Source organism: Seriola aureovittata, chromosome 5 (genome assembly GCF_021018895.1).
Source record: "Seriola aureovittata isolate HTS-2021-v1 ecotype China chromosome 5, ASM2101889v1, whole genome shotgun sequence".
Taxonomy (NCBI): Eukaryota; Metazoa; Chordata; class Actinopteri; order Carangiformes; family Carangidae; genus Seriola; species Seriola aureovittata.
This window is the reverse complement of record NC_079368.1, coordinates 18,712,775-19,001,132: the sequence shown is the minus strand read 5'-3', so window position 1 is coordinate 19,001,132 and position 288,358 is coordinate 18,712,775. Positions and strand designations below refer to the sequence as shown.

The 288,358-nt window shown below is 39.2% G+C and overlaps 2 protein-coding genes and 1 long non-coding RNA gene across 3 annotated transcripts; 2 read left to right on the top strand and 1 right to left on the bottom strand.

The window, feature by feature from the left end:
- Positions 1 to 44,496: 44,496 nt before the first annotated feature.
- On the top strand, positions 44,497 to 92,377 carry smarca2 (SWI/SNF related, matrix associated, actin dependent regulator of chromatin, subfamily a, member 2). The gene is made up of 34 exons (XM_056375603.1): positions 44,497 to 44,619; positions 46,376 to 46,639; positions 47,242 to 47,371; positions 47,845 to 48,309; positions 48,969 to 49,070; positions 50,877 to 51,129; positions 52,610 to 52,736; positions 53,398 to 53,571; positions 53,862 to 54,035; positions 54,851 to 55,021; positions 56,146 to 56,196; positions 57,790 to 57,920; positions 58,818 to 58,875; positions 59,193 to 59,290; positions 59,773 to 59,920; positions 62,877 to 63,040; positions 65,081 to 65,147; positions 65,251 to 65,361; positions 66,255 to 66,497; positions 66,609 to 66,722; positions 67,273 to 67,377; positions 68,275 to 68,361; positions 68,886 to 68,932; positions 69,426 to 69,592; positions 70,852 to 71,015; positions 72,627 to 72,854; positions 73,258 to 73,335; positions 74,951 to 75,169; positions 75,700 to 75,923; positions 80,079 to 80,184; positions 80,488 to 80,589; positions 81,786 to 81,915; positions 82,838 to 82,971; positions 89,541 to 92,377. The coding sequence occupies exons 2-34, from the start codon at positions 46,406 to 46,408 to the stop codon at positions 89,574 to 89,576; spliced, it is 4,842 nt and encodes a 1,613-aa protein (XP_056231578.1). The 5' UTR covers positions 44,497 to 44,619; positions 46,376 to 46,405; the 3' UTR covers positions 89,577 to 92,377.
- A 4,114-nt stretch (positions 92,378 to 96,491) lies between these two features.
- Positions 96,492 to 98,118, bottom strand: LOC130169891 (uncharacterized). The gene is made up of 3 exons (XR_008827901.1): positions 97,855 to 98,118; positions 97,333 to 97,469; positions 96,492 to 96,598 (listed from the first exon to the last, which is right to left on the bottom strand). It is a non-coding gene; the product is annotated as an uncharacterized LOC130169891 (long non-coding RNA).
- Positions 98,119 to 139,678: 41,560 nt separating this feature from the next.
- adamts3 (ADAM metallopeptidase with thrombospondin type 1 motif, 3) lies at positions 139,679 to 278,962 on the top strand. The gene is made up of 22 exons (XM_056377414.1): positions 139,679 to 140,071; positions 140,473 to 140,494; positions 146,467 to 146,906; positions 170,607 to 170,763; positions 197,178 to 197,371; positions 208,140 to 208,223; positions 210,665 to 210,821; positions 220,564 to 220,669; positions 228,231 to 228,374; positions 230,631 to 230,763; positions 238,226 to 238,339; positions 239,564 to 239,709; positions 240,348 to 240,523; positions 241,441 to 241,574; positions 242,804 to 242,927; positions 248,171 to 248,251; positions 253,599 to 253,762; positions 258,248 to 258,404; positions 259,345 to 259,477; positions 266,609 to 266,816; positions 270,238 to 270,355; positions 273,266 to 278,962. The coding sequence occupies exons 1-22, from the start codon at positions 140,012 to 140,014 to the stop codon at positions 273,748 to 273,750; spliced, it is 3,537 nt and encodes a 1,178-aa protein (XP_056233389.1). The 5' UTR covers positions 139,679 to 140,011; the 3' UTR covers positions 273,751 to 278,962.
- Positions 278,963 to 288,358: the final 9,396 nt, after the last annotated feature.

Below are 288,358 nucleotides of genomic sequence, written 5' to 3'. Positions count from 1 at the left end.
TGGTTTTATTCACATTAGTAGCTTCCTTTTCTGTCATTTTGTTTGTTTTAATGTGACTTAAGCTGAATATAAACTTGTGTGTCCCACCAGAGATTCACCTGGCATAGGAACTGATTTACACTCCAGGTTTGGTTAGCACCATTGTTGTACAATTTCAAGCTGGTGTTATGCTTTAAGTACATAGCTAACGCACTCAGTGCTGTAGGAAGATGAGCTCAACTGAAAGAAGCAGGAGCACTTCCAGGTTGCTTCACTGCTGGTTTTAGTCTTTTCATTTTTTCAATATTAAGAGCAATATAAAATATCACAAGCCTTATCCTTTTACACCAATAGCCTTGCTGCATAGTTAAAGCATAGTTTTGTGGAAATGTACATCAAGGCTTGCGTAGCCTACAGTTGTAGCTACGGTGGCTACGTTTCTGCATGATAACCCCTGAAGCAAAAGTATAAATCCAGCTTTAGCCACAAAAACTTTGATTCTTTGGTTTCTCTTTAGCAGTTTAACTGGGTTTATGAATCAAAGCTGAGACTCAGGACAGCTGATTCAAATTCAGACATTACTAAGTAGCTCTACTTTGCTTGCAGTAAATGATTGGACACTTCAACACATGCTGAAATCATTGCTGTTGACTTCCACTGCGTCTGAGAGCTGAATCAAAGAGATGCTGACAGTCCTCATATAACTTAATCCTGAGCAGGAGGAGGAAATAAAACAGCTCTGTGGTTTGAGAGAGAGTGCTCGGTAGAGAGGAGTGACCCAACCTGGTCAAGTGTAACTGAGAAGGCCATGTCTGGTAACCCCAGGTGCAACAGAGGCGTTAAATGATGTGAGGAAATGAGCAGTAACTGGGGAGTGTGTGTGTGCTTACTCCTTCAAAAGTGGTGTCAGGGCCGATAAGTGTCCCGCGGCGGCAGCGACCAGCTGGAAGCACAGAGGAGATCTGACTCTGAGAGCAGCGCCACAAAATCTGCTTCACATGCCGCACGTTTAAAGGGATGACCTGCAAAGCCCTTAAAATATATATATTTTTAAATGTTTGTGTTTATCAGCCAGTTGCAGGTAATGATATAAAATGTTGTGATAAAGATTCAATACGTCATGAACATATAAAATGACAAGTTACATTCTATATGCTGTGATTTTAGAAATTCCTTTGTAGTAAACTGTCAAATAATTTTAAACGTCCCATATTTTACACTTTTACAATGTTTTATTTAGTGTTGATCCATGAGAAGATATAATTGTGGTTTTAAGAACCAAAAAACATCTCTGTAGTTTTACATCTCCTCTCTCAGGCTTCTCTCTGGAGCTCTAGTGACAACAGCTCGGTGAGCCAATCAGAAGAGAGGAGGCTCTGATCCTCTCTTCTGATTGGCTGACTGTGTTCTATGTGATCTAATAGAAATATAGCAGATTTCAGGTAAAACACTCAGAGAAACCAAATCCTGCAAGGTTGGATAGTGAGTCCAGGTGGGTGGGGCTTGGGGACATGGCTGAGAGTGGTGACAGCTTCGTTGTGACATCACAAAGTTACAGGAAGTCCTGATGGCTCGTTTTAAGGCTCAGTTTCTGAATACAGGCTGTGTGCATTTCTCAGCGGACTGAATGCTTTAATACTTTCACATTATTATATAGAACCTAGAGCTGCTTTATAATCAAACAACATATAAACATCTATTTTTATACAATATGGGACCTTTAAAGTGTTATCCAGTTCAAGCATTATTGATTGTTCCTTTCAAATCCTTCACATCCATCCATTGTCTCGTGACACGACTAATGCTGACATTATTAGACTGTCTCTGGATTACAAGATCTAATTTCCATGTGTTTTGCATATGCAGGCACAGACACAATAACAGGAATGCCTGACAAGATCAGCAATTAGTGGTGTCCCCAGGGGGAATTTGTCCTGCAGCCTGTTGAAACACTAAACACACTCAGAGTTGGAAATAAAACATAGTAAAATACATAAAAACATACCAGACATATGCTTAAACCCACCACGCAGATGACATCAAACCACATTGCCTTCATTGCCCACCAGTATGAGACTGATTAAATGCATCAGCTGATTCATACTCAGCATTTAACAGTTTTAACAATCTCTGAATCTCAGAAGAGCTGATCATAGATGGCGCCCAAGCTCACGGGGAGTTAGCAAATACTTGATATATAGCAGCCTGGTTGTGTAAAGCCTCAAAAGTCAACAATAAAATGTTAATATCTCTGCAAAAATTGATTTATTGAACCAGTGATGATCCTAGCAGCAGCTTTTTGGACCAGTTGAACCCCTCTCAGTATAATTTTCAGAAAACACAGTAGTAAAGATTGACAAAATATAAGGACAACCTCACACTAGTGCACAATGCAGTCCACATCAACAACACGGAAAAACTACAGGTTCTGATTTAGTGAGGCCATGAATAAATGCTGTAGGGCTGTTGCGTCAATGTTCTTACTATTGTGTCCATACTCTTGTGTTTGCATCTGTGACATCAAATGACTCTGTTTACTGAAACCTTCACTTTCTAACAAAACCCAGACATCTACAATCAGACATTAAGAATGACTCCAGTAATTATCTACAAGTATTTTATGTGAGAATGAATTGCAGTATAGTGAGGCACATCGGCTGGCACATCGGCTGACACATCAGGACACGCTGACACCGTTCATTTCATTTGAGACTTGCACTCATGAAACAGATTAAATCATAGTTGGAAAGGTGCCTCTTGAATCTTTATTTCGTGTTTTCACATGGTTTTCCCAGGCGGAGACGGACCTGAGAAAACACAGTTAATGGTGTTGTTGAAACAAGTGAACTGAATCTCTGAATAAAACACTCTCTTTGTTTGAACGGGGATCAACAAGATTCTCTTAATAATTGTTCAGTATGAAGTTACAGGACATCAGTCAGCCATGTCTGCAACTGACTAAAGAAATACATTTCCTCTTGTCACACCGGTGTGTGTGTGTGTGTGTGTGTGTGTGTGTGCGTGTGTGTGTGTGTGTGTGTGTGTGTGTGTGCGTGTGTGTGTGTGTGTGTGTGTGGTGTAACAGGAGGGAGTAAGCTAATGTGATGTTGCCTGCGAGTCCAAGGATAATGTAATTAGCTAACTACATTATTTGTTCATTATCAGTTCTAACCTGGATGGCACATTCATAATACAGTATATTAAGTCTCCACTGGATAGGAAACTATATTAGCGTTTAGGCTAACGTTAGCGACTGTGTCCTGCTCTAAACTGGTTTTGAGGAAGCTGCTTTTTAATTTCCATGAACAATTTGAGTCCAATCAGAGTCCAGAAGGCAATTTTCATAAAAGTAAGTAAAATTTAATTTAGCCCAGGATTTTATTGTCCATCATGTATAAAGAGAGTATATATTGAATTTGAACCTAAATATACATATAATTAATTTTTTTTTTTCTTTTATATACCGTTGCCATGAAGTCATTGATTTACGCTGTGAGCTACAAAGTGAGCTCTGCTTCTTTGGGCTATATTTGTTTACTTTTTGAAGAATAAGTACAAAAAACTTGCTACTAGCAGTTACTTTTTAGTTATGTACCATTGGATGTACCGACTAGTATCAGTAAAGGAGTTTGATAGTGAAGAAAACTTAAAACACGATAATTCTCAGGCAAGTTCTGAAGTTATAAGAAGGGTGTTTTTTCTATGACTTCTATGGGTTTATGGAAGTTTATTCTCAATAAACATTGACGACAATGAAATCCTCTGAAAGTGAAATTCACGCTGCATGATATCATTAAGTGTACACAATTTCCTCTCAGTACAATTACCATACATAACAAAACTCATTCATCAGAGTTAATTTAAAAGACCTACTTTTTACTTTAAGTATATCTAACATCAGTAATTTCACCTGGACACTGTCTCACTACTGGAACAGTGTTTTGTAATGCAGGCAGTGAATGGAGGTTTAACAATTGTACTGTTGTAAACCAGTGACTAAATGAGGCAAGACGTATTCATCCATGTCAGACATCTTTACAGTAAGTTGAGAAGACACATCATCCATTTCCTCAACAGGCAGTGAGCACATTTCCCATCATGATCTGGCACACAAGCCGTCACTTGGTAAAAACTATCCGCCTAACATTTGATTCCCTCCTTTACCGCCCAGGTTTTTAAACGATGTCTGATGCTGTCTTGGTTTTCACACTCTTGCACTTTCTGTTTTATTTAATTTTCACACTCCTGAACTCACACAGCGAATGTGTTCCTGCAGGCTGAGTAATGATTTTGGAGATGGAGTCGAGTCTCAGAAGGCAACCATGAAACTTTGCTCCTTGGATCGACTCTAAAAGATGAAATAATAAAAACCTCAAGTGCTCTTTGATCTTAAAAAAGCTTGCTCTCTGTGTTATTACCAAACCCCCAGTAAAACATTCAGATTGGTACAGATCGACAAAAAGCCTCAGAGACAGGATGTGAAATTGGAACACGAGCCTTTATTCTGCAAATATACAATATTACACTTTTACGAGCCAATAGCATTTAATGACTTCCTAAGTGGTGAAACCATAGTAACAGATTAACTCAATATGAAGACACCTTTTATGACCATTGATGTCATTTTGCAGAAAGTAGTCCCTTAAATTGGCAAAGGGTTTTTACATTGGCGATAAAACATGAGATTAGCACAGATCTTTGTATCCAAAGTCGTAGCATGTAAAGAATCCCTGTGTAGTTATTTTACATGGAGGTGGAGTCTATATCTGGAGTGGCAATGCTCCACATATAGACACATTCAACAGCCAACTGGATCAATTTTATTAGCATCACAAAGCTGTAAAATGTTACTAAGGAGGAGTTTTAGGGTTTCATATACCCATTAAAGGACTCCATGTACCTTAAACCTGTTGGGTTCATTAACTTCTAAAGTTGTTAAGGCTAAACAATTGTCTCCTTACACATCCAGCAAACACAGAGCGGCATTATCATCCCACTGGAGTTGTGTGTGCGTCCACCAGAGGATTGTTCAGTACAATATTCTCTCTCTGTAAGCTCTGTTTTTGTCTCCACCAGCTCCAGAGAAACAGATCTGTCTCTTTAGCTGCTAAATGCTCCACCAGCTTGGGTTTAGCAGAGCTAGTTTTGTTGAAAACAGGTGTCTGCTGCTGCTGGAAACTAAGCTGATGAAAGCACTAAAACTGAATATCCAGTAAATATGAAAAGAGGCTAAAAGGCAGATGTAGATTTGGTGGTTATTATTATATTATATAATATTATATTAAAAGAGTCCTCCAAGTGTTAATATCTCCGTAATGGAATAATGATTTTTTTAACTGGCATCAAAAACCCTGCATGAAAACACATGTACATCCACTATGTCTCAGAGCTGAATTATATGCTCCTATTAAAAAACATTTCAATGGAAACAGACGACAGTTTTGAAAGTCCCATACGCAAATGTAATATATGTACATATATTGAATTTCCATACATGAAATGTATGTAGGCAATATATGAATCCTATAAGAAAGTGGAACACTTTCATAAATTGACATTTATGTCTAGCCCATTCAAATATGTATGTTTATGTATGTATGATACCGTATGTTACATAAATATATATCCATACCAAAGCCTGTCAATATTTGCTGATAGACATGTTTACAATTAATGAGAAATGAATAAGAAAAGCATACATAAGCATATACATACACGTTATACCATGTAAAAATTCATCATATAGATATTTTTAACATGTATACACATTTGTGGGTATTTCATAAATGTTATAAACTTGTACCTTCATATATCCAGAGGATGTATATACTGTATGTGATAGTCATATATCCCCTTGTAGGTGACATATACGTCTTAATATAGGGACATTTCCATATGGGGAGATCTTGTCTTTCAAGAGAAAGACATAGAACCATAGTTTAATATTAAGATTAAGAAACCAAACGAGAGAGGAAGTGAAACTGAGAGAGCCAAACTTCTTGTGAAACTTTTTGTCTTTTTATTGTGAAGGAAAGTTGGAAGGAGCTTTAAGCTGATTTCACCATTAGAAAAACTACAGTTTACGACACAGTTTGTGGAACCCAAGAAGAAAAGAGCACCACCTGCAGAAATGGACAAAATACAGGGAAGAAGAAGAAGAAGAAGAGTGTGACAGACAGGTGATGTGATCTGAGGTGTAGTGCAAAGAAACGGCAATGAGCTCTGAGACAAAACAAACATGAGTAATAAAGTTTCAGAAGGAATCGATGTGTGTGTGTGTGTGTGTGTGTGCGTGTGTGTGTGTGTGTGTGTGAAGTGAACTGGTGGCATTTCTACACAGATAAACCTTTTGGGGAGAACCTGCAGATGGAAAACACACAGGAAGCAATTAAAAGCTTTGAGGTCGTCCGTCGCTGAGAGGCTTCTTGCCCCGACACTTCAGGAGCAGGAGGATGCCTGCTAAACAGATAAAGCTTCTTTTCTCCTCAGCTTCTGTTACACAGAGACCCCCTCCACCCTGCTCCACCCAGCGACCCTCCTTAACGGATGGCTATTTATTTGCTTACACAGCTTTCCAACGGCCCATTCAGCCTCTAAAGGTCAATAACCATGCAACACCTGTCTCAGTGAACACTAATTGGAACAAAGTCTGCTTCTTTGTTTTTTGAGACAATTATTTTTCCCGCTGCACTGACTTCTTCCTCTGCATTCACACACACACACACACACACACACACACACACACACACACATACACAACCTGTCTGCTTCTGTGCAGTATTTATGGTGAGATGAGGCGGGTAGACACATGGGAACCCGACACCACATTTACTGCCAATTGCTGTGGGATGATGAAGTGGCCCATTTGGTTCAGATACACTATTTGTCCACGGCGGGCTTTGTTCTGTCGGCCTGCAGATCCATCATGTGCAGCAGTCGGCTCGGCGTCCGGTGACACATGTGATAATATTTATCAGTGAAGACCACCTTTAATGATCCAAAAAGAAGATTTTATTCATATTTATTTATTGGTTAAATTTTCTGCTTGATCATAACTAGTTCACAGGATGTGTAAATGTTGGGAATCAAGTGTTTATTGTGTTGTTGACGTGGATGTGAATGTCGGATTGTCGGTTTTGGAAATTTAAAGAAATTATCTAACATCAGCAAAATAAAGAATCTTTTTACTGTCAAATTTTTCAACAGCTATGTTTATGCTTTCCTTTCATATTTTTTTGAAAAGCATCATAAAATCTAAATTTTCATATTAATTATTTTGAAAAAAATGTAAAAAATGCCATAACCTTACAGTTTCCCTCACTTTTTTCCTACTTCTGTCTCTTTTTACATAAACCTAAATAATTCATATGTATAAAAAAGAATAGTCAACAACACTGACATACAAATATCACCAAACAATGGAAATAAGCAAATAAATAACATAAAATATATCTACTTTTGGTATAGGGTGGATTGTATGTCAATGAGTGTATTGGAGTGTAAACACCACATTGCGAGACTATTGTAGAAAAACAAAAATCTTATTCAGCATCTATAATTTCATTTTAATCTCAAAATCTGGGGTGAGATATTTCCACATGTCCATCTGCTGATTTCTGTGTGTCCGTTTTATTTTTCCTTATTGTTCAAGAGGATCAGGAAACAACAGTCATGCTCATTTCAGATGGAAACTGGAAAGAGAAAAAGATTATAGGCGTCAAAAGCAGAATACATATGTTTCTTTTACACCTGTACAGGTTCATGTAAGTCTTCAGTGTTCAGGGGTTTTTCATAGAAGCGTTAATTGAATCATGTTTTAGCACTGAGATTCTACAGCTACAAATACGGATAAAAAACATCAGAAACACCTCTCACTATAATGTAGTCAAGTACAACACGGCCTCAGTTATAAACATATAGTTGAATTTACACATTTCTGACAATGTCAGAAAAAACTGGTGCTGTTGAACTGAGTTGTAATAGACTGCGCAGGTGTATCTAATAAAGTGGCCACTGAGTGTATTTTTCTGAGCATGAAAACATTTTGTTCTTTTGAGACGTATTAGTTGTTGCACTGAGAACAAATGTGAGTGTTTTTCCAGTCTTCTTCTTCTTCTTTATCTTTGTTTTTTTTTAAAGCAGCTTCCAGCAGCAAATCATGTTTTGCAGCGAGAGGCGTAATGACGTCTAAATCATCAGGACTCAGCGACTGCAGTTGTTTTAACTTCTGCCTGCTCCTGGTTTTACTGCCAGACAGATCCTGGCTCTCGTCTTGCCTCTACCGAGGCCTATACAATCCGCACCAAATGTTTCACATTACCCAGTGTGAAAACCCTCCTATTCCTCAGATTCTTTTTTACAAGTCCATGCATCCGTGGAAACTTGATATTTCATATTTCATTCTGGTTTGTGGATGTCATTGCAAGTGGACGCTGGTTCACATGCAACCGCCCGACCGCTGCCTTTGATCAGCCTGACCACAACTAATTGTGGACGGAGAACAAATGAAAGAAATATCGTGAGATTTCATGGGAATTGCCACTATGGCCTGAGCTGCCCGGCGCTGCTATTAGCAGTTAGAGTAGCCGGTGAAGCACTTTGGAGAATTATCCTGTTTCCTCTTAAGATAATGCTGAAAAACTGCCTCCAACACAAGCTCTTATTTCTTTTTATTTTCAAGTGTTTGCGGCTTAGAGGAGCGCTGGGACTGAAGGTTTTCACCGTCACACTGAAGCCATAACTCCTCGTTCACTTATAAACAGCACATGGAAACATAACATTTACACTGCGCTCCTTTAAAAAGCTTCAACAAGTCATCCCAATGCTGAAACAACCTATTTCATGCGTCCTCTTTGAGTCTGTAATAAATTGCATCTAGAAACATAATACTGCAACCACAAAATCCCCACTTGTATTCAAATGGTATTCACAACAGAGAGCAGAATTATTCTGGCAAACAAAATTCATTCCACGGACCAAATATCAGGGGAAAGATGTTTTTTTTTTTTGTTTTTTTTTTTTAAGAAAGGGAAATTTAAAGCAGCATAAATGTTCCAAATGTTAAAGAGTGGCCAGGGAATCCCGAGGGGCTCGTTCGGTTTCGCTCTTTGTTCCTTGTACAGGATGTAACTTTGCAAGCTGGTTTTCATTCAATCTGGAGCTCCAACACATCAACAGCTCTCTCTTTAACTATCGGGTTTTTGCGTGCAACAAAGTGTCTTTCTTTTCTTTTTGAACAGACAAAACAATTTCGCCCCCGCTGGTTTGGATGCACAAACATGTCAGAGAGGGTTTAAGGTATGTATCCGTCCAAGTAGCACGTTGACCTGTGCGCCTTCAGAGGGCGTTTGTAAAAAAGGGCGGCAGATTTTCTGGTTCGGAGGGCAGGTTAGCCACGGTCTCAGCAGCAGGTGACTGGAATGAGGTCATGATGTGGTCATGGGAGGGGGGACAGCAGCTCAGCAGCTCAGCAGCTCTGTGTGTGTGTGTTGAAACTTCTGAACAACTGCTGTGTGGGGAGGTGAAACACATCAGAGGCCGAGCTACAGTGTTTTTCTACATTTTTTTTTTTTTGTGCTCCCAGCTCAAGGTGTCGTTTCACACCGTCGATCCCTTCTGCTGTGGAATCCTCAAAATGACAGCAGCGGATTGATTTGCTTATCCATGAAAGAGATGGACGGCTGCTACGAGCCCCAGGAGATAACAGGGCCGAGGACCACAGCACACACCGTGGAGAAAGACTCTCAACCACCTGTGTTGCATTTACACCACTTTATCTTTTATCCTGACTAAATGGGTATTTGCAGAACTTCATGGCTCCTTTCTTCAGTCACATTTCCCTCAATTATTCTTAATCATAAAAACTTTGACTAAAGCTCACTTAAGCTGCATCCAAAATAACCAATGTAATCTTTTGAAATCCGACCAAATGCCACATCAGGGCTCATTAAAGCCTGTTGCACTGCACAACACAAAGCAGAGCAAAGTCTTTTAACACCCCCCAAGATTCATTTTTTAATAACATAAGAGTATGTTTCGATACTTTTCGAGACTGTCGTGAGTCCAGTTCTGATTTCTACTGGACACTGCAGGACGTCAACAAGGCCTCTCCTATTTTAAAGGATGGGAAATGCAATCTCCTCCTGCTCACATTTTGAGGAAGTGTTGCTGTTCTTTTCTTTTTATTCTTTCATAACGCATCGCATTTACACACAAAAAGAAATAAAGGTTGAGCCATTTTTCCCAAACTATTTGTCCTTTTCTTTCCCCACAGTCTTGTTTTCTTCCTCTGTACTTAAATTTAAGCACCAGTGGGAACCAGTAAGTGTTTTATTGGTGGATGATTCATACCATGGGCTGTATTATTAACTAAGTAAGTAAACCAGAGTCACAAGGTGCTGTACAGTGAATAAAAAAACTGCATAAGAATACCAATAAAGTAAAAACAATAAAGGCTGACGATCACACATTACAGGATGAAGTGCTTACAGAACAGAGTTTGAAACAGCTTCTTGGTATTAAGCCTAAATTTCGGGACAGCCAGAAAGCATTGGTTGTCATGGACACAGTAAGTCAGAAATATAAAGTGCGGCCAGCATTTGAAGTGGCTTCATAAAATTAATTCTGCGTTCTGTGGGTAAACTAGCCAACACTTGTGTGATGTGTGAACAGTGTGGCGACCAACTGGAGCTGAAACACAGAAGAGCGACTCAGGGTTATGAACAGTGAGTTACAGCAATCAAGACGAGAGGAGAGAAAGTCCTGAATGACTTTTTCCAGATCTTGAAAAGTGTAGTTTAAAAGTCCCATATTGTATAAAGGCAGATTTCCATGTGTAGTGTGATTATAGATCCAGTCTATTTTCGACATTAATACTGTGAAAGTATCAAAGCCTCAGTCCACAGAGAAATGCACACAGCCTGAATTCAGAAACTGAACCTTAAAACAAGCTGTCAGGACTTCCTGTAACTTTGTGATGTCACAACTCAGCCACGCCCCCAGCACGTCCAACCCACTATACCCACTGTCACTGAGCTACAAAGCTACAAGACAGAAATATGTTGAAGAAACTGCACAATCGTTGGCTGTCAGGAAGCCAATGTATCACCGCACAGCCTTCCCAAGGATACTAATATAAGAGTCCAGTGGCTAAAGTTTATTTTTCTGAGACACCAAAGCATTTCACCGTCTCCTCGGTTCATTTCAGCGCTCACTTATCATTGCCTATTGCATTCACCAGTGAGTTTTTACCAAACTACAGCAGTACGCTATAATCCATTACCTGTGGTTGGTCTGGCCATGCGTGTTCTTGCTAGAGCTCCAGAGAAAAGCATGATAGAGGAGATGTAGAATTATATTGAGATGGTTTTTGGTACTTAAACCCACAAATATATCTTCTTATGGAGTTATTAAATGTTAAACTGCACCATCTTCTCATTTCACCCTAAATGAACAAATCTGCTAACGTGTACATGATTACATCCCGGCCTCATCCATCTCCTGGCGGTTGTTTGATGCTCTCAGTGAACACACTTTTCTTTTGTGCGTTGCCTGGAGCCACACACTTGCACACAGGCAGCAGTTTGGGCAACTGGCCGACTTCACTGGGCATCCAGACAGCTTGGCATGTCGAGGCAAGTTTTCTGCAAGATATTGTCTTCAGTGAGGTATCGCCTTTCACTCTTTCCCCTTCTCATTCAGTTCGCTGAGCGGCGAGGGCGACAAAGAGACATAAATCTCCCATACTACCTGTTTGATAGTCGGCCAGAGGCATCCGCTCACCACTGCCAAGCCACAGAGGGGAGCTGGTTATTGGAGGGGGGGGTCTGAATTCAGTTTAAACCATAATGAGGCTTAAACACACCCGCAATGTCTTGACGGGTAAAAGGAAGGAGTGTAATTACTGAGAAGCCCCAAATCAGTTTAAAATCTCAGTGGCTTCACAACGCAACCTGTTATCTGATATGATTCATAGAGTACATTGAGAAAGATGAGCGAGTGTGAAATTCCCTCCGCTCGGCGTTCTCGGCCTTCACATCCGACAAGATGAATGAGCTTGATGAGTTCTTCAGTTTCCATCTCAGCCTCCTCGCATTTGGCCTTCACGGTTTCTTTCTTCTCCCTCGCCCCGGAGCCACTTTACGGGAGTCATGAGAAATGCCGCCATCAAAGAATGACTTTGTTAGGATATTATGAGCTGATGTGAAGTAAGAGAGGGGATGTGAAGAGAGAGGAAAGAAAGAAAACATTGGTAATGGATCATAAATTATACTTTTTTTACGGAGAGATGCGATTTGATCTGGGTGTCAGCCCCTCAGAACTGATCGGAGCGAGTGGAGCCAATAGGTTTCCTCAGGCTGTTTGTGTTAGAAGTGAGAAGAAGAAGGACAGTTAAGGCCGAAACAATTAGCCTCTACGGACCAACAGGTCTGCGTCGAGCCAGAGATCTGCAGGAATGAGAAACTCAGATGTTGTCTCAGACGGACTGTCAAATCAGATTGAATCATTTGTGGATCCGGTTCAAATGTGTACGCATCTCTCTCTGGGAAGAGCTCGGACTCTGTAAAAGAAGTCCCTCGTGCCCCCCCCCCCCACCCCCCACCCCCCACCCCACCCTACAGTATCTAATAGTGTCTAACAGGAAACTGATCAGGTGATTCAACACAAATTTAAAAAGGGGAGAGCGAGTCGATCCCACAGAGCCCCCCCCGCTGAGAAACCGTAAAACGAGCGCAGAGGTTTCCTACTTTAGTGATACTGTTTCTTTGCTAAAATTTTTTTTTTTTTTTATTTTAAATGCTCATGAAAACACTTGCTAAAAATACTAATTTTCAATATAGACTTAGTTCCACGTTGTTTTCACGCGTCTCAATAAAAACCACATGTATTATTTTCCTATAAAACAATATGAGAGTGAAATTTCCTTTATGAGCTTGGATAATAGTTTTTCCCAGAGCTTTCAACCACATGAGGTGGAAAGCCCCAGAAAAAGTAAATATCTGCTAAACTTAAAGCTGCACTAATCAATGTTTCTGTACGTACAATAGGTGAATTGACTAGTAATAACGTGAAAGGAGCCGGTGCAGTGATGAACCCACATAAGATTGTCACCTGACTCAGTGCCGCTCAGCTCTACGGAGCATTTTAGTGTCTTTTAGCTCTTTGTTTTGGTTTTGTCTCATTGATTTCAAAAACCCTGTTTCTTGCAACAGAAGGTCATGTTGTTCAGAACAAAAACAGCTGCCCAGCTGCCAACAGACAGACTGAGTTAGCAATTAGCTGGTGAATATAATTGAGCATTTAGCAGCTGATATTTTTCTCTGGAGTTTGAATATTGGATTTACATCACAAACATGATCCAAATAAATGCTAATGTTCCTTTATGTCTGCTGAATGTGTAAACAAGGAACATTTTACTTGCTAGATTAACTTTATAAAATATATTATGTCAATGTTGTGTTCACAGCTTGTTGTGCTGCCTCAAAGTGATCCCAGGTGACGGTAGCAACCTTGAAGATCTCTGTTTCGTTACCTTCTGCGACACCTATGGCCATACATTGTAACTGCAGGTTTGTTGTTGAACCACAGTTGTGTTTGTGACAGTGAATCATGCTCCTTGTTCATAAAACTGTGTAATACAAGGATTTCTATATAATTTCATCACAGACTCACTCACCATTGTGTGACCTCATTTGGCGACAGATTGTGACTTAAAAGACATTTATTTAAATAAAAAACCTTAATTTATATAAAAATAATTAATATAATTGCTCATTTAAAATAATAATGTAGTTATTTGGCAGAATAAAGACTGGACACAATTATCTCCATGCATATTATCAAAAATTAAATGCATGTTTTTCTTATAAAAGTTTATTTTTGTGCACGGAAGCTGCAGTTTCTAACAAAATGAAATATATACACGACTGTTTTTTTTTTTTACAACAACCATCACAGGTACAAAAGCTATAAGGCTAGTGAGATATTTTTATTCAATTGATCTTTTACACAATTCCAAACCTGTTAAAAATCATTGATAACAAGATCATTTCTCAACTTAAAATAAGGAAGAAAAAAAAAGCGGGTACTTGTAAATTTGTCAGATTTATTAACTGGGAGAAAAAAAAGTATTGAAGCCAATTTCTCACTTTCGAAACATCAAACTGGCTGACAGTCCTGTGTTATTTCTTGCCAGCACATTTTTATGATGTGAAGTTTTGATACACTGAAGAAAATTCATGTGTTTTTGTTGTGTTAAACACCTGACTTGGTTATTTTGGAGGTTACATTTATCTTCTTCACTCCAGGATCCATCTGCAGCCAAAAACCCAAAGCCAAAAAGTGAAATTTAAATTGTATTCAATTCTTAATTATATTTATTTGCTTCACCGTAACCCAGAAGTTTTTTCTTGCATCTTGTTGAACAACTTTTTAATGTGACAAATTCAGTGTCCTGTCCATTGTGTTGTAATGCATTTTAAGTTGACATGGAGGGATGTAGTTTGCACGTAATTTGCATCCATATTAAATAATAATTTTCTGATTTAATGTTGATTTTTCAAAAGTGTAGCAACCCCCCCCCCCCCCCCCCCCCCCCCCCATGAGGAGGCCATCGTATCCCCCTAAAGTGAAGAACAAAACATCAGACGACTCGAGAAGAGTCTTCTCAGCAAGTGCAGCCGCCACATACCACATTTTAACAAGTATCTTACCACACTCACGCTGTAACCAAGTCGAACCATATGGACTAAAGAGGAGGGGTGGGTGTGAAGTGGGGTGGGGGGGGGTTGGGGGGGGTTGTGGGGGTCCCATCTCAGGATCGAGCCATAAGTCATGTTGAAATACCTCAGAGAACAACAACATGTGGACAATTACCGTCCTGGACGTGGAAAACACAAACCATACAGGCAGCAAACAGAGAGATAACAGCATTTTACTTTATTGGAACAACTGGAAAAAGAAGCTGAGAATTATAATTAACACCTGAACATCCATTTTCACAGTTTTATTCAGTTATTTTAGTTTTTTTTCAGTAGCTTTAAAGTTGTTAAAATCATCTTATTTCTAATTGTTTTGACCTTTTCATCAAATGGAAATATTCTTGATGTTTTGTCCGTCATTTTATACACATCCTCAGAAGAGTTGAGAACACTTCTAGCATTTAAGATTTTATTCTGTCGATATGAGCTTCACAGTAGGAGTTTAAAATGGTTAACCCAGTGGGATTTAAGACGTTAACTAATCAATAGTTATTTGTTATTATTATTATTATTATTATTGTTGTTATCTTTCAAATACATTAGGTATATATTCCTAAAACTTAATTATTATACATTTAGCATCATTAGCGACAGCACAAGAGAGAAAGAGATTTATTTTGACAGTCAAAACAATTTGATTTTGTGTCCTGATGTTGCTGTGTAGCTGGCATTACTGTCAGGTCACTGTTTTGTACTCATGTTTCTTTTACATTGTATGTCACGGTCGCCACTTGTGTCCACAGTGGTGGCTGCTCAGCAATAAGCTCACTTCAAGCTAAGTCACGACTTAAGCCCATTCACTGTCAATTGGTTTTTAATCATATCATGTTTTTCTATGAAACAGTATCTGCTTCACAATGGTCAAATGCATGCCAACATTTCTGCTCTGATATGGGTTGACAGGTTGTAAAAAACTATAACTATTATTACTGGAAACTAAACTTTTCAGGTCCAGGTTTCCAAAACTTTCCCAGTTGCAACATGCACAAGCTTTATTACCTTTATTTATTACTGGAAGCAAATAAGGCTGATGCCAAAAGAGATTGTTTTCTGAAGTGGATATTGGATTGATTTATATAAGTTGAGCTCTGTGTGTTTGTGAAATATAAATTAAATGAGATCAAAAAGGCAGGTGATGTCAAGTACGGTACAATGTGAAATGAATCCGGGAGTTAATTCACAGCCTGAGGAATGAGAATCATGCAGGCATCAAATCTGAATTTTATTTAGATTTTATTTATATATTTTACATAATTGCACATTGGCTTTATTGTTCAATTTGTTTTAAATAGCGTTGTATTAGACTAAATAGATGGTAAATGCAACAATGCACCTGTTAAATCAACATTTGTTAACAACATCTGATAAGTGGTAAAAGTACTTAAATACTCGGCTGTTTCAAAATGTTATGGAGGGAAAAAAAAGGTTCTCATGTTGCTTATGAAGATAATAGTTGAGTCCTCCGGTGTGACAGCGAACGGGTCGGTGAAAAATTGCGCCTCTGCTGACAGCTCCAGTTAAAAAGTGTCCGAGCAATTTTAAAGCAAGGTCATTTTTTACTTACTGCCACAAACATTCCTCCTACAGAGACATGCAAAACGTTTTAGTTCTACACAGCATGAGCACATAATGGTCAGCCACCTGGCTCTGCTAGTTTTTTTTTTTTTTTATGTGGGAATTTCAGACTAATTCAGCCAGGAATGTCAGATGTGTTCTCAAGATGATGCACCTGATACTAAAAAGCACTTCACAAGAGCTCCAGTACAAGACAGATCACTCCCTGGAGAGACTTGCTCTTCTTTCCATCCTAGAAGCTACAATCCCCCACTTTTCTTTTCTTTTCTTTTTTTTTTTTCACCAACAGAGATGCCTGCTGGTGCGCACTTGACAGCCTCCCATCATGCCATTTAAGTTTTCTGGTAAGAGGAGAACTTGTCCGGAGGCATCTCACATTTAGCTGCAAACATGCACGAGCTGCAAAGTGGGCAGCACGTACAGCGTATGAAAACAATAAAAAAAAATGTCTCTTTTTCTTTTTCTTTTTTGGACAATAAAGACGATGGGCTGGGACATCAGCAGGCCTCAGCTCAGTGGGGGAGCGGGGTATATAGTGGGGTCTGGAGGGAAGGTGGAGTTTTTTGGCAGCAACTTCAGAGAAGAAAGGACACCTTGGGATCAGGTCGATTAGGGCTTGCGTGCCCGTGTCCAGGTTTATGGTGGCTCTTCACTGGAACATAACCTTTTAGTTGGGCAGAAGGATGAGGCAGGTGTGTGCCCCCCCCCCCCCCCCCCCCCCCTTCCCTTATCACCAGCTCGTGTAACTCAATGAAACCCTGTAATAGACACATACACACTGGAGGATGAGCCTTCACCTCTCTGTACTGTAAACCAGAGGAAACACTTGATATATTCAGGTGTGAGAGGCTCGCTGTCCTCCTCCTCGACCTTTCACACCAGTGAAACAGAACAGAGCTTCTCAACACCACCAGGTTCAATCAATGGAACAATCATAAGGTTCATTGGACCTCTGGAAGAAATAATCAATACTCCAGCCAATGTCGCTGTTCACATCCTTCTCAAAAAAAAAAAAAAAGGTCAGGTTGGTGTCATTGTCTGAAACGACCATAAATAGATGAAAATTATTGCATAAAATAATTCTCAGTATAACTTTTGGTGGTTTAAAAACATATATTGGACTCACATTATAGACACACACATTATTTATTTTTTTCAAATCTTCTTTTTTTTTTTTACAGCTATTTTCTAATGGAAATAAATCAACTCAGGTTCCAGCAACATCCAAGTCTTAATGACAACGGAGACTTCTGAGAAGCTCCAATATACTGTATGGTGTGCAAAATCTGTTGTTCAAGTTAATTAAACCCAATTTAATGAATATGATATGATGCTAACATCCATCCCATGTGCTGGTATTTTTATAATTTCTAAAATCAAAGACAAAAGCCAAAAGTTTAGTTCTAAAGCATTATTGACTGAAGCTGTGCTTTAACGTGAATGCTAATCTTAGCATGCTAATCTACAGTCCAAAAGTAAACAGTAGGCCTTCACTGGATGTTAAGCTAACATGTAGCATCTTAATTCATAAGTTTACGAAGGCACATAGTAAGATTCAAACTTAAACTCAAAAAAAGTACAGGAGTATAGTGCGATGTGTTTTAATTTTGATGATCATTTAGCATGTAACTATAATAAATTCCTAGTATTTACTAATTTAACATTTCACATGCTATCATGCTAATATTTGCATGGTATCCTCCTAGCATATAAAAATGCTATTTCTAGCATGTCATTAAGTCATTATGTGTAGGGCTAGCATGTTACTGAAAATGCTATGCATGTTAGCATGTTAATATGCTGTGTTAGCATTAGCCTACTGTAATATGAAGGCACACTAGAGGGCAGAGGGCAATTCAGTCATTAGTTTTGGAGATATTCTGAAATGTTTAGTGGTGTTGAGCTGAATAAAATGAAAACCAGGTCTGTACCAAATTTCATTTCAACTTATTAACAGTCAACTAGTTAGTTAAAGTTGGGATTTTTAGCTCAAAATGAAATAAGTGGATAAGAAGCACATACAGTATTTTAAGTTTTGTATCAAATCTTCCATTTATATTATGCATCCAAATAATTATTTTTTTTAGGATCTTAATGAAGCCTATACATCCTGGTCAGTGCAGTGTAAATAACAGTTAAACAGTATCTGGGAAATAATAAGTAAGTTCACATTTCGAGTTAACAGAGAAAAGTTTTGTCACAGATTGTTTCTGTTTTCATTGACAGAAGAGAAAACTAAAAACAATTATGCAAATCCTGTAGCTCAGAGTTAGGGAAAACAGCTGTACTTATCTGCTCCTGCAAGTGAGCCTTTATGCAAAAAGTAAACAGTAGAAAAGCCCCTCAGGCTTGTTCTAAGTGACCCTTTGCTTGACCTTTGCCCTTAGTCAGTTATCCTTTTAACAACCAGTAGTGCCGTAAGAATACACACACGCACACACACACACATCATACACACACACACACACACACACACACACACACATCATACACACACCTCTGCTTGTAGTCCCTGGATTCCACAAAAAAAAAAAAGAACAACAAAGTCTTTATGCAAAAAACAAAGAAAGCACTATTCACCTGAACAGCTACTGTTTGTTTAAGGAAAGTCTAAGCTAAGTGTCAGTTTTTGTTTCACCTTTCATTGATCTCCCTCGACTCCTCCCTGCAAAATGAGTTTGGCAGTTGAACATAAAAAAAAAGACACCTAAAAGCTTTTCTCTAACTCCATTTGGGTGGCCATATGGAGAGCGAGGCGTGAGCAAATCTACACATGGCACCGTCTCCCACCACCAGAGGAGAGCGAAACAGGCCCAGCACATCAATAAAGAGCACGTCTTTCACATGTAGAAATACCAAACTATCAGTCACACAGCAGGCAGCGGGGCCAAGTCCACGGACTCCCCTACACTTGATCTCACACCTTCACTGAACATGTGTGTTCAAAATGTGTGCCACCTTTCTACCATTCACACCCCTGACTGGAAGTGCTGTTTGTGCCGACTCTAAATCACATTTAACCAACTCCTTTGTTTTTTAACCTTCAACTCAGTATTTTTTTTTACTTTAACTTGCCTGAACTGGTGATTCAATTAAAAAATGTTTAAATGTCTAAGTAAAAACAGAGATAATGTATTTCTTGTGTGTGTGTGTGTGTGTGTGTGTGTCTTTTTTCTTTAGTTTTATTGAAAAAATCCGTCTAGTAGGCTGAAGTAAAGTATCCTCTATTACTGTGCTACCACCTTGCTTGTAAATCCGCGATAACATTGCTGTCTATAAAAAAGTTTGGACTTTTTAACCATTTTTGTACAGCTTTTAAAAAATGTCACGTGTTGAATTATAGTCATCAAAATTCTGTTTAACAAAATTAAATGTAATCAAATGTAATTTGCCCTGGATTATGTAAAAACTGCACTGTTAATATAGTCTTCATTTATTTTTTATTGTGCATATTCTATATAAATCACATTATTGTACAGTTTTTTCTTTCTCTCTGTTTACTTTTTTCTGCTTATTTTGTATACATATATACTGTAATTTTAATGTAACTTGATAGTGGTGCAGCTTTTTTTTTTTGATTGTTTTTAATCCCTTTTTTAATCTTTATTCTTTGTTGCTCTAACATCTATATTCCACCTGGGGATAAAGAAAGTGTTACCATATCTAAACGTGTAAAGAAAAAAAACAATCATTTTTGTTTTGTTTGTTTTAAGGTACCTTATTAAATAAAATAAACCTCAGTTTTTGAAAAAAACATTTAAAATTAAAAATGCATTTAAAAAATCTAAATTGATAGCTCCATGAATTCATTTTCATTTCAATTAATCTACATTAAATCCTGTTGATTTTCTATAACCAGACTCTTTAACATTTCATTTTAGATTTGTGCAAGTTTTTTGATTGATAACCATGGAAATATTAATGGAAGTCAATCCTGGCTGGTGCTTCGTAACTACCCAGCAATTCCACATCCCATTTGAACACGACAGACAAAATATATCAAAATATATCATTGATACTTCAACCAAATATTGTCTTGTGTAACTGAGATGTCTAGACATCTTTTGACCGGCAAATAATTGATGGATAAGGCTGCAGTTAAGCAATATTTCTGTTATGGACAGGCAATCCCATGAAATCTTATTCCATCTCTTCATGTAATACTTTCCTGCTTTCCGAGCCCAACTGTGGCTTCCACAGAAGATGTAAATCTTTTTTTAAAGCAGGTCACACATGTATTATTTCATAAACACTTTCCTTAAACATCTGTGTGGATCCCATTTAATCTGATATCTAAAAATTAATTGTATTTCACTTGAGTGATTTATGAGAAATGTTATTGAAAATAAAACTGACAAATGTCCGATACCATGACAAATGTATTGTCTTTAGTAACTCGCGTGGGAAACCTTTTAATTTCTCCGGGAGTTGTTTAAAGATGACATCTTTATTTTGGATTTCATGCCAGAAAAGTTGCATCCACAGATAATCTACTTCTTCGTGAACCTGCTGAACCAACTAAAGGAGTCAGAACTTAAGTCGTCTTTGTGCTACTGTTCTCTCCACTACGGGCATGCAGGTATTTGGATTATATATGATAAACGATCATCATAAACCACCACCAAGGCAGATATGATTGAGGTGACTAGAAGAATGGTTGACTGTGACCACGCTGATAACAGTCCCAGACAAAAGGCCCAGCTCTGATAGAGGAGATAGCAGCGATGGAACAGTTGTTGTTAGGAGATATGATGCTTTATCTTACACGCTTACGTGAGTAGAACTGTGTTAACATTTTGATGGACGAGCGTGATCTTTATCTAACTTGCAAACTATCCAAATGCCATCATCCTATCAATTTTAGCATGAACGATAAACTGGCTCGTTGATTTGCAGATGGGAAAATTCCCCCGGTCAGGGTCTTCGCTTTGATCACGACCTCAGCAAGATGGCTGCTCAGATCTCAGATATACAGCACCAACACCTGCGTCCATGTTGTTTGGCTATGCTCCATTGGCTGTCTATCAACGCTCATGCTGATAGACTGCCAAGGTCTGCCTTCAGAATAAATGACCAACAAACCTGTGGGAAAAAAAGACCAGAGTCCATGTTGATAAAATATAACTTGAGCTGGAGAGCAGGGAGGAATCTGTGAATGAGATGTGTTCGGCTGATAATATATCAAGGTCACCAAAACTGAAAAATGGAAAGTAACTCTAATAGGGATGAAAAGCATCTGCAACATCTTTATCCAAAACTTTTCAACTGTTGCATTAAAAAATGTTAAAACTCAAACTTTATGGAAGTGTTTCCCTCCTCTTCATCAGCTCCCAAATAATCAAATAAGCTGCACAATGTCAAGTTGTGTATCAAGTGAATGGAGTTCAATTCACATATCACGTATATTAAAATGCTGTTGTGTTCTCATTTGTCTGTGTGACTTTATATTTTTAAAAGCTGCATTTTCACCACAGTTTGGTTTTGTAATGCAATAATGGGCAAAAAGGCAAAAAGGCAAAGTCAGTTAAAGTGAGAAATTCAGACACAGGGTTCCACTTTTGTTTTGTATCAAAGCAAAATCATCAGAAATTGTGTAAAGTCAATTGAAATTAAGCTAAAATCAAATCAATCTCAAAAAATTAAATAAATAAATAAACAAATAAATAATGGTCACCCAAAAAACGTGCAGCAGGTTGTTGTGGCACATAGTTACGTTTGTTGCTAGGCGACACCTAGAGGCCGCAGTAATTCTAGCAGCAAAGGGAAAAGTGCGGTGAAAGTAACAGCATGTATATTTTATCCATGATCCTTCAAGAAAGTCAGTCACGTTGTTGTTATTGTAACCATGACAACAGAGATCGTTTAATGTTGAGGAAGTATAAATCCTGACCTTTTCCTCAACCTAACCAAGTACTTTTTGTGCCTAAACCTAACAAAGCCATAACCGTTTATTATCGTAACCGTGGCGACGAAGGTTCGGCACACCGCTGTTGGTACGGTCCTCATGTTTATTATCGTAACCATGACAACCAAGGTCCGTTGCGCTGTGGGGGGAAAAAGCAAGAGTTAAACCTACACCACCAAATGCAGACTATTGGCAGAAGCTACAGTTTACAGATGTCCCCTAAACGCCTCATATGCAGGCAATGGGTAGACACTAGCTACAGCAAACATCAGGGGCTACATTTAGGGGGGGTTTTGGGGGGAACAGCAGTGCACTGTGTAGTATATTTATCTATAGACATATGTAACATATGATTCAGCTAATTTATATCTGTTATAATTCTGCCTGTACAGCAGGATTACAACTTATTTGTGGAGGAAATTATCAATAATGATGAAAAGTAAAAAAATAAAATAGAATAAATATATTTTCACCATTTTCAGATTCTTACAAACATCTATACTTTGTCTAAGATTTAGGTCAAAATATTGCAAAAAAGAATTTTTTATGCTTGGCTGACGCTTGGAAAAGTTGGTGTGTGAGAAAAAAAGTAAATTATAACAAAGTACAATGGAAACAGCCGAATGAACACATGAATCAAACAAAAGCTATTTCTCTCAAGTTGTCATCTGAAGTTTGACGGGAATTTTTTTATTATGTCATCTCATCACATCCTCTTCTTCTGCAATGGTTTGATGGCTGCCGGCGGGAGAATTAGCACCACCAACTGTTTAACTTGATGAACTGACTATTCGTGTTAACATAACAGCAGCGACAGTGTGCATTAGTTAATACATATTTTCAGATGCGGTCAAAGTTTGAGCTACATTTGGGAGACCACCACAAAATCCGCATGTTCCAAAATGATGAATTGGCTTGTGATATAAGAAAACATCAAGGTTTGCTTTCTGCAAGTGCAACTTTTTCTACAAGATTTGTTAGTGATGAAGAGAAGCTGCTCAGAAAAGCATCAGACAAGCATTCATCAGGAGTGCGCTGCAGCTGCTGGAGCAGTTTATGATCTCCCCCATTCACCAAAGTGCTTCTTTCCCCAGGGGGTCATTACTGGGCTCCTGACTTCATATTGGTACTTAACATTACCAATAAAGGGGGATCCAGTGTCATTAAACAGCACTGCAGATCCTCGACTGTTTCTGAGCACAGGGAGCTGCTGACAGACCTGAATCAGATGGGGGGTTAATCCAGGATACACAACACACATTTTGGCAGATCTGCCTACTTCATGTGTAAATACTTTGGTAGGATTTGAAGGAACTAATTTAATAAAGAAGATTAACACTTCAAAACATGAAGATCTGCAGGAGAGGAGGTTGATATTTTCTGCTTGTGTCAATCAAAGCATCTGCTGCAAAGAGCTGCCTCCAAAGGCTCAACATGTGTCACTTTGGCTTGACTTTGCATCACTTTTGAAATAACACCTCATCGTATTTGTCTTCTGGGTTCATGAGTCTGACTTATTGGTGTTGTCTCTGGCTGTTGTTCAATGTCACGTCAGACAGTCAGTTGGATTTTGTAACTGCCAAGATGTAATCTCTCTCTTTCGCTCTCCTCTGTGTGATGGACATCAGCAAGACACAACACAAGAGGGAGAAAAGTCAAAATAAAAAGTCAAAATATTCAGTTTGGCTGGGCTGAATAAACTCATCATATCATCATTTATACTGATATTTCAACATATTAAATAAATCTGTCTGCGGTCAACTACTTCAAAAAGCTTTTTCTGGCTCATTGTTGCCGCAATATTTCCTGCACTTTTTTCTTCTTCTTTTTTTGTTTGAATAATATATACACTTGTTTACTCATAAAATAAAATCCCTGTATTTATACAACAGCTTTTTATAAAGGGTACCGTTTCTCTCATCAGAAATTTCTATTTGACATCAAACAAGTGGCAGCGGTGGCTGTTGTGGTCAAACGCTGCCTGTGTATTATGTAAATATGTATTCAAGCTTTTCAGGAATATGTGTGATGAGGTCTGCTGCTGCTCATTGAGTTACATTTACTGCAGGATCACAGATAAATCAATCCTATTCTGTGTCCCTCCACATACTGATTACTGTTGCTGTAAAACAACCTTTTCTCATCATGAAAAGTACATTTTTAAAAATATTTTATTATTATCTTCCTCAGCTTTTATGATGCAAACCTGCAAAACATCACTTTAATCCACTGACTAGAATTAGGTCTTTGAACTGAATATGGGTTTGAATGGATTAGGTATTGCATCACATCTGTTATTAACACAGGCGGAAAAGCACTGACATATTTGTAATAATACAGCAATGAGAAATAGGCCTGCATTTGAATTTGAAATAAAAGTTATCACATTAAAAATAAAGTATTGTGAAAGAGAGAGTGTTGTGGGAGTCCTAAACTCATGCATTCATTTTACAAATCTTTACAAACTAATTTTTTTTTTAAAGAATTCCTGACACACTTGGAGATGTAAAATATTAATATATAACACTGATTTTGAGCATGAAAGTTCATTGTTGACATCGGAACGAGTGTGGTAGTTCGACACTAAAAGATCTTGATTTTCTTCCCCCAGAGATGTTCACGTCTGAATCAAACTTCACCCTAGGATGAAGAGTAAGAATAAAATGTGGTTTAAACCAGAAAATATAAAGTGGCTGAAAAGTGGACTACGAATTAAGAGTTTATGAGTTTATCTAATATACTAGACATGAAATAATAGACATAAAAAAACATGAAAAAACCACCAGTTCAAGACAAACTGTACACATTGAAAAAAAAAACCCGACAATGACTAGTGCAAATAAATAACTGTATACATAAAAAAATAACTGTCTGCACACATTTTTATAAAAAATAAGCTGTATGAGAGGATAATCTTGCAATAAAAATAAGTGTTATATATATATATTTTAACATAGCTTTTTTTAAAATATATAAATAAATGATAGGTACTTGAGGAAATGTGCTAATTATTTCACACTTCTGATGAATCTTACATTTACTATCTGTGGCATGTTTTCCTGCTTGCAAATACTGAAAAGCAAATACTTCATGTGTCTGCACAAACTCCCTGCACCATAGATACACGTTAAATCGCATCATAGCTCTTTACAATGACTTTACACGTTTATCTTGCTTTTGTGGTTCAGTGAAATCTATAAAATCTAAAGGTATTTCATGAAGTTTCAAACTTAACTCTAAAGATTGTGTTACATGACATCGTTATTATCATTATTCACGTGTTTCACTCCACAGGTGCAACCGTGCAAATATTGACAAGGTCCCTTCAAAGTACTTCAAGTTTCCGTGAGTATGGAAGTCCAAGGAACAATCTGCACCAATTCATCAGTACTATATCTGTCACTGTCTAATAAAAGAGTTTCACATGTCCATAAGATTGTTGATGCTGCAGAGATCCACATTCAGAGCATGACTGATGCGTTGTTTGTGCAGTAAAGTACACTAAACCCTGCTCTTATGGCTTTATGCTCAATCCCCCTGTAGCAAAACGCCAGAGCAAGTTGGCACACACTCAAAAATAAGATACAATATTACATTTTATATGGAGATATATATATATAAAAAAAAGATATCTCTCAGGCACCTCGCCCTATAAAACAACAAGAAATCAAACAGCTCAAGTGTTCCCATTCAACATCATTGTTGACATGACAGCTTATTCTTTTGGCAAGCGAGTGAAAAGGGCCTGTTACATGCCTCTCTGACACTTTTCATTATCACCTGCACAAAAGCAACAGTGAAAGACGAGGAGGAGGAGGAGGAGGAGGAGGAGGGGGTGGGTTGGGGTGGGGGGTGGGGGGTGAACCTGCCAGTATCCCCACGCTCATTCATCATAGCCAAAGGTATCTGCATCATGCATTAGAGTCAATAAAACCTGGTGAAACTGGAGCTGATTTCTTGCTAAATTCCGCCATTAGTCACAGGTCCATATTTCAGGATTAGCCAATCCTAAAAGGGTAATTGTTGCACAAGCAAGGGGAACGAGGGAGCTGGGGGGTGGGGGGGGCTCTTAAGGCTGTCTGAAGCCCTGTGCACTCAAAATTTGTAAGAGTGTTTGTTTGGGTATACTTTTAAAAGAGTGGTGTCATTCTTTAGGATTGTCTGTGAGGTTCCTGAGTTTTTGTCCCTTTGAGGTTTTGAGTGATGTCGCTGCTGAGCACAGAAGAGGGATATCAGAGAATCACCGCATGGAAATGTTACTGTATGTTTTCAAAAGTCTAATGGTTACCTCCTAAAAGTATTCAATTGTCACATGTATGTTTGTGCTTTTTTTCTCTCTCTCTTTCTCTCCCCCAGCAGCTCTTAGCGTGGTGCGATCACATTTCTTCGTCGAGGTGAGGCGTGCAGAAGACAATATGACGCCGCGGAGCCACTTAAGATCCCTAGTGATATTTGATAGAAGCCTTAATCGTTATTTGGGGGCAAAGTGGGACAATGGCGCCTGCAGGAGAACCGTCAGATCCTTTTTTCGTTTCTTTTCTTTTTTTTTTTTTCTTGCATTAAAAGTGTCATGCATGTTAAATCGTTTTGCAATTAAGGGACATTTTCAGCACTGGGCTTTACCCAGAAAAGAAACCACTGAGAAATAAGCTATTATTTGCAACTCTATCCCGTTTGATTTCTCTCTGCAGTGAAAGGAAATAGTTCCCATTGAGCTCTGTGAAACAAGTAAACCATAACATTTGGTCAGTCTCTCTCGTGTGGTTTTAGGGAAAACCAAAATATCCCCGTTCAGTACAGGCTTCCACAGGCTCACGGTGCACGCTGAACTCCTGCTGAACTGGTTGTTAATGATTATAACCCTGATATATGCGGGTATATATGGTAAATGAGGGCACACTTAGGAAACCACAGGGGCCTTGTTATGCTTTTGCTATTTTCTTACAGCTTAAGGAGGTCCACCTGTTCCCCGTTAAGTCACACCGTGTTACTGTTAACTTGGAATATTTTAAAGCAACATGAAGAAACGCGAAATCAGTGCTGTCAGCGGGTCCGCTCTGGTCAAAGGTTTCATTAAAATGAGATGAAAACATTACGTTTCAACTCTTGTAGACATTATAAATACCATTTAGGACGACATTCAGAAACAGAATGGAGGAAATTCGTGTTTCATCACATTTGTAGCTTTTTAATTGATGCATGTGGAGATCTGACGATAACAGACAGCAGCTCCATACAAAGTCAATGGAGAGGTTGAAACATGAAAACATATACTGTGCTTTGATTGTGTTTCTGGGGTTCGGTACATGCCATGTTGTTGCAGTAAGTGAAAACCTTTCAACGGTTCTCAAAGGAGAAAATATGAAAACTAAAAACATCGTATTCACGCTCACTTAGAGCTGTGTTGAGCATCTGGTGAGCACTTCCCTGCAGTACAGCCTGTGTTTGTGCAGATTCACATGAAGCAGTTTTGTGCTAGAATTAAAGTTTTAATCCTTTAATCCTTAAACAAAGTAACAGCACAGACACATCCACAAATCTGCGTCCATTAGCACATTTTCGTTGGTTTAGAGTGACAACAGACTCTGAGTAAACTACAGTTGATGAAAAAGCAGCAGTTTAGGGGTAAGAAGAGATGGATGTTGACATGTAATGGCCAGCAGGACTCAAATAACGCTCAGTGTTCAGGTGTTTCCTTCTGTTTGTACCTTGTAAGAACATGATACAAAGCAAAATACAGCAATACGTCTGTCATGCGTAGCTGAAGTTACAGGAAGTTATATCATATTTGTGTCAGAAGGAACAAATTAAACTGAAATAACTCAACTTGACATCTGGACATAACAATCCAAAACCAGTCAGACACTATAACTGTAGTTAATCGGTGCAAATACAGGCTGTTGAGAATATAATATTAGCACTTCATGAGAAAGAACTTCTGTAAAGGTGAGTTAGATTAGTTTTCATATCAGTCAGCTTCCTTTTTCAAGTCGCTTCAAACTTAATATGTCTGTTGAGCTGACTGCGGTTCCTCTTTTACGATCACTTGTGGAAATAATTTAGCTGCTTGCTTTTTGAGCAGTGCAGCAGTTCGGAAACAGAACATTGGACCTGTGAAATGAAATTAAAATATCACCATACTCAGCTGAATCATTCAGCTTAGTTTCACCTTCCTTTGTAACTGTGATTAATGCAATTAAGAGTTAAAGGGTAAGCATTAGTTTGTACTCTACTTTTTGTTGCTGCTATAAACCAAACAAATTCATAGGCACCGCAGCAGTTATGGTTAGAGCTTGGGACAATAAGAAGTCATTCAGGCCGGCTTTGGGCCAGTGTTTGTGCCGATTCTGGTTCAGCGACCATGTGGCAATTCCAGATTTAGGCCATTTTTGGCTACTTAAAATCAAATCAAATCAAATTTAACTTAAAGGAGCTATTTGTAGGTTTTGCTTTTGCTACATAGCCAGTGTTAGCATTAACAGATGTTTATTTACCAGTGAGTTTAGCATCAAACCTTTTTCCTTTACTTGCCAAGGGCTGTTTACAGTGGTGGAAAGCAACCCTCTACTTTTTCTACCACTTCTTTTCCTCTACTGAAGTTAGCATGCTAACCAGCTAACCAGACCATCTAATCACTTTCCGATACTGAGTCACTGTAGCGTCCAGCCTGCCCTGAAGAAGTGCAGCTGCTCAGATGGTGAATTATAACCCCTGTCTTGTAAACACAACAACGATTGAAGGTCTTTGCAGTAAAAAGCTACTAATGCTAACGTTAGCTATGTAAGAATAGCAAAACTTATAAATAGGTCCTTTAAAGAAGAAATTCATTTGATCAGAGGTGCAGAGACAACACTCCATGAAGGGGAGGAAACCAAAGATGATAATTTTTGTCTTACTCGCATCTACTAAATATTCTCCTAAATATATAACTCAACATTGAGCATGAGAGCTGTGATGAGCTTGTGAGCTTGTGTTTGTAGGTTTCAGGGATTTCTGCCGGATGCGTCAGCACCCTGAGAGTGAAGAGCAATAAATACAAAAACCAGTTGAGCCGGTACATTTTTGATATTAATGACTAAAACTGCTTTTCAAGTGTTTCTCTGCGGTGTTAAAATGGCAGTGGGGCACTGGGGTTTACTGACAGTGTTCACACATTTCACTTTCTCTCATCAACAGGTTTCTACTGGTCACATCATTATTCCCTCCTCGCTGCTTTGACTGCAAAGCAAATTCCTCTTGATGACTGCAGTGGGCCTGCTATGCCCTGGCTCAGAGCCAGCCCTGTCTACATTTCACTGATGGACTCACACAGCAATTTGCCTGAACAAACTTATCCCAGCTGTACGGCTAAACCTCTGGAAAAGGCATCACTGTGACAATTTCAGGCATGTTTGGCTTTTCAAATGGATTTTCAGAGATGTTCCTTCCTGTAACTTGTGTTATTTGAGTCTGAATAAAAATAGAAGCGGTCTGATCAGCACACCTCTCAAAGATGGCATTTAAGCTCATGTGTGAGCCTTTTCTTTTCAGATGAGTAGCAGTGAGTTCAGCGGAAACCTGTCAGGAGATGAATAGCAGGGTAATACAGGCTTTGAATGTATTACAAATGACACCATCATAAATAACTTTTCCATAAGATGGAACAGACGGTTCTGCTTTTGAAGGTTTCTGGAGACGTCCACGTTATAGTTCTCTGGATATATAGTTAAAAAATTGCCAAAACTTTAGAAGAAAAAAAAACAAAACATGTCCACACATGGACAACCTTCTGGCATTGCAGGCTAGAAATAGAGAAAGATCTGAACAAATGACGGTTACATGATAAATACTACACCATTAATTGTCTTTATTGAGTAGCTGTATGTTTGTGGCTAAAAGCTGAACATGGAAATGTGAGCAAATGTAAAGAGGAAAGTTTGAATCTGTCTGCTGAAGTCCTGACCAGCTGGTGCCTGATCTGATTTACTTTGTGGTTAATTACTGCAGCATGGGTCAACATGGTACACTGGGAACAGAAAGAGCCAGAGGCAAATGGGATAACAAAAGAGACGCTGGATCCCAAGATGTTTTTCATTGCAAATAGACCCAGGCTGTTTTGTGGCTGAGCGCTCGGCTGCATTCTGACACATACGACCGAATGTGAGCTGATTCTCTCTTCGGCTCTGAGATCATATAGCTGTGATTTCTAGCTTGATTTTGGGGATGTGAAGTTTAACAGCTTTCACAACATTGTTCCTCTTTGGTTTTTTTTTTTTTTGGTCTTTACTTGATCTGATACAGTTGAGATCAAACAGGAAATCCGGGAAAAGACACAAGTCCAGGAAAGACAAAGGTCCTGACTCTGATTAGGGACATTGCAATTACACAGTCCCCAGGCTGCTCAGACGCCCCCGTTCTTACAGTGCGACATTCATCATGAATCTGTTTGATCCGGGGCCACCGACACGTTGGTTGCTAAGCGCTGGAGAAGTGAATGCAAGGACAGCTTAACATTTATCCTAAAGTTAGGAGAGTTTATTTAAGATTTTTTGGAAGTTATGAAGATTGTTTAAGTTAGGAAATGAACTAATGTTGCAAGGCTTTTAAATCCTACATCAGGTCCTAACTCTTATTACCATGGTTACCAAACAGTAAATAGGATCTGCAAGCTAGGAAGTTACTGTAACACTGCCCCTGGTGCACCATTAGCTTCGGTGGAGTCCTATATTCCTCTGTTTGAAAAGGGTTGCACAATGAATCTGATCCACCTGTTGGATACTTTGTTGCATGGGAAACAAAAGGACGCATTTCTCAGCCACGGCTGGAGGAGCCTTTGAAATGGGACAGTCTAGTCGCACGGCTGTGACGCAATCGGTCTTCGAATGCAGCTTTTAGAGGGATGTGGCCCCTGAATTGAAAACAACAGCGTTTCCACCGCAGGAACTTTCCCCAGGAACCTTTGGAAGCACTATGCACGTTTCCGCCACATGAACCAGGGTCCAAATTTAGTTATATTGATATTTAGTTATATATATTTATATAGTTATAGTTAGTTATATATATATTTATGTGAAGGCTTAAAGACCCTGCACATCCACACAGGTGTTTTCACTTATGCTGTTAATTAGTTGCCACTGGGATAGAGCCAAAGAGCCACACAACATACACCTGATGGAAGTCTAATCAGCCAGAGTCATTAAAAACACCTGTGTGGCTGTGCCAAGCCTTTCATTTGCAAAGTAACTGAATCTGTCAAATACATGTATTGGAGTATAAAATACAATATATTCCTCTGAAATTGTATGTAAAGTAGCTTAAATAGAAATACTTGTACTTACTTTCCACCACTTTCTATTGGAAACATTTCCTCATACGACCTTAAACAAAAACAAAGAGTCGACAAAAGCACAGATACTAACAGATACAGAGTCTTTCTACATTCAAATAACAATCCAAACGGTGTATCAGCTCACACTGGGAGAGGTGAACGTCTGCTTAATACCATAACAAAACATGAGCCTGACAAATATGACAGGCCGATCTGTTTGTGAGCGACAACAAGTCATCACAGGATTCCTGTCCAGGGTGAAAAAGTTACATACACATCTGCTGCAACAGAGAGAGAGAGAAAGAGAGGGAGAGCCTTTTTTTAAATGTGCGTCGGAGGCCTTTAACTGCAGCCCGGAGAATAGTGAAGGGATTTGTATTGTGAAAGGCCTGAGAGGGGAGAGGTGGGGCACTTTGACAAGCTCTTTGTGAGCAGAGGAATCCCATATTAATTGCAGCGCAGGGCGGCTGCCGTCGCTGTCAGTGGGCTTTCGTCTGCAGTGCCAGGTGAAATACCACGGGCTTGAATTCAAAAACTAAATACTTATCTCTGGTATTGTTCTCTCGAAGTGAGTGCTGAGTCCCCGGTGAAAAGATGAAGGCTGATGTATCTGAACGCGGCGCCTGATCCCGTTTGTCGAAAACACGTCTGTCGTTACCTCAGTAATGGCTTAAGCCTCGAAACCTGTCAAATGGCACAGGGCTGACAAAACATACATCATCCTCTACTTACACACTGTTAACTCGGATAAGAATGGTGTGCATTGCAGCAAGTGATAACCTGTGTGAATACCTAAAACTAACACAATGTAAATGTGTGGGTTTAAGAATCGTCAAAGGTGCCACAAACTCAAAGAAACAGCTGCTACAATTACAAATTATAAAGATAGATACAGTACAATAGCTTCAACCTGACGTCAAAGAAACGTATTAATGCCGAATACATAAAAATCAAAATGCAGCTTTTAGGAAAAATAAAGACACCAGACAGACAACAAACATACGACGCACTGCTCGGTAGACAGGTAGGTCAAAATCCGTGTGAAAATACACAACATAATGCCACAATATATCATTTCTGTCAAGGTAGTCAAACACAGGATGCCAGTTCTTTTCAGATTTCCAGACTGATGTACTGTGGTTTTGTATTACAGGGATCATTTCTCAAAGCTGTTCGTCCGCTTCCAAGCATTTCAGCTCTCTTAGAGTCATTTTGTCTTTAGGTCGCCATCATATTTAACATTTAAGTTTTCTCTCCGTAACAAGATCTGACCAAGAAATGCTCAATCTGATGAATAGTTGTCTATTCTACGGTTGCATCTCTTCGTCCTTCATGATTAACGTAGATGCCAGTAGATGCTTTACTGACTTAAAACATTTGTTCTGAAATTTTGGGAAATAATTTTTAGACAAGACGATTGATACAACTCCCAGCTAGTGGTTAGCTTAGCTTAGCACAAAGACTGGAAACGGGGGGAACCAGCTAGCCTGGCTCTGTCAGAAGATAACAAAATACATCTACTAGCACCTCTAAAACACGTTACATGTTTAATTAACACAAAAACCAAACTCTGTCTTTGCCCAGACCAGTGATTTCCTACTTCACTTAGGTTTTTGTTGTCTGTGACTGAAAGTCTGTTTCCATCTGCCTGTTTTTATGTGCCTTCACAATTTGCACATAAAAAAATATGTGAGTGAAAATGCTGGAAATTCAGAAATGTTGCAATGGAAACAGACTTAGCAAATAAATCATGCCGTACTGTACATGAATCATGTGACTTACACGCCCGTCGAAGCTTCTGCTCCACCGAACAGATGAAAACACCAGCGATGAGGAGGCCGCAACCTTCCTCAAACTAAAACAAACATGAGTGGGTTTCCTTCGGAGGTTTGGCTGGAGGTCCTTTAATTACATCATCAAAACAAAACACGATGATCAACAGAAGTGTAGATCTTTTCTTCAACCTTCAAGCCTTTTTTTTATAGACCTGTGGAGAAAGTCAACAAAATGTAGACCAGTTGGAGAAATTTCATGGGAGGCAGAAAAAGTAGCAATAAGTTCGAGTGCAAGGTGTTTCAGACAGAGCCAGACTGCTACAGACCCATCAGGCACATTGCTCTTTGGCTTGTCACATAGACTTCCAAACCACTCACAGGTCAAAGACCAGGAAAACATTTTGACCTCACTCTTATTTTATGATTCAATGAAGCAGACACAACTGCCTGTATGAACTGTAAAGGTATCCATTTGAACAGATCCTATTTTAATCATGAGTTATGTCAGTAATGACGATTATTCCATACACTAAAACTCTCCATTTGTTCGGACTCCACACTAAATTTTGAGAGTGGAAACAAGTAATTAGCCGCAGCATGCCACACATACCATAGTATATCATTCCTGAGCTTCTTGTGTCGACTTTCTGCACCAGTTCAAAGAGGAGCTACAAAACAAAACACATTTACACATTTTTCTTTCGGTCATACAGCAACAGACACACTTCTTTACAAATACAAACAGACATATCGTACCGTTCTTTACACTTTAACACCACTAACCTCACTCCTGTGGATTTGGTTAAGATGAAGTGGTCTTAACAGCTCACAGATGCTCACCATGCACTGATGGTGGGCAGGTATTCAGGGCTGACTTCATCCCATCCCACCCCACCAACCCCCCTGAGCTGCAGCGATTCACTGTGACAAGTTGAAAACACATGCAGGCTTCGCTCGTTCGGCTTCACCTTTGCTACAAGCTGAAAGAGCTGGAACACACATTTAGGTAAAAAGAGCCAAACTAACCATCCTGCCCTGTTTCATCTGTTTCATCCAGTTCCAACCTGCGGTGAAAGAGGACACAACTCAATTACAGATGTCATTAACAGACATGTTTCAAAGGCAGTGTGGAATTTTTTGTAGTTCAAGAAGCTACAGTAAAATGTTTAAATGCTTTGTATTTGCTGCTGCTAAAAATCGATCTTTCTTTTCAGGTTTTCTTTTGCAAAGTTTTGTGAACTTCACCTGCCAGAAATCACCCGTCAATCATAAACCTTTGGGAAGGAGTGTAATGTCTTTTTCTTTGTTTTACAGAGTTTGAAGTGTCACAGTTTTATTTCTTTGTTAAGTTGGTCTCTGTGCTTTTTGGGGTACAGGGACAACACTGGATGGTGGCCATCTCTCTTTAAACATTCACGTTACAGTCAAGGAGGCAAACTGTGCAATCCTTCTGTTTATCTGAAACACAAGACTATGCTGCACTACTCCAACTTCAGCAGAACATGTTACTTCCTCTGTGCAAGAGGATTTATGGTAATCAGGAGGATGCACCACCAAATGCAGGATCACTCTGTGCAGACTGTCCTCCCAAGAAAAATATTCAGTCTTATGAGACTCGTGCCGACTGGGAGCAAATTAGAAAGTAGTGAATTGTAGTTATATAGCCACAGAGGGATGACGTTAAGTTACTGCTTCCTACTGTCAGTCAGTTTCTTGTAACCATGACCATGATTGTTCCCTAACCTTCAACAAGTACATGTTGCTTTAACGATGATGGCAAAGGCCCTCTAACCTTCGAGTGGAAGTTATTTCCTGTCAAACTCTGACCATGTAATTTTTGTACCTCAACCTAATGAAACATCAACCAACTTGTTAATACTGTGATGGCATGAAGCAAAGTTCACATTTGTGTCCAAAAAAAAAAAAAAAAAAGGATGCACATTTTCTGACAGGATATTGAGCAGTTTGTACAAAATGCAGCACGACACCGTCTGCTGATAATCAACATCTGTGCTTATGTGTAATCTGTCAGAAGATATTATCAGGCAGGGTTATCGCTGATCATCATTATTTGGTCCGGCCCAGGCCACCAGATGTCAGGCAGGGTTGTAATATTAAGCAGCGTGCTTTAACAATGAATGGCAGAACACCTGCAACAAAGGCAACTACAAAGAGGCTTCCCCTGACAGCATTTCCTCTCTCTTCAGCCTCCTACATGACCCCGGCACCATCTTGGAAAAAGATCTCAGCACCGTTGCTCTGGACCAGACGCCAGTCCCATGAGAGTGCTCAAAAGCAGCTCTCGCAAAATTGAGCACTGGCAGGCAGAAATTGAGGGTGGAGTAATGGAGGAGGGCACGGTGCACCTGCCCGTAAATCTTGCCGAAGTTTTCCTTTCATGAGAAGCTTGAAGAGAGAAATAACAAACACTGGTCAGAGGGCCAGGGGATAAATTTGAGAGAGAAAGAGCAGCCAGCTGGCCAAGAACGATGTTTAGGAAATCATTTACTGAGACGACACAACAGCTGGGGCCAAACTGGACACCTCTGAGATCCAAAAGTCAATCATGCAGACACTAAACGCCTGTTTTTTTGCCAACAGCCTGTGTGAATGTGGATTGCTCTTGTAACGTTATACCCATAACTTTTGTGGATGACTAACAGATACACTTAAAACACCAATAACTTGAGAATGTGATAATGATCAATAGAAAGAACTACAGGCTACTATCTAATACTTAAACTACTACTGTTATTATCACTGCTACTAGTGATGAAACACCAATACTATAATTACTTTGGCGAATAACTGAAAGAGTGAAAAGCTGAAAAGGAAGGAAAAGAAGAAAAGATCACACAGCTGGTCACACCAGCATTTGAAAATGGCTAAATTAAGGCAGAATGTTGCAGCAGTTAGTGGATTTGTTTGTTTTGCAGAAGACATTTTGACATTTTGAAAAAGCACAAATGCAAATAATACTATAAATAATAATTACTAAAAATAATTATTATGAAAAACCAAAATGTCTGCTGTGAAAAAGGCCTATAGTAAGCCCTTTTAACAGTGAAGGGAGAGCTGCAGTCCAATATGGAGGAAGCTAGCTCATTAACTGCACCATTAACTTTTATCTCACCTCCTTTATTGGAGTAAACTGCTCCACAATAGAGGGATGCTTGCAGATAGTTATGAGACAAGAGTCAATGGTACAAATACACCTTTATGTACCTTTAAATGAACTGTAGCTAAGCTAAGTAGCTTGTTAAGTTGGAAACTAACCACTGCCACTAACTGATAATTGGTAAGCTGTAAGAGCCCCTTTCCCTCTTCTGTAACTCTAATTGATTAAAATAATGGACAGACTTTGAAATCCAACATCGGACAGATGCTTAATTTTAGTTGTAAATGAAAATCAAGTTGATAACTGACAATGTGACGTTTAGCAGATGCTAGGTTTTGGTCACCAGACCTCACGGTTGGTATATCAGCTGCGGTCAGTATTTTAGGTTAAACAGACATTAGCATTAGATGTTGTCTTTGACATTGGATTTTTGTCATCAATTAACAGCCAGCTGTGTGTCTGCTGGCATCCTGAGAACAAAATGCCACAGGGAATAAACAGTAAGGAGAAAACATAAAGAACCTTGGAGACATACTGTGACTGCCAGGCTAGCTCTGGCGTTAGCAGTTATCACAAAGATTTGTGGATACAATTTTGGTGTGCCTTTCTCTGGTCACAATTAAGCAATAAGCAAACCGAACACTGATGGGTTGAGGGTTAGAAAAATATATTATACAATAGGAGACAAATACTTTCAAAAAGTCAGAAGGATGTTTCTCAGGAAAAAAAACAAAATCTCATTTCACACGTTTTCCAGAGACAATAAACCACAACATATTTGCCATTTGCCCCAAAACAATGTAATATTAACCAACTGGAAATAAGCCATAAAACTCCTACAACAGGCACAGAGTTTGCTCTGAAACACACAGTTATAACAAAGTGAATAAATTATAAAACAAAGAATAAATGATAAACAATTTATTCATACTAAATGTACTTTCACACTTATTAGCAGGAGAAAATGAAGGACTGATAGAAGCTATAAAATGCAGAAGATGAAGAGAAAGAACAAGGTAAAGATAAAATATGTAGAAAAATGAAATGAAAGACAAGAAAAAAGAGGCAGAAAAAAAGAAAAAAGGTTCTTTCAGCTGCTAATATCAATAATTTGTATGCAATGTTTATAAAAAGAACCATTCTGTTGAATGTAAACTGTGCCACACCAAACATGGCCTCTCTATTGTTGCTGCCTCTCTTCACCCTGTTCAAACAGCCTCTCCATCATCTGACTCAGAAATAAGTGCACCACAAGCATTGGTTAGTCAAATGGGATTCTCAGATAACACAGAGAAAAAGCAAACAGCTCACTGCCAAATGTGGCTCATGTAAAACTAATTATAACACACCCTTTGTTTGCTCACACCTGTTGATAACAACACAGTGCGTGCTCAAGTGTGTTTGTGTGTATGTGTCTGTCAGTCTATGAATGTAAATGTAAATACCTCACTCATAAATATCAATCAATACAAACATAGGCTACTGTATAATACACAGAGATTAATGTGAGGTTTCAACTGTTGACAGACAAATATCTTTTAAAGATATCTGTAGACAGAAAGTTGGTCTATCTCATTTTTACTGAATGCGTTACTTGGTGTGTCTTTAACTTGTTATTTTATTCATAGAGCAATAAGAATATAATTCTAAAACTTTTTTTTTTTTTTAAATACAAATTTCAGTTACATGTTGCCACGTGCTGCCTGTCTTCTAAATCAGAGCTCTGCCATTCCTTTTTCTTATTGCATGTACCTTGCATTATTATGTGCCATTATTGATTATGCATATGTGTGCTGTACTATTTTGTAGATATTAATCATGCAGTGTATATGAATACAACATTTTATTGTGTTTATGGTGCCTTTTTAACAACAGATAAAGATCTTCCATTTAGGCCAACTGGGTCATTTACAGGTCTTTTTTCAGCACTGTTTTGTCAAATAAATAAAACGCAGGACAGAAATTAATCTATATGAATCTATAAATAAACTGTTTAATCAATCAGTCCATTGAGTGTCAAAAAGAATCTCAGTTGTCAATTAAACGCAGTCCAAAGATATATGTTCACAAAGCCAAAACAAAAAACCCCCACATATTGTATGCAATATATGATGATATGAAATTGCTCCATAGACCAATTAAATTATTTATGCATCAATTATTAATGTATTATGGAAAGCCTCGTTTAATTAGGAAATCTCAATGAGATCAAAATTGAACAAATTATGTACAATATACACAAGATAAGAACAAGAATAGCCAGTCACACACAAACACACTAATTAGACACAGGTATAATCTAAAATACAGCATGGAGATGTTTGTGTTGCAGTTTGTTCCAGTTGAAAGATTCATAGCACCAGAGACAAGTCGTCCTCAGTTCAGAGTTGGTAACTTTCAAAGCTATTACATTACTTTCTATTTCTAAAATAATCAATAAATTGACTAAGTATTTTAGCTCTACCGGAATGAAAGTAAAATAACAACAAAATGCAAAGTGTATTTTCTTCAGTGTTATTTCATACATATCATGATTACATCTTGATTCATATCCAGGTTAAAATGATTTCATCTTGAAAGGAAGAAAGTTGAATTCAATGGACCTTCTTTGCATCTGTAAATGAGCGTTCCATTGTTCAGCCCAGCTATTTAAAAACCTGTAGACTCTGAGTAAAATGTCATGCCATGATTCACCTCAGCCTTTTTACAGAGGGTTTCAAGGTGAATGGAAGCCACAACCACTAGTCCTTTCACTGCCAAATGACTGCGGCCGAGCCCTTTCCTGGCTCGGTGAATCTGAAGGGGGGCGGTTTTAACCACAATGTTAATTATATTTGTTTATTTGGGTAAAATTTACATTCAGGAACCCTGAGCACATCCTCTTCGAAGACATGTAAGAAAGAGCAGAATTGTTGAGGAGGGGAAGTTGAGATCAAAGTTTAAATTTGAGGCTTTGTTTATTGATCTGTGAGGTATTCAAATGACGGGCTGTCAGGATGGAGTGCTTTGAATGTCTTTGCAAGGTCATCAAAGTGCCATCGCTATTAGACAGATAGCATCACCAAGTGAAAGTAAGAGTGTTAAAATGCTATCCGTTAGATTTTGAATAATATTGATACTTGTAGCTTTTCAGAAATTCTCTGAGATAAATCTAAACATATGCTCGTATTTATTGCAAAATATTGTCTTAAAATAATTATTAACTTGATGCACACGTCATTTTATCTTCAAATTGTTTAAGATTATTTCAGTATATAACATTATTTTCTGCAGCATGTGCATATTTCATGCCTTCCCTAAAGTCTGCCAGTCCCGTACAGCATCCAGTGCAGTGTAGGTGTGAAGGATGCAGCCAGTAAGACATTTAAAGAATTTATTTCCATGATTTACTAGATAGCACAAAAGCTTGATCTAAGGAAGGTTGCAGAGAAATAAACAATGAATACTGACATGTTTCCTAGAACAGGTTCTACTTGTAATATTTATTTTAGTTTATTGAGATAAGATACACTTGATGCAAATGCAGACAAATTATGAACTGCACTATGTAGAAAGAAACAGGATAGAAAAAACAATATCTCTATTGAGTTTAAACAAACAAATGTCCAGTAAAAACAGCTTAATCTTTTCATACTGAAAACAAAACAAAGCTTCTGATATCAGAAGGATGCAAATGGAGCTTGACTGAACCTGTGTATTATTTGCATGGCTTGCCTTTGAAAGTCCACAATGCTATTATCAGACTTACTAAGTCAGTGGATGTAAATGTGGACTAGCACTCAGTCACTCTGGACTTGACATGTTTGTTTAGAGCTCAGATGGCTGTGCCAGTTCATTACCTGCCAAGGGGCTTCTGTGCCACAGTGCAGAGCGGCAGAGGTAAGTTTACTGAAGCAACTGCTGGTCACTACTGCCATCTTGTGTTCACTGGACAGATGAACACATATTTTACAACACTTTTTGCCTCTACATATTTGCAGCTTGCAATACAAATGTTAGTGTCTCTATTACATGTAATCCCTTGGCCTGCAAGTGTAGGTTGCTTCTATGATAAAGGTTCCCTGATCACAACTGGAAATATATAACCACTGTGTAAAACAATCATATTTGATTTGAGCATTTGATTTGGGGCCTTAAATTCAGTTTTTAATGTTTAACCAACATGGATGGAAAAGGTTATCAGACCCTTAAGTAAAAAATAGCAAGACAAGAAAGTCAAATTATTCCCTTATAAGTGAAAGTCATGCATCAATACTAAGTAACTAAGTAAAAGAGCACAACTATTATCAGCAACATGTACTGAATGTATCAGAAGCAAAAGTGTTTATTATGCAACTTTTGCATCATGCATATTTCTCTCTTAATTGTAGTAGAGTAGATGAATAAAGTAATATACTCAAGTACAAGTACGGCACTTTGCAAAGATTTTAGGCAGTTTAAGTGTTTAGATTCATCATGCAATAACATCAGGGAGGAATCTGGTTGGTCCCAAATTCATTCTGCAGCAGGACAACGAGCCCAAACACACAGACAGAGAACAAGGAGTCCTGCAACAGGCGGTCATGTATGTATGTGTGTGTGTGCGCTTGAGTATGTATGTATCCGGAAGGCACCACAGTTTAACCGAGAGTTACGAGCACTAGGTGGTACACCAACCACCAATAAACATAAAAGGAGTAAAGATACAGGTGGAGGCAAAATGCATCATGTCAGTCAACAATTTAGCTCAGGCTGAAGCTGTCTGGAAAAGGGTGCAATCGGCATTCACACCCGGGGTCAAATGACTGAAGAATACGCGGCTCCGGCTCCGATCGGCATTGACGTAAACACCCGCTAAAACACCGTGGCTACACTGCGCTCCCGGATGAAAGAGTAAATGCAGCTGCGAAATTAGTTTTTTAAAAAACACATATTTACCTATACACATATATACTTTTATAGGAGCACCAACCCGGAGATGAGATGTGACAGATCCGTTTTACCAGTTTGCATGGCGGTCAGGAGCTCACTCACTCTTCCCCCCCTGACAGCTGACATCAAAATCCTCTACACTCAAGTTTCAAAAACACCGAGCAAGATAGAGGGAGAGAGAGAGAGAAGCCATCACTAACTGCTGAGCTAAAGTATCTAGGAGATGAATAGCATGCCTACCTGTAACCAACCAGATGAGACATCCCACACTGTTTCCATTGATCAGGTGCTGCTGCGACGCACAGAAAGCTAGCCGGCTAGCCGATATTACACACAACCTTAAGACAGGAAATACAACTGCTCGCTTCTCGGATCCATCACCAACTGTTAACTAACATGTTGTTTACAGAGAGTTTTAACAGAAAGACTGGAAGTTGATTTAAATGAAGCTATTGTAAGGCGATGCAGGCTGCTGTTAACACTGCTTTCTTTGTACCGTGAGAGTTGAAAACATTAAACCAAGATGGCGTCCCGTACGAAACACACCTCAAAACTACGGTGTCCCACAGCGGTCAAATAACACACAAACCGGGATTCACCTGGGAATAAACATCGCAACTGCGACTTGGGCTACTGCCCTACACATGCATAACCGTATGTATACATGTACAGTGAATGCCTGACAGTGTGCATGTATGTGCAAGTGCTTAGTACCAGTATATTTGTATGCGCACGTGAAGTATTCAGTTTTGGCCTAGCAGCTTCACATAGAATTGACTAAAGTGAGTATCACACATTGATATTGTGGATAATAGCAAACTGAGAAATAGGTTTATTGAACACAGAATAGATTTTAGTTTGCGCAGGTTACGGTATTATTTGCTCAAAAAAAAATTTTCTTCAAAATGTAATTTGTGTGTTTGCAAAATGTATTTGTCTGTGCAAAAAAAGTTCCAATGCGTGCTTAGGAATGAGGCATAAAAACTCCATACATTCAGTTATTACTATAAATGCATACTTAGAATATAAACTACAATCATGGTTTCCCTTTTACTGATATTCAGTTTGTGATATGAAAACGTTTGTGTTTGCCTATTTTACAACTGCGACCTTCCTGCTTTTTTTCTTCCGTATTTAAAGCAAAGTTGGCGCCTTTCGGCTTAATGCCCGTATGTCCACAAGCAGCAGCAAAAATCAATAAACAACAATAAGTGAAGGTAAACTGCAGGTATAAGTCCAACCGCAGCTGTGCATGAAGTCAGGTTACTAATAAATAACAATCACAACGTTCATTAACATACAGTTCATTAATTTGAAAGCAATTTTGACTAAATGAAAAGCTTAAATGTCACATGTTACTGCTGGGTCCAAGGACAGTTTAGTCTGAATTATCTGTCCTAAAGGTAGAAATCAGAGAGAATCCATAGATTAACACAAGGGGCACTGACTTCGTGAAGAATCAACAGATGTGATTTCCAGTAAAATGAAAATGTGGAATGCAGGAATTGCAGTACTCTCTTTAAATGAGTCACCCTACTGATGTTATATAGCTGAAATTACTTTGAGCCACTAAGTTCCCTCTCTATCCCCATAATTTACAGTAGCTGTGTAGATTACCTCCTAACAGGTCTCATCCAGATTTTGAATTGGATATAAAGCTTTAGATTTGAAACAGTCATTTTAGTGTAAGAAATTACACAAACATTTTATGGCCTTGTAGCATCAGAGCCCCATTCATTGTTACAGAGCAAACCGGGAAGAAATTGCACATTTTAAGGTTCTCCCTTTGGTTTCTTACTTTAGAGGAGAGCGCTGCATGTTTACAAACATTCACCAATTTGTTCTGGGGCACAGCAATAACAAGTGTGAATTCTTAAAAAGGGTTGGATTCTCCTTTAAATGCACAATCCAGGATTATGATATAGTGTTTCATCCTCAAAGCATCTGGAAAAATAATAGGCTGAAATTATAAATATTAAAGTCATTATAGAAGCCTATTGGGGACTATTAAGAAAATCATATAAAGCTGAAAATGAAAACGTGATTCCATGGTAGCAATATAATTTTTCACGTGTTCTAGGATTATACTGGACTTTACTTGAGGAATATGAGCAAAGCGGCAGAAGCAGTTAGCAGGACATTTCCAGGGATGGATGAGTGGAGCTGAGAGAGTGAAAGAAGAAGAAAAGAAGAGGGAATGAAAACGGAGTGATCCGGAGTAGATCAAATAAAATACTGTATGATAATATTACAGTACATGTCCATGTTATTTATACTATGATGCTATTCTTTAAAGAAATGTAATATCATTAGAGTAAATGTTCTTCTGTTGGCCTCATATTCAGTTCAGAGTTGTGAAGACATTCACTTGGACTCGTTGTGAATCCATGACTGCTCAGTTAGAGCGGCATGTATTATTATGGTCTGGATTTAATGTAGATTTGTCATCTAAACATTAAATCTGTGAACTTTAATCCAACATAGTGTAACAAAAATAGGTGTCAAGATTAGTGATGCTGTTTATGCCAGATTCATTCCCCACCTATGTCATGTAAATTCAAAATAGTCACATCAGACAATTTTTGCATCTTATGTGACAGTAGGGAAACTTAATCATTGTCAAAATCTGTTGTGTTGTGGTTTCAGAATGATGGAGACAGAGAACAATTTGATTCAAAATGTGATGCAGGTTTAGATGATTTTTTTTTTTCTGGGCAACTGTTATGTTTTCCCCAAATGATGTACAAATGGCTTGTAAATAGTGCATTCAACTGATGTGAATGGGTAAAAAATTCCCCGGGGGAGCATGTCCCCTGAATATCGGCTTTTTATGTACAGTCTATAATATCGATTAAATTGGGGCTAATCCCTGAATGTTAAAAATGTCTGGCTCTGCCCCTGATATTAAACACAAGATAATACGAGACTGTTTTAAATTCATCATGGTTGTGACTCCAAATAAGATCTCATAGTTTGTAGTAAACTTTTATACAAGTGTGAGATTGTCTTGTTTGCAGCTACAGACACTACAGATACCAGAAAGTTGCAGCTACACGCCCAAGAAACACAATGATGAAAGTGAAAGTGAATGACGTGTGGTCCAACCAATCACTGTGGAGGTAGGCGGGATTTCCGGTGACGTTGACAAATCAATAATGGTGACAAAAAAAAACTTTAGCATGTCAGCAAAACAACACGGAGGGGGAGTGAACTTATGGACAGCAGTCATATTTTGAAGAAACATTATAATATATTCACCTTATTGTGAGCAGTTTCAGTTCAGCCGAAAGGTAATTTAACTAACGGCGCTACATATTTGATAAATACTGGCATGTAACAACTCAGGGTTCTGCTAACGGTCCGAACTTTCTGACAGGACACAGTTCGGTTGAGTCTCTAACCAGAGCTAGCAGACTAGTTGCTAAGCTAACTAGCTGCAGCTAGCGGTTAGCTAAGTTCCCCGAAGATCAAGCAAAACTAAACGCTCAAAAGCGTCCATGTTGTTTGTTCCGTGAAACTTTGGGCTTCTCTATTTTATATTAAAGTCAATCGCTGCCTCTACAGATGTCGCCAAAGTCATGTCAGGCGCGTGACTTTCAGCTAAAGTTTGATTTTTGATGGCATATCCGTGATGGCCACCAGTTTTGGGGAAGCCATGATTCAGTCAGAGTTGGTTGCACAGAACTGAACTGAACGGCACAGAGATTGACAGACAACAACGATACAGCGCTAACGCTAGCCTACTTATATCATTTAAATCGCGCTATTTATTATTTGTCAGTGGCAAGGAGACATTTATTTTATTGCTGTAAGTTCAATACTGTCTGTTTTTATCAAAAAATGGTAATTGGTTGAGCATTTACAGTAGTCATTAGTAATTACGATACCGACAGGCTTACTGTAGCATATCGGAGATGGGCCATTGTGTTATGCTCATAACGGAAAGAATCTATGTATTTTAAGTGTAACGTCAGGTGAGGCAAATAGGTCTGATATCTGCATTTGGGCAACAGTCCTGTGCAGGAGCAGTTATGGTTCTGAGGTTTGACAGCAGAAAGTAAAAGATTGACAATATCTAATTTGACAAAAGTGGTCAGTCAGGCTGATACAATAGTGGATGGTATTTTCTTGTTAGCATTAAGGTTGCAGCACCACGAATAGTTTTTAGTCATCAGTGAACTTCATGCAGAGTGCAGAAAAAAAGCCTTAATCTTAGTTTCTGTGACCACTCTTTGCATTTAAAACAGCCCCAGTTCCTCTCTGTACATCTGTTCACAGTTTTTCAGGTACTTGGTAGGTAGGTTGTTCCAGGTCTCAGTGTCTTCTGTCTCTTCATGTGATCCCTGACTCCATGATGTTGAGATCAGGGCTCTGTGGGGTTCAGACCACCGGTTGCAGGACTCCTTGTTCCTCTTGTCGCTGAAGATACTGCAGTTGTTTATGAGTCTGTCTGTGTGTCTGGGCTTGTCCTGCTGCAGAATGAATTAGGGACATAATCACGCCTCTCTGATTACACTCCATGATGGATAAGAATCTAAACATCTAAAGTGCCTGAAACAGTTTGCACAGTAATGTATATGTTATGGTTGATGTTGTTGTTGTTACTCAAGGCTTTTTCTGGTTCAAAATTAGACTTGAAAGTTAGTTTATGTATTTTTTTTGTTTTTGTTTTACTGGAAATTAAATTAAAGCATGTGTCAGGTCTTAAGCTGCACACTCTGCCTATATGAAGCACTGCCCATGATTCCGATATTATTGACAGTGGACAGTGGAGAGGGGTAATGGCATGCAACAAAAGTCAGTCACAGTACATGGCACACATCTTAACTACTAGGCCACAAGGACCTCCCCCTGATTTATGTGTTCATTGATTAAATGGATTTTTTGTTAAAATATGTCTATACAACATAATCCTGTTGAAGGAAACTGCTGTGTAATAAAGAGTGCAGACAATTCAAACAAAATTTTAAAATACAATAACAGTGTTAATAATATTCAATTTTATTGTGGCAGTAAAATCATGTTCTTCCTTTTTTCCCCTCTTAGCTGTCTGGTGTCCCACCAGCAGTTCAGTAGATGTCCACCCCCTCAGACACGTCAGGTGGTATGTCCCATCCTGGCCCTTCTCCGGGGGCAGGTCTATCCCCAGGGCCCATCTTGGGCCCCAGCCCTGGACCGGACCCCTCACCAGGCTCTGTTCACAGTATGATGGGACCCAGTCCTGGACCTGGAACACCCAATGCACCTCATGGCATGCAGGGCCAGGGGCAAAGTGATTACTCTCAGGACAGCATGTATCCTATGCACAAGGTATAGTATACCTGCAGCTGCTATCACTGCTGAATAAAAAGATAATGGATTAGAGAAGTACCAAACTATATAGCATATATATAGTTATATAGAAACATTGCAATTGTCTTTGTGGTTTTTTTTAAATGTTTTTTTTGTTATGTGTTTATGACAAAAATGGTAAAATGGAGGAATCTATAAGTGTCAGTATGTCTCTGCTGTTTTTTATCATCTTCTTACCCGTTCAGCTCTCTGATCCCCTTTTTGACATTGTAATGACCTAAGATGAATAAAAAAAATACATTTTGCTCAACGCAACGTTTGATTGACAGACAGTGTTCATTTTTGTGGGTATTGATTCCAGGGTTTGGTTAGAAACTACAGTTTGGCGAGAAAATGTGTTGTTCAGTGCATTCACAAAGTTTTCAGACACCTTCACTCTTCACATTTTTAAGATGCAACCTTATGTTAAAATAAAAACAAAGTATTTTTATGATTATTTTTTAGCATAAGTCAGCAACATAACAAAAACATTGTGTAAAAATTGAAGGGGTCTGAATACTTTCTGAACACATTGTATTAATGAATTCGTGTGAAACTTAAAGATTTTTTTTAATTTTTAGCCCATGGAGGGGATGAATGATAAGACAATGGCAGACGCGATGCACTTTGGTCACATGAAAGGTGTGGGGATGAGATCTCTGCACAGTGGGATGGGGCCTCCACAGAGTCCTATGGACCAACACAGCCAAGGTGTTGTTCTGCTTTGTTTTTAAAACTAAAAGTAGTGGGCTCATTGTTTTATTAGTTTGAGTTTGTAATACAGAAAACCTTTTTTTGCTCAGTAGGATCAGAAACTTCATCAATACTTGATGGCAGTCTTGTCAACCTTTTAGGCTTGTGACCCACTAAAGCAATTCCCCTTCACATGTCTACAGAATATTATCAGATCAACCAAATTGTAATTATTCCTTTTACTTAAATACCTTTTTAAAGTCATATTTTTCCAGGCAAGTTTTAGAGTAAACATTTCAACAAATGCCCAGTTTTGTCTCAGAAAACATGTATTTTCTGTTTTTCTGTCTTGCTAATAATCTTGTGACTCCTTTTTTATTATTTATTGTAAGATCCGTTACATGGGCTCTGACCTCCAGGTTAGAAACTTCTGCTTAAAAGGTACCAGTGGGATTTTTGGGTAAAATTAAACTCTTTCCTGTCTGCTTTAGGATACATGTCTCCCCATCCATCCCCTATGGGTGTCCATGAGCATGCTTCTAGCCCCATGTCAGGAGGAGGAGGTGGGGGACCCACGCCGCCCCACATGCCTCCCTCACAGTCAGGCCCTATGATGCCCATGGATCCACAGGGAGGCATGTCCAACATGTCCAACATGTCCAACATGGCCCAGCAGGGACGGGGACCTTCTGCTTTCAGCCCGGTCCAGCTGCAGCAGCTCAGAGCTCAGATCCTCGCCTACAAGATCCTGGGCCGTGGGCAACCCCTGCCTGAAAACCTCCAACTGGCTGTTCAGGGCAAGAGGAGCCTACCCACAATGCAGCAGCAACAGCAACAGCAGCAGCAGCAGCAGCAACAACAACAACAACAACAGCAGCAGCAGCAGCAGCAGCAACAACAGCAGCAGCAGCAGCAGCAGCCAGCACCTAGCGCCAGTCCTTACAACAGGCCTCCAGGTAGGCAGATCCAGTTTAACAGTGATACAAACTGCTTTATAATGAGCAAGTGAATCAGTGTTGACTTTGTCTGATGCAGCAGATCTGACACCCTTGCCACTTTAATGTGAACAAGGCCACCTCAAAGTACGGATATGGAGTTCATGTCTTAATGTGGCTTTGTTCTGACCTAAGAGTGTGAATACCTGTAATATGACCTGACAGCTGATGTACTCTGTCATGAACAATTTGTGCATTGAAAAAATGTGTTTTGCGTCTGTTGCATCCTAAAACCAGAAATTATTATAATCTCATATTTTATCAGATTTCTCTCAGGTGGTGCTTTTATCACTGTTATTATTTTACTATTTTCTGTGGCTCTTTTGTGGCAAATTACCTAAAATGTGACCAGGGTTTTCTACCCTGAAAAGAAAAAATGATCAATTAAACATAAACATAAACATTTGTTTCTCCATTTTACTGTCATATAAAACAAAGATCAAATTCTAACATTTTGAGAAGCAGGAATTCTTTCATTCCTTCAAAAAAAATGTATTTTCAGTTGATTGTTTACAAGAACAAATGAGTAAAATCACTCAACCCGTCACAGGCAGATTTTATCTGTTTATGTCACAAAACAGACAGAGGAATAATATAGAAAACTTCTATCCTGTTGAAAGGTATGGCAATGGCACCTATAGGTGGACCCCAGTCAAGTCCCTGCCCAACTCCAGCCATGCAAGGCCACAATCAGAGCACAGGACCCAAGCCTTGGTCTGATGGTAAGAACTGTGTACATGTTCATAATAGCTTTGGCTTTTTCATTCCACACATCATAATCCAGTGTAGGAGAGAGAGGTTTGAGACTGACCATGTTGCGTCCAGCTGTTTGATGTGTAGTCTTGTATGAGATTCTCAAGGCAGTTCAAGGGGCTGGTTCGTGACTGCCATTTTTTTTTTTTTTTTAATTTTGAAATATTCAAAATAAACATCAAAACGTTTGGATGCCAATGTAGGCGGACAAAGGCAGGAGCAACACCCGAAAACAGACTATGTAGTCTGCCATCTGTTGTTGCTGTGCTTGGCGCTAGCGTTGCTGGGAAAGCAGAGACATGTATGCATACAGTGACGTAATGACGTGGCTCTATGGCGGCAGTCCACCAGCCCAGAACAAGCACCTGGGTTCGAATTGGTGGAAAGGACAATAAAGGACAAGAAAGATGCTTCAATCCAAGACTTACTTCAAATACAGTGTAACAGCACCAGCTCTGAAGATGCCACATTATCTCCTGCTGTAAAGACAGAAATCTACCCTGATACATAATTTGCATATGTTGCCTGGTCAACAATAATTTTCTCTCAAAGTCAGAAACAAGTGAGAATGTCGATGAACAAGACACAAATCCTACCTGGGAGATGTACAATACAGCAACAACACCGCAGTAATTCGGGAGAAATGTTATGATTAATACATTTTATAGTGAAATAAATTCCCAGTAGGATGAAACATCAAAGTCTGCAAGTCTAATAAAATCTCCTTTTCTTTGCCAAAGAAGAAGCTCCCCAGTTTTATTATCCTATTGATGGCATTAAAAATGTAGTGTTTGATTTTCAAGGGTTTGAAGCAAGTTTTTGTTTTTTTAATATATATTTTTTTAACATTAAACCTCATGAGGTCCCTGGTGGAATGATCATAGCTTTCATTAATATTAAAGGAGTGATCTGCCTCTAGATAATTCATTGAGTTCACCACCCAGTTTTCTGCACCTCTCAAAGCTTCAAACTTCACCCACACACACAAGCAACAAACAGGCTTTTCCCATGTGTCTGCATCAGTCTAGTATAAATCTATAAGTGCTTTTATCCTGGTAGTTTTGGTAGATCTTGTACCTTGCACATCGATCAGCTTTATTTAATGATTCATAATAATAATATGGCTGTGGGAAAAAGTATACTATAATATTCTGTATGTCACAAATACATGGATTCTCTGTTTGGAGGCTTCATTCACAATCATAATTTATACTCACCACTCAAATTCCACAAGTATAAGCACAGGATATTGGTTCAATAAACAAGCATCTTACAACAAATGTTTGAAGAAAGTCAGAAATAAGTAAATAAATACAAAGCCCCGATTGATAAATAATAAATAAATACAAACCCCAAATTTACGAAAAGAAAAATATCTAGATTCCCAATGAGGTCAATTTAAAACTGAATAAATCGGAATAATAGGAAGTCAAAACAACAACAGTTCCTGGAGGGGTCTCTGGTCGCATATTACTCCCATGTGAGGAACCAGATTCACAGCGTTTCAGAGACATCAGGGTTTAGATTGAGGAGTGACCTTAGATTGTCAGGGAATTGAGGGAGTCTTCCCGGAGCTGGGTCTGGGAGGGAGAAAGGCCAGTGCTGTTATGTGCAAGTGTCTGGTGCTTTGCAAATCAGTATAATCTGGTTTGTATTTGATGGAACTGAGGAAAACCTGGTTTATATGAACTCGTCAATCATTTATTCTGATCATGTCGTTGTCAACCTGCCCTACCCTACTGAGAACTGCCCCAGTAACAGTCTTTGGTCTCCAGCTCAGGGTGGTGACAGTCAAGCCAACGCTCAGAAGCACCTCACCCCTGCGCCCAGTGGACGCCCATCCCCTGCACCACCCCAGGCCACTGCTGTGCCAGCTGGGCCCATGCCAGGCAGCTCGGTGACCCCTCAGCCTCCCGGGCAGCAGGTGTCCCCCATGCTACAGATGCAGCAGAAGCAGAACCGTGTCACGCCGATCCAGAAGCCCCAGGGCTTGGATCCAGTGGGGATCCTGCAGGAGAGAGAGTACAGGTATTTACAGATATCACACATGGATAATTTTCTTCATTCAATTCAAATGATTTCAGGTGAGCAAACTTACAAAATGTCAAGAGGTTCAAATGTCAGCCTTTAACTTTTTGAAACAAACATGAAATACTGCTTTTTAGACAGAGTTGCAATGTAAACTCCCCCTTTTCTGCAGCTCAGTAGCAAGAGATAGTATGTAAGTGATTTTCTATATTAAGGTTAGGCCTGGACGACATGACTTCAAATCAATATCCTGATTATTTCAAACTTTTACCTCAATTGCAAATAGGGTAGAAGTTGCTCGGGTTGAGGGTCGTTGTTTGTGCTCTGAGTGAACGTGGCCTAATGTTAGTTGAATGGGGTTGAGACACGTTACTGTATTTTTTAAGGGGACTGTTCATAAACACACACATTTGGGAAAGTATTAACTGAATTAATTGACATGAGCAAGATTGAGACAGTTATAGGTTGCAAATGTCGATTTTGATACTTTTATGGTTAATTGCCCAGCCCTAATTGAGATCCAGTAATCTCTGTGCATATCTCCCTACTTTGCACCTCTGAAGTATGTGAAGCTCATACGTTCTTGTACATGGTGGAGTCTGATATTTTCTCCTAACGTAGAAATTATTTTCATTATCTTTATGCCTCTTAGTAGGTATGTGAGTAAAGATCCTAGCAGGAGATGTTTTTCTTCATACAACTTCAGACGCTTGTTTTGATGATCCCCTCTTCGTGTTCTCATATCAGCCTTGACAAGCTGTTTGGTCAAGATATTCTCGGAGACGAGAGAGCGCTGAACTCTCCTCAGTTTGTCTGTCTTATTAGGCCATTTCAGCTTACAGCACCTCACAGTTTCCCATAAATTGCAACTCCTCTTGTCGAAAAACCGCTACAGCAGGTGACACTCGGCACAGTGGGTAACCAAAGTTAAAAGGAGTCCCTGTAAAGTGGCTGTTGTGTCTGTCTATCATGCACAACCAAGTGGAACAGAAAAGTACTTTTCAAAGTAAAGTTACTGAGCACAGCTGAGTGAAAGATTTAAAACAGATTGCATCACTATACAGCAGATTTATTTCTCTAATGTAGAATAAATTAACATGACCCTGTTAAGGATACCGGGAACTTCCACAATGCTACCGCTGCCACTGATCTGATATGTGTCATTTTAGCCAATAATTAACCAGTTAATCAATTCAGTCATTCAGCTGATCAACACAAGACTGGGTTTGTAAATGTTTACAGGCTATCAATTCTCTGTGTAAAATGATGCAGCTGTGAGTAGTTGTAATAATTCAACTGACAGCAGCCTGACTCTTCTATTTTATATCATGATAATTAAAATATATTCAGCAGCCATTTTAAGACAATAACTCTTAAGACATTTTATTTACCAACAAAAAAATAAATAAAATAATGAATATAATTATTAGTTGCAGACCGAATAATTTCACTGATTAAATGTCCTCTTGATGTTCTTCAGATTGCAGGCTCGGATTGCACATCGCATCCAGGAACTGGAGAGTCTGCCGGGCTCCCTGCCTCCTGACCTGAGGACTAAAGCCACAGTCGAGCTCAAGGCGCTGCGACTACTCAACTTCCAGCGGCAGGTACACAACGGCCGCCGTGTTTCATGTTTCATGTTTCATGTTCAGTGTGACTACATAAATGTAAAGCCACACCTAGAATAACTTCACTTCACCGTTTTTATTGTCAACAGCCCAGCAAGTGCTATAAGAGTGCAGTACTTTTAACATTGACTGATGCTCATTGAATCCACACCAGGTTTCCTGAGATTATTCTTTATGGACTAAATTGAGCCAGATTGGTTAAAAGAGTGACATGAAATTGGTTATTTTTTTCCTTCATGAAAATGATGTTTCTACAAATTAGACAGTTAAAATATTGAAACAGTAAAGTTTGTATTATAGATATTACAAAATAAACTCCTGCAGATAGAACGGAAGTCATTTAATTTCATATGGATTGTATTTTGTTTTTGCAGGACGTCTCCAGATTTAATAATATTTTTATATTGTAATATTTGCTTATGAAATTATCAGCAACCTGTCAGTGACATAACACCAAGTTTTAAAAAAAATAACCTCAAGTCATTCTTGAACGAAAAGTTTACGGCCATGTCAAAAGTTTCACGACGCCTCATTAGTTGCTGTGTTATTCTCCGCTCTATTTACTGTTAAGATGCAGTGTTTTGACGGTATCAGTCTACCTACAAACTGAATTTGATGTGCAACCTGTGCGTATCTCCAGCTGAGACAGGACGTGGTGGCGTGTATGAGGCGAGACACAACCCTGGAGACGGCCCTCAACTCAAAGGCTTACAGACGCAGCAAGCGGCAGACGCTGAGGGAGGCACGCATGACTGAGAAGCTGGAGAAGCAGCAGAAGCTCGAGCAGGAAAAGAAGCGCAGACAGAAACATCAGGTGAGCCCCTCGGTGTTTGTACTGAAATTGTTGAAATCGTTACTCTGAGCTGATGTTTAAAGAAAACTTCACAATTTGTTTTCTGTAGCTGCAACAGAAAATGTTAAGATGAAGAAGAGAAAACAGTTATAGAAAGCTGAGAACAAGGCGGCAGCATCAAACAGTCCCCGCATGTTGACATGAATCTGTCAAAAGTGATTGACAAACTGACAAAAAAAGTTGATTCTGGTAACATGGCGCCTAATGATTTTTCTTGTGTTGTCAAAGTAGTATTTATACTTGTTTTTCAGGAATATCTCAACAGCATTCTTCAGCATGCTAAGGACTTCAAAGAGTATCACCGCTCAGTTTCCGGGAAGATCCAGAAACTCACCAGAGCCATCGCCAACTGGCACACCAACACGGAGCGGGAGCAGAAGAAGGAGACCGAGAGAATCGAGAAGGAGAGGATGAGGAGACTCATGGTAAGAACCTGAAAGTCTAAATAAATGGTATCACCTCTTTTAGACATAAACGTGCAACAGTCCTAGAAGCTTCACACTTGAGCTTTTTCAGAGTTCAAAGTTGTGCAGTCAAATTTTTACTTGAGTTAAGGTACTAGAGAACTTGCTTTTGAAAGCACTTTTTATGTCTCTGAAACAATTTACTGACTGACTGTAGAATCTGTAGAATGAAAAGCCTGTTTATCTGGAATTAAACAAATGTTACATACCTCGACATGCTTTCCAAAGTTGGGGGGCGAATGGTAAACACAGCAAACACTTCAAATGAAAGGAACCTGTCTTTGTTTATAAAACTTCAAATGTGGACTGAAGATCAGGCCATTGCTCTCTGGTAAAGAATCTGCCTCATCTTTATCGAACATCGCCATCGTTAGGCCGCTGCCAAGTTCAAACGGAGCAAGCACAACATGACTGACTGTAGGAGTTGACTGTGAATGGTGTGTCATAGGTTTCAGAAAAGAGAGAGTATGAGTGACAGACAGTGTTGAACTTTTGTTTTTGGTTTCCTGGTCAGAGTTTATGATCTAAGTGACAATATATAATGTGGATAGGTATTGATAACCGATCCATTACATAAGGAAGATATTTGTACCAGCGCTGATCTGGTAATTGTAATGATGTGTCAGCACACTAGCGCTGCACTATTCAAATAAAGCGTAGACAGACTAGCTTTGAATGAATATTATCAAGCTGTATATAATATTTTGAAGATTATTTTCCTCATGGAGCTCCGGTCCTCTTCCACCATTAACCTCCTTTCACCATCCCCCTCTTAGGCAGAAGATGAGGAAGGCTACCGAAAACTGATCGATCAAAAGAAAGACAAGCGTCTGGCCTACTTGCTGCAGCAGACGGATGAATACGTGGCCAACCTCACCACCCTGGTGTATGAACACAAAGCCGCCCAAGCTGCCAAGGAGAAGAAGAAGAGAAAGAAGAAAAAGAAGGTGAGAAGAGAAATGTTCACATGGTGAATTTGTGTTTTTTTTCTGTTTAGATAAAAACAACCCATGAAACCCTCTTTCCTACAGAAGATGGAAAAATGGCAAAATGGTTTATTAGAACGTGGCTGAAGCACTAGATTATTTAAAAAAAATATTTGTCAAAATCCTGTCAAACACATAATAAGATGGTTGGTGTTCATGGTGTTTCAGTGTCAGTGGGTCCAGACGACAGAGGACAGTTCAATGTGACATGAATTATTCTGTATCACGGTTCCTGTCAAAATGACAGTGTGGTTATTACCAGGCGTGACTAGGTTGGCGGTTTTGGAGGGTGGAGCTGGAGAGCTGCTCTCACTGCCGTCAGCTGCTTTGATCTGCAACACTGATATTTCGCCCTGACTTTCAGACTTTTGGAATCACTGTCTGTCCATCTTTGGGTTTATAGGACTAGGTTTATAACACTTTTTGGAAAGCTGTTATTGCACTCGATGTAATGAGTTGTCAACCTGTCTCTCCTCTGCTCAGTGTTTGTGGGCAATGGTTAAGACACACACGGTGAAACAGAAAACAGAGGAGAGTACGTGACCGTAAATGACAGGAAAACGCTGTGAAGGGTCTCGAAATGGTCTCGGACTCAGCCACATGATGGGCTCAGAGTTCATGCTATCCCAGATGATTTCACACCTTGCTGTCAGAGAGGCAGAACTAATCAGGTGTTGTCATTGGCTGGAACAAACACCTGCAGACTCTCAGTCATTCACTACGCTGGGTCTGACATCCTTGACACTGATGTTAGCCATTTGAAAAAGGCTTTTTCTGTAACCACATACTGTGTGTAATACCTCACTTTGTGTAATGATGATTCTGGGAATAGCATCTAAGAAAATTATTTCAGTTTCAACTCAGAAGGTAAACAGAGTACCACAGATAACCTTTAATAATCCAGTTGGAGAGCTCCATGCCATTAAAATGCCATTAAAAGCAACCAAAACCACCCATTATAAAAGCACTATTACTGAGATATCACTTCATGCTTCATGCACACTTCTACTTAGAACATACCCTGTAGAAAATGAAAACGTTTACAATGTGCCAGCTGAATTGGTTTTTATGTGTTTGATGTGTAGAAGGTGGATGGAGATGGTGAAGGCACCAGCGCCATAGGCCCTGATGGAGAGGTAAGCTACACTGCTGTACTGTATGTTGTTATATTTTATATTTGTTGGTAGTGTGTTCCCCCCCCCCCCCCCCATTCTGGCTATGAACATTATTATGTAGCTGTCTTAGATGTCTGTTTAAAGGGTAGCTATCCTTGGCTTTACACAGTGGTATAACAAGTGAACAAGCTTAACAAGCTTAAGTGTAACAAGCTTATTGTCGCACAAGCTGTGGGAAAAAAACAAGACTTAAAAACGAGTAATGGAAACACATGAATTTTCGAAAAAAAACAAAAAAACTGTCAAATATCAAAAAGAAGAGATGGTTTTTCAGACTAATCACCAATATTTTGCAAAACTGAAAGGAAAAACACTTTTTTCGCATTCAAGTCGTGGCGCCTGCTGCTGTATCAGGCCCCAGGGAGCCGGTTCTAACCACGAGGCAGACTGCTGGAAATCCATTTTCATGTTTAATTGGAATGATATCGCAAGAGAGCAAATTGTGTTTTGTCAACTTTTCTTAAAAATTGCTTGTATGTTGCGCAAAACTGCAATGTAAACCTGGCTATTATATAAAGCTCAACAGAGCTAAAAGAGAGGGAACACTGGACTTAGTTTCACCAGATGACACAAACATGACTGTAACTGCTGGATGTGGTTTGCTAACAAGTCCACTAAATCAACTTCGGCAATGATATGTCATTGCTGTGTTTACAGCTTGTTTCCACTTCCCCCAAATCAGTTATTACAGGTTTAAAGGGTGTTTCAGGTTTCACTTTTCTACCTAAATTCACAGCTGGATCTCAGGCTGTAAATTTGCCCTCAGAGGATGTTTAACTTGTAATAACGATATTTATTGCTCTCCTGCTTTCACTGATACTTGCATTGCGGCTGCTGTGAAACCAAACTTTCACTCCACCTCTTCCTTCAAAATGTGCTCTGACAGAAATGAAAAAAAATAAAAATAATAATGTGAACAACAAATCAGACAAACATTATTTATCCTCTCAGAGATGAGCTGGACGCTGAGTGATCGTCAAACAGAAGCAAATCAAACATCTTGTAAATTATGTTGTAAAACCAAACAGAAATCTGCAGCATTTGTTCTCATTCAAAGCTGCCCACAGCTTTTAATTGCGTTCTCCTCCTTTGTCTGCTGTCAGAAAGAGATACGCCTTGAAGGCCAATTATGGAGGAAACAATATCCCAGTGGTTGTTAGACTTTAAAGGGGGCTTTCCAAGTCCCGAGTGTTGGATTGTAGTGAAGGTGGTGGTGATTGGTTTGGAACTGGGATTTATGATCCTTCCTTCATTTTCTGGTACCATTTAAATAGGTGAATCAGTGAAGCAAGGACAAAAACTTTAATTCAGGTCCATCAGAATTATGCAGACAATTAATTAATTTACTCTATCATAGTATTTGTTTCTATGTGTTATTATAGGGACACGCTCTCATGTGTTTTCACAGTTATTATCCAGCCTCCACCTGGTACTTAAATTTGTTCATATGCAGCCATGAAAACAGGAAAAAAATCTGTAATCTCCGATGAAATGAAGATATTGTGGTTCAGTTTTATCAATGCACATGTTTCAATGTGGTTTGTCTTCCTGCAGCCCATGGACGAGAGCAGCCAAATGAGCGAGCTGCCAGTCAAAGTGATTCAGACGGAGACTGGGAGGGTTTTGCAGGGAACGGATGCTCCCAAATCCAGCCAGCTGGAGGCTTGGCTTGAGATGAACCCTGGGTAAGGAGGCACATGATTGCACTGTTCGGTTGTCTACCTCTGATATCTCTTTTAAATGAAAGTGATGTTATGGTTTGTGTTTTTGGAAAGTGTTTATAAGAGAGTTTCTGCTGGTGACAGCTGCCTCTGCTACCTAGTTACTGTTACTAGTCCACTGTTACTAATGCTTGAAACAAAATGCTGAAATTGTTCACGTAAGCCCTTAACGGACGTGTCCATGAGCCAAAACTGATATACCTAAGATGAAATGGTCACAGTCATGAGACCAGGATCTCATCTGAAAGGTAACTCTTTATAGGCCTTTTCCTCTGGAACTTCCCAGAACCTGAGTCTGTAAGAACCTGTAAGGTCTTGGTTCTAGGTTCTGCTTTGATTCTCCAGAATGGTTCAGGTGTGCGTCACTGAGAAGGCAACGCTGTAAGGTGACCGACAGCAGTGGTTTTATGTGGTGTTTTGTAGGTGAGTGTGCAGAGTGGAGTGTACCTGTGGGAATAAAAGCAAGGAAAAAAGTGGAGCTACTTTACTCTTTTGAAAAAGAGAAAAAACACGACCTGAAGATTATTGGGAAATGTAATTTAATACTCACCACACTTTACAAACTATCTACGGATAGATGGAGAGATGCCCCACGTTGTACCTGAATTACCTCTAGCTTGGATTGAGTAGCACCTCCTGAGCAGTGACAAAATTTATGTTCAGGAATTTGCCCCCAAAGCAGAGTCTTAATAAAACCTCTTCCCTGCCTGTTTCGGGGACCGCTGCTCGTTACAGGATAAATTCGACGGAAGGTTGAACATTACGTTTCTGTGTGACGGATAGAAATGAACCAGCCTTTTGTAACTGTACTTTGTGTTGTCCTTGTTTCCTCTTCCTGCCGGTTCCACCTTTGAAAACCAGGTATGAAGTGGCCCCGCGGTCAGACAGCGAGGAGAGCGGCTCCGAGTTTGAGGAGGAGGTCAGTGACTTTCTCACTAATGAACTCCAACAGTGGAGGATTTGAGATCAGCCTGCAATTCTCCACATCATACAAACTGACAAAGTGGTTAAATGGGATTTAAAGTACATCTCGGCTTGACAGTCAGACTAACTCTATACGTACATACACATCAAAATCCACCAGGGGGCTGTAGCTGTATGTCAATAATGCTACATATGATGATTTAGTTTTATCGCCATCAGAGCTCCTTCTGGGATCTCTCTGTGCTGTTATTATTATTATTATTATTATTATTATTATTATTATATTAAGTATGCACAACTTTGCCTTAAAAGGAGGAAGAGGACGGGGCCAAGGCAGAAATGGAGGAGAAGAAGATCATCGATGCCAATGGACACGTAGTATCTGTGAAGGCCGCCAAGCACATCATCGAGTACTGTATTCCTTCTTTTTACTTGACGAGAACGGTTAGAGACAAAGATAAGAGAATGAATTTAATCTTAATTTCTAAAAAGTTTAGTGTTTTTTGATGGAGTAATTTTTGTTCGAAAAGATTCACCACATTTTTTCATTTTCGACTTGAAACAATTTCAAACAAACTCAGAGCCTCATCTGGGGTAAATGAGTCAAACTTCAAAATTAAAAGGAAAAAAAAAGTACAACATAATAGATGAATTAATAAAGCTCTGGTAGTCTTCATACTGAGTGTAGACTTTTCCAGGGGGACCCTTAGTGAGGAGCTCAGGCTTTTCCTCAGGCTGTGCTCCCGGCACCAGACCCAGCAAAAGGGTCGAAACCGATCATTAAAATCAATAAGCAGCACAGTGCAGTTTGGGTGAGAGAGGTTTCAAATGCTCTCTCTCTTATTTTTCATTATCATTCTTTTTTTTTTATTTGCACCAAACACACATTCAGTTCGGCCAAGCAGGATGTGGATGATGAGTACAGCGTTCCCGCTGGAGAAACCAGCTCCCAGTCGTACTACGGCGTGGCCCACGCTGTCATTGAGAGGGTGGAGAGGCAGTCGTCACTGCTGATCAACGGCATGCTCAAACAGTACCAGGTACACACACGCACACATACTGTACTCCACTTTGTTATAAATTGGTTTCAGATTAAATGTTCATCAGCTATCCGCTAAAAGGCAGGTTTAACACAAGAAGCAAACACTTTCACAATCTCATTTTCACTTATTTTTTCATCCTCTTCCTATTTTTTCATTGTTTCTTTTGCAGCTAAGATGTTTCCAAGAACTTTTTCTAAAATCTTGAATGATGAATTGTCCTTGAACTAATCAACAAATCTTTTGAAAAACAGCAGCTGCATTTTCACACATGACAGTGAATTGACAAACAGAGCAGAGGTGACTGTAATAGAAAAACTGAATGAATGAATGTAAACCAGTCCAATGTCTTGATAAACAGTGGAACCTGCTCATAGTGATCACGGTCACAGTGATCAGCAGCTTTTATGGATGAAAGAGCTTGGGACACAATCATTCTTATACAAGTGCTGTTTAAATAATTTGCTTATAATAGAGTCAAGTTGTCTGCTTACAGAGTTCATTTTGTTGTCGCCTTCTACGACAAGCTGTCACATGCTTGGATTAACTTGACTTATTTTTTGGAGGTTTTTGGAGCCACAGTGTGTGACGCGTGGTAACGACTGTCCCTGCCTGATCTATGTGTGCGTGATATCTTCACCGCCACGGCGACAGAGTTATTTTGCCTCCTGTTTCTGCTCTGGTCGTGTTCTGGGACCTGTACAGTGAGTCATTATCGTCCCCAGTAGGTGCGTTACGTGAGTGGAGTGTAAAGCTTCCACCCTGACCATCGAGACCAGGCTTGGCGCAGCAGCAAGTATCGGTCCTATAGATAACGTCTTCCAGTATTATGTCTCACAACACTGGTTTTTGGAAGCGTTTCCTTTACCAGTCTGATGAATCCAAGACGTCGCTCTTGTTGTTGAATTTGGTTTGATCTCAGTAATTGGAAATGTGTAGCACTACCAGGAACTTTGGCTGGAGCCAGCAGCAGCGCTTTCCAATCCCTCTTGAACAGCTTGTGTTGGTCCTGGCTGCTCAGTGTGGCCCGGCAGCCACCACTAAACAAGGCTGATTTATTTAGATTATTCCTGGCTTACTCTTAGCCCTGTTTTTATATGTGTTATGATTTATTTATTTTTTGTTTTTGTGTGTGTGTATGTGTTTAATGTTAAAGAGCCATTATACTTTACAATTAAATCAGGTTACTTAGTAATTAGATGACAACCTCTTATTAATTTAGCTACAAGAGACAAACACCAAGAGCTAAAACAAGTCGATTAATTGATTAGGCAACAATTTTCATAACCACATTAATATAAACAGTTTTTAAAGCAAAAAATTCACCGGTTTCAACTTCTTAAATGTGAGTATTTGCTGGATTCTTACAGGTGATTCAGACTGAAAAACAGCCCTGCATTAAAACTGTGAAGGGGGTTGTGTTGGTGGGGGCGTGTTGTTTGAGGTCCCACTGACACAATGAAAAAACAATCCAGGTAGAAGTTGAATTGAAGCAATGGATTAGTGTGTGTCTGTGTGTGTGTATGTATTTATGTGAACATTCAGACTCTTAATGAACTGTGGAAACAGTGGAGACAGGAACAGGAACCACTTCAGTCCCTGTTTCTTCTCATCATGCAGGGTTCCTGAATATTCCTGTGTAGTGGGAATTGGCCGTCGTGGGTTTGGAAGTGGATGTGGGGGGTGTGACTAAACATACTAGGCAACTAATTGCTCAATCATTTTAGTTGAGCTTAAAGATAGTCTGCTTGCTCATAACAACACAGCCACATTGTTTTCCAGTATGACACTACGATCTCATCTCTGTTGTAGTAAGTGGGGGTTGCGGTGAAAGATAGTGTATTACCAGAGAAAGGGAACTGGCAATTGGGTGCTGCTCACGTTTTCTTTCTTCCGATCAGTTTGCAGTCCTAGCACTCCTCTGATCTATGGTGTGCCAGACCTTTTTAAATGAGATATGGTGGCAGCTCCCAGGGGAAATTGGAGCGATTTCTGCTGTACCATAATTGGATCAACTGTCTGCAGTAACAACAGCAATCTGTGCATCAAACCTGAGTCATCAACATCAACTTACAGAAGCTTTGAAATACTTTTGTGGGACAATTTTGAGTTTATTATTTCTTATTCCTTTCCCCCCCGGCCAGTCTTTTCTTCTGGAATTAGCTCTGCTTTCAGGTGTTTTGTTAACTATGCAGTTAACTAATTGGTTGGTTGCCCCTTTTTCTGCTGCCACTGCCCCCCTGCCCTCCTCCTGTTTATACATTCTTTCTCTTGCTGGTTGTAGCTCGCCACAAGTGAGCTACTCAGTTGGTAGCACACTTGATTTTTCTACTGTCCTTGAATCATTTGGGATGTAAAATGCCGCAGTGGCAGGAAGATCAAAGTGCATGTGCAAAACTCGCTCTGAAAAACCTCAAATTAACTTCTTCAGACGTTTTAAACGTTTGTACTGTCACATGTAGAGAGGCAGGAGAAACACATTGAACACATTTGTCTGGCATTTTTTCTGTTAGACTGTTACAGCTGAAAGTGACAAGAGATTTAATAAGAGAAAGCAGAACATCACAAACATTATGCTTGTTTCGTTGATATATTATGCATTTTAGCTATCTGAGCTAATTAAAACCAGCCGTCAGGACTTCTGTAACTTTGTGATGTCACAACAAAACAGTCACCGCTCTCAGCCACGCCCCGAAGCCCCACCCACCTGCACCCACCATCCAAGCTCTGAGAATTTACCTGAAATTTGTTGCATCATTTTCGAAAACAGTCAGCCAATCAGGAGAGAGGCTCAGAGTCATTTTCCCTGATATGGCCCATCACTGTTCAAGGTGTTGTCTTTTATCTATGGTGGGAAAGGAGCAATACATCAAACAGTTGGAAAGAAATGGAGGGAGGAATGACAATTTCTTTGCAAGCATGTTTTCACACCACTTTATTTCTGTGTGTCGCCCAGATCCAGGGGCTGGAGTGGATGGTGTCCCTCTACAACAACAATCTAAACGGCATCCTGGCTGATGAGATGGGCCTCGGCAAAACCATCCAAACCATCGCCCTCATCACCTACCTGATGGAGCACAAGAGGCTCAACGGTCCCTATCTCATCATCGTCCCTCTCTCGTCAGTACTCTGCAGCTGGCATTTATCACAACTCTTATCACTCTGTGTCATGAAACCTTAAAAATGCTTTTAGCAAGGGACCAATCCGCACAGTGTTTAAAATTACTCCAGCAATTAGTTTTAGATTGATTTACACCAACCTTATCAGCCGCAATCACCAGATGGAGCTGTCAGGAGTCCCGTCTCTGATTGAGACACTGATGCACCTGTTTGCTCAAATGATATTCAGGCATCAGGTGTGCACACTAATGTTTCCACAGTGAACGATGAGTCAAAGTTAATAGCAAACACAAAGAGTCTCAGCAGTAGCGAGTTTCTAATCAGCTCAGACAAAGCTGCGTTCACCAAAGCTATGTTTTCATATCCAGTTTGTGGAGTAAAGATGACTTAGCTGTGTCCGTCATGGAGATTATGGGCGCTGAAGTTAAACTATCTGCGGTAGAGTAACGTATTGGTCTTAACACAAGATGACCCTGGTTATAAGATGACAACCCACAACACTTATCAACAAAACAGTCCTGTTAGGAAAGTTTCCCTAAGTTTCCCCTTTGGCATAAACATTCACTTTCACTCGAGGATGATCTGATTAGAATTTGGTGGTCAAAGTTCAAAGGTCACTGTGACCTTTTTTTTTTGGCCATAACTTGAGAATTCATGTACTAATTATGACAGAATTTCACACACATGTCTAATAGTATAAAATTATCAAGTGTTGACATTTTATATATCCAAAAGGTGAAAGGTCAAATAAACTTCACACCATTTATTATATTCCTTCAAAGTCTTCACTACATTTACAGTATTATGAGTCTAAATAGCAACTTGACAGGTCGGCTCAGCTGCTTGACAGATGATTTGGCCCCCGGTCTGTTTCTGTAGTACAGATGTCAAGAGAAGACATTTCCACCTCGCTGGCAGGAAAATAAGTTACACAAGCTGAGGATGAACCGAGCTTCCCAGACACTTTGGGCTGAGTAAAATCTAAAAGACACTGAAACTGGCTTAAAGAAAACTTGCAAGCCTAGAAACACTAATCCTACAAACTCTCTATTGTAGCCGGTATTACACCGATCCTCTCTTCATTCAATATCTAAAAGATATTATTCTGAATATTGTAATTGTTTAGTCCTTGAACATAATATGACCTACACTTGAACTGTAATTTTCAGAAGAAAATATTGTCCTGTATTTGAACCACTATGGAGTTTTCGCCATTTGTGCAAAACACTGAAAACCTTCCGAGCTGAAATGAGGAGAAGGATTTTAGTCATTAGATCATAAGTTATCACAGAAACAAGCTGAGGAAATGTTAGTGGCAGCCCTGTGTTTACCGAAGAGCATCAGGGAAACACTGATTTTTAAAGTGAAACTGCTTTATTTACTGTTTTTACCGGATTTAATCACCGGGTCTATTTGTTTTGGAGAGGAGGAGACCTGTGGATAATTCGGCTTTTGTAGGTCACTTTAGAGCGAATGAAAAACTCGGTTTTTATTCCCACTTTCACATTTCACCTAATTGGTGTTTTCTCTTTAGTGGTAATTTACCACTGCAGGTGTGAACAGATTAGAACGATGGGTCTCTTTCCTCCAACACCCAAAAGCAGTAAACCTGTAATTCCTGAGGCGTGCGCTGCTTTTGTAGTCAAACAGCAGAGCAGAGGCTTAGATTTGACTCTAGGGCCAATTTGTTGATGTGCTTTTTTAAATATGGAGCAAAGCCTTAAACTCTCCCTTTTTCATTTGCAGTTATGTGTTAAGAAATTAAAAGTTAATGGGCAGAGACATTAATCTGTCCAGAGGCCAGTTTTTCAACAAAGAAACACAGGAAAGTCTGTTGTGTGAACTTTTTCTTCTTCTGATGTTCATCCAGCAAATTTTGTGTCAACCTTGATGATGGGCATTTCAATGACCACTCAGCTTCTTGTTGATCTTGCTTAACTCAGCTAAGAGTGTCTCTTTTATTAATCTAAATTCAGACCACTTTCTTACATGTGACTTCCTGCACGTGTGATGATTGTCACTGTTTTTTTTTTTTTTCAGGACTTTGTCTAACTGGGTCTATGAACTTGACAAGTGGGCACCGTCTGTGGTCAAAATCGCTTACAAAGTAAGAGAAAGTCACTTTTCTCTTTTCTTTTTTTTTTCATTTAAGACATTCTGATTGCCTCACGACAGAGATTTGTCTTGTCTTTGTGTCTCCCCCATGGAAGGGCACCCCTGCTTTGCGCCGTGGACTCGTTCCTCAGCTCCGCAGCGGGAAATTCAATGTCTTGCTGACCACCTATGAATACATCATCAAGGACAAGCACATACTGGCCAAGGTGAAATAGATCAAATCTCTGTCCTCTCTGTATGATACACTTTCCCACTTGCACTCTGTTGCCATTTTGCACACTTCACATACACACAGGTGACATCCACACGACTAAAAAGGAGACTTTTTACACTGCCCTGTTTTAGTTTGAAAACTGTTGGAGACCTTTGCAAATAATGACACTCTCAGTCGCTCCCTGATTGGGTCTTATCAGTCATGACTACCAGTGGTGAAAGCAACAGGGATAACGAATAACAAGCGTTACTGCCCTTGTTGTCTTTGCTAGCAGCTAGCAGAAAGAGTTTGAAAGTCACTTTTTTTCTCTATCTTAGTTGCTTTGCACTTCCTGCAGAATTCAAGGAGGCTGACTTGTAGCAGCAGCTTTAACTCCTCAGATCCAGAAGGAGATTATTTATGTCAGTTTGTATCTAGAAAAAAAAGTTTCATCATTGGTGTTTGTCTTATGGTGCCTTCACACATTTGGATGCAAAATAGTTGGCCGCTTGTGAATCTGTGGTTGTGGGGATGTGTGTTGTGTGAACAACTCAATAACTCCTCTCCAAGCTGCACTAAATGTGATTAACATTTGGTGGAAATGAGCTGAAATTATTGAAGAAGAGGTTTGTGCTTATTTGTTACCTGTTAGCAAAATGTGTGCACAAACAATTATTGTAAGTGTAAGCAATAAGAGAGGGAATAAGAAACTTCTCATTTGTATGCAGTAATGTTGTTTACCCTGAGGGCAGTCAGAGTAGGAACTCAACATTTTCTTCTCTGCTGCCTCTCATTATCTCCTTTCACTCAAACCTATTTCAAATGCAGATTTGGTGTCAGCATCTCTGGGTTCTTCACTCTCAAAGTGTACAGGTAAGGCTATAATGATTCTTCTTCCACATACAGATTCGTTGGAAGTACATGATTGTGGACGAGGGTCACCGCATGAAGAACCACCACTGTAAGTTGACCCAGGTGTTGAACACACACTATGTGGCTCCCCGTCGCCTCCTCCTCACCGGTACCCCACTGCAGAACAAACTGCCTGAGCTGTGGGCTTTGCTCAACTTCCTCCTGCCCACCATCTTCAAGAGCTGCAGCACCTTCGAGCAGTGGTTCAACGCGCCATTCGCCATGACGGGAGAGAGGGTAAGGACCGGGGGAACCGGCCTGGAGTCTCGTCTCACTAACTCTGCTGCTCATTATGTAGAAGACAACAGTCTGTGATGTATCATCACATATTCTTTCTGACTTGTTCAGGTTGACCTCAATGAGGAGGAGACCATCCTCATTATTCGGCGTTTGCACAAGGTGCTCCGCCCCTTCCTGCTCCGCAGACTGAAGAAGGAGGTGGAGTCTCAGCTGCCAGAGAAGGTGAGAGCTAAACCGAGCTTTGTGTATTTTGATTTGTTGTCACATGATTATATTTGCTGCACAGGATTCACTGCAGAAAACTTGCACTGTTGTTTGATTAGATTACTATAAACCACGTCAGCACTGGCAACTATAAATCAATGATCATTAACAGCATGATTATTGGTTCTTTTGATATGTTAAAAAATGACAGAATGGGGGATTTTTGAAAAATGGCTGAAACAATGAATTGTTGCACTTCCACTTAAAAGAAATTTAAAGCTTATAGGAGTAATAACTCACACAGCCTGAAGTGCAACCTCAGATAGTTTGATTGAATGTGTTTCACTGCAATAATCAAAACTGCAGGTTTTCTGTACATGTGGCACCTGTGTATAATGTAACTTTCTTTCTCTCACCTTCACTTCTCTTGTTTTGTATTTTTTTAATTCTAACTGTCAGTATAAAGAATAAGACTGTGATCAAGACCTTGTTGTCAAATCAAAAAGGCTCGCCATTAAAAAGACATTGTCGTGTCACTGAGGTGTTGTTTTTATTGTCATTCACACAGGTGGAGTATGTCATAAAATGTGACATGTCTGCCATTCAGAAGGTTCTGTACCGCCACATGCAGAAAGGCATCCTCCTCACTGACGGCTCTGAGAAAGACAAGAAGGTAAATACACCAGGACCCCTGTGTCTTCACTGTATGTCTACACTTTGTTTTATCAGCACGTGTCACGCTGACAAGTGGAGCCGTTTGGCTCAGAGCTCAGTGGCAGCTTCCTGCTGTTTGACATCTGAAGGTCCCTGAATTCTGTCATGTAATTGGAGCCACAGTTGCCCTGTGCGTTTTCTTTTAACAAATATCATCGTGAAACAGATAAATAAGAACTATAACGTCATTTTTATTTAACCTCTGAATCTGTATCTTGGCTTCCAGCCTCAATTTTGGTTTCAGTGCAGCAGAATGGCTGTTGTACAACGCTCTCGGAAAAATACGCTGCACAGGGTTTAAAAAAAAAAATTGAATACACTTCTCAAAATCCATTACTTTCAAAGGGGTAATCAAATCTTCTTATAGTTATTAGTGCAGTTGATTTACTATGATGGATATTTTTATCAGGACAGTGTGAAAACAGTCTGACAGTGTGAAAGGTGACACTTGTGATGAACCTACTGAGAATTATCACTTGAATCTGCAGCTTCCTCTGGCTGAACAGAACTCCCACTGTGCACTACCAGCTCAGCACCACATTACAAACAGACATTTAGAGGGAGGTGGTAGAGCCCAAAAACAAAGCTATAACAGAGGGAATCATTGACCAGGTGGAATGATAATATTTCTCTGTAACCACTAAATGAATAAATGAGCAACTATTTGCCAAAAATGTTTTTCATATCAACTTAAAAGGTGATGAAATGTAATTATTACGTTCACAGCATGTTTCTGCAGCTCTCAACTTAGCCCCTAAAGAAACTTCTTATTGCAGGTTTAAACTCACATCATGACGAGAAGAATCGTTCTGATCTGGAATTAAATCTCTTCTATCTATACACTAATTTTCTCCAGGGCAAAGGAGGGGCGAAGACCCTGATGAACACCATCATGCAGCTGAAGAAGATCTGCAACCATCCATACATGTTCCAGCACATTGAGGTGAGCACTGCAGGGCCAAGACCACTGGTCCTGGCTCTGAGGAACCAGTTACTAGAACTTGTTAAAATTTATATATATATGTTTTTTGCAGTACTTGTGCATGTTTATCTGATTTACCTAATTATTTCACATTTATGACCTTCATTAAAACAGACCTCATTTAGACAGTTTTTCCTTAAAATGTATATCAAATTTTATGATATATTTGATATAATATTATAAATATTATATTATAAATTATTTATATATATATTATATATTATTATATATTATATATTAAATATTTTCTAAGACCCGGGACTTAGTTTCAGAGATTTGCTTGACATTAGTCTTTACTAGGGGAGAGGACGTTGTTTTGTGCAGGTTGTGCCGTCTTGTGTGTGAAAATGTACAGTAAACTTACACATATATATATATATTAAGAAAAAACTGATAGGCTATCTGCCACAAACTTTAAAATATAGTTTTTAAATATAGTTTGATAGCCCCTCCTTATTTAAACCAGTAAATACTCTCTGTTACAGGAATCTTTTGCTGAGCACTTGGGCTATCCAAACGGCATCATCAATGGGTAAGTCGGACAAAAGAAGTCTTGTGTGTGTAAAGAAGTCTTGCCTATAGACATTATGGAGTTTGTAATTTTTTTCTTTTTAATTAACAAATTACAATAAATCCTCCTTAGAAAATATAACTGTGAAACTTTCTGCAGGTTATAGTATTTCTGTGTCACAAAGGTATCAGGAGATGTGCAGGATTCCTTGTAAAGTGGGATTTTGCCCACTCTTAGTAACATGTTAAGTCTACATGTTTGCTGACTTTTCATGGTGTTGATCCCTCAGGATGTCATAAAGAGGTTTTTACAGAGACAATATAAAGAGGCTACAGCTGCCACCAACCACTGAAACAGTAAATGATCTTGTTAACTGGTGATTAAGGAGTTAAATGGCATTATTTAACTATTTACACTGCTAACCGCTGTCCGCCCAGAGGCCACAGACACTTTAACAATCATCCCTGTTAATGACGACTTATGATACTTTTCTGGTTTCATCGTCTCCGCTCAGGCCTGATCTGTACCGAGCTTCTGGAAAGTTTGAGCTACTGGATCGCATCCTACCGAAGCTCCACGCCACCAACCACAGAGTCCTGCTCTTCTGCCAGATGACCTCGCTCATGACAATCATGGAGGACTACTTCAGCTACCGAAACTTTCAATACCTCCGTCTTGATGGTGAGCTCACCTCTCTCATGATGTTTAAAAATTCTATGATCCTCAAATCTACAGATAATAAAATATAGAATATATATTTTATAATTAATAGAAATGTTCCAAGCTGAGGTCGCATTTAAATCTGGTTGTTGTCTGGTTAAACTGCTCTCTGCCAGCTGGTGTCTGTGCCCAGCCAAAGATCATTTGTGAGGAAAGAGTCTCCACTCTGTTACATCACTGTTCAGTGATACGATTTCTCTCGAGCCGATCACATGACATGTCTCCCAGTTAAACGTTAATTCATATCATAGTTATGAACCAGGATGTTAAGCATTTGAATGAAGCACCTCTTAAAAAAAGCAAGTGGGTCAGATGTAGAAGTCTGCAGCTGTTATTTAAATGCGTAAACGTTTCGGTAAATAAAAGAATCAGATCTTTTTTTAAAAGATTTGGATCTGAGCCAAAAAAACGTGATTGATATACCTTGTAGGATATTAATTCTCACATGTCAGAAGAAGTAGGAAGATATCTGAAGCTGCCTGATGCGTCGATGTGGTGTTTAAAACCCTGTGCAGGTCTGATGCCTTTGAAACGAAAAGGTTAATTTCTCATTTCTAATTTGAAGCTGACTCACACTTGTCTAGACTAAAGGAATAATAATCTTAAGGTGTCATAATTCCCATTACATACACTCAACATTATTCCCACGCTCAGCATCTCAAACAGAAGGCAGTCCTTCTAGCCACTGGGTCTGACGACAGAGACCCGAGCTCACTGAGGAGAGGTAAACCATTCGTTTTTATGCTCCTCTTGTTACAAAATTAGTCTTTCACTCCATTCTACCTTGACTGCTGTGTGAGTGACAGATCATGCAGCAGTGTAAACAGCTATCAGCACATAGAAAACATAAGACACAAAAACAGCTTCACAGTGTGGCCAATTAAAAAAGAAAGAAATGAATAATGAAAATTAAGAAACTAATCTCTGATATGCAGCTGTGGTTTTGTTATCATATTTTAATCAGACGTATAAACTGATTGTTGAATGGTGTTATCACATTGTGAACCCTGCATAATCAGAGCCACTGGATGCCCTTTTCAGAAACCTTTGAAACTGTTTCACTGGTCAGAGAAGCGGCGCTGTGCACATGTGACAGTTTTACTTTGCTTAAAACAACAGGCTTTTTTTATCAGAATAACAAGAAGAAGTAGATACTGGCTTTCCAAAGTTAACTTGACAGACTTTTCAGCATTTCAAAACGATCATGTTTGATGTTCCAGGAACCACCAAGTCTGAGGATCGAGCGATGCTGCTGAAGAAATTTAATGAGGAAGGATCTCAGTACTTCATCTTCCTGCTCAGCACAAGAGCCGGCGGCCTGGGCCTCAACCTGCAGGCCGCCGACACCGTCGTCATCTTCGACAGTGACTGGAACCCCCACCAGGTCTGTCTCGGTGTGAAGGCGTGATTATAGAAAGTGTTGACTGTGTGGTTTAGGTGTTGGCAGCTGTTGGGAGTCTGACACTGTTAAATACTCTACCGATCAAATTGAAAGGGGTGTACACTAAGGGTTTGTGCTGAACAGTCAAATAGAGTTAGCTGTTATTTTTAAGGACTGCACTGCTGTGCTGGTAGAAGATAGCACCCCTAAGAATCGTGTTTGGTCTCATGCAGTATAAGGCATTCCTGTTCAGAGGTGTAAAATATGTGAGGGAATGAATATTTTCTGCACCTGATTTATCTCTGCAGACTGATCACTGCCACAGATGACACTGTGAAAAAGCAGGTGTAAAATTGATCGAAATGCTTTAGCAGACTCACACGGGGGGTGGGAGAAATGGAGAGAGAGAGAGGGAGAAACCCTAATTGAAAGATGCATTATAAAGTTATTTTACTGGACTCCACTTAACACCAAAACACAAGACAAGCAGCGATGCAACAACCTTTAATTGTAATACTTCCACAATCTTGCATTTCTGTTTCCCACAGTGTTTCCCTGTGTGATATGATTGAAGCAGCCACTGATGCTTATTATATATTATATAGTTATAAAGTTTTTTTCCACACTTATTTCAATGCATTGTTCAATCAATGATCTTTCTGATGAGCTGACATCAAGCTATTTAAATTTTCTTTCTCTGGCTGTTCCAAAAAATACCTTCAGCTGATTTTTAGCTCCATTGCTTTTCCAGATATGCGAATCAGATGAAATGTGGCTGGGCTCAGTCATGTCTTAATACTCTGCTAGGCTGAAAAATTGCATTGCAACATTTTGGGCCCCTGACAGTAATTTGTGACGGGCTTAACGGATATCTGTTTTAGAGTTTGACTAAAATTCATTGCCTCAGTTTTACAATCAGTCCAGCTTGCATTAAAGTCATAAAGTCACTAGAAACTGGAATCCAGATGAAAGTAATGGTTTAAAGGCCCTGAAGCGGCCGGTGGTTGGTCATCAGATGGGACGCTGCTGGGTCATCGTCAGCCCATGTCTGATTGGCCGTTAACTGTAGTGAATCATTCTGTGTGGTTTTCTTTAGTTTTGGTTTTGTTTGAGTTATTTTTGTCCTTTCCTTTTCCCAAACAAAAGTCAAAAGTCTAAGCACACCTACGTAAAGCAAAGCAAAGTAAAACTTTCAGAGTTTTTAAAGTTTTAAAGTGCCCTTTGCAACTCTTTGTCAGAAATCTTCTCCATCTATATTCGAGATATATTGGACAGATTGACAGCAGTATAAAAGTGTTCAGTTTTTGTTCGTCTTCCTGTGATTATTTTTTTTTGGATTAGGAACACAGGTACTTGATGGAAGTAGATATTTCCTCTCATGCAGAACGATACGTGCACGTGTTCAAGTGCAACTTTTAGCAGCATGTTGTGATGATGAAACGTGTGTGATCAGACGTTCTTTGATTTTGCCTTGTGGGTTCGGACTCCAGCAGGTAAACAGGGGTGGGTATGATATCGAACTTTATGTTTGCTCTGATTTTATTTACTCCCAGAGAAGCACGGTGTTTTATTTTGAAATGGTCTCATATTTCTCTTTTCGTCTGTTAAATCCAGGACCTTCAGGCTCAGGACCGGGCTCACCGCATCGGTCAGCAGAACGAAGTGCGCGTGCTTCGTCTCTGCACCGTCAACAGCGTGGAGGAGAAAATCCTGGCGGCTGCCAAATACAAGTTGAACGTGGACCAGAAGGTCATCCAGGCCGGCATGTTCGACCAGAAGTCCTCGAGCCACGAGCGCCGCGCCTTCCTCCAGGCTATTTTAGAGCACGAGGAGCAGAACGAGGTAAAATCTCAGTTTGTATTTTTGGGCGTTTTATTATATTATAAGTTCAAGCATCTCATGACCAAGATGAGGTGCTCATGCCTGAGAAGGCATTTTATATAATGAATGTGGGAGGCCTTAAATAGAAAAATAAATCCCCACCTATAGTTAAATTATGCATGTTGGTTTTGATTGAATGACTCCAGGCCTAAAGACAGCTCTGTAGATATGATCAGCGTGTAATGCAATTTCAGCTATTTAATTGGTATTTGATCAAATCTGTACGCGATGCTTGACTGATTGTTTTGAACTGAGCTCGAGAAGCTTCTGTTTTGCTGCAACAGTTAAAACGGACACTGTAAAGATTGCATTATACGTTCAGAAGAAACAGTCTTTTCATGCTTTTCTCCTGTTGTAACTTTAGGAGGAAGATGAGGTTCCTGATGATGAAACTCTTAACCAGATGATCGCCCGCATTGAAGATGAATTTGAGCTCTTCATGGTAAGAAAAGTCCAGATTTTTGTGAGATGAAATTGAGATTTAACTTGCAGAACAGTGTTTTCTGTCTGTGTTGGTAGCAGACAAGCGATTAAAAATGAATTATTAAATAATGTTGTATATAAAAGATGTTTAAGAAAAAGAGAAAATAAAAGTTTAGTTCCACCAAGGAGATCAAGTTGCCCCCATTTATTTATTATTTATTCATAAGACAATCAATAAATAAAGATATACTTGAGAACAAAAGACAAGTGCAGGGTTGTTTGGCCTTGGCAGAGAGACGCGCTTGACTGGGTGTCATTGTACTTTCTGATTATTTATTGACGACAGCATAAATGATGCCGGTATTAAATTTACCATGCCGTGTGTGAGATAGCCAAGTCTTAAACAGAGGCAAACCCAGTGCGTCTGTGCTTACTGCTTGCTGATGTCCTGACACAGCATCATGTTGGCAGAGAGAGAGGGAGACAGGGCAAGGACTGGCGGAGCAAATCAATGGGCTGCAGACAGCTCTGCAGCGAAATAAGATTTGATCTGCAATAGTAACAAAAGAAAATAGAAAATAAATAGTGCTGATATTTGTGTCAAGCTGCCACACACAAATCACTGTATGGGAAACACTGAAGAGTAAAACCATGAAGTGACTGGTCTTAAAATATTAATTTGCCACAAGAGGAGTCGCTGCCGGCTGCTTTTCTTCTCCATCCACTCCAAAATGATTGTAGATTGTCCATCATGTCAAGACCATTATTCAGTCATCATTTGTTCAGGCACTTTCAGACTTGACAGTAACTGTCCCCTGCCAGACGCTTCTCCCTGCATAGAAATAGACTGAATTGCCATGGATACAGGACTCACATTCAACACATTAGGCAAACTCTTGTTTGAGACCATCTGTGTTTGACATGTTTAGTACAGTTGTTGTGTCCCTTGGCCCAACCACTAGTTTGCAGCAGGAGTTCAAAATCAGATGTGTGTTGTTTTTTTACATTAACATTACACAACCTGAAGCTTCACTGGTTCATGCCACATCTTTGGTGTTTCGTCCAGCTTTTAATGGCTGGTGCCATGACAGGTTGCAAGACGTCACCTGTATTTATAAACCTGAGTTTAACTGATTGGGCTTCATACGTATCTGGAAGAAAGCAATAGGATGTGGTTGGCAGCAAGGTTGTAACTTCTGAAAGAGCTTTAGTATTACTGAATCTAATGTTGAATTTGCAGTTGTATGTTATGAGGTTACACGCACATCCTCTATAACAACTAGACAAAACCTTCTCCACTGCAACCCTTGTGCTTACCACAATCCCAGTTTTCTATCACAGTGAATGAAAGGACATAAACATGGTGATTGCATGGCAGTCGTCACCTGTGTAGCCCACTGTCACTTTGTATCACCAAGTAAATGAAAGAATGTAAACACACTGTTTGTAGGGAATATAATTAAAGCACAGTATGGCCTGATAAAGTACGATACATCCAACTAGTGATGCACCTGAAATCGGATGCTGATATGTTAATAAAAACCTACAATATAGGTACCTAAGGTGGAATTGCCCTAAAGAGTTGTGTCGCCTGCCGCTTGACCTGATGTAATTTTCCCGCATTTCTCCTCTAGCGCATGGACATGGACAGGCGCCGGGAGGACGCCAGAAACCCAAAGCGCAAGCCGCGACTAATGGAGGAGGACGAGCTGCCTTCTTGGATCATCAAAGACGACGCTGAGGTGGAGCGGCTCACGTACGAAGAGGAGGAGGAGAAGATGTTCGGCCGAGGATCACGCTGCCGTCGGGATGTGGATTACAGCGACACTCTGACTGAGAAACAGTGGCTACGGGTAAAGTCTGAGCATAATGTTGTGAGCTGATCAATCATTGTTAGCAAACTATAATTGGATGCCAATTTTATTTTATTTTGTTTTATTTTAAAAATTTTTGGCGTGATGCTAATGGACCACAGTCCCTCCACACCAAATATCCTGTGACACATTTCCCTGGAGAGACAGCTCAGACCCGACATCCATTTTATCGACTGTGGCTCAGGTGTTTCAGGGAAAAGAATAGAAAAAAGAAAGAAGGAAAAGGCGGAGGAAACTCTGTGTCGGAAGAGTTGGTTTGGTTCAGAGAAGCTATAATTAAAGATAGAAGAAAAACTTTTCCTTTTTTACTTATTTATTTGATAGGGAAAGTGCAATTTAACACGGTCCCAATACAGAGCATGAAAGCGATGAGTTGCACAAAGAGTTTACTACTGCAAATTTTTTCAAAATTGATTGACAATGATCTCAAGATTACCCCTCACCTGTGGACAAGTCGAAGTGATTGTAGGATTAACCTTGTCTCCGCTCCGGCTCCTTTCACATTCCAGGCCATTGAGGATGGAAACCTGGAGGAGATGGAGGAGGAGATCCGGCTGAAAAAGCGAAAACGCAAGCGACGTCAGGACAAGGACTCGTCGAGCAGAGAGGACGGAAGCAGCAAGGCCAAGAAGCGACGTGGGCGTCCACCAGCTGAGAAACTCTCCCCCAACCCCCCTAGACTCACCAAGCAAATGAACACCATCATCGACACAGTGATCAACTACAGAGATGGGTAAGGAGAGTAACTTCCATGAGATAGATCAGACTATGCGTATGGTTATGTCAGTTTTCTGCAGAGTTAAGAAGTGTTGTTTGTGAAACGACCTGTGCAGCTGCATTGTTCTCATCCACACTCGATGCTGTTTTTGAAGGAATTTTTCTAATGTCTCTTTTCTACCATGAATGTACCTGCTATTCTGGTTAAGGTCTTCATTTTTAATCCATTTTACAGAGATTTGATTCACTTGGTTTTTTCACTTTTCAACCCGTCAGCTAGGCACGGGCGATATCCAAAATATAATGTGGTGATACAGTCCAGGCCAAATATCGCAATATATGATAATATCCCACACAGGGATCTTTTAATAATATAATATAGATATTTGATATTATCGAATATCAGCCCAAGCCTACGTGAACCACACCAGACCTACTGAAATGAATAAGAAACAAGAAAACAAGAAAAACAAAAAACATATGCTGCTCTTCAGAGGTCTGAAACCATTTGGTCCACTTCATGTATGTCAGTGACAGTAGTCTAAATCAGCAGAACCACAAAATGCAGCCTTCTCAAATGACCAAAGTTGAATCGCATCAAAAACTGAGCCCTATGACCTGAATGACAGTAGGTTTTACAGGTACCTGTTGCATTAGACAGAATCAGATTCAGACATGTGTACCTACTAAAACCGAGTTTATTTCTGGTCTCATCTCCCTCATGATAAATCAACAACCACCAACTGGTGTGGAAGGACAAATCTCCGGTTATGCTGAAATTTTCACACAGCATCACAGTATTTGACAGACCTTGACAAAAACTAATTTGTTTTTGAAAATATTCTGCTGGAAGCTTTCCTCTTTGCTCTTTCTGCTTTCCGCCCATCAGCTGTGCTCCTCAGTCGCCCATCTGACTCAACAGATGCATTTCAATATTAAGCAGTTTAGCTGTCTGTACCCACGGGATGACGGCTCACGCTTGACACATGTAACTGCAGCCTCACACGGCAGCACTGATCCTGTGCAGACGTTGATGGAGGACTATAGATATTACTGTTGTGCTGATGACAAGCTTCTCTCACTACATGGCCAGTTGATATGAGGCCTGCGGAAGTTGTTCTGTGGCACCTCAAACCTGCATATAACACTGTACATAAAAGGATTTTTAGTTTTTATGAAATCTGACCAGGACGCCCTGTAGAAGCAGTTCTATATTTTTTTTTATAAATACAGCCATCAAATGCCGTAAATATAAATACTTAAACTCATAAGTATACACATTCATTTTATTTTCTCACAAAGCCTGTTTCATAACAATTACAGATAAGAGCTTTTGAAAGTGAAAGTAGCTCTATAGCGACACCACTGGCTGTTTTACATGTTGTGCTAGAGTAGTTTGGTTTGATCGCAGTTAACTGGTGATGGTATTCTTTGAATGTGGAAGTTACTACTGTCTCAAAAACACTGGTGTGAAACTGGTTGTACTCCGCAAGAGATGGGCAGAGTGGCCCGCTGTGTAGGCAGGTTGTTTGGTCTTTAGCAGTCCCTGGTTGCTCTCTGTCGACATGCTGCTCAGAATGAGATTGAAAAATGATTTAATGGCGGTTTATTAAAGTAAAATTGATTTCATGCAGCAGAGGTTTACTGTTGCAGCAGCTGATAACAACAGAGCCCTGCAGCCAGAGAAGACGTGATGCTCTCTGTAAACTGGGAACTAATGCAGATTTTAAACTTCATTTTAATGGTATTTGATGCAGAGGGGCCTAAAAAGTAAAATCCTTTACATACATTACAGTGTTAATACACAAGTTTACAAGTGAGGTGCTCCCACAATGATATTTACATTTGTGAATTTGATTTTCACTGAAAAGAATAAGAATAAAAACAATGATGATTTGATTTTTTTGCTGGGATCTGTACCAAACCAGCGTATTGCCTCACGTCTGGAGAATATGATTTCTAGGCCGGGGCATCTCTGCAGCACCACAGTGCTTCATTTATAATGGTATGTTGTGACACATATTCACCTTTATCAAAAACTTGCAGCTCCTGCGATTTGGATATTGCACCTGGCCGTACTGTGATTCTGATAATATTTTTGATTGATTGCTGAGCCCCGCGTCTGAGTTCAGAACAGAACCTCCGTTTGTGAGACTGGTGCAAATAGGCCAGACTTGATTATCCAGTGGAAAGTGGAGATTTCTCCGTGGTCAGCAGAATAAATAAACCGACATGAAGTCATGTCTTAGGAACAGAACAGAGAGATAAACATCCCTGTATTCCTTCAGTCCAACACTTATGAGAGTTAGTATATGAGTGTATTTGTGTGTCTGTGTCTGTCTGTCAGTCAGTGTGTGTGTGTGTGTGTTTGTGGTCTATTTTGTTGTGTCTTCTGTCTTGTGTTGTCTATTATATACACCCGTGCATGAAGGAACATGTGCATTTATGTTCCCTCTATTCAAATATGTGCTGGCTGAGAACCATGCCAGGAAACTGCTACCTGCCTTTCCAGCAGTCAGATTCTTTCCTCTTCCAGCTGATGGCTTTTCTTCCCAGAGCATCTCAATCATCGCTCTGGCGTTCCTCTCACTGAGCTTGACTGGGGAGAGTTTGGAGTTTCCACCCAAAGACTTTGGATACATAGGTTGCACTGCTGTCTCTGCATAAAACAAACTATACCTCCAAACTGCATGACGCAAATGTGAGAGCAACTTAAATTTAATTTGGAGCTTCTTGGTTTTAATAAACTCTTATCTCTTCAGTGGAGTCAGGCAACAGTCGAGGCTCCATGTCATGTAACTGTGACGACGTCTCTATTAAACATGGCAACAGAGATCATTGAGATTTCAAACACAGGATGCCACACACTCACATTGGTTTGAAATGAGGCGTTGTTTTACCTTGTTACTATCACAAACCATTGGAATAAAAACCCTAGTTTAAAGCCTTCGGGATCACATTTCCCTTAATTCCAGTGTCTTTCACAGAAGTCAACAACTGGGTCTGTTCCCAGAGGTACCATTGTTGTGGTCTCATGTGGACGACCGTCGTTAGGGTCAGGTGACCCTGTTGTTATCCCGTGTGAACGACAGTCGTTAGGGTCAGGTGAGCCCCTGGTGGATGATGATCGTTGAGAGTCGTCTGAGGTTATGTTGTTGACTCTCCTGGGTACCGATGAAAGGGCGACATTGTAGATGGGGGATAGATGGTGTCGCACAACAATGGTCAGGTGAAACCAGTACTTTCACAGGTACCTTGGTGGACCCACCCACAAGAGGTTAAATACCTGGGTCCTACTCCACTTTCTTGGTCAGACTAGTGCGGACTAGAGAGACCAATACATAAGAACTGATGAAGCCGCTTGGATAAGAGGCGAAACGTCTTCCACAGACAAATACAAGTCCAGTTGCCTTCGATTTAATTTGAGAAAGAGATAACAATGACCTGGACGAATGAGAACTTTCACAGATATATGTGTGTTGATTCTAAATAATCTGTCAATCCTCAATATTTCTAAACTCAAAAAGCGAGTCATCTTTGCTGGACTGACAGCAGCCAAAAAAATGATTGCAACTTGCTGGAAGACACCTCATTCTCTGACTACTCAGTCTTGGATTCTCTCTCTTTTGGACGTCATATACATGGAGCTTTCAACAGTTCGGATTAATGGTGCTAATGATAGCACCCTTAACACCTGGCGTAGCACCGCTGACTCTTTAAAAAACATGCTGTAAGTTGATTTTCCCAATAGCTTTCTCACCTCTCATCTAGTGCTTCTAGATGTCAAGTCCCTTCTGTCTTGTCAATATATGTCTTTGTGTATGTATGTATTTTTGTAGGTTATGTATGTAATTTTATTTTTCCTCTTATATTTTATTATTATTTATTTTATTTATGTATTTATTAATTTTTATTTGTTTATTTATTTTCATTATTATTATTATTATTATTTTATATTATTTTATTATTATTATTATTATCGTCAATACTTTCACTGTGTTCTTTCCCATGACACGTTTTTATGTCTTGGGCCAACTGTCTTTCTTTGAGAATCCATTCTAACGATATTGTATCCCCTGAAATATTTCTGTTGGACTTAATGGAAATGAAAATAAAAATTTGATTGCAAAAAAAAAATTATAATGCTGAATTATTTTATGTTCATTTCCAGGTCAGGGAGACAACTGAGCGAGGTCTTTGTCCAACTACCGTCCAGGAAGGAGCTCCCAGAATATTATGAGCTGATCAGAAAACCTGTGGACTTCAAAAAGATCAAGGTATGAAGAATATGATAATCCAGAAATTAATAGAGATGGAGATTTGGAACAGAAATATGAATCTGAAAGTGTAATGGTATTATAATTGCAGCACAGTATATACTAATATATACTATACAGTAGTTACAATAAATTTAATTATTCATTTATTTGGTTTAGGATAAGCAAAGTGTTTAGAGCTGTACAGTCATTTGGCGACAACGTGGACGCCTTTAACCTCACTTTAGTTGAAGCCTTGCAGAGCCTGAGAGGGATGAGTGTGAATCAAGCTGTTGCTCCATGCTGCTTTCTTTCTGTCAACAGGAGCGTGTGAGAAATCATAAATACAGGAGCGTGGGAGACCTGGAGAAGGACGTGATGCTGCTCTGTCACAACGCCCAGACCTTCAACCTGGAGGGATCCCAGGTCAGAAACCCAGCTGTGGAATTTACTTTTTCTAATTTACTTTGTCTAATTAATTTTAAATTTTTCATCTGGTGTTGAACCATGTGTGATGGAGAACCAGAGGTCTGCAGGTTCCCAGTCTCAAATTGTGCTGCTGTGTCAATAATTTAGAAGAATCAAGGAAAAAGTTCTCTGAGTAGCATGAGGCTGATGTTCCCTTGGGAACCTTGAGGTCTAATCCTGCTTTGGTTCCAGCGGTGGTTAATCTATGCTCAGCGGCGGACCTCGCAGCATTTTCACCCTCCAGCATTCATGTTATGTGGAACAGCAAGGCTGCGTATGCTGTGCCCGGCCTAAAACGTTTGCACATCACTGTCTATATGAGGAGAAGTAGGACGCTCAGACAAAAGGACCAGTTATTTGTATCGTATGCTTAAACCATCTTCAAAGAGACTCTCACTGGATGATGGAAGCTGTGACATCAGCCTCCTTTGTTAATGCAACATTTTATAGGCTGGAAGTCTTCACGCCTGCCTCATGCTGTCCTGAAGGTGGACTCATCCTCATACTTAGATGTAAGTGGGCAGGCGGTTCGTCCTTGAGTTGAACTCAGGTCGCCATTTAGTGTCTTTGCCTAACCTTGGTTCTCTGAGTAGCATGAGTGTGATGCGTCAGCCATATATAAAGAGGCAGAATGCGATGACTGCCAACCACTCAGAGCTGGAGTAATGAAATATGTGATGCGGTGAATACACAGGGGGCTCGTCTCATCATCGAAACGGATGCTGTGAAAGAAACTCCAAACATTCTTCACTCCCACCTTCTCTAATGTGAAAATCTGCTGCTTTTGTAAGTTTCATATCACTGCAAATTTAATCTATTTAGGTTTCAGACTGTCAGTTAGACAAATCAATAAGGATCATCCTGGGATTCTGGGACTATGTTACAGGCATTTTTCACTATTGGCTGGTGTTTTATAGAATAAACAATCAATTGGTTAATTAAAAAAGAAATTTATTTGAACCCCGACTTGCTTGTTCTAAAATCCATTACACATGCCCTTTATCCACCATCTTTAATCCATTCTCTATCCATGAATGTTTAATGTTTTCTATTTAATGTCTTTACCCACACCCCCCCTTGTGTTCAGCAGGCTCTTCTGCCATTTCCTGTTGGAGGAGCTGTTTATATCTGGTCTTGTCGTTTTATCCCTGCAGATATACGAGGACTCCATTGTCCTCCAGTCTGTGTTCAAGAGTGCCAGGCAGAAGATTGCCAAGGACGAAGTGAGTGAAGATGACAGCGATGAGGATGATGACGATGACGACGATGAGTCAGAGGCAGAGGGTAAGATGTACTGTTTTTTAGGACATGCATGCAAAAACAACACACACACACACACACACACACACACACACACACACACACACACACACTGCTGCTGCTGCTAAACTGTAAAACAGTAAGTTAGGGCTGCAACTAATTATTTTCAGTATTGATTACCCTCCTGGTTGTTTTCACAAGTAACTGATTAATCATTGGTCTACAAAATAATGAAAAAGCACAATTTCCCAGAGCTAAAGGTCAAAAGACAAAGATTCATACAGTGGCTTCAGACGGTTTCCAGATCCCTTCAGTTTTTGAACATTTGATTGTGCTGTAGATTTAATTTGGATTTGGATACAACTGTCGTTTTTGCCCACCAATCATCTTCACTCAGTAACCCAAAATGACAATGTGAAAAGCAGCAGCAGGGACAGGGAGACTGGTCAGAATTGAGGCGAAGATGAAGGCTCCAAATACAATAAAACCTGCTCCAGAGAGCAGGCGACCTGAGAATTAGACGACAATTCACCTTTCACCTTTCCGAGTGGCTTTGGGACGAATCTCTAAGCTTGAATCCCCTAGAACATCTGTGGAGACTGTGAATGGCAGTTCACTAACGCTTCCCATCGAGTCTGATGGAGCTTGAGAGGAACTGCCAGGAGGAACGGGATTAACTGCCCAAATCCAGCTTTTGAAAGATGCCCAAGGAGCTTCTACAAAGTTCTGAATTAAGGGGTCTGACTACTTTCTGAAGCCACTGTGTTTTATTTCATGATTCCACATGTAATCAACATGTGGTCTGAGCCCAGACGTGGGTGGATACTTAATGATGAGTGTAATTTATGTTTTCTGACTCAGAAAACAATGATGAAAGCAGTTATGTAAGACTTTGTTTTAGTTGAACTTTACAGTTACGCCTGTTTTCCCCTTGTGCTTCACTCAGCCAAGTCGGTGCGGGTTAAGATCAAGCTGAATAAGGAGGCGCGAAGCCATGACAAAGGCAAGAAGAGGCAAAGCCGAGGGAAGGCCAAGCCGGTGGTCAGCGACGACGACAGCGAGGAGGACCAGGACGATAATGTAGGTCATTCCACTTCACGGCGTTTTACTGTGTCATTAGTGCATCTTTGAACAAAAATTACGCAGTGATCCTTTACTCAGAAAAAGGCTAATACCTGACTGTCAGGCAAACAAAGTGAACTTATATGGGCGTGGCTCTGACATAAATGCAACTATGAAATAATTGTAATAACATTAGCTGCCACAGCTTAGGAAAGCTCAGTCACAGTTTATCCCCTGTGGAACATGGTGCTGTTGGCAATCTCTCTCAAGCACGGTGGATTTAAATCCAGCTTGTCACGATTCAGTCCCCCTGGTTTCCTTCCTCACACCTGAGATACCTTGTGCTGTTAAATTGTCTGTGGAGGAAGAAAAAAAACAGAAAACATTACTATATTGGGTCATCTACTGTGAAACACGAAGACTGGGCTTGCTGAGTATTTTAGAGACGGATGGATATCGGTGTCAGGGGGAAGTGAAGGATCAAAGCACATTTCACATGGGTTCAAAATGTGGTCAAGTAAATGTCAGTGAGCCGCAGAGCAAAACCTGTAAAGGTAAAAACTGTAGCGAGCTCATCCAGGGGCTTAAGACATGAAAACCTCCAAGAGGAGGCTTCAGCAGGTGGAGCGTCGAGTGAATAAGACCCAAACTTTAAACACATTTCCCCTTGAACTAGGAATCAATGTAATGACTGGGGTGAATCCCAGTCAGATGTAAACAGGAGAATTATGGACTAAGCATCTACCCTAATTAATTAGTCTTTGTTTTCATGCCATTAAATATTCCATTATTCTTCTGCTCCTTCTGGCAGGATTTTATTTCTCTGTGTTACCCCGCCTCTATTATGTTTATCCTACTCAGTTTAATTGTACCAACAGTGACACATCATCTAATTTGCTGCCAGCATACAATGAAACCAGCAAAGAGGAATTAAATTGAAGCCATGACAACCACCAATAACGTACCCATCTTCACTATGACAAATACCTTCTCCTCCCCCCTCCCTCTGCTTCTCCTGTAGGTCATGTAAGTCACCTGACCACACTAATACTTTTCTCTCTGTTCCATCTTTACCTCAGTGGATGCTTTATTGATGTGACCTGCAGATTCAATGCCACAGAGCAGCAAGGCACAGAACGAATGATGTCGCTTGTCACTTACTGAAGCTGCTGATCTCCATCAAACAGATGACACTATCACATTTTGAGACTAAAACGACACAGTTCACACTTAATAAAGCAGGAAGATTCTTATAGCCAAGGTGACATTTTATTAATTCAGGTGTGACTGTGACAGCCTGTCTCCACATCCATATTAATGTGAACATAAAACTTTGAAATCAACTTCCGAAAATTCAGCAGTTGTACAAACAACAAAACCCATGACTCCTGATTGACAGTTCTTGGTGGTAACGCAGCAATAATCGCTAGAAGGCATCAACAAAGCCAGAGACGAGGAAAACAGGCAAACAAACAGCTGTTAACGATGCAGGACTTTAAATAAATAAATAGATTTTGCGAATGTTTTATGTGGAAGGAAATGCACAAAATGTTTATTTTAGACCTTAAGGATAAACACTGTCTTGGTGAGAGTCACTGAATGTAACTTCTGTTTGTTTACAAGCCGTTTCCGCAGAGCTTCTTTAATTTAACTTGACAACTGGAAAGCTCCTTTTCCACGGCTGCACATCCATCTTTATTAGCTGCTTTAAGAACAGAGACTGTAAATGTTCTCACAAAGTACGCAGCTGAACCAGTACAACCTTTATTTAATCAGGAAGTTTGACCGATATTAGAGCTGAAACTAATGTAGTGATAGTAAAAGGTTTCCACTAGAATTTCCCAAAACCCAAGACAATGCATTCAACCTTCTTGTTTTATATTAGCAACAAAATACTCCGTTTACAATCAGATATGAGGAAGAAAAGTGACAAACTGTCATGTTTAATGTTTGAATTTTTGCTTTGAAAATGACTATGATTAATTTTAATCAATTATCTAAATAGCTGCTGATTAATTTTCTCTTGAAAAACGACTAATTGTTGTAATCATTAAAAGTGATTAAGATCTCTTTTGAAATTAAATGGTAAAAAGTTCCTCAGTGCGATGAGAAGTTTTAAAGTTCTTTGTTGTTTATTCCATTTATATGATGCAAAGCGCTCGATTCAGTCCGTGCACGTTCAGTGTTTAGTCGTGATTTATCATGAGTTAGTTTTCAAACTGAGCTTGATTAAGAGTAGTTTAAAGTTTGAGAAGAAAAGTGACACACGGAGGCAGCTTCAGGAGAACTTTATAAATAAAATTGATAAGGTGTAGTTCTCTTCTTTTTGCCAATGAGGACCAGATAAGTTGATATTTATCTCCCACGATGAAACACAAAGCACATTGGTGAGTTGCGTCAAGCTGTTTTTAAAAGAGATGTGGATCTCAGTTATGGAATTAGTTACTTGATGTGGAAGAAAACAGGCTGACAAGAAAGATACTTATTTAACAAATTATTGGCTCTAGGCCCAAAGACGTGTGGCCACTGTTTGCATTTTTTAAAATAACAAACAGCTCAACGTGTTCAGAGGAGATGCGTTTGCTCAGTGGAGAGCAGTGGGCTGAAGACACACGGATTAAACCAAAATCAAAGATCTGTGTCCAGCTGAGATCTGAGGCTGGTTGCACAAAACACTTTAAGTGAAGGTTTTCTTTTAAGTCTGAGTTATCTGACATATCTGTTTCCTTAGAATTAAACGAGTTGCACAAAACACTTCCCTAAAATGTTCACTTAAGTATTTAAGTCAGTTAAATTGTTGTACAAAAGTCCTTAGAGACCAAAGCTCACTGTAGTGAAGTTCCCATCAAAACAACAGGAGGATGACCAGATTCCCAAAAGTGAGAACAGGTATCACAAGCTAATGCCAGCAAACAAACCGTCTCCATGGAAACAGTAGAAATATAGAGCTGTAAAATCTCTTTCACTGCTGTAAATTACCTTTAATATAGAGATTCTGTGTGACACCTTTAGTTAAACCCCCTCAGCTGAGGAGAAATGAAACCTTAAGTGTCGTACTTCAGTAGAAAACAACCTGCTGATTTCTGTGCGGTTTAGTAAGAAAAAAACTGGATACTGACATTGTAAATATAGATGTTGCACAAAGACTGAGTGAACTGATCACATATGACACATTTAAATTTACCAAGTACTTGGAGAGAAGCCTGGGAGAAGAGGAAAATACCCTTTTTTTGGGGGAGTATTTTGGACTTAAGGATTTTCTTTCGATGTAACCATGGTATTTCCAAGAATACATAAGTACTTATAATCTTTTTCTGCGCGTCTTTAGTGATAGTATATCACTAAAATGTGTGTTTGGTAAAGTAGCAGCGTCTTGTAATCCCATGTGGGATGGGACAGATTTGACATGACAGAAATAAGAATAACACTAAACTTGAAAGTGGATGAGCAGCACGAGAGTAGAGGATCGCTCCACATTACATAACATTTACTGTGCAGACCTTTATTTGCACACAGAGTTACGAGGCCCTGTAGCAAACACCATTTGTGTTGCAGTTTATGCTCACACTGTTTATGGTCATTCAGTATACAGAGTTCATCGCTGTAGGCGCCGTAGTCCCAGCGTCTCATCCTCGTCCCATCTGCCTTTTGATACTGTGAGTCACGCACTCCTGATGTAATGATATCCTTGACTTTTCTGTCATGAGATGGCATTTACTTTGAGTGTCTTCCCGTCCCAAAACAGAAAAGGTCATTGAAGCTTGTATAAAAACACGCAGACAGTGTGATGAATATAGTATTGTGTCCAATACAGGTGCCAGGGTTAAAGACAGATACAGGTGCTGTGAAAGCATCTCTCTTTAGACATATTTTCATAATTATAGGATGTTTGCAATACATTTATACATTTACTACTTGAATACTAATCTGTGTAGAAAAATAAGGGTGATAAAACCTGCAGTAACACAGTTCAGGGCTGTAAGTTATTATTGCTAATTATGTTATAAATTAAAGTTATAAATAGCAGCAGTCGAGCAGAATCTGACTTGTTGATGTTTTTGAGGCGCCTGTGTAGTGGTTAGAGCAGGAGTGTTGGGCGATAGCTGCGAGCTTTGTCCTTCCTGCCAGTTGAAGTTGTCCTGATCGACTCTCTCAGCCCGACTCGACAAGGTCAGGAGTTTTTTTTTTCCTCCTTCTTCTGAATTATTTATTTGGGCTCCAATGTGACAGTTTGGGGAAAGTGCGGCCATCTTGTCTGACAAATCAGGTTAGTCAGTAGCTGCTTTACACACTTTTCACACCCATCTAAATTCTTAATCATTACTTTATTATAACCTGAATTAATGACTATTTGTATCTGATTTCACCCGTTGGTATCTCCACTGCAACACCAAGCAGGTCTGCATCATACATGATGGGTGTACTCTGCTTCATTTTATCTTCCCCACAGTGTTGACAGGCTTTTAATCACTTCGTAATACAAGCTTGAGTAGGAAGCTTCACCTTGTTTAAGTAGTGAACATGAGACTCCTCTGTGCTGTGATTGTGTTAGCCTTGTGCCACTCTCTGAGAGAGATGGTGGGGGTCGTGGTGAGCAGGAGATGTGTTACTGAAAAGGAGGTGATAACTGATCAATCACAGTTCTGGGCCCCAACGAGGGATGTTTCACAGTTTTTATCCAGAACTTTTATCCACAGCTCAGGACAAACACATTGAATTTTCTAGTTAATGACGATGATTTTTATTCAATTGAGATGGATCTTTGCATTTGCATCTGGTTCATTTAGGGCTGCAGGAGATATAAACTGTCTACTTTTCAGAAATTGAGTTATTACGGTGCATAAAAAGGTTATTTTAAGTTAAGAAGTAACATAGAAAATAGCTGCTGAGTGAGACAGTCTCAGTCTTATCATTCTTGATGTCATGTTAGGCCTTAAAAAATATAGATAAACAAATAAAGGCCGATGTTTTAAAACCAGGAAATGTGTTTACAGTTAGCCTGTAACACCATTTTATTTTGAAGGAAACCACAGTGTTGCTCACCTGTTGAATGAAGAAGAGACACACTGTATGCAGTATTGGTGCATATCTGATGCAACCATGAATGATGAATGGATGATGAATCATCAAAGCAGATCAAATTGATTCTGGATTTTGTGAATCAAAATGAAGTCGTGTTGAGGGATCAGTGTTGATACCCAGCCCTGGTCACTGTGGCAGCTCCGTCATCCCAATGTGTAGTTACATTTAAGAAATAGTTTCCATTCCTTTCAGTGGAGACAGTCTGACGCAGCGGGGCCAGTCTCGAGCTTTAGCTGCCACACATTGTGATGTCATCCAGCAAGACCAAGACCATATTTCTGTTATTTAGCTTGATTTCCTCATGACGACAGACAAAATAGTTGCTGCCATGGTAACTTGTAAAGTCCCGTCTGAGTGTTACGACCTGCTGTGCTGTGTTGTGGAGTTTAGTAAGCTTTAAAACACTGTATTACTTGGTGGATCATGGTATTTTAAACAGCACGCTCCCACCAACACAGCCCCCAATATCCAAATCGCAGGAGCTGCAAATTTTTTTTTGATGAAGGGAAAATGTGTCGCAGCATTGTTGTGCATTGTTAGCACCATAAGCGTTGTGGTGCTACAGAGACGCTCTGACCTACAAATCATATTCTCCAGACGTACCAACACATGTGAATATGTTTGTTTGGTAAAAGACCCAAGAACAATCACATCGTCATTTAAAAAAAAAAAATGTTTTCTATGAAATTGAAAAGTAGAAACAGCCATTCCAACTGAAATCGCATATTGCACTCAAAATATCTGCAAAAATAGTTGCATTATGATTTTTCTTTTTGCATATCGTGCAGCCCTACAGGGGTATAAATCATAAAGCAAGGAAAATACGTTGTCATTAAAAGGGCAGCACTGAGCTCTACCTTCATATTACAGGGATCACAAACAGTTTCCCCTTCATTAGATCTAGTGATTTATTCTCAGTTGTGTGGTGCACGAGTGTTTTTATTCATGCCTAGAGTGATACTGAACTGCCGGGTGTTTGGGGTTAATGTAAACAGCTCAGCCAAAATAAGACCTTCACCAAAGCCTGGCCCATAGCCACTTTACTCTGTGAATATAAATGCAGTGAGTGATTTCTTCAGCCGTCCATCAGTCCTGGTGGTAACATAATCTGCCTCTGTGCAGCGTTTTTAAAGGAAACTCTTGTCTCTTTCTGTTTATCTCTTTCTCCTCACTGTCGATTTCGAACTGAACTTTCCCTCCTGAATTTCTCAGAGGTCATTTTAAAGTCCTCGTCCGTCTTCTCTGCTCTGCTCTGCTCATCTGCTTCTGCCCAGAAACAAAATCTCAACAGGAGGATGTAAGGAGTCGGGCACCAGCTTCACCTTCAAACCCTCTTTCCTCCAGAGAGCTTATATATCCGTGATATATTCACATCGAGATGACCTACGCTGCCTCTTGTTGACGCTCTCTACAGACAATAAACCTTCATCACACGGCGTTATCCTTCTCCCCTCCCCTTTAAATCTCCCTCACTGTTAATGCTCTTAATCTCTCTCTTTCTGCAGGATCAGTCAGACAAGAGCAAGAGCGATGATGAGTGAGAAGTGGATGCCAGGACGTGAGGATATAGTTTATAGCACTTATAAACAAAAGGACAATATCTTCCATTACTGTCGTTCATGTGCAAATTCAGTTTTTTTTTAAATTTTGCATCATTTGTCCTCTTTGTCTGTCTGTAGTGTTTGTACTGTCGTCCCTTCTCCCCCGGCTTGGAAATGTATTACTAATAATCAATAAGCTACAGCAATACCAATCTGCTTATATTCCTGTTTTTAAAACAATTTTTTAGTATATATTTTTTAACTCTGTGCTTTAACTAAGATTTAAATTCTGTATGAAAAAAGGAAAACAAAACAAACAAAAAAAAGATTTGGTCATGCCACAAGCGCTTTTGCTTTATTTGTACTTGCTTGCTTGCACTTTTAGAAAATGAAATCTTAATATCCAAATTTTAAAGATGTGTAATAAAAACAAATATATATATACAGTATATTTAGCCAAGGACATCCAAGTGAATTTTGGGAGCCACTGGTGATTAAAAAGAAAATGGCAATCAAGTTTTTAACTTTTTGATTTATTGTTTATTGCAGTGCCAAATATTGAAGCGTAGAGAAACTGATTGTTCGCCAAACCCCGCCCCCGATAAAAGATCGTCTAATCATAGCTCAGCAACGGTAGTTAGGTATGGCAAGCCTGTCAAACTTTAGATAAACAGCATTTAAGACAATGTGGAGGGTGATATATATATATATATATATATATATATATTTGCCTTTCCAAAACCAAAAACCATAGAGCAAAAGGTATAAGGAATAGATTACACCGTGTTTATCTGCTGTTACATACAGTAAGCTGCAAAGGTTAGCAGGTCCGGTTCTTTAGCTCACTTCCACAGTGGTAACTAGAGCTGAGACGATTATTCGATTGACAGAAAAATAGTCGGCAACTGTTATTATTAATATTCAAATATTCGAGACGATTCTAGGAACTAGATGATTTCACTATTTCTGGGTGTTTGGACTTTAAGACATCGTGTTTAGTTCTGTGAAGTATTGATGGGCATTTTTGACATTACATTACATTTACTCACTTGACAGACGCTTTTATCAAAAGTGACTTAAAAGTGAACAAGCACTTAAGCTTCAGTGTAGTAGGACTAAACGATTAATTCAAAAATAACCGGCAGATTAATCGTTAAGAAAATCAACATTAGTGTGTTAGTGTTCCTTCCAGTCATTGAGTTCATCGTTGACCACGTACATTAGTTTGAGGGGTGATTGGTTATCTTTAAAAAGCTCCAATCACGACGAGAACATCTACTGTGAATCTACTGTGAAGCTAATGGTGTCTTCTCTGGCTACTGTTAGCAGCTCTGTCCTGCTCTTCAGTGGATTTGGGGAAGCTTACTCACCAGCCAGTGTTACTCAGGAGTTATGTTTGCCAAACACACCGGTTAGTGCTTTTACTGTAGTAATTTTAGAGGTGAAAACATACTGTAAAATACATGTAAGAGTGTAAGCTAAAAACCAAACGGGTTACGTTACAACACATAAACAGTCCGGATGCTGACTTTTGTCTTTTAGAGCGATATCATGATGCAGCGATTTCTTGCCTAGTTTCAGTAGAACACTTAGAGGCAGTTACTTTCATTACCAATTAATCTGCAGTTTATTTCTTGGATTAATCAATGAATCGTCAATTAAAGTAAAAAAAAATGACAATCGCTGTCCAAGGTGACGTCTTCAAATGTCTCTTCAAATGTCACGTCAAGTGTTTCGTCCGTCAGTCGAAAACCCAACGATTGGTTCAGTTTGTCATTGCAGAATTTTTTCACTACATTTGTTTGATAAACAAGTGAAACGATTAATCGGTTTTTCTGTTGATCAACTAATTGTTTCAGCTCTACACCTGTTTCAATTGCTCTGAAATTCAAAAGCTTGTCAGACATAGCATCAACTAACTACGGGCTCAGCAAACGGTCCATAACAAAGACAACAGGATTGTGAGAGTTGAGACAATTATATCGAACATTTATGCGTCTTAGAGCCTTTATTATGACAAGATGTCAGTTGTTGCCCGATGGTTTTTAGATTAATTTGAGGTGGCCATGAATGCTTAATGCTTTTTGAATTGCTTTTATTAAGAAAACTGTAACCTTATATTATGTAAGTGGCGCATCATGTAGATAGTTCCACGTGTTTCATGTATCTGCTTCTAATTCTTCCAAGTTGTTGTGACTCAGCAGAAGCTTTGAACTCAATAATTTTCTCGCGCAGAAAGGTGCGTTCAGGTATTGGGGTTTTTTTTGAGAAAGAGGCCTTAAGAGCAACATCTCATGGTGGGCAGCAGATTCACAGGGAAACACCTTGTTTTGTTGAATAAAACCAGCATCTTATTGTAGCAGTAACTGTAGCTCTTTAAAGCGTCTGAAAACGTTACACAATGCGGTCCGTTGCAGCAAACAGATTGTAAAGAACCAAGTCTCAGCTGGATTTTTTGCAGTTTATAAAAATGGTTGACAAATATTTCAAAGAAAACAGTATTATGGGTTTAAAACTCTTGTTTGAATGACATTGAATATAACAGTATATTTTAAACGATGTCTTGATTTATACATTTGGATTGACGTGTTTGTGTTGCTTGTCATTTTATTGGTTTATATGTTGTTTGTAGCATGAACTCTTTTGGCAATATACTGTGTACATGCAGATACATCATTTTATGTGCTTGCCAACTCTCCATAAGTGTGACTTACTCTTTGCTTTCTTTGCACAGTGTCTTTGTGGTTGTATCTCATAGCCCAGGGCAAATAAAATCTCACAGATTTTCAGCACAAAAAAAATGTCTTATTTATTCATTGATCTATTTTTGCTGGAAACCATTTTTACAATATTGAAGTTTGTGAATATGTAAGAGGATTTGTGATGCACACTTACTGTACATTTAAAATGGAAAGTCCTCAGAGTCCTGAATTTAATTTAGCGTTTCAGTTAGAAAACTGCAGTGGTGGAATGTAACACATAAGAACATTTACATAAAATCAGTACTTATGTAAGAATTTGAACCACTTGTGCTTTACTTTAGGTTTTTTTTAATTCCACTTCACAACATTTCAGAGGAAAATATTGAACTTTTTGCCCCACTACAGTAATTTTGGACAAATTTAGTTAATATATTTTTTTTCCTACATATAAACAGTTAAGATATGATGATTTGTTATTGATTGAACTACACCTGGCATCAACATGCGTCTCAGGTGATCCAAGTGGACAGCTCTATGTATGATTAGATATATATACTTTAATATTAATATTTATTATCAGTTTACTAAGATGCATCTCGAGATATTGTGATTGGATCCCACATCCTTGCTCTATACATACGTATTCCCAAATTTCTGTTTGCAAATACCCAATACATTGTTTTCACAACATTGTCTTCACGTCCACACTGCTAAAAGAATGTGGCCACATGTGGTCCAGTGGTCAGAGTGACTCGTTTTCAAACGCTTCCTCAATGCGTTCACACCTGTACTTGTGATCTTGTGAAGCTGTCCACTTGTGATCAGCCAAGATGACGCTGGGTAATTATGAGGAAACTTTTTGAGAATTTTTCAAACCAAACAATCATGTAGTTGAGAAAGTTATCAGCAGACTGCGTCTCCTGTGCATAGTTTAAAAAACAGTTAAACCTCAACTACAGAAATAAAATACTGCTTAGAAATGATTGCAATAAGTAACGTGAGTAATAATCCAATGATGTATTATTGTTTAACAGTCACTTAACAATTTCTGCATAATGAGTAATTTCACTTTTTATACTTTTGATACATTCGAGATTATAATAAAACTTGCTATTTTTAATGCAGAACTTTTCCTTATTGTGGAGTGTTTTTACATCATTAGTAAAGGATCTGAACACTGTGCTACTGCTGCTGCCTTTTAATAGAGTTAGAAACAGGACATCAAAAAATATATAAATTAAATTCATTAATGGTCTTGAATACACTTAAATATAACCTGTAACGTTTCAGGTTGCTGGACTTGATGCAACAATGGTTGCTCTCGTTTTCTGTAACTGTTCTCCAGGGATGCTCTTTGTGTTATTGTACCTGCTAACTGCCATTTAAAAGTCTTAAAAGTCTCACATCTAAACTGATAAAACTTACAGACTTCCTCTCTCAGGTCACTCTACTCCAGGGTTTCTGCAGCGTTCACCAATTAAATTTAATACTGCACAGAATACAATTTAACACCTGTTACCAACCATGCTGTTCAAACTATGTTAGTATGATGGACAGTCAGTCACAATTAAATATGTATTTATTCATTTATCCCCATCTACATTATGAGCCTCCAACCTACTGTCGCAGCAGTAACTGTGTAATTGTGTTTGCTGCAGGTCTGATGGTGCGAAGTGAAATTACACAAGAAAAGATTGACCAGCCTCCAGCAGAACAATCCAGTGTCACCGCAATCTGTCTTTTAGTTTACAGGTGTATAATGTCTCCTGACAGAGAAGCAGCGAAGAGAGAATTGAAGACTTTTGTACCAGACACCCACATTTTCGTAAACAAGCAACGACGTGGCGTCGCAGTGAGGTCAAATCTGACATTTTTTGGTAAATCTCTTGAGGATGAAAGAACAGCAAACATGTCTCCTCTTTATTCATTTGCCCAGTTTTACAGTCTGGTGTGTAATGAGCACAGATATATTTTAATTTGTTTTGACTCATTTCTTTTTTCTCCTGACCTGAGGAGAGTGTTTTTGAACATTTCTGTAGACACAGTGTTGAGGAGTTGAAAGCTGGTGTTGCCTTGAGACCCACTCTGAACTTCTATTGAGGACTCAAAATGCATCCTATTAAATCTACTAAATTACTTACAGCCATCACTTATTTCACTGACTATATTTAACATGAATCAGGTTCGACAGGATCAAATTTCTTGGCAAAGCGAGACCCTGTTTTGAAGATGAAAATATTTTACTCCTGTAGTTTAGATCCAAAAACACAAGTGGTTTTGTCTGCAGCATTTCATGTCAAGTCTGTAACTGCCACAGCCTCTTGGAGGGTTTAAGACTCTCCATCGCCAACACATCATCACAAATCACACGCATGGATCCCAGCCACCCAAGGTCTGAAGCCATGCTCCAGGTACTTCTCATCATATTTCCTGCCTTTGGCTTTTTAAGTGTCAGCATCTTGGGATTTCATGCTCCTACCGATTAAAAAATCGCTCCCTATCTCTGCAGACCAACTCCACTGGTGAAGTAACCTGTGTCATCAGGGGTTAGTCTCAGGAGTCAATGTATTTTCATCAAGCGGCCTATAGGTGGTGCCAGTATGCCGGTGTTTCATAAACTCATTCAAAGAACATAAGGGTGGGAAACAAGTAATTAAAATTTTAATTTCTCCTTTACGGTAATTACAATTTTAACCAGAAGTCATTTACCAAAGTCGAAGCAAACACCGCGGAGATTGATTTCTCAGAAATGAATTTGAAATTTCATTTCAATCTCATTTATTCTTACTTACTTTTCAGGAGTTTGAGGCGTCTACACACCTGTCTAAACCACTGCTGTGGTGTGTCTGCTCTGCTGACGGGTTCATACTGTCTGTTAATGGCATCATGGCTGCATTGTGCAACTCAGTCACACAAGGACAGAGGAAGGACCGTCATACTGTACAGCTGTCTGGACCCTCACACTCCGCAGCACATCAAAACAGCTTTCCTTTTTGTATTCCTGCCATTTTAAACAGAGCTTCACTAAGCCAATTCCCCCTGAAGAATGACCATACATCGCCCCCTTTTTATCTGCCTCTTTGAAGTGCCGAGCTGTTGGGATAGATTTGAGCCCAGGAAGAGAGGGGCAAATTGGATGTTAATCCTTGTCTGAGTGCCAGAGATGTCAGCTGGAAAAAGTCAGGTGCCAGTGTGATTTCTGCTATTCCTCTGTAGCTTTTGTCCGGGGCTCACACCATCATCACATTCTCCAAGCAGCAGATGCAGGTCCTTCCAACCCCAAACTGATTCAGGGAATTTTCCTTCCTAATGACTCATGAATGGTGATCTGAAAGGGCCAGGTGCTCTCTATTATTAGAGAGCCCAGTTTGTCTGGTGTTGTAACCCGACCGCATTCAAAAGGCGGGAAATGGGCCCTATCGATGCTAACTCTTGCACAACTTAAAAGGAAGAGCGGGAAAATGCTTTGTCTCCCTTTGGATTCCGGGGTTCACTATCAGTTTAACGCATGAAAAGGCTCATTTTTCTTTGCAGCCCGGTAAGGTTTTGAGTCCGTGTAAGCTCACCGACATGAAGACAATGAGGGTTTCAGGTGCAAACAGTACATACAGGCCAATGTCATGTGTACCTGGTTTATCAAAGATTACATAAGGGCTGCAAAAACAATTACACTCATCATTGGTTGAGCTGTTGATTATTTCTTGTCATTAAAATGTCACAAAATGATAAAAAACTCTCCGTCACAAGTTTCCAAAGCCCTAGGTGACATCTTCAAATTGCTTGTTATGTCAACACAACAGTCCAAATGTCAAATTATTAAATCTCCCATTTTACAAGCTGGAAACACCAAATGTTTCCTCGATGAATAACATAATCGATCTAAATTATATATGAATAATGATATCAAGATCAAATTTTCTTTCTACTGAAGGCAGATCAACAGGGTTTAATACACAAATATCTTTCATATCATTAGGATGCAAACTAACAATTATTTTCATTATCAATTAAACTGTTTGTTGTTCCTAATAAATTGCTTAAAAGAGAGACAGTTTACAACACAATACAAACAAAGAGCAGAAAACACACATTTTAGAAGCTGGAAAATATTTGGCATTTTTGTTTGATAAATGACGATTAATTGATTATCAAAATAAATGGCTATTCATTTTCAAATGATTAACTAATTAATTAATTGACTAAACATTTCAGCTCTTGACAGATCAGTTTTTTATTTTTTAACAGTTTCTCTTACAGGTTTCGGTGCAAAATGGAGAGACATGCGTCCTCTGTTGCTCTACCCTTAAGTAGAGTCCCCTGCTGTATGACAAAAATACAAATCACAGCCCCATGGTTAATGGCTTACATGGAAGACGAAGAGACCATCAACATGTTCATGTATTAAAGTTTCAGGACTGTATCTGTTGTGATGCTATTGTGGTGATATCTGTCCAGACATATTTCACACCTTTTCATGATGACTCACGCTCTCATACAGACTCACAAGGTGAAAATAATACCTGTAACCTGTCACACTGATGCAGCTGGTAAATGTAACAACCACTGAAAGTAATTATCTGTCTGATGTTTAACAAACAAATTATTTTGACCTTAATCCAGGTCCTTTGAAAATCCAGTATTGCTAGATATCGAATATCACACACCTTCTTTTCAATAGCTAATTTATCCAAATTATTGGACGATGCCAACCCCTGACAGTGACTTGAAATGATAAGCTAGAAAGGAGATGTCTCACTTTGTTGGATTTGCTGTAACAAAAGAAACATTCAGTTTGGCCATGATACAGATCTTTAGGATTGGCTCAGGACATCTCTACTATGTTCTTCTTAGTTTAGCATGTTACCATGCTATCATTTGTATAAGTATTTGACAAATTGAAATTTTAACCTGATAATGCCACTGTTTCACTTAAGTGAAAATATATCAATATGCATCAAAACCTGAACTTGAACATGAATTTATATTGTAAGCAAGAAAAGAAAATTGCTTTTTCCCTTTATCAACACACTTGCCATGACTTTACAATGAGTTACCTCAGTGGCCTTCAATGGCTGAAATCCAGTCCTCCAGTATGATTCACTCCCCCTGTTTTACATGAGTGGTCAGCAGTTACAGGTAGAGGAAAAGCTGTAAAGATTCAGGTTGCTCTGAACTGGAAGAATCATCTTTCCTGAAATAAGGTAAAAAACAGAAAACAGATAATAAGAAAATAGTGATTTTCACGCTGCTCTGAAAATTACATATTAAAAAATGATATATATGTTTGGCTTAATATCATGTATTCAAGTTGTCATGTATTTATTTGTAAAATAGTTTGTAAATTTGTTCAAATGATTTAGTATGTGTTTCGTTGTGAACTAAATAATGCATTTATGAAAACAAGATAAATTGCCCACATTCACGTTTGTCAATGTTTTTTTTTTTTTTTTGGGATGAAGTTTACAACACATATAACAGCTTAAACATCGGTACCCAAGCCAACAGTTTGTATTTCCTTGCAAAATATAATACAAAAAAGGTTGTATGAGTAAAAATGTATTTAGAAACATACTTACCTAATAAGGATGGGTCATTGCTCTTTATGAATGGAGTAATTTAGTGGCCTCTCCCTCCAATAAAAAAATCCTCCAAAACATTTTAGAAGATGGTTCTTTTGTTTGAGTTGTTTTCGATTAAATAAAAGCCGTGAAATGATTTCAAATGAACTCATAATCGCTTTAAACCGTCACCATCACGATGAATAAACTCGTCTACGTAAGCAACGTTGATAAGCGAAGCATCATTAAATACGCACCTCAACGAATCAGCATAATGGTCGTCCAATCAGATTTGTCATTGATATTCTTAAGACCTGCCCCTTCACCAGTCAGCCCCTGGTCTCAGCTAAGACTTATTCTATTGGTTGAAAATATTGTCAGTCATGCGCCAACGGCTGTTTGTGCGTTCTGATTGGCCACTTTAATTTGAAAATTAAACGGTCAAAAAGACAGGAACGGAATTTTGCATGACAGACGTTACAAACGAAGGTATGATTGTAAATTTATTCCATATTTAATGGGTTTAACCGTGATATTGTTACATTTTCTGAGACATTTTAAAAGTCTTTGACAACATTGAGTATGTCAGACTTAGTGGCCATTGGCAGTGGCATATTTTATTTTATTACAAATCCCCAAAAATACTTTGTGTACCTGTAGCTAGCTAGCTTATGACGTGGTGGCAATTTTGAGACTTTGGATGATGGTTTTCTTTAATGTTATCCTTGTTTCATATATTTACACAAACTAGAGCTAGCATAGTTGGTTTTTAAGCTGGTATACAGTATGGTACAGCTGTTTCTGATTGTAGGAAATAATAACAGACAACGAGTTTCCCTTTGGCTATAATATACACTACTGTTCTGAAATGAGTTAGAACCATTGTATTATAATTAATTATTTTCTTCTTCGTGCTCCTATCCTTGCATAACAGCAGGTCGGATGAACGGTGATGCAGTGGTTACTACTGTTGCTCAACAGCAAGAGGGTTGGTCCTGAACCTGCCGGCTGGCTGGGGCCTTTCTGTGTGGAGTTTGCATATGCTCCTTGTCCCTGCATGGGTTTTCTCCAGGTACCCTGGCTTCCTCCCAAAGACATGCAAGTAAGGTTAAACAGCATCTCTAAATTGCTAATTGCTCTAAAGTGAATGTGAACAATATCAATTCAGTTATTTTTCTCCAAGATATTCCAGTGATTTTCCAGTTAGGCTATACTCTCTGAACAATGCCAAAAATGTTTGCATCAGCTGGGCCAAGCATTACCTGTTATTATAGATTGTATATTATATAGTTAATGTTAATATATCTTGGAACAATAGCAACTTGTATCCTTTAAAAGAAGCTTTTTATTTTCAGTACAAACTCCTCCACACTTGTCTACACCACCATTATTTAATACTTGACAGCCTCCAGAACAAGTACCCTATTTTTCACTTTCCTTTCATTAGGTGGAAAGTTTAAACCAACTCCATCTGATTTTTTGACCCCGACTGCAAATCCTTTTCTATGTTTTGAACTTAGATAACCTTCTAATAAAATGGACTGTGTGTGGGTAGTGATAAATTCATCTGACAGCGCTTGTGTGTCTCAGAATCGATGAACACCAAAGGTGAAGACGGCAGGTGCTCTGCTGGTTCACTAAGGTCTGCGGAACAAAATCTGTCGACTCACAGCTGTGAGATATTTGCCAAATAGAAACTTTTCAGTGGAATGATTTACATAGCTCTGAAAGTTAAGTGTTATTAACTTGTTAAATTTGTTTGTTTAGAAAAAAATGTAAAGCATTAAATTAAAATGTAAGCATTCTAGTTAAACATGCAGTCTGAGGAATCAGCCGAGGAAGTAGACAGAGATAAGTAGCCTATTTTGGTTCTCCCCAGCTGGTACAACTTACAATTGCACTGGCTCACATTCCTATTGTGTCAAAAGCAGATAAGCTGCTTGCTGCAGTGTTGAATTAGTTTCCTATTATCATAATTATTGTTAATGAATTGATCTGTCATGTTGTCTGAACTTGTGCATTAGTCACAGATGTGAGTTATTCTGTTTTTCCATAATTAAATCAGTCAGTCAGTCCAAGTTTATTTTTATTGGCCATTTGATTGAGGCATTTAATGATACTAAAGACACACACACACACACACACCTGTGATGAAGAGCAGATGTACCAAAGTTGAGCCAAACTATCCAGTTGTCCATCAAACCTGCAGAAACACTCCTGTGGGCTCTGGATCCCCATCAGTGTCAGAGTTTTATTTTCACAAATATTTTTTAGAGGCAGAGCTGCCCTTCTGACATATCTAATTTCATGGTTTGATGTAAACAGCAATGGACAGGCCGAGTTGTTTTTTCACTCTTAAGTGCATAGCACTGAGGTTCAGAAAAAAGGTAGCAGGTAAAGAGAACAGGAAGCTACTGTTGTAAACCCCTTAACATCCAGGTCACTCCTTTTGGGTCCCCTTAAGTAGATTTATGTTTGGAAAAAATAATCTTATGCCACACTGTCTATGTGAGTTTCAACCATTTGTTTTGATTTTTAATGCCATATTTCAAGTAGACTGTCAGTTTCTCTGCAGACCACGACTTCCCAGCTACCTTGATTTGTCCTGTTTGTTATGATGGATGATGTTACTGTGTGTAGACTAAATACTTTGTTCAACTTCTACTGAATGGATTCCTTGGCTTTTGTGTGGAGTCACACTAATAATCAAACCCTTTTATAGTTTTTACAGCTTTTCCTTAAGGCATTTTGACAGACAGTTATATTTGGTGTATCTGGGAACTTAAGGAAACTTTTGGGCAATAAGGTTAAAAACGTTGAATTTGGTGGTCTTGCTCTTAACTAAACAAAACTTGGAACAGCAAACATGATGCCTAAATTGAACGCATTATACTTTAATTGAATTATCAGTACTTTTAATCACACTGTGATAAGTTTGGTGTCTGATCTTTCACAAATATGACATTCTTCTGCTCTAGATATGCACATTAGCATGTTTCAGTACACCTGTCTGTCCTGTATTGCGGCTTCTGTCTCGGGTTTGGAATTATCGTTACAGAAATAAAAACACAGTGAATGTTTGCCAAAATGCACCTTGGGAGCTGTAGTTAATTTCCCCCCCAGAAGTTGTACACAGTACCTGTTTGGCGAATTTTAAATTTTTTATCAAAGAACAAGATATTTTCTAACGCAGTTGTTAATCCAAGTGTAGATGTGCTACAACTGTGTAGCACTGTTTATGAGAAAAATGAATTGGACCAGAGGTGTCCAAATTAGCTCTCTGTGCAACTCTGTACCTTTTGCATTTCACAAAATTACCTGAAATCTCTGGGAAAACAAGTTGGATCCGGAAAACATTGCTACTCAGTCTCATAGTGAAAATGCCCTCAGCTGTAACATGTGAAAAAGTCAGTTTCTCTGGCACAGTTTTGTATGAACTCTCCTCAACACTTTCAGGGCATCCCTTGTGGAGTATGTGTTTCCAAAATAAAAGAGAAACTCACTTAGGGTCAGATGTTGTGTTGAGTGGGACTGACAGAAAAAGGACAAGGGAGGATGAAAGACTTTTAGAGAATCGTGTCATTATATTTCTTTGTAAGGTGAAGTGGATGAGAGACTTGTTGGTACCCGACTGCTGGGAAAAGCTACAGACTCTGTGGTCAAGTGAAGTTTAATGACACCCAAACTAAAACGTGAGAGGTCTCGGCTGCAGGAGTGATACAGAGAAGCAGTCCTCTGCTGGCCTGTGTGTCTCTCTGGTGCCGCAATTGACAGGGAGAGAAATCTGATATTTAACATGACCACCAGAAAGGACTCCTATGCCTCCCCCTTTCTTCTTTTTGACAAGCCACTGGAGCAGTAATGTACATGAGGCTTCACATAGGGACATGTGTCAACGTTCAGCAGGGGTCTGAGAGTGTGAAAGCTGCCCACATCCATTCCATCAACATGATGGCATGAGGCCATCATGTGTGGGAGTTGGTTAGATAATTATGTTTGAAGGATATGACATTTGGCCATGGAAAAAGAGCAACGTAATAAGCCTGCAGCAAGGGAAATCAGTGCCGTTGTTTTGGAGTGTGTTTGTGTGAATTCCAAAGTCTTTAATATCAGTATATGAAATATGAAATTACTGGGAAGGTCTCTGTTGTGGTTCCACACCAATATTTGAATTCTTTTTACAGCCATTTGTCTCTGTGATTGACATCGGTGACATTCAAGCTGAAATTTACAAGTCTGCGTCCCAACTCTAACGATGACGGCAGAAGATCTAGAGTCCTACATCCAGATGAGAGACCTTTTCCTCAATCAAGCAGGTAGGCCGCATGCAAAACGTACCTGACAACACAAGGAAGATGACACCAGATATGAAAACCACAAAGGATTTATTCATAATTATATGAATATTGCATATTATATGAATTGAACTATGACCTCAAATATGCTGATCTTGCATCCACTGGGAGTCTGCCATTGACAGCTGTCAGACCTTGTAGTGGTGACAGTTCAGTAATAGTTGTTTAACTACTCTCTACTGGGACTTGAATAAAAAATCTATATCATGGCAGGAATAAAACTCAGAGGATGGAGATATCAGGTTAGAAAATTAATATTGTGATGATTTCCATTCAGTTGTAGTTTCTTCCCCAGAGCCCTACGTGTTGGGAGCCCTGCTGTGTCCAGGCAGTGGTCTTATTGAAATGATTGAGGGGTCTGTGTCTTTTGACGTGGTGCTAATGTCAGTCAAATATGGGCTCAGTTTGACTTTTTTAGTCACTTGTGGCTGTAATCAGCCTCAGCTAAATTGAATTAAACCTAATGTTAACAGGGTAAGGTCATGTTAACAGACTAGCATTAAGCTGAAAGCTAAAATGGAGATAAACATTTTTAACACGGATCACCAGAGGCATTGGGATTTTTTTCTCTTGAGATCACAAATGTCTGCACCAAATATCATGGCTGCACAAACACTATGTTTACATCCTCCCGATGGCTCTAATTCCAACATTCTCTCAACTCCTGAAGGAAATATCTGGCTCTTTAGCAGCTAAATGTTTCACTATGTTCACCAGCTGGTCTCTAACCGTCTGTCTGCTGTTTGCTGCTGAACAGGAAGTGTACAGTGGATTTTTACAGCTTTTTCTCTGAAAACAGCTGCTGTGGGCAAAAATGATGCTATGAGAGCGGTTAGAGTGAACCAGAAAAAAAAAGAGAAAAAATAAAAAAGGTTTTTAAAAATGAGCTGAAACTCAGAGTAGAGCTCTTTCAAGCCGAGGGGAGCTGCAGATTCACGTGATGATTTTTCTGTAGGTTCATCACAGTGACTGACCTTTTCCAAAATGTCTCTGCTTTAAGGACCTCTTGTCAATGATGAAACTTCACCTAACCGATGGGCAAACTCTAGCTGCTGATTTTGAAATGATCTAAAGCTCAAGAACAGGCAGCTCCTGAGTGGACCTTGTGTTTTGTACTCTCAATCTGAGATTTCTGAAAATAAAATGTGGCATTCAAAGGTTTCACAAATGTATCCACATCTCACTGAGTTTATCTACCTAACATTTCCGAGTAAAGGTGACTGTCTCAAAGAAACTTTTTTCTGGTTTCAGACAGTAAGAAAAGCCTTTGATCTGAAGCATTTCTACCCTTTTGTGATGAATAACTTTTTAGGAGCTGGAATATCATTCCTCCTCTTCATTGAAAAGAATAGTTTACAATGCAGGCCATGCTCTACTTTATTTATCGATATCTTTGTGATAGCTGTAACACTGGTGAGAATCACTCTGGATGCGGTGTGTTTGGTTGCTGAGGACTTTCTGGACCTTCCAGAGAGCAGTGGGTTCAAAGAGAGAACTGGTAGGAAAGTTTGCAGGAGACAAGATGAGGAGAAAGTGTGGCGTGTGGACAGTGTTCAAGTCATCTCTTCATTCCATCATTTGACCCTGATGTGCTCAGGAGGAATTCAACGTCTGAAAGAAAAGCGGGATTAGAAAAGGCCGCCAAAGCAGGTGGCTGGATTGTAAGTATAGACGATCGCAGCCTGTTGGCTCAGCGGTTCAACCTTCTGATAACATTTTCTCTGCAGCTGCACCATCTGGGCTTTGATGTAATGAAGGTGTTTTCTTTTATTTCAGTTCATTAACAGAGCTGCCACAAATATTCCAATAGTATGTGCAAGTTCAAACAAATTTCAGACAGCAAAGACAAAATGACTGCATCTTATATAAGTAATACTTACACTCTATAAGTTTGTCAAACTCACAACGGACAAAATCGATGTAGCAGAACCAGGGATATCTTCTTTTTTATTTTATTTACTTCTACCTTGTAAAAATCTGGCACCTACATCTTCCAAAATGGAATATGTCAGCAGACGGTTTGATCGAAGATGTGGGTGTGCTAGTACTGCCAAATGTAGCCTCTAGCCACTAGCCTCAAGCAGAGACTTCTTTCTAACTGCACACCACCAGATTTTTTGAATTTCCAAACTTGTAGTTTTCACCCCCATCTGATGCTGGCTCAAATGACTTTCCTCAGACTGTGTTCAGTTCTGTCTGGAGCTACAAAAACAACAGATGCTGGCTCTGTTATATTCTTTTTCTGTTGATTAATAAGCAGTGTCCCTTTCAAATAAAATAAAAATGAAATGAAATGGATCATTCATAGAAGAGCATATCACCAAATTCTGCAGTTCCCCTGTGCTCAATGGAGCATTCAGCATCTTTCAGCTCATTGTTTTGGCACCATGGCCTGCAACTGTACTGCTCTGGTTCACACTCACTGCTCTCATCAACTTGTTTCCAGCAGAAGCAGGAAGTAAAAAACAATTCTTTGATAAATCCACTGTACGGGAGGCAGACAGGAGCTAAAAAGACAGATTTTCAGATTTTTTCCCAGGAGTTGGTGGAGACCAAAAGGTAGCCACAAATATGACTCCAAATAATGTTGCTCCATGTTTATTGGATGCCATGCACTGTACATTGGCAACTGTTTGTTTCGTTCACCGCAACAACTTCTTAAGTTCAATTAACACTGCTTCATTCGAAATTAGTTTATATTAATGAATATTAGTGCTGTTTGATATTGTTCAAATGATTCACCTTTAGTATGGGTGCAAAATTACTTTAAAAAAGTCGACAGCCATCTTCTATTTTCTATGAGGAGTGTGTGTGTGTTTGAGCGCCAGTGGTAGGAGAACAGAATAAAATATGATTAAGCTCACTCAATTCATGCATAAACCTGAGGAGATTGATTTTCTTAAGAGACCTGGTCAGGCATCACGTCTTGCAGATTAGTGACTCAACTATGAAGTGAAATACCCACCGCCTCACTAAAATTCTCACATGGGAAAAGAAAGGCCCCTCTTTATATAGGAATTGAGCAATTTAGGACTCTTATTGACCTCTATCAGTCGCCACTGACGTGCAGCGGCGTTTGCAGGTCTAAGGCACAGCACATGGTAGATCTTAATGGGCAGAAGTAGAACGATTTTATTCACAAAAAAAGAACTAAGGAGGTATAATTAATTAGAGGATCGATCCAACAGAGAAAGTGAAGAGGAGGTGCTTCCCAATTTGTGATATAGTGCTGTGTGATATGTTTTGTTTTTTTTTAGCATTCTTTTCTTCTCCGAGTGAAATGTGTTAAAAGTGCGAGGGTTCGGTATGAGTCAGAAAGTTAGTGTTGAGAAAGAAAACCCTTTCCAAGTATTTACTAAAATTATGACAGAATCAATCAGACAGAAATCGTAAAATTACAAAAAAGCAAATGACCAAGCAGTATTTTTTTCCAGCATTTCTTTGTTAAAGGTCTTCATCTCATTATAGTTTTACATCTCCTCTCTCAGGCTTCTTTCTGGAGCTCTAGTAACAACAGGTCAGTGAGCCAATCAGAAGAGAGGAGGCTCTGAGCCTCTACAGTATGGGATCTTTAAATCCAGTTCATTAAATGGAGGCAAAATCTTTTAGGGCTTAAGTTCACTTACAGCCAATTCAATGGGAAGTCAGAGTAAAAGAAAGTTGGCAGAATATGAATGAATCATAAATACCTCTCTGTGTTAATCCACAAAGCGCTGTGGAATTGATCTTGGAAAAGACACCCGTCTTAAAGTGGACAGACACAACTGCTTTGAACTCAGGTAGTCATGTAGGTTGCCTTGCTAACTAAAATAACCAGTGTTATTTCAGTTATTCCTTGTTTTTCAAGGCTGTGAAGCGCAATGTTATTAACTTTATTCTGTCCATTTTATTTTGCTGAATAAAGCCACTGAGGTGCACCAGCAAACAATAAAACAAATTTAAGATACAGGTTGTTACGAACACATGACATTTGTTTAAATTCCCTACATGCCGACACAAGTGTTTTCAGTTTTTCTGGTTAATTAGGCCTCTGCTCGGGTTGAAGTTGTGCAGGTATGATGGATTTTTCATAGCAGACATTTTGAAATGTCACAATAGGAATATAACTGGTTTAAAGAGATATAATGATAGCAAAATTAAATTTAGCTGCTTCAGTGTCAGGGTCTTGATATTGTGCACACTGCCTCACTGTCACACTGTCATGGCTTACGGGGATACTTGAATAGAACAGAGCTATTGTTGATTTTAATGTTAACAGTAACACCTGTGCTTTTCTCTCTATGCCAGTCAAAATGTCTGCTGTGAAAAAAGCAAATTGTTTTTATGATTAGGTGATTAACTAATACCAACAATAGAAAATATACTGGAACCACAGGGAGCCAAGGACCTTAGCAGAGATGGCTCACCTACTACATATACACTGCTTAAGTATGGAGAGTGTGTTCCTCTAATCTTCTGGACACAATCATGAATTGCAATCGAGAACACATGTATAATTGGACACTGCTACAAGCAATGTACTTGGTGCCCTGCTCCTTTAGATTTTCTCTTTAACATTTTTAACAAGCCCAATGAAACTGGTTCATTATTTTTTAAAAGAATAAGTGTAGTTGATACCTCCCTTGACACCAGAAGAGTTCTTCATCAAGTCTGACCATTCCTTATCAGTAAATGTGGCGGATGTTTCTTTTTTTCCCTCATATCAGCTTTAAAGCATTGGATTTGTTCATTAAAAAGGATAATATCTAAATACTTTATGACCCTGTCAGAATATGCCCAGTGACTGATTAATAATTTTTATTCATGGAGGGCTTTGTTTGTACTAAAAGACTGCAGGTTTGAATGTATCTCCATTGTCAATTATGTTATAATGTAAATAGCGTAAAAGAATATCAAAGGGCTTCAGAGTATTTTCATAATTTAAATCTCCTACGGACTGAAAACCTCAATGCAACCAGACTTGGAGATTTGTTGATGCAGATTTTCTGGATTTAACTATAAAGTTGATGATGTATTTAAATATGTACTAAAATCAAACAGCAGAGATATTTACACTGACTGCAAATGAGAAAGAACTGCATGCATTTTATATGCACAAGTTAGAATAGTGGAGAGGTAACTGATTGGAGGAGGAGGGTTACATAACTTGCCCACTGGGCCAAATGTGTCAGACAAAAGGAGCAATGATAAAGAAAGCTTATTATATAAGGTTACCTAAGTTCATGATAGGAACGATAAAGGTCCCAATGTAACAGGTGTTAAAAAGTAACAGGACAGAGAGAGAACTTTCAACCATTCACAGCCAGTACAGTCTAGAGAGGAAGTCTAACAAATGAAACCACCTGTGTGTGGAAAGTATCAGCAGAAACAGAATCATCAGTGGCTTTCTCAAAATTATTTAATGTAATCCAATTTGCACCCTTAATCTAGTCAGTGTTCAGACATAGGTAAACACTACATGAAAAAATGCAACCTGCCCATTAATTTCAGAATGGCCTCCGGATGCAGAGGGAATAAACGCCACACCATAATACAACATCATGCAGCAGCTTTCTTCAAATACAAGCAAGAATACAATCATGATGGATTACTCTGAAATGGAAAAGAGGGTAATAAACTACTGTGCAGTGATTTGGCATCTATGAGACTTCAAACTTATTCATAACTCAAACCAGCCTTTCATCATCTCACTGCTACCACGGTAACACACCCAAACAGCATACATATAAAAAAGATCTCATGAGCTTATTTCATCTTTATTGTAACATCTTAAGTAAATATAGTAACGTGCAAAAAAAAAAAAAAAAAAGATCTACAAAAATGATGATGATGTGATTTTTGCTGGGGTCTGTACCAAACAAACATGTTCCTTTATGTCTGGAGAATATGATTTGTAGGCCGGGGGGGGGGGGGGTCTCTGTAGCACAGCCATGCTTCATTTAAGGCATGTTGTGACACATTTTACCTTTTATCAAAAAATTGGCAGCTCCTGTTATTTGGACATTACACGTAGCCATATTGCGGTTTTGATAATAGTTCGATTTATTTGTTCAGCCCTAATTACATAGATGATTAAAGGTAAGAAGCACAGCATCACTTATAGTACTGATTCCTCTTCTCTTGGCTGTTTTTTAGCAACAACATCACAAGTTAAGAATAAATCAACCTCCTTATTTCCAGAGGAGGAAAGTGATGAGAATTTTGTGTCATGCCCGACTGAATCATCTCACTATGCATTTTGGTCAGGGGGCACATTCGTTCAGGATGTTCAGAGTTTTAGGAAGCGGTCGGTAAAATAAATCATCTTCACCAACAATTCCCCCTGTAATAAGTAACAAGAAGGCGACGTTAGTCCTAACTACAAGAGTGAACCAGCTTACATTATTTTTACCACAACAAATGATAATGATGTCGGATAATGTAAGTGTGGAAAAGTGGAGTCTGTCATCAAGTGTGGCATCCAAGGCTGAAGGGCACGCTTTAATCAATTTTGATTCTAATCACAGAAAGGGATAAATGGCAGTTTCATGCTTGATAACTGAAGGTGTTTCTTTAAGGAAAAGTGGCAGAAAAACAAACATTAGTCTATTTCTGAGTGAAAATTGTAAGAGGCAATGATGTGCAGTGTGCAGGCATGTGATGAGGTTTGTGCCGTGGTTGTGATTTTTTATTTTACAAAACACAAACCTATGCAGGGAGTCACCAAACACGTACAACTCTAAAGGTAGAACGAAGAGTTATTGAAACTGGTCACGTTTTAAAAGTATTTTCCCTCATATTTCACCCCAATTATTTATTTGTGCTTAAACAGACACATACTTTATTACAGTGACACAGAAGGACAGTCTAGAAAAAAAGGTTACCGTAATCAGAGAAGATGCTAAATAGACTTTCTGAATGACTCACAGGAAATGAACTGCCTCTGAACAGCAGACAGAAGTTCATTTTGCTGCCTACCCACACATACCCTCCTGACCAAATATTCACCAGGCATGTAGGCGAACCATCTATCTGCATTCCTGCAATCCTCTGGGGTCTGTAGAAACAAGAGTTTCATGGAGATCACATGAGGACTGTGAAAGAAGACTTTCTCAAAGCAAATGCAGTTTCATTAGAAGGAAAAAAAAAAAAAAAATCACAACTAACCATCGTATGCGTTTATTTGGAAAGACACACTGGCTATAAATAAATACATTAAGCTCATTGTCCAGAACAGCTTGGCATGGCATGGTTGTTTTTAGCAGAGGGCTTAACTTGAGGATGACAGCTAGGTTCAAGGATATGCAGGGTAAAAGTATACAACTGCATAAAATAGCTTTTCAGTCCCTTTAAATGTCGCTCAGTAGTTTCACTTTCAGCTGTCTAAAAACAAAAATGTTTATGCCCAGCGGCATTGTGTCGGTTCAAAACACTCCAGGGAAATACCAGCTAGATTGCTGCTGGTATAAAGTGTAGTGTACCATATTTTAAATTGCCACGGTTGTTATTAGACCATATGTAGCAATTTAATGTTGTTTGTTGTAACTTGTTTTACTTTTATTTCCTCCTTCATGATTTATTTCCTGACATAACCCTTTGTTACAATGGCCTTGTTAAGTATTTTTAGCTTGACTTGAAGTTTCTGCGTGTCAGCTGTATCTTCACCAAGAGAAAACAAAAAACAATTGTCCATTATGCAGATTCTTCCTCTGCACATTAAAATCTGTCTAAAAATTGTCCAGTGGTTTTCCCAGGACAGTAGGGTAAGTGTACTCTGGCTGGCAGGTCACTGTCAACCGATATTTGGCTTGTTTGCTCTTATTTTAGGAACATTGTCCATTCTCTTTTTTTTTTGGTTTTGGATGAGTTGATGACCTAATGTGGTTTTGTTAGCACAATGATTCTCCTTTTATGGAAGGGGACTTAACTGCCTGCATTTGTCTTCAGCTTTCCTCTTATTTTTGAGGTTCATGGGTGCTACTGTGTGGGGAAATTGTCTTGAAAATTTAAAGTTTGTAATGATAACAAGCTTCTAATTAGGGTATAAGTGTAATAAATAGTTTTGTAAGTTAGTTTAATAATTTTGAATTCTATAATTAAACAATTATGTTAAACGATGAGAGTCTACAACCATGCTAGAAACTCTGTGTGGCAGTGCTTTGAGCTAAATGCTAAAATTAGCATGCCATTTCTAAAGTAATTAGGATTCATTGTCCGGAAACCACGCATATCCGTGCCACATATGGTGCCAGTACAACTACCAGATGTTGACATACTTCAGAGGATACGTCAAAGCACTGACCAGTGGAGGTGCTACTGGAAAAGTCAGCTGGCTTCTTTGTGGTCTATGAGCATCTGCACAGAAATGTATGGCAATCCATCTAATAGCTGAGATATTTCAGACAGTCTATTTCGTGTTCATTGCTAGTGTGGTTAAAAAGTGTAATTATCACTATTATAATAATAATAATAATAATATTAATATAATAATAATAATATTATTACTATTCCATTAGTTGAATTAATGAGTGAATAAGTCAATTAATTTGATCGTTTAAAGAATACATGCATTATTTCTTATTCGCATGATTAAAAAATCCTAAAGGTTTATACAGCGTAACTCATCTTGAATAAGATTATGTGAAATTATGTACCTATAAATTTACTAACCCTTTCAATAACTTTAATTAAGACACAAAGACAGATCCACCTTTTATTTGGCCTGATTCAACTTGTTAATTTTGGAAAGAGGAATAACATTTGCCACCTTCATGTTTTGTTAGTGTCATATAAATGTCATATGCACTGTTTTGATAATCATAGTAATACATTTTATTTATAGGCTCCTTCATGGCATTTGAAGACACCTTACAGCGCATAGTAAAAGAAATAAAATGGCAGACAGTAATCCAACAAGGCATAAAATACAAAAGACATTAGAATCAATATAATTAATTAAAATTAAACATTTGCCAAAACAATGTGCAAATTATGTTTTAGATACCAAATATTTAGTCAAGGCAAATTTATTTGTTTAGAACATTACATGCACAGAAGTAATTCAATGTGCTTAACAGAAATAAAAGATACATTAAAAAAAAGCATAATAAGAGACTATAAAAACAGTGTAAACAGGTTATAAAACAGGTAATATCTATTTGAATATAGATTAAGATTTTTTAAGTTAAATCCTATAATAAATCCATCACTAATTCTTTTTCTGTGTATTTATCTATTTCACATGATGGGACAAAAGGTGCAAGAGAAATCACCAGATACATCACATTGAATACAGGAGCAGACTCAGCCAGATACACAGAAACTCTTCTAATTTAAATGCATTGATTCTACTGTTCATTTTATTATTCATATTACATCCTTAGGTAATGTATCTGGGGTGTGCACAGAGAGTAAACACTGTTGCACTTTTCTGTTCAGTGCTGCTCCTATAGATTTAGAAAGTATTTTCAAAGACATGTCCAACAGTGAAGCAGGGTGAATTGAATTCTCTAGGCTCATAAATGTTCAGATGGAACAATGAACAGGACCGGTCATTATTTTATTTACCTTTGGCCAAGAGGAATTTGATTGTGAAATTGCTATTGCATTAGTAGAAAAGAAATTTAGGGGAACAGGTTTCTTCAGGTCTTCAGGTCCCTTGTTGCTCTCATATGAATTTTTTCCCTAGAAATTAACTCTTTTGTCTCAATGAAACTGATGTAAATGCAAATTAAACAGAGGAAACAAAATGGAGTATATATATATATATATATATATATATATATATATATAAAAAAAAAAAAAACCATCTAAAGGCGAATTAAAGCCAAGAGATAGGTATGTTTTCTTGTCCTTGTCATTTAGCATCACTTTCAAAAACGGAGAGAAAAATAACTCACTTGCGTCACTCTCCATCTTTCATAACAGACACTACAGTTCAGATTTCTGATAAGTATTATCATCTCCACAGTCAGTTATTGTATACCGCTGCTCTCTTCTTGCACACAGAAATCTCTTTTATAACTGCATTAAGATCATCTCTTATTCTGTTTCCTAGCAGCTCTCATAACAAGCGTTTGATGCACAACTTTGCAGGAGGAGGCAAAAGTTCAACGTCAATCTTAACAAACAGGAAATCTCCTCAATATCATATTGTAGCACAGGGAAGATTCATAGAAATGACAGTAGCAGCAGCTGTTTCGAAAACGAGCATGATACTACTTTTATTTAGTGTGAACATGATTCTGCACCAATTACAACAAAACAAAAACACCTAATCCTGGTATTTGCATTTTTGCATTAGAACCTCTTTAGTTTTCATGCAGTGATCATTTAACCTGCATTAAATATTTTTCCGGACAGTTGTGGAAGCAGGTTGTGGACACAACATTAACATATCACCTTTTAAGTTGATATTATGAACTTACGCATCCAGAAGTTATTGTGTGTCTGTCCACCTAACCAATGTCCGTCCATCCATCCATCAGCTGCACCGCTCATCTTTGGAGTTTGCGGGGAGGCTGGAGCCAATCCCAGTGGACATTGGTAGAGAGGCGGGGAAACCCACACAGAGAGGCTCCGGCCAGCCAGCAGGTTCAAACCCAGAAATATTCTTGGTGTGAGGCGACAATGCTAACCACTGCCCCACTATGCCACCACCATGATGAATGTAAGTCCTATATTCACTTTCTTTAAGCTCTGGCTTTGGTCTCTACCATTTCCTGTCAGCTTAGCTTCTAAATGCTTCACTATGTTCACCAGCAGGTAGTTTCAGTGTGGTAGCTGACTGTTACAGCTGAAAACAATGCTACGAGAGTGAACCACAACTAAGACATGCGTTGACACTTGCTGACGTGACGCTATTTTTGAGAGCATTGCATAAAAAGTATCATTATTATTAGGGTTACAACTAACATGGTGTTACAACACTCCCCAGTCTCCTCTATCAGTTTGACCAGTCGGAAAAGAGCTGCGGTGATGTCATCAATTTTGTACGCTTCCATTTCCTTTTTGAGCTCAACGGAGAAGTGACGTGTCTCTGTGACTTCATTGTGCATTTTATGACCAAAAAGGATTTTCAGGTAAGGAAGTAAAATTATTTTTTTATCAATATTATGTTTTGCCTAGTGTTTATTGTATTTTAGATGCAGATGTTTTGACTAAATAAATAAAATAGCAGTTACTCTGGTTTAATTTTATGCTTTTCATTCATGCTAACTTGAAAACCACATGCTAAACAGTTAGCTAGGCATCTTGGGGTAGAGATAGTTGAGAGTAGTATTATTACATGTTCAAGGTACTATGGCTTTCATTATTAGTTATTTTTAATTTGCGAAATCAATGAATTGTTCTCCAGCTACAGTCTTTAGCCTCTGAAAACAAGTATTAATCAAACACTTGAAAATGAAATTCGTAACGGGATGTAACAAGGATCACTGAATGGCTCTCCTCACACTTTATTATGCAAAATGAATAATAATTGTCCTGAGGTTCTTACAAACAATATAGGATCCTTTGGTGATACTTATACAGTAAAATGTATTCATGAGTTTTATTCAATTGTATTCATGCTATAGGGTTCGCAGGAGTGAAGGGAGGTGAAGTATCAGTGCTGTTCTCTCCTGGGTGTACTGCAGATGAAATTTCAATCATGGTCACATCCAGTCTTCCATTAAAATGTGATCTAAAGCAGTGACTTGTTTTGATGAGACAATAAAATGATCTGAATAATGAACGTCTCCACAGCATCTGCAGTGACTGCCAACAGAAAAACAAGAGAGAAAGGTTTGATAAGACTTACTTCATAAAGCAATGGTAAGATTTGAAAGGCCTAGGTGTGTTATTTGCATAAGACTGAGGGAAAACTGGGAAGATGCAAGAAAAGAAAAAGATGTTTTGTGCCATTTGGAAGCAGAAATGAGGATTGTGAATGTATACAAGATTTTGAAAGGAAAACATGTAACACAGATAAATGATGTAACAGTGTTGAATGACAGCCCAATATCCCTATGAATTACATCAATGTAGCGATGCATTAAGTGTGGGTATGAGTGGGATTGTAGCATGTCTGACTTGCATATACAAGTGGCTAGAATTTGTCTCTTGTGACAGACATGCAGTTAATACATGCCTTTTTTTTTTTTTTCTAACCACAATCTTTCCCTGACCTCACACAAATGTTGTGGAAAGCAGTAATTTTAAAGGTGTTGGTGTTATGCAAATCAAGGCTATGTGGAATCGCCCTAGTATTGTGTATTCCCAGAGTTCTTGTGAGTGGGCGCAGGACAAGAAGAGACAGATTAAGTGAAATTTAACCAGTAGCTAGTGTTGAACAAGTGTCCTTACAATACCTGGATTTAAGGAATTGTTTTGATCTGTAATTTCAAAATTTGACATTATCAGGACAATAAGTGAACTATTACTGTTGGCCAAATAGTTTGACTGACTATTTCTTGTATCTAAAACATGATCAGAGCTTCTGAAAATTGCTAATGGTTACAGCCAGGCAGACAGAAGTGGCTTGTATATGTGCTGATAATGATGAAGAGGACTTCATGTGAACTTTTAATCAAAGTCTTTGAAAAAGTAAAAGTAGACTACACAGAAGAAAGAAAACTATCATGCAGCTTGAGACATAGTTTGTGAGCACAGCTTGGTAGCAGTGACTCAGAATTGTTTTATAGCTAGTTAGCCAATATTATAATAGTCAGCTTGCTGATAAATGAAGCAGTGCTGGCACCAGCTTGGGTCTGTCATCAACATCTTCTCATGGTACTGAGGACACACTGAGCTAATGAATGGACTCTAATTTCAAACAGTCATTTCCAGCAGTTTACACTAAGAGGAGATTTGCAACTGTATCCTAAAGTAAACAGTACTATCTGTTTCATTAGTGCCACGGGTGCTCAGCTCCGAGGCAATCCTCTACAGCTAGAATAGCTGAGAGGAGGATCTATTAATATTCTCTTTCGGGTTTATTATTCTTCCGCCAAATTTCGGCGCGTAACTCGTCCCTCAGCTTTGAGAAAACCCCGGTAATATATACATCAAAACGTGCGTCTTGATCCCGAAAGGGGTGCTATGACTTTTGGTGTTAAAATTCCAATTTTTCCCAAAGTTATTCCCAAAAAACTGGGAATAAATAATGCATTAGAGATGCATTGGAATTTTCATTAGAAACCCACCTTTTTTTACAAAATTGCACCTTTTTGCTGAGTCACCCAGCTCTCTCATACCTGCACGTAGAAATGTGATTCAAACTATAAAACGGAGGAAAACTTATGCTCTCTCAAAAAGACAGGAACTGTTTTTACATAACATGTAAACTTTTCAAACTGTGAGCACTCAAAGGAGGAGTGCAAATCACTTTTTCTTCAAAGTTAGAGTGAAAGCGTCAGTTGGCTAGAGTGCGTGAAGCAGTAAAAAATAACCTTTATTTTTATTTTTAACTCGAGCTCGCGGCCAAACCGTAAAAAGGAGACAAATAATTCTTTCTGAAAATGTAGACATAGTTGTTGGGATTCATAAAATGTAACTTTGACAGGCAGGGTCTGCACAAAATTTAAACGGGGGTGCCGAGTCCGGCAGCAATACCTGTCTCACTCTCATTGACACCTAATGTAATCGTCTTTTTTTTTTCTCACTCTGTCTTCGCACTGAGCTTACTCACTCATTTTAAGGAATATCTGAATAAAATAGAGATTGTAGAAACTTCTGGCTTCAGTGTCTGGCACGGTCTTTTCGGTTTATGAAAAGAAGTAATGGTTTTCTCATAATTTGCAGTTGTTTGAAGCCATGTAGAAGCCAAATTCTGGGCAGATTTTCACATTGCCATGGCAACGGCAGCTCCTGACCTGTGTGCATGCGTGCGTGCGCCTAGCAACCAGATAACCAACTCTCCAAGCTCTGCTAGCTTAACATTAGCCGCATGTTAGGTCTTAAATTACATTTAGTTAGGTCTTAAATATGTAAGTCCATTTACTGCTTCCTTCGTTGCTTTTTTTTTTTGTTTTGTTAAAAGAGTGAATGAAGTTGTGACGGTCTCCGCTGAGACAGAAGAGAGGAGAAGCTACTAGCCCTCTCTCGCTGTCACTTCTAGTCGCGTTGCTCTCCTCCCCAGTAATGTTAAATTTAGCACAGAAAAAAACATAATAGTGGTAATTTAAATAGCGGTTCATGGGATTTATTAACCCTCAGGGGTCCCTCTGTCCTTTTTTAGACATTTTCTTCACTTTTCTTTTTTGATTTGCTGATCATTTTGGCTGTGTTACAGCTGAAGGTATGGATTTCTGCAAGAAAGTACCTTTTTTTTTTTACATATTTTTAAAATCTAATGTCAGTTACTGTTACAGGTCTATTATACACTGGTAACACATTTTGTACTCTCTGGGGTTCCTCGCGTCCAAAAAAGGACACACAAAGAAAATGCTATAAAATCATCATATATCAATATTTTTTTCTGCTTTTTTTGCATAAATCTCTTAAACCACTTCAGTTCTGCTCAAACCTACCAAATGTTTATTAGTTTTCAGGATTTTAACCCTTTAAATGCCAGTTTGAAGACATGTTGCCTCTTGTTTTATTAAAAAAAACAACACAGAATATGAGATATTTCCCACATAATACATGATGGAGGGATGTGACATTGTTTTATATCAGAGTCTTTTATATCAAGACCTTTCTCAAAACCAGAATATGATCAGGGTGACTTTTGAACACTGGAAATAAATCATGTACTCATCCCGGCAGTAGCCCCCGTGGCACTCAAAATTTCCCTGGAATTTTCTAGTTATACATTATTGTTTAAATATTGTACAACATTATTACCTCTGCCAGGGGGGTCATGTTTTCACTTGTCTTTTGGTTGGTTGGTTTGTTTGTTTGTCAGCAGGATTATGTTCAAAAACTACTGAACTGATTTTCACCAAACTTGGTGGAGAGTGGGGGCATTCATTTAGGTATAGATCTGCTCAAAGAGGCGGTTCCAGGAATTTTTTTTATCACTTCTATTAACATTGCGGGATTTTACATTTTTTCGACACTTTTGTCCTTTTCTCAGGAAGTAATGTATGTATCTTGATGAAAAGACATATTTATGGTGTTCATTCATCAATGAGTTTGTCGAGTTTGGGTGCAGAACCAGATAATAATCTTGATCTGACAGACGTGTAGGATTGTTTTGCCTTGGTGGACATATATGCTCCACTGACTGCCATTCTAGTTTAATTTTAAGATGCTTGTAAGACACAATGCTTCTGAAGGTATACCTTCTGAGACATGATTAGTTTACAGTAGCGTTTCAATAAGTTTCACTGAAATAAACCTTCAGCAGCATTAGGTAATAAATAACTCGGACTGAGTTATCATTTAGCATGATTATCTGTAACAAGATCAGTCAAGCAGTTAGAGAGTGATTGCGGGGCTCAGTCTTAATACTTAAGCTATATCTATGGGCGGTTTCTAATGTGTTATTATGCTACTTCTATGTTGCAAAAGACTGCTGCACTAGTTGGAAATTAATTTAATTGTGCAAACAAAACATGGTTCTAGTGTGTTCTTAATTGATTTTTTTAAATTATGAAATACAGTAAAAAGAATAATGCTTTCTGAGTGTAAGATGGTTTATGCTCAGGGTATAATTAAAACCTAAAAACAGTGAAGTAAAGAATGTTTTGTAATTTATTAAAACTCAGTCACATGGTATGTTGATAAAAGAGGCTGAAATACGCTGAGGTTTTATATTGTACAGACTTTCTTGAATTCACTTCAAACACTTTATGACTGATTACCATGGTGACCACTTCAAATGCATGTGTTTACACTTGTTAAGTAATTCAGACAGAGCTTTACAATGGATTATTATAGGGACCAGATTTTTGTGCTGTGGCCCTGGATACATCTGTTGTTTTCCACATTTTGTTCCTTTGGTTCCTTTATTCCAGAAATGGGACAATCCTTCTTGCTCCATTGTTGTGCTTTTAATCTAGAAATGCAGATTTATGAAGTATCCAGCTCCTGAACTGACGCATGGCAAAAGAAGCAGGAGAAATATAATCCTAAAAAGTTTCCTTTAACTGGCACATATCACTGGGTTGCTATAATGCACACTATTTTACCCTCTGCTAAATAGGGTTGATCATATTCTTACTAGCTACAACACAAACAGTTAAAACAGTTAGAAATTCATCTTAAATGTTCTTTCTCGTAAAGTTTGTAGTCAGATTTGAGGGTTTGCAAACCAGCCAATATTTGAGACCATTAATGGATTATGGGTTAAACCTGCTTGAATTAAATTAATTTATTTACGTAGCACCTTTTCGAGAGGACACATCTTAAAATGCTTCAGGATAAAAGTAAACAGAGTAGACATAAAAATAAGCATAACTGCTCACATGAAAACTGTGTGAATGTGTGTGTGAGCTCTTTGGAAAGTTGCTCTTTCAGCAGGTCACTCCTGTTTTATATAGACGTTACTTCAGTTTTTGCAGTGTGTGTTTATGCTACAGCTGACTGAGCACCACACAACTTTTTCAATTTTCTTTGGATTAGCAAGCCTCATCCAAAATCTAGTTATCTACCATTACCCACAGCACACTACACTGAAATCACAACATGGTAGCACCAGAGATATGGTACTGCAATGGGGAGCGTCATCTCCCTTCAGTATTCAGTATGAGAGGAGAGATAATCATTATGTGATCAAAATGAACTGTCAGTGGGGAGCAGCTCTAAACAGGGATTAGTATGATATATAAGATTAATTGTTGTGTAACAGCTCCCTCAAGCAAAATGCTCTTGATGCTGGATTATAATTTAAGAATTAAATAAAGCATGCAAATCAAATGCCATTTTATTTTCTTACGGTCAGTTTCACAACAGATGTTTTTTTAATTTCCCTTTAGCTCTGCTGTTTGAGCTTCATCTGAACTGAAGACATTATGAGTTAATTCAGAGAGACAGACTCAAAACTTTTGAGCATTAGATGGTCACTGAATAATTTTTCTTTAATTTCTCTAATGACACTGGCTCTGTATGTTGTTTTATAGGCAAGTCAGGTGAAACAGTGTTTTACCTGGCAAATCTATAAGCACAGCAAAAAAATACTATCAGTAAAAATAAATCTACCAGTGTAGTAAAAATGCGTCAACCTGTTTTACATATAAATAACCAAGAATGTCCTAGAAATGAGGGTCTGTATCTCAAAAGGAGAAAGAATAAGGCATCTTCCTGCAACACTGATGTTTTGCCTATTTTTTGCTAGACTGCAACAGCGGGGCCAGCCCTATTAATGTGAATGTCATCCACTGACTGACTGACTGATCAAGTTAGACCACTGGTCGGCTGAGTGTTTCTCTTTCAAAATGATTTAGCCCAAACAAGCAGTGTTGAAAACTTAGCATCTGTTGCTAGATTTACCAACTTTTCAGACCCCTTTAGCGCCTTTTTCAACAAACCTTAGCTACTTTCCGTAGAAGACAGTTGCCAGTATTGCCCTATGAGAATAAGGTCAGACATTGCACATCTCTCTATGTTGTCCACATGGCAGCTGACATGAATGGGCTTCTAACTTTATCTCTGAGTGATCAGTTTACAAGTTTATATAGCCACAATCACAGCAAAGCCATTGTTATGAAATCAGGAATTCCGCAGTGCAGAGCAGCAGTTTGGAAATATCTTGGTAGTGACTGCTGTTTAACACTGTGTGTAATCTTAATGGGCTGCGTTCCAGTCACTATTTCATACTTGTCCCGTTGTCTGACAACAGAAACAGAAAAACATGTAAATGAGAGCAGCTTTATTCAGAATTTGAATGTATTAAAACACTGTATATGTGACCACAGAGAGGAGGAGCACAGAAAACGAATAAAGGGTTTAAACCAGCTGTCACTAGGCAGACTGCAAATATGGCGCAATCCAGCCATACACTAGGTTTTGACTTGTCTTGTTAAACTAATGTTTCCCACAGCAGTGCAGGGAGTATTAGTGTTAACACTGACAGTCTAGTCTCTGTATTTCCTCTGTCTGGTGGTCAGACCCACCATCAGCCAATCCACACTGCAGTGGAGTAAGAGTGAAAAGTTCAAATATTGGACTTTCCTGTGAAGCTGGTTTGGTGACGACTGCCCTGTGCCAACATCAGCACAAAGGGATGAGGGCAGCAAGCAGCTCTGCACAGTCTGTGGCTGAGCCGGTATGTGTCTGACATGTGGGAGCAATATCAACGTGAAGCTGTGATCCTCTGTGTAGGCTCACAAATGCAAAGTTGCGATCAGCATTGCCATTATCATTGTTAGTAAGAGGACGTTTTTTTGGTACCATGTGTACAGTTTTGGCTCTGCACGGGATATGTTTCTTCATTTTCCTCCTCAAACACACACCTACTCGCACACATACATCTACCTTCTTGTCAATACAAACCCTTAACAACTTAAGAAACTTGAGAAATAGTAAGAAATTAATCCCAGAGACTTGCTGATGTAGTTCCCCTTATTTGGTTGTAATTACACATTGTTGAGTCTGATTAACAACTTATTCCCCAAAGGTATAGCTGTTAGTGACAGCAAAGGAGCTTCGAACCACTGGTGTTTTTCAAACCAAATGCGAATGAAGTGGGAGAGGAGTGTTTATTATGGGGCAAATTCACACCAAACACACTTGAGATAATACTTGAGTTACATATAAAAACAATCTTTCCCCTGGATATCACATTAGTCAAGCACCATTATACATCATCCACTTATTCAGAAAGTATGCAGATCTTTGTTCCCTCATCAAGCTACATTCAACACCCCATGATAACAAAAGGAAAACAAATGTATCAAAGTAAAAAGTGAAATATCACATTGACATAAGTACTCAGAGACCCTTTATTCAGTACTTAGTTGAAGCACCTTTGGCAGTCATTCCAGCCTTCAGTCTTTCTGGGTATGATGCAACAAGCTTTGCGCACCTGGATTTGGAGATTTTCTGCTATTCTTCTGTGTTTTTTTAGGTTGGATGGGGAATGTCTGTGGACAGACATTTTCAGGTCTCTCCAGAGATTGTGTTCAAGTCAGTTCTGTTAGAAGGTGAACCTTTATTTAAAGTGTCATAGCAAAGGATCTGAATACTTATGTCAATGTGATATTTCAGTTTTTTTTTTTTAGTAAATTTGCATTTTTAAAATTCTGTTTTCACCTTTTTCACTTTAAAAAAGTGAAGTGGTCTCAATACTTTGTACTGTGAGTGAGTCCTGTCTTCAGAATTTCATTTTTTCTGGATTTCTCTGCCTTAAGTGCTGCTAACAAGTCGTCTGGGGGCATAGACAAGCTCCTCCAAGGCTTCATCACCGCTTTCAGTTGGTCCATTATGTGTTAGGTGTCAGGTCAGAAACAGGGAGTCAGTGGAGGTTCTCCTTCAGAAATTACAGACCCAGCCAGAGGAGGTGAGCTGCACAGGATAATTCTTCCATTGGATAGTCCTCATCCTAAAAGTTCTCTCCTTTGCAACATAAAACTGGCACATGCTGTTAGAAAATACAAATAATAAATCTGTCCTCTGTCTTGCTTGTCCAAGCATTTAAACTAAGCATCCAAAGGAAAACAAAATAAGAGTCTGATCTGACCTTTATTTTATTCTAATACTTACTGTGTAATACTAGGGCCATAGCTCTACACTGCAATACAAGAACAATTCTTTCTCTTTATTTCCATGTTTGAAACACAGATTATTAAGGGTGAGGACACCTGGGCTTTGCCTGGGGCCTGTTAGCTTTATCCTCAGTCTTTTAGCGAGACAATAAGGATTCCCCCTCAAGTTAAGCCCTTTTGTAAGGTTCTTGTTTCAGTCAGCTGGAATCCATACAAAAATCAGACTGACGGCCCTTTAGGATACAATTGACATTACAGAGTGAAGTGGGTAATAAAATATACACTATGATCCTCTATAATTGAACTCATCATTCTTGATGTCATTTTAACCACAGCATAATTACAGGCTGTTGTTTGTAATAGACATGGACATTATGCAGGTCTGGCCAAAAGAGGATACCAGTACCTACTTGTAAGTGACCCATTTGATGAGTTTATGCGGCGTTGTTCTAATCATAGCTTCATTTATTTTTTTTATTTGTTGCCAAACAGTCCTACAGATTGAAGGCAACATTATCTCTCAGAGTAGAAAAAGCATTTTTGGCATCCTCAATTTTCATAAAAATATCAAGTTTCACACTGAGCTGGTAAAAAAACAACAGTAGAAGGACAAGCAGCTCTTGTATAGAAAAAACTCTGGGATTCAGAAATGGAAGAAAATCACTCTGGACAGGATTTGAAGGAGGACCAGCGAGTTAGCAGAAAAACAGTAGATAATTTTAGCTGTACTATTACTAAGATAGGGGTGAAAATTGCTCACATATGTGATCTGGACGGGATCAAAATCATTGACCATTGCAGGTTAAATGTTAAAATCACCCCCATCTCTCCTACAGAAATAAATCCAGTCCAAACAAGGTTTTCATGAATGAAATGAATGAAAATATTCCTTTGTAGCAACACTTATCATTTCATTTCTGTCTGACAGTATTAAACATGCTGTGTATCAGCTTATTCCATCCCTTTTATTAAAACTGTATGATGTTTACACATACATATTTTAGATATTTTCTAGATGTTTTTTATTCACATTTTTCAAAAAATTCAGCCTAAAATACTGTATATGGTAGTATCGTAAAATGTTAGGAGAATTAGAACTGAAAAAAAAAGTTTTGTTGTTTGAACAAAATTGTACTGTTGCACTAATGGAGTTGCTCGTGAAGAGGAGTAATTACTACACAGATGATGAACAAATTTGTGAAACCCTAAAGTGAAAGGGAAATTACTTGGACAGTTACAAACCACTTGCATGATCTTGATAAATGATTCATTGTCAAATTGCTGTCAATGAATTGTCTATCAATTGGAAATCCTGCTTTGAAGAATGTTGTCTGATGTCCAAACTCCTGTACAGTAGTAACTGGACTGATGTCTTTAATTGCCCATATCTTGCATTTTCAAAAAGTTATTTGTTGCACTTATTCTTTATTGTGCAAGGGTGTGGCCATATGCTTGTTTCCTAGTAGGGTTTTTCTTGGAGATTTGCTGTTTCCAGTTGTGTTGGTAATGTGTCATGCACACAATTTAGAGGGAATATTCTAGATATAATGATGGTAGCATGACATCTCAGTGACTAGAGTTTGCATGAGTTATGTCTGGTAGAATGGATGTTTGCTGAGGCTAATAGGAAATTAAATATAATGGGAAAATGGAAGCACTTTGTGCGTTTTCTTCGTCATACAGGCTGTTATTGTAAGCTGAATCATAAAATTAGGCCCCAAATATCTTTTATTCTTTCCATCACTTACCACGCTACTCTTTCTAAAGAATATGAGCAGGCGGATATGCTTATTTTTGGTATGGTCATGAAAATTTATGTACACAAAAGAAGTTGAGATAAAGCATGGAGGTAATAATATATATATTGGCTACTTGGGGGTGACAAAACAGGCTCTAAACACAACATTGATATATCATCCCATTCACAAGTGGAGCTCAGGTGGGCCTAGATGGGGCTATAGCCCAATTAAACACTTTATTTTGCGAAAGAAAATCATATCTGATTTCCTTTGTTCAGTTGGTTTTTCCAACTCTCTTGCTGATCCGATCCCCAGTTACCATATCAACCAACTATTTTGCCTATGATCTTTTTTCCTGAAGATTACAAAATAAAGGAAAATTGCGTTTGATATTGTGAAGTTGTATTTAGACCTAAGAAAAGTGGACTTGCCTTGTTATTTTGTGTCGATTTGACCGCTGAACAATTTCCCTAATCGGTTTATTCACTTCAAACTGCCAATGTATCAACTGCACAGGCATTAGTTATAAACTAGCTGGCAATATATGCATGTGTCTGTGTGTACTTGTGTGTTATCTCAGCCTCTGACTGATCTCAGAAGCTCCAGTTCTGTCTGTTATTGCAGTGTCCCTCCTTTTTCCTCTCGGCTCTGTATGCTTATGAGGAAGATTCATAAATCTCTGGGATAACTGCAAGTTTTCAATTCCATTTCCAGCTTGCATGGATATGCCTCACTTGGCAGCGTCTAGGACAAATTTGCATGTATTCGCACCCGGTCTTGTCTATCCATTAAGTTTACATCCCATCTACTATAACTGCCTCTAAAATGCAAGTGTAGCAGGCCTACTTTTGAATGAGCAGAGGGGACTCTCAATAGCAAATACCAGCGCCTAGCCTTGTTCATATATTTCTGTATCTAAGTTTAAAGTCTCTTTGGCTGCCTAGGACTCTTTGTAAAGTTGTTGTGGCTAACCTTTTAGTAAACAGTGGCCTGTTTACTCATTAATAAATATCATCTCTACCAACTACTGAGAAAAATATCTGGCTCTGCAGAACTGAGGGGAGCTGTGGATTCAGCTGATTCTTTGTTGGTTTGTTACTGTGAGCGGGCCCCTTCCACATGCAATTAATTTATGTTATTAATATTGATTTAAGACACTTTGGATTATCTTGTATTTCTAGTCAAGTCAGATTTGTTTATATAACCCCAAATCCCAAATTTGGGTACATTTACATCAATAGTTGAAGCTTACCCATGGTAAAGTTTCAGTCATATTCCTGACTTCATCTTTCCACTTTTCTTCATCCTTCATCATCACTTCCAAACAGCCCATGCGTTAGGAGGATATCAGAACTCTTATGAAATAATATTTATTTAAGTTATTTTCATTAACATTAGTTAAATTAGTTATTTTAATTTTCTCCCATTAAGTAGCTTTAAAGTTAAAATGATAATATTTTTCAAACTGCCTGACTCTGTTATATATATTTTAGTATCATCTTTTAGTATCAACCTTTTAATGTTTCCACTAATTGAAATATTCAAAGCAATATAATGCAGTTGACTTACAAAACACCAAAAACTACAGGCTAAGAATTTTTAGTGAGGTGTTGATATGTTCCATCAACACCTCACTGACACAGTCTGAGCAAAATAAGCTTGACCAAACACTAAAAACTTAACACTAAAATAAAACCAGTTTAGTTAACCTGCATTGACACTGAGCTGAAAATGACAATAAGAACTAAAAACTCTATAGTGGTAAAACAATTTATTCAAAAATGAAACACAAACCATAGTCACTGAGGTTGCTGGCAGTCTGTCCTGCCCTTTTCCTCACATTGGAAGTCTGCATTTCCTTTCGTGTGTATGTGATTACGTCATATGTTTATGCAAAGCTGTGGCCTTTCCTCATTTTAGCCTTTCATAACAGGAGCCTTACTTTGCAACTGCACTGTCTTCTAGTTAAGCAATGAACAATGTCCTTGTTTCTTGAACATTATTAATGTATGCATAAACATTGCTCTAAATACACTGCCCTAGGCTGGTTATGTAAAAATGTTCCTTGTCTTTTGGTAAATATGACGTCTGGGGAGAACATTGGGCAGGCCTCCTCAAGGTGGTTGTTTCTCAAAGGTTAACTGTGTAGGAAGTCTCTCTGGCCAAAAAAAAATAAGGATGTCCATAGTAGCACAACAATGTCAGAGAGCCGGTGATACATTGGACATCCAATTAGTGCTTGCCAAAAACGAACAAAATCTTTTCTACTGGTAATTTTGCATGTTTGATACGGATGGAGTACAGTGGTATGTACTGCCCCCAGGAAATAACCATATGCCCTCTATGGTCTTTAGTATATGGCTATACTATTTACTGTAGAAGTACACGTGTAGCATCAACACAATGATCATAGTAAATGACGTTAAAGCACTTCTTGATTTCACTATTTATCAGCTTTGTGTAGCCTGCTGCTTAATATTTTGGGAGCATACTGAAGCATACAGTTTTACTTCCACTTGACACTGCCAGGTCCTTACTGGGTTCAAACTAGAAGGAAAAAAACACTCTGTGACATCATGATGGACAAGGATGCGAAACAGTGAAAGGAACTGGGAAGCAGCAGTGTCCTTCATGAGTCATGATGTTATCAGCGTCGACTTTTGTCTTTTGTTGAAGCAGCCGCTATGTATCCTAGTGTCTACAGCTGCCTCCACTACATGAACAGTACACTCTGTACAGACTCATTCATGGTTTTCTTTTCTTTTCCTCCTCCAAGGCTGTTTGATTATTCCATTAAATTGGTGCCTTTTCACTTTTTACAAAGGTAAATTTAGAATGACTTTAAAAGACAACTTGAAGGCTGGTCTCCTTCTAAATCGTTTGGCTGTTGTGTCAACCCTGTTACAGAAATATACATTAATATATCATCTTACATTATATTTCCAACTACAAATAAGTGGTGGATAGCACATATATGAAGGGAAATTTGGTCCCTGTTTTTAGTGAGATAATTTTCAGATCTGGGATTTTTTTCAATATATTTTTCAAAGAAATGATTAGGACCCTTCATTTAGATGACATCTGTTAAGATTAAAATATTCTTAAGAAGATAAATCTTGAAAGAAGTTCAAAATAATATTCTTATTACACAATTTTACATTTTACATTTTGATTGAATTAATGGTAACATGGTTGACACCATGGTAACAGGACTGACCAGTGTAACAAGGTTGACAGGACATACAATCTCCTAATCTTAACTCCCAAATTACAAAATATTGTTCTGCAACAGAGATGAAGAACGTTAGATTTCTAATAGGACTATTGTTTTTTTGATTGCAGTTATATGCAGTCGACTTTATGATAAACATAATGTGCAGAGATTATTTAGTTAACATTTGTATTGAAACAAATCTTTAACATATTAAAACCATCTGAGACATGTTGTATATTGTATATAAGTTATTTCTTAGAGGAGGGTGTAAATGTATTTAAAAGTGAAATGTCAATATTATTTTGTAAATAAATAACCACAGGGGAAAAAATAATTAAATTAAATACGTTAAATTAAATACAGAATGAATGGGAAACAATACTGTGAAAGTGAAAAAAGCTTTTTGTTAGTCTTTTGTACCTCTTTTACTACATTCACTTAGTGTTATGGATGTTTATTCAATGATACATAGAAAGATGACGTATAAAAATGTTTTAATTTCATAAGGTTAACCTTCTGAGACAGTGAACCTATGGTAAACACTGATCTATGTCCACACTGTTACTCACATGTTGACAGTAACAGGGCTGACCATTTCAAGCTAATTTGTTCATTGCTAGCTAAAAGGTCAAGGCCAAAAGAACAAATGCTACATACTTAAAAAGGTTATTGCTCATAAATATTGATTACAGATAAAAAAAAAAATCTAATGGTTTATTTATGTGTTAATATACAGTTTCTGTTAATTAAGTTACTTGTAGAATGTACCATTATTTGCAAGCAGTTTTTGGTGAAGGTAATAGGGTTGGCATGAAATCAGGAGACATCAATGATTGGATTTTCTTTCAAATTTCATATATATTTATAGCAGAAACACAGTTTAGCCGTAAAACTATACTTTAAGCAATCTTTCAATGTGAATTTTTTAACGTGTTGCTTAGGTTAATAATACGTTACATTAATCTGCTATTGGATCCAGCTCTGCATGAAAACCCTACACAAACCAGACGTGCATAAATTGATTTTCAAAATAAAAGAGACCCAATCTGAATTTTCTCCCGCATGGATGTGATGGACCACTTGATCAGAGCTGATACCACCTTCGCTCAGGTTCATTCAGATCCACTCAAGTATTGGACATATTAACACACAGACCCAAGACCAGCAGCAGTAAAACAAGACCGGACCTGACCATATTAGACTGAGTAGAATTTGGACCCAACCCTATCAGTTCCTCAGAGCCCATGAAACCTCTAATTTGGACAAAACAAGCAATTTTAAATCATGTCCTTTCACTCTAGGAACTTATAAGTGATGTTTTTCACTATTTTCTGACCCTTTTTAGACCAAAAAATAAATAACTTAATAAAATAAAAAAGAAATTAAGCAAACAACTTAGTAAAGCATAAAAGATTGGTTTCTACAATTTTTGTTTTCTTTATTCTAATTCTGCAACATTGACAAACAGATGTTCCAAGTGTTTATAGGTGACTACCAGATTGTTCCCATAAGGGAATTGTTATGTTCACTGTGTTGCCTCATAGCACAGGCCACGTGTGCAGCAGGAGCAGTCAGGGGAACACTATCATAGTGGTACAGCTTGAAAATACACTTACTCAACCCCATCTTACACACAACCTTACAAAGACTTTCTGACACAACAAAATCTGAGTTTAATTACCTTGTCCACATGATTTTGTAGACGTGTTATACAGTAGGAGAGAAAATGCACAACACAGCAGCCGAAGGAGATGACTAATGCTTGGGTGGTAGTCTTTTTCATGTTCTGTTTATAAGGTGACGTGTAAAACGATCAGACAGGGCAAAATGACCTAGTTCTAACTCTGTATGGGGCCCACAAATTCACTTCCTTCACAATTTGGGCACGGTTTATGTCTGTTTCCACTGAGCTTCTTCTGTTGAAGTGAGACTCATGAAAGCAGAGGGAGGCAGGGGGTGAGAGTGCAACGCTCCACTCTCATTATTCACCATTGTTTCAGTGGTTTGTGTGACACGGTAGAGGAAGTAAGAGATGACTGTGCTCGAGAAAAAGACCACTGATTGACAGTGGGAGGTGTATGTCTCGGATGTGTGTCTAAAAATCATAAAATCATCAGGAAATTTCGTCTGACAAGAGTTCACACACTAATGAAGCAGGACATCTTAAATGGGTTACCTGATGCAAGAAATGTCCAAGAATTTTTATAATATTACATTTCACTCTTTGTGTGGCTGTCTTGGATTTACTTACACCTTTTTTTTTTCACAGAAGATACTGTTGCCCTGTTCTGAAGGAGTTAAATTGACCATAAAAGTATGGGGGGACCCTTAAGCAAGTGACGCATTTTACATGTGGGGACCCTACTCTCTTCCTATTGGCACTCAGATTTGGGGTTCCTAGATGTGAGGTCCACAGTTTGACCCTCTTGGCTGGCCCTTCTGGCCTCACACCAATTCTTGTAGTCTGTCTTTGGAGGCTCTTTGACGTCACTCTGGCTTCAATTTGATTAAAAATTTCCTAAAAGGAATCACCTCCCCAACCACACTAAAGCCTCACACAGCCTCACTGTACTCTACATGTTTTTTCAGTGTTGTGTAAATGTTGACTACAATCAGCATCAGAGCTGTTTCTAAGTTATGCCTCAGTAACATGAGGATGTCCCTGGTCAGCGAGTCTTTGTGGGGGCTGCTGCCGCTGCCAGGGTTGCATCAAATCCTCTGCTGCTGAGGGTCGTTGAAATTCACAGACTGTCAGTGGCTCTGCTGGCTCTGTTTCCGTAGAAACGGCAGAGGGATGGTGGGAATCAAGGAATGCAGGACACCAGTGGTTGCATTCCCATGTGCTGAGAAATCCATTCATTACTTCATTTAATGGAAAAAAAACAGCTAAATAATGTCAAGAAACATCAGTTCCTGTGGCTCTGACTCAGTTGGAAACATTTTTGTAGAAAGTTGCTCCACATAAGAAAAAACTAAGAAACAGGAAAAGGAATTACAAGAGCAGAAGAAACAAAAAGTTAATTATTAAAAAAGGACCCCGTTAAAAATGATTGAATACATTTACAGAAATCTAAAAAGTTAAACGATAATGAAACAATATTTAAAAAGCGACCAGTCGATCTATAGTGGGAGTGCAGACAAAAGTGATCCATTGACCCAACTGCGTCTCTTAAATACATGAAGATAAAGCAGAGAAAAGTGAAACAAGCACACGTGTACCGGTTTGCATTTTTAAATCTGAGCATTCAAGTTTTCTGCACAATCAGGAAAACATTTGTTTTAACATGATTTTCAGCAGTCTTGGTAAGTAAATCCGGTAACTATGGGATGAAATACATGTTGAATGAAAAGGGTTGGATGAGTATGTTGTTTAAAATGACAACATTCATTCTTTGTATTTTGAAATTGTACATTTTCTTTCATCCTCTGTGTTCAGTCGTCACAGTTGTGTTCCCAGGGATGAATTGTTGATCAAACAGCATGAGGTGGTGAATTTTTATGTGTTTTATTATGTTTTAAGTATCCAATGTTTAGTCTGTGTGTGTTCTGTGTCTTGCCTGACTGCGAGACAAATTTCCCTTTTGGGGACAATAAAGTTAAAGTTGAGAAAATAGTCTTATCACAAGGTCCCACAAGGTCCATTTAGCAGCTGTTCTGGAGCGTTCATATCACATGATCTTCATCAGCAGATGGAATTTGGACAGTTGTCATGAATGTGAAGATGTAAATATGTCATTTTTTCTCACATCCGAGGCTTTTCGTAAATGTTGGTTTTAAATCTGAATTCATTCTTGACTTTGGAAACAACAGTTGAGAAATCAGACTCACCACAAGGTCCATTTAGTAGCTTTTCATAAGCTTTCAGTCAAATCGCATGATCCGTCTCAGCAGATGGAGGTTGCCCAGTTGTCATGGATTTGTAGATTTTTGGCCATAACATTTGAACAGGTAGATTCCGAGGATACCAACAATTAAATTTGTGCCTGTGCTGAGGTCATGAGTCTTGCCATATCCTGTGACAATACCTGCTCTCTCATTTACACAGACATTTGGTCCTTTTTATACAGAACGGCAAGGTGGAATAAAGGTGCAACGTTCCCGCCTCCAACAGGCTGTGTAACAGGCTTATCTATGATCCTTGCAGATTTTGTCTACAATCACTTCCCCTGCATTCATATGCATATGGCAACACTCTACATTCACCCTTGTGCCCTTAACTTAATTGTTTTTCTTCAGCTTCCGAACAAACCTATTTAGCAGTGCTCATGCTTACGTAAGAGCGGCAGAAAACAAAAAAGCAAAAAAATAAATGGTTAACACTCAGGAGGAGGGACGGGGGCTCCCATTCAGAATATGACAACCATGTTTTAAATTATGTCAAATCCCAGCACTCCCCTCCCTCTGCTGGAATGTCTCCTTTTGCACAGAGGAATTTTATTGCCCTACCTTCCCTCTGTTGTGGTGTCACTGGGGGACAAAAAACAGCGCTGACCCCATGGGGGCATCTGCTCGGCTCACCACCTAGATGCACATTGTGACTCTGGCATAACTTCGCTGTTAGACGTCACAAGTCATTGTGTCGGGGCGTTTTTGTGTCTCAGGACAAAGCGTGAAAGAGAGAAAAGAAAACAATCCAGATGCCTTCTCTGAAATGGCTCAGCTTGCCCCCTTTTATAATGCAAGTGGGGGTCAGCTTTGTTCGAACGCGGTGATCGTTGTCGTTTTAGAGAAACCAACTTTCAAAGCACATACCTATGTCTTGTAATTAGGTTAGCTGTTCCCCTCCGTCTGGACCGGCTGATGGCTCTGGCCTCTCTTGGGGATTATTTTCACTTTGCAAAATTATACAAATTACAATCACGTGTAGGAGCTATGTATTCATTATCTTTGACTGAGTACCTGTTGCCCAAACCCAACGCACGCACAGGCTGTAATTAAAGACTTTTGAAACAATGGGTTTTCACCACAAATATAATTTTTGTTTTTTTTTGCTGCTTTTTGTAAATATCTGGCAAAATCGTTTGCTCCAAAGACAGAAAAAAACTGCTGAAGAATACAAGAACCCAGAGGGGACTCATTGTCTTTGAAGAAAATTTCCAGATGTCTTTTGTGACCTAATTTTACACTTGAAATTATTTTATTAATGTACGCAGTGATGTAGGAAGCATTCAGAGCCTTTATTTAACTAAAAGAACCAACACCACAATATAAACATACTCAAAGCAAATATTTTCAGCATACTGTACTCAAAATATCAAAAGTTAAATTACTTTTTAAATAGAGAATGGCCTCTGTGACTGATGTATATCATTGGCTCTTAACTGGATAGTTACTGCATTACAGTTGTTCTCAGGAAGAGAGTAAAGAAAATCCACAGTGAGCTTCTTCCATGTAACTTTGTCCTCTTTGATAGCTTTTTCAACATCTGGGCACCAGAACACTAAAGCAGATGTAACTGTCTTCCCCAATTTAAACAATTACAGAGACTACAAGCAAGTGTCCACATTGTTATGTTGTTCCCAATTGATGATACTTTAAATTACTGAATAGATAGAATTAATTAATTTAAGTGTATAAATCATTCCAATAAATATTAGAAACATAAAAGATACAAGATAAATCTCATCTTTCATTATTATATATGACATTATAAGATTGTTAGTACTGGTGCATCAGTGTGTAAGCAGCATTTTTTACTCTTATAACTGATTCAGATTGAGATGGTACTAAATACATTGTGGTATTTTAGTCCACAGGTTTCCATTCAAGGAGCCATAGGGTGCTGCAAAGGGTCATAAAATAAATCTGAGGGGTCCTGAGATTACTAATGTGAGAGGGAAGAAGTTTTTAGTAATTTCATTGTAAATCTCCTTCATCTTCACTGTTTTTTTTAAAGATTAGAATTGAAAATGTGCATAAAAACAGGTGGATTGAAACACACTTACAGTTTGATCTTTATCAATGCACTGTATTTTACAAGAAAATAATTTAACTAATGTACCTAAAGCTATCAGATGAATGAAGCAGACTTAAAGTACAGTATTTTAGTGGTTCTCAAAGTGGGATCCATGGGGGGGTTCCTGGGGGTCCCCAGCAAAAAGGGACTCTTTTATTTTCACTAAAATTCAATCCATAAGTAACACAATGAAAGAACCAATGACTATTTTCGTCCTAGGTTTCAAACACTTTCTGTAATAAAAGCAAACATCTTATCAGATGTCCCAATCCTGGGACAAAATCTTTAAATGAGGGCCTGTGGTCTAATTTGTGTCTGTTTAGGGGTCCTTGATGTGAAAAAGTTGGAGACTGCAAAATTTCCCCCCTGAAATGTAGAAGGTGGCTGTGGCTCAGGAGGTAGAGCAGGCCGTCCACTAATTACAAGGTTGGTGGTTTGATCCCTGACTCCCCTAGGCCGCATGTCGAATTATTCTTGGGCAAGATACTGAACCCCAAGTTGCCCCTGATGGCTATTCCATCAGTGTATGAGTGTGATGTATGAATGTGTGAGTGTGTGAGTGTATGGGTGAATGTGGCAAGTATTGCAGTAGTAAAGCAAGTTTGAGTGGTCATTAAGACCACTATATCAGTGCAAGTCAATTTACCATTTAGAAGAGTAGCAGTGTCATCATTAAGTACAACCACATTAAAATTGCACTTACCTACAGCACTTGAGTAAATGTTTTAAGTGACTTTCCACCAATGAATGTAAGTGACAAATGAAAAAGTCCATGAGAATACGAGGGGAGTTTTATAGGAACAGCACGAAAGACAGGAAATAGAGGAAGCCTGCTGTTTGTTTTACACCCATATAAAAGATAATGACACAGCGGTCCTGTGACACTTCTTTAACAGTGAAAGAATACAGGAGTGATCTCATTTGTCCCGCTCAGAGGAATCGTAGGAGTGTATGTTTTGCTTGAGTGACAGACAGTGAGTGAGAGGGGAGTTGTCACCACACCTGTGTAAGCAGAAAACATCTGTTCTCTCAGGCGACATACTCCAAAAAACTTCTTCCAGAAAAACCGACATGAAGAAGAAACAATCAAATCTTTTCCTGTAACCTCTTGAGTAAAATGTTTTATCGCACTATCTCCATAGAAATCCAATTTTGGCGCAGAATCCTGCTTTCAGTTTGCTGCATGTGATTCGCTGCCAATTGTAACAGCAACTTATTTGTCTGGCTCTGTGGTTGCGAGGAAGACCAGATGTTGGACTCTGAGGCCAGATGAAAGAAGTCTGAGGGTCTGAGGGTCTGTGTCTCTGTAGCGGGTCAAGGATGGACAGGATGTTGATAAACTAAGAAACCTTGACTCCTTACCAAAAAAAAAAAAAACACTTGCTTTTCTCCCAGCTACGCATTATTCCTTATCCCTTACTTCTTAGTCTACACCTCCTGGCCCCTCATTTATTTTCCCCTCTTCTTGCCTCTACACAATCCCATCACCTAGTTTCTCTCACCTTTGTCCGCCTGTCTGTCTGTTCCTCTCCCACGGTGGTGAAGCCATGAGGCGTGCAGATGTGCCAGTTAATCAGGTTTCCTTATCTGCAGGCGGCGCCCAGCTACAGTCCAGCCCGGTCTCTGAACCAGCAGAGCAGACGCAATCACAAACACAGGCAAACAGCGATGATGGCAGGCCCTGTCATTTGTGCTCTTTCTCATCAGGTCCCTTAATGAATCCTGCAGCAGAAAGAGGAGGCAGTTTCATGTCCTCGCCGTGCAGACGCAGAGAGAGGGGAGAGGGGGGAGGAAATACAAAAGGGGGGAACAGAGAGTGCAAGAGAAAGGAAAATGAATAGAATGTCTTGACACAGATCTCTAACGGCCCTGTCATTGTGGCTAATAAAAGCAGTGATATATGATCATGTGTCTTCCATGTGTGATGCCGACTACATCACTCTGACAGTTCATTATCACAGTTCAAACCAGAGAAGGAAGACTGGAAATTTAGAGATAGACGTGCTGGTTTTTCATATTTTACTTTGTTTACGGTGAACAGGTAAATGTGGGGCTTGTTACCAAAGTATGACAGCATTCTTCTTCTTCTCCTTCTTCTTCTTCTCCTTCTCCATCTCTTTCTTCTTCTTCTCCTTTTTCTTCGTCTTCTCCCCCTTCTCCTTCTTCTTCATCTTGGGGCATCATTATATATTAATGTAAAGCATGTGGAATTACACATTGGAATTTCATTGAAATTATGTTTTCTGATCTGTATTTGATTCTCATGGAGCAAGTCCAAAATCAAACCTCAAGTCCTTCAGGGCAAATCCAAGTGAAGTCTTAAATCTTCATAAGTAAATTGAATGTCAGAGTGCAAAATCTCTCGATTGCTTATGTGCTGACCATTAAAATGTCAAAGCATTTTCCTTTTAAAGGTGTGTTAATGATGTTTTCTCCTCCACAGAGCAGAGGCCCAGTGATTTGATATTCAAACTGTGGATTGTGCCAGATCTTATGGTTCTGGGGCTTTTACCAGGTTAAAACTTGAGACTTGAAGGGTTTTGCTCTCAATTGTCAAGTCAAATCTTTAGGGAGTCGAATCTCTCAGCAGTCAAGTCTAAGTTGAGTCCCATGTCCTCATTTTTGTGACATAAAGAAACCACCATGTGAGAGTCACAAAGGTTGATAGTCGTGAGAGAAACGGGGTGAAATCTTTGGTCATCATTCCGCAGCAGGAGGTCCTGGACTGAGAAAAGCTTTGTACATCTGCAAACCAACCTAACGAAATTATAGGTGTTCAGTGCATGTACAAACCAAGGTTGTCATCGTAAATGAAAACTAATAAAATAGCTAAACTAAAACTACCTATGGGCTCTGGTGAAGGACAAAACAAACTCAGATAGACAGATATATAATGGGTTCTGATTAGAAGGGAAAATTCCCATAATTGTGATTCTCGTATCTCATCAGGTAAACTGAAAAATGAAACTTTTATGAAAAAAAAGCCCTGATCATCATCTGGGTAGTGTATCTACAGGACCGATGTGAGCCTAGTTCAAGCTCATTTTATATGTTCTTCAATTATGCTTATGTCTCTGAGTGAGGCCTTTAACTTCTTTACACCAAAGAACCTCAAAAACACCAAAGTCAGCAGATTACAACTAAATCTGTCTGTCAGTGTTGAGAAATTGAAGAGATTTCTTTAGCGGAGAGGTCACACAGCCAAGTCTGTCCGGGAGGTATAAGAGCTGCTGCAACATTTTGGGTCAATGCCCTCGAGTTGAGCATTAAAACAAGCAGCCAACAGAGAGGTCAAAGGTCAAAACTCCCTGAAAACATTACAGAAACAAGCCTTTGGCTGAGGTAGAAGTGATATATTTTACCACTTCAGGAGTATTGTTGGAAGGTCATTATGTAAATGTACTTTACTGTCCTTCGATACGATATTTAGATAGTTGTACTTTACTTTCCAGTTTATTCTACTTTATACTCTATTGTACTTTTTTACTACTATTTATTTGATAACTGTACCTATGTCACTATAGGTACATACTGTAAGAAACATATGAGAAGATAATAAAACAGCTGCTAACTGCTGGGCCCCTCATCACATTTCTGATATCTACTGTTAAACATAATACCGGAATTCAGTGGAACTAACCGTCATTAACTTGACCTAAATATTTAAAATTACAAATTTTAAGTCAATTCTGTGTCAAATAGATTTTTCTATTTATTTTTCAGACCACTTCAAACCTGTTCCAACTCAAGTCTTTTGACTTGAAAAAATCACTTGAATTAATGTTCTCATTCAGTTCATTAATTGATTTTTTTTTTAAAGAAACATGACCAGCATAGATTTCCCAGCATTAATTGTTTGTGTGCTAAAACTCTCTGGACCCTTTTCTATCATAATTTGAAGAGAACATGATGGAAACTTGCTGTGTGTTTTTAACACATTAAGCTAAGTAACAGTTATTTGTTTTTATAGTAATGAGATCAATTTTTATTTATATAGTGCCAAATCACAACAGAATTTACTTCAGGTCACTTTTCATATCGAGTCTATACCCCGCTCTTTATAATATTATTAACAGAGACTGTACAATTGAAGAAGAGCAATATCAAATTCAGTTCCTGCTCTCATACACCTTTAATTTGACAACTTGTCAAATGTAAAAGGAAGGCATGACTCATTCAGCTTAACATCTGAAATCTTTGTTTTCTGAAATTAATGAACATATTTTCACAATTCATGAGACAATTTGAAATAATTATTCAGTTTTAAATAACACACATTTTTAAGGAAGCAGGGAAACTTTACATATTTATCTAAACTTCTCACATGGCTTCAATTTAATAACTGTGTCCCAAAGCCCTCAAAGTAGCCGATATTTCACAACAGTGCAAAAAAGAAAAAGCTTATTTTTTTGTTTTGTGTAGCAGAACTTTAGTTTTTTCCTCTTTACTAATTAATCACCTCACAGCCCCTCAGATTTATATTATGACACCCTTAAAGGGAGCCCAATTAAGGATGTGAGTACTTCCTCTCAGTAGATACCTGTGCCCGAGAAACCAAACCTGATCCCTCTACATTTCAGAGCTGCCTTTTGAATTCCAGTTGCAAGTTGGAGGTGCTTTAATAGCAAATGTCCTGTTCATATGAACCCATCAATATTTATGAATGTCATTGCTATTCAGAAAGTGTGGGCCCAAACCATTTGCCTGGTTGTTAATTTGACATTCAATGGAGACATTTTACACTAATGCAATCCCCACAGAAATCCCCCACTGGTCCTTTCTCAAACCTGAAGTCATGGCATTTCTGCCTTAGAGAGGGCGCCTCAACATGGAAGACGACAGAGACAGAAGGCGAAAGAAGTAGATGATGAGCAGTCAGAAATGAGGCAGAGTGCATTTCATATTACTGCAAATGACTGCTACGCCCCCTAACCTGATATTACATGCAGCTCTCGCCCTCTGGATCTTTTCAGTCAGCTGAGACAGGAACTCTGCTGCTTTCATTAATGGTTCATGTGAAATGTTTTCACTTATTGGAATATATTAAGACTCACAGCTGTGACGTTGGAGTCACATACTTGAGAAATGAAGCTAAAGAGAAAATGTTAATCAGTGAAAAAAAAATTAAAATAAAAAAAAAAGGAACTTTTCCTTTGGCAAACACTGAAATTTATTCCAAAATAGAAAATAATTTTAATTATTATCAGTATATAGCTGGAGTTTCATGTATATATTATTTTGTATGTATTTCCTTATTATTATCACCAGTATTTGTTCCTCTTTCTCTTCTCCTCCACAGTTTTGGTTGTAGCAGCTGGGTGCCTCTCCTTGTTCTCCTGTCCCACCATGTGTTCAGAAGAGGAAGGGTAGGTGTGATAGTTATTATTGCCTGTAACACAGTCGCTATTAGCATATGCTAGTGGAGTGGTATCCAACGTGGGGGTCAGGACTTCACCTCGGGGTCACAAGATGATTAAAGAAATAAGAGGGAAAAAATATCTTTTACAAACCTTGAACAACTCAAAAGTAATCTCAATGGGAATGATGGTATTAGTATTTAATAAGTTTTGGCTCCTCTGTTCCTCTCTCTCTCTCTGACAGAATAATTTGAGAAATATTTTGTCAATTACATTTTTTTGTATTTTATTTTACAATTTGTTCAGTTTTCCATTATGTTTCTCCTATTGTCTTTCTTTCTTTTTTTTATTTGAGAATGGAAAGGTAATAGTAAACATTCAGACATTGACCAACAGCTGTAGCCTGCTTCCAGACCTCTGAATCACTTTCTACATCTACCATTGTTTCAGTAATTCAGCTAGTAGTAATAATAATGGTAATATTAATGATAGTGATAATGAAATGAACGGATTATCGTGGTGATCAGCAGACTCATGTCAATATGTCACACATTTATCACATGTGAGAAACTATTTGATGAACAGTTTTACATATAGTCATGTGTTTCTTTCACATTTCACATGGGATAACTTCACATGATGTAATCACATGTGTCAGATTCACATATAAAGAGACTTGTGATACATACATTTGCAACTGCCACATAAATAGAATATTACCTTTCCCATGTGAAAACATCAAATTCACATTTGCTTTTTCAACATTAAAAATAAAGACAGACCGGTGGACAGAGACATCTTATTAAGTTTAGCTCATTTGTTTGAAACCTCATGGTAACTTTTACCATAAGTTAAAACAAAGTTAACATATATTTATCATTAATGGTGAGCACCCTGTGTTATACTGTCCTGTTCTGGGATGAGATGAGGGAGTTCCTCCTCCTCCTCCTGTGTCCCATCATGTTTTCATTTTAAGGGCAGAATTACTTCAGGTCAAAGGGGTATTATTGTTGTTTTCAAAATTGCTTGATGAATGTGTTGTTATTTATACATTTACAGTTCATGTTGAGCAGCCCATCTCATCCTGTGCTGTACTAGCATGAGGTTAGGGAGGTGGGATCTTCCTCCTCCTCCTCCTCCTGTGTTCCATGATGTCTTCAGTTTAAGGACATAGTGATGTTACGGGGTTATTGTTGTTTTTTACACTGATATAGAGATATGTGGTAATTTAGCCTGTATACTGTGCTGCCTATCTCATCCTGTCCTGTCCTGAGATGAAGTTAGGGAGGTGGGATCTCCCCCCTCCTCCTCCTCATCCTCCTCCTCATCCTCCCCCTCTGCTCCACCATGTGCCCAGGTTAAGGACAGATAGGCTTATTGTCGTTTTCTATATTGATATTGAAATATGTGGATGTGTATGTACTGAGCAGCCTACCCTGTGCTGTCCAGGGATTAAGTTTAGGGAGTTGGGATCTTCCTCCTCCTCCTCCTTCCCTGTCCCACCATGTGTTCAGGCTGGAGGAGAGGGCAGAATGACGTCACACAGGGCTGGTCTTGCCGTTTATTAGCCAGAGGAGCCAAGTGCCAGGTCGCGAGAGCTTCACACTGCAGCTCTGTCCGGCCAGCGGCAGAGGGGATGTCTTACTAACTTCACCAAAACTTTCTAGAAAACTCAGTCAACAGAAAAAAAGAAAACACTGACTGACTGACAAAGTGTCGTAACTCGCCTCACTCCTGTTTTAATGAAACTTTAACTACTTTATGACTTTTTTTTCTTCTTTTTTTAAAACTCAAGCAGAGGCACTGCCTGTACATCCACTTTGATAAGTTTTGAATGAGCCGGGTCACGCTCGCGTAGAGAGTTTTTTCTTTTCCCGTTTTTTTCTTTCTCACTTTATTTTTATTTGACGTTGGGGTAAAGTTTTTCTTTATCATTTAAGACTCGTGATGGCTGTCCTGTCACTAGCGTTACTACTTGTAGGATTTGTATTGACTTCAGCTGACAAGGTAAGTGTCTGGCCGCTTCGCCGTTGCCTCATTTTACACACAAGCGTGCGCATTTTTTTGTTTTTAAATTTAAACCGACCCCGTTAATATTAAAGAAATCCAGCTGTTAAGATCGGAGAAGTGGGCCGGAGACTCTGTCAGAGCTTTCACATTTGGCTGAGTAAATGCTGCACACTGCTTCCTCTGTGAAATACATGTTGACACTGCACACGCATGAGCTTAGCCTGTTACATAACACATGTAAAATAGAGGCATTTTTGTCAAACTTTTACAAGCAGCTCAGCCTACAGTAAACTGCTGCAGGGCGGTAAGTGTTGCTGCTGCTGGTCATCTCAGCCTCTCAGATCATGATTTCCCCTCTGGCGTGTACAGCTTTTAACGAGCTTTCTCTTCTCTTACAGGCTGGTGAAGTAGATAGAGAGGGTAAGTCCTGCTCATTTTTCTCGTTGCTCTTGTTAATTATTAGAATAAGTTGTTGAGAAAATAGAGGGGATTTTACCCCAAGAAACTCAGGAGGACAACTTAGTGCACTGAGATCAAAGTGGGAGGGGAGTTTGTGAGTGAGGAGCTCTGTAATACACCCCCCTCCTACCCTCCTCTACCACCCGACCATTCCCCCTACAGACACACACACACTTATATTACATGAGCAAACTGCTTCAAGGGCTTTGTTATACAGGAAAGAAAATTCCACTTCTAAATCCTGCACATCTGTTATTCATTCTGAGGTTAAGAAACAAGTGAGCTGCAACAGTGTCCACGTAGGATCCTTTTACACCCGCTGTTATCTTCTGAACACCTCAAGGGGCCTCACACAGCAAGATGACAGTTGGCAGTCAAGCACCGTTGGGCTGTAGTTGAGCGTTTGTGGTCGCTGTCGCCTATACAGTCCATCACCGTTGGCTCCACTTGGCCATTATCGGCCTTGTAAAGCAGCTACCTCACCCATTTAGTGTGGTTTCTATTTATTTTTCACCTTCTTCCACAAGTTAAAGTCAATGGGTCTCAATTAAGGGCCATTTGTATGAACAGATTGGTTCTTTAATGGTATGTACGAGTGATTCAAGGATGATTCAAACATATAGTTGATTACCTCTGGTTCGAATTAGAGGATGAATTGGTAACCTTTTTCTGTTGGTTCAGTGTTAGAAAAAAAAAATCATGCCAATAAACTTTTTTGCTAGTCCAAAACTGTTGACTTTGCTCACCCACAGTATGCAAAGTGCACCTGGCTGCAGGAGCCGTTTAGCTTCAACTTGCAGAGTTCGCCTTGTAGTTAGGTCACATCGACATCGGATCATGTTCCTACCACAAACAAACCGCTCCAGGATTAGTTTGTGACTGGACCTGGACTGCACCCAAGTACTTGATTGTGGTGTTCTGCCCAAACGAATTGTACCAAGGGGGAAAATGAACCAGAGTCTGATTCCACCAGACTAAACAGCATAGGTTTGACAATGCTCCAAGAGAAATTGTTGCATTCACCAAGTTTCTCTTTAGAGTATGAGTGAATTTATCATTGAAGTTTTGTGATTTTTACTGGCATATTTTGGCATGACAGCTTATACAGTTAAATAATTGGTAAAAAAAAAAAAAAAAACTCTCTTAGCTGCAGGTTACTGTTACTGCATGTTGGAGAATCTGACTTGTACAGGCAAACTTGGCTGAAAAAAAAGTCTAAGGTTTGGTATTAGTAAACAAAAATGTTTTTGAATCTGAAACCACCTTTCCATCTATGGAATCAGCATCAGACAATCCAGCAATCATAGCCACATTACATAACGACTGGCATGGTGTGTAGAGGTGTGAAAGTAGGCAGATATTTTTTATGTTAGAAAGACAGACTTTGTTTTCTCCTCTCATGTAAAGCGCAGCACCTTCATACATCCCGGCGGTCAGGTGATCATTGGCTGAAGACTTTGTGGTTTGTTCAAGTTCATAGGTTTTCAAGTTGCATCACTCGGTTATTATTATCACTAGTTCTTCTGGGGGCAGTTGAGTGTATCAGGGCTCTTAAGGTGTCAGTGTGCTCCAACTTGTCAGATGGTTGTATAAGCTCTAATATCTAGCTCCTCTCACACCTTTCTGACCTTGGAACTGAGAGGCTGCATCCAACAGTTTTTCTAGCTTTCCGAAGTGCAACATGATGAATGCCTTTGAAGCAAGACTGTCCAAAAGTGTGCACCATAATCTCCTTTTGTAGATTTTATTACATATTATCTTTAGGCTCACTGACCCACCTTTGAGTGAGGCCATTTGGAAGAGCTATGAACACTTTTGCCTTTAAGTGTGCAAACTACTTAATTTGAAGCATACTTAAACCATGAGCAAATGACAGTCTTGTGTAAATATATTCATGCTGGCACTGGTTATAGTTTCTGTGGTGTTCACAAGTTTACAAATTGAGGCGGTGCATCAGCCAGTTTTTGTCAGTGCTGGATCTTTGAGGCTACCATGGTGTGTCAGGTACTCAAAGATGTACAGATGAAGTCCATTCTTCCAAAAGATTTCCCCTCATTTGTTTTTTTGACAAAGATGGTGGACAGTTGTGCAACATGTCACTCCAAATTGTCCCATAATTATTTGGTTGAGTAGAGATCTGGTGACTGGGAAAGACTTTTTTTTAAATATTAATTTAAATTTTTTCAATGTTTCTTTATTCATTTATAAGAGTAAACTCGTCTTTATCTTTAAGCACCAGGTTGCCATCATGCATGGGGACGGCTAAGGCAGTTTTCCTGTTGGTGCCCACTAAATCCTTTCCTTGCAAATTCAGCAGCTTTTAAAAGAAAAAAATCCATCCATTTATTGATTAGGCTTTAAAACAACCATTGGTGATGTACCTCATGTTTGTGCTGGAAACATATTTTGCCCTTACTGTGGAGAACTGGCCAAACAGATGTTGCACTGAGATGTGTTTTTGTTGGTTGAGAACATAAGCGGTTCAAGCCATTTCAAACCTGTACAATAAATATCATGGTCTGGTGTCAGACCCTCACAATCAAAGAACAAGGGCGTCTTTGGGGAGCTGCCATTTTGCACCGATGTTCAACAGTCATGCAAATGGAGAAATCCGTCATAGCAGGGGCAGAGAGACTAATTTCTCCTATCAAAAAATAGACTGTGTGCAGTACGGGATGCCAATCTTACTTTTGGTCTTTGTCTGCGCACTAGCTCTGCAAAACCAGTCCATAAACTTTGCTTTGCTGAGTGTGGTTGAACAAGGCTGAATGCACATTGGCTGAGGTTTTTAGAGGTCATGGACAAGAAATTAATTGCACTTATAGCCTTTAGAATCAATTTAATGAAGCAATTCACTTTTTTGCAGAACTTAAAATCTACATTTTACAAAAAAATAACGGATACCAAAAACAACTTGCATATTCCTTGGCCTATGGCTGAACTTTCCACCAAATCTGACAGAAATGTTTCACACAAATAAGAAAACAAATAAATGAATTTAGAGGATTAATATTCTTGCCGCAGACAAATATTTTGACACTGCTTCACACCTGGTTGGATGTTTTCATCACCTGTGCTGTGTTGAATCTGCAGCAATGAACTGGGCACCTCATGAAAGAAGAGATGCGTGCCTCTCAGGCATCTCAAAAGCCAGATACCATTTAAACCATTTATTTTAAATTGCAAATGTTCCTTTCATTGTGCACATGTAGTAACCTGATTGCTAACAATTCAATCCATACCTTCATTGAATTTTTCTAAGGTTAAAACCTCCAATAATTTACATTGTAATAACCTTCTAGCAATATATATTTAGTGTTTTACATTTGGATGATATTGGTTTAAGTTGCTCTTAGACAGTAATTCTCCTCAAATCAAGGCCTTTAATGAAATTTCTAGTGAATTACTTTTGTAACGGAGAATCGAGAAAAACATATAATCGCAACCAACAATCTGATTTCATACGCTGCTGACAGCAGGGCACATTTGAAGCTTCCTGAAGAATTGGAGGTATACAACTTATCACCTAAAACTCTTAGTAATAGTTCACCATGGCTGTTTCCTTGTTCCATTACTCCCTTGTAAACATTATAAAAATGATCTGCTCATGAAAAGCACAGTTTTCCAGTTTTGAAGGTAGCACGTCAAAGATAAAAGCATTGTGTTTCCGGTGGCTGCTTGACAATAAAATCCACCCCATACTCTGCCAGCTCAACACTTTACATGAGAAGCAGCAGCTATAGGAAGTGTAAACGGTGTATAGAGTGTGAACATTAAACTGTTAAAGCTGTTCAATAAGATAAAATGAAGTTGAATTAGATGCATTGTTTTTCTGTGAATCCCTCAAATGCTACCAATAAAAAGGGTTGTATATAGAGAGAATTACTAAATGTAAATGCATTCAATTGCAGAAAAAATACCAGCCATAATAATATGTTTTGATTTCTTGAAAATTTTAAGGATTAGATAAGTAAGGATGTTTTTTTTCAAACTCTTACTTTAATAGTTGCCTTTTTTGTCATACCTATTTAATGTAATAAAAACAGAAGATTTGAGTCGAGCTTTCATTGGCGTGTAGGTCTGAATGTACAGAAATCTGCTCTTTCTTCTAAGTCAGGGAAATGGCCCTTGAGATTAGACCTGGGCCTCTTGAGGATTAAGCAGTGAAACCTCGCTCTTGCAAATGCACACTAATAAACTGAGCTAATTCTTGGCTTCTCTTTGACCCATGGCTCTATAACTTTTTCATCCCTTAAAGATTTGTCACACCGGCTTTTTCACAAAAAGCAAACTTTGGGGAAATATGTAATGCTCTATCTAAACTTACACCAGCTCTACACATGTTGCACAACCTTTTCACATATCGGTATCAAACAACTGACTCTGTGTCATTCATGTTTGTGGAAGGAGTAAGGTTAACATGATGTAACTGTAAGGTATTTGCTTTGTAAAAAAAAAAAAAGGCTTTTGATATTGTTTTGCATGTTCAAAACCAGACACATGCCTGCATTTTGCTTCGGTTGTAGAATTTTGACAGAGGAGCATTGTTTCCTGTCTGTGTTGATCTGTTAAAGTCAGTGTGATCAAGCTGCTTCCATCCCTCAAAGTTCAGTGTTTCATTTCATATATCATCATCAAATTGACACTGTGATATTTGCATGTGTCTTTCAAATGCATGTTTTTTTTGTTTTGTTTTTTTCTCTTCATCACATGTTCAGAGCATGGACACTATGATTTGTAAAGCATGTAATTTCCTAAGACATGTAATTTGAGTTTCACCATTGACACCTGTTTGAAAGTCAAAACCTATAAGATAATTACAAGGTTTCAAAATTCATGTTACATTTTTTTTCCAACCAAAACTAACCAAAACATTTTTGAATGTGTCTGCCATTGCACACATTTTGAAAAGCAAACCAATCTCTGGTGGAAATTTCCTTTAAACTATGGCCACATATTTTTCCTTCTACAATTGAGTTGACCACAAATTTGCCAATGAACACGGGCCTGAGGGTTGATAATGACTACCATCCAGTATAGGATGCATATTTTTTGGTACAAGGTATTTATTTTGGATATGCTAAAGGCAGTAACAGCTTATGAAGAACTCCTGGACAGATGGTTTTTCTTCTCTACACTCTCTAACTGCAGTACTTCACCCTGTAGCTGCATCAGACACATTGGCATCAGTCTTGATGATCAGTCTTCTGCCTGTGCTCATCCTTAATGGAAAACAAGTACATGCATAGAATGATGATAGCATAAAAAAATCAAAGGCTTCTCATTCAAAGACAAATGGATTAGCACAGCGTCTATGCCAGTGCAAGGGCTCCAGCAAAGCAGACAAAACAGGCAGTCCTGGCTTAACTTCTGCCAAACTGCTGTCCAACGCCCACTCTTCTGGCCAATCAAATACATGCAAGTTAAAATTTCAGGTAGACCACCTGTGTGTGGCTTTGTAATACCCATTGTATGGTTGACCTTTCAAATATTAAGCCAGAGGAGCAAACAAATCCTACCTGAAAGGAGAATTCATAGTGTGATGATAATGATGACAGTAATATGCTACAGCATCATTGTCAGATGTTACTTCCACATCTGGACCAATTCTGGCACACACACAAAAATCTTCCAGCTGTCAGTCAGTACTGGACAATAACAGCTGGAATCTGCTCGGATGTGAAAGTATATGGCATATGGGCCGGACTCGTGGGCCGAGGACCCAGGCATATGTTGGGCCAGAAATTTCATTTTGGTATCTGGAGAGCCACAGAGTTCTGAGCATTTTATTCTCCTCACATCACATGAACATATGGACTGAAAAATAAAACATGATGTGTGTTGTGTGTAGTGTGTTGCTATTTTGTCAACTTCCTGCTGCCTTGAAATAGAAAAATAAAAAAATGTCTCACTGTCATTGTGTTGTTTTACAGACCAGCTGAGGAGCCGCCTGAAGGAGTATGGCCTGGTCACTCCCTTCAGCACCGACTCTCACGGACACTACCTGTCACACCTGCTCTCAGCCACTCATAAGCAGCGCGTCAAGAGAGAGGTGTTTTCTTCTAGTGAAGCTGAACAGAAACTTTTCTTCAACATCACCGCCTTCGGGAAGGAGTTCCACCTCCGCCTGCACCCTAACAACAGGCTGGTGGCCCCAGGTGCGATGGTGGAGTGGCACGACGAGGTTCAAGGATTCGGGAATGTCAGCAACAGTGCAGGTGATGACCCCAGCACAGACACCAACCAGACTGAATCCAGCAATGGGACAGAGAGGATACTGCGACGCGAGCTGCTAAAGACGGATTGCACCTTTATCGGTGATATCTCAGACGTTCCTGGGGCCTCGGTTGCTATTAACAACTGCGACGGACTGGTAAGTCCTCCTCAGTCATAAAGCTCCGTACTCCCCCACCCCCTCAAACCCTGTCTTTTCATTACAAAAGTGCCATGACCTTATCAAGTGACACTAAGGGATTTTAGATATCCGTAACTCCTAACTTTAGCCTTTCTTTACGTCAGCACTCGACATTTTTACAGCACATTGTTCTTGGAGATATTCTTCAGGCGGGCAGACGGAATAGCTTTTTGTACAGAAGTTTGACACGGGTGAGTGGCCATCCATTGCAGCCACAAACCCGATGGATTTTCCCTCCAACCTCTTCCCAACATAAAACACGAGTCCCCTTTGTGCTCCACAAAAGTCTGCAGTCCTATCCTCCCCATCACCCCTCGTAAAACACTTGAACAGTAATTGGGAAATGTCCTGGGCCAAAATCTCCTAGAGTAGGCCAGCGAAACATCTCTGCATCCAAGGAAAGTCTCGGTTAGCCAAAACCAAAGTCCTTCAAATGAAGTTCTCTGCTGCAGACTTTTGAAAAGCAACACAAAGGATGGACCATAACTTTTAATTCCTGTGAGTATAAAATCACCATGTTAAAAAGACATGCTGGTGTTATTTCATCCTTTTATTATAACAGCGTTTCTGCTGAGGAAACTGTACCAACAATGAATTTATCCTGTTAATAAGTACTGTGTGTAGCTGCGGTCAGATATTGCTTAAGTGTACTCTATTCCCTAAGAGGAAACAGGTGTGCTACCCCTGCACTGAATTTCTGCTGAACTGCAGTGTTTTTGTTTTCCCCAGAAGTGATAAAAAGTAAGAGTCATCTCATGTCTTGATCACATTAGTGAATTTCATTTTCATTGAATGGACTGACTAATCTGTGTCAGAGTAAAGCCTTCATTAGAACTTTAAACATGGACTCCTCTTGCTCAGCTCAGTGATGTGTGCCCAAGCATGATGTCAGAAATCAAAAATGCTGCCAATGAGTCGTTTCAGACTAAACTACATTTGCCAACAATGGAAGAATGTTGGTCCAGACTAAAATATCTCAACAGGTAATGGATGGATTTCTATCAAAGTTTGCACAGATATTCATGGTTCCCAGAGGATGAACCCTAATGACTTTGGTTATCCAGTGACTCTTCATGCTGTGGCTCCAGCTTGTCAATTTCATCACTTATCCAGTGAAATATATCTATATATACCAGATGGATTGGTGCAAAATTGTGTAGATACATTCACGGTTCCCAGGATTTTGGGGATTTGAGTAAAATACCTCAGCAACATTAACTGGTCATTATTTCAGTTTGTCCAATATTTTGACCAATACTACTTTTACTACTACTGTTTGACCAAAACAAACCAAACTAATGACAAGTCCTCCCGCTCTGGGGGCCTTAAAAGAGTCATATACCCTTTTTACATCAAAATTAGTGGGTATAAGTGAGAGTGAGCAGTTAGCTGCCGTGCAGACTGGTGAAATGGATCTGTCGTGTCTCATCCTCGGGTTGGTTCGTGTGAGGTGCTTCGCAATCGGTGATTGTGTGTTTTACTTATTTCAGGGCTTCAGCTCACTCTTTCATCCCGGAGTACAGCGTAGCCGTGGTGTTTCTTGTTTAACAGCACCATGCTGGACAGGTGACAGGTCTGTTTACATTGATTGAGCTCTGAAAGATGTCACAGCAGGAAAAGGGGCGAAAATTAGCAGGTTCACCTGGGTGTTGTGTTTACATCATTGCCAATTGATGTTAGCAGGGTTTTTTTCTTTTACCAGTGGAAAAGGGGCTATAGTTGCTCCCGTAATGCATGATAACGTGCTGCACTAAGATGGTGAACGTAGTAAACATACCTACCAAACATCATGGTGACATTAGCATATAGTGGAAATCACTGCTGTGTCTAACTATCGCCTCACAGAGCTGTGAACATGGCTGCATGGTCTTGGTAATAAACAACAATAACAATGGAGGTGCATGAGCTACATCAGGCTGTGGCTGCACAGACAAATTAATTGTTGGCTTTAGTTTCGTCGGGGGGATTTTTGGTGGTAGTAGAAAACAGAAAGTAACACTGGCTTTATCGTTTTAATTAATCTGAATTTGCTGTACCTCTGTGTGCCATGCAGTTTAATCTGTTACACTAAGCTGGAACAGACTATTAGAGTTTAAGGTTGCATTGGTGCTGCTTTTGTAAAGTTTATGTGCAAAACCTGCCTGCAACATCAGCCTGCTCTGCCCCTCACTTAAAAGAGTGACACATTGATATGATGATAGTGAACGGTAGTGAAACATGAAGGCAAAGCGTTGCGTTCTGCATTCTCTTAGATATCAGTGTGTGTGTGTGTCCTCATGATTTGTCTCTCAGAGGAAGGCCAAAAGGTGCTCTGCAGGGGTTCACTTTATTCCCTCCACATTAAAACAGTAGTAACAAGGCAGCACATGTAGAGAGAGGTTCTCACAGACAGGCGTGGGAGTGTGAGGTTTTGACAGTTTTGCTGGCCAGCCAAAAAACTTAAGTGAGGGAGTGTGATACTGACCTGGTGGGAGAAGGTTTTCATGTAATATGAGCTCACTTCCCGGGAAAATATCAACATGTTGACTTACATGAAGAAAGCTGACAGGTATTGTTTTGGGTTTTGCATGAAACTTGAGTCAACCACCATATGACGTCAGAAAAACAACATAGAATGTTTCTCTGCATATGAAGGTCAAAGTCTTAAAGTGAAGAAACTGAAAGAAGAGATCTTAATTAAAAGCTTTTTCTGGAACAACTAACCCCCTGCTAGTGCAAATTACTTTAATAATTATGATAATTAATACAATGAAACAGAGGTTATAAAGTGAGGAAAATCAGTCAATCCAACACAGTTTTCAAGTGTCATCTCCAGCTAATAAGTGCTACACTGGGTGCACCTAAAAAGACAATTTTTATTAAGTAGTATTAAAATGGTGTTGTTGCTATTTTGAGCCCTAAGTTAAGGAACCTCATAATAAAATTTGTGTGGCAATAACAAAATGACTGCTCCAGTCTAAAGCTAAATATGAAAACCAGATTTAAAACTGTCATTTAGACCCGACATGAAATCTAAATAGCATTTTGTGAGGCTGAATGTATGGGAGCAGTTTTGGAGTTCAGCAGGAATAGAGACAGTGGCGTCAGTCTAAATGAGAGGAGACTGAAATGGTAAAAGAGCATTTTCCTGTCTCCAAAGATTCATGGAAAAGGCACTTGAACTTCCCAGTAAACAGGTCATCTTCAGTGGTGACCTCATGTTGCCCTAGAAGGCATAACCAAAAAGTCCAACCATTTAGAGATGCAATGACATTAAATAGGTTATTTTCATTATTGATTAGTTGACTGATTACTTTCTCTATTACTTGTTTAGTCTAAATCTTTTCACTTGGCCTGTTTTTTCCAATCAGCTGTCCAAAGATATTCAATTTAAAGTGATATAAAACACAGGAAAGCTGAAGATCCTCACACAATCCTCAAAGAGTGTTTGTGTTATTTACTTGACTAGCCAATCATCAAAATAGTTGTTGATTAATTTTCTGTTGATTGTTTCCACTCTACAACCAGCACAGTCCACAAACATAAAGAAAACCTCAGGCAAGGTTGTTTAATTCATTCATAGGAAAACTGTAAAGCTGCAACCAAGAGCTACATTCATTATCAATACATCTGACAAAGCATCAATTGATTCTTCAGTGAATAAAATGTCAGAAAACAGCAACTTCATGATTCCCTGGAGCCCAAGTTGACATATTCGAATGCCTTTTTTTTTTTTGACCAACAGTCAAAAACCCCAAAATCAGGAGGGGCTGTGAAACAATTTTTTGCCCTGGGGCTTCTTAGGTTAATCTGGCTATAATTAAGGTCACACTCTGTACTAAATAAAATGAACTCAACTTTAAATTCCTCTCACTGTTTGTGGGAAAATATAAACTATAATAATACCACAGCTATTCTGCATAGTTTGAAAATTTCAACCTATTATTTTATTTAAGCTGTTTCTACTGTAACAACACTCTTTTGACCCATCAGCAGCTTCCATACACTTGGTGTTGTGTTCATCCTGTATTAAAGAAGGAAGGATGTCAAGCTCATGTTAGCCCCATTTGTGACTTTGGCTTACTTTGTGATTCAGGAAAAAACAATGTCTCCTAGAAATTACATTCATACAAAACTAAACTCAATTTATCAATGGCAGCAGAGTCACCGGGAGGTGGTCGGGGTTAATGGTGGGGGTACAAGATACACACCAGCCCCATCAGAAACTGTTGTTTGTATCCACAGTCCTGCCTGTGGTTCAAGCAACAAAAGTAGAAAAGTCGAGGTTTTGGTTAAATATAAATACACGTTGTATCTGAATTCACTGTGAACTTCTTCTGTATTAAAGATCAGATATTTTGGTGGCAAACAAATGTGACAAACATTTTACTGATTTGCAACTTGTCAAATATATAATTAGTGCCACGGGTGCTCAGCTCCGAGGCACTCCTCTACAGCTAGAATAGCTGAGAGGAGTGCCTCGGGGCAGATCTTTTAATATTCCTCATACTTATTATTATTCTTCCGCCAAATTTTGACGCGTAACTTGTCCCGCAGCTTTGAGAAAACCACAGTAATATATACATCAAAATGTGCGTCTTGATCCCGAAAGAGGTGCTATGACTTTTGGTGTTAAAATTCCAATTTTTCCCAAAGTTATTCCCAAAATACTGGGAATAATAATGCATTAGGAATGCATTGGAATTTTTTTTAAAAACCAACAAAATTTCACCTTTTTTCTACAAAATTTCACCTTTTTTCTGAGTCATCTAGCTCTCTCCTACCTGCACGTAGAAATGTGATTCAAACTATAAAACGGAGGAAAACCTCTGCTCTCTCCAAAACACGACAACTGTTTTTACATAACTTGTAAACTTTTCAAACTATGAGCACTCAAAGGAGGAGTGGAAATCACCTTTTCTTCAAAGTTAGAGTGACAGCGTCAGTTGGCTAGAGTGCGCGAAGTAGTAAAAAATAACCTTTATTTTTATTTTTAACTCGAGCTCACGGCCAAACCGTAAAAAGGAGACGAATAATTCTTTCTCAAAATGTAGACATAGTTGTTGGGATTCATAAAATGTAACTTTGACAGGCAGGGTCTGCACAAAATTTAAACAGGGGTGCCGAGTCCGGCAGCAATCGTCTTTTTTTTTCAAAAAAATCTCACTCTGTCTTCGCACTGAGCTTACTCACTCATTTTGAGGAATATCTGAATAAAATAGAGACTGTAAGAAACTTCTGGCTTCAGTGTCTGTCACGGTGTTTTCGCTTTTTGAAAAGAACGGTTTTCTCATAATTTGCAATTGTTTGAAGCCATGTAGAAGCCAAATTCTGGGCAGATTTTCACATTGCCATGGCAACGGCAGCTCCTGACCTGACCTCTGGCACTCAAAATTTCCCCCGGAATTTTCTAGTTAATAACATTATTATTTATTATTACTTCAGTAGGACATTTCCGAGATCACAAAACAGCTTTGAAGATGCAACGAGCTGCTGGATAAATGGTTTTTTAAATTATCATGGGTTTAGATTGCAAATTACAATCTTCCACAAATTGAATATCCAGCCCTGGTATTGTCAGTCGCAACTCAAATGGATGCATGGATGTAGAGGACGCTGTCTTTACAAAAATATAAAATTAACATTTCTTGTTTTTCATGATTACAGTTTTCAACACACACCAAGGTGATGTATATTGATTTAAATGTTAATTTCCATTAGAGTTTAAAAGAATATTTAAGATTGCTGGCTGCCCTTTTCTGTGAAAGAACAGTGCACAATATGAGAACAACCACTTTGTTTCATTCTTTCTGATGTGAACAACAGCGTCTCTGTGTGAAATCCTGAATATAATCTCTAAAAATATTACAATGGCAGTGCCGAGCACATGTCCTAAACAAAGATAATGCCAGTCAGAGTGTAAGTCGGTCCTCTGTACTGCAGGATTTGGCCATTTCCTTTGATTGGAGCAGGAGGAAGCAGTTCATCACTTGGACAGACTCTCCAAGTCTTTCTTCTCTGAGACATTTATAGATGAACCTCGCAGGAGATTCAGGCCTGAAAGGGGGGCCACACAGGATGTGAGAGTTCTGCTTTGTAAATGCTGTTGTGGCAGGATGTCACTTTGAAGACGCCAGCGGCCATCGCAGGTCAGTCGTGTTGCCCAATGGAAAGATGATTTGAGAAGGCTGCTGCTGCTGGACGGTTAGTTATTTAAAAGAAATAGTCACAATTGGAAATCTGAAATCTGGATTTTTTACAGCTCAAATACTTGTTTCTTTCTGGCGTTAAGGATTCTGGTATACACTGTAATCAGAGTCTCATTCCTCATCTTCTCTCCCATTTTTTCTCTTCACTTTCGGTTACCAGTATCATTTCTAAGCTGTCGACATCATTCACTGTAAAATGCTGCAGGAAACTACATGTTTTGAATGTAAAAGAATAAAAATAAGGCACGGAACTAAATCTGGGCGAGTGTCAGTTTAACCTCACCTGCCTTTATTTTTAGAAATAATGTTATTTTGGGATGGAAACCAAAAGGATTTTGCCACATATACTAATGACCTAATGAAATCCTGCTTTATCCAATTTATTAGTTGTTGTTGTTCTGATCATAAAACAGATAAAGTGTAAAACAATCAATAAAAATAGTGCTGACACCTCAAACACAGCTTAATCTTGTGTTGGTAACTGATTAAAATGAACACTGGCATACAGCCCGCAGCTCATTTGTGCTTCTACTCCAAATTTTCTTGTCACTTTCTGTGACCGGAGGCATTTTCTCTTCTGTAAACATCACAAGAGGGATTCATTTACTCTAAATTGCAATGACCAGTGCTCTGAAACAACAGGAAACAACATATTCAGGATGTTGGGACATGAAATCAATTTAAATTGACATGTCCTTGAAAATCAACATCCTCTCCTCTCCTATCCTATCCTATACTACACTATACTATACAATACTATATTTTTCAATGGATAGTTTGATTCTAAAACAAACAAAAGGCCAAAAACAGACAATGATACAAAAATCTAGATAAAGTCTGGCTACTGGCAGCTCATTTTCTTGTGTAGTCTCTGGCCATTTCTATTTTCCCTCTCTGTTACTGGAGGTACTTTCTGATCTGTCTAAATCACAAGAGGACTTCATTTAATGTAACCTTAATGACTGGAAACAACAAATGTAGAATAATAAAATCTGGTTAATAATAAGTTCAGAATTATCTGACTTGTCGTTGTTTGGTTGAAAATCTGGTCAATCAAAATGACTACACAATACTGAACTGACAGTCAGTAACTCATTTGTGCATTTCCTTCCAAATTTTCTCTTCGCTCCCTTTTTCTGGAGGCATTTATTGTAAAATATCATAATCACTGCTCTGTTACAACAGGAAACAAAACGCATTTTAGATGTTTGAGACATAAGATGAATAAAATCATGAAAGGGTAAAAAATTGGGAGTTAAAATAAGATAAAAATGAGTTTTAAAAAATGTATTATTTCAGGCTAAAAATCAGTGAAAACCAAAATGTGATTAGCCTACACTTCACTGCTAAATGTACTATACAGTTAACTTTACTTTTTTTGCTGCTGTAATGCAGAACACGATCATCCTTTGTGTTGTTTGCAGCCTAAATCCAAAGCATGCAGGACTGCGTAACTCAACATCAAACACTCAGCAAACCAGTGGTTGCTGATGAAAAAGCCTGTCGTTGAGGGCCAGTGGTCTTTGATCTCAAGTGGTAGCCCTAGCCCTAGCTAGGTGTGTGTTTTACTGTTTCTTAATTATAGCCAGGCTGCTGTCTGGAAGTCTTTACTGCAGCAGGCAGGCAGCCTAACTGCTGAATGCTTATGAGGCAGATACTTTACTTCAGCAGCAGCAGCAGCAGTGTGGGGGTGCAGCCAGGGTGATCTTTGCTGACCTGTGTGGGAGACAGCCTTCATGTTGCATGAAGAGAAACAAGGGAGAGAGGTTTCTTGATAAAACCTGATGAAACATATCAGCGCTGAGCTCTGGTTTCTGCCTCGTTTATGTGTAGACCAGAAATGAATGTGTCAGGGTCACAGTAGAGGGCACATTCAAATAGAGTGGAAGAGCCAGAATCTCCCGGCCCATTAGACCATTTATTTCTCATGTTCACTCCAGTTATTCTTGATTTGATTAATGCTTCATGCCCGGCTGATGTTTTTTTTTCATTTTTTTTTTCAAATTCCACAAATTAGCATCCAGCTCCTATTAACACCCACCTACCTTCATGGGTGGTCTGCCTACATTCAAACAAATTGACTATTTTACATTGATGTGATGAATTTGCACATGTAAAAGAACCAAAGAATCTTACATACTGTTGATTGAATTCGGACTCATCTTTTGGTGATTTAGTAGGAGGACCGGGACAGGAACTTTGTAGGAGATCAATTTCAAGGATTGATGAGACTGATAGAGTGCCAGTTTGCTTTAAAGGTATGGCGATGGGATATTAAGATAGGGCTTTCTCTTTGATTTGACCTCCATTACTAAAAAGGATGAGCCTAATCTTTTGATGCATTTATTTAGAATTGAAACAAACAGTTGATTAAAAAATTTGTCAACTGACAGAAAATAAATCAGCAATCAGTATATACAGTATAATTAATTTTATAATTTTTATAATTATAATGAATAATTATGTTTTTTGGGGGGCTTTTGGCTTTTAATTGATGGTTATTTGTGTCCCCTGGTGGTGAGTGGAACCATGGATGTTGCAGTTATGTGGTGTGCGCTGCAGCCATATTTGAGTTCTTCTTTAGGAAATTGTGATGGCCATTTTTAATTTTTTTCTTAAAAGATCAATGGATTAACTAAGCAGATAGTCAAAGTAATCATTAGCTGCAGGTCTATTACATTAAGTATGTTACATTTTCATATTCATGTAACTTTTAATACATCTGTCAGTCCCAAGGAAGTTCTGCACAATCCTCAGTCCCACAGGCTGAATAGTAGGTCGTGAAGGGTTAGCATGGTCAAGATGATCAAGGCCTTTGTGAAAAAAAAAAAAACTTTCTGAATGTTATACATATGGAAGAGTGGTTCGCCTTGAATTATCTCTGATATTTGCATGGGAACGAGGGATGCTGGTGTTTAGGTCTTGGCTAATCTCAGTGATCTTCTGCTGAGAATCACCACAGTCTGGTGTGGTGCAGAAACTCTCTTTGATGCTCTTTGATGTATGTGTGGATCTTTTATGAAGACACATTAGTCCGATAAAGATCCAAAAACTTTTAACCCTGTACCCATCTTCTGTATCCTATACATGTGAAGATGAAAGTGCAGACACACAAGCTGGTCTGAGCCGGAAATCTTCAAAACACGGGACTGTCTTTTTGGAAATAGTTTAGTAGTTTAGTTTTTGGAAATATGGGCTCCATGAAGGCGCTTGCTTCCGTTTACAGGATCTAATGACAGTGTTTGATCCTTGAAACACACCTGGTCTCTTTGGAAGGTTCCAGTCAAGGGACAGTGGTTTTACAAGTACAGTACGTTCGTCATAAACAGTTAGGAGAAGGAGGGACGCAGGCTCAGCTGAGGATGGCTGGTTATATCAGTCCTGTTTCTTTTTTTCTCATTCACGTGGATGAAACCTACAGCACATGACGCTTTAAAAATAAGGATTAGCGCAAACAGAAAAGGAATGCAGCTGACCTCGAGATGCCAGGAGTGTGTATGTGTACTGTATCATCCTCCCATTCCTACTCCTACATGACTCTGGTCTCTCCTCATGTACACTAATGTGCTCACAGGGTTCCCTTGTCAGAGAGTTGCTGGTTCGCATGCTGCAGATATTTCATTGTGGGGTCGTTACCCTGAAAGGCAAAGAGGGGGAAGCTTCTCATGTCCGAGGTATTTTTGGACATAATCTCTCCGTCTGTTTCTTGTCCAGACACGTTGAGCATAAAGACGATCGAGGAAATTAACGATCTGCTTCTTAAACTGATCTGAGTAACTCCCTCACACTGTTATAAATTACATAATGGGTGATGGAGCTTCAGGCTTCAGAAACATTTGAACTTTCAATTAATTTTCCTCTTAGTCTTCAGATGTTAACATAGACAAGACATTGAGCCACCAGTGAGTTTGATCTCACTTTTTGTACTGATGCTGGGCTTGTGTTGAGAACCATCAGAGTTTTTAGCACCAAAGTGATTTAATTATAGTACATCCAGTTCATTTGGCATACTTTTACTGGCACCAGTTTGACGAAATGTAAAGAAATATAGCTTAAACCACCATTAATGGGCTTTTACATGGTGTAGCTCTTCTGTCAGCTTTTTTGGTTTTTGTGTTGGTTCCCAAATAGCCCTGTATGCTGATGTTAATATGTTTCCATTTTCATACAAAAGCTGAATTTCACACTCAGCTGATAAAATGTGGAAAAAAAACTTTTCACTTTAAAACACAAAGACATGGCTCTAGATAGGATTTAAATTACAGGAGGACCAGTGAGTTTGCTGAAAAACAGTAGATAATTTAAGCTATAATTATTACAGGGGAAGGGGGTGGGAGAAATATTAGCTACCCACACACACACACACACACACACACACACACACACACGGTCCAAACTGGATAACAATGACTGACAAGGGCAGGTAATATGAAAATCACCTCACCTCGCCCCCACAGAAACAAATCCGACAAAACCTTACTTTTTTTTTAAGTCACACTCTCCACTTTGGTTGAGACTAAATTATCTCAACTACTATCAGATGGTGAACATACACCTGCTTAACATCAGCTTGATAGCACTGCAACTGTGAGCTGTGTTGAGTTAGTGTTCAGCCCAAAGTACAGGCCTCATAGAGCTACTGTGGCTGTAAACTCTTAGACTTGTTATGCAATGCTTTCACACTATTATACTCTCATACTGTTACACTCTGTTTATATTGAGACAGATGAAGGCTTTGTTTACAATGTGAACTGCGTGAAGCTCGGTCCACAAGTGATTGTGTGTTTGTCATTGTTTATTATAAGTACTGTGCTGCTAAAAACACCCCACTGCACGACATTAACGCAGTAGAATCAGATCTGTAAACTGACTGAGATTTTGGTTTACTGCACTATTTATACTGAGGTACCTTCTTTCTCTGGTTGTATTAAACCATTGCAGGCAGTGTTGCAAATAAAATTGCTCATGGTAATTTCCATCATTGTGATGAAACACCTTGATTTGGCAGTTATGTAATCCACATAATTAGCCAAAAATGGACTTTCCAGTCTTATTTTTAATATTTAAACATCTCACCCTCATTATTTTCTACTTTTCCAGTGTTTTATTTTAAATACTGTATGTTGATCCGCAAGATGATATATTTGTGGTTTTAAGAACCAAAAACCATCTCAGTGTAGTTTTACATCTCCTCTCTCAGGCTTCTCTCTGGAGCTCTAGTAAAAACAGTTCGGTGAGCCAATCAGAAGAGAGGAGGCTCTGAGCCTCTCTTCTGATTGGCTGTCTGTTGTCCAAATGATCGAATAAAAATATTGCGGATTTCAGGTAAACACTCAAAGAAACCAAATCCTGCAAGGTTTGGATGGTGGGTCCAGGTGGGTGGAGCTTGGGTCATAGCTGAGAGCGGTGACTGCTTTGTTGTGACATCACAAAGTTACAGAAGTCCTGACGGCTCGGTTTAAGGCTCAGTTTCTGAATACAGGCTGTGTGCATTTCTCTGTGGACTAAGTGCTTTCATTCTTAAATAGTATTAATATAGAACCTAGACCTGCTTCATAATCAAAGATGGCATGGAAGTCTGACTTTATACAATTCAATACTTTAATCAAATCAATATTTAAAACTGCACCAATTCTCCTCAGTACATCTGCACATGGTGTTCAAAACATCTTGGAGATCTTGCCACAGTTCCTCTTTAGTCTGTCTCAGTTTGTTCAGGTGATCTCCATGATGTTGAGAGCAGGGCTCTGTGGGGGCCCAGACCACCTGTTGCAGGACTACTTTTTCCTCTTGTCTCTGAAGATACAATTTTATGACTCTGGCTGTGAGTTTTGGGTCGTTGTCATGCTGCAGAATGAATCTGAGACTGATCACATTCCTCCCTGATGGTATTGCGTGATGAAACTTTTGCACAGCACTGTAGGAAACTGCCACAGTGGAATCTATAACTAACTTACAGCAAAAATAAAATAGCAGCCACTAATTTCTTTTTTATTTTAAATGTAATTTTGCAGGGACAAAAAAATGGAAAATGACATCCCTCTTTATTGTCATTGCCCTGCTGACAGATTGTGATTTGAGCGTTCAAACAGAAATCTGTTTGATTTGGTGCCACATGTCCCTGTGGCTCAGAGCTGCATGCAGGTTTTTCCAATCCCCGTTGATTAGTGAACATGAGATCTGTGTCACATGTGAGATGGGGGGAAAATCAAATCTGACTTTGGGCTGCGCACTTTGTGCTGCAGCATGAAGTATATCTACATACTACGAACTACCAGCTTTTGTTTCATCATGATAAACAAACTGTAAGCTGCCTGGAAATGCCTCAAAGCAACCATGAAATACAGCTTTAGCCTCACTCGTTTGTTTCCATGAAGCGGGACAGCTGGAACAAAAACCTCCTCTTACCCTGTGTTGCATGAAGGAGGATTGGTTTTTTTTTTGTTTTTTTGTTTGTTTTCAGCAGGTTTTGGCAGTTGCACCGACCAGTTGACTGACAGACAGACAAAGACACAGCTGACCTGAGAGCAGCACCGAATGGATGTCTGACTGTCGGTATTAACCTTTACCACCCCGGCGGCTCTGTAAAACTTGACGCTCTCTTAATGTGTGTCATGTTGCATAATCGGCTCTGCCAGCCAAAAGGGTGAGGCACTACTGTGTCTGTGGTGTGTGCGAGACTCTCAAATGTAAACACACTCCAGGCCTGATGGGTAATGCATCAGTCGGAGTATTCTCTCAGAGCAAAAGCCTGCCTGTTTTTGGGAGGACATTTTAACTGAAATGCTCCCTCTTCTAGTCCTGCACTGTCAGTCCAGCCGGGCAGGGCAGCGCTTCCTTCTTCAAACTTCTCCGGCAACACTCGCCCGAGGAAATGTTTACAATGCCGAGATTCATGAAGAGTGACAAAATTCAGTGGCCTAAACTTTTGGCCTCGGAGACATAAAAGCGCATTCTGGACGCGCACAGCTCCTGACATATCTGGAGCTGCTGTGGAGAGGGGATGGGGTGGGGTGGGGGGAGCAAAGAAAATATCCTTTTTGATTAGAAAAAGAAAGTCGGCCAGTTCCTCTTTGCAGTGAACTGTAGTTGGGCACAAGAGTTTTATTCACTAATAGTTCTTAATGTTCCTTGTTGACTTAGCCAAGGCTTGTTGCAGAGGCTTGACCCCAGAGCTGTTTGGGTATATGGTTTGAGGTACAGGAGGGGAGGCACACCAAGATATGCAAAGCCAAGCTATTTCGTCCAAGTTTTCTCCTCAGCAGTTGAGAGTTCGGTTCAGTGTGTGCTGCCGGGGTGCTTCTATTGATATTTATGTGTTTAAACATTTTTATTCATGACCTATATAAACTTGAGAAGAGCCCACATTTTCTGTTGTCGTTCCTCCTTGGACATTGAGAGCCATTCACCGGCGTGAGGTTTTTTTAATTTTTTATTTTAAGTCAAAGTGCGGACTCCTCGCCACCTCCTCAGAGCCGTCAGTAAATGTTTGCTCTGTTCGGTGAAGCTGCTCAAAAAGACAGACCCAAAATAAATTCTTATATTGTTACTCCCAAGTGTTTCACCTTTCAATGCCCTCCACTCTGCTTTCAACAACAAAAAAAAACTCTCCTAAATTTCAATTCATTATCTGTCAGGTGTTTGTTTTTGACTTGCTGATATTTTGTTCTTTTCAAAAACTCTTTAGAAAGCTATAAACTCTGCCTAATCACATCTGAGCTGAACTTAAAATACAGAAATGCAAGAAAAATGAAAAGGTTTTAGGGTGTTAATAAGAGGAAATACAGTATAGTTTTGCACATTTCTTGTTATTATTGTGAAGCATTCTCAAATATAGTCTCTATTTCTTCTCCAAGGGATTGAAGACTCCCCCCCCCCCCCCCCCCCCCCCTCCGCAAATCACAAGAAATTAACTTGTGTATTTTTTTCCCTTAAAGTTCCTTAAAGGATGGGGATGAAAATGGCAGGTAATGATGACGAAGGTTTGCTCACATTTTTGAAAGCAAACACACCTTTGAACAACACCGAGGGTGAAAGGTGGCAGTGTCCTGGCTGAATCCAGACCTTTTTTCAACGCTGCAGTACCTCAACTTTTTTTTTTTTTTTTTCAGCGAAAGCACGTTCATACCGACCTCCTTAAGAAGTTTAGACTGAAAGAGACTGTTTTTGAAAAACTGGAGCCCTTCAGCTGAATCCCATATGTTTTTTTTGGCAGACGAGTGCTGTCTGCTTGGCCGGGGCTGATGTTGGGGATATTAAACTGATGGAACACAGGACTCTTGATCCCTTTTTCTTCTTTTTTTTAATTCTTTTTTTTTTTAAGGGGTTGTTGTGTTTAGGTACCAACTGGCTGAGCCTCTATCAGACACCTGCCATTGTCTCCTCTGATACTGGATATTACTGAACACTGGATGATGAAAAAATGTGCCACTGTGAACCCTCCAGAAAGCAGAGGTATTTTTCAGGGTTTCTGAAAGTCTTGCGTAACGTGATGTGCGTTTTTCAGTTTTTCAGTCAGTTTTTCATACTAATGATGGGACTGATGCCAGATAATCATCTACAAGGCATTTTATCTCACGCACTCTCCCTTTCAGAGACAGCTGGAGATGTATTTTCCTGATGTTTTTTGTTTGTGAAAGAGATTCCTGGATGATGATTTTGGAGTAGTTTATATGAGGATGAAGGGGACGTGTGATTGCTGTGTGTGCACGTCTGTTCAGATTATCACATAAACAAAAACATCAGCTGACCTGAAATTGACCTTGGTTATATTCAGCAGATTGAATTAAATCTTGAGTCATTGGAACAACAGACTGGTTTGAGGTTAAACTCAGTATCTCCTATTGTTTGCCTGTTCTATTTGAAACACAGCCTTATTTAAAGGTGCAATAAGTCAGTTTTTACTGGCTTGTGGCGCCACATGACTCTCAGGGCTTCAACTTATAATTGTTTTTATTATCCAATTAGTCAATTAATCCAGTGGTGCCCAACCTTTTCAGTTTGCAAACGTTTGTCGGTCCCTCGTCAGTCGCGGCCCTGGATCAGCAGTTAGAAGGAGTGGTAATTAATTAATCAATCAGTTCATACTTTTTAACATTAATCAAGTGTGTTCACATACTTTACAGAGTGGTGGCCTTTAAAGGCATGACGACAACTCTTATTGCACCTCTGCACCAAGTACAAATCTTCCAGCTCTCTGATGTCCAAATGTGTCAAATGTCCATTACAGGCCGCTTAATCTGTGCCAGGGGCCAGATCATGGACGTCAGTCTGCAATTGACCAGCAGTCATTACCAGGTCTGCGGTTTAAGTGCCTCTTGGCCTGATTTGAAGTGTTTCTATAGTGAGTCAATGCAAGGCAATGATGAAGCCTTTCATCGTAGTGACCCAACTAAACTGCTTCATTGATTAAAAAAGAGAGGAGACATGACAGAGAGGACGAAGGCAGCACTGGTTGTGGAGCTGCGCTGTAGAAGATTTCCCCGGTCAATATACAATGTTGATTCTTAACCCCCTGGAAACAGGTGTGAAGTCCTTTCAGTGCCATGCATGAAACTATAAAAGCCACGTCAACAGATTCCTCTCCATGACAACTGAGAAAACTGATGAAGGCGGTGTGAGATAGTGGGAAGCTCACTTTGTTCAAAAACATTTTCTTATTCCATTTTCCAAATTATTTTGTACATGGTTTTTATTTCTTGTTGTCCAGAGCCCACCCACTTGATTCAGCTGATCTTCAGTCGGTTGACTGGGTTCAACAGTTTAATAGTTTAATGTGCCAGAGACCAGATGATGTGAATATATGAGCCCTCAAAATGCATTAAAATATCCTGACTCATGATATTAGCTCCATAAATTAGGGACTCAAGTTCAGTTGGGTTAAGATTATTCACAGGCTTAAAGTACTTGGAATGAGACAGGAACATCCTTAAACCAGGTTTCTAAATTAAAGCTTGAAACTACAACAATGAATCTGTACATTTTTAATTCTGTAACTCTACTCTTGCATGTTTTAAATATCTAAAACCCTGCTAGTAAGGAAGACGAGGTTCTCTATATTTCACCTGGATGAGACTGTTCACTTGATTTGTCACTTCCTGTGAGCCATGAAGGCAACAGTGCTAACCGCTGGTCTCAGACGGTCAGGCTGTTGTTGAGAGATAATTACATTACATTACTCTGGCTAAAATAATCAACCAGCAGTTGTCCATATTACTTTTCTTTACAGGGTTCCTGTGTGAGTCAACAGTCCTCTTTCATTACTTCTTTTATTAGTTTGTTTTTGCTGTATTTTTGCCTCTAAAAGCAGCTAATACAGAGAGGATGATGTTGAGATGAAGATATATAAGGGCTGTACTTTAATAGAATTTGATAGCACTGACAAATTAAATATTACTATAATACTAATGAGTGCCTATAAATTGGATATGAAATTTCTGACATGACATCGCTGACTGATTGTCAGTATTATGGTGAATCCTCAAGTACAGCAGTATCGACTTTATTGATTAAAAAAGTTTGTGGCCTTGGGCAAATCACATTGTTCAATAATAACTGTATCATAGAGGTAAGGTCACAGTGACAATCTTCTGCGACTGCTCTGATCCACCAACACTGGAGACGAGCTGCAGCGAGGTAGGGGCTCTAATGAAATTTTCTGCAAATGCGTGCTCGGTATTATTTGCCCCCAAACACAGCAACAATTTTCACATGAGGACTGCTGAGCTAGAAATGTTGCATGTAATATTTCTACACCAGTGTGCAGTGTGTAACATTGTTGGCTATAGAGTCATATTTTGATCATTTACTACAGTACACCGTGTACTCCTTTCTCTTCCTGTATGTCAGAGAGAATTACTCTTACTTGAGGTTAGTATCTAGTTATGTTTGGTAAAGGTTGGATGCACTCAGTATTGTGTCTACACATAAATGAAGCAAAGTCCTTGCTGAATCTAACTCACTCTAAATGGGCAAATTTTTGGAAGGGCAGGACGGAGTTAAATTACTTTGCATATGCAAAACCAAAGATTGAGTTTATAGCTGCACGGCTCTTGGGATAACCAAGTACCTGTCCATTCTCGGGGGTGTCACCTGGTTGGTCCAGACTGAAATATCCCAACAACCACTGCAATGAGGTGCACCACTTGTCCAGCACATGAGTTTATGGCAGGATACAGGGGCAGGGGGTGTCATACTCCAGGTACTATTTTCTGACATTTTACAGACAAAACGATTCATCAAGTAATAGAGAAATCAATTAATCAACAATAAAAATAATAATTAATTGCAGCTCTAGTTGTTTTGTAGCAGAGTATGAGCCAAGTTCAACATTTTCCTGTTTTTTCATTCAGAGCCCTCTGCATTGGGTACGATTGAAATAAATGCATTTTTTCACTGAATGCTAACATCTATCGCAACACTAACTTTATGGTAACGTAGCATGCTAACAAGCTAAATGTTAATTGCCTCAGGCAGCTGCATGTAATCTGTCTTCCTCTTGCGCCACCCTCAGGCCAAACTTAACTTTTTTTGCTCCACTAGTGGTAAAGATGTATATATAATAAATGTGTCCTTCCCTTTTTTGCCCATTCAACATCCTGGCCCTGGAGATTATAACAATTTCTAACAAAGTGAAATTAGTTTCTGAGTCATCCCCTTCCTGGTGCATTTGAGAGTGTTAATTGGAAAGAACAAGGAAGAGAGAAATAAATGCCTTTTCTTGAAATGTCTCCACTCAAAGGATAGATGAAAAATTCATTTAAGGAAAGCTGCTGTTTCCAGTTGCTGATGTCTCCATTCAGTCAAACTGGTGAGAGCTCAACGCTTCCTATGGTTGACACAGATACTGAGACGCCTCGCTCAGTGAGACGTGAGGGATTTTGCTTTGTTAAGACACAGCGTGTGTTTCTGTTAGATGTTCACATACCACTTTGGTTTCTTTTTTTAGAGGTTTACATAGCAAAGTAGACATTTAATGAGCTTTTCTTTTTTGTGTGTTTTTGTCATAAACAAGCTCAGACAAAAGCTTTAAAAATCACGGAAACAACCGATATTGACATTGCATCGATTAGGGCTTTGCTGTGCTTGCCCACTTTTTATTCTCAGAAGTTGAATGAAAAAAGCTGAAAGAAAAACAGCATCCTTCAATAAAAGTGCAGACAGCGTTGATTGTGGTATACACAGGTAGATCTTAAAAAGTCTCCTGTTATGTCTCATTGTGTGGAGTGGCTTTGATTGCTCAGTCTCATTACACACACTCTTGAAGATGACGTTGGTTTTTAAAGTTAGACCTGGTCTCTGCCACATCTTAACAAGGACGCTGCCTTTTTCAGCTGCTCTGACAATTCATAAGATGGTCAGAATTAAACAGCACTGGGCAGAATCACAACTTTTACCCAATTATCCCTGTGTTTCTTTATCTGCACAGCCTCAGCAGCCTTAATAGGCCTGCACCTTAAAGCTCCCATATGGTATAAAGGTAGATGTCCATGTCTTCTTTGATTATAAACCAGATGAGATGTTTTTTTGTTCTTAAAACCACAAATATATCCCCTTGTGGATCAACACTTCTGACCTGTTGAACTTTCAGATCTCAGGGTTTTTCATCTATTAACAGCTTCTGATGCTGAGGTGTTACTAGGATGTCATCTTTGGGTGTGCATATGGATTATTTGGGTGGTCAACAACAAAAATGTTACCTTTCCTAAATAGGGTATGTAAACAAGGGCGTAGTTTAATTTTGAGAAGTGGGGGGGCTGATCACCACTGGCCCATGGGTGGGGCGCTAGTTGTCATTATAACTTAAAACATTGTTTTAATCAAGTATTAAGATTCATACTTAAAGTTTGAAGTGCTCTATTAACAATGTTTTCAGACGTAAGCTATATAGATAGCTTTCAAGTTAGAAACTCCAAAATAAATTCTACTTTAGTCAATGTTGACAAATGACTTCCATCTCTTTAGCACAACTCTAGTACTCTTCTCTAGTGGTCATTTAGTCATAACTGAGTACAATAGGCCAACATCAGAGTGTGAGTGTGAAGTAGATACAGTAATGTTTGCACAATGAAATGAACATAACACAATTTTGGCAGATGCTTGCTAATAGCTGTTTAACTTACAACTTATTAACTTAGACTTAACATGAACTTAGTATTAAACAAGGGCTTCCCATTCACGTCTGTATTTATGCATACGCTTTCGGGAGCAGGAGCAGCTGCAGACATGTCTGGCTGTGAGAAGACTCGCTGCTAACCAACCAAACTATTGAACGCTATGGGCAGGCGGGTACTAGCCGTAAGGCTGAATGCGGGTGGGATGGTGCTGCGTTCAATGCAACCAGAAATACGGGACAATCTGCACAATTCCGTATTTTAACAGGACGGATGGTAACCCTATGGGCAGTGGATTCCTCTGAGTGGGCAAGGCTCATCCCTGAGTGGGCAATGTCCATCCCAGCCCACCAGCAGACATGCCCCCGTTCTGCTCTTCTTTCTTGACTCCTACTGCAGCTACATTCATGGAATCAGTGAACGAGAGCGAGGTTTGTTGAACTCATTTCAGTTTAAATTAAAATCCTGTATGCCTCCGAGCTCAGCTGCTGTCAACGTGCCACTCTTAAGGTGAATTTGTTTAGCTGCGAGCTGAGGAGTGAGGTGGGAGATGAGCTAAGAGTAAATAAGGGAGAAAAAACTAAGTGACAGTATGTGGATACGGCTGGAAGAATTCAGGCCGGATAATCAGCTCGCCTTGGCTCTTAATACTGGTGCAAGGGAAGAATTGATAATTGGTCCATCACCTGGCAAACTGCAATACAGGCTGAAAAAAGTCTGCTGACATGCAGAATATTTCTAATCTGTGTCTGCAGGTGTAAAATAAATGCACAAAATAAGCCGAGGAAGAAAATCTCCAGTGCAAATAGGTTTAAGTTAACAAGGCAATACAGCAACAAGAAACACTTGATGTTGTTGAAAATGTTCCCACACATGAACATTTTCAACGTTACTGTGGTTTATATTGTCTGGTGCACAGTTGTCGAAGAGGTTCATGGCAGCTTTTGGCTTCTTTTTTTCAATTACAAATTAGTCCGATGCAGGCACAGAGCCATTCACATCTAAAAAAAGCTATTGTATGCAAATCAACTTGCAGGAGATGTTGCTCACTTTGACAAGGAGGATGTGTCAAAAACTACTGTATCTCTCCTGTTTTGTATTCCTCTCCTGCTCCTCCTCCATTCAAGTTCTGATAACCTCTAGCTGTCATCATAGCCATCAAATCCAGATTTCTTTTGAATAAGAAGAGAACGTCCCGCTGTAACTCGGGTCCCCAGGAAACAGATGTTCTTTCAGTATGTATCTTTATCCTCTCCGCTGTGAGTTTGCTGGCAACATGCTCCATACATTCAAGGCTTTGTTGAGATTCCATTGCATAAGCAACATGTGGTTGGTTGGTTGTTAAAAAAAGAAAAATCTTCATCGCGAGTCAGTCAGTGGAGCCATCGTCTGTCTCCCACGTTGTCTTTCAGTTTGCATGTTATTTGGAAAAAGTCAGCGTATGTGCTCAGAGGTCAGATTGTTGTTTGTGATATTTACTTTGAGATGTGCGGAGATTTTTAATAACTGTAGGTGATTTTGATTCTCAATCTAATCTTCCGAGGTAAAGGACCCACGTGCATGGTGAAGACATGGTGCCAATGATAAAAGGTGAAATTGTCATTGTTTTTGGTTCGAACTCTCCTACTGTCATGTTTTGATGAATGGCACCAAGGGTTTTCTTTTTTCTTTTCTTTTTTTGATCTCATGCAGGACTAGATCATCCAGGACAATGCATATGTAAATGCACGAGCATGTTGGTGATCTTATACACATTCCTCCCAATTGTAGAAGGCAGTAATGCAAAAGTGTCATGCATGCAAGCCGAAACAAAGTGTAGAGTCAATGGTAGCTAGGCCTGCATAATAAATTGTGTAAATGTGGAATGATACATTAAATGAAACCTCTAACTCTGGCCACATCTATCAACTGAAACAGCAATGCACCAGCAAAAGATGGGAAAGAGGAAGACTGCTAGCTGATGTAAGCATGGATGTAGACAATGCACATTTCAAAGTTAAATAAAGAAAAGTTTATTAGGCCGTGAGGATACACATAACTCAACAGGGTTCAATTAGACAGGTGTATCCAGGTCTCAAGGGTGTGTTAGCAGCTCATTCTACCATGTTAATGTTAAAACAGAGGTAAGTCAGTCATAGGTCAATTAACTTAGTCCCAGGCAGGGGATGTATTTATTGCACTTGAGGATTGTAGCTCCTCATGTCAGCATCCATGATGGGAGATAAAGCCAGGTGGCAGTACCACTGGCAACTTAAATAATTCAGTTTTCGTGTCAATATCAGAACTACGTGAGCATATTTTTGCAAGAGGTAAACCTGGCAGTGCTGCCAGAAGAAATCTGGTCCCTTTAACTTGCATCAAACCAGACTAATGCTGCATTATGATCTCAGGAAGTGGCAGTGTACATTGGGGATGATCATGTCTTTCCCCTGCTGCAGTAAGTAAGAGGTCATCTGGATGCCGAGCATGTACTCTGATTTCATTTTCGATGGCAGCCTGTTCGTCGAAGGGCAGCACATCTCGGGACATGAATATTCTGTTAATGTGTTCATTAGCTGCAGCAGAGATACTCAGTCACTCAATATCAAAGTTACATGTGAACTTGAATAAGAGCTTAAATTGGAGTCTGGCCAACAGCACATGTAAAGCGAGAGAGAGAGAGAGGGGAGGGTGTTCGGTTGATCTGGGACTGTGGGAGTTGGAAATGAGTTCAGCATGCGTGTTGATTGCAAAGCACCATATGTGCACAGTCTGACAGCGTGTTAGTGAGGAGGCCAGAGCGAGGTAAGGCCTGAAGAGCTGGAGCGAATTCCTCTGGAGGTGTGTGAGAGGTGGCTCTGTTTGTGTACAGGTGCACAGTAACTGCACTTTTTTCTGGCTCTCTAATGGATGAACGTGACTGTTGAACATTAAATCATTAGTGTTCCTCCTGTCTCACTGGAAGCCACTGGTGTTTGCAAGCAGCAAAGTGACAAATGTTCTGAGCGCTGCGTGGCATAGATGGGCAGATTAAACATATTTGCATTTCACATGTATGACCTTGATGAATCAAAACATTACACAAGGCTGAAGCTTTATTGGCATCCTCAACTGCATTTTCTGACATTTCTGAAGGCAACATTTATATGTGTACAGGGAAAGAGCACAGTAATTACAGAAAATACATTTACATGCTTAAGCAGAATTCCATCGACCATATGTTGTGCTCTGATGCAGATTTTTCCCGGCCTTCACACATGTGACAAATGCTTTGGCAGCTTAATTTGGATTTGATGAGGTGTGCATTCAGTTTGGTTGTACATTATTGTGTTACCTGGACAGTGTGAGCCTCTATATACACCCCAAAGTGCAGGCATGACTGGCCTCATATTGCAGGAAATCTGAGGGTGGCAGGTAGCCATCACAAGCCAATTTTGAATCAATGTGTCACTAATCATATAGAGCTTTCTGGTCGCCACCTGTAGTTGTTGGGTGACCAGCTGATAATTGCAAACAGAGACAAAGTTGCAAATGCACAAGGGGAAGTGGAGAGTAATTATAAAAAACGCCTATAGATGATTTCGCAGAGTAGAATTCCATCGACTGTATGTTGTGTGTTAATGCAGCTTTAGCCGGCCGTTACATGTGTGACACCTGCTTTAGCACGTTGTTTGGATTTGATTAGGTGTACATCCGCTTTGTTTGTACATTATTGTGTGAGCTGTACAGTGTGAACCTTCATATCCCCCTTAAAGTGCGGGCATGACTGGCCTCATATTGCAGGAAATCTGAGGGCGGCAGGTAGCTATCTCAAGGCAATTTTGAACCAATGTGTCACTAATGGTATGGAGCTATCTGGTCGCCGCATGTAGCCGTTGGGTGACCAGCTGATAATTGTAAACAAAAACAAACTTGCAGGTATCTAATAAGAACAACATGCAGAACTGTCACGTGGAAAGAGCCAAATATATTTAAAGCAGAGAATCAGTATAATTTCTCTTGAATAAAAAACAAAATATTATATTATCATTTCATCACATCTGTCTTTGTATTGTAATATATTTTATGCATCTGTTTGTTCCCTGGGACATTGTGAGGTAGCACATTATGGTGTTGTCTGTGTACAAAAAAAATGAAATATAAGTCACAGGTGTCTCATTAGTCTTTCAGGAACCTTGCTGCATAAATGTACATGATGCAGCTTAATGCAACAATTGAATTGATTTGTGACCTTACCTGCATAATTGTTGGTGTTTAATAGATCATGAGTGGTGATGGCAGGGCTTTAAGAGTTCTGGCAGCTTTCTAGGTATTTTAGTTTTCTTTCCTCTGGATACAGAAGCAGGTTCACTTGCTGTATTCCTGTTGTTGTGTTGCAGGCTGGGATGATCCGCACCGACTCCGACGAGTACTTCATAGAGCCACTGGAGAGAGGCACTCAGGAGCTGGAGGACCAGGGCAGGGTCCATGTGGTTTACCGCAGATCGGCTCTGCTGCAGACCCCCTCCGATATCTCTGTGGACTACCAGTTACAAGGTAGGACACAGTGCTACTAATGCTACTATCATTATCGAGGCAACTTCTTCTCAAACTGTTTCTGCTGCTAGTCATTCAGTAGCAGTGGGACACTCTGCTTTGGTATGATCTTGCAGATGAAGTGAGGAGTTGTGTTTAAGCTTCTATAATCAAATAATCAATCGTCAATGTTTGATTCAACTCGCCTGGTGTCAACTTCAATGTCACAACTGTAAATGGGGAAAAAATCACTTGACAAAATACCACCACAAACTCAAAGCTTGTTAGCCACCATATGCAGGATCACCTCTGAATGTCCTTTTTCTATAGCTGATGAAGGTTCAACTGGCAAACATGGTACAACAACATCAAGTACACCTCTCATATCCTAGTGGGTAGTGGCTCAAGCCTGATGAGTTCCTGTTCCATCTACAAAAACCCACTACACATATCTAATGTAAAGCCTGTGGACATATGTGAAATATGGGGATTGAGATGATGTAAAATTTTGCTCTTAATGATGCGGGGGGGTTAAAAAGCTGGGCTGGGCTTTTGATGAGAAGAGGGAGGCAGTAGCATCATGTACTACTTCTACAGCTCCATTTACTACCACTACAACACAACTACTAATACAAGTACAATGAGAATAGAAGTTCACTCAAAAATGATCAACTCTTTTTTTTCCTGTGCTTTAGGGTTAGGTTATCACATAGTCTTCATCTTTAAATAAATCAGGTGTCAAGACAATGATATCATATCCCATGATGAATATTACACGCAGATATTATATTATATGTAACTAAGTTTCAAAACAAATAAAAATAATAATTGATGATAAAAAGTGTAAAAGTTTAAGCAGCAGTTTTCATATAGGTCACCACTAAGCAAATTCTATTGCTTGATGAAGATTGTGAGATGCAGTTGATAGTAAAGAAGAAGCTGCTTTACTTCTAATGCAGCAGCTACTTCTTCTATTGCTGCTACTACTGTTATTGTTAATGCTAAAAGCTGTCACTGCTCGCTCTAAGTACACAATCTGGACTTTATACCTTTATACCAGACAAATGTGAAGGAGATCAGTGCCCAGAGAAAATAATGAATCATGTGAATCACTGTGTGTTTAAGAACAACAAATTTTGGAGCTTCCATGTGTCATTTTATCAGTCAGCTATGAGGAGAAATGACATGTATCTATACATAGATATACATGTATTTACCTGTTTTTAAAAGTCACTCAATTACAATTACAATCACATTTCAATATAGAAGTAGTGTGTTTTTATTGAAGTAAGTCACCTTCCACTGAGTTCAGCTGTTAAACGTGCTTTGCTGAGTCGCGCTCCATCTGCGTTTGGCGGTGCTGCCTTAATGAATGCACACTAAGATGAAGCTTGTATTATCTAAACTTGCCCCAGCAGTGAGTTTTGCATTTTCTTTAAAAAAACAAAAAAAAAACACCATCCAGACTGATTGCTATTATAGAAACCATAAGAAAGTCAACCAAAAGAAAGAGCAAAGTGTGCTCAGTTTATAATTACAAAACTACACGTCAGTCTGTGTTTTTCCCCCTGGTAGGCTGGGACACAAGCTACATGAATATTTATTTGCCTGGCAGCTTCGACAATCCCAAAGAGATTTTGGGTCAATTCTGGCACGAGTTGGAGTCACATGTTATTTATTTAATACGGCTGTTAAATATCTTAAATGAACTCCAACACTTTGAGGAGCGGCTGTCAGCGCTCATATGTAAAGAACGTGCATGACGTGTTGGACGTAGGAGTGATCTGTTTGTCAGGGCTGACGATGATTTGCGCCTCAAGGGCCATCACTATATTATGAACAAAATAATCAAATGAATAAATTGTTTGAAATATATAAATAAACCATGGATTTGTGAAATAATTGTAGACGTTATTAGAAACAGAATTTTATTGGAATTTCATTTTTATTTCATTATGGACATTTTCCCAATGATGATGATGATCCCTTAAGACCACCTGCAATTATAAATGCTAACAAATCATTATTAAAAGGTTCTTATAGTGAACCTTCAAGTCTGCAGTTGTGAATGTTTATAAGCGGTTTATAAAGGGATTTTGGTTCAAATATTCTGCAGCCCTTTTCTAGAAGGTCAGAGGTCAAACAATCTTAGCTAAAAAGACAAATCAAGTTTGGTGTTGCAGGAGGAATTTCCACAGCCTCCAAATTTATTTTTATTTTGACTTATAATTATAATAGTAAGTGATTTACAGGAGATATCCGTTACAATCAAGACAATGTTTGTGACTGTCATTAATCTTTTTCTGTCTGGTGGCTCATCACCATCTAAGTTTTGCGACTACAGTTCTCTTAACTTTGTGGCTTTGGTGGATGTACAAGAAGTAATATGTAACTGCAGAGTCACTTAGTTTGCTAAAACTTGAGCACGATTTTTTTATGCCTATATTTATTTACATTTTAGCAAAATTACTCCATTAAAAGTAGCTGAATTAGCTATTAGCAGCTCCTTTTTGTAATAGACAGACAACTTCCACTGGATGAATTTGATTCTGGAGGAAACTTAAAAACCTGATGATTCACAGGCAAGTTCTGCAGGTATAAGGAGCGTCTTTTTACTGTGATTTCACAATTTACTCATTTTTTAAAACTTATTTCTATTATGTATTTATTTAATAGTTTTTTTATCCACATTTGCCACTACCAACATAGCAGCTACTCCTCCTTAAAGCTACTTCCTGGAGTCCACTCAAGTAAACAGTACATAATAATGCAAAACAATAATGTAAATTCAACTCCAAGACATCAAGATTGATCACTGCAGGGTTCTTTACATGTTAAGTGTTTGCATTTGCTTAATAAATATTTCACATGGACACATTTCTCAACTAAAAGCCTCTTAAACATCACACCCGTTTAAATCTAAACCAGGGATGCTTGAAGTGCGCAGCATTTAATGTGATCAATGGAATATGATGGGGGTCCCAACAGGGAGGATTAAGCGGAATCATGGTGGAAATAAACGAAATAAACGGAATAAAGGCTGCGACAATCTCCTGCTCTGACGATGCTTTTGTATTTGAATTATTAATCGACAGAAAATTTGATTAGATTAGAATAGATTTAGTATGATGTGGTGCTGATTACAGTCATTACAGGAGGTTTTTGGGGTGTGAGTGTGTGTAATTATGCGTAAAAATGTAATTTATCAGCTACATACAGTACGCTGCGATGTAGAGATGATGCTTCATCCTCACTAATTGACAGGCAGCAGATTGGCCGTTTAGTCTGAACTGGAATGTGAACATATGGTCACTTCTGCCCATGAAGGGACAGGATGAAACATGACAACACAACATACAGTGTGGGTTTTGTTCTCGTGTTTCGTCTTCAGAGAAAGCCGGACTCCCCACTGTTCCATCTGTTCTTCTGTTGTGTGTTTGAAATGAACCATCATACAACAGCTTGGTGTGGTGAGCTTGTTCTGTACAGTTGTAAACAGCATCTTCATGTACTGATGTGACCATTAAAGAGAAACAGCAATCCCTGTTTCGCTCCATCAACAGCTACAACACAATACGCTGCTAGGGGAACATCCACTTTCCACTTTTAGCTGGTGTCTTTTGCAACCTTTCCTCAGAATATAATTCCTGCTGGACACCTTGCTTGTGTCCTCAGCTGCTGCATGGTAGGCACATTTATAATGTTCTGCATATGTTACCTGGCTGTTAACGGACACAAAGTAATACGGCTCCTCTTGCAAAAATTAAGCAGACAGAGGAATTAATACAGATTTCATGGGTTTCTTGAATGATACTAGACTATTGAATTTGTCACACACAAGGGTCATCATCGATCCTTGCAGGTGCTGGTTAAGCATTATTTGCACTGTACAGCAGAGCTATCATCACCATTTGATTCTTCTTCCTGTGATATTTCAGTATTGATTGGATTTCATACTTTGGAACCAACCTGTTGTGAGACTGGAGGATTGTGAGATTGATTTTTTTGCGGTGATGGGGAAGGATGAGTAATTCCTCACTTGTCTTAACAACCACTGCTGTGATGTCTATGAGCATGGCACATCGTGTCTCCGAGGAGCTGCACAATGGGGGAAAATTATCTAAGCATGTGTCCTCAGTAGCTTTCAGGTGTGTGTTATTGTGTAGGCTTTATTTCAAAGTGCAGTACCCATTCAAAACATACTTGTTATCTCCTTAATAGTTCAATAATCATCTAATTTCCACATAACTGCTGTGTTACAATATATAAAAGGTCCCATATAGTATAAAGGCAGATGTCCATGTGTTGTTTGATTTTAAAGCAGGTTTAGGTTCTATGAGACACTGAGCCTTAAATCGAGCCGTCAGGACTTCTGGAACTTTGTGATGTCACAACAAAGCAGTCACCGATCTAAGCTGTGACCCAAGCTCTACCCACCTGGACCCACCATCCAACCTTGCAGGATTTGGTTTCACCCAGTGTTTACCTGAAATTTGCCATATTTTAATTCCATCACTCAGAAAACAGTAAGCCAATCAGAAGAGCGACTCAGAGTCTCCTCTCTTCTGATTGGCTCACCGACCTGTTGTTACTAGAGCTCCAGAGATGTGAAACTACACAGAGATGGTTTTTGGTTCTCAATACCACATATACAGAACATCTTATTATGAATATCAACACTTCAAACAAAACAGGCAACATTTGAAATAATGAACCTTTAATGATGATAATAATGATTAATAGTAATAAATAAAAATAGACCCTATTTGTCAGATACCTAATCACAATATGCGGATCACAAATTCAAGAGGATTGCTGTGACTCACACACTCATTTGCCAATTTACAACAGGATATTGTCATTTTGGAGGCTGTAATTTGCTGAGCTGTTGATCTGTGCTGGGTTACACTGAGAGGTGTTCCTAATATTTTGTCAACCTTCATTCATATGAATGGGATGGACGAAATATTAGGAACACCTCTCCCTTTAAATGAGAGTATGTATATGTAACCATAATCCCAGGAAAACCCCCCCCCCAAAAAAAACATGTTTCTGAAGGATCCACATTTAATGATTTTCATGCCATGGAGTGTTTTCCGCTTTATGCCAGCGACCTTCACATCTGAAATGGTTGGATGAACATGTCTGTAGTTGTGACCTTTCCTTTATCCTTCAGATAGTGTTAGATGAGTCAACATCCACTGTTCCTGTGGCTTCACAGGAATGGAGAGCGAGAGTGTTACTGCTGCTTATAGTTTTCCGGATCTCAGTGGTGTGTGCCGTTAAAGCTCTGTGTTTGTTTCAGCATCTCTTATTTCCTGTGACGGCCCCAGAGTCGAATTGTAAGCAGCTGGGGAGTGTGAAAACAAAGATGGTGAGGAAACTTTTCCCTGAAGGCAGCTGACGAATATCAACAAAGTTTTACACAGAAGAGACAGTTTTTTTCTTTAACTTGAAATACATGTGTGGGCAGAGACAGTAGATGGCTAAAAGAATGTGGACACCTGAACGAAATCCGTCATTTATGATGTAATATGTGAAAGTCAGGGGAGTCAGGAGTTTTTAGACATGTTCCAGGGTTTCTACAGGGAATGACATCGTGCTCACATGATGAGAGGTGGTCGGATACAGTATGTGGTGAGATTGCAATCCCAGCCACTCAAGGACTGCCTTCAGCAGATGTGCATGGGCTCTTTGATCCGTCTCCTCCGTCCTCTGATAGACCAGGAGTCTGTGATTTTGACAGCTCCCCAGTCGATGCTGCGACCGCTTTTGTTCTGGTGTTCACAGACATCTCATGTTATGCTACTGGTGCTTTTTCAGTGAGGATTCAGACTGAAAGCAGACAGCATACAGGGGCTATGTTGGTGATGTTGTTTAAAGTGACAAACAAATTAATGCGTTTAAAGATTTATGAATTGTCAAACCACTGAAAAAAAACTTGTAATACTCAGATTTAGGACAGGATTTAACAACTCAGGGTAGCAACTATTTCAGCTTTCGTCATGACGATCACAAGGTAAACTGTAGAAATACAGCGTTCACATTACTACCAAAATAATCTACCTTAAATGTGCTCTTGAGTGTATTTCACTGGCCGCCTTGCCGGATGATGTAGCGTTGCAGAAAAAGTTGAGCGTGGACTTGTTTTGCTGGATGACCCAGTGTTAGCAGCTCCTGTTAGATGAATGAAAGGGCTGCGTTTTTTCTGGATGGGCTGAATTTGCTCTGAATGCACCCTTAGTCTCTTGCCCAGAGTCCTTGCTATTTCACTACAGCTGTTGAAAGTGACGGGTCTAGAGAAAAACATTTAGAGATGTTATTCCCCAGGTCTAGAGTGAATCTTCAGACTGAAGACCATTTATTTGACTGTTGAACATCTCATTAATCTGCTGCTACAACAGCCTCCTTGGTTTCAGGCTTGCCACCAGATTTTGTAAAGTGGCTGCAAGGCTTTGCTTCCATTCAGCCACAAGAACGTCAGTGAGGTGCAATTCTGATGTTTGGTGATAAGGCCATGTTTAGACACACAACAGGCCTGTGTGAAAAACACAACCCCGCCATTATCACGTTTAAACAGGAAAGGGCCTCCCCCAAACTGTTGCCACTGCATTGGTGCAGTGGGCGTGCCAACACACAGCTCAGAAGAAATGGAGGGTCATCCAGCAAAAAAGTTGAACCTGGCTCAGCTTTTGTCGCAATACGATTCAATGTCATCTGCAATGTGTATTATTTACTGTTTACCACTGTGATAACTATCCACAGATGTAAAACCCTTCCTCATATCTGACTAAACAATCTCTCCACAACAACCATTAGTTGTTTTTCTGGAACAGCTGTCATGGAAATCTTCAATAGATGTTCAAATGTCCATTTTTTTTGATAGATTTGATTTCTTATCCACAATGGCTTAAAAGTTGGGTTGACAGCTTTTATTTTACACCTCCAAATTTGTAAAAAGCATAAAACACATCAAAACTAAGTTCCTCGATATTGGAACTTGAAGTTCACTGAGCTAACATTTCCAATGCATGACTTATACTTGCTCCATCTCTGATCAACACACTCCAATGGTACCACAGTGTAACATTGTTATCTAATGTATTGATCGTCTCACCGTCTCCTCCTGGAGATGCTTCTCCTTCCAGCTTCTCTCCATCATCAGTGTAATTGTTGTTAGACAGTTTCTATTTGTTCACTTTGTAGTTGTGCTTGCGTCAGCTGTGGAGCTTGTGGGTTATGGATCATCAGCAATGAGTCATTTGTTACCCGAGTTTGTCCCTCAGCCACCGCTTCTCTCCAGGCTCAGTGCAGCTTTAACAGGGTACTGATGTTGTCTGCTCTATGAAAGACTGTGACATCATTGCCTGTATAGTCTGCAAGATGTGCATGGATATATATCTGTAGCTTTTTAGGTAGGTATATGATAAATCTCCGCTCCCAAAGGTGCATATAAACCGGTATACAGTATATACACATATGGGGTTGGGTTCTGGGCTCTGTGCAGGTTCTTCCACACCAAACCACACACTTACCACATACTTTCGGCCATATTGTGTATTTTTCAGCATAGTTTGTGATCAGAGTCGACTTTCCTTTTCCGCTGATTGTGCAGAAGTATTCTGTACTTTTGTTAAGGTCATTGTGACTGTGGGAATTGTGCCTGCTGTGGCCTCACCTATAACAAAAGATTATCCCGCTGTTTATGGAACAAGAATCTGAATAAATAACTCTCAACCCCATTGCTTAATTTCTCAGTTTTAACAATTCACTTAGTAGGAGTGGGATTCTGCTGACACTCCTGCAAGTTAAACAGCCATGAGCATTTTCTGTTTTCGTATAAAACAAATTTCTGTGATATGAGATGACAAAGAAAGCAAACAAAAGCAGGGGGATTACACATGGAAAGGTGCTAATAATCATCCAGAACAGTGTTTCTTTACAGAGCTCTGCTGGATCAACAGTGTGATTCATGGAAGAGATTTTTATCTGAAAAGGACTCAAAAAATGTTTTGAATGCTTCAAAGTTAAGAAATTTGCCATCAAACCTACTCACTAAGGACTCAGGCATTTTGTAATTTTAAAGTAGTTGACACACATCGCAGTCCTATAAACAAGGGGCTGGCTTTTATCTTCTTGAAGTTTTGACTGCAGTACATCCCACACAGTAGAGAAGTGAAGGTTTAAAGTTCATTCTTGACCTTAGAAGAAGCACCTAGAGTGGAATCAGACTGAAAGCTCCAGAACGGCTACTAAACTGAACTTATGGTAAAACTGTTTTCTCAACTGCAGTTTCCAAGTTCAAGGATGAACTTTGTACCTCAGCTTTGAACCTTTTGAACCTTTGGCTTTTACTCCCTTTATTGAGGTAGTGCATGACTTAACCAGACATTATATCAGGCTTCTCAGACTGCATGTTCTAAGACAGGAAGTTATTCTTTTTCTTCACTATTCATCATTTCTGTTTGGGGGATAATCGTGTTTTTTGACAATTTGGTGAATTTGCAACACAAAAAGTGAATAAGCCAAATCAATTATTGGAATTTTGTGTTTGCGCTTGTTACCATTGAACTGCAGATAAAAGAAAAATGTGAAAAATGTAATGATTCTCAGGCAGAAATTGTAGCTGCAAAGAGCATTATAAGGACATGAAGTCATCCTGAATTTAAAAACATGTGTAGCATGCTCAGCCTGAGCTATGCCTCCGAGAAGAAGTAAGATTTTTGATGCAAAGAACGAAAAATGGAAAACTGAAAATCAACAGCTTCATGACAACAAGGCAAACTCCATCTGCTCACAATGATCATGTTATGTGCTCAAAAGCTCCGGAACAACTAGTAAGTGGACCTTGTGGTGAGATAGTTTTCTCACCTAATTAGTGTCTTGTACATCAATTGCAAAATTAAATCACATCATCACATTGACCTTCTGCGAATAATTACGCAACAGTCATTGGTTTGTGATTTGTGTGAGTCAGTCTTGTATCTATCCCGACAAAGGTCAACAACTCCCATCCTGTGAACACTTTCTCTCAGTGTGAATACTGCTGCGTCTCCCGCAGCACACAACTAAAAGAGCAGAGATGCGCACTGAGAGCAAAGTAGTTTTCTGGAGCGAAAATTACTCAGGTACACAGATGGAAAACGTGCCTGGAATGACAAAGTGAATGGGACTTGACACTGCCTGCCTGGTCAGTGTAGTCACTGCTCCTCCTGCTCTCCTCCCTGGTGGATGAGAAGTGTCTCTCTGGTGGGAGCACAAACGCATGAAGAGATTTTAAGTATGCATACCAAGGTAAATGCAGAGAGGAAAACTTCCACTTCTATCCAGGTCTCCAGGTTCCTGCGGATGTAGCCGTACTCCCGGGAAGCTTCAGTCATTTCCACACACCTCAGTGTGTTTGAAAAAGTCAGTGTTAACAGATCAATCAGTTTCTGTGAGAGAGAAGGAGTTGTAAGAGCTCATCCAGCTGGGGAGTAGACTGTTACTAATATTAGTATCCTATTGTCATTCTCAAGGTAGAATGGTAGAAATTTTCGTTTGCATGCATTTTTTTAATAAGGACAAGAGATTTGTTGATCTTTTAAAAAATAAATGATTTCCTTCTCCCATTTACCAGTATATATATATATAACAGAAGAAAAGAAAGAAAATATCTGTTTATAGAAAAATGAATGTTTAAGATCAACACCATTATCAATATTTGAAAGTTTTAAATCTGATCTGATAAAAATATAATACAAATTCTTGATAAGGAATCCTTAAAGTTGGGTCCGGACTGGGTCCAAGGTATTGTATGTGACCGGGACATTTTTACAGTTGAATATTGAATGTGTCAGTCCATCTAATAATAGTTCTGCTGAATGGCACAAATCACTTTTAAAGGTGAGACTATAATCAAAAACAGACTGTTGCATAGATAATCAAAGGGAAATCATAAGTGAAAGGGAAAAGAATTTGTTTTGCTCTCAGCACCACAAGCTGATATAAGTGCATGTTTGCATGAACTGAAAATTTTTCAGATTCGTGTTGCACATGAAAATCTGTTTTGTGTTCAGTCTGGCTCATGGCAGATGGTGAAAGGAGCTAACAGCCAACTCAGAAATGGCTCAAACACCACGATGATCCCCGACAACAAAGACAAACAAAGTGAACATAAAACGATACAACAGGATGGACGAGGGTTTATGATTCAAACAATACCTCTATAAGGCAAGTATGAATGTGACAATAATATATAGGATAGCAGTGTTTTATTTATTAATAGTTTAGTTCATAAAAACTCAGCAAGTGGGGAAAATGCCCGTCACAATGAGCCAGAGATATTCTGTTTTTATAACAATGACAACAAAACAGAAAAACAGCAAATTGTCACATTTGAACATTTAAATTTCTTCATAGATGACTTACACATTTAATTGATTATTAAAACAATTGCATATTAATGATCTGTTTGATAGACTATTTGATTAATTGACAGTTTAATTTTCACCAACAATAATCATTTAAAATTCTGCCTAGAACGCCATTATTGGCCATGATGTCACACAAACACATGTAACCAATCACACAGTGAAATGCAGCGACATACTCTACACCCCTTCACACACACACACACCCACCCATGTTGACAGATGGGTGTGTATGATCTCGGGGAAAATTAGAATTACAATGAGAGCAAATGTCTGGGATCTGATCTCATGTTATCTGGCCTGATGCCCAGGTGAGGGATTCACCCTCTGCAGCACTTGGATATTAGGTTTTATTTTCACATGGTGGTGAAAATGGAGTGAGAAACTAGTGAAAAGGCCTCGTGTCTGAGGGTGTATCGATGACCTTCCCGAGCCAGTGGAGCTTTGGGAAAAAAATGAAAGAGAAAGCCATCCTAAGGGAAAATTGTGATTTATATTTGTCACACAGATGTGTTAAGCAGAGTGGGGGCTGGCTGAGTTTGGAGGAATTTGGTGAGCTGGCAGGAATGAGAAACATTCAAGGGAGGGAGAGACAAAAAAGCAAAAAAAAGCAAAAAGGGAATCGTCTGTAGTGTATAATTCTCATAGAATTTGCCTTAAAATGTAATCTAGCAGGAGAGACTGAAGACTGAGTGTAAACGGCAGCAGAACACAAGTTGGAGTACACATGTTCACTGCTGCCAAGCTGCTTACCTTTGTAATTATTAAGCTAATCACTATTACAGCAGACGACTCACAAGTACAGCTGAAGCTGAGACAAATCTGAGGACAGTTTAGAGCTGATTAGAAGCAAAACCTTCCTGTTTCCATCTCTTAGACCGACACATCACGGCACCGTCTGGAGGCAGGTTGGAAAAAGCATGCAGAACATTTTTCACTGGCCCATTGCAGCTGTTAGGAAATTGATGTTGAGGTTGGGTCAGGTAATTACTTCATATATTGTAGTTAGGTTCCTGTTGAATTGTGGTTAGTCTGGGCACAGGGAAATGAATGAATTAAGCTGCTCTGTGACTGTGCACAATGCAAAGTATGGCGCGTGTGTACTCGGCAAACCTCGCCAGGAAGAAAAGGTTTGTGCAAGGTGCCTGTGTGCTCGGCTCATTATTAATGCTTTTGTGTGGTGACTGAAGATACAAACTTACTGGTCCTTTTTTCTCCCCCTAACTTCGAATGCAGATACTGTAGTCTGTTGTGAGAGGATCAGCAAAGTCATTTCACCTTCACTGGCCTCAGGATTCCTTTGATTTCCAGGAGAAAAAAGCTCCACAAAAGCTTCCAGAGGTCTGCGTCAAAGCGGCGATGTCAGTGAAAGATGAATGCTGTTTGACCATCTGTTTCCAGGTGAAGCAGACGGAGGCTGCGCTTCATTCTTTCTGTCTGGCAACAGCTGGTGCCAGACAGAAAGAGAGAGAGAGACAGAGAGAATTGGAACATTTTGTCACTGGCTGGCTTTTGTAAGAGATGGTACTCTGTGATACTAAGTATTGTGACAAGTCACAAGATAGAGTGTGACTGCATGGTAATACCAGCCAAGTGGTTGAGTGAACTTGTGAGGGTCAGCAGTTTCATTCCTGAGACCAAGTGGCACAATGTTGCTTCTCTTTTTTAAAGGTTTTCTGTTATTTGAATTGCCTTTGAGCAAGGCACGTCACCTCCAGCTGCTTTAGTGGCCTTGCTTAGTGCTCATGAGTTGGTGAGATAGCTCATTGTGTTAGTAAGAGCGTAATGACACTCTCATGCCATGTGGGATTTACTGTAATTACCATTTACAATTTGTAAAATATGTGAGAAAAAAAAAATATCAACAAGCAGTAATTTTCAGATCCTCCACACAAACCTTTTCATCAATGCATCAGTCACAGCTACTGCAAGCACAAACTGTACACTACATTTTACAGACTACAGATTAACATCAAACTGTAGTTCCTAGAAAAGTAAACAAACATGGCTGCCTTACGTCTTAAGTCCAAGGTGATAAAGTTATTTAGGGGCAACCCAGTGGCTGATTCGTTGGGCGAAAAAAGCCCTTAGCTGCAGTTTTACTGTTCAACTCCCAGTCAGCCGGAACATTTACTGCATTTCACTTTCCTACTCTCTCTCCCGTATTTCATGTCTGTCTCCCCTGTCGCTGTCAAACAAAGGCATGTCAAAAAAACAACTTTTAAAAAATGCTAATTTAATAATATAGTGCTATATTGAGCATGTGCAGTATTTTTCAACCCTTACACAACCAGCTCTGTCCTCATACAGCGGCTGCACAATGTTAGATCACCAATGTTTTAAAATCACACTTATTATAAGTAGCCAATAATAGAGACGTCTGCTTGCATAAATTTGTTAGCACTGTAGATATACTCTTCAGGAATTATAGTTAAAGCCAGCATTATTCTGATTTGGTGAGATAAAAATAAGACTGCTTGTCTCTGTTCTGCAGCGCAGTGAGATGAGACATTTGCTGCTGTAGCTGCTTCTCTGTCCTGCCAGAATGTTGTGGAGAGGATGGATGGTATTGTCCAAGATGGCCTTCATCTTACATTGCATGCATCTCTCCACAACAGTCCTGAGTGAGTCCAGACTCCTGCCAAGCACAGGCCCAGCCTTTTTTACCAGCTTGTCCAGTCTTTATGTGTTCATGTCTGACATGCTGCTGCCCAGCAGGCTGCAGTATAAAGAGTACACTGGCCACCACTGACTGATAAAACATGTGCAGCATTTCACTGCCGACGTCAAAGGACCTGAGCCTCCTGAGGAAAAAGTGCCGGCTCTGCCCCTTCCGGTAGATGGCATCCATGTTCAGGGACCAGTCCAGTTTACTGTCCAGGTGCACACCTAGGTATTTATAAGTGTGTACCACCTCAATGTCCTTCCCTTGAATGTTGACTGGCTGAAGGGTGGGCCTAAACCTCGGAAAGTCGATGACCATCTCCTTGGTCTTGGAGGTTTTCAGAAGGAGGAAGTTCTTGTCGCTTCATTCACTGAAGGCCATCGTCCGATCCCTGTACTCCTCTTCCTGCCAGTTCCTGATACGCGTCACAAAAGCTCTGTCATCCGAGTATTTCTGGATGTTGCAAGACTCAGTTGTATGTAAAGTCCGCCGTATACAGGGTGATCAGGAACGGAGCCAGAACCGTCCCCTGTGACATGATGTTTTCCACAGGACCAGGACCCTCCCTGTTTGTAGACTTATGACTAATGATTGCCTCAGACTATAGCGTTCATTGCAACAGGACTTATTTGGCTTTTTAAGTGAAAACTATTAATTAAACACAAAATCTGGGATGTTCCTTGTACTCAATGCCCCCAAAGTAAAAAAGTAGTACTCCACTAGCCACAACTTCATCCAGTGGCTGAGCCCAGTGAATTTGAAAACACGGATAAATCACCACAGTTTGGACAGATAAATGATGTTTATGTGATGACGCTGAGATCAAATGTGTTTTGTCTTGTTTAGATTCTACACAACAAAAAAGAAGAGCTTGTGAAGTAGTTGTGCCTGCTACGCTGGGTGTTTTTTTTTTTTTTTTTTTATGAATAGCTTGTTTTCCAACATCTTGTGATAACAAGCAAATTAATCCCCAAGACGCAAACAGCTGATTTCACACTCCATGTTGTAATTCCTTGCAGAGGCACCTGCTCTTAGAAACATGAAAACACATCAGTCTGCACTTTTTCTCCTCCCCTTCAGACATGATTGAGCTTGATGAGGAATTCATAAAAAAAGGTACATCCATCAGATTTCTATTGTCGGTACGTTAGGCGTGTGTGTTTTAAATTACAGTATGTGGATTTGAGAGAAGTGTGTCTAGTGATAGGTAAAGCAATTTACCTTTAGGTAGAGGTTATCAGGTGTTTTGTTGGTGCCGTTAGCGAGGATGGTTCGTCTCTTGTGCAGTAAACAGGAGTAACTGGAGCGATTTAGCACTCAGTGTCCTCCCCCCTCAGGAGTGAGTGTGTGTGTGCATGGGTGTGTGTTTGAGATGCTTAAAAGAATTAAACTGACCACAGAAGCTTTGAAGTCTCCTGCAACTTCTCAATGCTCAAAATCAATGCAGCGTGAATGCAGGGATAAAACACAGGCTGAATATAACAGATACCAGAGCCCGACCGATACTAGATTTTTGGAGCTGAATTAAAAAAAAAAAAAATGCAATAAATGTTCAGGGGAAGTTCTCAACATATCCAATGGAAAACAAGGCTTTTAAATTTTAAGTTTTGTAAATGTAACACCTGGAATTTTCTGCTTTGGAGGTCGTACAAAAGTGCAAGTCCTGAAAATGGTTGTGTGAAGATTTTACCATTACTGTTAGCTACACTCCTATTAATGCTATAATATGTAGACAGAATGGGCTAAGATGCTCACACATCAGCTTCCACTCAGCTGTCAAACTATGAAAGTAGTTAGCTAGCTAGCTAACTGATGCAGCAAATGAGTATGATAAGCAAGACAACATGATGGTGGACAGCATTGCACCACCAACTAGCTGACCCTGTAGCATGAAGTCAACACTCAACAGACTCAATCCACCACCGCACCATCGCCTGCTGAGCTGCAGGAAGAGCGGGAAGAGATGCTCTGATGCTTACCTCTCAGTCTGCTACGTTATTGACTATACTGACAAACTGTAGCTGGCTAGCTACCTCGCTAACATAGCAAACAGTTGTTATAAGCATGAGCTACATGACGGTTGTCACGGACAGGGTTTTGATTGAGAGTTATACTGAAAAGGCTAAATGATGGAAATGAAGGAAGACACTGCTTGATTCTGCACCACCATCTGCTCAGCTAATGCGTGCTCTACTACATGTGCTGCAGAGAGTGCTGAGAGTATTGCCAACAAGGAATTGAGAGCATGCTCTGCTGGATAAACTATGTGACACGATTTCTAAATAACCCCAAGCATCTTTGGACAACATATACACCGATACAATGTTTTTGTGATGGATCAATATCGGCTGATAAAATCGTTCAACCAATAAATTAGTCGGGCCCTAACAGACTCCCCTCCCTCTTCAGTGTCATTAACAGAGTAAATAACTCTTTAAATAATCTGATATTTCTACCCTTTCCCTGTTTGCATGATGAACCAGCAGATTGGGAAGATATTTTCCACATTGCCTTACGTCTTCAGAAGTATGAACCCTGAACACATCTGATGAGTTCTTTCCATTTGAAACCTGGTGATAATTAGCTCCTCCAGCCCAAGCCAAGGATCTGGAAGCAGGATGGAAAAGACCTTGGGAGCATTGAGCAATATTTTGAATCGAAAAAAACGCTCAGTTGTGTTCTCTCCTCTGACTCGCTGTGAATCATCCAGTTGCTTTCCAAAAGTCACATGGCAGCTGGAAGAGGCTCATGAGCATCTCTTTCTTCTTTCCATCCAGTTTGCCTGCTAAGGAGAGCCAAATACTTCACATTCTTGTTGCTTGTTGTGATACTACATCCACTCTGCCCTTTATAGAGCAATACCAGAAACAGAAAAGAGACAGATTGCATCTGTTTATGGGACACTAAAAAAAATAGTTTTGTTAGTTTACCATTCCCAAGTTTTGCAACACTTAAGCTTTCATTGCCTGACTCAGATGTCTTTGCATTGTGTAAGAATCTGAGAGCTGCAATAACACTACCGACATGTAAATTACACCATGCACATCAAAGCAATAGCCCACTGCTCATCTTGTGATTAAGTGTTGTTTGCAAATGTCTCAAACGCTGCTTTCCTGGGTTGTTTGTCATAGGTTAGTGGCAGGGTTTGTACTGACTTCATGTATTTTCTATCGACTTTTTAGCCTTTGCGTGATTTTCTGTCCAGGTTTAAATATTTTGTTATAATTCATTGTACATAGGAAAGAGATGGATCAATGCACTGTGGCCAGTCCAGCCAAAAAATCAAATCACAGTTCCCTGGTCCGTGACCTAACACTCCACAAAATTTTATTGCAATTTGTAGTTTTTAACATTTCCTGCCAACTGAGGAACAAACGGGACCAAAAACATCCTTGGAGGTAAAAATAGGCTCCATTCACATCTCAGTATTTCAGGTTCTTACATTTCAGTATTTAATTAGTTGTGTTGGGCAGGGAGAGAGTGGAAACAGTTTGTCACTTGACCTTTCAACGATGACATTGGGTTGTTTGTTCTTTGAGAGAAAGAGAGAAAAAAAAAACGGATGCAGGTCACCAAAATATATTGAACTCCCTGAAAGGAAATACAGTGAGCATTTCTTCCAAAAAGGCAGTTCGCACCCTACCATGAATGAAACCTAAGTTTTGCTGCATGTTGTAACTGACCGACCCCAACAAGGCCTATCGTTGTCTGCTTCAGGGCTCTCTCTCTCTCTCTCTCTCTCTCTCTCTCTCCCTCTTAACACACACAAAAACACTCCACACAAGTTTGATATTCTGTTACTCAACAGCTACAACACAACAACAGATTTAGATCAGTTTGTAACAGAGAAATGCTTAGAATTTGTGTGAGTGTAAACAGGTTCAAGTTAAAGGAATAATTTAACTTTTTAATTTCAGAGGTTGAGAAGATTGGAGGCAGAAGGAAACAGCTAGTCTTGCTCTGTCCAAGTAAAAAATATGCCAACCAAACAATCTATTGCTCACTAGGTCACTGTTTGTTTAACCCATACATGAACATAAATGATTTAAAAAAACCAACATTTATTTAGTGTACCCCACTAACAAAAGTACTTCTGTGCAGCGTCTCTTAATTCTGATTCCAACTTGAGCAGCGTTTTGCCTGTAAACATGATGTAGCGGCTAAATGCTCAATCACTTTCACATCAGATTATATTTAAGGTGCTTTTGAATTTGAAAAGACAAGTCACAACAAACAAAACACTTCTTTCTTGGGCCAAACTAATAGAAGAGGTGTAATGGTTTTAAATGTTTTAAACAATTACGGCCAATGTAAATAAAGAACTGTGATATGCTTTTCCTGTGTGTTTTATCCAAGACTGCCCAAAGAACATTTTCCTTGTTGTGACTGGTTTTTAAGTGTTATGGGGCAAGTCAAAAGTCCGAAGTCTAGGTCAAGACCTCCATCCTTCTAAATCCTGACCAGTAAAATTACATGACTTTTGAACATTTATCTATCAATAATGTGAAAATTGTTTAACCCAAGTCCTTTTAACACAACAGGATGTACACCAAAGATGTACATGTACACCAAAGACCAAAGGTGTACACCATGACCAGATGCTTTCGAATGCATTTCGGTTTAATGTTGCCTTAACACAAACAACTATAACAGAGTCTTGCCTAAATATAATGTAAAAACATTAACAAAAGACTGATTTAAAACTAGAAATATCTAAACAAACATGAAGTTAACCTTCAGGACAAACCTTCAGATCTTGAGAATTCGTCATACTCAGTGCTACAGACATGAGTCAGTTGATATTCAGAAAGCTTGGAGCTTTGATTCAGAGCCTTAATCAGTCAAAAGACGATAGAAAACAACTTGTCCAAAAACTTAATGTCTTAATGTGATTATAGTTTGGCATGTGTTTGGATACTGGCTTGCGATCACAGTATTTTGTGATATTTCAGATAAATACACTTTGACACTCTTTCTCTGTATTTACATAAACATTAAAAGATTAATATGAAAAAATAAAAAATCCTTTAACTTAGACTGATTGCTTGGTCCGAAGATGCTAAATTAAAGAGAAGTGAGTGACCAGCGCTGCCATTTGATGAATGAGTACCAGCCGCCATCAGCATCCTGATGAGACTTTTATCACATTAAACACTCAGTTTCAGACAGTTTTTCAATATCATCACATTAATCACTTGTTATTGACTGGTAATTGGTTTGAACGTGCAGCAGTTATATTATCATATGATATATTGATCAAGCATGCTAACGTCGCTGACGTGTTACTGTTGGTCCTGGTGTGGAAATGCAGTGTACACCTGCACTGGAGTAACTATCGAGAGACCGTCAAGTCAATGACAATGAAAGGTTTTCTACATAATTTCTGAGCAAGTATTATGAAAAAGATCTTTGCAGCACTAACTATACCAAAAATAATAATGGTAATTTAACACGGAAATTTCTTTCAGAAGCATTGTATGACATATCAAAGCTGAGGTCCAGTACTGCTTTCTAAAAATGAACGAGCATCCCCTATTCTATGTTTTTTTTCAGCATGCATTCCTCCACAGGAACCCAGAAACACCTTCAATTTTAGGTAGGTTGGCTCTCCGCTGTGACGAGTAGCAACCATGAGATTAGTTTCCAGCACCCAGTATCCTACAGGCATAACCACGATGGCTTTTATGCTCTAGTATATGTTTAATGTCAGAAGTGTTATATTTTTACCTTTTCATGTTATTTTTTTTCGCCTGCTCCTGTGGAGATGTTCATACTAAAACATTTTTCCCGAACAAAGTGGCATGGCTACAAGGACTTTGCTCCAGCAGGATACGAGAACAGCTCTTGGAGGTGGCTTTGACTTCGGCGACAGACATTGACTTTGATGTTGAAAACCTGTGTGGTGTTTCCATTAGTATTATTTTGTCCACCTGGGGCCACTGCAGCCAGCCCTGAACTCATCTTATCACCTGAAAACATTATTATGGTGAGCTTGTTAGGAAACAGCTAAATCCGGCAGACAAAGAGCTACGTGTAGCATTTGTTTGGAGTCGTGTTTCTGGTCACTTGACAAGTGTAAGTCCAATATTCACTCTCCTTCTATCTCTGTTTTAGTTTGTACCAACCCTTGAGGGAAATATCTGTTTCTTTAGCTGCTAAATGCTGCACTGTGTAGCTAACTTTGTTTGCCTGCTTGGCAGGTAGCGTGCACTCAGTTTATTCAAGCTTTTTCACTGAAAACACCTGCCTGCTGCAGCTGAAAAATGTTGATGAAAGCAGTAAAAGTGAATGAAAAAGTACAGTTGTGGGCTGTAAAACCAAAATAATGAGCGTAGCGTTCAGGGGAACTGCAGAGTCAGGTGATAATTCCCTGTGAGTTTCTAAGTGTTACCATGTAGTCATTAGAGCAGCATATTTGCCCCTAAACAATCTTCTCTTGGACAGAAACTTTTTCAGACTGCATCATACAGCAATTTAATCAGATATCTATTCCTACTGTTTCTTGTTTGTGTTTTTGTGCTTTTGGCTAATGATGCCAATGGTACTTTGATCCACTCTTTATACTTGATTTTAAGACTTGATTTAAGTCTTGGGTCTCTATTGTGTCTAAATACTAGTATGAACCTTTATACATGGTATACTAATTGGTTTTAATCCACTTTCTGTCAGACAGTACTTTGTGACAAAGCGCATCATTCTCACACTTCGAATAAATGTGTGTAAAAGCATCTGTGACAGAAACTTTTCTATCATATATGACCCTTTGCTTTTGCAGTGAAAAACTCCAAGTTTATTTTCTTAGGCAACGCAGCCAAGACTTAGAAATCATTAGTAATGCTTTAATATAAGGCCCAGTGGGAGCAGGAGTGTTGGCTTCAATTTTATGCCTAAAACTCCCCATGAGCCTGTTAACAGTGATTCAGAAGCTTCGGGTGGGCCACAGAGAATGCACATAGACACACACGTACCTTTTAAAACCTCCACCACCCCTTCAGCTCAGAACCACAAACCTGCGTGGCGTCTCCACGATGTGAAATGCCTCGGCCAGCATCTTTTTCTCCTGTTGTGGTGCACTGCTGGTAATTAGGCTGCTGTTGTTGCTGCTGTCACCGCTCATTTTCAACTCTATTGAGGCAGAGGGAAGAAAAAGGCTAAAACAATATTACCTCAGTCATAAAATCCAGTGTAATTACGCTTGGTTTTATGTCCCCCAGGGGAGTCAAAAATTCCCTTACATGACAAGTAAATCGCCAGCACTAAATCAACTGCAGCTTCAGAACACCGCCGCACTGCCAAAATGATAAAGCTTGAGAGGATGGCGACTTTGCTTTCTCTTCAGTGTTGAGGTGGAATTTGTGGTCTTGAAATAGGGCACCTGATTTCAGGCCATTGTTCACTGACCCATTCCTCAGTGAAACCCATATTTAGCTCCAAACAGAAAGAAATGGTGCAGAAACCGAATAACAAACATCATTCATGACTACTGTAAAACGAGATGTCAACCAAGAAAGAATTGTTGTATTAATGCCTTTGGTCACACATTGCTTTCTCGGTCTAGACTAATAGAAGACATGCATCAGGCCGTTTGGTGTTTCAGAAAAAGAAATAGCCTGTGGCCTATGTGCTCAGTGACCAAAAAGGAAAAGGAAACCCCTGATCAGCATCATGTTCGTCCCTGCAAACAGATGCCACACATTGCTGCAATAATTAAAACAAGTGAAGCGTCCCAGTATTAAAGCTGACCGAGGAGACATTAATGTCAGCTGCCTGTGGTTGATAGGTGCGTGCTTCTTCCCATGGAGCGTTATCTTGTTATAGCCATTAATGAAGGAACCTGGTCTACAGGTCTACTGAAGTTATAATGCGAGCGTCACTCTGGGGCCCGCTAAGGGTTTAATTAATTGCCTTAAGTACCTTCATGAATTTTGTATGACAGTGATTGCTTCAGCCTCTGTTGATAAGCGAGTCAAATCAATGGACTGACTTCCCATTGTCTTTAAAGCACAAAACAACTCCTCTGCAACCCCCACCCCCCCCTGTTGGAAAATGTGTGTTGACTAGCTTTGCATCATATTTTGCTCTATATCTACAGCTTTTAATTAACCCCCCAATATATCAGTTCAGCACCCTAAAGCATTACAGCTTCTTCTCTGGATGTTTTGACACGGGAATGATTGAGGGCAAGACAGGATGTTATTTACAAAGGACACCCACCATTTTTATATTGACAATATTTATATGGACCAGCCTCTGGGCAGGGGGTTTGTCAAGACTGAAGTAATCATTAGGCCTCTTTTCCTACCTTCTCCCAGGAAACTCTCAAACAACATTTGGTTTTGTTTTTTACTGTTGTTGTTCAGGTAGTTTGGAACAGGAGAGTGGCACATACAGATCCAGTAGCTAAGTTGCTGATGACAGATTGGTGACCTACTTTAGTTCAAAACCAGTATTTTGTTGTTGTGGGCGTGACAGGGAGTGATGAGGAAATATGCAGCTTCGACATACTGCACAAAGTTCAAAGTATTTAAAGCACAAATAGACCATAAATGTGTGTAATTATTATTCAGCATTTTTTGTCATATCATATAATTTCGTCCCGCCCCGGCGTTGAATGTTCCTCCTTGGTCCAGTGCTGGTCTGTAGCCCTGTGGCTGGGAACTGCTCATTTACAACAAGTGTACCATTTGAAACCTGGAGTCAAAGAACGACAATGTTGTGTGTTCTTTTAGCCAAGACACTTAAGACTGTAGTGCATTGTGTGCTTTGAAAGTAATTGTTTTGTCATTATTTCGTGTCGCCAAGCCTCGTGACATGTCCTGTTAGTCTGTCCGGGTCTCTTGGTCTTTTTGTTGAGGTGTCTTCTGTCTTGTTTCATTCATTTAACTCCTTTCAGATTGACTCCTTTGAACAGCTGTGGTCAGGGTGATGCTCCAACATGCGCTCCTGGCGCCCATGATATCGCCTCTTTCAAGGTTTCGTGAGTTCTTACTTTAAGCCCATTCTCAGTCACTGGGAAGATGGTGTTCGAAATCTAGCAGTGTTTCTTGCACCTGCTCATGTTGCAGTGTTTCTGAAGAGTGTGACAACATTGACTTAAACCTGCATTTTCTGTCTGAAAGGCAAGGATAAAGTAAAGGTTCATCAGGCAAATTATCATTCAGAACTTAATTAACTAAAGAATAATGCCTTGTGTTACCTCATCAGATATGAATTATCCGCAACTGCAAAAAAAAAAAATCTACCTCCCTTGATCTGTTTGTCCTAGTCTTTACTCAGCTCACAAGGTGAATTTTTATGCAAATTCCTGTCCTCTCTATCTTAATGTGCATTTCCCTATCATTTCATACACAAGGTACATTATGTGGGCCAATCCTGCAGCCCCACATAGCAGTTTCTTTGTAGCAGAAACAGATAAAAGGATTACAGCCCATATTTTAATGCAAAAATGCTGCTTATTGTGGCCGTAATACCCTGGATACTTGTTTGGCATTTTTCCATGAATGAAGACGCTGTGTTCTTTTTCTGTCACATGCACTAACATTTATGATTAGGAACATATAGATCTACATCCTCAGTGGAGAAGCTTTGTTCTATATTTTAATGCGTTTGAATATAAACAAACAATTGCAGATTTCACACAGGTTTTGCAATATATAAATACGTCATTCTGGCAGGATATCTGTGTCCTTATTAATGGGCTTGCCGGAATGTGTGAGCGTCTGTGAACAGTGCAGTGTGGATATTAATGCCGTCACAGCAGACACAGTAGATTTCCACTCTAGGCTGATGGCGAGTTGCCTGTCGCCTACCTCTGTGCCATTTTTAGCCTGCGGCGGCTCTGGCTGGCTTCGCTGCCACCTTGCTGCACAGTGCCACGTGTGGGCAGGAGCTGGCTGGGGGCCCCTCGCTCCAGTCTCCTGGGCTGCTGCTGCTACTGTTGCACGGTGGGGCTCCCGTGGGACTGGGCTGTGGAGGTGGGGGGTGGGAGGGGGTGCTCGCCGCTGACCGAAGCACACTAGCGATCTTAAGGAGCGCTGCTGAGGGGAAGTCCTGTGCGTTTGAAGTAGGGACCTCAGAAAGCCTGTTTACTCAGGAGGGGGGGGCGGGGGGGAGCTGGGCCGCTGCACAAGAATGCCTGTGTCATGACGGGAGCGGCGGAGAGGAGGAATGCACTCCACAATCCCAACACTGTAGGAGCTGGGCCATGGCTGAGGTGGCAGCCATTTCTTACTATTTATTTTAGCTCCCTCTCCACTCAATCACAGGCCCTGTCTGCGGCCCTAAGCATCCCTGGAAAAATGAAAAATGGCCTGTGCTTTTATTTATGGCTTGAGATTTCCAAGTATTTGCCAGCTCAGTATCTACACCCTGTGTTGATGAAATATAAAAGCTGTGATTTTTTTTTTTTCTTTTGCTTTAATCATTTATTTATTCAGGGAAAGAAAACTTTTTTTCAGGAGTGATTTGCCTCAACTTTCTTTAGCTGCAGACATATTCAGGAGGTTCTCAGTGAACTCACAGTTCACACTAAAAATGTTCTTGGTTACTGTTCAGGTGAGAACATCAAAAGACGACATTGAGACTCCTGTCTATATCTTTATCTTCTTCTAAGTTCTGCATCACTAAATGGGCTTGAATGGTTTCTTAATGTCAGATTTGATATATGGTTTGTAGAGCAGAGAAGGTTAATTCCAGTATATAGACACGTCCGTCAGGTTTAGCTTAAGGCACTGGAACGAGTTTTGTTTTGACTCACCCCTCTGCCAAATTTTCTGACACGGCAGGATGACGGCTTACCAAAATGTCTTTAATACACAAGCTGCTTTTGAGTCCATGTGACCTTTGTTTACCAACCCTGGTTTGTTTGTAAATGGGCTGCGTGAACCTACATGAACCCGATTTTTTAAAGTTCAAGGCCAGCCCTGTGTCTTGCTGGAAGACTCCAGGCAGAGGTTTATGGACATTACCAAATGGAAGATGACCTCCCTTCCCTTGAGTTTATGTTCAGTTTTAGGTTCAGAATGAAGACGTGCCAGACACAGATAAATGCAAGAGGAACCACACCCCACACACACACAGCCAGGGGTCAGCAGTATAATTTATTCTGAAAAAACTTTCAATTCTGAAAGTGGGAAATGTTTGCACCAAGCTGCAATACAAAACAGATACCACTGTGTGCATTAGCAACGTTTTAGCTCATAGCCTTTAGATAAAACCAACAAACATAGTGTGTCTACCTAATATTTATAATAACACCAGTGTAAATGATGTTGTAGTGATGGAGTGAACAATCTCTGCCCAAAAACTCTGTTTTTGATAACATGGAGAGCGCAGAGGCTTCACGCTTCATTTCAATTTCAGATTATGTCAAAGAGATTAAAATTACTCCCCTCACACAAAACTAATAAAAAATGAAAAATACAGTTTTCCGTTGTGGCTGAGACCAAACAAAACAAACTGTGGGCATGATCACAGCTTTACTGTTGGCCAGCAGCTTCAGCAGAGCAAAACAGTCTCACTCCTTGCCAAGATTTTCCCCGCTGGGGTTTGAACCTGCAACTCTCCTGCTGGCTGTATTTATGACCAACAAAGCTGTTGATACCCCAAAGGATTTTTTTTTCTTTTTTTCAGTCATTATAGTGGAAAATCTAATCTCTAGTGGTTCCTACTGCAAAGCATCAAAGCGTAGTGTAAGGGATATCTGTTGCCACTCGATCAGCTCTCGGGGTGGTAGTTGTTTGCCTTCGTCAGGATTACCGATGGGACCAGATGAAGGATTTAATATCAGCACTGCTCACTGAGCGGCTCGACAGAGACGGCCTCTGCCTTCAGACTGTAAAGCTAAGCAGTATCAGGGGGGCATTAAGCACTGGTGGGCCGTTCCATCAAAAAGGGAAGTACTAGCAATTTCATGGTCCGATTCAGTACCAGCGAGCAGACTGGACCAAATACTGTCAAGTCAGATAATTCCCTTCAGTTTCATATCGAGTGGTGACAGAGGCTTGCTCTGAAGTCAAATCTGATTTCCCTGTTATATAACTGCACAGGATAATCTATGAATTAAAAAAAAAAAAAAGCTTTAAAATAACTGTAGATTGTTTGTGTTATAGTCCCATTACCAGCAGTGAATCGCATTGGCTTTTTTGGAAAGAAATAGAATTGTGGTTTGAATGACCTGATCGCAGTTCAGCAGTGTGTGAGCTGCTTATACTCAGTGTCACAGACCTGTTGTCCTTGCTCGCTGGAGAGATTTCAAGCCTTAACGTGGGCTTTCAGCAGCTTCTAACAAGCTCAAGAGTCTTCAGGGTTCTCTGAGCATTTACCTGACGAAGCCAGCGGCCCGGAGGCTTCATTTACAGCCAGCACTGAACAAGCTGTCATTAGCTGTGTGTGTTACAGTATGATGCACGTTAATCGAAACCCACACTCTGTCACTGATTGGCCTCAGGGAAGTGATGTGAATGCACAGTAAAGAGTGAAAGACGGAGATGTAAACTACTGTATGATTGGTTTTGTGCCATTCTGACTGAGTGAAAAAATCCATTCAGAAATGTAAGATTGATAATCTTTGATGAAGTTCATGTTAGTCAAATATAAAGTGTTGAATGTTTCCAGATGGAATCAACTAATAGAATTAACTGATAATGTCGAGCCTTCATTTTGCAGACAAAATAAAAAGGTATTTGCAAACGAGCAAGTGTTATATGGCTACATGTAAAGTGTACTTTCAAATTTAGTTAGGTTTAGTTTAGCTTAGTCGCAACAAACAATTATTTTTACTATCATTTAATCTGTCAATTATGTTTTTGACAGAAAATTGTGAAAACAATTCCCTTCCCAGTTTAATAGAACCTGAAGTGTCATCTTCATGTGCTTGATTTGTTTGTTAGATATTCAAATTACAATCACATATAACAGAGAAATGCTCCACGCCCAACTGTCCCGAGAAGCTGGAACCAGAGAATGAAGCTGGCATGTTTACTTGATAAATAAGTAAACCAATAAACAGATAAATTGAATTGAAGTCAGTATTATTGTTATCATTTCAGCACTTCAGGTGTTATGAAATCCAATAGCTGTACCTCCACGCTTCTAATGTGGATTTAACCCTCCGACACCTTCCTGTGTTTTGCGCTTTACTGGCATCTTTCATATAATAGTGGATCAAGGTGTGTATTTACTCAGTGAGCATTTCAACATAAAAGCCCTACGGCAACTGCTTTAAAAAATTTAAAAAAAAGAACATTTAAGTTTGTCAGGTGATTACATACCGATTGACATGACCCATATCCAGTATGACTAAAACAAGTTACATTTTGCACTTACTGTATATCCCCTCTGTTTTCATCTCTGTGTAGAACCAGAGCTGGATGTACCCGGGACCCTGGACTCTGTGGCCCGGCAGGTCAACGACACTGTCCGCCGCCGTCGCCGCCGAGATGCCGGAGAGGACGACTACAACATTGAAATCCTGCTGGGAGTTGACGACTCGGTGGTTCGATTTCATGGCAAAGAGCATGTGCAGAACTACCTACTCACGCTCATGAATATTGTAAGTCACTGCTAGTTTTAGTCCTCTCTGCTGCAGCACAGTCTGATTTGTGTATATGCATTGATATTTGTTTCCACATAGATTGTAATGAATTGTGTCTTCATACAGTCCTCACATGTCATGTATGCTCACATGCTACATGAAGTTCAGAGCCACTCATGTGGATATGAACGATATGACCTTGTAGTCACATGCAGGGCTGTTGCCAGGACAAAATGTTTTCAGTAAACCATCACTTGACTCCCAGCATGGAAAAATCCACATGAGCGGGCAAAATTGCTAAAGCTTCATATTATGGCTGGACTGTAAAATGCATGGGCAGAGGGCTGTGGATTTAGACCAATATTTGTGGAGAAGTTGGAATACAAAGGGAGCGCCAGTATGGAGAAGAGGAGCAATTATAGTGACCAGTAGCTCTTTCAGTGTAAAAAAGCTTTTAAAGATTCTGAACCTTTCCCTGTTACAGGGACGCACATTTTAATAGGCATAGGAGGCATTGTGATATTTGACATTTAGACTGTATTGATACCAACATAGGAAAGTTGTTATGAGAAAATCTGTACGTAGCCCACAATATTTGTCCAGACAAAATGAAAAATAGTATAATATTTCCTCAGGTTTTCCTCCCCTGGAGCTTATCTTAGGCCTCCACAAACAAGTACTTTTCATGTTAAGAATGGTTGAAATCATCTATATTCTAATTTATATTGGTAAAAAGGCCACTCAGGTTCTAGTTGTGTTTACATTTACCGTCTCAGCATTTGCATCCACTTCGTCTCCAGCAGCAGAAGGTAGCTGTTTTAAGAAAATAAGCTCTGATAACAGTAATTGCTGCCTGCCCGTTACCCAACAACAAGCAAACAAAGTCAGTGACTAATTGGTGAAGAAAGGGGAACATCTAGCAGCTAAAAAACAGGTATTTTTCTCAGGAACTGATGGAGATGAGAACTGAACAAGGAGAGTGAATATTGGACGTATTTCTTCAATTCACTGAGGTAGAAAAGACCCAATAGATGCTTATGTTGCTGTGTCTGTTTGTCGACCAGGTGGCCAACGTAATCAAGTTGAAAGAGGCAATAGAAAAGTTTGCAGCAACTAAACTTGAGTTTTTCAGGTCACAGCTTTGAGAGCTGAGTCAGCATTAGTGAGCACTTCAGTTTCTCAGGGCCAGAGACAATACAGAGGAGGTTACGCTCCCATCTAATCAGCCGTAACAATCTCATGCTGTTTGTAACTCGCCGTGATCTGAATATACGAGCCCCTCCGGTGATTCCTCCGCTTTGGTTCACTGTTATATTGGTCGATCCAGAGAGTTCGTAGTCAACACACAGCTGTTGGTAAGTCTGATGCATCTGTGTAGACCACGCCTGGCTGCCAATAGTGCCCTCTATAGAAACGATATCCCTCCGTTCAAACACAAACGCGCGCATCATTAAATCTCCGGCCTCATCGCATCATCTGCGCACATCTGTTTGGGGTGTAGCTGCTCCTCAGTGGGGTTATTTAATCAAGATGCTTCTAATTGGTGTTTGAGGATCGATGGAAGCAGTCATTCGCCTTCAGAGTCGGGTTACAATGGCAGTGTTTCTTCATCGAGTTGTCACAGAGAAGCCTCACGAGTGGTGGAGGAAATTGACCATATGTGTCACCGTTTTGTTTGGTGCCTGCGTGGTGAGGTGCTCTGTTAATGAGACATTTTAATGCAGATGGAGAGGCAGGTAAAAAATACTTACTCTCCCTAGTGTTGTTCTGTGCAGAGATGCTTCTGATGCTGTTCCTCAGCAGCAAGTCGACTCACGATCAAAGGGTGGGGGATGGGTTGAAGATGATGGTATTCCACATATTCATACATGCACACAGATTATGATAGCTTTTGTTTTATACATATATATATATATATATATATATATATCATTGGTGACATGTTGTAGGGGAAGATTTAGACTTCAAACGTGAAAGAAATCAAGGAATCACAGGTTAAAAGCAGGACATTGTTAGTCAGCCACGAACAGGACTGTGCCACCATTGATTTTATCAGGCTGATATCGAGTGTGTCACGGTTTTAGCCTGCTATCTGCCGATTGCAGAGGGGCTGGCTGTGTTCCCGATTACTTGTCAAGCATTTCTTGTGAAGACATTGTCCCAGAAAATATTTTGTAAATCCTTTTCAAGCAGCGCTACAAAAGATAATCCTTTCAAATGCATATATGTTCAGAAGCATTGATTACATAATTCTGTTTACACTCGTTCTCCGCAGTCAGCCCTTTACCTTTTGTCTGTGTATGTGGAAACACATTTGCCTGTGTTGCCCGCGCTGCCTTTATACACTTGAAACTCTCATAAACACTGTTTTTATTGAATATAATGGTAACACATTGTGACTATTGTGTTTTGGAAATGAAAGCAGTTTAGTTAAAAGCTGAAGTGAATTACCTGAATCGAGTGAGCTTGATTAGAGAACAATCACAGGACTGGACTTTGCCTGGTTGTCACCACTACTCAGATAAGGTGCATCTGCTGAGTGGATGGAGGCTTTCTGCTGCAAACACTGCAAGCTGGACTGACTGAGAGGATTTCAGTCATTTGTGTGTCGATGGCAGCCAATCAGGGCCTGTCACTCATGTGTTTCCTGGAGTGTGGGTTTGGGTTAGAGAGGCTGTCCAGGAAAAACGGTGAATGAACTGAATTGACCTGGAAAACAAAACCAATTCTTAATATTTCATTACCGTACAACATGTGACATCTGTTTATTATTTTACATGGAAGCTCATTTCTGCCAAAAAAAGAGTAAAAATTATGAAAGCATGGGAATGATTAAAAAAACTTAGAGTAAGAGTTTTGATTATTTTCGTCAAACTAAACTTAACTCAATATTATGACCAAAATGATAATTAAAAAATTACAAATAATGTTGACTTATTCCTTATTATTATGTATTTATGACTTACTATATAAGTGTATTACTAAGATAAAACACTGACTCAATATCTCATAATTCTGGTTGTCCATGTCATGATTGGATCATCATCTACTGGTCAAACATTGACCAGTATCTATATTCTCACTCTTGACTATCTCATCTTTTTTTTTTTTTCATTCCTTTAATCGTTCATTTAATCAATTTTGGGAGAGAAGGGAAAAGAACTGAACCTACAAAAAAAACCAAAAAACGAAATCAACTCTCTGCTCTTTTACTTCTGGACATATCTCCATAAGAAATGTTCCTTCTATAGAGTCCAGCTATTCAGAGAAAATGTGATGATGCCATGTGATAACCATGTCTACCACAGTCTCTCTCTCTCTCTCTCTCTCTCTCTCTCTCTCTCTCTCTCTCTCTCTCTCTCTCTCTCTCTCTCTCTCTCTGGCTGTGATGGCATGATGAGGTTATTGATGGTGTTTTCCAGTAGAGGTCCCTGCTGGCTTCAACTGCAGGCAACTGGGTCTCTGGACTCTGAACAGTGATCATGTCCTCTCCTTTCCTTCCATCCTTCCACTTCTCCTCCCCTATACCTCCATATATCTGTCCTTCTTTCCTCTTATACTTCGCTTCTCTTTTTTCCCCTTCCCTCCTCAACACTATTCTCCCTTTTTTCCACTCATCTTTTCTCATCTCCTTTCCCTCCTATTCTTCCATCCTATCGCCCCTCCTCTCCCTTCCTCTCTTCCTCTCTTCTTCCCTTCTATCCTTCAGCTCTTCTCTTCTCCTCTCGTCTCTCCTCCAATCCTTTTTTCCTCCCTCCTCTCCTCTAAACTTCTACCCTTCTATTATCCCTTTTTTTCCTCTGGTCTTACCTTGTGTCATCTCCTTTCCTCTCCTCTCCTCTCCCCTCCTCCTCTCACCTCTCTTTTTCTCTCCAGTCTACAAACCTCCCTTTTGTCCTTCTTTTCTCCTTTCTCTCCTCTCTATCCCCCTTTTTATTTCTCCTTCTCTTTTCCCATCTTTACTTCTCTCCACTTTCCTCTCTTCTTTCTCCTGGTCCATCTTCACCCATCATTTTATTTTTTTTATTTTTCCTCTCTCTTTTTCTTTCTGTCTTCATGACCTTCTTCTTTTCCCCTTTTCCTCGTTTGTTTTTCCTGTTCCTCCCCTCCTCCCCTTTTAGTCCTCTTCTCCTCTCATCTCCTCTTTTCCATGTTCCTTTTCTTTCTCTCCTCCTTCTCTCCTGTCCCATCCTTTCTTTTCTTCCCTTTCTTTCTCTTTGATTTATCCTGCTCATCGTCATCAACACACACCATCACACACCCTTTATTCTCTCCATCCCCCAAAGAATTTTATCTGATGTGTGAGTGTGTGTGTGTGTGTGTGTGTGTGTGTGTGTGTGTGTGTGTGTGTGTGTGTGTGTGTGTGTGTGTGTGTGTGTGTGTGTACCCTTAGTGCCCAATCTACAGTGAATGAATGAGCAAAAAGAATGAAGTCTCTTATTTTACTGTCAGATCATTGCTCATTAATGAACCTCCTTGAGTGCTTGTGGCTCAGGCGTTCCTCCTTATCACCGCTGTCAGACTGAGCTGGACAGCTTTTCTTTATCAGGACAATTTATCTTCATTAAAAAAAAAGCATATTCGAGCGGCCATCGCAGGAACTATCCCCTGTGCTTTTTCTCCTCTGTTTGATTTGTTTCTGTTTTTTGTCTATTTCTTTCTTTCACACATCACATGCATGGATGCCTTGTACATTCAACTGTGCTTTGCAATCCAATTAAGTGAAAGGCATGTTTCATTTCCGGTGTTCACAAATGATGGTGTGAGATCAAACACTCATTATCAAACATTTCAGAATATGTTGCTTCTGTTTTTGTTGCATTTTATGGCTCATCATTTTTGGCTATTTTGACCTGTCTGTGTTAGAGTGAGGATGAAAGGGATTTTGTGGCTTGAAGGCTTCACACCATTATTTATTTTTGGTTCTTTGTTGTCGGTAGTCGTTAACAAAAGATTGTGGCTGCTAGTGGATCAGTTTCAGTCTGTGGTGTACAGATAAAAAGATACACATTGGAATGAAATAGCTTCCCGGGGTAGCATCAGTTTTTCCTCTCAGCTTGTCAGAGATCAATAACAGCCTCATATTAGCTTCACATCGGTCATGAAAGTGCCCGACAGAAGTTATTACACGATGCCTCAGCGGCCATAAAGAGCTCCAATGAAAAGATATATCCTGCGCACTCTGCTCTCAGCAGAAATGGCACTTCTAAGCAACATCAGCTGTCGAGATATCAGAGGCAGTGAAGATCTGTGTTTCTGAAATCAGACGCAGAAGATACAAATTTTGAGTTTAACTGAAATTACCTAAACCAAACTCCAGTGGGCCACAGCCACTAAAAAGAAATCAAAAAAAAAAAAAAAGTAGAACCCACTCATGACATCAAGAGAGGCTGGAGGCAGAGGTTCCACTTTACTTCATTAATGAGCGTTTCTCATGGGACATAAAGTAAAGTAATGCGTGACTTTTATGGACCTCTGTTGGTGACATTTAGGTATTGCAGCAACAGTGTGCTGAGTTACCATTTTATCATGTACAGGTTTGGTATTGGAGAAGTCTTGGAGGCTGCGTTTTATATCTGGACTGCATTACCAACGGTGTGTTGTAATATTTTGTAATCTATAATGCAGACTAGTACAACAGCACTACTAACAATGTCATCATAAATTAAGAGAGTTTATTGCGGGGCAGTTGTATTGGATTGTATTATCATCAAGTAGAAACTACAGGAGAAAATGTGGTGTCGGTGTTCATCTCAAGAACAGGCTTTGCAATATGCCCTTTCACACGCATAATTTTTGTAAACATCATCCCAAAGCCTTGGGCATTAACCTGCTGCTATATCAGCCTCCGCTCATCTGGTTTCAGGCTTTCCACAAGACATCGGAACCTGGCTTCGAGGATTTACTCCCATTCAGCTTCAAGAGCATTGGCGAGTGTGTCCAAAACTAATATTGGGTGATAAGATCAGGCTTGCAGTCAGCGTTCCAGTTCAGCTCAAAGGTGTTAAATGGGGTTGAGGTGAATGCTCTTTGCAGGCTATTCACGTTCTTCCACACCGAACTGGGAAAAACCATTTCTTTATTAACTGCATTTCGTACACGGTGGAATTGTCATGTTGAAACAGGACAGGGTATTCTTTAAACTGTAGGACCACATCTGTCTAAAATATAATAGAATAAACTGCTCTTGTAGAAATAAGCATTCCCTCAAGTGGAGGTAAAGGAATACCAAAGGAAAGCCAAAAGCATGCGGTCAGAGGTGTCCATGTACTTTTGGCACATCATACAGTACATACAGTGCAAGAGGTAATTATTGTAATACTTCAATTGAGCATGTTTTAAAGTAGGACCATGGTCCATTGTCAGAACAGAACTTTTAATTTAGTGAAAACATAAAAGTATAAGATGTTTAAATCCTTTACTTTCTTTGGCTAAAACTCTTCAATCTTAAATTCTTTCAGGTTGAGGTGTCATCCTCACTTTCTCTGATTGTCTTTTGCACTCTCCCACACATGCCTTTCATCTCCTCAACCCTCCTGAAGTTTGTTTCATTCATCAACTGCTGTTTCCGTCAGTTTTGCCACTTTCAGGGTTCAGCTGTCAAGTTCGGACACATCAGGACTGACTGACAGTAAAACCGACTCACATACACACACTTAGTGTTTTGTGTCTGCAGCTTCTCATTTATATGCGAGTCTTGTGCATCTCATTAGCAGAGAAGACAGCAAGTGACAAAGCTTGATGCTTAGCTGTGATGAAATGCTGAATTCTAAGTTTTAATACCAAAGCTCCAACATGAAGCGACACTTGAGAGTTTCTTGAAGTGATTCCACACAAAAAGTCCGTTTTGAGACAGACAGCTGGGGAAGTAATCAAGTTAGTGGTATTGATCGGTAACCCCATCAATTTCCCGCTTCCCTCCCCAGTGATATATTGTGGCCATTTTGAGCTCTGGGCCGGTGAACATGAGCTGGATAAATGAAATGTGAGGATGAACACATACAGTAAGAGGAAATACTACTGTAAATGTATGGAGTAATCTGTTAAGAAGTTGCTGCGGTGTCAAGAACGTCGAACCTTTGACAGTAAGCAGAAAGGTGTGTGGGAGACAGATAACATATGGTGTAATTTTAGCTCACCCTGAAGGAGGAGGCACACAGTGCAGCCCCTGCCAGCAGAGCAGAGCTGCCCCACCAGTGGATGCCGGTTCAGGATGAGCAGCGTTTATCTGTCTTTTTTTTCTAAATGAAACATAAATCATGTGTAGCTCGGGTCATGTTCAGCAAGATTGTTTGGAGTTTGTTTCACAGCTCCTCCAGTGCCGCCGCACCCAGAAAATTTGAGGCGAATTTTGCATGTAGTAATATGTTGCTGGAATATTTTTTCCCATCTCCTCTACCCTGTGTGGAGAACACTGACATATTGTGCAATGAGGCGAATAAACTCAGTGAGGAATCAGTGGCCCAAAGAAAATGAGACCCACTGTGATGCTGCCTGTCGCTTCAGTCCAACTGCTCCTGGTTGCTAATGAGGTCTTCTCTTACATATGTGTCAGAGGTCTGGACAAGATGTTGATCCGTTCACTGATTCAATTGGTGCTTATTGTACGGTCAATCAGTTAGTGACAAAACAGCAGCACTAAATACAGAGTGACGGGCGACCACACACACTGGGCCTTTTAAAGGTCAGCTGTCAGTAAAACACATGTTGTCCTTGTCTTGTCATGTGATAACATGGAATCTCTTCAAATGATAATTATATTATATTATATTATATCACTTTCAGTTATTGTTAATTGATTATGGAGTTGAAGCTGGGAGGCCTAGCTTAGCATAAAGCCTGGCAGCAAGAGGGAAACAGCCAACCTGGCTTTGTCCAAAGTTCAAAAGTATATACACGGTTGCCCATAAAGTTGAAATAATTTTGTTTTCAGACACAATCCTCTATTTATTCCTATTTAAATGCATCAGTAATCACTTTGGAAGAGATTGACCACTAAAGTTTGGAGAAGATATACACTTTATCTGTCAAGAATAAATCATATTGTCACCATCATTTCATGGAAAGAGGTAAAAAAATATTTTATTCCAACTTTATGAGCAACAGTGTATAACGGCAACTGTAAATCTCACTAATTAACATGTTGTGTTTCATTTGTTTAATCTACACACAAACAGAAATGTAAAAAGTCACTTTATGGACAGTTACATGCTAGTATTTCCCCAAATTTGAAACTGTTAACTAACTGCAAGCTGAAGGAATTTAGAGAGGATGAAGATAAGACAGCTACAGCTGCACAGAGACAGGCACCTCTTTGAATGAAATAAAAACAAAATTAATTCACTCACTCATTGATCAGCTGGTTTAATACCACATTCAATTTTATTCTGCTGATGTGAACATACGGTATGTGTTTGATAAGCATCAGCATGTTCAGGTAGATAACTGAACTAGAGTTAATTAAACAGAAAATCCATCAGTGCATTTAATATGTCCCAGATACCTGAATTCTGGACCTTGTCCTTTCCTCATGCTGACATATGGGATGCAATTATACACAAAAAAAAACATTATGCTAATTTAACATGCCAGAATTAAATCACCCTTTCAGTACCTTGGACAGCGCCACGCAGCCAGCCGATTCCAAAACATATTTAATAAAAAATAATCTCAAAATACTTTAGCACAACATGATGTCATCACAAAAAATAATATATTCGTCTCAGGAGCATAAGGGCTTCTGTCCACTGAAATGCTAGAGGGCTTTTATTTTGAAACAGTAACAGGAAATGTTTGTATTTATGTGTAATGGGGTAACTTTAACAGGGCAAACGGGAATTCTACATATATATTAATAAGAGGGAATTAGAAATAAAGACCTGCCTCACTGTGCAGGCCTGTTATAGTACCTTCTGCATTTCAATAAATAAATGCCCCAGTCACTATTTGATCCGCTGTAAACACCCACTGATGATGTCATAGAAACTGTTCACGCCAAATAATTTTGAAGCTTCCATGTTGGCCATATTTTTCAGCCTCGGAGGTTGCCCAACTGACCAATAGTGTAACTTCATCATTCACTCAGTCACTGACAATCACGGGTGTAGCGCAACCATGCTGAGGCAGATAATAGTGTTGGGGTGTAAAACAGAGTGACAACTGCTAAATACAGCTTGAAAAGCCCGCTATACGTTTTCCCTCAAATTGAAACATCTTGTCTGGCTACCTGTGGAGAGTCCTTCACTGACCGGGCTCACTGATTTACCCAGGACTCCTTACGTTACTTTTGAGGCTGCAGGGAGCAACGATGGCCTGAATACTAAAAAGCCACAATCACATGCTTCTCTCTTACTGTCTCTGTAGCTCTGTGCATGTGTTTTTTCCTCCACAGACTCTCATAATTGTAAAGGCACAATTATCTCAAAGGCTTTTCCACGCATTATGTAAAAACATTTGAGTCAACCCCATGAAGCAAATCCAACCGTGTTGTATCCACAATGTGTTTGCATTCATCATAAAGACCCTAGTTTTCACACATTGTGGCATAGCTGTGTATATTTAAAAGCTCCTTTTTCCTGAAAACGTATGAGTGCATAAACTGCAGGCACTGTATACTGGTTTAGACTTCTTTTTAAAATTCTTCTGGTATGGCAAACCATGTCTTATGAGGAACAAGAACATGTTTATAAGATGTTCCTCCTTCCTGTATTCAGTGGCTCTCAGAAGGCCACAAAATAGTGGTTGCACAGGTCTGTAGTTACAGTCATTCACAGAGTGATTTGTAAAGAGGGCTTTGTGGTTTGTTTCTCTCACTCTCCTACAATCCTGAGTGGAAAGTAGAAAACCAGAATCAACAAAATGTGGGGTGTAATGTAACAGTGACGCAAATGCCTCAAAAGAAATGCTATTTGTGTGAGCTACTGAAAGTCCTCTTACTGACCTTTTTTTTTTTCTTGATTTGTGTGACTCACTACCATGATCACATGGTATAGAGCACAAACAGAGCTAACTCTAAGGACAAAACAATGACGCACAACCCTGGCTACCAATGTAACTTAAAGAAAGAAGGACATTCTTTAGAATATGATAACTCAAATCATCTGGTTCCTGTCTAAGCCTGGGTATCTTCCAATGACTGCAGGAATTCTGATGCTAAAATTACAAGTAGCCTGCCTGCAATTTTGGTTTTCACACAACAGATGTCTCTCCTGTTTGAGCTTTTGTTTAAATTCTACATAAACAGAATTTAAACTTTTGCAGGAACTGATCTTTCAACAGTTGGTTTCAACCAGTGAGTGCTGTTACATTTTTGTGTGAGTCAGGAGATGAGACAAACCACAGTCATCCAGTATCTACTTAACCTGCAAGACCCATTACGATGCAACTGAGTTCAGTTACTTCTAACAGCCTCACCCAGTAGCCAATAGATCTTTTCCTAACTGTGATACAGAGTGTGCATCTTCCCAGCTGCCCCAGATCTAGTGTAATTCACAGAAAACATTTACAGAAAATGACTAACATTGCACTGGAGGCCTGTTTAAGCAGCTCAATGGTATTCTTAAATGAACCATTATAATTCATAAAGGCATGACAATATTTTAAACAATGATCAAACTCTAGATTTTCTCCATTGAATAGAAACCTTTATTTGCTAATATTAGCTTTTCTACAACAACAAACTTTGACTTTAGTTTTATCCCTATTATCCTTAATTTCCGTTTTTCACAGAAATCACACAGATGGTCTTTTGCTTCATGTAACCCTTCTTCTTCTCCCCGCTTCTCAGGTGAATGAGATTTACCACGACGAGTCCCTGGGCGTCCACATCAATGTGGTTCTGGTGAGGATGATCATGCTGGGCTATGCCAAGGTGAGCTTTCATAGTTCCTCCATTTGTGTTGAACTGCCTTGCTTTTGAAATGCAGAAAATTACTGAAAATGACAGAAGCTCAGACAGTGAGAGCGTTTGCACCACAGAGTACAATTTTTCAGTGAGTGGGAGAAGAGAGACAGAAAATTGCTTCTCCACAAGGTTTGATCACATCACACTGAAGTCAACTGAAGTCTGAGTCACCATGAGAGGGCTGCAACTACTGACTTTTTTCATCATTGATTAATCTATGAATTATTTCAATCAACTAATGCTTAGAAAAAATTGCCATCACAATTTCACAGAATCAAAATTCTGCCTATGTAAACAGGTGCACGGCTACAGTATTGAACCACTAAACACACTTCAAGTCAAGGTTAAAGATGGAAAATGGCCTTTAAAATCTTTAGTGGAAGCAGTTGTGAAAGTGCTGTGTTGGATAAAACACAACACAGTTAATCATGGAGGTTAGAAATCAGAAAAATGAAATACAGTAAACAAAGACTTAGACAAAAGGTAGCTTTTATTAACACTAATCTAGTAAACATATAAATAGAGTCAGTTAGCAAATAAAAGTTAGCTCGAATGTGTGTGATACATGTGCGATGTAGCAGCTTAATATCAGCAGGGAAAGAAGAACAATCCCCATCAGAACTACAACACATAGCCCAACAGTAAACAGAAGACTGCAACATATTAGCCTCAGAGACCTAGAGTAATGGCTGCTGTATCATTGTTAGCAGTAATGTGGTCATAGAAAAATGAATTTAACATCTCAAATTTCACAAAAAGGTGCCATGAAACAGCGTATCTTGCTAGATGCATCAAAAAATCAGTGATTAAAGATACTTACTTCTGTTTGCTTTGTCACAGATCTGACAAAATGGTAGATGTCATAATTTCAGCTAACGCTATGATAGTGCTGCTGTTCACAGACTGTTAAAATGAAACTAACTGCTCCTGACATGTTCAGATTACTTGTTGTGTCCAAAAACCCCAAAGATATTTAAATGACAGTGATGAAAGACAGGGAAAATCAGCAAATCTTCACACATGAAAGCTTTAACCAGTTGATGTTTGACATTTTTGCTTGATAGATGAACAATAATTAGTCCTCCTGTTGTCAAACAAAAACTACCTGTTTATGAGGTTAACACAGGACAAACAAACATTGTCCCAGTTCCCTTTTGGCCCTGCATTCATAAAACCATTTACAAGAAATATTATTAATAAAGGATTAATAGCAACTTTTAAGCTTTGTAAAGAACAGATGTACTCATAGTTCACAGTTGACAGATGAATTAATTGATTATTTTACCTATGAAGATCCGTGATAACTTCCCATTTTGTGAAACAGTTGCTGACATTTCATATATTTTACCACTTAATGTTGACGAGAATATTCTCCTGCCCACTGGCCGGACTCTTATCAGCAAAAATCTCCCTAAACAATGACCAGGATGTTCCAGAAGCTCTGGCAGAGCGTCGGCATGAATAAAGCAGAACATTTATGGATAACATGTTGAATGTGTTGCTGCATTGGGGCAGCTCAAATGCTAACCCCCCTTCACCACACTGAAAGTCTGTGCCTACCAATTCTCTGTGTTTGCTGTGGGGGAACAGAGCTTTTGACCCTAAGGTGAAGATTTATCCCTTCGTCAACGGCTGTAACAGCAAACAAAGAGAAAAAGAAAGTTGCTTCAATGTTTCTGCCTCAGTCTGGTAAAAATGCGAAATCATCCCGTGTGCACAGAAAAAGAACCAACACTTCTATAGAGCAATAAATCATCTACTTTCAATTTCAACCTTATTTTTAATCTGTTTTAAATGTCCTCCTGCTCCAATTGTCTCATGCCTGCTATTAATAATCTGCCATCCTGCATGTGCAAAATCAGAATAATACCAATTACAGACACACAGCACTCAATCCAAACATGTCGTAGATTTGTTAGCAGTGATGCCATTTGTTCTCATGCTGCTGACACATGCTTATAATCGCTTCAGAGGAATGGTTATTTCAGCCTGGCAGCGCACGCTAGTGACACATCCATAGCCATTAATAATGGAGCAGAGATGCTAAATAGGGAAGAAAATGTATGCAGATTGCAGGGGTCAGCCACTCTCGCTCTCTTTCACACACACTGTAAAAATGCAGGCTCACACACTTGCACTCACAATGAAGGTAATATGCAGTATAAACAATACATGTGATGTGCAGTATGTTTGCTTTGTAGATGGTGTAGAGGAAATTCAGTTTTTGCTCTCCACTTATTATCACACTAGAAACATCATGTTAAATCTGTGTCTACGGAGAATACTACTCATACCAGTCAGGATTAACAATCTGTACAATCTCAGACTTCTGACAGAATATTAATGTGTTCATTTACACAGTCAGGGTTCATCGGTAACCAATTCTCTCTCTCCCTCTTTCATGTCAGTCCATCAGCCTCATTGAGAGGGGGAACCCATCACGGAGCCTGGAGAATGTGTGCCGCTGGGCATTTGTGCAGCAGAAAGGCGACCCTGATCATGCCGAACACCACGACCATGCAATTTTCCTCACTCGCCAAGGCTTCGGCCCCACAGGGATGCAGGGTAAGGGCCCCCCGGAGGACACGCTGTTGTGGTTCAATTGAGAGTGCACTGTTGCCTGCAGCATTTTGACCTGCTTGGGATCGCTAATCCAAATGCAGGCACAGCAGGTTATCCATCATGATACACAGCAGTCAAAGCATCCTGTCTTGTAAAATCTGCTACTGTTTAATCAGGACTGAATCTTTGTTTTATTCTTAACAGCCATGAGAGGCTCAGACTGCCCTCAATTCATTTTAAGGGATTACACACCTTGGGTCGGTGTTAAAAGGTGAACTCTCATGCAAATTTCACATTGCACATTTAACAAGCTGTTTTCAAGAAAGCTTCAGACACGGCTCTTATTTGTGTATTATGTGCAGATAATAATCCTTTGTTGCCCAGTTGCTCAAGCTGAAAACATAGAGCCTTTGTCTGATTCCAAAAAAAACATCAAGCGCTGAACAATCATAAGGCCCTTTATCATCACTATCAAGTGCAAATAGCATGACAGATCCTAACAACCCAAAGCCCTTTTGTGCTTCATATAGTATTTGACACCTTTTCCTTAATTTCGATTCTTGTGGGTGCAGACCTGGAAAGCCTGGAATCTCAGATATTGACTGCTTGCACTGCTCTTATTTTCTCCACAGCAGCCAAACAGAAAACAATAAGAGCAACTAACTGACCCAAGTTGACACTATTAAAGACGCAACTTTTTTTATTTGGCCCTGTGAACAGCAGCTGCATTTTTTTTTCATTTTGCAACCAAGGATCTTGCTTTGGCTTTGGCTTATCTGCTAATTCCTTCCTTTTTTCTGGAGACAAAAGCTAAGGAATTAATAAGCTGCAGCATGACCGAGGCAGAACTCACTGACACAGTCGCGTTTTTTCAGACTTATTGAATGCATTCATGTTTGGTGCTGAGCGTTACTGCTGCTTTCTTTGTCCAGGTAAAAGCTTTGTTAATAATCATAGCAATAAGATATGTTTATCAGGTGTACGCTGCTCTTTGATCAGAATGACAGGAAACACAGAATATCATGGGTATAGAGCAGATTGTATCTCGTCTGAGCACCAAAGGGACCTAAATTGCTGCCGCAAAATATTTTATTCCAACTTTATGAGCAACATTGTATATATGACATGATATGTCTCTGTTCCTCAGTATTGTGTCCATATATATATATATACATACCATAAAATCATGAACCTTCTCATTTGACCTTGTAGACATGGAGTTGCTCTTCATTAGTAGGCAGCATTTATACCATTAATACCATAATATCACAGGTTGGGGGCAATGCTGGGAATCAGTGAGCTTAACATCTGGACAGGATTTCATGATGTAATGAAGTACCTAATTTTTTAGATATTTACTTCAGTGGACCAACAAAAAAACAGACATTGATAAGTGGTTGTTGGATCTAAGAGTTTTCCATTTTGATTAAATTCTGATGTTATAAAACTGCTTGCAGGATATCAAAGATGGAATTAAAGCTTCTTAGTCAGTGAGGTAGCCCCCCTGCTGAGGACTTTGGTCTGATCCCATGAGCAACACACTGAAGTGTGTCAGAGACACTTCCCTTCATGCCTAATTAGCAATGAGTGCATGCCTGCATACTGTAACTGAAAACAACATGGCCCTATATTTTCCATACAGACAAAGCCTTTTATCTTCTTCATCTTCACTATTGCCTCGTATGTAAAAGACTAAGTTGGGTAAAATACTGAAAGGATCCATGAGTGATATTCTCTTCCCAGTAGGTCTGGCACAGATGGAAAAGGGTCAGTGTTTGTGTTTCGACGTGCAGTGAGTGATGCCTCTATTTCACTTTGCCAGGAGAATTGAAGCATCAGCAGCAGCGAGAAGATCAGCTTGTGACTTCTGCTCTTATTAAAAGGCAGGAGACATCGCGGTGTCTGTTCCCTCTAAACTGAACTGAGTTCGAACCTGCATCAAAACATTTTACCTACAGGATTAAAACCGTTCAGGCAACGTCGTCTTGCCTGCAGTCAGTCACAGTACAGTATAGGCTTGTTTTTGACACCTGCACTGTCAGTGTAGTGCTTCACAGCTATTAATAGTAACTGAAATAAAGCAGCGGCACACAGAAACACAAGCAGTGTTTAAGTGTGAAGATTTTCATTGTAACAACACAATGCTGTTGTTATATTTTCGTGTGAAACATCAAAAGCCTTTACCTCACTTATCGTAATTTCTAATTTGGATGTACAGAATCACAGATACATGTCAGAATACACCATGTCGTGAATTTAAAAGGTTATCACCTCTCTTGCCTTTTGGGACTTAATGTCTCCAGTACAGAAAGAACGTGCATTATACAGTATATTTAAAATCATCAGGAGTTCAGATGTCTCAGGCAGAAGTATTTATTGTAAGCTTGGCACAGAGGAGAAAATGATGAGCAATACAAAGACAGCAAAATGATAGTCTAAACCTATACGTGTGAAGACTCTATTGGACATTTAAGCCTGGTCATTGTCACATGTTCTCGGCGAATTAGTATTACACGTGTCCTGCCCTTTGCCTCACTTCACTCATCCTTGACTGCAACTATGTTTGGACGGTTCTGTCTAAGCTTATGCTTTTCCCTAAACCTCTAATATCTAGGATGTTCAGAGGTCTAGATGACCTTGGGTACACAGGGAACCTTTGTCCAACAATGGGAGGTTGTTATGAAATCTTGGGGTGTGAGTAAAGCCTAGAAAATAAAATAACAGTAAAAGGAAGAAAATTCCTTGACATATGTAAAATTATCAGATTATCTGTCTGTCAGTTGGGCGGCCCACCAATTTTGTGCAGACTCTCAGCAGAACACAAAATTTTTGTGATCCCTAGAGAATAAACCCACATGTTTCGGTGATTGAACATGTAATGGTCATGATTGTATAGCAGCCTTCTGAAGAACAGGAAACAGTCAGAAAGCTGTTTCTGTACTTTTTTTGTGCTGTTTGAGTTTCAGCTTCACTTTGATTTTAGGAATAAAAGACATCACATCAGAATACTTTTACATTTACAGATTTTTCGACACTGTGCTTATTCCTGTGCAAAAACCAAATCTTTTGAAGCCCCCTTTCTTTCTTTTCCAAGTGCAGTAGAAGACACACGAAAACAGATAAGTGCATCCTCCGTCCACAGCTAACCAACAGTGATTTCCCAAAAGTCAAGAGAAAAATGATTTGTTTAATTGAATTTTTCTTGGCACGCTTCCTGTCAGACCATTTGAGTGAATACAATGTTTTTTTTTATGATATATATAGTCTAGCTGCTGTGTTTCATCAAATTCAGGCTAAATCTATTGGGGGAAATCAACCAATGGCTGCTGCCTTTTTTTGTTGTGAATCAAACATGACAATTCCCACTCGGAGCAGCATCAGTTTTCTTTGATGCCATCAAGGACATTAAGACGTGACTGGCTTCATGGCTTCCTGTAGGACTCCCGCTAGTGAAAGGCTGAATTGTTTCAGTGTTGTCTGGGGAAAACATCTTACAATCACTTCTTTGTACTTCCCTTGAGCCATTGTTATATTTTGATAAGTGCATAGAGCCATGCTGTAAAGCAATATGTCATTAAGTCTCTCTGCTAGAGTGTGACATGTTTTGAAATGGAATCATTTGCACAAGCTTAAGAAAACAGAGATACTGACCAGATTTCACCCCGCGGACAGCGAAGAGACAATAAGAGGTTGATAGAAACAGTTGATGGTAAAGGTGGAATGGAAATGCCGCTTCTGCCTTCCCCAAATAGCAAAGCTAATCAATCAAACAAACATAGGAATAAAGAAAACCTATTCCCGCTCCATCCTTTGTGTAGGTTGTGGTCCTGTGTTTCCTAAGCCTTCAGTGAATCTACTTACACACATTAAACAGTTAATTAACATCAGATACCCTTCACTCCTTCACACAGCTGAGAAAAACCCACATCGTTTGTCGTATGACGAACTTAAAACAACCGGTTTTTATTACGACTGAGACGTGTTAACCATGTGGTCGACAGGTCAGAAAACGCCCCTCCTTGTTTTGTCATTAATGTACGAGGACTTGTCGGCTGCTGCGACTTCAGCTTTGCTAAACAGGCAGAGCTGATGTGATGTTTTAAACATTTTCAGCTGCTGTCTCAGTTGAGGCATCTCATGCTATGAGGTGAGAAATATCTATTGAAATGGACTGAATGTGCTTGAAAATACATCACTCTGTCAAGTGGAGAAAGCTTTCAATGAAAAACTTGACAAAATGAGCTTCTACATATATAATAGTTTCAAAGTGCGAGGAGCTTTTTCAGGCTCTGGAAGTCAAGTCACATTCATTTTCTGCTTAAACAGTTCTGGGTGGCAGTTGGAGGACTTCCAGATCTCGGATTGACATGAAACTCCCCAAGCTCAATCATCGGTACAAAAGATGAGCACCTGTGTTAGAAAATATCTGTCTCGGATCAATCAGTCAAATGTTGGTTGAAAGAATGTGATTAAAAACAGAAAAAAATCATCCGTGCCTACCAAGGAGCATTTTGGGTAAGAAATGTCCAATTAACCACCATAAATCTCTGTTGACAACAAGCAGCTGCTATTGATACATTAATTAAATCAAACTGGACACGCACACCTAAGCCAAAAATAGAACAGGTCCTTGGCTGAAAAACAACCAACAAAAGACAACAAACAAATGGCTCATACACTGCAAGAAAAAAACATTGCTTTGTTTTTTGGTGCAATAGTCTGTGAGCCTTTGATTTTTGTTTTTTCTGCATTCATTAAATCAAATTAATTAAATTTGCAGTCAGATTCAGCAGCTTTTTGTTCACAGTTGCAACAAAAGTTCGTGGCAACAAGCAACTAAGGATCATCAGCATCACATATTTAAAAGGCATCTGCCACACCGAACTCAAGACAAAAAAACATATCTCAGAAATAAAGTTTAATGCTAATTATGCTAATTATAGCTGGTGGCCATAACATAAACATCAGCTCTATTTCCGATACTTTTATTTAAAACACAATAACACAATCACATAATTGGCATCCTTTATATCCAGTTAATAAAATGAAATACTGAAATATGTTAGTGTTCACTCCCTGGGTCTCCTGTGACATTTGCTGAGGAGAAATACATGTGTTTGTTTGACGTTGGCATTCTTTGGCGTTTATGTGAATTTGTGGTCTGTGTTGGTTGAGCGTTTTCTGCTTATACTGGCTGCAGGTATGCAGGGCGCTGCTTATTTGTGTGTTGTGTGAATTAAAACCTCAGCATTTTCCTAGTCTTTAGTGGCAGACGCTGCCTTCACACATCATTTATTGATTTTTAAGGATGCGTTTGCTCAGAGCCTTTGTTCATTTGTGACCCTGGCTTGAGATAAGTGTTTACCCGTCTATCTTTGTAATCCCAGGGATCGACCCATTCATGGAAATGCTCATGACACTTAATTAGATATAAAACAAAATAAGTGGGAAAAATCTTATGATTCGTCTTGAATTCTGAGTGAAATCTTGATCACATTTGTCTCAGTTGAAGATAAAAGCAGTTGCCTGAAAACTTTGAATTCATATTCATCTATACGTCGAGTGTACTGTACAGAGTGCTTCTGACAGCCAAGGTCATCTGTTTTGTCAGGAAACATTTATCTTGGGTTGACAACACTATTCTTACTTCATCAGCCTTCAAACCATGTGTCTCAACTCTTGCGTCTGTCTTTGTTGTGTGCTCTTAAGAGAATAATCAGTGATACAAAAACTAAGGCAAGGCATTTACCATTCATTGACAACACATCTTCTTAACTTCATTTAGGTGATCAAGGCCTTTCCAATGAGTTTCTGTCTGTCCTTAAACCTTTCAGATACCCTTTCTAACAGTGGGAAAGGTGTCAGTCGCCCTTTTAAGTGGTTTACCTGCATTTAAAAAGGACACATTTCCACCTTAATTTTGGTGTAAAAAAGCCTGTGTGATCAGGGAGCCTGAGTGTTCCTGGAACGTCCAAGTTCCTGGGTTGTAGATATTTATCAGGGACTATCAATATTTACTTTCATTTTATGATTATTAGACCTTCTGACTCTGAGTCACATGAGTCTGCATGTTGTTTCCATGTATGATAACCCGGACACTAACATGTTGTTATTCAATTGGTCTGCACACTTCTCTAAACCATTCTTACAGTACAAAATAAATACTGTGCAGAGGATTCATGATCACATGACTGACACCCAGCTACTATCCTTTGAACTGCCGCTGATGCGCGGCTGCTGTTGTGTCTGATTGTGTCTGATTGCAGATTTTGATGTTTTGGGATTTCTATTTTTTTCCCAATGACAGTACAGAAAATCTGACAGAATTCTCTTATTCTCTGCCAACAAAAGCATAAATAGCTTCAGTTTAACTAAACAAGATAAGCCCAAGTTTAACTGCATTTACAGATTTGTTTCAGTTAAAAGTTTTCATCAAGCAAACACCCTGTAGATAGGAAACTCATCAAAAGTTTATTCAAAAATGAAAATGGTTATTTGTAGATAGATGTCCAAAATGATCAATGAATTTATTTTTACATGAGGACAGGGCAATATCAGTGGCATTGTGCCAAATGTATATTAGCAGTGCTGTGCCAAAATCTATTCTCCCTGATGTCTGTCTTTGCCTGGTAGTGTGTGGTTCACTTCTTGTAAAATATATCAGCATTTGTGGTTTGAAGTAATATAATGTCAAACAAGATTAATCTCTGCACAGAGGGAGGACTAAATGAGGATACACGTGTTTATTCTAATTCTGGCACAGTTCAGGTTTGTTCCTTCCATACCCTCAGTTACTGATGTGAACAATGTGGTCCCAGCGACTGATGCAACATCTTGCAAAGAAAGCGTATCAGGAAGTAGTGGGACAGTGAAAATATGAATTTTAATAATGTTTAATAATCATGAAGCTGACAAAAGGAACAACACTTCCTTCCTTCCCTCCTGAATCCCCAACTGTGTGTGTGTGTGTGTGTGTGTGTGTGTGTGTGTGTGTGTGTGTGTGTGTGTGTGTGTGTGTGTGTGTGTGTGTGTGTGTGTGTGTGTGTGTCCGCCCTACCATGTTTGTAATATCTGTTTCCTGTTGAGCAGCACAGCTCCGCATCACTTATATCTTCACAATCATGATGTACGTGTGACACATCCAAACACACAGAGCGTGTTCACACAAACGTACACACGGATCTGTCCTGTTTAAAGGTTCCTCCACTTTAATACTCTGGAGGTGAATGCAATTTATTTTGTGGGGCTCAAAGCATTGAAGAATTATATTTGAAAAACTCAGCAGCAGCATGTATTTCCGAAACAGTGTCATGGTTACGGATGATCTACAGACATTACAGACTATTTCTTAGGGAATAAGTAGTGTCACTGAGATTTGCTGATAACACGGTCTGTTAATTATCCAAAGTAAAAATAACAATATTTTTGGAAAATCAAGCTGTTGAAGTCATTTTTCTGTGTTTTGATCACCACAATAACACTCTTTTCACCTCCATTGTTTTGGGAGAATAGTACAAATTATTAATTGTAGGGAAAATCTTGCTTCCAGTTTTCTTTTATCTGCATAACAAGGAAATGTTTATATCGTACATTTTTTTAGTTTTTCTCTTGACAGTATCTTCTCCTGGCAGCCAGAAGTATGATTCACTTTTATATAATTATCTTTAAATAACTTAAAGAACTTGGTGACATGTCGAGAAAAACTGTCATCTTGGTTAAAGATTGAAAAGTCAACAGTGACATGAAACATGAGACTTTTTCAAATAGAAAATAGAAGTCATGTCATCTATATACAAGAGTTAGCACGTGATTGGCTTAAAGGAGCTATTTGTAAGATTTCCTATTGCTACATAGCTAACATTAGCAATAACAGCTGTGAGCTTATCAGTCTAGAAGAAATGTTGCGAGTTCAACATCAAACTTCATTCCTTTACTCACCAACAGCTGTTTCCAGAGGTGGAAAGCAACACCAATGTTAACTTCTACTGAAGTTAGCATGCTAACCAACTAGCCCCAGCCCGTCTCGTCACTTTCAAATAGTGACTCACTTTAGCCTTCAATCTGCCCTGGAGATGTAGCGCTACTCAGAGGGCGAATTATAACCTCTTGTATTTTAAAGAAAATAATGGCCAATGCTCTTGTCAAGTGAAAATCACCACCACCTGTTCCTGAGAAGAAACCACGTGTGGTGGCAGAGAAATCTTACAAATAGCACTTTTAAAGGGTCACATGGTAATTGAGTTTCTACTGTCCCATATACATCTTTCCTTGATATTATGACAATGATTAAAAGCAGGTGAAGTGGTAAATCCTATACAAGTTAACAATTCTAGCTGAGGTTACAGGTTCTGCAATTTTCATTCTCTTTTTAAATTTGTTCAGAGGAAGCATTTAAAAGTGAGATCATCATTCAGTCCAACAGGTGTCATTGTGTTGAGTACTGCGATCCAGTACGTCTCTCTCAGAGTATAGTTTTGGCTGGAGGTGTTACATGTTCACATCCAATTAAGTGCAGAGTGGCTGTGGAGCCGTGTTTGATTTCATGATAGTGATTGGCTGTAGATGTTGTGATGCAGTTAATGAGGAAACTTTTCACCAGTTACAGTTACAGTGATTAATGGGCTTCATTTATATAGAGCTCTCCAATTTTTAACAACCACTCAAAGAGCTTTCCACTACACTACACTACCCATCCACACACTTCATACAGCACTTGTTCTACACATTGTGCTTCTGTAACACACACACACACACACACACTCACACACCAATGGTACATCACCAGGTTCATTATTTTGCCCAAGGACACTTGAACTGGAGGGGCCGAGGAACGAGCCACCCACCGTCCGATTAGTGGCCAACCTGCTCTACTTCCCCAGTCATGACTGCCCTTCCCACATCTGAAGCTTCCTTTTAGATGAAACAAAGTATGATTAGGTTTGGTAGATTGAAAAGTACAAGGTTGTCTCTGATTGTGGTCAGACTGATAGGAGGAGGTGGATTTAGTGATTTCATGGTTCTTCACTTAGGATGTGCCAGTGTCTGTCGATTATGTCCCAAAGTTTCTGACAGTGATTGAATTCAGTTGTGGAAGTTATTCTTTCTTCAGATTAAGAAACTCAAACTTTGAAGATATTACAGCATGGTTTTACGCTTCATTTATTATGGATATATGAAAATTTCTTTTATAGAATTTTGATTTCATCTCATCTACTTTGCATTTGAATTCATCTAGTACTGAGCCTTTTCTCCTTAGTCGTGAGATCTGTCCCTTTGGTATGTTTCGTTTCAAATGGCCTGGGTGGTTGCTGTTGGGGAGGATGATTTTGGGGTTCCATGGGCTTTCTGTAAATCAGAGTTTGAATGCATCCTTCCTTACTAGCTATTTTACTGGTGAAGTCCACTTGGCCGAAACATTAGCGTGTTTGTTAACATGTGCAGAATAAAGTGGTGAAAATTCAGATTGTTCAACTTTGTCCTGAAGCTATGTGCATGCTGCGTTTTCACCTTTGGGTATTTAATGTTGGTACAGGTTTAATATGTCAGCACTGGTCTCCATATGATACTTAATTTTCTGTACCACAAGCAAAACTACAATGTTGTAAAGTTCTTGTACAGCTGCTTATGTCGACACAAACAAGATCTCGGACAGTTTTATTTATTTAAAAGAAGTCAGTTTCCCTTGACATTTCTCATTTAACAGTCTGTGACGGTAACCTCCCCCCTCTCTCCTTGTGTCCGTCAGGTTATGCTCCAGTGACGGGAATGTGCCACCCTGTGCGGAGCTGCACCCTCAACCACGAGGACGGCTTCTCCTCAGCCTTCGTCGTGGCTCACGAGACCGGACATGTGTAGGTTCCTCTTGTTATGTTGTTTCTTCTTTGTGTGTGAGGGTGTTGGAAGCTCCTCAACATACGCATTCCTCTTCCTAAGGTGACATTGCTTTGTAGTTGAGGGGAAATGACTGTCCTTCTGCTTTATACCACAGCTGCACATGTTACATCTCCCTGGGGCATTTTTTTTCTCCTTGTGATCTCTATATTAAGTGACACTGGGGACCTTTAAGGAGATTGGCCTTGAGCACTTTCACAACAAACATGGTAGCCTTTATTGAATTTCATGGTTTGTTTATTGAGCAAGTCAAAAAACACAAGGACTCAGCCAACGCTCGTAATAGTTTGTCAGTTTATCTGTCCGCACACATAGTCCACATCTCCTGCAACATGCTTCACTTCTAAACTAAAGTTCACAAAAGCATCATACGCACGCACTCACATGAGCGGGAAGCGCAACAAGGGAAGTTGTCGTTAAACCTGCGACGACTGACCACAGGAAATATCACAAATTAGTATTTATATTTATTCACTGACTGAGAAAATGCATGGCAACACGCTGAATAGAGATTCAGTCTGAATAAGAGTCTCGTTGCTAGGCAACCCTCGTATCGCATGGAAAGGAATTTCGGGAATGTGACCATCAAAACGTGCAGGTTGAATTTGCCTTGCTCATTTTTGCGTCAAAGAACAAGCAAGGAAACAGGAAAAAGGACTAAATTAAGGATGAAGCTTGGATGTATTAACAGCGATACACACAGGCTGCGTCCAAATTCACTCACTATTTGTGCACTACTTTCACCTGTCGCCTGTTTAGGACCCACAAAAGTTCTTGTTATTTTCTTGTTGACTGCAGAAAAATAATACGCTTCTTAGTCTCTACTAACAAACTGAGCAAAGTAAAAATTCAGCTACGTTGTTTGAATATTGTACACTGTGAAATTTAAGCTCTGTTGTTTGTGGTGACCTCAAAGATTCTCACTAAGCAAGAAGAAAAAAGTAGAGAGAGTTTGAGGAAGGCTTCACATGAGCTGTGGCTCGGCACTGAAACCTGGATGGACTGGATTACACAATAATAAACTAGTCACGTAAGGTTGTTTTTCTGCTCTCTTGCTCTTTTCAAGCTATTTCACATTATCAAAAATAGAGCAATTATGCACATGTTGCAGGTGAAGGTCCCGATTCAAGTGCCTCAATCCAAACTTTTGAAACGAGCACCGTAGAAACATCAGGCAACAGAAATAATCAGAATTCTTCAGAACCACAAACAGGACTTTTTTTTTTTTTTTTTATCAGCCAACTTTTCAACAGCAACTGCAAAAATCCAAGCAGGCAAACAAAGTACAAAGAGCCGGGCTGAGGCAAAATCCAAAAAACACAAACAGAATCAGGACCAAAACAGGCAGGCAAAGATCAGAGTGCTGGAAAGCTAAGGCACATGGCACCAAGACAATCTGGCAGAGAAAGTGGAAACAGACTGGTGTATATACACTGGAGAGAGAACGAGGTGAGTGGGGAGGAGGAGCAGGTCGGGTGATGCCACAGGTGGGAACACGTATGACTGAATGATTGACAGGAAGAATGAGCAGACCGAAACTCAAGACCAGATATTTGAAGAGAAAAGTGAAGCTGTCCTTCAGCAGGAGCAGCTGCTGTTTGACAGAGTCAACGGGATGAGACGGTCCCTGAGCGAGACACCCAATCCTCCAACTTCACGCTTGTTGCTCTGTAGCTGTCCCTCGGGACAAGAGAGGATTTCATCTTAAGGGATCAATAGAGTTTGCCTGGAAAGAAATATATATAAAAATGTGAAACCTGGGGCTGTACTGTACACACACACACACACACGCACGCACACACACACACACACACACACACACAACACACACACACACACACACACACACACAGTTTTCTTCTATTGAGAGGTGATCCTGGAGGATCCTTTGAATTCAATTTCCAGATTAAATAATTGTAAAGGGGAAAAAAAAAAGCAATTCCCAAAATCCTGAGACAGCTTCTAAGCTTCTGCACTGAAGAGCAGCTAAGTGAAGGAAATAAAGAGGGTGTTTTTTTTTAAGTTTTCATTTTATTTTTAGTGTTACTAAGATGAGGAGATAAGAGGCAGACACAATAGAGATTTTAAGTACTGCTAGTGAAGCGCTATGGATCAGATTGTGCAGAGATGTACAGATATTCAATGGAAGTCTCTGCTGGAGGGATGAACACTTTTCTTCCAAAAGAGAGTCATTTGTTGTTGTGATGATGGTGGAGACACGTTGGTCCAAAATGTCCCATAGGTTTTCATTTGGGTTGAGATCTGGTGACTGTGAAGGCCACAGCATAAGCGTTGCATCATTTTCATCCCCCTCCTGCGAGTGGGGGGCGCTGTCATCCTGTGTAATGTTTCACCCGTCTGTCTGTGTGTGGCTGATTTTGTTCACAGATATGTTTTTGCATTTCAATCAGTAATCTTTCATTTTTCACAGCCTCAGTTTGTTTGGTTTCTGCTGAGTAGTAGTGAGTCCACAGACATAAGTCAGTCAGTGTGGTAGTGGTGTAGAGGTTGTTTGGAGCTTTTGCATATCAAAGCCAATTTATTCATCGTGAGGACTCCTGACAAAGTATAATGTAAATGAAGTGTAACCATGAGGATGTCATCAGCCTCTGACACTTAGATTATGACTTTTTTCAGTGGATAGTGCCAGTGGAGAGACGACAGGGAACGGAGGAAAGAAATGAAAGAAAGGTCTCCAGCTGGTCACCTCATTGTGGGGTTGTCTTCAGCTGCTCACAGTGTGTTGTCTAGTGTGGTGTGTTGTGAGGTCTGTGCTCTTCCCTGACTGCCAAAGCCTTAAAAATCTGAACAGGTTGGTTGGTAACAGTCCTTATATTTGGTTTGTTCAGTCTTCAGGTTTTTCTGGGTAGCTGGTGTCAACAGCTGCATCATAATCCCTTCATGCTCACTGAAGTGATGTTTTCTGCATGAGCTGGCCTCATCATCTTTCCGCCCTTTTCACTCTCCCTTGTAACCGTTGCTCAATTTTGTAAAGTTAAGCCACTTCAGACTGTGTACCTGGATAAGGAAAGGCTTTTCCGTCACATGAAACTCCATGTCCACCTCTCTTAAACCCGTCCGTGCTCCAAGTCAAACACTCTGTAATGAATGGTTCCTTTTCTGGGGCTACTTGCTAGCTCTTCGCCTTTCTCAAAGGTCTTAACTATTACATTTTCACATTCCATCTTGTAAAAATTTGTCCTAAACATCTGTACCATACATCTGTTGGATATTTGTTGGAAAACAAGCTACTTTATATCATAAAAGCCTCAGGAATACAATGTAAATGATCAACTTTCAAACCAGGAGTCATTATATTTCTGTGATGAGATCAGCAGTGATTGAGCTTCAGGATCTACCCCCCACACTGATGCCTTCAGTAATCAATAACAAAGGGTAAGAAATCCTAGACTTGCCCTCTTTGTTTTTAATTACCCAGCTCCCGTGGTAAGAACTTTTTATTTAACGGGACTTTTCAAAGATGGCACGAAGTAGCGTCAGATCATCATTTCCTCAGAAATTAATCCAACTGGAAGAATGAGGCAGCGTTAGTATTTAATCAACATAAGCCACCCTTTGTTCCTAGGTAACTGCACATCACATTAATCATGTGACGACAGATTTACGAAGAGTACACATTTAAGCTGTGACTATAGTTTTATAACAATAAAGTACGTTTCTGAAAATGTAGTCCATTTGAAAACATGCAGTACGTCCTGATGATATCTGAGACACATTATTATGCTGCTTGGAAACAAAACTTCAGCCAACAGAGGCTCAACAGCCTCTCAGAGGATCAAAAAGTCTGAGGGGACATGGATTTAATCAGCCGAGAAGAGAACAGAGGAGAGACGTGGTGACACTGAAGAAACACACTTGAGAAAAAAACAACAAAGAGGAAGTCATGAACAAGCTGAGCCCAACACAGTCACCCACACAGCACACTGTGCTGACAGCCAGGTTGAGTCTTTGAGCATCTGTATCTGTCACAATGAGGTAGGACGAGTTCATGAGATTTGATCATTAGCTTAATCAACGCCTCTAAATTTGTCATATAAGACAGCCTTTGTTTGTGTGAAAGGTTCATTCACTATAAGAGTGAAAAGAAGAATCTCACAATGTCCTGTCAGAAACCAGCAAACAAAAACATAAGAATTAATCTGTCAATGACATGTCATCAGAGCAGCGCTGTTCTCCAACAGAGACATAGAAGCAATTAAATTAAATGCAAGAAAAACTTCTCTCTAAAGCAAAGTGGTCCATGACCAATATGCGAGGTCGTCAAGGGGCCGACCGTCACTGAGACATCAGACTAGAGAATATTAAAGCCCATAGAAGTTGATATTAAATGAATTTCTGTGTCATATTTAAACTCCAAATTCATTCAGAATAATCCACTATAATTCTATAGTCAATTCCCGTTTGTTCCTTACAAACATACTTAACCCTGAACTCATGCTTTAATTGAAAGCCCAAAGCAGATGAACTGTCACTATGATTTTCTGCAGTTTAATAGAACTTGCACACTTAGAATAGCACTTTAATATTAACTCAAACTTTCCTGATAAATGTTTTTTAACTGATGTCTGCTGGCCATTTAGAAATTAGTATTTCCTGTTGTCTGATGCTTAAGTTAACTAAATACAATAGATTATATGAATGGAGAGGAACTGTCTGCTCCTACTGTCATGCCAGGAGTGAAAGGACTAAAAAGACATAAATAGAGAAATAAATGTTCAAGGTTCAACTTGCCCTCACCCAGAGGTTTGCATAAAGATAATAACAATACTATGCTATAAGGCTTGATATTCTGTTTTTGCTGTATATGTGCAGCACATTCAGTTTAGTTCTCATCTACTTTTACCAATGACAGTTGATTTTATCTTCATGATACGATGATATGAGAATCTACTCACTCACCACACCACATCTACAGAGACATCATCTGGAAAAATAAAAATAAAAAAACAGATTAAAAGTTTTTATTTCTTAATCTTGCACATATTTGCAGAACACAACAAAATATCAGGAGCAGAGACAATTTAAAAGGCTGATAGAGGAGCAGCAGAACATTTCATGCATCTCTAAAAATAACTGAGCAGGAGTTTGAGTTGGTGACACTGGAGCATAGGATATCGACACCTCATCTGCTCACACAAGTGTTTATTGATGCTCACTGTATGTTGGCAAAACGTGACCTGTCATTCAGGGCAAGGACATTACAGCATGTGCAGTGGTGCACAATGAGCACATCATTGTCTTTGGTCAGGTCAGAGAACAGAAAAGAATAAATCCCTAATATCAGCTGAAAATCCAAAATGTTGTTTTTCCGATTATTGGAAAAATGTTTTGAATCTATAAATTGTGCTGCAAACATGTTTTCTCACAACCACAAGGAAATTTAATGCTGTGTTTGCAGGTTTTTAAAATGACATTAGTGCGACGAGTATGACAGCCGCGTTTGTGATGGGAAGGACGGCCATGATGACAAATGATGCATAATGATTGGTAAAAGCCCAGAGGAGCAACATGAAACCAAAACACTAAACAAAGAGATGCAAACACCATCTGTCCGATTCATAAACCAATTATTTGAAGCTATTTGAGGGTGTATATTGCAAGTTGTCTGATATTAATAACAATTAAATGAATGACCTTGTAAGTCCCCCTCACATGCAACATGACAGCAGCAGATTTTCTTCAGAATCTGGTCCTCGAAGATAAATCTACGTCAATCACTTTTCAATCAATTTTCACTCATTAAAAAGTCTATTTGGCAAGTATTTATCTGGCTTCAGTCACATGACCAAATAATTTCATAATAAATATTAATCATGCTACATAACATTATTTGGAAGTATGGACGTTTATTCTTAACATTGGAAATAATAGTATTACAAAAAAAAAGAATCCCAACTCAAAGTCAACTTGTTAACTTTTGACCATCATCATATTTAAGCATAAAATGTATGTATTGATCTTTGAATTGACAGTTCGATAAAACACCACCAAATCTCCACCCGCTGAATACTATGTAACATGGTTGAAAGCTCCAGAAAAAGCAAAGGCAGATATTGTGACCATTAATTGCTGTGTCACCAGTTGAGGTTTGTTTTTTTCAAACATTTTGAATATGTTCTTTGATCCTAGTTTTCTGTTCCTTGAGTAAAGTACATTGGGTCGTCTTCATAAAGTCCTGATAATGCTACGTGGTCCCTGGTTTGTTGCAGGTGATCCTCCGTCTCTTTCTCCTCTCATTTCCAGACATCCGTCGACTGTCCGCTCTCAACTAAAGGAACAAAATGTCCTTAAAAAGATGGATGGCATTTCAGTCGAACTCCTGCAAAATCTTGAGAATATTTTTCCATCGTCGGCTGTTTCAATTGTTACTGCCGTTACTTCTGTCAGATTTCCTTACTTGGTGTCAGTAGGTGCTTTCAGTGGACAGAAAGTGAAGAGATCCCTCTCTGGCCACCACATATTGCTCAGTGCTGAAGGCTTATACTACTTCATCTGCCTTCATTTAAATGTTTAAATTAAGTTTTGCAAAAGTATTTCACAAATGTTATTTTTTCTTATTCATGAGTTTTTGATTCAGCATCATGTCCCCTGGCTGAACAGAAAACTAATCATTTCTATTTTGCAAGTCTGTATCAGGGCACGTTATTCAATATATGCACAGCCCTTTAAGGGGAGTCACTGTTACTGTCTATGCTCTGTTCTTGTAGTCAATTACACAGGTCCAATAAAAGGTCCAGTAAAGTTGTGGGAAATCAACTGTGGGAAATACGCTGTCAGTTCAATACTTGACTTGGAAGTTACAAACAAATCAAGACTTTAAAAAGTCTGTTTTTCTTTTCTTCATGATAATGGGAGTGTGTCATCTAGTTCAATGTGACATTTGCATTCTTCTTTTTAAATGGATGAAGGTAAGACAGTAAATGTTTATTACTAAAACCTTCCTTGATTCTTGAAGGAAGCAGATTTTTTCCTTTTATGCCAAACCTTGAGACAATAGTGTGACAAGCCAACAACAACAAAGATGTTGAGAAATGTCTTTTCAAACGAAATACAGCGAGATTTTTATACTGAAGTAAAAGTTATTTGTTTACTAATAAATCAGGACAGGTTAACCATCACACTTCCAAAGTCTTTCTCTTCAATAAAATGAAAATGATTTCTCGTCCCCAAAGAGAGACTAAAGGAATCATATATTTTCATTGTCATGAAATATTTTGAAATATCAAGAAAGATGGAAAGGAAAGTTGGGGTGTAAGATACTATTATTATAGAGGAGTTAAGCTGAATGTGAAACATCTTAGAAAATACTACTTGGATACAATTTTTTATATAATTTGTTTGTTTTTTTCCACTTCTGGCCACCACAAGATAATACAAGATTATATATTATGAATCATTGATATAAAAGCATCTTATTTACTTAAAACTCCTTGGGGATTTGGTGTACATTGATATCTTGCAGCTGTGTAAATATCTGCTTGTCTCTCCCTGTGGGAGCAGGTTGGGCATGGAGCACGACGGCCAAGGCAACCGCTGCGGGGATGAAACGACGATGGGCAGCGTGATGGCTCCTCTGGTGCAGGCGGCCTTCCATCGATACCACTGGTCCATGTGCAGCGGACAGGAGCTGAAGAGATACATCCAGTGAGTTCACTTTTGCAGCTCAGTGAGTGGGTGCAAAGAAACACCCAGTATTTTTGTAGAGGTGGCACTGCTTTAATATATCTTTAAAGATTTTAGTTAGTTCTTAGTATTTTGGTGTGTTACCATATTGTGAGTTGGCAGCAGGAATCAGGTGGCCTGAATGAATGAGGATGTAATATGACTAGAGAGTCACATGCATTTTCTAATTAAAATTACGGCTTTGATCAGAAAGCAATCAGAGCTCATACCTCCATACAAAGCCAACTAATTCACTAAAGATGTCAATTCAACACCAGAAAATGTTCAATCGTATTCTGCACCTGCATTGAAATGTATGTATTGATAGAAAATCCTGCTAACTGTCTGATGGGAAGCATCGTTTTTGTAGAACTATTAACTCCTTCCAGCAAATAGCAGAGTTATTAGAGAATAAATTGTACCAAACTACAAGTTATGACTATTTAAAGGTCCCATATAAAGGAACATATGTCCATGTCTTATTTGATTATAAAGCAGGTCTAGGTTCTAGATCAATACTGTGAAAGTATCAAAACACTCAGTCCACAGAGAAATGCAAACAGCCTGTATTCAGAAACTGAGCCTTAAAACCAGCTGTCAGGACCTCTGTAACTTTGTGATGTCACATCAAAGCAGTCACCACTCTCAGCCACACCCCAAGCCCCGCCCACCTGGACCCACCATCCAGCCTCGCCGGATTTGGTTTCTCTGAGTGTTTACCTGAAATCTGCTATGTTTTTATTTAATCACTCAGAAAACAGTCAGCCAATCAGAAGAGAGGCTCAGAGCTCAGAGTTTTCAAGCTTAATGCTTTCATGCTTTATAAACACCACATGGTGTCACTCTTTACCCCACACACATAAGTTTTTCTTTGACCATAGCCAAACTTTCTGACAATTTTCACTGAAATTTGTGAAGTACTTTCTTTTTTAGATATCTTGCCAACTAACAGACAAACAAATACATTTTCTGAAATGAAAACATAAGCTCCTTGGGAGAGGTGTCATTATATTTCATTCATTTAAATTTAAAATGATTTTGAGCAGATAACATGAGTCTGGAAACCAACCTCACTGCGCCTGAAAAAAACGTGACCTGTTTAAAAAGCAGAAGTAGATGAAGCTAATGCTGTTTCTCGTCAATTCACCTCGCTTCAGTATTTGAAATATCTTGGATGTAAAACAGCTTCATGTCATTTATAAACAGCAAAGGCATCCGTGGCTGATGTTGGGTTCACAGACATCAGGTTTTACCCATAGCTGTAAAAGAATCGAACGTTCAGCAGAGTGTGAACGCCAAACTATTGACAGTGCATAAAAGGAGATGACAGTGGCAACATGCGATCAATCGGCCATACAGTATGATGTTCTTTACAGCAGCTCCCGGCTATTATAAGTGGATGTGTTGCAGAGAAAAATCCATGTATTGTATGAAAACTGTTAGTGCAGAATGATAATGTTGCTGAGGGGGCAGCTGCTGCGGTGCGATGTATGAGATGTTGTTTACAGGCACAGTATGCCTCGTCTGACTATGAGCAGTGTTTAGCTCTGCCCCTTGCCTTAAAAGAACAGCTCAGCTGGGGTTCACTGGTACTGAGCCACTTTTCACCACCTTGCCACATGCTGCCAAATATGCCCCTAAATCTACAAGAAAACAAGGTGTTGCTGAATTTCTGCAGCAATTAGTGAGACTATTCACAGGTATCAGAGTGGTGCACATTCACTTAAGTGAGCAATTAGGAGCCACATGACAACAGTGAATTGTAGCGTATTTTACTGCTCACTTTGAGCTGAACTCAAAATACTGAATCCGGATGTATTTAATCTGCTTTCTATTTTCAAAACATGGCTTTCTTTTGATTTGTTAGCTATTTAATAAGGTCATAAATTAAAGTGCATGATTCCTCTTCAAGGCTCAGGCAGGTTGAAAACACAGAATGGAGATAAAGTAATGGGAACTTATTAGTTAATAAAAACCTGTCAACAGGAGAAACTCAGAGCATCAGATGGATGAATATGGAAATGTGCATTATTCTGAATTTATAAAGGCAGCAGGAAAACATGGAGGAGCTCTGGAGTTTTTATTAACAAATTAGCATTTATTAGCAAATTAAAACAGGAGGCATCTTAATGAAATGTATTTAAAGAGGGATTAATGATAAACCTGTTATAAATAAAGGCATGTTACTCTGCATTTGAGTTAAGTGACACTAGTGTTCCTTTTTTTTTCATTTGACAGCACCTATGACTGTCTTCTGGACGACCCCTTCAAACATGACTGGCCACAACTTCCTGAACTTCCCGGCATCAACTACTCGATGGACGAGCAGTGTCGATTTGACTTTGGAGTGGGCTACAAGATCTGCACTTCAGTGAGTACAGCTTCCGTTTAGTGGGCACCTGCAGAGTGCAATGAGTCAGTGAAGCTCAGTCGTGAAAAAATTGGAAAAGAGAGAAGCCATAGAAACTTTCCTCACTCTCAAAGAGCTGAGAAAAATAAAATGTCATCAAACTGAAAGTTTCTCAGGCTTTAGAAATGAAATGGGTCTTAAGGTGAGCGGACAGAAAAGTTCTGTAGAGCTGTTTGCAGAGAGACGTGTAGATGAGGAAGATGGCACCTCTCCAAGAAAATTTTAGACATCAGCAGATTGAGCACTAGAAACACATATCTGCTCTTTTCATCGCAGTCATGCTCTGTCTGTCACACATTCTGTCACTGTATTCTTTCATCAGTGCCGTTTTTCTTCTTCTTTCACTGCTCACATCACCTACACTATGATGTATGTCTAATTTTATAAAAGGAAGATTATGCCAATCAGAGCAGTGATCTAACAGACATAAAAAGTCACTCTTACACAATGCAAAATACTGGAAAATTTTATCATTTCCTACTAGACAATGTGTGTGTATAAGGAATGAGCAGAGGCTGTGGCCTAAAATGATAACTAAGATCTTCAATTTGAACCAAGGTTGAAATTTCTGGGGAAGTATTTTGAATTTCAATGGACCACAACAGACAGCAGACACTTGTCCAGCCTCAGTAGGGCTGAAAGCTGCTTCATTTGATTTCAGTATATAAACAAATCAGAGTCAGACAGCAGCCACCTGAGGCTTCATTCTTTCTTATTGTGTTTTGTTGCAGTTAGCACTTTGCAATTAATCTCAAGGTTACTTTTTGGTTTGCATTTTTTGTATTTATTTAAAATGACAACCTTGCCAGGACCAGCCACTTCAAATAACATTATTCACTTTTTCTTCAGCAACTGATGATTTTATAAAACTCCAGCAGGTGCTGTATCCAGAGCCATTACCAGTGGTGGAAGAAGTATTAAGAGCCTTTACTCAAGGCTGCTATAATCAATACTGGTCACAATATGTAATCAACTCTGGTCAGTGAGGGGTGATTACATATTGTGTCATCAGCAAATATACTGAGCCCAGTCCCGGCAGACACACGCAGCACGCTCTGTACACCCTGAATGACTGGCACACAGAGAGAGATGGTAAAAATACGATTTTATCCATTTGAAATAGAAAATCAATATGTGGCCTCTACAAATGAATCAATGTACTGGTAAAAATGCTCCATAGCAAATAAAGGCCTGCATTTAAATCTTTACACTACACCTAATTTACACTTATTTACATGCTGTCAGTCTGAAAAATAACCTGTCGCTACAACCATTAGACAAATGTAGTGGACTGAAAATTAGAATTTTAGTTGAATAGAAGTAGTAGGAGATACGCCACAGATATGTTATGACATTGCTGCTGTGAAGGTTTGGGTAGGTTTTGTAAAAGATAATGTTTGGGTTCAAATAAGTGCGTTCGTTAAGGTCAGAGTACCTATGTTGTTATGGTTACAATAATAACAGGTGGTTAAGGTTGTGAAATGATCATGGTTGCGGTTCAAAGAAAAAACATTCACTGTTGAACTGAGAAACTAACAACTGTCTCCGGTGTCAAAGTCCTAAGTTTGGTCGAGCCAGCCACCGTGACCTCCACTCTACCTGACTTCCACCTTTGCTCTCGTCATTATTATTACAGCCACTATGGGTCACTGTCACTTGAACATACACATGTTGTTTCGGGGCATTTACTGAAACAACTGCTGGATATAACTTAACATTAAAACATATCTATCAGTCATGACATGACATGACATTTACCCTGTAAAGACTCACCGATTGGATCATCTAACATCAGGAACTGTAAAGTTCACCAACCATTGAGCATGATCAATTCACTTCCAGCACTCTCAAGGTCAGCAGATAACAACTGTTTACCCCAAAGGCTTCCCTTGTGTTCAAAACTCCAGCCTCAGATAATGACCAAGTAGAAGTCTGAATTGACTTCTATTGGAAAATTGATCTGGCCCATCCAATCCAAAGTATTGTTCAAATTAACAATTGATGTGTGAATCAATCAGGCACTGTAGTGTTCAGAACGGAACTGTTGTTGAACAGTTTGCTAACATGTTCAGTATTGACTTTTTTTGCAAGTTGCCAAATACGTAAATTAACAAAATATCCTTGTTATGTTAATAGAAAAACTAAAATAGAAATTTAGTTGCAATTATGTTTCCTTCAAAGTGTATATTTGAATTGTGTTGAATTGAATACATCGCACTGTTAATTAGATAACTGTACTGTATTTTCTGACAGTTTATAGACCTATAACAATCAATCAAAAGATGAATGAGCAGGTTAATTCTAATGAAAATAATTAGAATAATTAGTAAATAATTAGTTGCAGCCTTAATTGATTCATCTGAATGATTAGTCAACATCAGAAGGAAGGGCTTAATGATATGATGTAACATTTGTATCAAGATCAGTCACATTAACAATACATGTAACAGCAATTATTGTAAATCGATGCACTTCTTATGTTAGCACGCTTCTGATATACTCTTCCTGTTCTTCAGTCAGGACACTGATGTCCCATTCATTTCAACAATAAGGCACATTTCAGTTTGCCATAGTGTCTCTTATCAAGTGACGTTCAGACACTAATCAATCAATCGATAGGCTTTACTTGGCGATTGAAAACTGAAGTCATATGTGATATGATACCATACCGAAACCCCACAAATCCCCTGGGAACCAACACAAACATGCATTTAATGAAACATTTGCATACAACTAAGCATGAACTCAGGTTGTAGTTTGAACGTCTGGTTAGATTTCATTAGCTGTTCTAGTAATTGTCCGAGGTTATAGGTTTTAAAAATGCAATAAAGATCCATAATGTCTGTAATTTGATCAATACAGTTTATTCTCCAACATCTTTCTGCCTTTTTTTTTACCTCTTTCTGCTGCTTCCTCTGAGTCAGACCAACACCAGAAACATCCTAATAGCAGCAATCTCTTACTATTGCGGTTACCCTGAAGAGATTGCTGGCAATCACACAGCTCATTTTGAATTCTGACTGTGGGCAAATTAAAAGAAATTAAAGGTGGTACTGAACTGATCTGAAAATCAAAGTATTCCGTCCTCAGTGTTAAACATGAACCTGACAGGGGTGCCTTGTAGGATTTTATGGAGCACAAATTCTTTCAGCTTCACTCAGCTTCTCTCAGCTTCACTCAGCTTCTCTCAGCTTCTCTCAGCTTCTCTCAGCTTCTCTCAGCTTCTGTGCTGTAAAAGTCTCAGTCTGCTAAGACTGAATCTTAAAAACATGAGAGATTTATGTGAACACTGTAAAAACACTCATACACTGATCAACCCACAATCACAGATTGTTGTGTGGCCTCAGACCAGTCAGACCATCACCAAAAGCACCTACATTGGGCATGTGAGCGTCAGAACAATGGAGCACTAGAAAAAGGTTGCTTAGTCTGATGAATCATGTTTTCTTCTACATCATGGGGACCACCGGGTGCATGTGCCTGGGGAAGAGATGGCAGCAGGATGCACTATGGGAGGATAAGAAGATAAGCCAACAGAGGCAGTGTGCTGCTCTGGGCGACGTTCTGCTGGGAAACCTTGGGTCCTGACATTCATGTGGTTGTTACTTTGATACGCACCACCTACCTAAACATTGTTGCAGACCAACACTCTTTCATGGCAACAGTATTCCCTAATGGCAGTGGCTTCTTTCAGCCCGATAATGCACACTGCCACACTGCAAAAAATGTTCAGGAATGGTTTTGAGAATCATGAAGTTCAATGTGTTGACTTTGCCTCCAAATTCTGTGGGATCTGCTGAAAAACAAATCGGATCCATGGAGGAAACTTCCAGGACTTGTGGAGTCCATACCTCGACGGGTCAGAGGACCTACACAATGTTAGGCAGATGGTTTTAATGTTGTGACTGATCGGTGAAAATGCCTGTGTAAAAACACACATGCACATATACACTGCAGCACTAGGCCCATTATCACCAACATAAAACTGTCTGCTCGCCTCATCGCTGCATAAACTGAGGAACTTTGAGAGAGAAAAAAGAAGAAGTAGGTTTGAGGATATATATTTGTCTGTCAAACATTGACAGTGCCTGGTAGAATAAAAGAAGAATTGGTATTAAGATTGCAGTATGCAGGTATATATTTTGTGCTTTTGTGAAGGTTAATACCTTTTTTACAGTTTCAGACCTCAAGCATGTTAGAAAAAAAGACTTCCATGCTCAGTATTTTCTGGTCAGGTTGGAGCTGAATATTTTCTTAAAACACCTTTTCATATTAAAGTCCACAGCTACGACAACAATGTAGCTACATTCTCAAAAATGACCATATAAGTCTATAACTACAGGTTAATACAGATAGAGAGAGATTCGAATTCAGACTGGACAATACAGCAGAAAATACAGCACCAGACAAATTTGAATTTCAGTGGCGTTTTCTTTCACCGAATGTTTTTGTAATAAAATCCTGTAGCTCTGAGCTGAGCACACAAACTTTGATTACTTTAATTAGTGTCTTAGAATTTTAGTTGAAACCAGAGCAGAAAATAATTTTAAAAAAAACAACAGTATCCTCCTAAACAAACTCAGTCTAGCTTCCTGTTGTCTTTTGCCTACTGCTTATGCTTCAAAACTTTTCCTGGTGTTTCGACTGGACTTACTGGGAGCTGTTCTGGGAGCTGTGGTTCTGAACCCACTCTGCTGCTCTGCTCCTCCTGTCTGTCGTGTGCAGAGTTACTCCTGCACATTTATTTGAAGCATTTAATTTTTTCTGGATTTTAACTTCTTTTGTCTGAGCTTTTCAGCCGGACCTTTATGTTTTGTTATTCATGTAAAATGAAACAGCAACAGCGCGCTGCCGCCTCAGTATTTCAACAATGATAAGGATACAAACACTCAAAGCGTGTGGGCGGAGCTCTTGGATCAAACAGAACATCATTTCCTGAACAGGGAGACAGACATGAGGGAGATGATGGCCACACAGAACCAGAGTGGGCTGCTCAGCCTCCTGCAATGGGTCTCTCACCACAACACAAGACACATCTCTCACTCTCTCTCTCTCTCTCTCTCTCTCTCTCTCTCTCTCTCTCTCTCTCTCTCTGTGTCTCTCTCTCTCTCTGTGTCTCTCTGATGTTTTTTTTTTCCACTTTGTGGTGGCACCATCAAGAAAAGTCCCAGTTCTCTCGATGGCCACTCCAGCTCCTGCTAGCTGAAATGAAAGTATTGACCTGCAAACCGTGATTACTGGTCTGCTGTGGGTAAAATAGCATACACAGAGACACTCCAAATGGAGTCCCCACATGACCAAAATAATACCACAATTAACTTTTTTTTTACCATCGAGGGAGCTCCTCTTACATCAACAACAATTTTGGACAATTGAGGTCACCCTCTGTTTTTAGCTCGAATTAACCGACATGAATGAGGTGTTTGAGCAGGCAATTTCTGGGACCCCTCTGTTGGTAAACAAAGAAACCAAAAAGAAAACAGAGAGCCAGAGCTGCAATTCTAGTGATGGAGCCACTGTACAGCAACTGTGTAAACATAGAGCCACTCGCCCAAGCAATTGGACGAGGAGACATGGCTGCAGCAGACATGTTGAGAGATTGAACTCAATTAGAGTTTCATCTTAAAGTTTTTTAGTTCTTTCAAGTCCCGATAAATGAGATGGACAAAGGAAGGAGTCCTAAATCAGTGACCCCAATCTAAAACACTTCTGCTCTATTGTTAGTATTCCTGGTGTCATGAAAGTGTTTTAGTGAAACCAGGTTCTTTTAGAAGTAATGAACAGCACGTTTGAACAGATTAATAATACTGATGATTACAGGTCTGTATTCATCTAATACAGAATTCCCACCAGTCCAGTAATGACAGGTTTGACTAGAAAGCACTTACAGTCTTCAGATACATCCAGCAAAATACACCTAATAATAGACAATGATGCTGATAGTCTGAGAATCCAGTTCAGTAATATTACATTATCACACTGCTAGAGTGCCTCATGCTTGATATGTGCATGTCCAGAAGTCTTTGGATTCTGTTCATATTGGACATTGAAAAGTTCACAGTTAAGGTCCAGCTCTAATGTTCAAGTTCTTTTTTATGTAGTGAAGCAGAAAGCTGTATTTTATTTGCCTGATCCATACAATATCCTCACCATGGCTGCATCAACTTGCTCAAGAAAAAGCGCAACAGAATGAAAAAAGACAGGGCTGGCATGTAGGAAAGTGGCGTGTCGACCAAGATGCAGGTGTGTCACTTCACATGATGCGGTGTTGGTCTGTGTTCCCCTCAAGGAGAGAAGTCAGATTCACGTAATGAACACCAACAAAAAGGAAACATTGCATTTGGCTGAGATACAATGTTATAATCTTTTAGCACTCTTCAAAACTAAGCACATTGTTTTCAAAGTAGAGATTTACAGTATTAGTGGCAGAAAGATCAGCTACAGTAATAAAAATCGGTTTAGGAAATTCAGTCTTTGCTGCAGCAGTGGTGAGTTCAGCGGGACTATAATTACACAAACAGAGTGGAAAATAAGCACAGCCATAAAATAAGGTAGGTGATTATTAAGTGGAAGGAGCCTGTAAACATTTTCAGCAACTTCAACACCAAGCACACACTTAATAGTTGAAACTATAGAGAATATGAATTAAATAAAAGCCATTACATGATAATTGTTATGGAGTTATTTGATCTGAACTCATGGTTCTACCAAGAAGAAAAACAGCTGCATTGTGAATTAAGTGCAGATGTGAAAGAGTTTCATGAGAGAAAGAACAATGTCGGCCAGAGGAGAAAAGGATTGACCAGATTGAGACCAGTTGAGAGAAACAGCTCTTAGACGTAATTATAGGCACTCATGTTGTTCACAAAACCGCTTGGTGAAGGTGTGGCCGCTGGCAGCTGAAAGGCCAATTTTTGCCTTCTCTCAAATGCTCTAATCATCGAAACAAATATCTGACCACCCGCCCTGGAGTCGATGTTCAAATAAGATGAAAACCTCTTCTATCAGCTTATAGTGCAGCTCATAAACATTGATTCGGTCTGTTGGCTGATACAGAGGAGTGTGACTGTGGATCATTAGCTCTTCATAGACTTTATACAACATTTTTGTATAAAACTGATTCAGAGCATCATAATCCACAATACTGAGCCGCTTTTGCATATTTGCATAGTGAATGATAACGTAAACATACAGAATAGACATTTTTGTGTCACAGCTGGAATTTTTCTTTGAAATCAATGATGTAAGACAGTGCCTCCGAATATAGGAGAAGAAAATCTGACAGACGCTGTTTTAAGACATCATTTTAGTTATACTGTGCATCTTAATAGTTGGAGGCATGCTATTTTCCACACGCTTTAATGTTCTTATACAGTAAGCTCACTTACCTTAACACGTGATTTTCTTCTTTCCTGTGTTTCAGTTTCGCACATTTGACCCGTGTAAACAGCTGTGGTGCAGTCACCCTGACAACCCGTACTTCTGCAAGACCAAGAAGGGGCCACCTCTCGATGGGACGGAGTGTGCTCCTGGAAAAGTAAGGGTGTCTATTACACATGATACTCCATGGCCAAAAGTATGTGGATACCCCCCCTCAAAAAAACAAAACAAAAAAAAACGCTAGGAGTCTCTCAATCAAAACGATAACAAAAGACGTTGTTGGGTGACGCCATGAAATAGCGTGGGATCATGGGAGTTGTTGTCTTCACCTCCACTGCTATCGACTTCTCCCGGGTTTGGATTCCTTCGGTGTCAGTGGTTCACTTCAGATCCAGACGTCTGATGACTACAGCCGGTTAAAAATACATAATTGAAAATGTCCAAGGTGTAAAAAGTTAAATAACAGTTCATTTTTAGCTTCTGGCAGGCAACCACAACTCTAACACATGTGCATAGGGGACATAATGTTATTCAACAGGCAACCAAATGAAATGTACTGTTACCATGATTAAAATCACTGATTACTCTAGATTTGAATTGATGGAAACATTTGGGATAATGTAAGTACACAACTCGATATGACATTGGTCTAGTCATTTTTAGACATTTTAATGTGGAACAGTTACATATTATAACTTTAATAAGACACAGGAATGCAACAGGGTATGCACACCAGGTTTTAGTCTACACCATCTATTATAATAAATGCTAAAATGTGATTATAAAATCCAGTGTGTCATGACAACTACATTATGTATGTCAGCATCGATATAACACCCACGTGTGATAAATGATCGTGTCATTCTTAATCTGCTGCTATAAAACTCCCCTGTGAAGATGTTTTACAAGATTTGTGAACCTGGCTGCAGGAATTTTCTCCCATTCAGCCACAAGAGCATTAGTGAGGTCCAACACTGGTGTTGGGCGATCAGGCCTGGCTCACAGTCAGTGTTCAAATTCATCCCAGAGGTGTTGGAGGGGGCTGAGGTCAGGGCTCTGTGGGGGCCAGTCAAGTTTTCCACACCACACTGGGAAAAAACATTTCTGTGTGGACCTGGAAAAGGGCCTTCCCCAAACTGTTGACACAAAGTTGGAAGCGCACTATTGTCTAAAATAACATTGTATTATGTAACAGTAAAAAATTTCCCTTAACTGGAACTAAGGCACTTTGCCCAAACCAGAAGCACATACACACTCCTATCCACATACTTTTGGCCATGTAGCGTTTTTGCATTTTTTCCTTGTAATATCATGTGCTGGAGAGAGAGGAGACTTCGGTGCTCATTTCTCTCTCCTCTTCCAACCCTGTCATCCTCTGCAGTGGTGCTACAAAGGTCACTGCATGTGGAAAAACCCTAATCAGGTCAAGCAAGACGGAACCTGGGGCTCCTGGAGCAAATATGGCTCCTGCTCTCGCTCCTGTGGAACCGGCGTTCGCTTCCGGACACGTCAGTGCAACAACCCAGCGTAAGTGACCAAAGCAGACATAAGATGATCTGATTCTAGGAGGCATCATGAATGATAGAAATAGCTACAAATAAGAGTATATTGTATAATTTTTTTTTTTTTTTTTGTTTGTTTTTCAGTAATTTAGATGTCCTTGTGTAAAACTTTGAATGATTCATGCCTAATAATGAGACAGAGATTCAGTATGGGAACCAAAGAGACTGTATTAACAAAAGAAAAAGAAAAGAAATTCACGGCCTCTTGAGTCACCAAAAGTTGTCGAATAACTTTATAGAGGAGAATTTTCCCAGCAGCAGATAGTCAGATATAAATATTGTGAATTGGCCTTTCAAACCTGTTGTGGTCAAGCATTAATTATTACACATTAGAATAACAGCAAGGTCCAAATAAAAGATGTAAGCACCTCATGGAAAAAGGATATATAGTATTATTGCACTTGAATGCCTTGAAAATCCATATCTTCAAATGCTGAATTTTTAGAGCATTGTAAGACAACTGACAAGGCTCAGAGGAGACTGAATCATCTGTAATATGAGCTGCTGAGCTTTGTAGCATCACATTTTCAGCTGGATGTATTTTCCTGTTCTTTGTTTTCAAAGGAACACTCACTGTCTGATCCTCTGATTTCCTTCCCTCAGGCCCTCTAACGGCGGCCAGGACTGTCCAGGAGTAAACTACGAGTATCAGCTGTGCAACACCGACGACTGCCCCAAGCACTTCGAAGATTTCCGAGCCCAGCAGTGCCTGCTCCGCAACTCCCACTTTGAGTTCCAAAATGCCAAACACCACTGGCTGCCCTACGAGCATCCCGACAGTAAGCCAGGAATCTGTTAACAGATTGTTTGTTCCGGCATGTGGCTGGTTGTTTTTTCTTTTTAAGCTGAAACAGAACCATGGAAACTGACCAGGGTAAGAATTGTACATATAGTAGAGGGATGTTCCCAACAGTTGCCAGTGGCCTTCTCCTTCCCGCCCTCCCATCACTGTGCCAGTTTAAAACCATACAACCTCAAAATGTGTCCCTCCAGCAGAGCTGGCGGATCACGCCTGTGCAGATACAGAGCCCACATCCTACTTCAATCTGTTCTTTATCAGAAAGTGCTTTTATCTGGCTTCGCTCTGTGGAACTGTTTGCCGCTCACTGCAGCTAAAGTGGGCTGGGTGTTGAAAAGCAGCCGTACAGAAAAAAAAAAGTAAGAAACCCCGCTGAGAAAGTGCACGGAGGCGAGAAGGTAATGTGGGGCCTCATTGTTCTGTAGAAGATAAAGAGGTAAAGACTGTAGCACAATTTGACAATAAGCTATATGGTGCAGCAGAAAGTCTGTGTGGTTTTATATATTTTCATGTACACTTTAGATCGGTGTGGGTGTACAAATGAATAATTTCAATCATTTCTTTTTACATTGTAATTCCAAAATGTCGTCAGTGGCACTCATTCACCGGTTGGCACAAATTGTGATTATGATATGTGGTGAGTTCGGAGGCAAAGGGCAAATAGGGTGTAAATTATTATGATTTCCATTAACCATGTGATTTGGCCCTTTACATGAAAAACTGTTTTCAGCCCATTTACATACAGTGGGACATGGATGCAATTTAAAGCTTGTGGGTGATGACTATATGAATATGACCGGGATCACTCATAGAGGGCAGCTCCTCTCAACAGCAAAGCTCACATTAGGGTACATTATTGTGCTGTTTTATAATGATATAAAACGATCTGTCTTGTAGCCAACAAGAGGTGCCACTTGTACTGCCAGTCAAGGGAAACCGGAGACGTGGCGTACATGAAGCAGCTGGTGCATGATGGGACAAGATGCTCCTACAAGGATGCCTACAGTATCTGCGTGCGTGGAGAATGTGTGGTAAGGATTTGTTTTAAAAGACGCAGTTCTTGACATATTAAAAGCTGCATTAGGAAGCCGTGCACATCAGCAGCCACAGGCTTTTTGAATGTTAAAAACTCTGAAGGACGTTAATGAATTACACAGTGTGATGTTGGTAAACTGCTCAATCAGCATTAGGCTCAGCTTTGAACACGCTGTAATTAGATGCAGAGAGCTCGCTCGCCGCTGTTTTAGGAGCAGGACTCATAAAGCAGAGGCTTTATAAAAGGCTTTGATTCATCGCTGCCAGTGAGAGGGCTGAGAAATTAGGAAGTCAGTATGTGGCACCATAAGGAGGTAAATGTCGTCCCTGTTTTAGCCGTGTTTTCATCTCAGTTCAGCTGCAATTTCATGAAGCATTAAAGTGTTGTAAAGTTTGTGTCAAAGACGGCATCTACAAGAATTGACTACTATCAGGAGTAAAACAGTGTGACACTTAAAGGAAAATTATTTTGGTGTGTCTACCCAAATATAAAAACAATAACAAATGCAGATAACATTTGTTAGAACAACAAATGAGGAAACTCGTCTTGGATCCGACAGGAAAGTGACACAGAGTAGGTGTTCATCATGGCACACTGCTTTATCAAGGTACACCTTTATTGTGGTGCCTAGATTATGAAAAACAAGACCAACTCTGCTGTTCTGTGGACACGTGAAAACAGTTTTTAGTGAACATTAGATGCATATTGTGAGTGGAGTAGTTCATTTTTTTTAAATGGCAGAAATTGGCATGTACAGTAGATAGATTTGTTTTGAACGAATCCAACAGATGTTCCTCTTCCCCTCGTCATTCAGGGGTTATCACCGGAAATGTAAAGAAAAATATAAAGTAGCTCATGAATGAACTTATTTATTGTTTTTTGTCAGACTTTCAACAAATTTGATAAAAATTCTTGAGATATCCACAGTCTGACAGACTCAGACAAAACACACAGACTGAACCACAAACATAACCTTGTTGGTGGAAGCCACAAATGTGTCTGAATTTCTGAGAGAGGACATGACTCCTCTGCCCAAATGGCAGTTTGAGTCCGAACCTCCACCTCCAGCCTCACCTGTTTTTGTCCAGTCAGCGCTGATAATCCGACAGCTAAGAGAGCCACAGTGAGAAAATCTGACAGGTCGGCTTCTCATCAAATCACATTGTCAAGAAGAATGTCGGCTCAACTGTCTATTTTGATTTTTGTCTTTTTTTTGGTCTCCAGAAAGTTGGCTGCGACAGAGAAATTGGCTCTAACAAAGTTGAGGACAAATGTGGGGTTTGTGGTGGGGACAACTCCCACTGCCGCACCGTCAAAGGAACCTTCACCAGAACACCAAAGAAAGCTGGTAAGAATGCAATGAAACCAGCACAATGTCCGCAGACAGACAGTCTCTTAAAACAAAGTTGTAAACAGGTCGTACATTTCCCAGAGTCTCCCTGAAGGGTAAGTGACTTCTTACTCACCCATTCCTCACTTTAACTTCAAGGGAGCTGGAACTATGTCCTCTGCATGTGACTTACACTCCACACAGAGTCTGAGCAATAGATGCAGTAAATATCCTGGGTTGATTTTTTTTCGCATAAAATATAGGCTTGTGATGTGAAAAGTCGTAGTTTGAGGAAAGTAATTGTGAAGTGCAGCTTTTCTTCGCCTCCATAGCTTTAATGACAGCGTGCAATCCTTAAAGCGCTGATTAAAAAAAGCAAAGTGGCTAGTTCTTAAAACAGATCTTGATTAGCTGAACAGATTCAACCTATGATTACCACACCACTCTTTAGTATTCATTTTTGGCCTTTCACTGGCTCTTTTAACAATTTGTTAAGCCTTTTACAGGCTCTCATTGGATTTATTTTAACATCTGAAAGCCAACCCAACTCACAAAGTCTGATTTCTGAAAATGAGGATTAGCTGTGACTCATGTTCATCAAAAACACACTCCTTCTTTTGTAGGGTACTAATTTTGATTCAGTTAGAAACTGCACTTAATGTAAAAAGGACAAGTGGCCTGTCGTGGTATTATTTCCAGATTTTGCATCTGATTTTGCATCTGTAGCACCTATATTTTCCTGAAAGGAGAGATAGTGAGGGAGCCGGCAGCTGGCTCTGCAGCTCATTCATACAGCTGAGAGCAAATGCAACAACAGTAACACCCATGAGCTCACTCATCCTGACTGCTGCAAATCCCCTGAGTCAAAAACTGAGAAAGGATAAGGATTACATTAACATTCATTGTTCTGCCTTTGCAGGGTGCAGGAAGTGGCTGCTATAAACACCTGTGTGTGAATATTATAACAGTTTGATAGACATTCTTTAGCAGCTCTGGTGTTGCAAAAGTAAAGCGAGATAAAGCTTTTTTTCCCTGATAAGTGGCTAATTAAATGAAGGATGGAGTCTGCATATGATTTCTTGCTTCAGTACTCTGTTTCTCTTTGTAGGGGCTCTTAAACTGTAGCTGTCTCTTTGCACACTGCATATTAATTTTAAGCAGGTTTTGAGTTGAGCTTGAAGGTTACTTCTTGACCTTGGAAAGATGAGTTTTCCAAAAATAGAAAACTGATGAAGATTTCTCTCTCTTTCATTGTATCTTGTGTGGCTGGAAGTGTCTTCATTATAATATGGACCTTTGGCCACAAGATTGCTGGTTGTGTTTTCACAGTGGCAGTGACAAAAAAAAAGAAAACTCAAGCAAGACTAAGAGTGTAGAGCCATCATGGCTTCACTGAGGTGGAGCTTTAACCTGAACGTTAACATCAGCACGCTGACATATTCACAGTGGAAATGCTAAAATAGTGATTTTTGGCAATGTTCGCAATCAGTACAGCCAAGGCTGATGTCAGTGTAATTAGGTTTACAGATATTTGGTCATAAATCAAAGCACTGGGTAAATTGTCAACCACAAATGTCAACCTCATGGTGTCGCTACAGGAAAAGTCAGAGGATCACCAAACTTAATGTATTCATCCTCTTTGGGCCATGATCATTTCTGTACTAAAGTTCATGGCAGTTCATTAAATGGTTGACACTAGCATGGCTAAAATGTCAGTTTGCTTAAAAAAAAAACCACTCAATTTCTAAGTTTGATGGACACTATTGTCCCACAGTGCACAAAAAATTGAAGCTACTCACACCTGCAAAAAAATTAAAATATATAAACAATAACAGCAACAAAATAAGTATTTAATCCTCTGAAGTTTTATTGGCAGTGACATTCCAAGGTCACAGACTGACTGAAGTGTGCAGAAAGAGGATATTATGACAGTTAGAATGAGGTGCATACTATTGTATGTTCAGTTGGTTAACAGAATTGAGACACAGCTCATGAAATGGTGTTGACTGTGTCTGTCTGAACACTTTATAGTTTTATAGTTTAGCTTATAGTTTTACAAACTTAGTCTAATTTCATACTTGTCAATGTGACTGTAATGGAAAAGGAGAGATGGGTGACAGCACATCTGTAGAAACTGTAGTGTAATGGTGCATTAGAGGCCATAAACAATATAGTATATTGTAGTATTTATGAGTATTTTTCTAATGAAAAATATAAGCAGCCTTGTTGGGACGTTATACTGATTTGCATGAGATCATAGGGGAGTTTATGAACTTGCAGCCGCCTCCCGCAGAGTTTATATCCACAGCTCACAACTGAGTCTACAGGGGAGGCAGCAGAGCCACATGGAAGTGACAGCTGTCACAACAATCACACCAAACAGTCGGGTTCATTTGGATTAAGATGCTTACAAGCAGAGAATGAATTAAACCCAACTTTATTTCTTTCTCTATTTATTTATGTAATATAGTTAGTTCCATTTTTTTTAAATCAAATTTGTAAGTTCACAATTTATGTGTACGCTTTATCCAAGCTTCTTTAATTCAAGCTGCTTCTCTCACGTTATCTCCTCCCTGCAGCCACACAGGGCACACACACACACATGCACACACACACAAACATGCACACACACACTCACTAAATTAAAGCAAACAGTCCAATGGTGATTTGGGTGCTGCAGTGTTAATCTGAATGAGTGTGAGGAAGTGGTTAATGTCTTTTTTTGAAAAATGAGTCTTCACGTTCACCAACCAGCATGAAAAACATAACTTAATGAATGACTTTGTATTTACTTTAAACGGTTTCATGATTTCTTCTGTGATGCCAGCCTCTTCTGTCATGAATAATTCATCATCATGTTTTTATTTAAAGGAAAAGTGAAGATGTCATAAAATCAATAAAGAGCTTCTGAGAAAAATGGAAATGGGCTTTCTGAGAGCCTCGACAAGATGGCTTCATCAAACCGTTACAGGATGTGCTGTAGTTTGTTGAAACCTTTTTTTTTTTTCCTAACATCTCACACTCATTTAACCACTCACCTTTTTTAACAGGGAAACAGTTAAGCAAGAGAGCCCAAAAAGAAACCCCTTTGTTGGAAAACACAATATGCAAGTATCCAGTGTCACTGACTCCCTCACAGACTCTTCTTCTTCTAGCGTTTTCTGTCCAGCTTGTAGTGCAGATGGATGCCTAACATTGTAGAGACCTAGAAACATGAGTGTCATAAGCTGCTGTTTTCTCTGTTCCTTGTTACTAATTAAGTGTCTATTTAGGTCTGACTCTGACTGTAGGAGCTGTCACAGGCTCGTTATACAATCAAGTCTCTGAAACTGTGTGAACAAAGTTACGTTAGTATAGTTATTTTTGGTAATTGTGGTCATTTAATGTCAACGTCTCTTGAGCAGTTGCTTCAGCAGCCTAACAAACTAACTTTAAAGGTCCCATATTTGACATTTCTGGTGTTTTATTTGAAGTTTTAACATTCATATATAAGATATATTTGTGATTTTAAGAACCAAAAACAATCTCAATTTAGTTTTACATCTCCACTCTCAGGCTTCTCTCTGGAGCTCTAGCAACAACAGGTCGGTGAGCCAATCAGAAGAGAGGAGGCTCTCTTCTGATTGGCTGACTCTTTTCTGAGTGATTAAATGAAAATATAGCAGTTTTCAAGCAAGGCTGGATGGTGGGTCCAGGTGGGTGGGGCTTGTGGCATGGCTGAGGGTGATGAGTGTTTCTTTGTGACAGCACAAAGTTACAGAAGTCCCGACAGCTCGTATTAAGGCTCAGTGTCTGAATACAGGCTGTGTGCATTTCTCTGTGGACGGAGCACTTTGATACTTTCACAGTATTAATATAGAACATAGACCTGCTTTATAATCAAAAAAGACTCACTGTTTACAATATGGGACCTTTAAAGTCTTCGTGCAGATTTAAGTGTAAACGAACCTGCAGACTTTTTGGAGGCAATCTAGGATGTTGTTGGCTATCTAGCAGCTGATTGATTGAACCCAAATTGGCACACTGATGCTCTGTTCAGTTCATGCACCCACATTCAAGGGAGACACTTTTGAGACATCTAGCTTTTGGGCAGTATTTTCCATCAGTCTACAAAAACTCAAGTTATAATTTCTGTCGAGCACTTGTTGGTTCTGAAATTGCCTGCCATCACAGGATGTCGCCTTGGAAGTGAGAGGGCATTTTTTTGAAATTTCCAATAGTTAAGTTGCAATTTTTACCTTTAATGATACTGTAGAGCGAGCGGGGCCAGCTGCTCTGCCACCTGTTATAACCTTGTGCAACTCTGCGACGGCATGCCAGTTGAATTCATAATTACCTCAGTGGCAGAGCTGCATCTGCGTCAGGAGGTGCATGTTGGACCTGCCTGTCAAATCTAACCAAGTAATTACAACCGCCACAGCTCAGTCCTGGTGATTGGCAAGTGCCACACTGCCAGCAAAAAATAGTTTGCCTCCTCAGTATTAGTTCCCATGGTCCCTGCTATGCTAATTAAATATGCCTCCACTATAGGTGATGGTTATTTTTTTTTGCAGAGAAACAATGACACGGTGAAATGAAGTGGAGGGAAAAACTGTGAGACTAACTAACTAATTCATTTCATTTTGAAGGGAAGACCCGAGGAGCCTTCTCTTTGCCCAAAGGAGCTCGAAATGTGTTTTTAAATGAAACGGAAGACTCTAGAAATGTACTTGGTGAGTCACAGTAGGTTTGTAAGTGGTGGACATCACTGACAGAAGGAGACTTTGCTGCCCTGTAGTCTGAAAACCCTGTTTCTTACGCCTTATTGAAACATGGCTGAGGGCTCTTTTCATTCACATCCTGTCTGCACATAATCAATATGAACGCAAAGGAAGAAAGTCATGAGACTTTCTTTCATGGTAATGAGTTGCGTAATAGCAGTACAAGGATATACTGGTATTTCCAACAACCCTTTGACGACACAGCAGATGGATATGAATAAACCTTCATGGCAGTTTCAATAAGAACCCTTACCTGCATCCTTCTACAGCGAGAGGGGAAGGCCGATGTCACATCCTCTTTTTTTTTTTTCTTATCAAACTTCTTCAAACATCTTTGTAGAGCAAAGTCAACAAAACTTCTGAAACATGTGTGATGTCCGCCTCTGCAAACAAACAGATTATTCCTGTATCTGCTTAACTTACCTGTCTCTGTCTTATCTTTCCTAACCGTCCCCCGTCCCCCCTCCTCCTTCTGCTTCTACTACTACAAACTTGGCAAAGGTTACCTTAAGATGTTTCTCATTCCTCCTGGAGCTAGACATGTGATCATCCAAGAACATGAGGCCTCCCCTCAAATTCTTGGTAAGTGTGACTTCATAACACGAACACATGTCTGAAATCTGTGGATCCCTAAAAACAGCTCATTACCATCTTCTACGTGTCCGCTGGGACGACTTACTGCGAGCATGTAGTGTAAAATCATAGATTACAGACTTTACATAATTTATTCCAGAAAATAAGTCCTTATTTTCTTCATTCATTATTCATCAATCTATTAAAGAGAGATTTCTATATTAATGGCTTCTCTCAACTGAAAGAATTGGACTGTTTTTTAATTTTCATTTATTTATTTATTTTTTGTCATTTTTTTGTTTTTTTAATCATTTAATTTTCTCAACTACACTGTTGCTTGTTTGATCTGAACAACAGTCCAAAACTGCCAGAGATTCAGTTTATTATAATATTATGACAAGGAAAAGCAGCAAATACAATTGATTGGTGCAAATTTTCTGTCAATTGACTAATCAATCTGAGAACACTTTAATTAATATACAAGTGATTTGTAACAGTTTTAGAAGCCACAGAATAAAATGACGTTGTCAAAGTTCAAACTCAGAGTGGTTAAAACAGCTCCATAGATCTAAGTGTGGTTGTTGATACTCTATGAGATCCAATGCTAATATAAAAATATTGATTCATTCAGGTTTTAATGAGCAAATACAATTTATCAGACCTTCATTAAAGTTCATAAAAAAACATCACAAACACAAACAAAAGTTTAGTCCCTGTAAACAAACAGTAGGATCGCAGGGTCTCTATAAGGATTTTGTCAGACAGATAATTGAGGGCATGAAAGAGGTGGCTAATCTTTTTGTTTCTTGTTCTGCGAGTGGCCCGAGAAAAGCATGACTTATTCAGCATCCGCGAGGTCACACAGGTCAGCATTGATCTCCTCAGCCAGGGGCGGCGTGCTTTTCAAAGAGCTCTGTAAGATTAAATATACGCTCAAGTTATTTATCTGACACTCAAAAGTAAGAGGAGAGGATAGGAGAAGTAGAAAAGCTACATATCCAACATAACAAGAAAAGTCTTTGAAATAAAGGGGTGGTAAAATGAAGGATAAATGGAAAAGATAATCAGCATTATCTTACTTTAAAGTATAAAAGCAACAAGCATAAAGTAAATGAGTTAATACTATGAAACTGTAGATCTTTCATCAAAAAGGAATAATGTCAAAACACACACACACACACACACACACACACACAGCTAATATTCATCTAAAGATATCAGATATAATCTGTCAGAAAACTCCAATAACAGGCGTCTAGAAATGCTCAAAGCTCATATCGACATCAGAGACTTTCTCTCAGGATTAGTTGGACCTGAATAAACCTGCTAAAATGTGATGGAAATCTGCAGACCCAACAAAGTGTTGCACTCTGAGGTCTGTGTTGCTCCATCTCGACTCAAGGTTTCAGTGAATGAACCTTTAAAAATGTTATGAAAAATCCCCAAGCGTCTATTTCCAGACAGGATAATGTAGTGTTATAGTAGCAGGATTATGTCAGTTTCATGTCTGAAAAGCTTCGCTGAGCCTCGTCTCCCTGTTGCTCTGCCCGTTTGTGGACTTGCATAGCTATGATGAAAACTGCAGTGGGTTTACTTTGTGTGGAAGTGGTGTGGGAATTTTTTTTTTTTTTTTTTTTTTTTTTCAACAATGGGTCTTCGATTGCACACAAAATTAACTAAAAGCAGGTTTCACATATCTAGTCAATGACTGTTGCTAGCAGATTTTAACCGCTGTAGCTAGCCGGCTAATTGATGCTCCATGATTTGGTTGAAAACTCCAGCTCCAGCTGAGTTTTAATTGTTCCAGCTGACTTGTTTTGAAACAATAATCCGTGTAAAAGGGTCTTAAATACACACGTGGTGACAGCTACAATTATACACGGCTACATGCTAAAGGACTGAGGCTAGAGCTGTTTGTCCGAGGTTAAAACATTAGCATCCTCGCCAGCTAATGATCCATGTAGAAGACATACAAATGAAGAAACAGCATTGCTCTTGTTTTTCCAGCTAGTTAGCCCTAATATTATGTTTAAGTTTGTGGGGAAAATTACTAGAGGCTTATACACACTTCATCATGTGAAAGCTTGAGTGTTTCTCAAGAGGAGCTTGTATGTCTTTGAAAGTCGTACCTTAGAGGAAGATATTTTTTCTTGTCTAATTAAAATCATATAAAATCATATATACAATTAAAATCAATTTTATTTATAGAGCCCCAAATCACTAACTTCCCTCAGTGGGTTTTCAACCGTTGTAAAATTGATAAGGGAAACTGAACACATCAGTTAAAATAGAAACCATCCCTTTCTATTTTACACGCATGGGAGTGATAATAAGGCGGTACGTCTCCCCCGAGCCATGTAGATTGTCCTTTTACTTTCTGCTTCTGCATCATTATCTGATATAAAAGCTGGTGGAGCAGCCACTGTGCTACTCCACTCTGACCAGACATGTGCTCCACTGCCGAAGTCTACCGGCAATCACCTTCCATTTTTCATGTAGGCATAAATCAAGTTTAAGTCAGTGAAATGCATTTAAAAGCCTTATTACGGGGTGTTTGACCCCCCGCTGATTAGATTGAAAATGATGCAGTCAAATAATTTGTCGCTGCCACCTCCCCCCTCTCGACCCTGTGGGTTTCTTGCTGAGCTGTGACCGGCAGGCGGAGGTTTTCCAACTCAATCTCCAATCAATCACAGAGACTCAATCACAGACATTCAAGCAAGTAATTCTAGGGTGGATTGGCATGTACTCTGGAGACACTGATTTTTACTTCATACGTATATGATGAGAAGGATGATTAAAAAAAAAAAAAAAAAACTCAGGCTATTTAAATTCATTCCTTAATATGTTGATATTAATATCATGTTTAATCTAGTTATTTTACATGTACTGATGCGCAGATGGGACTAAACCAGGAATGATTTGGTCCTTTTATGCATGTAGGTTTATAACATTGACCTGTATACATTCCTGTGAAAGAATGTGCATAAAGGCCAATTAAATTATTCAAGGGAGATATTCATTGCATTTGTTAAATATCTGTGTAAATATGTGGATGGTGATACACTGTGGTACGAATAGGCTTTCAATTTCATGCAAGCAAACGATGGTAATAGTAATAACCTTCCCCTTGAACTGCCTTTTTTTAACTATTAAAGAAAACCTTCAAACTGAGAAAAACATCTGTGCATAATCATAAAAAATATGATATATTTTACAGCAGAAATGTAATTTCCAATTATATATCACCTCCAAAAATAATATTATAATGACAAAATTGTTTCTGATGTGACGGCCCTGTCAGCAGGACGGTGTCATTTTGTCTGTGCCTTACAAAATCGCTGTTACAAATCACTGTTAAAAAACAAATCTGCCTTATCATGTGACAACACCATGGTTATGGTTATGGATTGGTTTGAGCACCAAAACAACTTTATGTACAGATAGTTCCTTGGGTTAAAATAACGACCTGGAAGGACAGTTTCTCTTGTTATGTCTCCATTCGCAAGACATCAGTGGTTATCCAGCATCTCTAAAGAGTATAACCATGCCCTCACGCGGCCTGTGATGGAGCCTGGAGTCACATGATTTGACTCAAGTCAAACTTAAGTCACAAATTTGAGACCTTGACCTGAATTGCTTGCACCCCGCAGTTCTGACAGAAAACAAAGAAACTCTCCATTGCAGAAGAGGTGACACAGAGGAGACAGAAGTTTCATCTCCACTATACATCTGCCTTTTGATTAAGTGTGTTCCTTCCAGACCTTTTGAACATCTTATGCTTATCATTTTTAGCATCAGAATTTCCCCCCTGCTGTAGATTTACAAACAGCATCCATCCCTCCTGTCACTGTCATTGTCTATGAAATGACACGTGCCGATGGATCACAGTCAAACACATTTTCTGACTCTCTCTTGACTTCAGTGTTCACTTAGTCTCCTGCTGTTAGTTCTGCATTTCTGTCAGTGCATCTATATTTCACTTGTACCAGCAGCAGTAAATAATCTGAGTTTTAGACGTGGGTTTGAATCGAAAAGCTGAAGTTGGAGCCCAGAGTGTTCAGTAATACGTCAGGCTTTTTGAAACATTACATGACCTCACCTGGTCAGATCCTTTCCTCTGGTGGTCCACGCTAACCCTTTAAACTGTTCCTTAGTTGACAGTTAATCTGCAAACCAGTGACAACATCTTGAACTATTAAAAGATTATTATATAGCTAATTAGCACTTAGTTCACCGTCTCAAATACTTGGAAACATGAACCTCAGGACTCCAGACACAGAATACACAAAATACAAATCTATATGTCTGTATATACACAAATTATTCTTCAGAAATAAGAAAGAAAGTCAAATTAATTCTAAATCAATTCAATATTTTTTTTTCTTTTTTATAATCACAATGTCGTCTGATAAAATCACCGAACACAGAAGTTAAAGACAAAGACTGAGCTTTGATTTCAGCTGTATTTACTTGTAAAATGATCATCAGCTCATTCAAATCTGTCAGCTGCTGTGCGTTCAGCATAGAGAGATGTGCCTGTGGAGGGAAAACCTGACCTTGTGCTCACGGGACAATACTGCCACTTGTCCTATACTGAAACCAGCAAAGGTTATAGGCTGTATGTGAAATGGTTTGAGAAGTCGGTTAAACTAGCCCCAACCCAATTTGAAATGCAGTCCAGCCAAATAAAAACTGATTATGGCTCTGCTGACAGAATTGCCTTTTTACTCCCAGAAGACAGAGCTGGTTCCACTCTGTGTGGTGGAAACTGACTGTAAAACACTTGCCCATGAAATAAACACAAAACACTGACTGTTTGAAGATTACGATATATTGTCTACAATACAGGAGTCTTATCACTAGGAGACAAAAATCCCAACAGGCATATGACCAAAGTGATCAAAGTGACCATAGTAGTAAGAGAGTTAATGAATTATAAAACAAATGATTCCTGCTACTTTCGCAGCATAATGCAGGTGTAAGTGAAGGACTTGAGCACCAGAGGAAATCATCTGTAGCTGAGACATGAGGCTCGTTTGAGAATCTTTTAATTGTGACTCGTTTTGACCCATCGGATGCTTTTACAGGAATTGTGTCAGATGTAATTAAATGAGCCATTTTCATTTCAGCCCTGACAAGTTCACTTGATTGGCTTCTTTTGAATAAATGAGAGGATGAATCAGTATGAACCGTAATATTCAGGCTTTGTAGTGGTTAGACAGATTTCTATCAATCACCCTTTCACTTGAGCTTTTTTTTTTTTCCTTAATGAATAATTCAGAACTGTAGTAAGTGATGAAAGTAAAGACATTGCAACTTTTGTCAGTGGCTGATAACAAATGACTGATTCCAGCTATCAAGAACCAGGCAACAGGGCATTACATTCTCAACGGGAAAGGTGAGGAGGTTAAGTCCAGGAGCTTCATCGACTTGGGCGTGGAGTGGCACTACATCATCGAGGAAGACGTGGAGACTCTGCACACTGACGGACCTCTGCATGACCCCGTGGTGGTTCTGGTAATAAAAGCTCCTTCTCTATCAAAGCTTAGAGTTGAATTAATCTAAAAGGCATGTAACAATGAGCACTGTTATAAAGAAGCAGGTCAGCTCAATCCTCCCAACTCCCATGCTTCTCATTAACGTTCTGTCACCATCTCTTAGATTTTAATTAATTAAACTCTTCAATTAAACAATGAAATCGCAAATAGAAAGTTTAATAAACACTAAACCAATAAAGATATATATAATGAAAACTACACCGAGTCTGCAGGCTTCAAGCCTCATGTGTCGATGGGCTGCGCAGACTAGACATAAGATAAATAAAGGTGCCAGTACTAGGAATGGGAAGAGAAAGGATATTTAACATATTAAACACATATAAAGGATATTTTACTTAAAATGATTCAGTTGGAGGAAATCTTATGCTGGAGACATCTGTAACACTAGGCTCCCGAATGACATAGATGGTGCTGTGTAAAAAGTTTATACTTCATTTATTTATCAATTAACCTCACACAAAGTTTTCTTGTGGTGAGAAACTAGAAACAACCAGAGCTCCTACAGTTTCCTTACATCACTGCCTGACCCATGTCAGTGTCTACAGGCGGAAAAAGAAAATTAAGAGCATCATGACTCAGTGACAGGAGAGGGGTCATCAGACGTAATCCAAGGCTCAGACATAATGAAAACCCTGTATTGTTAGACATGATAAGGGATTACACAAACCAAAAACAATCATATTAGAGGTAGAAGTAGTTCTGACACTGATGAGATTGCTGCTGTGCGAGTCAGTGAAGAAATTCTGGTTTTACATAATCTCCTTTCACACAGAGAGATTTTTAAGATCACTGTCAAACATTTATCTCTTAATATTCACCACTTATGAACAAATAAAATTCAATAAAGCAGGAAACACTGTGAATTGATTTTTAAAAACCTCATCAGACAAGTTGTCTCATGTACTCATGTTACTAATATACAAATCAAAATGTAATGAATATCCAGCAAAGTGCTTCACATATACCAAGTGAGCAAACTGGAATTATTTCATATATTTTTTCACTTTATGCTTGAGCACTGTTGGACATTATAAAATAGGAAGAATCATGAAATAAAAGGCCGTGTCCCAATTCATCCTTGTGGCCCTTTGTATCTGCGAAGGCTGTCACCAGCTGCCACCCTTACCATTGCATTGCAAAGTGCAGCTCCTGTCGCCTAGCAACCTTGACAACACGAAGCCAAACTTCACTACAATTGTACCGAGCTGAAACACGCATACTTAGATTTAAAAGTGTAATCCTTGGGCTCTCTGTCAGTGGTGTTTGCTGCCACATTATCCCAATGAATCTTGGGATAGGTTGGTCTGCGAGAGATCCACCTGTTGGAGCCTTCGTTGCCCAGGAAAAGAAGCATGCACTTGAAGGAGCAGTGAACTGTGACGCAGTTGGTCGCCAGAACTGGGACACAGCTGATGATTGGTCAGAAACCTTTCTCATCATTCATGTCATTATGTTTTGAGTGATTGTTTTTCAGCTTTGGATCTTTCTGTAACAGGCCATTCGTGCTTTAATAAAGCCACAACATTACATAAACTACAGATAACAGACACGTGTGTCTGAATGGCAAAAAACGCCTCAACAGATAAATGAATGTTACACATCAGTCATCGTACCAGGAATAAGAGAAATTTAATTAGTGAGTGAAATATAGATAATGCTTTCAAGACCCTGATTTTCAGAAACAGGGCCATTGAACAAGTTTTATGAATCAGTTCCCCTGAATCTTCCTGCAAAATCCAAACCACCCACTTTAAAAAGTTCCCCCAGGTCCAGAGAGAGACAAATTTACTAACGACAGCACAAGCAGCAGCGGGAAGTAAAATGAGATTAGGTTCAAATAGTCAAATTACCCAACTAAAGAACTAATTAAATGATGACTAAAAAAAAGCTTTAATAAGATTATTTCATTAAGGATTTGTTGAGGAAGCAATCTTTCACTCAGAGACACACAAACACACAATTTCAACTTTCTATTGTTTTTCACTAGCCGTTTTTTTTCTGCAGGGACACCAGCTCACATCAGTAAATTGTGAGTTGATCTTCTGACAAATAATTACACAGACAGACATTTTGTTTGAAACATGCTGAAGAGAACAGCAGCTCTGACAGAAGTTAATTTACAGCTTCCCCATGAACACCACTTTTCCGAAAATCAATTCCTGTAATTTCAAAAACAACAAGGTGCAATCTTGTTTCATAAAACAAATGCTGTAAAATATGAGTTTCGTGCAACTTCAATAAATCATTCAGATAATTATTCAGACTCAAAGTTTGCAGCAAGTGGTGGATAAAGACAAAATGTTGTGGTACGAAGCAGATCAGTGTGGAAAGATTGTTTTCCAATAATTAGATCAAATGTTTATGTGGCATGCATTCATAATTCTGTACGTTAGGCTTGTTATTTATAAATGATCAAAAATCCTTCACCATGAAATTTAATATTCCATTATTTAATTTCATCTGTCATTTCCCTGATTGATTAATAGTGATCAGCCATTAAATTATGTTAAATCTTGTGTGTCTTTGGGGGAATTTCGTAAGAAAACGTCACATGAAATTCATCTTCAAACCTCAAGTCAATCAATATAAAAAATGCAAATGAACCATTCACCATTAGTTTCCATCCACTAATATAAAACCACTGAACCTCAAACAATGAAAAACCATGTAGATACTTGGTAGAAATATAGTATTTATGTTTGTTTCATGTATTGATTTGAGGAAAGTTACATTCACATATAAGTCATACAAATCTCCACTGTCTTGTATTTTGCTTTTCCACCTCAGCCGAGCATAAGAACTTCTTTTGTAATACTTTTTCAGATTTTCAGTGTTTCCACTTTTTTCATAACCAGATTGAAAATGTGCATCAAAGCAAGTGGATGGAAACACATCTAATGGGGTATCAGTGATTGGTCATTAGGTTTGCACATGCACAGCTTATTGACGTTTCTGCTTGGCTGGATGATCGGTCAACTGAACGTGTGGTGGCTCTCGTCCAATTACTGAGCATCATCAGTGCAGAAAGCCTCAGCCACATGAGAGCGCATTCACTCAGAAACATACAATCACTCTCTTCAAGGAAGAAGAGTTAAGGTCCTAATCAGTAACTAGATTTGTCACAAGGCGCTTTAGAAAAAAAAAAAAAAGTTGCTAAAGTTCGTTAAGGTCTTAGAAGTTGCCAAATCTAGTGAAATAATCATTAAGTTGGCAACATTGAGTCGAACCCATAAACAGCTGTGGTGTGACCATGGCTTGTGAACAACGGCACCCCCAAAATGACCCCTCAACTGACACAAATTAGACCACAGACCCCCACCTGATAAGATGTTGTCCCAGGGACCCCCATCTGAAAGGGTTTGAACCCCAGGACCAAAATAGTCATACACTCTGTCATTGTGTTACTTATGGATTATAGTAAAAATAAGATGTTTCCCTTTTTGTTGGGACCTCCAGGAACCTCCTCAAGGACCCTTGGGGGTCCTCGGACCCCACTTTGAGAACCACTGAACTATAGCTCAAGCTTATTATAATTGTTGTTTACGTTCTGCTGGCTCCTGTCAATCAAACGGACACTGACACGCCCCCTCCAGCAACTGAGTCATAAAGGAGCATTTCAGATATTTCTGATTGTTTTATTTATTCCTTTAAATAAAAAATCTATGAACAATACATTTAAGACATTATCATTGCAAAAAGGGACTGAGTGTGGTATCAGCTGGACTTGAAGTCAGCCCAGGGTATCTTCAGTGCTGGCTTTCTCCTCACTGCATCGTCATAACTCACAGATTACACTATTGATTATATGATTATGTGCAATAAATAATCACATACACCATGAGATAATTTCTTAAATTAATATACAAATTTACAGACTTGTTGAATATTCCAATAACATGGAATATTCAGGTTTTGTCAGCCAGCGGCGGCCGTTATGTAATCAAAGCAGTCTGTATCTGTCTAATCTGTGTCTGTTTTAATCCTGCAAAACCTAATACCCACACCAACTCTTGTTTTGTACTTCTCCGTTGCTGCACTCCTGCAGGATATTTCATCCTGCCAGCAGCTTTCATTTACAATAGACTTCCCTTATCCACTCGGCTGTAAAATATACCTGAGAAGTATTCCAGAGAAAAGTTCTGAAACAGCAGTCGAGATCAGGAAGGATACGTTTCTGACGTTTTCTTTTGTGGGTTCGGTCTCATCCTGTGCATGAATTCTCCTTTTGTCCAGTAATCACCTGTTCTGTCTCCAGCCAGTCATTGCATTGTGTCTGTATTGATGCCATGTAATAGAGCTGCCACTGAGCCTGAGTATTTTTTTCTGCTGTCTCTTGAATTCAAACATAATGTATTTATTTGCACAAATTTACACTTTGAGCACTTTAATGCAAATATGTTGCACAGAGGATGACGCTGTTATCTTTTTTGCTTTTTTCTTGCAGATTATACCCAAGGACAATGAAACACGGTCTACGTTAATGTACAAGTACATCATCCATGAGGACTCAGTGCCTGTCAACAACAACAACGTCATCCAGGAGGACACGTATGAGTGGGCTCTGAAGAGCTGGTCACCGTGTTCCAAACCTTGTGCCGGAGGTAATAAATAAATTACCATCAGAGTAGAAGAGAATTGCAGAGGAATAATTCCTTTCTACTTCTTCAAATATAATCGTCTGAATTTTATGCTCACTGCCCCCTTTTGTTTGTAGACAGGCTTCAGTTTCACAGTCAAAGATCTTTGTTTTTATGCAGTATTTTGATAATTTGTTTTTATCCACTTGTAGTTAAACCACCCACTCAAGCCGACGCTGATTCCTTTGAATTTTAGAGCTGTTTAATAACTAATATAACTAATTATTCTCAATAAACATATAATAAGATGCTAACATAATAAGCCCCAGTGGTGTAGTGGGGTCCTGATAGATAGGTGTACTTCGACTTGCTGTATAATTAACCAGCTACTTGTGCTTAGCTATATTCATCTGATATCCCTCTATGAAGTTATAGAGCGATGCTAAAACATATCCTTACCACAGTGCTTTTTCATGGGCATTTTCACCAAGATCAGACCAGTGTAAAAAGCAGAATAAGCATAAAAATAATAATAATAATAATACATAATAAAAATTGCAATAAGCTGCATTAGTGGGAGCGCGATATTTCAGGTACCTGTAAGATGAACTAATACTGTCTAGAAAAAGGTCAGTTTGGATCAGGACATTGAAGAATAAACAGGAAATGCATAGTCATTTATTTTACTGTGAGTACTTATCGTTTATTGTGAAAATTGACAGGTAAATTAGTATTTAATTGGCCTGTTCAGCTTCTTGCTGGATGATTTCCATTGTGTTGCAGCAAAGCTCCACTGGCCGTAAGACCTTGAGGGAATTTCTTTAAATTTGGCACAAAACAGTCACTCGGACTCAAGGATGAACTTATTAGAATTTGGTGGTCAAACATCAAAGTGTAAAGTATTTCTGTCCCTTTTATGCATTGTAAAATATTGCATGATGAAAAACCTTCACCACTTTCACAGGGTTTCAGTACACCAAGTACGGCTGTCGAAAGAAAGGAGACACCAAGATGGTTCATCGTGGATACTGCGACACCAGCAAGAAGCCGAAACCCATCCGCAGAATGTGTAACCTTCAGGACTGCACACAGCCTCAGTGAGTACACAAGTGCGCAACTTCACAAGTGTTGAATAGGATCAAAGTGGCCTCTCTCAGTGTTAGTTACATTTAAATTAGCTGCTCGTTTCTTGTCCTGGATTTATTTGCTCTTCACAGATCTAAATAGACTGCAGCAGAATGGATAAAACCCTCAATATCGACATGTGTCATGATACAATCAATTTTCTGGAACATGAGTTGAGAAGCTGTGAGGGAACACAATAACCAGCTAATTAAATATCTGACAAATTAAAGTAGTACATCATACTGATGCAAAGTCACATAAAAATCGAATGACCATGAGGGAGTCCTGCCCACAATGGTGTAAACCTAGAGATATAAAAGGGACAGGCACCACAGTATAAACAGTGGGATAAATATCTCATCTTGGAAAATTCATATTCATATTTTCCTCCTACACATTTTCACAATCTTCAACATCACATTGTGTAACTGTAAGAAAACTTTGCTGTTGTGGTTTTTCTGTTAAAACACTGGATACACACACAGAAATAAAAGCACAGATACTGATTGAGTGACCTTCAGTGACCTGAAGACTAATGAAAAAATAATTACTTATCAACAAGAGAACAGGCCTCCCACAAATCATTCCTTGCCCCAACAATACAGAGTCAGGCTAACCTCTTTATAGAACCAAGAAATGGAAACAGATTGGCTGATTACATATCAGCTCATGACAATAACCAATAGCAAACATGTAGGCATGAAGTATGCTGTGTGCATTTATGTCCTAAGATACATAAAGACCAAAACCACGTGCAGCTCTTGAATAGTGAACAGAGAACAGTGGGCTTCTTCAGTGAACAACAAGAGCACGTTCATTTCTAATAACACAGTCAGTATCATAAAAGAAACACGTGATTTTATTTCCACAGCTTGGTTTTAAGATGTTAAACCAACCAGGTATTTTTCTATTACTCTCACAGCTCTGCACCAGACTGTTAACTATAAGGTGCCACAATTCAGTGGCTGCAAGTCAGATTCATTTTTCCAACACAATCTCACACAAGTCAATTGGCTACCATCAGCCAATCAGCATGATTGATCACCATCTGATTTCACCTTCGTGATTCAGATGTGCAGAAGTTCAGATGATTAGAATTAAAGCAGCAGAGGTCGGGATATCTTGACTTTTACCCATGTATAGATATAACAGCGGGCTCTTTAGTGTTACACAGGCAATTTACATACTCAACCCTGACAGGACTGTTATTTTCTCCCGTTGCCACTATAATGACATACAGTAAAGTATTTCATTGCCCAAGTGATGTTGTTCCAGTCGTCATTTTCAAGTCTCGGAAGCTTAAGAAAATGACTCATCTCATTGAATAGGGAAGCGGTTGACAGCGAGGATTGTTTTTTCTGACACTTGTTTGAAGTTGGAGCTAACAACGTCGCCGCTAACAGCTGTGCTCTTCCAGAGGAAATCAAAACCAAAGTGACTGATTGTTGCACAGGCGCCAGAGAAGAATCTGAATCAACTCTGGATCCTGCCATTACTGTAATGCAATTCAACAGCATTTTCACAAGTAAACTAATCATCAAACATAAGAATTGTTGGACTGGCCTTTCAACATTTTATCGTCAAAACAACAAACTCAGAAGATGATGCACATATGTTGTCTGCTGCTGAAATAGGAATGTTGATTGTGTTCCCCTGAAGAGCTGCTAACCATCAAGGTGCTTCATTAGTTGGGATAAATAATAATAATATAAATACCCTGATGAGAATTGATTCTGGGGAGACGGAATATTTGTTGTTTGTTGCTTGAATTTGTAATGATAATAATAATAATGATAATAATAATAATGACAATAATCTTAGAAAACAGAAGCTATAACTGTAACCAATGTTTTTACCTTTACCTTGAATTACCAGCTGGTAAAAGCTTCACATCTTTACCGCAGATTACAGCAGCTATTCCCTTCCACTGCACTGCATTTGAGCAGCGGTGTTAATCTGAAATTGTACTTATCTCTCAATGTTTGTTTTACTGTTTCAGTTTGTTCCAAGATTGGCTCAAATCTTCAGAGACAGAGCCAAAGTTGATAAACCTCTACAGGGCTCACACAGGGACGATGTTATATTGCAAAGCCTTAAATCTCCTGTGCCGAGCTCCTGGACAGGTCATCACATTTATCAATACATCCTTTCAGTGTTCAACGAGTTGTTTCACGAGGGATGATTTTAAATGGTTAAAATCGATGACAGCGGGGGTTAGAGACAGTATACGGTGAGTGAAAAGACACATCAGCTGCATTTAGCTTGCAAAAAGAAGTTCTGAGGAGATTAATGTGTTGGCTGGGGGGATGGAGTCTGAATGCAGGGTCATGACAGAAAAGGCATGCAGGTGAAAGAAATGGTTTGAGAGAGGTGAAGGATGCATATAAGCCGATTAGTGTCGGAGGCTGTAAAACACCAAGATGAGAGGGACGTTTTAACAGCGGGTGTCCTCAAAAAACCGCAGCCAAAAATCATCCGTCCAAATCTCAAAGCTGCACGAGGCGGCTTTTTAGATTACTGGCCAACTTCAATACTCAGAGATGATGCAACGTAACCCACTGAAGACCTCGCAGTAAGCTAATGTTTACCTGCCAGCTGTTGTGTTTGGCTTTAAACCAAAGAAACTAGAGAGATCTGATGCTAGATGAAACATTCACTCTCTGGTTGTTTAGGAAACAGTTTGTATTATACTCTTAAGGGCTTATTCATTTCATGGATATTTCAAGCTCACAGAAGTCCCTTTGAAAAAGTAAAATAAATATATCAGGAGTGGGTGTTTTGACAAGATAGTTTAGGAAAAATAGTGTTCGTGAGACTCTTTAGCCGTTGAGCAATGCTAACACTGTGACTCCGAGTTATATTTCGGGAACTAATGGATGGATTTTCCATGAAATGTTGTACAGACATGCGCTGCCCCTAGTGGCTGAATCCAACAGACTTTGCCGATCCCCTGACTTTTCTTCCAGCACCGCCAACGATTCAGACTCATCACTCATTCAGTTAAATACCTCGACATCTACCTGATGGACATTCATGATCGTCTGTACTGGTGTTCTTGTGAACTTGTGAAACGTCATCTGTCACAGCTCAAGTACTGTTCCAGTTCAAAGTCTTCATCTAGGCGAGGACAGATCAAATGATTGGAAGTGTTTATTGAGGACTCAATTCAAAGCTGTTTTACTTTTTGCTGTAGGATTGCTACTATGTCACTTTTATATCATATGTATTGATATTTGTTCAGGTGAGAAGGAAAAGTTCAACCATTCTAGTCTATCTGGAAATTTGCGCCACTGGTTTTGGAGATATGAGGCAGGTGAGACCAGCCGGTCATTTCAGCAGCTCACAGTCCGGCTCCCAAGGTGAATGTCCCCCATCATCCCAGGTCAACAGTCTTATCTCGGCAAGCCCTTTGGTAATTTACCGTGGGCTGTGTTTTCTGTGGTGTTTTAGTATAAGTCGTAATTCCTTTTTGCAAGATAAGTCCTGAGGGTTGTTCTCAGAGTTGAAACAGATGAAAGCGTAATAAATACTTTTTATTGGACACTTTACCAGCAGCACTGACTCTGAAGACTCATGGGTTCTTATATGTACAAATATCTCCACATTTAGATAAAAATAAACAGTTAACAGAGTGGTCTATATTAAGATTTGTCTATTTTTTTATATACAGATTGGATTTTATTTTTATAAAATAAAAAAAACCTGTTTGTGTAGTTGAGATAATTTCACAGTGAATCAGGCACATCTGTGTTGAGGTGTCATCACCAGAGAGAGCACGCTCCTGTTCCAATTACAAGTAGTCCTCCATATCCGGGGGAGTTTAGACTCCAGAGTTTTTCAGGTTTTTGCTTTTAATTGTCACACGTCTGAAGATGGGCAAGTTAGTCTGTCAAGATTTTCTGTAACATTTGTTTTCTTCATCTACCTCTGAGAGACTGCAGCTTCTGAATGTTTTAATGTCGGTGTGTGTGTGTGAATCGCAGAAATCCAGGTAATAATAATTATTATTAATTGGTACTAATAACATCATCAAAACATCAAAAACAAATGACAGGACAAGAAACACAAACAGACTATCACATGTTTTATGAATACATAAATTATGTTAGCCAAACGTATTTCCGGGGGAGTTTAGACTCCAGAGTTGAACGTGCCGAGTTTGAACGTGGCGTACTCTATTCTGAGAAACGCCCTATGATTTGCTTTTGGTATGCTTTTCCTGTGGTGCCATCATTTTTGGTTTTGAGTGAAATGTCTCAACAACTATGGGATGGATTTCCAGGAAATTTGTTACAGACACTCATGTACACCTCTGGATCTTATGTAGGAACTTTGGTGATCCCTAAACATTCTCTGTTATTGAAATTAAATGAAAGATACGGAGGATTACCTGGGTGGAGGTATGTGCTCTCTGTCTGCTTTCTAGGGTTTTTTTCTGCTGTTTCTTTGACTCTCTGTAGTTTGGTGTCTGAGTTGGTCAGTGTGAGGAGACAGACCTTTGAAAAGACAAATTAATTCCCTCAAAAGTTGGCCAGATTTTTTTTTCTTTTCATAGTTAGACTCCCTGCCTTGTTCCATAACTTTACTCCTCTCTCCTTCCATTAGCTCAGGAAGAGGACAGAGATTTCAGCCGAACATAAGAACACTCGGGCAGAGGAGATAAGAAATGTCAAGGGGGAAATCTGGGACAGTGCCGCTGTGAAGAGATAAGAGAGAATACAGTACTGATCAAGAATGTAGAGAAATAAAATGAAAAAGTTGTGAATATTTTCAGAGCTTCGTTAGGGACAGATTGTCACAAATTGTGAAAGAAACTCTCACAAACATCTACATCCTGTTCAGAAAATCTCAATAGGCATTGATGAGGAACTGAATATTGCAGCTGTGTGGATAAAGGGATTTTAATTACTGTGAAATACATTAAAAGGTTGTTACAATATTTCAAATGAATCAAAAACAAGTACAGCTTTGTATGAGCTTCTGCAATAACTATAGCAACAATACAATAACAATAATTCAAAGATTTCCTCACATCATGATGGCTGATGAAGTGCCTTTGACAGTTTTCAGACTGAAATCCAGCAGCACTGAAAACTTCATGTTCAGGCAGGTGACAAATCAAAGGAAAAACCCATCTAAGTTTCTTAGTAAGGTTCTGGGCCACCAGAACAGATTGAATGCTCCTGGGCATTGATTCTCCGAGTCTCTGAACTCTGCTGGAGGATCAACACCATTCCTCCAAAAGATGTTCCCTCATTTGGTGTTTTGATGATAGTGGTGGTTCAGAGCGCTTTCGATGTAACACGTCGATCCAAAATCTGCCATCAGGGTGATCATTACGATTGAGATGTGGTGACGATGCGCCCTGTGGATGGGAGTATTGTCATCCTGTTTCTCCACTAATTTTTCAGGTTTTTCCTTTTAATTGTCACAAGTCTGAAGATGGGCGAGTTAGTCTTATCAAGATGTTCTGTTACATTTGTTTTCTTCATATACTTCTGAGAAACTGCAGCTTCTGAATGTTTTAATGTCGGTGTGTGTGTGTGAATCACAGAAATCCAGGTAATAATAATTATTATTAATTGGTATTAATAACATCATCAAAACATCAAAAACAAATGACAGGACAAGAAACACAAACAGACTATCACATGTTTTATGAATACATAAATTATGTTAGCCTAACGTATTTGGAGGAGAAAATAAAGGAATATTTTTCAGCTACACACACTTTTACAAGTAGACGAGTGACACTTGTAATGAAGACACTGAAGACTGAACATTATAACCTTCATGACGGTAAACGTTACAGTAGACTGTGTGGATTAGTTTGCGCTAGGTGTACCAAATAAACTTTCAGCTGTGTGTCCAGACCAGTTTCCCTGAGATACTTGCTGGCAACAGTTTTCAACAGGAACTATTTTCTTTCAAAAAGTAGAAGTTGTGTGAAATTGTCCACAAGTTTCAGTGGCTGAGACTAACAAATTATTCTGTATGACCAGATATCACCAATGATAAGATGAGACATTATGTAATTTAAGTAAACTAAGTTTTTTTAATAAATCTAGCTGCATGTTGAAAGAATCTTGAGGGTTATTTAGCCTCAAATAATATATTCAATGAATTCTTCATTACCTGCACTCCATTTCATTATCCTCTGTTAAATATTAATACTGTCTCACACATGCAAACATACACACGCCCACACACACATTGAATCCCCTCAGGCCAATTAATTGAAGTGGGAGGGAGTGTAGTTGGTAATACAACCTTCTGATGACAAGGCCACGTAAGTGAAAACTAATTTTCTATCCAAATCAGTGAGTTGTGTTCTCAGGGCCATTCACACCTGCTTTTGAATTCCAGTCTCAGTTCTGCAAAAGAAAGAAATGACATGCAGGGATTCATCTCTTTCAATTGTGTCTGCTTTTATTCAGAATAATAACATTCCCATGTTATTCACAGCCTCCACGACCGTGACTGCAGGTCCACAGATACTGGCAGGGCTTTGATCTCTAATTTTATACAGAACTTTTTTCACATGTTTGTTGAAATGTTTTCAGCAACCATCAAACTGAATAGAACAAAAGTAAATGAGTGTATACACGTGTCTAAAAAATAATATGATGAGTTTATATAATACAAGACATTATCAGAGATTAAACAAACATTTGGCTTAAATATTTCCACCAAAGAGGGATTCCACCTCCACACGTATATGACTGTTTCATTTAAACTCAAAGAGGTCAAATTATTCAATAATAAGAGATGATTATTAGATATATATTAGATTAGATAAGAAAAGTATAAATAAATACAGATTTGTGTAGAATATTTTAGTTTTTTGTTGGTTCCTACCCCGTTAATCATCGAATTACCTTTTTTCTGTTCTGTTCTGTCTGTGGCAAATTTGGAAAAAAAAAATCACTTTGTCATTATTGGTCATTTAGTGTAGAGGGTTCTGAATATTTTCTGAAGCCACTTAATGTAGTACTTTTACATTTGATATTCGAAATAGCTATTTGACTTCTACTTGTAATGGAGTGTGTTGTGTTGGTATCTCCTGTATATCCTCAGTAATTTCCTCGTGTTTATTTGTGCAGGTGGGTCTCAGAGGAGTGGGAGTATTGTACCAAAACCTGCAGCAGCCTGGGCTTTCAGATCCGGACCGTTCGCTGCGTACAGTTGCTCCATGACAGCACCAACCGCTCTGTCCACAGCAAATACTGCAGCGGCGAGAAGCCAGAGAGCCGGAGGCCGTGTAACAGAGTCCCATGTCCTGCTCAGTGGAGGACCGGAGCCTGGTCAGAGGTTTGTACAGCTGATCATATTTTTAGAGGTTAAATTCAGTTCTTCTTTGGATTTTATTTTTAATGTTATTAATCCTTCCGATTGACTGATGTCAGCTTTCTTGCTACCAGCATTTTCCCATAGATTGGGGCTGATACAGCAGCAGCTTTAAAGTACAAGACAGCTGTGATTTCTGAACTTGATGAGGTCATGTACAAAAATAAAACATGAGGCATCTGAGATATATATATATATATATATATATATATATATATATATATATATATATAACTTAGAGCAGTGTTGCATCTCATCTGAAAACACATGTTTTAGTTCCTCCATTTCAAAAGCCAACTAGAGCAGCTGCACGCTTGAATTGTTGGGGTCCAAGCAGATCTCATGTGTTTGGATACCATATGCATGAATTGCTGCATTTCTGCCACAGTAGGACGTTGGTTATCTGGGGTTTCGATCACCTGACCTTTGCATCTCCAGAGAAGGCGACTTATTGACTGCGCCAGTGGAAAAACATGAGCTGCACTCACCTTATCACAAGCTGAGGAAATGACATCACATGGGCAGAACTGAGGGATTTTTGTTTGTTTCACCTTAAAACACACTCACACCGTTTAACATCAAATATTTTGGCAACTTTGAATCCAACGGTGGGCAAAAAAGAAAAACTTTTTTTTGAACTGTACAAACAGCAAGATGATAAATATCACTGAAACCTCATCTTTTCACTGGTCCAGACACTGTTTGAAACATTTGATGTCAACCATCTGGAGAATGTCTGTCAATTTGGGTAGCTTTAGAATGAAGAAATATGAAAATGTAGATGTTAATTGATTTTGCATATTTGGAAAAAATATAGACAACATTTGTCACAATTCAGCAGATGTGCTGAAATAATTTCACCACTGTAGACGTGTGGATGATTTCAATTTTCTTGAAGTTTGGAAGTTTTGAAATGTGAAGAACTTTAATTAATCATTTCCAAATTTTATGCATGGACTGATCCAAGTTTGTGCTAACCGAATTTGTACAGAGTGCATGCAGCCAATTATGAGATATAAACTCTTTGCAATTGAGGCGCCCCTAGTGGCAGAATATCCCAAGACAGCATAGTGAAGCTCGACACAGCATCCAAACACTTCGATTGCAAACACTTCAGCCAATCGTGATTTATGAGCATTTATCTAAAATTGAACATAAAGACGTGTTTAAAAATGTATAATCTCAAAACAGATTGACATATCAACATTTCCTGAACAGTTTAAGATCAGATAAGTGTGAAGATGATCCTGACCAAGCTTTGTGATGTATTGCCCAGCGGCTTCAAAGAAGATGTCAATAATGTTTTGAGAAAATTTTAAAAATGTTGTGAAATTTGACACTTTTTTAGAAGAAAAGACCAATGGAGAAAAGATGCAGATGAATTCAGATATAAAAATCATAAAGGAACTTTTCATTGCGAAAAGCCATCCTTGATTATTACAGCGCCACCTTGAGGTCAGTGAGTATCAATTTTTGTGCCTGTGTAGAATTTGCAACCCGCCTGCCAATTTGTTTGTTTGTGTTTCCTGGTCTCGAGGTTTTTGCGGCACAAAAACTTTTAGAGAAGAAGAAGAAGAATCAGAAGCAATAGGAAGCTGCTGGAGCCCTAATTAATCAGGAGTTCAGCTGAGTGGTGGAGCAGAGATAAAGGCTAATAAGATGCAATTCTGCATGTCAGCAGTTGATTTGTATGAGATGGGTTCAGATTGTTTGATAACATGGTCTGCCTCCTTATTGGAATACAGCTCCTTATATTCATGTATATATGCATATTTGAGCACTCAGCAATAGAAGTAGTATGATAGCAATAGTTGTATGTATTCATAATAATACATGACTCCTAAAATTATATTTTTAGGATTATAGTCACTGAAACTGGGAGTTTTTGTTTTTTTTAACATTTTACCATTTAAGATTTTTCATTAGACATAGTAAAATAAAAGTTTTAATTACTGTTTTACGACCAGTTTGTTTAAAGTTTTCATTGAGAACATTTGGGCTACAGCTCTCAGTAGTTGTCTCATTCAGGACTAGACAGATTGTCTCAGCAGGGGATCGCCAGGGTCACATCAGAGAAGGGAGCCACAAAAGATTAATAGTTTGTTTGCTGCTTCGGCTTCATCCATCCACTGATTGTTGTTTGAGGGTTTACACAGCACATATACCCACTTGATTCAAGGTTTCATGTAATCTTTTTTCTGTTTCTATATTAAACCAAGGTGTACTTGTAACAAATTAGTTTGTAGAAAGTGTTTACCCATCACGTCTGAAGGCAAAAGTGTTCATTCCTGCTGTGAGAGGATCGCACTTGAAAAGCCTGCTGGCTTAGAGAGGCGATTAAACAACTGCCTCCTCAAAGGTTTAATGGTTGTTGCACTAATTTGTGCACAAAGAAGTAACAGAAGAAGTTGTATGAAAAATAAAAAAGGGAGACGTTCACTTTCTCACCCCCGCGTAACTGGTTAGTGGGCATCATTGTCAGATTGCTAATTTTGAAAAGTTATGAAAAATATTGGATATAGTTCCTCAGTCCTGAATGTCAGAGAGGTGCCGGGCGTGGGGATTTCAGACGCTGTTTAATGATGCAACAGTCACTTAGTTGGAGGCAAACTGACCCCTTTACATCCATCATGGAGACTCGGTTTCCATCCCTGGGTGTTAAGTTTATTCATTTTTTTGTCTAATAGTTACAGGATATCTCAGAAACCACTGACTAGAATTTGTCTAAATTTTGGGGAGGAGTCACACAGTCAGTCAAAAAGTCACGTTAAATTGACATGTCTCAGTGGTAATGAGGCTGACTCACTTAAATCATGGCACAAATCTTGGCCACCACATGACTATCATTATGTGTATTTTGAAGCTGCTGGATGGAGATATGAAAGAAAAAATATATATTTCTATGCAAAAACTAATTTAAAGATTTCAGTGAATTCATAAAAACCTATTCACAGTTCAAAGGCCTGATAGTCCCTCAGCTGTTTTGAGTTTTACAATGACTAAAAATATATTGGAACCAATATTGGAGCCTCTAATCAAAGTTGTTCTACAGCACAAACAATAAAAAGAAGAGATGCCTCCTCTTCCACAAACTCTTCAGCTCACCTCAGAAATCCAATCGAGACACTGTAAACACGCTGTGCCGAGTGAAAACAAAGTATTGCCACTGTAACCAACAGCAATGCAAGCCTCCCGATATCCAGCACACTTTGTTTTGATTGTGACTTTATTCCTCACAGATTCTCCTGTGTCTTTTCAGAGGTATCTCCACACTGAGATTTACTGTTTCCCGTGTGACCTGCCTGCACTCGTTCCAGCTCTGCCCTCCAAAAATGGTCTTGTTTTGCTGTGTGTGAGTGATTTCACTGTTTGCTCTCTCCCACAGTGCTCTGTGACCTGCGGGGAGGGGATGGAGAGGCGTTTGGTCACTTGTCGGATCGGAGATCAGTGTAATGGAGAAAAACCTGAGACTGTGAGACCATGCAGACCTGGACCCTGCCATGGTGAGCATGTCACTTATTAAGAACCAAAGGAAAGTGAATGCCTATTCTAGCCAAACACATAGTTCATCTTAGTGTTCGGCTGCAGTTTCTTTTTAAGCTAATTTAACACATTTTGCCTCCTTTAGAATAAAAGCCAGTAACAAGTCCTCCAGATAATGATTGTCATTGCGTTTCAAACACAAGCCATTAAGGAGCCATTTTTGCTGGTTTCACCTCCTTCACTACAAATCGTCCAACCTTGCAGGCAGTCATTGATTCCAATTAATTCCCATATGGCATTATTACCAGTTAGCAGTTGTAAGTGTAATTCATCACAGTGAATATCTAGTCTGCATTCTTTGTTTCACAGTTCCATTATTGTTGGATAGTAAATACAGCTCATCTCCAGGCTCAGAGAAAAGTCTTCACCGGCCTCACAACAATACAAAAATAATATAGACTTTCTCACTGATGGATTATATAAGGGCTCAAGCAGGTTTCAAGTCTGCCAATTGTTTTGATTGTCCACAGAAATGAATAGAAAACAATGGTGACCTGGAAGGAAGAAAAATACATGAAAAACTTTTTCAAAACTACTGCACTGTTTGTACAATATTCATCAGCGTAGACCACCGACCCCCATCTGATAAGATTTTTGCTTTTAAATGTTTTATTACAGAAAGTGTTTAAACCCAAAACCAAAATATTCATACCTTCTGTCATTGTGTTACGTATGGACAGAAATATACTGAAAATAAATGATTCCCCATTTTGCTGGGGACCAATAGGAACCTCCTCCCTGTGGGTCCCTGGACCCTACTTAGAGAAAGCAAGCAAGACTATGAAACTATCTGAGAGAAGAAATAACAAAATCTTCCTCTTATAAATGAGAAGTTGAACTCAAGCTTTGGTCCAGCAGAGTGACGAATCATACCTGACTAGGAGACATGTTTGTCGTGTAGTGGTTGTGTTCCTGTCAGTCTCATCTAATGATGATACATTATTGAATACTGACAGGAAATAAAATGTGACATTTTCCTGTGTTAATCTTTTTTATTAACTATGTCAGTTAAAGTAGAGTCAGGTCCAAAAGTCTAAGTGTTCTCAGCCACACTGTACATCACTCTTAAAGGTCGACGTATACCGAGTGCTTTTATGAACTCATTAATTAAAACATAAATGCCAAGGTGATATTTGCAGCTAAGACAGAGGGATAAACCAGGATGAAGATGCCAGTAATACACATTTTCTGTTAAGCAGGGGAGAACATGAATGCTTATACTGTTCTGATCTAATATTGATTTACAGTACATGCAGCTGCAGTACAAGGGTTTAAAGAGTCAATCAATATGTCACTCTGAATGAGCACAGAGTAATGATTAAAGTGAATTCAGAGAGATGAAGGACTTTGAAATGACTGAAATGAGGAGTGAATGTACAAAAGGCTGAAACTCAGGAAGATGTTACAATATGTTCTACATTCAGGGCAGGTTCAGGTTCGTTCGGAGTTTAAAGAGGGTGGAGGTTTTGTTGAAAGCTGAAAAACTATTGAATTGCTAATGGAGGGTGCAGGGATGACGTAGTTTAAAAAGCCAATGGAATTTATACATGGGATTTTTGGATTACTGCAGAAAATAGCATTTGTGACCAACAAAAGTTCTTACACATTTCAAGATAATGATTTCACAAATGAAAATCACTTTTATTATTTTATTGATTTTTGAAGCGTAAATACAATTGTCCCCGACAACCTCTGTAGCCTCATTTAGCCACTTGTTAGCAACCGCCTTTTTTTAAGACACATAAAAGCTTAAAGAAAAAACGACTGTGGTATTTACTGACGTATTTTATGTTGCAGAATAAAACATGGAAATTTCCTTGTGTTAACCACAGACCTTATTTCAGTCATCTATCAAAAAACCCAGAGACTTCAGGATGGGGGAAGTTGAAGTGTTCAAATGCAACTAATTTCCAGTTTCTATGACTCTTTGCTGCAGCACTATTATTAATTACAATTTTTTAGTATACAGTATGTACAGTATATGAATTGTCATAGTAAAGTGGGTCGGAGGTTAGTGTACAATAGATAAAGGTGCCATATGCACCAATGTTGTAATGGATCATGCCATGCTAGAGAAAGCAAAATGTATGGAAGTGAATGGTTTGCGTGTTTTAATGTTTGCAGATAAATTTCCCTCAAATGGCTTCTCCTCTGTGTCTTGCATGGATAACAGTGTCCATCAACCACACACAAAAAAAGCATTTTTCAGTATGAATACGAACAGATTTAAGTTGGACACTTTCCCAGTGTGATCAAGGTACATATTCAAAACTAGTCCCAGTCTGTGCCTCATGTATTAGCCTTCCATTTGAGTCAGTGAAAAGATTGTAGCCACCACACACCATCTTTGTTGGGATTAAGATTAGAGTCTCCACTTATGAAACTGGTTAAAAATCTTTATTACACGGCGGACACATTTTTTCATCCAGATGGTTAAGAGTCTTTGAGGATTCTGGAAATTTCTGCAGAACAGCTTTAAATCTTTATAAGATTGATTTTCTGTTTGTTTTGTTTTATTTGTCTTTTGGAGAAAACAAACGCTTAGGCTACCACTGGGACTGGAATGTAAAGCTAAAGATAATATGCAAGGCACGGACTGGGGCTAACTCAAAACCCATTTAGATTTAGTATGTTGTACTTTAAAAGTCGGTCACAGCTTTTGTCCAACAGACTTCACTGCTCACTTTGCTGTGGCTACAGTTGTTTTCATAGCATAAACACTCTGATTAAAATCAATGCCTCAGTGCTCTGCAGTCCATCTACTTCCACTCATCTTTTGCGATCCCTGTCCAAGGCCACATCTCACCACTATTCCCTTTTCAGCTTTGTGACACGCACTGAGCTCACACTGTATGCTCTTCAACTTTCAGATGAGCCCTGTAACGGGGACAAATCCATCTTCTGCCAAATGGAGGTCCTCGCACGGTACTGCTCGATTCCAGGGTACAACAAACTGTGCTGCGAGTCCTGCAGCAAACGCAGCGGAGCTCTATCCTTGTTCACCGAGGCGGCTGAGACGGAGGAGCACATCCGCTTCGGATCAGCCTCTCAGCTCCTGGAGACATTAACGGCTTCTGTAGCGGCAAACGCCACTCGCGGTGCTAAACAAGGCTCCGGCAAGGCGTCCGCCACGTCAGGCAATGCCGCGAGACACATCACCACCCCTGCTCCGCTCAAGAAAACCCAGTCCAAGATCACCACGGCACCGAGACGGGTTCCACGGCACATGGGTCTCACTGGCAGGAAGCTGCCCGCCATGGCACCATCTCCACTGGCAGATCCCACTGAGGGTCAAAGGTCGAGCAGCTCGACAGACAGTCGGCGGCCTACACCGTATTCTAAAGTGGAGAGATGAAAGTGACGCCCTTCCCTTCAGGACTCTTTATGTACAGTAGATAATCCAGCTTCATCTTGAGTCTTCTCATGCCAAAAACACCAGAGAGAGAGAAAGAGAGAGAGAGAGAGAGAGAGAGAGAAAAGTGCTGGTTCACTTTGTTGTAAAGAATTTCCCTTCCCTTTTTGCCCCCGACTCTGACTTTAAATATCACTGACATTTTACAATAAGCTCCCATAGTATTTGAAGTGAAACAGAATGATTATTAATTTCAAGCTTAATGAAACACAGCTTTGAGAGTTCATAGAGAATAATTTCAGGGATACAAAACAGCCAAAGGACAGTTTTATATTCAAAATACGCTTGTATTTACCACACTGTCTCCAAATTTTAAACATCTGGATATTACAAAGAAGTTGTTGCTTAATTCCAATCAGACTCTTGACTTTTTGACCCAATAAGTCTTGAAGCTTTTTACTTTGATGTCACCACTGAGGGGACAGGTGCAGGAAGGTGTCGGCATTTTGCTCTCTGATTGGTCTTTTCTCTTCATTTAATGAATCAGGCACCTGGGGTGTGTGTGTGTGTGTGTGTGTGTGTGTGTGTGTGTGTGTGTGTGTGTGTGTGTGTGTGTGTGTGTGTGCGTGTGTGTAGCGGTGCAGCGGGGGCCTCCGGCAAACGCTCAGCAGATGGTGAGAGAGCGAACATGTCAACAGGTGCCGTCAGTTACAGCTGATTCAATTTGAAAACAACTGCAGACTCGCGCAAGAAGAACTCACCGCGTACAGAAGTAGATACAGGAAGTAGTGCAGAAGTACATGTTGCACTTGTAAAAGAAAAAAAATCACTACACATCTTGAGCGTTAATAGCTACAGTCGTCATGTTGTTGATTTAGTTTGCTATGATTTTGAAGTTAAAGATAATGGACAAAAAAGTTTTAAAGATCTAAAACAGATCATCTGACACAGCTGAAAATCCCCTTTTACTTGAATGTTACAAACTGCCATTTTCTTGCCAAAAAAAACATATACAGTGCATCCGGAAAGTATTCACACCCCTTCACTTTCCCCACATTTCGTTATGCTACAGCCTTATTCCAAAATGGATTAAATTCCTTTTTTCCTCATCAATCTACACACAATACTCCATAATGACAAAGCGAAAAAGGTTTTTTTAGAAATTTTTGCAAATTTATTAAAAATAAAAAAACTTAAATATTGCATGTACATAAGTATTCACATCCTTTACTCAGTACTTTGTTGAGGCACCTTTGGCAGCGATTACAGCCTCAAGTCTTCTTGGATATGAAGCTACAAGCTTGGCACACCTGTATTTGGGGTATTTCTCCCATTCTTCTCTGCAGATCCTCTCAAGCTCTGTCAGGTTAGATGGGGAGCGTTGCTTCACAGCTATTTTCAGGTCTTTCCAGAGATGTTCAATCAAGTTCAAGTCTGGGTTCTGGCCGGGCCACTCAAGGACATTCACAGACTTGTCCTGAAGCCACTCCTTCGTTGTCTTGGCTATGTGCTTAGGGTTGTTGTCCTGTTGGAAGGTAAACCTTCGCCCCAGTCTGAGGTCCTGAGCGCTCTGGAGCAGGTTTTCATCAAGGATCTGTCTGTACTTTGCTCCGTTCATCTTTCCCTTGATCCTGACTAATCTCCCAGTTCCTGCCGCTGAAAAACATCAGCATGATGCTGCCACCACCATGCTTCACCGTAGGGATGGTATTAGCCAGGTAATGAGCGGTGCCTGGTTTCCTCCAGATGTGACGCTTGGCATTCAGGCCAAAGAGTTCAATCTTGGTTTCATCAGACCAGAGAATCTTGTTTCTCATGGGCCTTTAGGTGCTTTCTGGCAAACTCCAAGCGGGCTGTCATGTCCCTTTTACTGAGTAGAGGCTTCCGTCTGGCCACTCCCTACCATAAAGGCTTGATTGGTGGAGTGCTGCAGAGACGGTTGTCCTTCTGGAAGTTTCTCCCATCTCCACAGAGGGACGCTTGAACTCTGTCAGAGTGACCATCGGGTTCTTAGTCACCTCCCTGACCGAGGCCCTTCTCCCCCGATTGCTCAGTTTGGCTGGGTGGCCAGCTCTAGGAAGAGTCCAGGTGGTTCCAAACTTCTTTCATTTACGAATGATGGAGACCACTGTGCTCTTCGGGACCTTCAATGCCGCAGAAATGTTTTTGTACCCTTCCCCAGATCTGTGCCTCGATACAATCCTGTCCCGGAGGTCTATAGACAATTCCTTTGACTTCATGGCTTGGTTTCTGCTCTGACATGCACTGTCTACAGTGGGACCTTATATAGACATGTGTGTGACTTTCCAAATCATGTCCAATCAATTGAATTTACTACAGGTAGACTCCAATCAAGTTGTAGAAACATCTCAAGGATGATCAGTGGAAACAGGATGCACCTAAGCTCACTTTTGAGTGTGATAGTAAAGGATGTGAATACTTATGTACATGCGATATTTCAGTTTTTTATTTTTAATAAATTTGCAAGAATTTCTAAAAAAAAACCTTTTTCGCTTTGTCATTATGGGGTATTGTGGGGAAAGTGAAGGGGTGTGAATACTTTCCGGATGCACTGTATAAAGGGTCACTGTAGGGTCACTGCATATACTAAATCAAACCCCGGACTTTGGAAAGTGACCAGAGATGTACGAGTGAAGACCATTAGGAAAATGGTTTTAGTTGTATAGTTTTTTTTTTTTTATATATATCCAGCAATGTCTGTTGAGTAGCACTCTACGGTTTCTATGGAAATGGGTATTTATAAAGGTTCCTGTAAATACTGTACATGAAAATATCAGTATTATTTTAAAAAGCTAAGGATACTTTCAAACACCCTTTTTAATCAATTAGAGTAAGAGAGATTCTTCTGAATGTTTACCTTCAGTAGCACTGTATTGACATCAGTGTGAATGGATGAATGGTGCATTATTCCACATTATTCCAAATCTCTGGGGCAGTTTTCCCTGACTTTTTTTTATTATTTTTTTAAAGGAATAGTTTGACATTTTGGGAAATACCCTCATTAACTTCCTTGTCAAGAGTTAGAGTAGAAGACTGAAACCAATCTCATGTCTGTACACTTAACATGAAGCTACAGGCAGGAGACCGTTAGTTTAGCTTAGCATAAAGACTGGAAACAGAGTGAAACAGCTAGCCCTCTAAAGTCTTGTTCGTTTATTCATACGAAAATCCAAAGTCTAGCAATGATATTTAAAGTTCAAATTTAGCATACCAATATAAGAATATGACTCAAAAAGAAAGTGAATGAGCATATTTCCAAACATGTCACACTGTTCCTTGAAGAAGCATTTTCATCCCAGCCTTTACCTTTTTCTAAACGAGAAGTTTGTTTGGTGCTAGCCATCGACCTTTTTGACTCTTTGTACACTTTGTACCGCCCTCCTCGTGAACGCTCTCGCTCGGAAATATTGAAATAGTCAAGTTAAAGAAGGGAACTACGTAGGGGACACGTTTTTCAAGTGTTCTCAATGCTATATGTTTCTTACAGTGGGCTCTTGTTCAGCTGAGAAATTCACAACGCATTGAAAATGTGTTGTGAAGTTTTTTTACATTGTGTGACCATGAAAAACACAAACACTCCTCATGAAAATGCTATTTAGTGTTGTATTTTCAGATTACTTTCTATAGTGACATGTACTGTTGAATTTCAAACATCTAAAGCTGCATTAAGCAATTTTTGACCACTAGGGAACAGACAGACTCTAAAACACACTCTGATATCCCCGTTAACCTATGAAGTGCAAATGGCTTACCTGGATATTTACTTATCCAGCAGACAGAGAGCATCCAGCTAAATGTGATGATTGTAAGTCAAATTTTTCACTCTTGTTTTAGCTCAGGAGTTGATCTCCACCAACTCCTCAAAAAAAAAAAAAAAATGGCTCTTTAGCTGCTAGATTATCTGATGTGTTCAACTGCTACCTGTCAGTTCCAAAATCTTCAAAGCCGTGTGGAGCTGCAGAGTTTGATGTCAACTCTCAGTGGGTTCAGCACATTTTCACATTACACAGAGATATTTAGTTCAATTAAAATTTCAAAAATGTGCTTAATGGAGCTTTAATCTTACTACACCCTTCAGTCTGAATAAGGTTCTGTTATACAGTTTGTGTTTGCTGGAACAAAGCCTCATTGTAAGCACAAAAAGCTGGACTTTCAAGAGTTTTACTGTATGTGGAACATGTTTTTATTTTTTTTATTATTTTTTTTTTTTCCAAAGTATTTTTAAAATGGCTTTTTTTATGGTGGAGAAAGGTTCAGGAGAGAGAAAGCTATTTATTGAAAAAAAAAAGGATTTCCTCACAACCACCATGCATCTGACTGCAATAGCAAAAACACAGTTTTTGTGTTTTCAGCAAAGAAATAGCTCGCAACTATTCACACTCACTCCTGTGTGCCAATGTATAGTACATGTATATAGCATTGAGTACATGAATATTTATTGAAAGTTAAAGGGTTCTGCTTTGTTTTTACAGCATGTGCGGTGCCAGCTGATCAATAAGCTGCAACTGATAAACCATTGAAAACTGATTTTTTTTTTTTCATCCACATTCTCAAATTTTAACTGGATTTCTACTTTTTAAAAAAACTTGATAGATTAGAAATGACATTGTTTTTTGCAAACAATTAGATGTAAATATACATGCTCTATTTTGAGATGTTTTACCTTTTGTCAGAGAGCTGTCTTTTCACAGCTGTTTTGTAGAAGTCGTTAACCGAGCTGTTACATCGCAGGAACATGTACTGACCAGACAAATGCTTTATTTTAACCAATAAAACATAAATAGTGTAGTACCAGTAAACAAGTAAAGTTGTTTTTTTATGCTGTTTGTAGTTGTCAGTGTTGTCTAACCATTTTACATTTTCCTCCCCAGTTCTTTTCACATCCTTTACTTGCTGCCTATAAAACATTGCTGCTAATGTTATAGAGAGCTTGTAATGATAAATAGGATAGTTGTAGATGTTACATTGACAATCCCTGAGCCTCAGACAGATATTACTGCATAGGATTCTCCATGTACTGTATCAATACCCCTGTGCTATCCATGCATTGAAGAATTACGATTGTCATGACTGTCAGTCACTCTCTGCTCTATTCGCTTTTCTATGTATTTGTGTAGATTGAAGTGTACACTACTGATACTGTTTGTTGTAATGGGGAGCACATAGCAATAAAAGATATGATTAACTACTCTGATTTCTTGTTTTCAGGCTCTTTTCACCATCATGTCAGCATCTGTGAGCGTTAAAGAATAATTCTGGTATATCATAACTTGCTCTCAGGGCCGTGCAGTTTCTACAATATGAAGCACCATTAATCTTTAAAGCAACATATAAAGTCTTTGATTAATTATAAATTCAGGAAAAACTTCAGTGTGTTATGATTTCTATCCTGTGCTGCTGCTACTGTTAAAATTCATACCAGACACGCTCCATAAAAACCACCAACAAAGCAAAGCTTCACAAAAATCTTTATTTCACATTAAAACTGTATTAATTTCAACAATTTACAATCAACTGGAGACGTGAACAAAAGAATGTAATAAATGGATGAATTAAATAATGTGTGCAATTTACAATCAACTGCAACTGAAAAATTAGAAATAAAAGTTTGCATAATAAAGAGAGGTGGATAAATCTTATTTAGTAGTAAGGGGGACAGTCAGCTAGCCGGACTCAGTAAAACTTCAGCAACATGGAATATGATGAGAGCCTCTTAATGCAGCGTTTCGACGATTTTAAACTGATCACAGAGGTAAAAGACGTTAAAGCAGAGGGATTTTAGGGCGTGGCTACCGCGTGATTGGACACAGGGGGACCTGCCTGTTAATCCGGATATGAGGTCAGAGTGACGTGTCTGACATTTGACTTGTTATTGTGTTTTCAGTTCATCAAAGTTAGCTCCAACATATCTGCCTGAAACTGCATTCAGTTGTCCTGAAAGACACTCAGAGGAGTCGGCTGTTCAATTTTTTCCGGTAAGTACATTTTGTTTTAAGCCTATTTCTTTGCTAGACAAAATTAGCATCCCTGTTAATATCACAGTTCAGTTGAAGATGCACCTTGCTAACCAAGCAAGTGCTAGTGCTAGCGCTAGCGCTAGCTGATAACTTAGCGATTGCGATGCTAACGGTACCTGGCCCGGCTGGGCTGATAACCTGTGTCAACCTGGGTTAGCCCGTGGAGGTGTTCAGTCAAAGCCCAATCGAAAGTTGAATTTAATCTACGTTAATCTAACGACGTTTGGTTTGTGTTTCCCCACATGTAGTTTAAGTGATCTGCGTTAGTGTAATGCGCAGCGTTAATGTAAGTTAATACATTGTCCATCAAGACATCGTGATAGTTCAAGTTAAGATTACGTGACGTATAAAAAATGTGTAGACAAATATTTGTCATATAGAAGATTGTTCATTTAATACTGAAACCAGTCCTCAACTGAAGCAGACATTCATGCACCTATCCTGACAGCTGATCGATATTTGTGATTAACTGTAATCCACTGCATCTTAACTCAAGTGTTTGTGTTGTATTGTCATTTGAAAGGTTTCGACACTGTGAAAACTGAGTGATCTGTGCCAACAGAAGGAGGACCTCATGTACAGAGCAGCCCGTTTGTTTCCATTCATCTGGTTGTGGAGAAAGGAGACTGCATGGACATCCTTAGTTCTCTAATGTGCTGTGATGATGATGATGGTAGAAAACCACTCCCAGTTCAGCTTCCTCTGATGAAATGACAGACCAACTGCTGATGAGTTTGTTTATTATTCTCTGTCTTCACTATTCACAGGTTCAGTTTCTTACCTGAAACTTCTTTTCTGCTGTTGTTGACAGGTGACTGTAGCAACACTTTTAAGATCAGAATTTATAAATATTAAACTGTGATTAAGTGATGGATCAACTCTAGCACTGTCACCGCCTCCACAGGTGAAAGTATTTACCGATTAACGTCAGCACGTTTCTTGATCCTTCATTGTCAGTGTTGTCGGACAACATTTAAATATTTCTAGTATTTATGTTGTTAATTAAAGCTGACAGAAAAAGTCACACAGTGCTGTACGTGTTACTATTGTTAAAATTCATACCAGATGTGTTCTATAAGTTAAAGCAAGAGCTTCATAAATAACTTTATTGGACATTATAAACTACATTCATTTAAACAATTTACAACACTGGAAACATGTCTAAAAGAATGTAATAAATGGATTAATTAAATGGTGTACAATTTACAATCAACCATTTAAAATCAATAAATAGTTGTGGATTAAGTTAAAGCTGAATTTCGCTGTCATATGTAAGTTTGTTTAATAAAAAGAAGTAGGTGAATCAACAGTGCAACAGAATTTTTATGAACAAGTATAATAATTATTCATCATGAGTTCTAATGTGTGAGACAGTTCATATTTATTTGCTCCAGTAACAATCTCCCTCTAAATAAGTGATGCTGTTGGAACAGCACACTGATATTAACTATAATGGCTGAGGACTATGAAATATGAACTCTAATGTTTTAAACTATTGACAGTTTGTTACAGCTACAGTGGCGCCCAAAAGTCATGTGATTGTATGTCTGACATGGGGCAGAGAGTGTAATATGATAGTGAGGGTGTAGGGAACCAGGAAGAGCATAGCTGATTAAACTGAACAATGTTATGGCCACAAGTGTTACATTAAAAAATACTATATTATCATGTAAGACACTGTGTTTATGTTTGGGAAGAAAAGATCTTCATGTGTGGACACTGCAGGTTGTTGAAAAAAATTCACTCAAGTCCTTAGTTTCAAGTTTCCTCTAGTGATGTAAGTTTATTGGTATCCCAGGATACGGTGAGCCAACTGACCCAGAGTGAAGGGCAGGGGGACAGTTATACAGTTGAAGACAAAGGGATAGAAAAATGTATTTGCATACACCTGGGATTACAGACATTTGGTCAGACAGGATAACAAGTTGGAAAGGAGGTTAGAAGCTAAAGGTAACGTTCTCTAGAGGTGTTGCAATGTAACACCTAGGTTCAAGTTATCAAGGGGGTAGGAGGGGCTCTTAGGCTGGATCAGCATATCCACAGGTAAGATGTTGTTAAGACGATGAGGCCTTGGTGATGTAAGAGGGAAGAAGGGGTGTTCTCCTTGATGAAAGGATCAAGGGGCCAACTCAGTAGGGTTGTAGAGTTGTTCCTCGGTGTCAGCAAGTCACACTGAATAAACTGAAGACTGTATATTCTTCCTCAAGGTGGAGTCTTTTTTTCATATTTACCATCTGCCTCATGATGAATCTAACAGGACACTTTGGTGAATTAGTGTTTTCATTATTTAAATTGGTAAGTACATAAGACAAATTAGAAGAGCACAAGCTCTAGTATCTATCTCTAGATCCACATTTAAACATTTCTATCATGTTTGTTGTTGTTTAAAGGTTCCATATTGTATAAAGGTAGATGTCCATGTGTCTCTTGATTATAGATCAGGTCTAGGTTCTATATTAACACTGTGAAAGTATCAAAGCCTCAGTCCACAGAGAAATGCACACAGCCTGTATTCAGCAACTGGGCCTTAAAACGAGCCGTTGGGAATTCCGTGACTTTATGATGTCACAACAAAGCAGTCACTGGCCGTCAGCCATGCCCCAAGCCCAGCCCACCATCCAACCTTGCAGGATTAGGTTACTTTGGAGTGCTTTTATGAAATCTGCTATATTTTCTTATTCAATCGTCGGAAAACAGCCAGCTGATTGGCTCACCGACCTGTTGTTACTAGAGCTCCAGACAGAAGCCTGAGAGAGGAGATGTAAAACTACACTGAGACGGTTTTATACTTAAAACAACAAATATATCTTCTTATGGATCAACACTTCAAATAAAACACAGAAAGTGTAAAATATGGGATCTTTAAATGCTCAGTTCAAATAAGGAAAACAACATGAACAACTCTGGGTGTGAAAGTTTATTCTTAACCTTGGAAACAGCAACAGAAGCAACATACTCCCAAAGATTTATTGATGCAGTGATGTGAATACATAAAAAAGTTGACACATACAAGAAATTGAAAAAAAAAAAAAAAGTTTCTTTTCTGGCATTTCGATTTCGCCTCGTTTCTGACATGGCACTCCACAGCAGCTTTCTCTTTCTGCTTCAACAGCAGAAAGAATTAAGTCCTATTATCTAAAGCATATTCACAGTGGCCAAAACTTTCATTATGTTGAGCATTGTTACTTTGGGTTGGTCATGCATGCGCTGGATTTAATTAATGGACTTTATTACTTCAGAAAGAGACTTCAGTTGTCTATGGAGGAGTCTTTTTTGACGATGACCTTTGCACTGTGGTAAGACAGCAGATAGCAGCAAAATAGCAAGATGCTAACTGTTTGCTGCTGTAAAATAACACCTTATTGTATCTGTTGTGTTTCCTAAACTGAAATGGTCTCCACAGTCTTTAAGGACGATATTCTTAGCTTTCAAACAAGATATACACACACTGAAAATATGGAAACTAATATGACACAAATTGCAGGTTGCTGACAACCTCTGCTCTAAAAGCAGTTGGCACATTGACACTGCAACAGACTTGTAAAGTATAATTTGTCAGCTGCACACATCTTACTAAACAGTGCCACCAAATCCTTCTCTCTTCCCTAAACACCTTTTTACCTTTAAGAATAAAAGTGCACTAGGCTGCTAACTTCGATTTCACCACAACTTTCACCTTCCTCTTTGGTTTTTGTATGATGCTGGCACAGCGGTTAAAGGAATAGCTCGACGTGTTTGGGGATATTGGGTTATTCACTTTTCGTCGAGAGCTAGATGAGAAGATCAATACCATTCCCACATATTGACATGAAAATTAAATAGTGTGCGAGTAACCTGCAAAGTGGCGCACTCTTGAGCCAGTGTGCACATCTGTTTGAATCGAGCATTTAAACATGTGGCTCGACATAGATCAGCACCAGCACTGTTTGAGGAAAAAGTCTCTGTCAAACCTCAGTTACTGTTTGAATCATAACCACTTGAAAATGACTGAGAGCAAGAGTTTTTCATATATCATGGCAACACAAAGGGGCTATTTATTTCTGCAGCATATTATTTTTCTTCCAAGTGCTTTCTGCGTTATTTGTGATGCTGTATTGAAATGTCCTCTTAGTCATGTAGTCTCAGTTGAGGACAACACGCAGTGAAAATGTGACACTAGCTTTTTAAATTAGGCTGCAATACAGCGACATCAGGGCAGCAAGTTAAATGTCAAAATGAATAAAAGATGCATAGTATAGTATGTGAATAGTGAAGATATTTCATTAAAATCATCAATCGTGAGATATTGCAAATAATTACAATCCCCTCCTCCCTTTCTTTACTCAGTCTGCTACTTCCAAATGAGGTTTCCATTGGCTGAAATAATGACATCTCTGATTGAACAAGTCATTGATTTACAATCGACATTTACAGTCAATGGGGCTTATTAACATTTAGACTCATGCATGGTTTTCATCCTCTGCGTCTCACGGACACACGTCTCAGACATGTTATTGGCCAGCTTTAATTGTTAAAGATTTTAATTATCTTAAATACTGCCTGAAGTGGCTTTTAAGTTCTAAGGGAAATTGCAGTGCATAAAAATGAAATTTCTAAGTAATGCATATAGCATTGTACAATGCCACATGCTGCAGTGTTTATACCATAAGTTAGATGGACCTTTACACAAATGCACACAACCATAGGAAAACAAATAAAAAGTAAAATAAAAAATGGTATTAAATGGTATTAAAACTTAAGGAAAAGTATCTAATTCCAACCTTGTCTCCTAGAAATTAAAATTTTCTATTTGATGTGTTGATAGGAAATGTTATCGGAAAGTGACGAGACAGGTTGGGGCTAGCTGGTTAGCATGCTAACTTCAGTAGAAGAAAAGGAGACAGCTGTTGGTGAGTAAAGGAATGAAGTTTGATGCTGAACCTGCAACGTTTCTTCTAGACTGGTAAGTAAAAAGTTGTGAATGCTAACGTTTGCTATGTATCAATAGCAAAACTTACAGAAAGTTCCTTTAAGGTCAGTGAAAAATTGTGGTAAATATTTTGTGTCTTGTGCTTCAGTTTTGGCATTTTCAAGAACATGATCTTTCCCCAACTTTATTATTACCTAAATGTGAACATGACAAGTTTTGTCATTTTAGTTGCTACAAGCAAGTATTGTAGGAAAACAAATGAAATACACTAACAGACTTTACAGATTCATACATTAATGCTTCTTGATTATGGTGCTAAAATTGTAATCCAGGCAACGTGTTTCAATTAAAACAAGAAATGAAAATGCAAATGAATTCTAAATTAATGTAATTTCAAGGACACACGGTTGGATTATTCACAGCAACAAAACTTTAAACTTCAAAGGTTAAAAAACTGTTTCACCTTGAGTTTAAAATGATCCCAGTAATGATCCGTCTTCTGTCAGTAAGAAGGTCCACATATTGATCCCCCAAAGAGACAACAATGTATGTCCACAGGAGGTTTTGTGAAAGCGTACCTTACTATTCCCCATAGCGACATCCGAAGTTACTGAATCACAAACCCTGAGAGGTTTCACCATGTTACTGAGCACATGAGGAACCTGCTTGTTCAGGCATTCAGTGCTTTTTGTGGGTGAATACGAGACAGAAGAAAAGTTGAGATTATGGAAAGCCCTTTTAATATTTAATAGGTCTCGAATCTTTCTCATTACATCTGTAATTACATTTTAGACATCTGCAAATGCATTGAATTATATAGAGCTCCTACAGTTGAGTTACCTACAGTAATAATAACTCAAACTCAACATATTTTCTAGATTTATATATTTCAAATATCTACAGTTGAACAGTAATAACTTTCAGATGTCTCAAAATATATTTGAAATATCTTTAAATGTGCTGAATTAATTGAAATTATGATTAGTTAAAACTACACTGAAGATATCATCTTCAATTTGAGTTTAAGTTGTTATTTAAATGGAGACACAAAAACAACCAAAAACACAACGTGCACCCTTCTCAGTCTGTATGCCTTCCTGCAGTGTTTAATAAGTTATCTGCACAGCACGACTCTGATTCACGTTATGATTCTGACAGCAGCAACGGAAGATCACTACGCCTGTTTGCCTGGAAGCAGCGAGTATCTCACTGGTATTAATATCCTTCAACACCTCATGAAATTGCTTGAATCGAACGCCTATAAGAAAGAATACAGCTAATACGGACAACAGTATGTCAGTGCTGGATTAGTGTGGTTGACTGTTTCAACCTTTATATAGGGATTTAGATTATTCCCCACTAAAATGTAATTCTTCCAATCCAAACACTTCACTTGGTTTGTTTTGTTGCTGCAGATTCTCTTTCTCTTTCTGTAAGAAAAAAAAATAGCAAAACTATCTGATACGCTTCGTCTAAAAAGCTACAACTCCAGCTTTCATTGTCATTCTGCTCGGTGCTGCAGTGCATCATTATTCCAGATGCCGAGGAGACAGGAGACCTGAAAAAGCAAAGTACCACGACCGGACACATCCGTTCATGTAAGCCTCAGAGCTCTCCTGAGGAATGGGATGAGACAGAGCTGATGCAAACAAAGCAGCAGAGAGGCCGGAGGATGACTGGCTGCCGGTGTTCCCGCCAGAGTGGCTATGCTGCGTGACTAAACCGGGAAACGACTGTGTGAAAGAGATGCAGAGTGATGACACAGAGACTGACAAGGGGTTTTTGCACTAAGGGGGGGCAGATTATCTTATTAAAGCCACAGGAAAGTCAATTAGGCTGACTGAAAAAAAGACCTACAAGAACTGCTTTTTCACTTGTCCTCTTTCTCCCTTCATGAAGAGCGGTGTCATTTTGTGAGAAAGCAGCAATGCCAGATGATTTTCTCTCATTGTGCTGCTCTTCCTACGGCGCTCGGAGCTCAGGCATCAGACACCGAGCCAGTAGCCAGTGTGCATGACTGATGAGGGTTTATCCTCTGAGCCGACAGACTAGAGACCACTGTGCACTTGGGTGGTTGCGCTCGGCAATGCAGCAGGAACGTGACGTCAGCCCGCTGGAGAGAAGCCACGAGCCGATTGACTTCCTCTTTCTGACATCATGGCACTTTTCTTGACGTGTCTGCCGCATGCGTCTTCAATAAATAAGTCTCAGTGGCTCCATTTACACTAACTGATGCAATCTTAATGTTGTAAATGCAGTGGTGAGACGTTGCACATACTCTGTACTCAAATACAGTTGTATTACTTGTGGTACTACATTTATCTGACAGGTGTAGTTACCATAGTTACCAGTTACTTTACAGAGGAAGGTTTTACATTTAAAAAACGGGCTTGTGACCTGTGTAAGGCTGTGTGGAGTTGTGTCCCCTGTTACGTTTCACATGTCTCTCGTGTGCATTAGCTTCCTGGTTTTGACCCTCATCCTCCGGCGATGTACCCGACGCATTTGTTGTTTTGTGACATTTGAAGTGTGTCCCAGCCGGGTCCATCACTTCTTCGACACACCTGTGTTGTCGTCTGTACTACTTGAAGCGCGGTTCAGTATTCGGAGCATGTGTTGTCAGTTTGATGGAGGTATTTTCTGAATTTGCTTGTGTTTTGTCTGTTTGCACGTGTTTTCTTAAGTTGCAGTGCGCTGAGCTCTCGGGGCCTCTGTATTATCCTGTTTTTGATTATATTCAGGACATGGTGTCTGATTGTGTGGCTGCAGATGTGTCTTGATTTGAGATGGTTCAGAAACCTGGATGTTTACATGCCACAGTATCCTGGTAAACTAATGGTTTCTTCTAAATAACTCTACAAGGCCCAAAGAGATAAAAGGATCTGATATTTTCCAAAAAGCTAAGTAGGCAAAGATGAGAGAAAAGTCCACCCTCTAAATGAAAATAAAGTTGTGTAGCATTAGATTGTTTTTTTTCTTTCTGATCTTCTCTTTGGACCCAACTATACAAAGAGTCGTTAAAACCCTCTCTTCCTCGACCAGTTAACACAGTAAAATGCTACATACCTAGTAATGTCATATATAATAATACAAAGGTCACAGGGGTCATATTTTTCTGCATAATGATAATCTGTACTAATAAACCCTCTGTACTGGATTCTGATGAGAGGACTTTTACTTTTAATGCAGTATTTGTACATTCTGGTTCATTCTAGTTTTGTTAAATGATCTTTCAGAGGAGCAGCCGAGTGTTTCCACCCGTGACAGGAAGTCTGTGGACGCACCTGTCCACATTTTGGTCTGTGTCTGTTTTTCATGGTGTGGACCTATTATTCTTAATGATATTTTAGAGTAGTGATTCCCAACAAAACAATGTTTACCTGCGACCCTGTATCATCTTTTCATGTATTCTAGTAGTGGCTAAATTATTCATTACTCTACTAAAATCAATATGTTTTCAATCAATTAACGCCATCATTAGAAAAGCAGAGAACAAGGTCGTTGTTGCCTCAAGAGAAAAATACCACGTTATGTTTAGCTCATGCGTGTTTTATCACTGCCTGACATTTTATTCTCAAAATATTTTGACTTTATTCTGGAAAACTCTGATTATTTCTTTCCTAACAATGCCTCCTATTACTCTGCTGTAATCAATCATCATGCA

Excerpts from the sequence above, each read along its gene's own strand:
- adamts3 (XM_056377414.1), top strand. The coding sequence starts at position 140,012 with ATGGCTGTCCTGTCACTAGCGTTACTACTTGTAGGATTTGTATTGACT. Across the intron at positions 197,372-208,139 it reads TACTCACGCTCATGAATATT|GTGAATGAGATTTACCACGA; the intron begins GTAAGTCACTGC and ends CCCGCTTCTCAG. Across the intron at positions 240,524-241,440 it reads GCCCTACGAGCATCCCGACA|CCAACAAGAGGTGCCACTTG; the intron begins GTAAGCCAGGAA and ends TCTGTCTTGTAG.
- smarca2 (XM_056375603.1), top strand. The coding sequence starts at position 46,406 with ATGTCCACCCCCTCAGACACGTCAGGTGGTATGTCCCATCCTGGCCCT. Across the intron at positions 49,071-50,876 it reads ACCCAAGCCTTGGTCTGATG|CTCAGGGTGGTGACAGTCAA; the intron begins GTAAGAACTGTG and ends TTTGGTCTCCAG. Across the intron at positions 59,921-62,876 it reads GCATGCTCAAACAGTACCAG|ATCCAGGGGCTGGAGTGGAT; the intron begins GTACACACACGC and ends TGTGTCGCCCAG.